This window comes from Bombyx mori, chromosome 23 (genome assembly GCF_030269925.1).
Source record: "Bombyx mori chromosome 23, ASM3026992v2".
Lineage (NCBI taxonomy): Eukaryota > Metazoa > Arthropoda > Insecta > Lepidoptera > Bombycidae > Bombyx > Bombyx mori.
Window position 1 is genome coordinate 17,586,517 of NC_085129.1, and position 285,119 is coordinate 17,871,635.

General features: G+C 39.2%; 10 protein-coding genes and 4 long non-coding RNA genes across 28 annotated transcripts in view; 7 read left to right on the top strand and 7 right to left on the bottom strand.

The window, feature by feature from the left end:
• Positions 1 to 5,158, bottom strand: part of LOC101739190 (putative fatty acyl-CoA reductase CG5065) — a 14,562-nt gene extending 9,404 nt beyond the window's left edge. Inside the window, exons 1-5 of the mRNA XM_004930703.4 lie at positions 4,796 to 5,158; positions 2,858 to 2,988; positions 2,182 to 2,269; positions 1,794 to 1,866; positions 850 to 940 (exon numbers count right to left, since the gene is read on the bottom strand). Of these exons, the coding sequence (XP_004930760.1) occupies positions 850 to 940; positions 1,794 to 1,866; positions 2,182 to 2,269; positions 2,858 to 2,988; positions 4,796 to 4,886 (474 nt within the window). The 5' untranslated portion in view covers positions 4,887 to 5,158. The remainder of the gene's footprint in view (positions 1 to 849; positions 941 to 1,793; positions 1,867 to 2,181; positions 2,270 to 2,857; positions 2,989 to 4,795) is intronic.
• A 1,767-nt stretch (positions 5,159 to 6,925) lies between these two features.
• LOC134201134 (uncharacterized) lies at positions 6,926 to 9,207 on the top strand. The gene is made up of 2 exons (XR_009976336.1): positions 6,926 to 7,105; positions 8,510 to 9,207. It is a non-coding gene; the product is annotated as an uncharacterized LOC134201134 (long non-coding RNA).
• A 1,173-nt stretch (positions 9,208 to 10,380) lies between these two features.
• On the bottom strand, positions 10,381 to 23,488 carry LOC101739328 (putative fatty acyl-CoA reductase CG5065). The gene is made up of 14 exons (XM_004930704.3): positions 23,249 to 23,488; positions 23,087 to 23,161; positions 21,248 to 21,378; positions 20,840 to 20,927; positions 19,611 to 19,683; positions 18,869 to 18,959; positions 18,066 to 18,211; positions 16,963 to 17,072; positions 16,095 to 16,178; positions 15,304 to 15,412; positions 12,810 to 12,987; positions 12,018 to 12,088; positions 11,090 to 11,347; positions 10,381 to 10,515 (listed from the first exon to the last, which is right to left on the bottom strand). Exons 2-14 carry the CDS (start codon positions 23,151 to 23,153, stop codon positions 10,395 to 10,397), a joined length of 1,527 nt encoding a protein of 508 aa, XP_004930761.1. The 5' UTR covers positions 23,154 to 23,161; positions 23,249 to 23,488; the 3' UTR covers positions 10,381 to 10,394.
• A 2,833-nt stretch (positions 23,489 to 26,321) lies between these two features.
• LOC101739470 (dynein axonemal intermediate chain 7) lies at positions 26,322 to 72,349 on the top strand. 6 transcript variants are annotated; one of them, XM_038019425.2, is made up of 26 exons: positions 26,344 to 26,444; positions 27,501 to 27,522; positions 28,008 to 28,213; positions 28,565 to 28,690; positions 30,374 to 30,420; positions 31,348 to 31,411; positions 32,196 to 32,299; positions 35,329 to 35,420; positions 35,923 to 36,056; positions 36,938 to 36,990; positions 37,888 to 38,025; positions 40,026 to 40,100; positions 40,593 to 40,792; positions 41,320 to 41,486; positions 42,812 to 42,947; positions 43,867 to 43,967; positions 45,030 to 45,105; positions 45,769 to 45,854; positions 66,452 to 66,608; positions 67,138 to 67,280; positions 68,092 to 68,167; positions 69,198 to 69,351; positions 70,458 to 70,606; positions 71,061 to 71,130; positions 71,814 to 71,915; positions 72,171 to 72,349. In XM_038019425.2, the coding sequence occupies exons 6-26, from the start codon at positions 31,381 to 31,383 to the stop codon at positions 72,306 to 72,308; spliced, it is 2,382 nt and encodes a 793-aa protein (XP_037875353.1). In that variant the 5' UTR covers positions 26,344 to 26,444; positions 27,501 to 27,522; positions 28,008 to 28,213; positions 28,565 to 28,690; positions 30,374 to 30,420; positions 31,348 to 31,380; the 3' UTR covers positions 72,309 to 72,349. The 6 variants fall into 6 exon arrangements, with proteins under 6 accessions (XP_037875351.1, XP_037875352.1, XP_037875355.1 ...); XM_038019423.1 differs by lacking the exon at positions 28,008 to 28,213 and having other exon boundaries at positions 26,322 to 26,444; XM_062675343.1 differs by lacking the exon at positions 31,348 to 31,411.
• On the bottom strand, positions 49,525 to 61,785 carry LOC105842301 (toll-like receptor 3). Its single transcript, XM_062675344.1, has 9 exons — positions 61,662 to 61,785; positions 61,436 to 61,471; positions 59,963 to 60,084; positions 58,777 to 58,919; positions 57,722 to 57,893; positions 54,349 to 55,677; positions 53,553 to 53,686; positions 52,615 to 52,742; positions 49,525 to 51,880 (listed from the first exon to the last, which is right to left on the bottom strand). Exons 2-9 carry the CDS (start codon positions 61,459 to 61,461, stop codon positions 51,667 to 51,669), a joined length of 2,268 nt encoding a protein of 755 aa, XP_062531328.1. The 5' UTR covers positions 61,462 to 61,471; positions 61,662 to 61,785; the 3' UTR covers positions 49,525 to 51,666.
• A 1,730-nt stretch (positions 72,350 to 74,079) lies between the features above and the next one.
• Positions 74,080 to 100,954, bottom strand: LOC101739698 (putative leucine-rich repeat-containing protein DDB_G0290503). Of its 2 annotated transcripts, none has more exons than XM_004930707.5 (17): positions 100,797 to 100,954; positions 98,021 to 98,102; positions 96,248 to 96,352; positions 95,553 to 95,659; positions 94,351 to 94,473; positions 93,080 to 93,961; positions 92,088 to 92,410; positions 91,228 to 91,369; positions 89,619 to 89,709; positions 88,551 to 88,681; positions 84,200 to 84,316; positions 83,468 to 83,590; positions 81,684 to 81,839; positions 80,694 to 80,834; positions 79,567 to 79,703; positions 78,878 to 78,980; positions 74,080 to 78,505 (listed from the first exon to the last, which is right to left on the bottom strand). In XM_004930707.5, exons 1-17 carry the CDS (start codon positions 100,833 to 100,835, stop codon positions 78,206 to 78,208), a joined length of 3,102 nt encoding a protein of 1,033 aa, XP_004930764.1. In that variant the 5' UTR covers positions 100,836 to 100,954; the 3' UTR covers positions 74,080 to 78,205. The 2 variants fall into 2 exon arrangements, with proteins under 2 accessions (XP_004930764.1, XP_012549798.1); XM_012694344.4 differs by having other exon boundaries at positions 88,551 to 88,678; positions 100,797 to 100,936.
• Positions 100,955 to 104,680: 3,726 nt separating this feature from the next.
• Positions 104,681 to 137,515, top strand: LOC101737611 (uncharacterized). Its single transcript, XM_062675489.1, has 11 exons — positions 104,681 to 104,802; positions 105,281 to 105,532; positions 108,167 to 108,305; positions 114,974 to 116,262; positions 116,724 to 116,872; positions 121,491 to 121,620; positions 123,895 to 124,133; positions 130,907 to 130,946; positions 131,378 to 131,516; positions 132,473 to 133,761; positions 134,237 to 137,515. The coding sequence occupies exons 3-11, from the start codon at positions 108,174 to 108,176 to the stop codon at positions 134,394 to 134,396; spliced, it is 3,567 nt and encodes a 1,188-aa protein (XP_062531473.1). The 5' UTR covers positions 104,681 to 104,802; positions 105,281 to 105,532; positions 108,167 to 108,173; the 3' UTR covers positions 134,397 to 137,515.
• On the top strand, positions 119,618 to 121,808 carry LOC119630311 (putative nuclease HARBI1). The gene is made up of 6 exons (XM_038019265.2): positions 119,618 to 119,858; positions 119,947 to 120,118; positions 120,286 to 120,476; positions 120,843 to 120,978; positions 121,059 to 121,200; positions 121,281 to 121,808. The coding sequence occupies exons 1-6, from the start codon at positions 119,764 to 119,766 to the stop codon at positions 121,682 to 121,684; spliced, it is 1,140 nt and encodes a 379-aa protein (XP_037875193.1). The 5' UTR covers positions 119,618 to 119,763; the 3' UTR covers positions 121,685 to 121,808.
• LOC119630312 (uncharacterized) lies at positions 121,680 to 123,126 on the bottom strand. Of its 2 annotated transcripts, XM_038019267.2 has the most exons (5): positions 122,992 to 123,126; positions 122,759 to 122,891; positions 122,451 to 122,633; positions 122,322 to 122,379; positions 121,680 to 122,162 (listed from the first exon to the last, which is right to left on the bottom strand). In XM_038019267.2, the coding sequence occupies exons 1-5, from the start codon at positions 123,039 to 123,041 to the stop codon at positions 121,810 to 121,812; spliced, it is 777 nt and encodes a 258-aa protein (XP_037875195.1). In that variant the 5' UTR covers positions 123,042 to 123,126; the 3' UTR covers positions 121,680 to 121,809. The 2 variants fall into 2 exon arrangements, with proteins under 2 accessions (XP_037875195.1, XP_037875196.1); XM_038019268.2 differs by lacking the exon at positions 122,451 to 122,633.
• Positions 137,516 to 137,785: 270 nt separating the features above from the next.
• On the bottom strand, positions 137,786 to 243,029 carry LOC101740110 (scavenger receptor class B member 1). Of its 7 annotated transcripts, none has more exons than XM_062675348.1 (11): positions 242,871 to 243,029; positions 240,035 to 240,265; positions 153,835 to 153,926; positions 152,224 to 152,387; positions 151,431 to 151,575; positions 146,502 to 146,699; positions 145,597 to 145,824; positions 144,748 to 144,862; positions 143,339 to 143,489; positions 142,231 to 142,372; positions 137,786 to 141,356 (listed from the first exon to the last, which is right to left on the bottom strand). In XM_062675348.1, exons 2-11 carry the CDS (start codon positions 240,051 to 240,053, stop codon positions 140,781 to 140,783), a joined length of 1,830 nt encoding a protein of 609 aa, XP_062531332.1. In that variant the 5' UTR covers positions 240,054 to 240,265; positions 242,871 to 243,029; the 3' UTR covers positions 137,786 to 140,780. The 7 variants fall into 7 exon arrangements, with proteins under 7 accessions (XP_062531332.1, XP_037875181.1, XP_062531331.1 ...); XM_038019253.2 differs by lacking the exon at positions 242,871 to 243,029 and adding an exon at positions 241,750 to 241,882 and having other exon boundaries at positions 240,035 to 240,077; XM_062675347.1 differs by lacking the exons at positions 240,035 to 240,265; positions 242,871 to 243,029 and adding exons at positions 211,557 to 212,014; positions 212,228 to 212,294.
• LOC134201135 (uncharacterized) lies at positions 149,141 to 165,983 on the top strand. Its single transcript, XR_009976337.1, has 3 exons — positions 149,141 to 149,649; positions 152,276 to 152,406; positions 165,327 to 165,983. It is a non-coding gene; the product is annotated as an uncharacterized LOC134201135 (long non-coding RNA).
• LOC105842296 (uncharacterized) lies at positions 198,672 to 200,355 on the top strand. The gene is made up of 2 exons (XR_001139993.4): positions 198,672 to 198,816; positions 199,411 to 200,355. It is a non-coding gene; the product is annotated as an uncharacterized LOC105842296 (long non-coding RNA).
• Positions 243,030 to 252,000: 8,971 nt separating the features above from the next.
• On the bottom strand, positions 252,001 to 261,039 carry LOC101740247 (trypsin). 2 transcript variants are annotated; one of them, XM_004930788.5, is made up of 6 exons: positions 260,473 to 261,039; positions 257,630 to 257,737; positions 256,549 to 256,669; positions 255,875 to 256,027; positions 255,146 to 255,274; positions 252,001 to 253,505 (listed from the first exon to the last, which is right to left on the bottom strand). In XM_004930788.5, the coding sequence occupies exons 1-6, from the start codon at positions 260,749 to 260,751 to the stop codon at positions 253,264 to 253,266; spliced, it is 1,032 nt and encodes a 343-aa protein (XP_004930845.2). In that variant the 5' UTR covers positions 260,752 to 261,039; the 3' UTR covers positions 252,001 to 253,263. The 2 variants fall into 2 exon arrangements, with proteins under 2 accessions (XP_004930845.2, XP_062531334.1); XM_062675350.1 differs by lacking the exon at positions 252,001 to 253,505 and having other exon boundaries at positions 254,029 to 255,274.
• Positions 261,040 to 265,530: 4,491 nt separating this feature from the next.
• On the top strand, positions 265,531 to 268,080 carry LOC134201136 (uncharacterized). The gene is made up of 2 exons (XR_009976338.1): positions 265,531 to 265,712; positions 267,594 to 268,080. It is a non-coding gene; the product is annotated as an uncharacterized LOC134201136 (long non-coding RNA).
• The last annotated feature ends 17,039 nt before the right edge of the window (positions 268,081 to 285,119 follow it).

Genomic DNA, 285,119 nt, shown 5'->3' on the forward strand with positions numbered 1-285,119 from the left:
ATTCTTGCAATCGAAATTTACCGATGGCGCTTAATCAAATGTCGGTTGCATTTAGTCTCTTAGAGAAGAATATTTAGTATAGGACAGTGGACGCTAACCTTGTCTACCCAAAACAGCCAAATATAGTTAAAACACAATTCAAAATTTATTCAAAGACCGATTTTTATTAGCTTTGGTTTAGTAAGTGGACATTGTTACGGAAATAATTACATGATAACTAAATACTGAAACATTTCGCGGAAGAATCGTAGTCTAAGAGTTTAAGGGCCTCTGCACGAGGCAGTGAGATCCGCCCGCACTGGTAGATACCACCACATTTTGACCACAAAGCAACCCACATCTTTTCACTGTGTCTCCCGAGCGCTATGACATGTTCTACTTCAAGGCTTGCGAAGAGCACTCAATGATAGACACGGGCTTGGCTGTACCACCCATTCACCACCACCATGGGGCCGTAGGCTCGTCTGCCTACCAGGACTTAATAGTTACTTAAGCCTTATGTTTCAAGTTGGCATTTGTGATCTCTATCGGTACGTAACCTAAAAAACCCTAAGTTTGCCAGTGTATCTTCCGAGCAGGATCAATTTTTTTCATTTTTATTTATTGCTTAGATGAGTGGACGAGTTCACAGCCCACCTGGTGTTAAGTGGTTACTGGAGCTCATAGACATCTAAAATACGCCACCCACCTTGAGACATAAGTTCTAAGGTCTCAAGTATAGTTACAACGGCTACCCCACCCTTCGAACCGAATCGCATTACTGCTTCACGGCAGATATAAGCAGGGCGGTGGTACCTACCCGCGCGGACTTACAAGATGTCCTACCACCAGTAAACAAGACAAACTCACAGATAGGTTGTGCATACTCTTAGCTAGTTCCACGACTTCCTTCGTCCCGTTCAAGTTTAATCTGACCGCGTACTTCAAGGGGTCATCGAATCTGTAACACGAAAGGCTTCGTCAAACAGAACGCGTAATTAGCGCGCGTCAAAGCGCTACGCTATGACGCCGAGATATGTTGTACTACTACGGTAACATACCGTCAAACAGAGTGCCAGCGCTATGAGCGCTATAGCCCGGCGTTAGTTTAGCGCTCTGACGCGCGCTAAGTACGCGTTCTGTTTGACGAAGGCTGAAAGGATTTTATGCATCTATACTAATATTATAAATTTGAAGAGTTTGTTTGTTTGAACGCGCTAATCTCAGAAACTATTGGTCCGATTTAAAAAAATATTTTAGTGTTAGATAGCCCATTTATCGAGGAAGGCTATAGGTTATATAACATCACGCTAAGGCCAATATAAGCGGAGCACCAATAAAGAATGTTTCAAAATCGGGGTTATTTTTACCTTTTGAGAGCTTCCGCTGCGTGCGCTGCAGAAACGGTTAAAGTTTCGCTAAAAGAATGTACGACAGAATTGTTCCCCTTTAAAAGATCTAACAAAAAGTCCGTGACAGCATAATATGTCTATATGTTAAGGTTGGCTCATTATAATGTTTTTTATGCTAACCAAATTTGTTCTAAAATAAAGCATTATTTGTGAACTATTCCACGCGGACGAAGTCGCGGGCAAAAGCTAGTACGAAGATAAAGAACTGGCGATCTTTCGTGAATTCTAGATGTAATTCAAGGTTTTACGAGTATCAGTACAGTTTGATCTCGCTTTTATTAATGCCTTCATATAATTTCTCGAGTGGCGACCGCGAATCGAAAATCATTAAGAGATTGTTTTCTTTAAGGAGGGTGTGATATTTAAACCCATCGATTTAAGTAAAGAACTAATAGTACTGACCTCACACTAGCAGCTATATGAAAGACAATATTCACTCGTTCGGCGAGAAGTTTCCTGTCTTCGTCTGATAAACCTGAAACAGGAAATCCAATATAGTTATAAATTAAAGGAAAATTTATGCTTTAATCACGTATTTTTTATTGTTATCTTATACCTTTAAATAATCAATTCTTCCCGACATCTATTGGCGAATAATAATAGTATTTTTCTTAATCGAGGGCAACTAATCGCTTTAAAGACACAACAAGATGGCGTTATCAAAAAAAAACCTATCATCTAGTCATAATGTAGTGTTAGTGTAGTGTAGTGTAGTTTCTCTACCTCGTAATAAAAATACTCTCAGTCCCCATTTAAAAAAAAAAAGCTCTTGTTTACTAAAGTTACTTGCCTAATCCATCTTCCATTACATCTCCAGGCACAACGAGGACTTTGGACTGAAACACGCCAGGTTTTTCTTTGCGAAGCCTATCGAAGCACTAAAACAGAAGATAAAAATGTGCCCAAAATATCCCATTAAATGCACTAAGCAGACCGATGTAGACACACGCCACATCGCCACACCACATTTCATCCTAATGACTTGGAACCGCTGCATTATTCCATAACGCGTTTCCAAAGGTCATTCTTGCCACGTGCCTTACCGACTTATAAAGGTATTTTCTGAATGCCGACCAATATCTTTCCAAATTTTTTTTTTATAATAGACTGGTGGACGACCTAACCGCCCACCTGGTGTTAAGTGGTTACCGGAGCCTATAGACATCTATAACGTAAATAATAAATAATAAATATACCGCCCCCCACCTTGAGATATAAGTTCTAAGGTATCAGTATAGTTACAACGGCTGCCCCACCCTTCATTACAACGGCTCAAACCTAAACCTAAGGGTGGGGACGTAATCGTCAGCGAGTAGGAGCGATTAGGTGCCTCTTGTATCGCCCTTGTTCTCCGAACGAAGATGACGACTCACTACTTAGTTAATATACTTATAGACAAAATAGAGATCTGTTTAGCTCAAAACACGTGTATCATCACACGACAATCCGTTATTTTTAAGACTCACAGGAGTAGAATACAATTGAGCCAGTCTTTTGTCCGGGCTCACGGATTTCTTAGGCCGCATCAGCAGGTATATCCTGTCCAAATCTGTACAGGAATACAGTAGTTTTTCGATGACTATCTTCCCAATGAATCCTGAAAAGTCATGTATATTAAAATTAAATATATTTTCACCTCAGCAACTCAAACATGCCGCTTTTGCCGCGAGGCAACAGTGAACAAAACGCGATTTTGATTCGAGCGTGGGTCAAAGTAGCTTTTAAATTTTTCAATCTTCAGTGCCACGAGGTGACATTGTTCAGCCATTTGAAACATTCGAGTTTTACTGTGCTCTGTCTCTTTCACATGCATATAAAAAAGCGAGGGAAAAAACACAAACCCCTTTAAAATTCGATTTTGGAATTCGACCTCAAAGAGAACACGCTCGGAAACGCGTAATACCCTAAAATTTAAAGATATCACTACATAGTATAAAACAAATCACTAGCTTTCGCTGTCCCTATATCTGTCTGTCCCTATGTATGCTTAAATCTTTAAAACTACGCAACGGATTTTGATGCGGTTTTTTTAATAGATAGAGTGATTGAAGAGGAAGGTTTATATGTATAATAACACCCATTAAATAGTGGAGAAATCAATAATAAATTACAGTTTCCGAAGCGAAGCGAGGGCGGGTCGCTAGTTTGTAATAAATAAAGTACGTTTTTTTTAAATAGTTATAGCTGACCAGGCAAACTTCGTAGTGCCTCAATCGATAAATAAAAGACCTAAACTTTTGTATAAAATAAACTTAAAACAAACAGAAGGAATCCGACCGACGGGGGACACATCAAAGGAAATACAAAATTGTTATTTTTATTTAATTCCGAGTATTTTCATATTTATTTACCCTTTAAACCTTCTCTGGACTTCCACAAATCATTCAAGACCAAAATTAACCAATTCGGTCCAGCCGTTCTCGAGTTTTAGCGAGACTAACGAACAGCAATTTATTTTTATATATATAGATTTCAATCTATTCCTGTTCATTTCTATGTCTTCTAAGTAATATATTGTGTTCTCACTGCTGAGGTGAAAAGTTATGTGTGCTACACGAGAGCAAAGTTTTTTGCATCTCGTGCTGTTGAGTCCCTCACTACGCCCTACGATTCTATGATTGATTCTCAAGCGTAGCTTCGCTTACGCGGGACTCAAAATCAGCACTTGAAACAAAAAACATCTTTGATCTCTTGTTGCATAAATAGCTATTGTTCGGTGTCAAATAGCACACGCACAAAACGCCGTATGTACGTCCGGTGTTTATAGTAAATGCTGCGAACACGTCTAACCGGCCATTATCTGATTGAGTCAGCCGAATTTGAGCTTTCTGAGCACAACTTTAGACATGAAATACCGCTTCGCTCTGTTGTGGACTCCCATTATATTAGACGCCAATTTGGCGTCACCCTCCAAACGACTCCGATTCTGAAAACCGTTCGAAGTATCAACCTCGAGAATTCCAATGCTCTCGGAAGGTTCCCGGGACACTCATTGGAAATTTGAACGTGCAAACCTTTTTTTTTACGACCTATGCTGATAGCCTTGAGAGGCTGTACCAGCTTCTCCTTGTGTAGGTGAACTCATGGGGCTCAAACCGGGTGTGTTGCTAACATTGGCCCTAGCAAGAGCAGTGCGTCACAGAATCTACCACCGGATCGGAAACGCGACCCACTGAGAAGATCCGGCGAGAAACTCAGTGGGCTGTGTCTATGGGTTAATTCGCTTGTCGAGCCCTTCGTCGCAAGCGAAGGATTCGACGAGGACGGTAACCGGTGCCTAAAATCACCGTTAATGGATTAGGAGGATCCGTAATGACGCAAACCTGCATCTGCAGCCAACCTTTGTCAATTTTAATTAGTACCACGAACCATTAAAATAAGTTTAACATAGCTATTGCACTTACCAGAGCCGCCGGTTATAAAAATCGATTTTCCTTTGTAGTACTCCGGTATAGTGGGGACATGGGTCATGTCGCGTTCTTCCGATAACCCCATTTTAGTTTTAAGTACCAATAAACTGCGGTCGAGAGGAATAACAGAAAACTAGTGGTATTTTGATGATATTTTTAAAACCGTTTCTCTTCTGGAAACCCTAGATGCTAAGACTTTAGATGCTAAATTATAAGATATAATAATAATAAGCAATTATCTGTGTTTAAAGTCGTAAAGCTAATCAACTAAAAAAAATCACTTTTCCTTAAAATACATCTTCATCGATGAACGAGTAACAATACACTGTAAGACATTAAAATCGATTCAATTGTATAATTTTATGCAAAATTAAACGTTTATTATTTAATTTACGGGCCCGTATATACATACGCCTCATTGAAATTGTAATGATTTTCACATTACTTACAACTTAAAATCTAAGCAATAATAATTAGGCACACACAATTTGTGGGATTATTTCGGGACGATATTATTGCTTCATCATCGAAATCATTATGGTATTAAATTTTTAATATAATTATAAGCATTATTACAAATTAATCTCGATTATTTGCTTTTTAGAAAAAATTTTTTTTTTTTTTATTGCTTAGATGGGGTACGAGCTCACAGCCCATCTGGTGTTAAGTTATTGTTTCTGACTATTTAAATGGTTTACGGTTTTCACGAAGAGTACGTTGTTGTTCAGTGTCGGATATTTTGCTAGCTACCCTCTAATTTTGAAATTAAGATAACTTTCGACATTTGCCTGATATTTAGACCCAAAGAGTCTGGTCGCTTTTTTGACTCGGGTTCTCAACTACACGATAAGATGAACTCACATGCTAGATAGATAGCGCTAAAATTATTTTTAAATACGTCAACACCTTACTAAATTCGAAATTGTGATATATTTCGGATGGAACTCATACTCGAATATAAAATATCGGATATAAATCTATACTGATTAGTGAATAAGTTTTTCGGGAATGTTCTTTCTGCATTTGAAGGTTAAGGGTTTGTGAGTGCCAAGTAAAATTCTTGGCAGAAGTTACTGAGTTCCACGCCGGATCTTCTCGGCGGGTCGCGATTCCGATCCGGTAGTAGATTCATTCGCGAAGCAATTGCTCTTGAGTTGTTAAGTTTTCCTTGGAGGCGTTGGGGTAGCTGTTAGCAAATCCCACCTCTCCTGACCGAGCCTTTCTCGCCCACCTGTCCTGGTGAAACTGGAAAGGCACTCGGGGCACCAGTAATCCTTCCTTCATAAAAAAAATACGAGTAAAACTGCCACCAGAATCAGTACGTTCGTTTCGTAGATACGAGAGGCTGACAGGCAGAAAAAGCCATGAACAGACGTTTGTCGCCATTTCTAACGGCTCCCACTATAGCGTTGGGTATTTCTCATGACAATTTTATGTTATAGAACAGAACTCGCAGCCGATGCAAGCCGGCTTGCGGCTGACATCGGCTTGGACGACTGTAAAACTTGTGGCAGTCTTTAAGTCAATTGGTAAGATAGCGTAGAGCAGGACTTCAAAGGAGTTGGTTTCAAAACTTGGAAGGAGAAAGTCTTGGATAGAGGAGTCTAGAGAGACATACTGGACCAGGCTAAGGCCCAACTAGGATTGTAAGATGATGATGATCTATGAGTTCCGCTGACCACAATACCATCAGGGACGCAGGTATAGACCTGCGTCTCCATAAAACAGAGGGTGTACCTCTTTACTCTCTCTATGACTCAAACTTTAATCATAGGCTGAGCCCTTGCTTGCCCAACTATCCTGGTGAAACTGGAAAGGCCTACGGGCCACCAGTGATCCCTCAATCATAAAAAAAAACCATTCTCTTTTAAAAATATCCGTGATCCGAATTTAGTTTATTTTTCGTTTGTGTATTTCCTATTCATTTGTCAATGTCATTTAACTATTTTTTTTACAATTTATAAAGCGCTTTATTCACGATCCACCACGGCTGTACGTCAGCTCAAGGCCGCGGTGCTGGATGTAGCATGCGCGCATCAAGCGTGGAGAGAATAAATGGAACTTAAATCGTTCAATAAATTTTGAAAGTGTTAAATCTGCTGTACAGCAAGTCTATACACGATCAAGCACGCACGACGCAGGACCACTCTGACGTACGTCCGCGTTATTCACTGTCTATCTGCACGACGTTCGCGGTGGTAGGGGCACTCGCTGGATGCAAATCGGTCGTGCAAATCCAGCAAACAATTAATAATAACTAGAGGTCCCGCAGTAGTCGAAATTCGACTATAATTAATTGGAATTGTAAGTTTGTACACTATTATGATCGTATTTTATACTTTTATAATTAATCACAAATTTCGCCAAGGGTACTCTATAAAAAAATATTAATAAAGACAAACAATATTTAATCTATTCTCAATTTGACCACAGACGTCAAGAACAAAAGTTTGACAATAAATAGTATGCATGCGTGTGTGCGTCAAATACATGTAGTGTGTGTAATGTTTTCTTTATTGATTTAATGTGTCTTTTATGCATTATTTAAAAAAAATATTAGCATTGTGCACTTCTTCTCCATATTCTCTATAAGTGTGGAAAATTTCATACTACTCCGTCCGCTCAATTTTCGTAAAAAGGGATACAAAGTTTTTGCTTCACGTATTAATATATAGATTATCAACGTAGGTACGTCAAGCTTATTCATGGTACTTTTACATCGTGCACGGCCTCGGCGCGGCGGGACGTACAGCAAGATGGAACGTGAATAAAGCGCTTAACTCGATTGATGCTATGAATTAATTGTGTGTGTATGTGTGTGTTATTGTATAAAAATGTACATTGACTGCACGAAAATACAACATGATTTTAAAATAAACACGCTCATTTTAGCTTCTATTGTTCAAAGTTCAACATTTGAATACAATGTGGTTGAAAATTGTAAATGTTGATTACAAATGTCATTACGGGTCATGCTTTTGATTTGTTTGATGATAATTAATCCAGGGGGGCGAAAAGAAAGTTCTAGAACTGGTTCTTGACGTTGATCGTACGCGGTTGTAATTTTTATTTTTGTTTATTTGATAGCACCGGATGTAGGGCGCCGCCTTCCCATCCCGAGACACGTCCCAAGTTTTTATAACATATCGTCTTTTCGCATTAAAAGTGTACAATTTCCAAAAATATTCGAAATCATTTGGTATCACCAGTATTTTTATCATGAGCGTAGTTTAGTTTTAGTTTTTTTTTTGTTTAGTTTACCTATCTTTTGACTACTATGAACAAAACTAATACATAATTTTATCTTACTTTAAAAGACAGATAATGTAACTTTTTCTACCTAAGCTTGAGAGGCTATTTCAGCGATAAAATTAGTAAGTTTTGATATTATACAGTTTTAATCCGAGAAGACGATAGGTATATCGAGGGGTGAAAGGTTATTTGGATTAAGCGATATTTCGCTTAATAAAATAAAATAAAATAATAAGCTTTTTATTTCATTGTGTATGAATAATAATAGCTATATTTTCACCCATAAAAAAACTAATACAATTTACATAATCTGTTCTTAATATTCTATTATTTTTATTTAATTACTTTGAATTGATTTGTTTTAAGTTAAAATTAGCGTCAATCCCTCTTTTTGAGGGTAAAGGTCTCCTTCAAAGATACCCAATATTCTCTAACTGTGGCCTTTTCCATCCACAGTTTACCAGCCGTCCCTTCGATGTCGTCAGCCGATCTGCTTCTAAGTCTTCCTCTTTTTTTATTTCCCCGAGGGCCAGGCCATGACGTCAGCAAAAGTCCATCTATCGTCACTCATTCTTGCCACGTGGCCTGCCCATCGCCATTTTAATCTCACAGCATAGCTTGGTGCATTACTCCTGTTTCTTACTAATGTTTTTTTATTATTTTTTATTTATTAAATACTTTATTTCAGTTTTTTTTTAAAACATAACATTTTGTTAGTAAGAATCACTTATAATGTATGTTAGTAACTTAAAAATCAACACACAACAAAACAAAACACATAACTATCAGACATATATTATATAACATTACAACTTTTTCCAAGTGGCTGCTGCAAAGGCTATTAATCAGCAGTCCCTCGATCTTACTCGATATGATGTTCAGAAGATCGTTGCCACTGTCTCTGACTCGACGCAGTAACGATGCACTTCTCTACCGCATTATTGCAAAGAAGTCTTTTTTTTTCCTACCTAATCTGATAGCCTTGAGAGGCTATTTCAGCTGACTTATGCTTCTAATACATATTTACCCCATGATGGTTTCCAGCGATTTTTAAGCTGTTAGCAAGAAGCTATTTAAGCTACCATCGGCTCCATTCAAATGTTTTGTTTTAGCTGTAAGTATGTAAGAAGATCGTACTAAATACATAAATGTCTGCAGGCTGCTTCCTTTATTTATTTATTGCGCAGAAGAATCAACGAAATCACTGGCAGATTTAAAGCGATTAACCGAGCCATTTTTTATTTTTTTTATAATTTTTGCTTAGGTGGGTGGACAGCCCACCTGATGTTAAGTAGTTACTGGAGCCCATAGACATCTACAACGCAAATGCGCTACCCACCTTGAAATACAAGTTCTAAGGTCTCAGTATAGTTAAAACGGCTGCTCCGCCCTTCAAACCGAAACGCATTACTGCTTCACGGCAGAAATAGGCGGGGTGGTGGTACCTACCCGTGCGGACCCACAAGAGGTCCTACCACCAGTAACAAAGATGAGACAGAAATTAGCTACAGTGCAGCTAACAACATCAAACTTACTAGTTGTGTTAAAAATGCGAAATTTCGTGAAGGCGGAAAAATGTTTGCGACTAGTTCGCGATGAAGCTGCTTGACGGAATTAGATGAAAGTTGACAATCTAATGACTATCTATATAACAATAAAACATACATTCCAATTTAGTATGATCAACTTAGGATAGATGGCGCGCGAGTGGTTTCAATAAAATCGATATCTTAAGATATATCTATTAAGTTTCACGTTGTTTGTCCGCGATGGACACCTAAACTACTGAACCGATTTTAACTTTTTTCTTTTTAAATATGTGTTTTGTTCCAACTTAGGCCATAGGATGGTTTTTATTTCGATTAATGGTCGCAATATTTACTAATTAACAATAAAATGATTTCTTATATTGATTATTGTAATTAATTATAAGTTTCAAAGTCTACAACAGATGGCGCCTTAAATCAGTTTTTACAGACAATTATAATGCTGTCAGACATTAATATCTCATAGATGGCGCTGTGTTAAAAATACCACCGTTTCAATAAGCTACAATTTAATGGCATAAACACCACGTGTTGCTGAGGCTAAAGTATAAGTAAAATTGATGTCGTAGTAAACGCAATACTGTGAAGTCAAATTGTTCTTATTTTGTTAATTTTTGGTATTAGCATAGCCGGCCACGTGTTATTTAGAAACAAAAACCTTAGACACAGCAACGTGTGGCCGGGTCTGCTAGTTTTTCATAAAATTTGGGTTCGTCACAGCGGAGCCTGATTAGAATACATACACTATTTAATATTTCTCCTTATAAGAAATCAAAGACATTCGAGATATAAGTTTAATAGAAAATACAATTAATGACACTGTTAATAGCGCTGTTAACAACTTCGATCTTCATCACCCAGTTGGCGCAGTAGCAATAGAACGCTGTCTTGACGACGAAATCCAGGATATCTAATCTGTAATTGTGAAAAGAAAAGAAGCTCTTTAAGGATTTTTTCCATAGAGACTAGCGCCCTTCCTTCTTGAGGGCAATTCAGAGCCTCTCCTCCTCTAAATAATCCTACTAATATTATAAATGTGAAAGTTTGTAAGAATGTATGGATGTATGTTTGTTACTCAAATCACTGAATGAATTTTGATGAAACTTTACAATAATATAGCTTACACATCAGAATAACACATAGGTTATAATTTACAAAGGTATCGTGCGATTACCCAAAATATTACGACAACTGTCAAGAAAGTAAGAAAAAATCTGCCAGCTATTCTGGCGTGCTCCGCAAGAGCCATTGGAGTTCGACGTCTACAATGGAAATGTTTATCTTAAATAGGTCTACAAAAAAACTCGCGACTAGTACATTCATATTTATTCACCGTGAATAGCGAGATGACTGCCGACATGACCTGGAGTGATCTCAAAGAGCAAGTGCAAGACAGGGGCAAGTGGAGTCAACTTATAAGGGCCATATGTACCAGCTGGATACCTTAAGACTACAACAACAACAACAACATCAAACGTATTTTTATTACCTCCGCGAATGCGCTCTGGCCTTCGGTAAGTCGTCCAAGTTCTCTTTGAGCAGATACTTCTTCGCTCCGATGAGCGAGTCGTAGAAGAACTTTCTGTGGTCAAACGCCTCTATGTCGAAGTAGAAGACAGCTCTGTCGGTCTCCTTCAAGGAGCTACGGAGGGCGACCAGGTTGCTATTGACGAACGTCCATTGCTTGATCAAATAGTATTGCAGAGCGAGATTGGCTATGTATATGCGGCGTTGGACTTTGACCAGCCTGAAAGAATCGTTTATAACGTCGTAAGAAAACTAACTGAAATGCGTTATCTTCTTCGCTTTTCCCGAGTCATGTATACGTAATGTAAATAATAAAAAATGCCGAATCATTAGGGGATAGGACGTCTTGTGAGCCAGCACGGGTAGGTACCACCACCCTGTCTGTATCTGCCGTGAAGCAGTAATGTGTTTCGGTTCGAAGGGCCGGGCAGCCATTGTAACTATACTGAGACCTTAGAACTTACATCTCAAGGTGGGTGGCGACATTTACGTTGTAGATACCTATGAGCTCCAGTAATCGGCTGAGGCGCGAGTTCGTCCACCCGTCTTATTCATAAAATTATCAAAACTTTTCTAACGGCTTCATCTCGTGTTTATTATTGTAAATTTATTATTTCCGACGTTTGTAATGCATTACAGGCATCGTTATTCGACGAAATACGTATAATATGTCGAACTACCCTCAGTTATTCCATAAAAAATATTAATCGAAACAAATATTTAGCACTACTTGTGGGCCCGCACGAGTTAGTACCGCCACCCTGCCTATTCCTGCCGTGAAGCAGTAACCCGATCCGGTTTCGCGAGGGTAGGGCTGTGATTATTGCACACCAGACGGCATCAGACGCGGTTCGACCACAGCTACCGAGATCTTAAATCGATTCACTCACATCGGCTTCCTGCCTAGTATACGCAGCAACGTGTCCACGAAGACAGCTGGTAGTAAATGCAGTATCAGCACCTGAAATAGAAACGGGTACACCTTCTTCAGCATTGTTGAAGGTTGGATGTTAATTCCCTATTCTTTTTTTTTTATTGCGTTTATGGGTGGACGAGTTATGAGAGGACAAAGCAGACCTGGTGCTAAGTGGTTTCTGGAGCCATTTACAACGTAAATGCGCCACCCACCTTGAGATGTAAGTTCTAAGGTCTTAGTATAGTTACAAGCCGCTCTTCAAGTCGAAACGCATTACTACTTCACGGCTGAAATAGGCGGGACGGTGGTACCTACCCGTGCGGACTCACAAGAGGTCCTACCACCAGTAAATGTTTAAATGCCTTCTTCTTCAACCCGTGTCCACCCAGTGCTGAATGTAGGTCTCTTCGAATGCACCCCATTCTCTTCGGCCTCTTGCCTTTCTCATCCAGTCTCTACCAACCACTTTGACCAAGTCATCAGTCGACCTCGTTGACTGTCTCCCACGTTACGACTTCTAGACGAGGTCTCCACTCCAGTACTTTTGTGCCCCACCGATTGTCAGTGCGACGGCATATTTGGCCAGTCCACTTCCGCTTTTTTTTTCCTGAGTCATTACTTTGCCCTTCCTGGCCAAATTAATGCCAGTTAACGCTTAAACCAGTTAATGCTTAGTAAATAAAAACAATAGCTTCATAGTAAAACTATGCTAAGAAAAGCCGCCTTAACGCCCCCTCAGAGATTGACACCTAAATTAAACCTTTACCTTCAAGTAGTGCCAAGTTTTGGACGTGGTGAGATTTCCTCCGACGCTCCACAGCATGCCGTCAAGGGGCATGTCCTTTGCCAGCGACCGCCCCATTTCCACCACCTCGTTCATGGTGATCTTGAAAAGACTCCCCGAGCAGCAGTTGTAGATCGGTATGTCGTCTGTTGGTTTCAACCTGTTTATTGTTAGATAGAGATAATTCGCTTCAATGTAGGAACTGATTTAGTGGTTTCTTTGGACATAATTAAAAGTAATTTTACAATGTAATCTATCTATCTATCTATCTATATCTATAAAAATGAATTGCTGTTCGTTAGTCTAGCTAAAACTTGAGAACGGCTGGACCGATTTGGCTAATTTTGGTCTTGAAATATTTGTGAAAGTCCAGAGAAGGTTTAAAAGGTGAAAAAATATGAAAATGCTCGGAATTAAATAAAAATTACAATTTTGTTTTTACTTTGATGTGTCCGTCGGACGGATTCCTTTTGTTTGTTTTATAATAAGTTTATTTTATACAAAAGTTTAGGACTTTTATTTATCGATTGAGGCACTACGAAGTCTGCCGAGTCAGCTAGTCTTATAATAATTATTTCAAAATTATCATTGTTAGCGTGGCATGTCCTCTGATGCTGCTGTTTAGGAAATTGCTATGAGTGTTACGACCAGCAGCCTGCCTGAAGTCAACTCTCCTCGTGTTATGTCTTCAACAGTATATCCATGGCAAAGTGACATTTCTTCTTTTTCTTCATCGTTCTCATCTCATTGTTGAGGGTCGCGACCACATGTGACTTTCCTCCATAAATTTCGGTCATGGGTGGAATGGAGCGTGGTATAAGCTTTCTTCTTTTGGCGTTCTTTTGCTTCTTCCATATTTTTTTTGTTCTACGAATTGCATCTTGTCATTACTAACAGTTACATTAAGCATTTTTGATTTACAAATACGTAAACGGCGAAAATATTACATTTTATTCATTCTGTCTATATTAATACGTGAAGCAAAAACTTTGTACCACTTGTTACGAACATTGCGCGGACGGAGGAATATGAAATTTCACACAAGAAAATATAGAAAAGGAGTGCAGAATGTTAATATTTTCCTTAAATTATGCATAAAAAAAAAAAATATCAATAAACAAACATTACACACAGTACCATGTATTTGACACAACACTTATTTATGTACAGAATCTTTGTTTATTATCTAAATTTTGTTATTGTTTAAAGTTGTGGTCAAACTGAAAAGCCGAACGATATAGTATGGTTTATTGAATCTCTGCGCCATAAGAATTTTCCGAAAGCTTCTAAGTTGTTGGATCAAAGACATTTTAAAGGAAGCAATTTAGTTCGCACGTCAAGGATACGGGGTTGCCTAAGGTAGCACCCCCCATCACATCCTGCGGGTATCGTCAAGGCCACAAATGGTTTCACCAGACAATAAATAGCCTTCAGACTCTCAGAGCCCAGACAAGTACTAGGAACTGGTATTTGAGCGGATTGTGAACACGGATGCTTAAGAATGACCACCCTGCCGATTTTCCAGTTTGAAGGGTGAGATAATCGATAGACTATACTATTGAGGATCAGATCTCATGTCTCAAGGTAGGCGATGGCGTTCAGGTAGTGCCTATATGGACCGTGAAGTCCAATCAAAAGAAAAATATATTAAGATCTTCATATTCATGTATCATCAAATATCCAATGTATCCATTAGGAAAGCCAGACTTTTACTTTGGTCCCGAGTTTGAGTGACCAACAGAAACATATTCAAGATAAAAACAGCTATATTCACATCACGAATACCAATAGCAACAAAAAAACCTTGGGCTTTGTGGTTAAATAACCAGACTCATTGTTCACTGTGAGATGGGGATCACGAAAGATCAGGACAGCCGTGCAAAAGCTGTGGAACACAGAACTGAGCTCCAAGGGTTTTTATTCCATCAGCCCACAGAGTCCACTGTTGGGCATAGGCCTCCCCAAAGCCTAGCAACAAAGATCGATCCTGCGCTGCTTGTATTTAGCGGATCTCCGCGAACCTCTATAAGTAGTCGCTGTCTTTTTTTTTATTGCTCAGGTGGATGGAAGAGCTCACAGACCACCTGGTGTTAAGTGGTTACTGGAGCCCATAGACATCTACAACGTAAATGCGCCACCACTTTGAGATATATAAGTTCTAAGGTCTCAAATATAGTTACAGCGGCTGCCCCACCCTTCAAACCGAAACGCTTTATTACTTCACGGCAGAAACAGAAAGGGTGGTGGCACCTACCCGCGCGGACTCGCAAGAGGTCCTACCACCAGTAATTACGCATATTATAATTAGGCAGAGGGAGGTGTACCCAGCTCCAAGAGTTAGTTACATGCGACGTAATTGACCATACCTATTCTCTATTTGCGTTATTAGTCTGACATCTGGGCCTTCAGAACGCTTTTTCACTAGACCGAACAGCGGAATACAAGTGTATTTTTAGTTACATATCGAATCACTTACTTCTTAGTTCCTCTGTGCCAAGCTGCGGTGATGATGGTCTGGATGGCCACGTCGACCGGGATGTAGTCGGCCATCAGATCCGGGTTGGTGTACAGACTTCGCATTATGCCTAATAATATATAGCCTTTGTAGTTTGAAGACTAAAACGCAATATGCTTAAACAGCAAACAGGGCAATCAATTTCGTTTTTTCATCAGACGCTTTATGGGCTAATTCCGCTTAATATCATCATCATCATCATCAACATCAGCCTTTATCTGCAAACTGCTGGACATAGGCCTTCCCCAATGCCTTCTACAGAATGCGGTCCTCTGCCTTCCGAATCCAACGACTTCCCGCCGTGCACACTAAGTCGTTGGTCCACCTGGTTGGAGTACGCCCCACGCTTCTGGTACCCATCCGTGGCTTCCATTCGAGGACTTTCTTCCCCCATTTCTCGTCGCTGGCTCGACAGATGTGACCGGCCCATTGCCACTTTAGCCTGCTAACTTTGAGAGCTATGGCGTCGACTTTGGTTCTCCGTCGAATTTTTTCGTTACGGATTTCGTCCCTTAAAGAATTTATTTTTTATTTTTTTATTGCTTAGATGGGTGGACGAGCTCACAGCCCACCTGATGTTCAGTGGTTACTGGAGCCCATAGCCATCTACAAGCTAAATACTGCCACCCACCTTGAAATATGAGTTCTAAGGTCTCAGTATAGGTACCGTAGCGTTTGCAAAAAAAAAACAAGAATTTTGGATTGAGCTAATTCAATTCTAAAGGTGCGTAATGTGTTTGTTCATCTCATACCTTTACCGCTGGCCACAAGTAAGCCCACTGGCCCGTTGTAGTTCTCAATCCAGCCAGGCACAGGCTCGGTAGCACTCGATATCACTGTAGAAGCGAAACCAGAACAGTGTGAGTTTTTTTACGTTCTCGATCGCGTAAGAGTTAACGCAAATTTGTATGCAGTTCGAACGATTGCCCACGTTTGCCGCTAGGGGCGCTGTTCCAACGGTATACAAATATGAGATAACTTTTACGCTATCGAGAACGGTAAAAACTCGCACTAAGCACATAGAATCTATACTACTACTACTACTACTACTACTACTACTACTACTATTACTACTACTGGGCTGTCGCTATGACCCCCGAAGTGGGTCTTGGCCTGCGAGAATACACGTCGCCATTCATACCGGCGCTGCGCAATAACTCCAAACCAAACCAAACAGTCTTTTGCCCCTCGATATAAGGTTTGATCTTTTTTTCCTACCTATGCTGATAGCCTTAAGAGGCTATTTCAGCTTCACCTTGACGTGTAGGTGAGCTCACGGGGCTCTAACCGGGTGTGTTGCTAACACTGGTCCTAGCAAGGGCAGTGCTTCGCAGAATCTACTACCGGATCGGAAACGCGACTCTCTGAGAAGATCCGGCGAGAACCTCAATGGGCTGTGTCTATGGGTTAATTCACTCGTCGAGCCCTTCGTCGCGAGTGACGGGCTCGGCGAGGACGGTGACCGGTGTTTGTGGTACCTAAAAGCACCGTTAATGGATCGGAAGGATCCGTAATGACGTGTTTAGGGCGACAATCAATAAATTCAATCGCAATCAAATCAATTTTGGTCATGAGAATCACAAGATGACACGGTCATTTCGGGATACTGAACTCACTCACCGATCGAAGGTCTGATAATGGTGGCCGGCAGCACGCCCTTCTGCTCGTAGACAACGTGCTCGGCTAGCTGCTTCGTGAATGTGTACGTGTTGGGCATCTCTCCAATGTACCTGGAGTTATGAGTTGAAGAATCAGTCATTATGTGATCAGATCTCTGAAGCAAAGAGATGAGACGTGGAATTATGCTGTACGCCGATGTGCATCTCAGGGTCCAGAGCAACACGGAAACTCTCTTCACCCACATTTGACCTCCATCAAAGGAGCTATGTTTGTTTTGTGTCGCTACTAAAATATTGAAACGGGGGTTAGTGCGAGCATGTCTCTTCTCCGTGGATCCGAATCCGTAATCATGGTTGTCCACTGAGTGATCAAGGTAACTCAGTATTCACTTGACTAGCTTTTCGTTCTTATTCAGTCATTGAGTTTTCATTATTTGAATAACCGTAATTTAGGATGGCTAGGATGGTATCTCAATCAATCTTGACCTGATATATCTTAATTTTTTATTTTTTATTGCTTAGATGGGTGGACGAGCTCACAGCCCACCTGGTGTTAAGTGGTTACTGGAGCCCATAGACATCCATAACGTAAATGTGCTACCCACCTTGAGATATAAGTTCTAATGTCTCAAGTATAGTTACAACGGCTGCCCCACCCTTCGAAACGAAACGCATTACTGCTTCACGGCAGAAATAGGCAGGGTGGTGATACCTACCTGCGCGGACTCACACGAGGTCCTACCACCAGTAATTACGCATATTATAATTTTGCGGGTTTCATTTATAATACACGATGTTATTCCTTAACCGTGGAAGTCAATCGTGAACCTTTCTTGAGTACGTATTTCATTCGAAAAATTGGTACCCGCCTGCGGGATTCGAACACCGGTGCATCGCTCAACACGAATGCACCGGACGTTTTATCCGTTAGGCCACGACGACTTCTAAGACCACGACAACTTCTGCCAACAATGGCATCGTAAGAAGACGATTGCCGAAGACGAAGGTGATGATACGCTTTAGTTTGTTAGTTAAGGAATCTCTTATTCTAATTGAGACCTCCACCGCCCCATTTTTAGTGTCTTCTTTAACAAGTTCACTAACTTAGGAGTCAGCACGCGCAACGTGTGCTCGTCTACCGTCTCGCAGATCTCCAGGGCCTCCCTCCAGTCAGCGTGGGGGGGATACATGACCTCTTCCACCAGTTCTCTATTGGTATTGGAGTATGAAGTCGACACGTGTACCATCACCTGGAATTAAGGTTTTTATCTTTAATGGTATGTTTTTTTTTATTGCTTATATGTGTGGACGAGCTCACAGCCCACCTGGTCTTAAGTGGTTACTGGAGCCCATAGACATCTACAACGTAAAATGCGCTACACACCTTGAGATATAGTTCTAAGGTCTCAGTATAGTCACAACGGCTGCCCCACCCTTCAAACCGAAACGCATTACTGCTTCACGGCAGAAATAGGCGGGGTAGTGGTATCTACCCGTGCGGACTCACAAGAGATCCTAGCACCAGTAATTACGCAAATTATAATTTTGCGGGTTTAATTTTTATTACACGAAGTTGTCGTGGCCTAAATGATAAAAGATAACTTGTTTGTCCGTAGGCTTAGTGTGTTCAATGGCTTTGTTACTGTCCGTGCGGGTAGGTACCACCGCCCTGCCTATTCCTGCCGTGAAGCAGTAATGCGTTTCGGTTAGAAGGGGGGGCATCCGTTGTAACTATACTGAGACCTTAGAACTTATATCGCAAGGTGGGTGGCGCATTTACGATGTAGCTCCAGTAACCAGTTAACGCCAGGTGGGCTGTGAGCTCGATCACCCATCTATGCAATAAAAAAAAGTTATCTTTTAGCCGTATACGATATAAAACACTGAAATGTTTAAATAACGCTTACTGATAAGTTTTTAATAGCCTTCGCTAGTTCAACGACCTCTCGCGTACCACGAAGATTCAGCTTGGCCGCATATTGCAAGGGGTCATCAAACCTTGAACAAGCAATGTATTAGTGATGTAATTTTATTAACTACCCTGCATTCTAAAACTAAATATTAGTATTGTCACGAAAACATTGTGTGGATGTTGTGTTTTTTTTAAGGATTTTATGACCTGGTAACTAAGACCTTTAAGAGAAGTCTTATTTTAATTTAAAAAAAAAATTATATGGAAAACGATATTATGAAATGAAATGAAGTTGATTAATATGAAACATGGCATGAAATGAAATGAAAATGAGAGAAATGAAATGATATAAAATTAAGTTGATTAATTTGAGTCATTAATCAAATGGGATGAAATGAGATGAGATGATATGGGATGAAATATAATCTCATTAAAATGGTGGTCATTTATTAAGACTTTTCAGTGGACTTTTTGGAGGATCCCGAGAAGTTACGTCCAGCGGCTTTGTTTCATTTTCCCACATTTGTGCACTTTTACAGAAACCACCCTTAATACACATTTAAACACTAAATAGACAAAATAAAACAAATCACACAACTTCACTCCTCGCGTTCCCGCCAAAAAGTCCGCAACGTATTTATAACGTAATTTTATCAACTACCCTGCATTCTAAAACTAAATATTAGCATTGTTACATAAACATTGTGTGGATGTTGTGTAGATGTTGTTATTGTTACCTTACACTTGCAGCCACGTGAAATATAATATTAACATTGTCAATAAGTACAGCACGGTGTTCTTCCGACAGACCTGAAAGAGGTTGACATAGTTTAGTTTGATTGAATCGGAACTAAGTGACTTAGACTTTGCTTTTAGCTACAAGCTACTTCTTTTTCCTACCTATTCTAGCAAGTAAGTGAGCTCACGGGGACCTAACATGAAGGCGTTGCTAACACTAGCCCTAGCAAGAGTAGTGCTTTGCAGAATCTACCAGCGGATTGGAAACGCGACCCACTGAGAAGACCCGGCGAGAAACCCAGGGGGCTGTGTCTGTGGGCTAACAAATTAAGTCGAGATCTCTTCGTTTTGAAAGGTTCATTTATCGATGATCACAAGTCCAGAGCCAACAGATTTTTTAAGTAAATTTTATTCCCGATCATCTAAGTTTCCTCTTATATTATCTGTCCATGACACAGAAGAGCGTACAGTGCACTCGACAGTGAGTGGTTACTGTCGCCCGTGGACATCGGCACGGAAGGGGCATAACCAAGGGACCTGTCGATGCCAGCTTTTAAAGACGGACTTTTCATGGCGCTCGGGTAGCATCTTGGACTGCGAATAAGCCCATTTGCTTCAAAAAGAAAGAGTTAAGTCTGTTGGAATCATCTCTAATAATATTTCAAGCATTTGAGCATGCATTTAAATAAGAACACTGTTCGTTGGAGGTCATTGACCGACTATAGCGATTATACACCGCTTACATTGATGGCTACCGAAATAGGAAGATATTTTCCGATCAATATCGTCTTTTCTTTGTTATTTATTGCTAAGATACACTTGCTCAGAACCCCTCCCCCCACCTGGTGTTAAGCGAAAACATATTACTGCTTCAAGATAGAAATAAGCAGGATGGTGGTACCTACCCGTGCGGAGTCACTAATGAATACGTAAATGAAAATTATTGCGGAGTTTGATTTTTATTACATTAAGGCTGCGGAATTCGAACACCGGCAGAGTTAAGCAGCGGCTTGGCTCTGCCCCTGGCATTGCTGATCCATGGGCGACGGTAACCACTCACCATCAGGTAGGCCGTATGATCGTCTGCCTACAAGGGCAGTAAAAAAAAAGTTGCACCAGGCGTCTTATCGTTTAGATCAAGACGACCTCAAAATATTTATTGTATCGTTGGTAATTCCAAGAACTACTTCCATTTGACTCCGATGAATAATGATGATGGAATACGGACCTAATCCAATTTCCATGACGTCTCCAGAAACACAAGCGACCTTCCTTTCGAAGATCTCAGGCTTTTCGTTGCGTAGTCTGTCGAAACACTGAAATTTGAGTGGACATTACATTTGTGGACGAGTTCACAGCCCACCAGGTGTTAAGTGGTTACTGGAGCCCATAGAAATCTACAACGTAAATGCGCCACCCATCTTGAGATATAAGTGCTAAGGTCTTAGTATAGTTACAACCGCTGCCCCACCCTTCAAACCGAAACGTATTACTGCTTCACGGCAGAAATATACGGAGTGGTGGTACCGATCCATGCGGACTCACAAGAGGTTCTACCACCAGTTAAGCCACATCGATTCTAAAAGTGGGATCACGGCACAGCCCATCTAAACGAGAGATAAGACTGTCTACTCACTGGAGAAGAATACATTTGCTGCAGACGTTCTTCAGACCTGACACCTTTCTTGTCGCGCAACAGAAGATAGATCTTGCTTAATTCCGAACACGAGTACAGAAGTTTCTCTATCAAAACTTTACCCATGAAACCTGAAATTTGTGCATTAATTAATTGATGCATTCAACATTATCGTTGCAATATTATTGCTAGTAGTATATAGCCTGCCTATTTCTGTCGTGAAGCAGTAATGCGTTTCGGTTTGAAGCGTGGGGCAGCCGTTGTAACTGTACTGAGACCTTAGACCTCATATCTCGAGGTGGGTGGCGGCATTTACGTTGTGGATGTCTATGGGCTCCGGTAACCACTTAAAACCAGGTGTGCTGTGAGCTCGTTCAATCATCTATGCAATAAAAAAACAAAAGTTGACTCCGAACAATCGTTATGTTCTCATTGTATTCAGTTGAAGTCAGCTTTCAATTTCAATTTAATTTTTTTGTAATAATACTCTTTTAACTTCCACAGTACTGACGTAGGTAATGGTTTACAATCCATTCACAGAGTACAATGAGAATTAATGTCTTAACTAATGTAATTAATTAGCTTACCATGCCCTCGGAAACTTAGAAACAATGGTGTTTAATTACTGATGTGGCGTCATAATAATTAATACGGTAACGAACAAAAATATGAAGAATTAGCCTTGCCCGCTTCGTTGCGCATTTAAAATTAACATTATTATTTATTGTCATTATTATTAGGGAATCCAACACTCATATAAATATTATAAGCCTATCCATTAAGTACATGTATTTTCTACATGGATACCAAGTTTCAAGTCAATCGGATGCATGGTTCAGTAGTTATAACGGAACATCCGTAAAAACCACTGTAGATTTATGTATTAGTACAGATAAAGTTTTTTTCCGATGCTTTAGAACGTTTTTGGGCTGAGACGATCACTAACAACCAGTTGTGGAGGATTAGCAAGCAGACATCAATAGAAAGGGAGATCCTTAACGCGCATTAACATGGGATTGGTCACACATTAAGAAAGCCATCAATCTATCCAAGAGAGCAGTGACCTGGAAAGTTATTTAATTCTTTTTATTCCATTGATGGGTGGACGAGCTCACGGCCCACATGATGTTAAGTGGTTCCTGGAGCCCATAGACAACTACAACGTAAATGCCGCCACCCACCTTGAGACATAAGCTCTAAGGTCTCAGTATATTTACAACGGCTGGCCCACCCTTCAAGCCGAAACGCATTACTGCTTCACGGCAGAAATAGGCGGGCTGGTGGTACCAACCCGTGCGGACTCACAAGACGTTCTAGCACCGGTAATTACCCAAATTATAATTTTGCGGGTTTGATTTTTATTACACGATGTTATTCCTTCACCGTGGAAGTCAATCGTGAACATTTGTTAAGTACGTATTTCATTAGGCAAACTTAGGCATCAGTGTCTGGCAAACGGAAGAGAGACCGTCCCAGAAGAACTTAGCGTCGTTCAGTAGGGCAGAAACGTCTTGGGCATGACGTCCGAGAAGGTAGAATAGACTGCCCAAGACCGATGTAAATGGAAGAATTTGATTGGAGCCCTACACCTCAGCTGAGAGTAAAATGAAAGAAAGTAGAAGAAGCTTTAGAACGACGGAGAACACATCCTGGTCTCCACCGATTCCGACGAGCAGGAAAACAGGACTGCTTCCTGAAACGACCATCATCAGTAAGCCCTCTTTATTTCGACTAAAACTGGATCAGTCATCGGTCAAGCTTACTGTGGAGAGAAATCGCGCGATAGTCTAATTCGTCGAGAGCATATTAGATCGTTTTTGTGTATGACAATTTACTCACCGGAGCCGCCGGTTATGAAGATATTCTTCCCCGTGAAGAATTCCGGGATCGTCTGCTCTTGCGTCATATCTGTGCCTAATGAAAAAACCAAGAATGTGGATATTGTTTAAAATCCAAACGAATAAAACCCGGGAATTAGTTCGGAGTTCAAAAAACAACCACCTTTAGTGTAAAAGTAAAAAAGAAAATCTTCAAGTCCTAAATTCCCAAAAATAATTCTAGAAAAATCTAGATTGAAAAAAACTAAACGATGATAAACAATGAGATTTTTTGAATTTACTAAAAAACCGCTTCGGTTCAATGTGTTGTTTTATACAAATTCAGTCTATTAATGATACAATAAAGGTTGCGCGGGTAATGTGTCGACTGAGACGCCAACATACGTATACCTACTGTAATTTGTAAATACATAATATATGCTGAATTAAAACGATGACACGACATTTCTGTTAAGGCGCAGTGCTACGCAAGACTATGAGCGCAATATGAACATGCAAATTGAGGCGTCCGCCGCAACTAAAAGAAGTTACCCTTTACTACTACTGACGTAATGATGCTTCTAAGGAAATTCCTTTTTTATGTCATCCGTAGGCATACCTTACCTTACCTTTACTGGTGGTAGGACCTCATGTGAGTCCGCACGGGTAGGTACCACCACCCCGCCTATTTCTGCTGTGAAACAGTAATGCGTTTCGGCTTGAAGGGTGGGGCAGCCGTTCTAACTATACTGAGACCTTAGAACTTATATCTCAAGGTGGGTGGCGCATTTGCGTTGTAAATGTCTATGGGCTCCAGTAACCACTTAGCACCAGGTGGGCTGTGAGCTCGTCCACTCATCTAAGCAATAATAAAAAATACCTTATTTACCAAACTCCAAGGATCACCGAGCCAACGATAGCAGCAGATTGAGGACAATCGTCATGATGCTGCGGGGGAGTTGTGAGGATAGCGATTCAAGGGGAGGAGGAAGCAGACCTTACGGCCCATCTCATGGTGAGTTGTTACCGTCGCTTATGGACATCAGCAATGCTAGGAGTACAGATAAGACGGTGCCAACCGAATTAAAAGAATATCATCGTGAAAGTATAATTATTTGATTAATTGAATACACAACCATTTTTTTTTCGTATTTTCTTGGCCATCCATAATAAAGTACCATTATTTAACGGATAGAACGTTAGGATCAGACAAGCCTGTCTATTTTCTTTCTAAGTTTTACCCACATTTTAATACGCGCAATGTATCGCAAATTCAACTACTTCATCTTACATTGCGGGTTCATTAATTAGACATTGAATTGTACCAATACGATAAATATGTCGACTACCATGTGTCCACCATCCTAAGAGGTAGCTGAAGGTTGAGAATTCATGATAAAGAGTAAACAATTTTGATCTTTATTTTAATATGGCAATCACCTCCTTAACCATCATCAAAGCAAGTGTGGGATTTAAAATAAAATTAAAAACAATTTAATTAAGCTTTCAAGGTTCTTTATATTAGGACAAATTAATTTTTGTGCGTAATTAATTATTATAATCTTTTGTAATCAACCTTCAGTAAATGACGGTAATCTTACTGAGATTCCAATGGCATTTCGAAACAAATAGAATCCATGCCGCGCTTACAGAAAAAAGCTATAATAATATAATAAAAAAAAAGTTATAATAAAGAAATCAATAACAAAACATATAAGAAAGATGTGTCAGGTTCAGCAGACGGTTTTTTGTTTATTTATTTTTATTGCTTAGATGTAGAAGTTGTTACTGGAGCCCATAAACATCTACAACGTAAATGCGCCACCCACCTTGAGATGTAAGCTCTAAGGTCTCAAGTATAGTTACAGCGGCAGCCCCGCCCTTCAAGCCGAAACGCATTACTGCTTCACGGCAGAAACAGGCAGGGCGGTGGTACCTACCCGTTCGGCCTCACAACATACCATCAGTAAAAGGCTCTTCAAACGCATCCCATTCATTTCGATCTTTTGCCTTTCGCATCCACTCCCTACTAGCGGCTTTGACGAGGTCGTATGTCAGCCTTGATAGCTGTCTGCCTACGTTACAGCGATTAGGTAGCGAAAGAAATTTAAAAAAAAACCCTACCTAACTTCCAGTTTGTTTCGCAATTTGCGCCAGTTTAACCAATCTCCTTTTTCTTCCTACCTAAGCTGATGATAGCCTTGAGAGGCTATTTCAGCGTAACCTTAACTATTAGGTGAGCTCACGGGGCTCAAATCTGACGACGTTGCTAATACGAACCCTAGCAAAAGCCGTGCTTCGCAGAATCTACCACCGGATCAGAAACGCGACCCACTGAGAAGATCCGGCGAGAAACTCAGTGGGCTGTGTCTGTGGGTTAATTTACTCGCCGAGCCCTTCGTCGCAAGCGACAGGTTCGACGAGAACCATGGCCGGTGCTTGAGGTACCTAAAACCACCGTTAGTGGATCGGGAGGATCCGAAATGACGTGTCCTATCTCTAAGTCCGCGCATTCTCGACAAAAAATCGATCGACCTGCGCTTAATCGTTTTGATTATACAGCAAAAACCGGGACACGTAAATGACACACTTACACGGGCGTTCATTTAAAATGGTAAACGGAAATCGAATTAATGTATTATAAAAGAACAAAAAAAAACTTGCGTTGCTCAGTTTTAAATGAACGTATAGCTTCTAAACCGAAGAACTAGATTGCCTCACGATTAATGACACGGAACAGTTGAACCTTTCTATTTTATTTTATTCTATTTGTTTTATATTTCTATGTTAGCCTTTATCATTTTCGTCCATGATATAATTTAAAGATCTTGGTAGCAGTCCTATCTTCAAATCGCAGAGCACAGGCAGTTGCGAAATAATACCTATACTAACACACTTTTATAAATTGGAATTAATTACGCGGATGTTTTAGATTTTTTTTATCGAAATCACAGTTTTGTTATTTTGTTTTACTTCATGAAACGACCATAGACCTTTATAGTATTCATACTTTAGTGGAAACGACGGACATTTTTTCACTTGTCAAGACTCCTATTGTCACTGCTGTCTGTTTAAGTTTTCTTTTATTTTGGAGTTTCTGTATCTATCAACTCCAAGAGTCTATGGACATCAACAAGCAGCGACCGCCGCAATTAAAACTAAGCAATTATTTCCAAATCATTACCTAATTGAATTAGATTCACTTGAATAGTAAAGGACGTGTTGGCTTCAACAATAAAAAAAAAACATAAACTGTCAACCAAACAGTCACTCAAACATATAATATTTGACATCATCAATATCATAATTTTTTTTAATTTTATTTTTATTATTTATTCTGAATCTCCGTTATGGTTAAAAAGGACAAGAAAAAAAAAACAGTAATGCGATTTTCAATTACATCTTTGTGTTCTGCATCAACGTCGAGTTAATTGTCAATTACACAACTATTTCCGTTCGAAGATGCCTTGTGCATTCACACGCACGTGTTCGGTTTCACGTTCATATTACGGTCAGCGGGTGCACTGGAAGGTGTATTTGTAAGTGAAACGAACTTAACACGTGCTCACGAAATCATAGCATCATTATAAAAACAGAGAACAATAAGAAATAGTTTTGACCGGCCTAAATACAGTAGAAAATGGGGCACAATTGGAAATAGAATAGGTATACCCGGCTAAAGAAGCAGCTAAATATATGGCTATGCTCCTCATTGCATCGATAATCCTCAATGCTGAGGGTCGTGGCCTCCTACAATAACTCTTCTCGTGACTGGCAACGTGCACTGAAGTGTTGAGAGTAGAGAGTTTGGTTATATTTATAACACAATACCCATGTTCTTGCTGTGGTGATACTCTCTCCTGCGGGCCCCGATATGGCCGGCTATAGGCACATCCACGAATTACCTTGTTGGTATCTTCGACAACTATATCTCTCCTTCAGCCCTGCTTCTCATGTCTGTGGATCCACCCCTATTCATGAGTTTCGTCCTCACGATGTTATGCCACCTTTTCTAGTCTCCAGATAGTCCGAGAGTACCGTAGATTATAGAAACAAGGTTGTTGCGAATCTGGTCAGATGAACGTCCATATCGGCAAGTCAGGGTTTACATTCTTCGGAACTTTGTAGTACCATGAATCTGTTTTGCATTATCTTAGGCAGATTCGGTGGTGCTGTAGTTAGCTGCCCTGACTATTGTGGCGAGGGTCGTGGGTTCAATTCCCGCTTTGGGCATTCGTGTTATGAACACTTTCGTTTGCTCTTTGTCTGGGTATATATTTGAACGTATATACATGTGTATGTCAGTATGGTACCCATAACATAGGGAGTCCTAAATTGGGTCCACATGACCAATTCGTGATTTGTTACCAGTTATTTATTATTATTATTTATTGCAAGCTAAAACATTGATGCGTAATCATTCTCTGTCATTTCAGGAAACCACCAAAGAGCCGCCAGGTAGAAATTGAGATTAACACCTCACTTGTTCCGGTAGCTGTGCGACCTCACGTCGCCAGTTATGAGTTCATTCGTCCCTAGTCTAGCCGGTTTCATTACCCGCACAAACAGCACAACTTGGTACGAGAGAGAGAGCGAGAGAGAGAGAGAGAGAGTCATGCTGAGACCAGAGGACGTTACATTATAAGAATCAGATAGCAACGGCATTAGAACTTGGCATGCTGCTTCTACTTTGAATACTTGTTTTTTCATTACATCATCTTAACTGATTTCACGTATTCCCCTTAAGCCCAGTGTGCTTATTGCGAACAACAGAACAACGCCCCTAGAGGTAAACCTAAGCAAAATTTGCAAACTCCATACAAATTTGAGTTAACTTTTACGCTATCGAGAACGTTAAAAAACTCGCACTAAGCACACTGGTCTTTATTTTGTTCCAAACGTATCAAACCAAGCCAAAAATAGCACCTTCCCTCTTCTCGTAGATTTTCCGGAGAATTGGCAACGTTCTCCGACTATTGGTATAAGACGATCGCTACCTGACATCCACTGGTGATAGTTTACCATATCCACCACCGTCCTATCTATTTCGGCAGCAAAACAATCATACGCTGGGTCGTGATGATCGGGCCAGTCGTCCTGCAATATAATTGAGATTTTGACTCCAAGTCGCAATATTGGTGGCGGCAATGTAAGGGAAAGTTTTTTTTTTATAACTTAGATGGGTGGCCGAGCTCACAGCTCACCTGATGTTAAGTGGTTACTGGAGCCCATATACATCTACAACGTAAATGCGCCACCCACCTTGAAATACAAGTTCTAAGGCCTCAGTATAGTTACAACGCCTGCCCGGCCCTTCAAACCGAAACACATTACTGCTTTACAGCAGAAATAGGCAGAGGGGTGGTACCTACCCGCGTGGACTCACAAGAGGTCCTACCACCAGTAAACTAAACCAGTAAGTAAACAGTAGCTCCGGAAACAACCAGTGATCAGCTAGGCCATGAAAAACTGAAAGTTAACGATTAGTATCTATCCCCAGAATCTGACATTCAAGATGAAGTACTTGTCGCGACGACGAACCTGGAATTGGAACCAGAGGAAGTCCAGTTCACTGACACCTCGTACACCAGCGCATCGTTTGAATCTCTACCACCAATTGTTGAAGGTAATTTTCACTAAATCCACATACAGTATTCAATATTAGGGATATCTCATGACGCCTTCCGCTCTAAAATTAGGAGTAGACAGTAGAGATCTTCTCAGCGGGTCGCTCGCGATTCCGATCCGGTAGTGGATTAATTCGCGAAGCAGTTGCTCTTGAGTTGTTAGGTCTCCCTTGGAGGCGCTCGGGTAGCTGTTAGCAAACCCCGCCCCTTCTGGCTGAGCCCTTGCTCGCCCACCTGTCCTTGTGAAATTGAAAAGGCCTCCGGGCCACCGGTAAATCCTCAATCATAAAAAAAGGATATCTCATTCAAGTAAATTCAGGTTTAAGCAAACGTCTTAGTGTAAATTATCTCGCGACACTACGCTACTGTCCTATGCGACTCACGACATATCTCATTCTCGCTTTCCATGGTGTCTCAAGTGTTTGATCAATACCGGTCTCCTTAGATACATACACGTGCGACGTAAAGGGAATATCCGGTTAGTGAAAGCGATAAATATGCAATCTTTATGCGTGTTTTTTCATTCGTAAACAAATATATTATGTTTATGCATTTGTTTAGGGTTTCATGTTGTGTCGTGTTTCTGTGTATTGGTTTAGGGTTAGGCAGTCCAAAAAAAAGCGACGGTAAAACTGTTGTTTTGGTTCCAAGAACGACTTGCTATCGTATTTTTAAGACTGTAAGGAAATGTGGTACGCGTGATTAGCTGCAGAATGTATGAGTAGTAGAAGTTATATTATGAACATTAGAATCCAAATTAATAAAAAATAAACTGGTCTCATTAATGATTTTATTTTAATACATGCGTAGTAATAACGAGTCGCGATAAATCTACTTTTGTTTTATCTTAACTTTTAATCTGGACCAGTCAGACACCCAAATTTTCGATTCGATTTTGATGCGATTCTATATCTTGTAGGTGGAGGCTACGTAAGTGATAGTTTGAATCACTTTTATCTCACAAAGATTTATGTCCGTAAACCAAGTTTAACGCACGAAAGAGTAAAATTTATTAATGTAAAAAGAAAGTGTAAATCCCAAGAACTTCAGATTCCTTTCGGAAAGCTCAACAAACTCAGCGAACGCGTTGGTTCGGCCAATATAATTGAATTTGAAGAACTCAAAACGGTCACGCGTCAGCCACTGATATGCACACACACATAAATACTCCGCTCGTGCCGCTATCCGCTCCAGCTGTGTCGACACGTCAGACAGCTTCTTTTGTCTTTGCAATATAGGTGAAATTTAGTAATATTCGCCAAAATAAGTTTGACATTTTTTTGAGTTTATGAACCCATATGCAAGGATGCTTTTTTGTCGTATTCGTTGTTCGAAAAACTCTAAACGAATTTGTTATTTTCTATCTCGTTCTGTCGCGTTTAATGGAATGAACATCCTAGAACTACTTTTGTTGAGTAATTCAGGCCTGTCATCAAAAAGTTGAAACAATTGATAAATTAATTTTTGTATGAAACTAACAATTACAGTTCAGATTTCCTTCAACATGATCTACTTTGTTGATAATATATCCACGTTTCGACTTGATATACCCATTGCGAGACACCCTGTATAATCCCAGGAACCTTTAATGTACTATCCGTGAAATTTCGCACCGCTGTGCAACGTTAAGCCTATTCGTTTCGTCGCCAAAGCGACTGACTGTTATGTTCTTATGTTTTCAGAACCCAAAGCGAAGAAAAAGAAGGGGAAAAAGACAAAAGAAACCGAGGTGAGCCAATGTTAACCAAAAGTGATGATTTTTATTTCCAAAATACATCCGTAGACGTAGACATAGACGGCAATGATGAAGATTTAAAACTGCTAGTTGAATTATTGAATGAGATCGATTCTAATTATTTATTTATTGCTTAGATGGGTGAACGAGCTCACAGCCCACTTGGTGCTAAGTAGTCACTGGAGCCCATAGACATGTACAACTTAAATGCGCCTGCTTCACGGTAGAAACGGGCAGGGTGGTGGCACCTACCCGTGCGGACTTACAAGAGGTCCTACCACCCGTAAAAAAGCTATAAAAAATAATCTAAGCAATAAAAAAAAAACTAATTAAAAATTAATAAAGCCCGATTAACTTTCTAGCCCCATATGTTTAACAGAGACATTTGTATCAGCAGATATCATTTTAGAATTTTCTCTAGACTACTTCGACGTCGATCCCTACTTGTGAAATTTTGTTCCGCAATATTTAATGTTTAAATGGATTTACGTATTATTTCTTCTTGGTTTGGTAATTATAAAGTACTAGCGGACCCGACATACTTTGTCCTGTATTCACAAAATGAATAAATGAATGGATACACAAAAATTCATTCAAGACGATCCAGCCGCTTAGTTGCAGTATAGATTAATAACCTAGATACCGACTGCAACGTCATCTGCCGGGTTGATTTGTGAATCTAAACCATCCAGGGCGCCACCTAAACGTTTAAAAAAAAATCATTCCAATCGGTCCAGCCGCTTAGGAGGAGTTCAGTGAAGAAGCGCACAGAAGAAATATATATATATATAGATTTGTTGAATAGTTTGGGATTTTGTAAGTCTCTGCACTGGTTATATTAGACGCTAAGTGCCCGATACCATTGGATCGAAAAATATGTACGACTACATGACACAAATCATGATTTAAATCACTTTCTAGGCATTGGAAGTATCGAAAAAGGCGAGCAGTGAAATGTTTCAGTGGTCCGAGGAATCATTGGCTGGTTATAATTGATTGTTTCTTTATAATTAAATTGCAATGCTATCAAATTACATTCACCGACATACGTTATGGTACAGAAATAAAAAATCAGCAATAGAGCTGATATCGCGCGCAATGTAATGTAAATGAGATTGATTAGCTTACCTCAATACAGAATACGCCAGCTACCGTCAATATACATCGCGGCTTCTTAAATAATCTACTTAAACATCAAGTATCATAACAAACACTTTAAAACTCTCAATTCGCTTCTTCCGCTTCGCTTCAGGTGATCCGTTCGCTGTTTCGCTTCGAGTAGTTCCGGTTACTGACTGACTGCGTGCCATCTCTGCAACGCTTTTATAGCCGATAACTCATCCCTATCACTATCGAGAATATTCCACACATTTCTAGTAGCAGTTCCTGCTATCTGACAATAGACGGCGCTGTACTTCTCGAGCGTTCTAAGTGCTACTAGATCCTTCGATATTCGTTCAACTATTCGGCGATAGATGGCGTTACTCTTACCGGCATAACAGTAAGTAGGCCTCTTACACGGTGGAATGACGACCTATTGAAGCTCGCATGGAATAACATCGTGTAATAAAAATCAATTAGGATCAATCAATCAATCAATCCTTAGGATGCAAGCAGTGCAGGACCGGTCGTTGTGGCGAGTCTTATGAGATGCCTATGTCCAGGAGCAGACGTGAACTAAAAGCAGCAGTAATGGACCGTGTTCCGAACGCTCAAGACTCATAGTTGCATGTATGTTGTTTGCTAATTATACATTCTTAAATATACAGAGGAACAGCTGAAGGTGGAAGAGGAGCCGGTAGAAAGTCCGAAGAAGAAAGGGAAGGGGAAGAAGGGAAAGAAAGATAAAGAGGATATACCTGCCTTCGAGAAGGTTTGAGTACAAGTTTTTTTAATTTCTAGGATTAGTGGACGAGCTGACGTCCTACCTGTTTAAATGGCTACTGGAGCGTATAGACATCAACTGTTTAAATGTCACCACTCACCTTGAGGCGTCAGTTCCAAATTCAGTTTTATAGTAAAACGTCTGCCCCACCCATCAAATCGGAAACCATTACTGCTTCAGGGCAGAAATAGAGAGGATAGTGGTACCTTCCCGTGTGGACTCATGAGACGCTCAATCTTGGAACCTGGAAGAGGGCTAAGGGAACTCTTGAAGAGTTTTTAAATTTTCCCAAATAACCTCACGGGTCGCATGAGTGTGTAACAGATATCCAGCCTTCAAACCTTCATATCCTATCGCGGCAGAAATAGACTGGATATTATACACATTTATCTAGAGCAGGGATTCCCCAAGTGGTCCCCGTGGGGGACCACATCGGTTTCCCGGGGCTCAACCTAAAAAAAACTTGCTTTTGGGGGTCGACGAAGTCTGATTAACACAAGTTCTGATTTGAAATGTTAAGTATTACTGTATACATTGCGTTTTGTGTGTGTGTGTGTTTTTTAATAATTACTACCCCAAGTTTATTTACGTAATTTGTATCACGAGTAATTATAACTATTAATGACACTTGATATTAACTGAATTTTATGTCTAATTATTTTGTTAAATGTTGACGAAAAAATGGTTTCAAAAACAACTAACTTAACCGACCCCAAACTTTTTAAAATGGTAAGTATTTGGTACCAGTAGGAAAAACAAAACTAAAGATGGCATTTTTAATGTAAGTAGCGTTCGTCTAGTGGTCGGAATTCGACCATAAATACTTTAAATTATAAGTTTGAACATTATTATGCCTATACTGTCAAAGACTATACTTCTATAATCACCAATTTCGCCAAAGCGACACTATAGACAAATATTATTAATCTATTCTCAATTTGACCACAGATAACAATAAACAAAAAATTATAATATATACATGTGTGTGTCAAATACATGGTAGTGTGTGTAATTTATTTATTATTACACTACTTCTCTATATTCTCTACAAGTGTGGAAAATTTCATACTCCTCCGTCCGCGCAATTTTCGTAAAAAGGGGTACAAAGTTTTTTGCCTTACGTATTGTTATATAGATTTGGTTACGCGGCTCTGAGCTATCTGACTTCGTTTTGAAGAAAGGATCTACTGCCCAAAACCTGATACAGAAAGGCCCAAAGCTGTGACGCTGGCCTTATAACAGAATACCTTCTTTAAAAACTTGTCGGTATATGAAGAACCCCACAAAACAGTTTGATGCGTGCACCGTATATATAATCGATCATGTATTTTTACGACACTATAAATAAAAACGATATATATACATGCAATGTAAAGTTGTGTCGTACGCCTGTATATTAAAAACTGTATTTGTTATATGTTTGTTTGTTTGTACTGTTGAATTTTAAAACAAAAAGGTACATTACTTGGTAATACATGTTATATTTGAATAGAGCGTAACCTTAGCCTTTTGTCGGTTAATTCATAATTATATAAAAGGCTTTGTGAATATGTGTACTTTATTAAAAAAAATGCCTTTATTATTTTATTTTTTATTGCTTAGATGGGTGGACGAGCTGACAGCCCAGTATTTTTGTCTTAAATTAACCAACACGGCTGATATTGATCGGTTCTGATATTATTTTCATATAATGAACATTTTAATCCCAATTTTTTTATCGCCCAGGCGTCTCAAGTTGAATTAATATCTCATTCATACCAATGAATATCTCATTTTTATATTTACAAATTAATTTTTTTTAAAACTAATTTGGTCTGTTTGCATCGTCTTAAATTTTAATAAAGTCGGTAGAACGGTCTACGTTTAAAAATAAGAAACGATTGCTTAATAAACTTACAATATTTCTACAGTCTCAATTCTACAATATTTCACCTTTTTTTATTGCATAATTGGTTGGATGAGCTCACAGCCCACCTGGTTACCGGAGCCCATAGACATCTACAACACAAATGCCGCCACCCACCTTGAGATATAAGTTCTAAGGTCTCAAGTATAGTTACAACGGCTGCCCCACCCTTCAAACTGAAACGCATTACTGCTTCACGGCAGAAATAGACAGGGTGGTAGTATTTGAAGTCGTCGTGGCCTAAGCGATAAGACGTCCGGTGCATTCGTGTTGAGCGATGCACCGGTGTTCGAATCTCAGGCGGGGACCAATTTTTCTAATGAAATACGTACTCAACAAATGTTCACGATTGACTTCCTCGGTGAAGGAATAACATCGTGTAATAAAAATAAAACCCGCAAAATTATAATTTGCGTAATTACTGGTGGTAGGACCTCTTGTGAGCCCGCGCGGGTAGGTACCACCACCCTGCCTATTTCTGCCGTGAAGCAGTAATGTGTGTCGGTTTGAAGGGTGGGGCAGCCGTTGTAACTATACTGAGACCCTTAAAACTTATATCTCAAGGTGTGTGGCGCATTTACGTTGTAGATGTCTATGGGCTCCAGGAACCACTTAACACCAGGTGGGCTGTGAGCTCGTACACACATCTAAGCAATAAAAAAAAAAAACCTACCCGTGCGGACTCACAAGTGGTCCTACCACCAGTAAAAACCACCTCCAATTCCAAGACTCGGATCCACCTGAACCCTAGCTCGGAATCACTGACTGCGTAAATTATTCTTGAAGACTCACAAACAGTTAAAAATACCTGTTATAAAATAACTCATCAGAAAATGACGCGTTACAATAAAAAAAAGTCCACGCGAGTGAAATCTCGGGATCAAGCTAGTGTTGTTTATTCACAACTTCAGGAACATCGTATATGCGATATTGGAAGCAACCGTATTATATTGTCTAGGCTTCGCCGCTCTATCAAACGACCGAATATTTTTTTGTATAGTTATTTATTAACCAAAAAAATAATAATCAAAATTCTGTTGCTGTCTTACATATACAAAAAACGGTAGACAGACAATGATTAACTTATAAAGAGAGTTAATTGTGACGACAGCCGAAAAATTGGAAAACCATGAATAAGAAGGAAAGGGAAGCGTGGATGCTGCAGAGGATCGAGGAATGGAGGGCGGAGAAGGAAGCGGAAAAGTTAGTTATCGCTCCAGACCTAATCTAGGATTTTTTCCCTGCCTATTCTCGTATTTAGAACAATCGAACCAGACGCGTGGGGTCTTCGATCGATCTTCCGAACTTTATTATTTACAACCACAGCTTCCAATATATACATCGTCATAAAAAAACGAATCGTATGCTCTTCCCAGATCTCGACTACTTCTCCAAATGATACACAAATTTAAGGAGGGGTTTACGATAATTAGATAGATAGCTTTCCTCATAAAAAAAAGAATCATATGCTCGCCCCATATCTCGGCTGCTTCTCCAAATTAAAAACAAACTGAAGGAGGGATTTAGTATAATTAGATAGACAGCTTTCCTAATAACATAGAGATCTAGTTCCTTAGATAAACTTAGGCAAAGTAGATAAAATCATGCCGGTTCCATGTTTCAAGTACCCAGCAAAATACAGAAAAAGTCATTTAATATGTTTTGAGATTGCTCAATGAAGACTTTTCTATTAACTTTTTGGCAGACAAGCAATCCTGGCGGGGGCAAAGGAGAAGAGGATAGCTCTGGCCAAAGAAAGGGCGGAGCTGATGGCCAAAGACAACGCCGAACAGGAAATAAGAAGGGATATACTGCAGAAGATCGTAAATCTGTTTCATCGTAAGACTTTTTGGGTTATTTTTATTCATTACAGAGGAGATATTGCGACGAGAAATTTTTTTCCTGCCTATGCTGATAGCCTTGAGAGGCTATTTCAGCTTCACCCTAACGTGTAGGTGAGCTCACGGGGCTCAAACCGGAGTGATGCTGACCCTAGCAAGAGCTATGTTTCGCAGAATGTACCTACCACCGGATCGGAAACGCGACCCACTGAGAAGATCTGGCGAGTAACTCAGTGGGCTGTGTCTGTGGGATAATTCGCTCGTCGAGCCCTTCGTCGCGGGCGACGAGTTCGACAAGGACGGTGACCGGTGCTTGTGGTGCCTAAAAGCACCGTTAATGGATCGGGAGGAACCGTAATGACGTATAATCGACGAGAATGGTGATCGATATTTGGAGTGCCTAAAAGCACTAAGAGTAGATCGGGAGGATCGGAAAGGTGGTGCTGGTGAAGGTAGCAGAACCTTATCCCCTCGCCTGGATCGCTCCACCATCATATGGCGTTCTCAATACCGTTGTAATAACAGTATTTTTATTGCTTAGTTGGGTGGACGAGCTTACGGCCCAACTGGTGTTAAGCGGTTACCGGAGCCCATAGATATCTACAAGGTGAATGCCGCCGCCCACCTTGAGACGTGGGTTGTAAGGGTCTCACTTTTAACAGCACATCGGCTGCCCCGCCCTTTAAACCGAAACGCATTACTGCTTCACGGCAGAAATAGGTGGGGATGGCAGTACCTACCCGTGCGGACTCACAAGAGGTCCTGCCACCATTAAGTCGTGATAATTATCGGGAATTTGAAACGAAAGAGCGGTACCACGAAATACTTTGTATTAATTGAGTTAAATGTTTTATTGAACGTTACTTTTATACATTTCAGTGTTCGAGAAGAGAAAAATGGACTTCGAAAACAAAAAGCAGCTCGAAGCCGAGGTATTCATGTCCTTTTAAATCATTCCCATTAATTGAGGTTTGTATCTTCGCTAATTTCTTCTTGTCAGTACATTTAATACTGGCACTTGGGCGTATTGTGAGACCGCACGGGTAGGTGGCCCCAGACCTCCATAAGCCTTCATAATAAATACTAGTAGGTGGAAGTTAAGACCTTTTTTTTATTGCTTAGACTGGTTAATGAGTTCAGAGCCCACCTGCTGTGGAGCGAGAGAAGTGGCGATTGCTTGTGAGGCGCATAACTTCTGCCCCCAGCAATGATACCGAATGACGATCACGAACGCTCTGACAAGAATGATAAGACAAAGAAAGTATAGTAAAACGGTTTACTGCTTCACGGCAGAAATAGCCAGGGCGGCGGTAACTACCCGTGCAGACTCACAAGAAGTCCTACCACCAGTGAAAGAAAGTTGCCTCTCTATTTTGTACCGTATGATCCATGGGGAGTGCTCTGAGGAATTATTTGACATGATACCATCATCTCGTTTTTACCATGGCACTGCCCTCCACCGGAGCAGAGTTCATCCATGCTACCTGAAGCCACTGCGTTCATCCGCAGTGCGTTTCCAGAGATCTTTTTGCCACGTATCATTCGGCTTTGGAATGTGCTCACCTCCACGGTGTTTCCCGATCGCTATGACATGTCCTTCTTCAAACGAGGCTTGTGGAGAGTACTCAACGGTAGGCAGCGGCTTGGCTCTGCCCCTATCATTGTCGACGTCCATGGGCGACGGTAACCACACACCATCAGGTTGGCCATATGCTCGTCTGCCTACAAAGGCAATAAAAAAAAAAAACTGAATTAAGAATAGCTCATAATAGTCTTGGGAGATGTCGTTCATTGATGGAGGATGTGATTGAATTGGTAACAATCAACAGTGGCAGCAGTACCTTCGCTGTGACGGCCTGCCGGATCCTCGGGTGGTGACACAGATGAACACGTACCTCCACGTGTGGAAGGGAAACTCTGCGTGCGACGACGAAGAACTTAACCGAAGATGCGTGGAAGTTTTACCGGTGGGTTTCTTGTTTTTATTTTTCAATTTTTTTAAACGACATTGTAGCGTGCTACATTAGCACATACAGTCGCACTAAGCACGTCATTACGGATCCTCTCGATGCATTAACGGTGCTTTTAGGTACCTCAAGCACCTATCACCGTCCTCGTCGAACCCGTAACTTGCGACGAAGGGCTCGACGAGCGAATTAACCCATAGACACAGCCCACTGAGTTTCCCGCCAGATCTTCTCAGTGGGTCGCGTTTCCGATCCGGTGGTAGATTCTGCGAAGCACGGCTCTTGCTAGCGTTCGTGTCATCGTCAGGTTTGAGCCCCGCGAGCTCACCTACTAGGTAAGGTTACGCTGAAAGGAAAAAAAAGATGAACTTCTTTTAAAACGGCTTGACCGATTTTGATGAAAATTTTGCATTCGTGTGAATTCGATTAAGATTTAAATTCACAATTCGGTCCACTACAAAAAAAAAATATTATTACAATAATATTTTATAATAAAAGCGTGAATTTTTTGGATTTAAGACATGTGTAGTACTATAAACTAATATATCCATAACTTATCTAGAGGTGTAACACTAGCTTAAGCGACATTTATCTTTGTAATTATAAATGCGTTTTATTTGATATCGGCAACAACGGTCCGATGTTTTTAATTGAACTTAATATTAATATTATAAAGCTGAAGAGTTTGTTTGTTTGTTTGTTTGTTTGAACGCGCTAATCTCAGGAACGACTGGTCCGAATTGAAAAATTCTTTCAGTGACAGATAGCTCATTTATTGAGGAAGGTATATTCATAACTTATTTAGAGGTGAAACGCTAATTAGTTTAAGCGACATTTCTTCTTCGTAGTCGTACACTCTTGACAGTGGTCGTGGTCATGCATTAGTCGGATCCTGCGATACCGATGCTCTCGCGATGCGACGCCATGTGACACGATGTTTCGCAGAGTGAGAGCAATCATTTATGTTGCAGCGAGTCACAGATTTTATGAGGTCGGTCCATGGTGTTGGAGATCGTCCGCGAGATCTTTTGCCCTCGACCTTCCCTTGCACCACCAACCGCTCAATGGAGTCCTCATTACGAGTGATGTGCCCGAACAACTTGAGGATTCGTGTTTGTACTGTTGACGATAGTCTTTCCTTGATGTTGAGCTCTTTCAGGATCGTAACGTTGGTACGGTGCGCGGTCCACGGAATTCTGAGGAGACGTTTATCTTCGTACATTGCGACATTTATCTTTGTAATTTTATAGATGCGTTTTATTTGATATCGGCATCAATATTAAAAATTCCGATGTTTTTAATTCAACTCCAATTAAGCTTACTCCATTCAAATAGCCGAAGATTTTTTTTTACTATTCGTATATTCGTATCCAAATTTTAAACTTTAAATGGCTCTATTGTAAAGTTGCAAAATTGGTGCTTAAACCAAATAGCTATATATATAAATAGATATCTATTTTTGGGGAAGTCGCTCTTTAAGTTTAAAAATGTTAATATTTATACTTAATATCTAGTAGTAAAAGATAAGCCAATATTTAAGAAGTACATAATTACGACTATTCATCATGGTGAAATTATAAAATCTCCCTTATAAGATACACAAAACCACACTATATCCCCATAGACGCAGGCCACTGCGGATGACTTTGTTTACGTTGTTGACCACTTAACACCAGGTGACTCGTGAACTCATTAAACGGTATAAGCCATAAAATAATCTATATATATATAGCGGCTGGATCGATTTGGCTAACTTTGGTCTTGAATTATTTGTGACAGTCCAGAGAAGGTTTAAAAGGTAGATAAATATGAAAATACTCGGAATTAAATAAAAATAAAAATTTTGTTTTTCCTTTGATGTGTCCCCCGTCGGACGCATTCCTTTTGTTTATTTTAAGTTTATTTTATATAAAAGTTTAGGTCTTTTATTTATCGATTGTGGCACTACGAAGTCTGCCGGGTCAGCTAGTTATTAATATAACAAATATATTATGTTGCAGATGCTGGAAATGTTAGAAGAGTTCGTAGCCAATTCTCGACAATATACTCCGTTGCAAGCCCAAAGTTATAACGAGGTAATTAATATTTATAAAAACTAGTGGTCCCTCAGGAGTCGAAATTCGATTATAATTAATTGAAATTATAACTTTGAACATTATTATGGTTCTATTATCAAAGACAAAATACAATACACAGGGTGGTGGTATTTACCCGTGCGGACTCACAAGAGGTCCTACCACCAGTAAAAATGTAAAAATGTTTGTTTTGTACCTTTGGCTTCCTTATTTAAATAAATGATGTTGTCTGAATCGATATAGGTTTTTATCGATTTTCTTCTATTCGATGTTAGAAATGGCTTTAAAATCTTACTCTCTTCATCAAGCACCGGTTCGATTACCTTTAATCCCAAATTAGGCTTCCCATATTAATAAATAAATGATGTTGTCTGAATCGATATAGGTTTTTATCGATTTTCTTCTATTCGATGTTAGAGATGGCTTTAAGTTCTGACTCTCCTCATCAAGCACTGTTTCGATTAACTTTAATCCCAAATTAATCGCTTTAAGGTCCGCTTAGAGTTACGTGAGCAGCTCTCGAGCGCAATACAGTACGCTTCGTATTCTCTGCTCAGAGATTTGGAGAAGAATCTTAAGTTTCATTCGATCAAGCTGGCGACTTACGAGAGGGAATTCAAGGGTCTCCGTCTGAACCTGTGGGTCGCGGTCAGGATGCCGACCAGGAAACCTAAGCCCTTGGAGCCGGATCCGTGAGTTTGGAGATACGTTACTTTAATTGCGTCAGACTGGGAAACCAGCTGGCCTTGTTTTATCGCAATGGAAATATCGATAACACAATGAAGTCGTCGTGGCCTAAAGGATAAGACGTCCATTGGGATGTAGCGATGCACCGGCGTTCGAATCCCGCAGGCGGGTGCCAATTTTTCTAATGAAATACGTACTTGACAAATGTTCACGATTGACTTCCGCGGTGAAGGAATAACATCGTGTAATAAAAATCAAACCCGCAAAATTATAATTTGTGTAATTACTGGTGGTAGGACGTCTTGTGAGTGCGCACGGGTAGGTACCAACACGCTGCCTGTTTCTGCCGTGAAGCAGTAGGTAATGCGTTTCGGTTTGAAGGGTGGGGCAGCCGTTGTAACTATACTGAGAACTTAGAACTTATATCTCAAGGTGGGTGGCGCATTTACGTTGTAGATGTCTATGGGTTCCAGTAACCACTTAAAACCAGGTGAGCTGTGAGCCTATAAAGAACTATATTTATATCTAACAGAGAGCCAGTCGAGCTATCCTTTCCGTCTATGAGCGTCGCTGTGAAGCTGCCCAAGGTCATAGACGGGTCGTGCGTGTGTGTGCGCGCCGCCAGATCCTTGATTGACTTGCTCAGCGAGAGCACTAGGTCCTACGGGCTTGCTGCGGAGATGCCCAATAGATACGAAGGTTTGAGGACTCTTAATACAGAAGAATGCAATTTTTAATTTATTGCTTAGATGGGTGGACGAGCTCACAGCCCACCTGATGTTAAGTGGTTACTGGAGCCCATAGACATCCACGACGTAAATGCGCCACCCACCTTGAGATATAAGTTCTAAGGTCTCAAGTATAGTTACAATGGCTGCCCTACCCTTTAAACCGAAATGCATTACTGCTTCACGGCAGAAATAGGCGGGGTGGTGGTATCTACCCGTGCGGACTCACTAGAAGTCCTACCACCAGTAATTTTTTTATGATACAACTAGCAGACTCGGCCACACGTGGCTGTGGCTAAGATTTTCGTTTCTAAATAACACGTGGCCGGCTATGCTAATACTAAAAATTAACAAAGTAAGAACAATTGGATTTCACTGTATTGCGTTTACTACGAAATAAATTTCACTTATACTTTAGCCTCAGCAACACGTGGTGATTATGCCATTAAATTGTAGCTTAAGTGAAACGTTGGTATTTTTAACACAGCGCCATCTATGAGATTATATGTCAGACAGTATTATAATTGTCTGTAAAAAGTGATTTAAGGCGCCACGTGTTTTAGACTTATGAAACCTACAATTAATAACAATAATCAATATAAGAAATCATTTTATTGTTAACTAGTGGACCCGGCGAACTTTGTTCTGCCACACGGCTTGTTCCAAACACATCAACCGGTCAACTTCAATATTTTACTATAATTAACCATAGAATATATTATTACATTTAGCTGTCAGTTGCGTTTTGCTATTCCATATCAGTTTCGTTTTGTTATACCACGTTTTATGTCACGTCCCATGGGAACGTGATAAAAAGTATCCTATGTCCTTTTCCTGGTTCTAAGCTACTTCCTCACCAATTTTCAGCCAAATCAGTTCAGCCGTTCCTGAGTTATAAATAGTGTAACTAACACGACTTTCTTTTATATATATAGATTTATAAATATTGCGACCATTAATCGAAATAAAAACCATCCTATGGCCTAAGCTGGAACAAAACACATATTTTAAGAAAAAAAAGTTAAAATCGGTTCAGTAGTTTAGGTGTCCATCGCGGACAAACAACGTGACACGTACTTGTGGAGAGTATTAAACGGTAGGCAGCGGCTTGGCTCTGCCCCTGGCATTGCTGAAGTCGATGGGCGACGATAACTACTCACCATCAGGTGGGCCGTATGCTCGTCTGCTTACAAGGGCAATAAAAAACAATTGAGTTCGACTATACTGATGACGTACTGAGTATTTTTTTTTGTTAATAGTACTTTGTGTTCCATTAACGAAATCCACTGTTTTTAGATTTATTCGTGTTCAATGTTAAAGAACACGTGGAGACGTACAAACTGAAGAAGGAGCAGGACGATATAAGGAACAAATTCTACAAAGAAATACAACAGAAGATACGCGAAGTGGAGAACTTCTTGAAGGCTAATCCGTAAGCGTTTTTGTATTACATCTGCAGGGTGCTTAGGGCGAGTTTTTTTTAACTTCTCGATCGCGTAAAAGTTAACTGAATTGTGTATGGAGTTGGAACAGCGCCCCTAACGCCAAACGAAGGGAAGCCGTTCCAACTCCATACAAATTTGAGTTAGCTTTGACTGTGAAACAGGCTATACAGGAATAAGTACGAGAGGGGGCGCGTTACAATCAATTTTCTACTGGTTATAGGATTTCTCGTGACCTGACACGGGTAGGTATCACCGCCCTGCCTATTTCTGCCGTGAAGCAGTAATGCGTTTCGTTTTGAAGGGCGGACCAGCCGTTGTGACTATACTGAGACCTTAGAACTATATCTCAAGGTGTGTGGCGCATTTATGTTGTAGATGTCTATGGGCTCCAGTAACCACTTAACACCAGGTGGGCTGTTAGCTCGTCCACACATCTAAGCAATAAAAAAAAAAAAACAAGCCTCTTTTAAAGAGGGACATGTCATAGCGCTCGGGAAACACCGTGGAGGGGAGCATGTATGTATGTATGATGTATATTATAATAAGAAGATAAGATTCATAAGAAGATAACGGAAGAAAAATTGTAAGATAAATTTGAAATTGTTATATAAATAGTTAGGAGTTACATACGTTCCCAGTACCGCTGCCGTGTGCGAGAGAGAAAGAGAAGCCAGACAGACTGACGCCGTAACGCGTTACGTAATGAAGCGGTTTACCCTTCCACAAGAAGTTATCACTCCAAAAAAGGTTGATTTATCATGAAACTATTGTACCGCCAGACGAATAACGTCATTATAGTAAGAGATAACAAACTTACTGTCTCTTTTCTTCATCGGAACTATTTCAATGTACCCTTTATTTGGTTAATTAAGAATAAGTCTGTTTATTCAATTCGTCTCTTTGCAGTTACACGAAAAATGAGAAAGAGAAAGAGGAATTGGACAATCTGAACATGGCCGAGCCCCCCTTCTTACCGGATCCGAGGACCTTCATGGCTGAGCAGAACGGTAAGTCGATTGGCATTCGTCCTCATAACAGAATTTCTATGTATACAAAGGTACGATGTCTGTTACAAGCTTTTCTTTTTGAACTGTAAAATCGCAACGTGAATGCCGCCACCTGTAGAGACATGTGGTCGAAGCCTAAAGCAGAAATAGGAAGGGGCGGCATACTTGCATGAGCTTACAATGCGACTTATTACCAGGCTGGTTGCCCATTGCAGTAACCTGGTATAATGCTCAGAGAACTCTGCTGCCTATTCTCTGGTGAATCCCATAATTGCTTTATGACATCCTCGTGAAGAGAAGGGGCTATTTTATTTATTTATTAGGCACACAATACACACTACAAGCTACAAATTAAAAGATAGGTACACAATAAATAACAACAAGAAAAAAAATTGGCTGTAACATAAGCCATGCGCACACAATTAATCAGGACAAATATGCTAAGTACACAATGTTCATTATAACTACAGGCCACCCGTCGCTTGCGACGAAGGGCTCGACGAGTAAATTAACCCACAGACACAGCCTACTGAGTTTCTCGCCGGATCTTCTTAGTAGGGTTGCGATTCCGATCCGGTGGAAAATACTGCGAAGCACTGCTCTTGTTAGGGCCAGTGTTAGCAACACTCCCGGTCTAAGCCTCATGAACTCACTTACACGTCAAGGAGAAGCTGAAATAGCCTCTCAAGGCTATCAGTATAGGTAGGAAAAAAAACTATAGGACAAAACAGCGCGATAACGAAAACCAATCTAACTTTTCATGTAAGGAAGTAACAATAAATCACAATCACAAAGGAAATAAAATTAAACATTAAACAATTAGACTAGATAATCTACTATTAACATGGATGCCCTTGATCATTTTTATAAACGTCGGTAATTTATATGTAAAAATATTCAATTCAGTTGACGATTTTGCCAATTCGTTATAGGTGCTATTATAATATAGTACTTTTTAACCGTAGTACACTTGTAAAACATACACATACACCGGTCCTCTTATCCGTCAAACCATAGGCAGCGAACGATTCAATTCTTGTTAATTTATTTTTTCGATTCCAGATTTGGCCTTCAAGAAATATCTGAAGACCTGTTCAGTGAAGACCAGGTCGGGCGAAGTTAATCTGAGAAAATATAGGTGAGCAGATATCAATGTGCTTAGTTCCAGTTTTTTAACATTCTCGATAGCGTAAAAGTTAACGCAATTTTGTATGCAGTTGGGACAGCGCCCCTAGCGGCAAACGTAGGCGAACGATCCCATTCCATACAAATATGAGCTAACTTTTACGCTATCGAGAACGTTAAAAAATTCGCACTAAGCACACTTTGGTGAAGCCTTTTAATTTGTTATTCTTCAAAGGAGGCCTACGGAGAGCATTCGCGTCACTTGCCTCTTTTAATACGTTTATATTAGCTTCAGACGTATGTATGTTAGTATGTAACGGAATCTTTGAACATGATTTTGACCCATTTAAAACGTCGAATTTACTCGAAATTTGGTATACTTATTAAGGACCGATGACAATTCAATATTAAAAAAAAATTAAAAAATGAAAATTCAACTAAAAAATGAAAAATAAACAATAGTTTAAAAAAAATGACAAAATACGCTTTCATAGAAAATCCAACTAAAAAATAGAAAATAAATTTTAATAAATTTGAATTAAAAATAGTGTAAGAAAAATTATTTTATTGTAAAAAAAACCGTGACTCTGTCGCGTGAGCCTTCTTCAGCCCGAAGGCACGTGTTTCATTTTGAAAACCGGTCTAATATATCCTAAATTATTTATGTTTTTTGCAGGATATGCGGTGGAGTGCTTAATCTGGATCTCCTCACGACGCCTCCGCAACCGAAGCGAATGAGGGATTCTGTTACCCTCACCACGTGTAAGTGTTGGAAGAGAAGCTTGTTCTAGTAACACGTCATCGTCGTGGCCTAAAGGATAAGACATCCGGTGCATTCGTATCTAGCGATGCACTGGTGTTCGAATTCTACTGGCAGGTAGTAATGAAATGCGTACTTAACAAATGTCCATGATTGACTTCCACGGTGAAGGAATAACATCGTGTAATAAAAATGAAACCCGCAAAATTTTAAGTTGCGTAATTACTGGTGGTAGGACGTCTTGAGAGTCCGCACGGATAGGTACCACCACCCTGCCTATATTTGCCGTGAAGCAGTAATGCGTTTCGGTTTGAAGGATGGGGCAGCCGTTGTAAGTATACTGAGACCTTAGAACTCATATCTCAAGGTGGGTGGCGGCATTTACGTTGTACATGTCTATGGGCTCCGGCAACCATTTAACATCAAGTGAGCTGTGAGCTCGTCCACCCGTTTCAGTAATAACTAAAAACTAAAATAAAAACACGGGTCTTCAAACACCGCCGAATCGAGGGAGATTCGTCTCTGATGCTAATTGACTTTGAAAGTACCAGGATCATAATCAAACCATTGCTTGTTGAGGACCCATAAGTCATGTTTGAAAAGGTTCATATTTGAAAACGAATGACTATTTTAGATAGATAGATTCGCACCTCCCGCCATCGGGGCAGAGTTCATCCATATTATCTGGAACGGCTGCGTTCATCGACAGTGCGTTTCCAAAGATCTTTTTTGCCACGTACCATCCACCATTTGGAATGAACTCCCCTCCACGGTGTTTTCCGAGCGCTATGACATGTCCTTCTTCAAACGAGGCTTGCGGAGAGTACTTTATGGTAGGCAGCGGCTTGGCTCTGCCCCTGGCATTGCTGACGTCCATGAGCGACGGTGACCACTTACTTACCATCAGGTGGGCCGTATGCTCGTCTGCCTACAATGGCAATAAAAAAATAAAAAAAGATAAAAAGATGGATGTTGTTAACAGATATAGGACTTATAGCGAGCGGAATCTACCGTATCTTTTGAACTTTAATTTTCTTGTAGCAATCGATATTTTTTTTATTTATGAGATTAGCAAGGTTCCTATTTCTCATTCAAATTAAGACGGTTTTTGAATTGATAGCTCCATAAGGAAGGGTAACCCGCTTCGTTACGTAACGCGTTACGCTTACGTTACGGTAGCGTTACGGCGCCAGTCTGTCTGGCTTCTCTTTCTCTCTCGCACACGGCAACAGTACTGACAACGTATGGAACTCCTAACTATTTATATATCTTTTTCAATTGATGTTACAATTTTCCTTACACTAGTGGTCCCGCAGTAGTCGAAATTCGACTATAATTAATTGAAATTGTAAGCTTGTAAACTATTATGATTCTATTTTCAAAGATTATTTCATAAATCACTTGTATACCTTACTCACAGGTGGGCTGAAGCCTTGGAGAGCAAGGGCGAGGCTCTTGCTGTGATCCTTGATATCGCGAAGGCCTTCGACAGGGTCTGGCATAGGGCACTTCTGTCGAAGCTACCATCTTACGGAATCCCCGAGGGTCTCTGCAAGTGGATCGCTAGCTTTTTGGATGGGCGAAGCATCACGGTCGTTGTAGACGGTGACTGTTCTGATACCATGACCATTAACGCTGGCGTTCCACAAGGTTCGGTGCTCTCCCCCACGCTTTTCATCCTGTATATCAATGACATGCTGTCTATTGATGGCATGCATTGCTATGCGGATGACAGCACGGGGGATGCGCGATATATCGGCCATCAGAGTGTCTCTCGAAGCGTGGTGCAAGAGAGACGATCAAAACTTGTGTCTGAAGTGGAGAACTCTCTGGGGCGAGTCTCCAAATGGGGTGAATTGAACTTGGTTCAATTCAACCCGATAAAGACACAAGTTTGCGCGTTCACTGCGAAGAAGGACCCCTTTGTCATGGCGCCGCAATTCCAAGGAGTATCCCTGAAACCTTCCGAGAGTATTGGGATACTTGGGGTCGACATTTCGAGCGATGTCCAGTTTCGGAGTCATTTGGAAGGCAAAGCCAAGTTGGCGTCCAAAATGCTGGGAGTCATCAACAGAGCGAAGCGCTACTTCACGCCTGGACAAAGGCTTCTGCTTTATAAAGCACAAGTCCGGCCTCGCGTGGAGTACTGCTCCCATCTCTGGGCCGGGGCTCCCAAATACCAGCTTCTTCCATTTGACTCCATACAGAGAAGGGCCGTTCGGATTGTCGATAATCCCAGTCTCACGATCGTTTGGAACCTCTGGGTCTGCGGAGGGACTTCGGTTCTCTCTGTATTTTATACCGTATGTTCCATGGGGAGTGCTCTGAGGAATTGTTCGAGATGATACCGGCATCTCGTTTTTACCATCGCACCGCCCGCCATCGGAGTAGAGTTCATCCGTACTACCTGGAGCCACTGCGGTCATCCACAGTGCGTTTCCAGAGATCTTTTTTGCCACGTACCATCCGGCTATGGAATGAGCTCCCCTCCACGGTGTTTCCCGAGCGCTATAACATGTCCTTCTTCAAACGAGGCTTGTGGAGTGTATTAAGCGGTAGGCAGCGGCTTGGCTCTGCCCCTGGCATTGCTGAAGTCCATGGCCCATGGGCAACGGTAACCACTCACCATCAGGTGGGCCGTATGCTCGTCAGCCTACAAGGGCAATAAAAACAAAAAAAAAAACACAAATTTCGCCAAGACTACACTGTAGAAAAATATTAATAAAGACAAACAATATTTAATCTATTCTCAATTTGACCACAGACTTTAAACACTAACAAAAGTTTGACAATTGACAATAAACAAAGAGTAGGTATATTTATATAAATGTGTTGTGTCAAATACATGGTAGTGTGTCTAATGTTTTCTTTATTAATTTAATGTAACTTTTATGCATTATTTAAAAAAAATATTAGTATTGTGCACTTCTTCTCTATATTCTCTATAAGAGTGAAAAATTTCATACTCCTCCGTCCGCGCAATTTTCGTAAAAAGGGATACAAAGTTTTTGCTTCACGTATTAATATATAATTATATAATGAATATACGTAAAATTTAAGTAATAACCTAAATTTTCTCAAGTTGAACAATTTCAATATTAAATAATTCAATAGCTTAAGTTATCACTTCTGTTGGGCGTCCCGGGATACATATTTTTTAAGGTATTTGTACAAACAACGTCACAACGTGTCTTGGAATCACAGCGTTCATGTAGAATAATTACAATTTACAATAAAGCATGCTTTACAAATTTCTCCGCGACGTATCCTCGCTCGGGTTTTAACGTTTAATTACATACCCGATCCTGTAGACCGAATGGTAAACAGCCTACGTCGCCCTAAACACGTCATTACGGATCCTCCCGATCCATTCACGGTGCTTTTAGGTACCACAAGCGCCGTTGACCGTCCTCGTCGAACCCGTCGCTTGCAACGAAGGGCTCGACGAGTTAATTAACCCGCACAGCCCACTGAGTTTCTCAGTGGGTCGCGTTTCCGATCCGGCGATAGATTCTGCAAAGCACTGCTCTTGCTAGGGCCAGTGTTAGCAACACTCCCGGTTTGAGCCCTGTGAGTTCACCTACACGTCAAGGAGAAGCTGAAATAGCCTCTCAAGGCTATCAGAATAGGTAGGAGAAAAAAAAAACGTGTATGCCAAAATTAAAAACTAAATTCCATTGAGAAATTTTATTCCAACACAAAAAAAATAACAGAACTTATCTAGTTTTATTTACAAATCTTCTCTTAATTAACTTTTCATGTAGTGAGAAACGACACAGGGAAGATCGAGAATCGATCGAGTTGAGATATCGTTGCGATTCGCAAATTTATGTTGAAAATGTTGTTGGTGCGATTCAGGCATTTGTCGAATATCTTCTGTTTTCGGATAGGCACCGGCTTGCTACAAAAGACATGTCGAACACTACGATAGAGGATATTGGAAAAATCTAATACAAAATATTTGATTGTAAGCTCGATTTCGCCGATCAGACGGAAAAAAAGCTGCGAGATAACTAGAGCGATGTGGTAACAGTAGCCCGTGGACATCATGAGACGGAAAATGAGATGGGTGATATAATGCCGGAGAGCGCCGTAAGCCCTAGAAATTTGATTTTCTTTACGCGAAATCATTTTTTCGTGGTGACCTTCGATCAATAATAGTACTAGATTAAAGATCAGGAACAAAAATAAGACGCTTCAGTGGCCACGTTTGCAGACACGAAAACATCTTCATTTCTTAGAAAAAAGTTTAATAATGTTAACGACTTCAGTTTATTATAAACCTTAAGACTTAAACATAAAGTTTAATTACCATTGCAAAATATATGTATTTAGGTCCTTTCGTCAGAAAAAGAATATTATGGAATAAATTTAAAATGTCACTTGAACATAAAAAGACATCAGTACAAAAATATTTATTCTAAAATGATACTTAAAGCCTAATTTATAAGGTTAAAAATATTTGTTTAAAATTGCGTGCTTATTGTATTGTGGAACTAGATGTAGTTCTTGGTATTACATTTCAATGCTCAGAACACAGTAAGTATTGAAAGACATAGAGTTGCAGAATATACATATTGGTTTTAGGTTTGTTTTGTATGGTCGCAACTATTTTTGACCGATTCAAAAAAGTAGTAGATAATATTTTACATTGCCGCTATTACAACAAATAGGTGATAAAAAATAAAATTGAATAAAGTAAAAAAAATATGAAAGGAAACACGAAACATGTTTTCCACGTATTCTTTATACAGAAGTAATTAAAACAATAATGTAGGTTTAATTACCTTTAAACAGATTCAGTTTGTTATAAAGCTGTCTTTTAGAAGTCATTTTTATATGAGCGGTTTCTTTTTTACAAATATAATGTACTCTTATATCAATGAATTTTTCTATAATCAGTTTAATTTAGGCTTATTTTATGGCTGTGTTCGTTTCCCCCAGAAAACAAATCCTTTTCAGCATATACGCTTAAAATATTTACACATACATATAAAGTTTTTTTAATACTTTTTTGCATTGATTTGCCACCACCATTGAACAATTCTAGAATTTTTATAAGGGTTCTATATTTCTTCTCCTCTTTCTTTCGCGACAATATATATCCATTGTGCACAGCGACAAGGGGCTACTAGGAAATTTACAAACAAAAATAACATTATAAAATAACAAAACTACTCTATGCATTCCCTGTTCAAGAATTGGTGATGTTTGTTACAATAGTTGGTGCCTTGTTGCAAACATTGGCCAAACAATTACAATATTCGTAAATTGTGTTTTATTTACAATATAATTGTGTTTATTATTTTATGAAAAACACTTAATAATATAAATTTACCAAAAAAAGATATTCCTTCCAAAACCTTGGTGTTACGGTGGTTTTTTACTCAGTTTTTGAACGCGCATTGCAGCGTTTTGACGTCTTAGTGTTGGCTATGATTGGACCATACTAATTTGAAATAAGACCACAAATTTATTTGTGGTCTTATTTTTCGGGCCGCTTTTGAAGCGCTAATCGCGAATCTAGTAGTATTATTGATCGAAGGTGGTGACATTCGATTGTTGAGGGTTTGGTACGCGGATACTAAAAATATATATCTGCCAGGCCAGATGATATTGGTCGCGATTTAGGTCTTGGCGTTTCAAATTATTGTGTCTTATAAATACAAATGGTCACCGTGTCGAAAACATGTTGATTTAAATTGCAGGAAACAAGAGTGTCATCTAATTCTGCTCAGGGATTATGATCAAAACTATACACGATTTTACACCACGAGTCGTATTCACCTTGTGGTCCTATTATTTAAACGAAATTCAAGCTAAAGATACGTTTTCCGTGTGCTTCAGTTTCTGCGTCACCAGGCCTTTTCGTAGCCTCCTCCAGAAAATGTTTCTTTCGTGCGCGACTTTCGGCCAGATTATGTAAGTCTTCGTCAGCATCAGATAGTGGAGGGTCGTTGGGCGGATGCGCCGCGGTATTTCTTCTAACAGAACAAGTATCAAATCGTTCCGACGCGTCTCTAACAGCCTGCGGAAGTTTAGTTTGATTTAGTGTATCGAAACATCAGAAGACTTTAGGGCTGGGTATTTAGAAAGTATTTGTCAACCATAACGCTCCCTATTTTTTGCTGATTTCTTGAATATAGATTGTTCAGCACCACTTGGTGCCGTTACTCATGGAAGCTAGCAATGCCATCGGCACAGCCAAGCCGTTGTCGACTGCTGAGGATTCTCCCAAGCCTCGTTTGAAGAGGTCGTAGCACTCGGGGAGCACCGTGGAGATCATGCTAAAGCTTTATGGTATATGGCCAAATAGATGTCTGGTACCGCACTGCGGGTAGGTGGTTGTGATTTCTGATGCATTCTGCTACAGTGGTGGACGGGGCGATAGTAAAAACGAGATGACCGGTCCATCGTGAACAAATCTCCAGAGTACTTGATTGGAGCAGCAGTTTGGACCTTTTCTTTTTGTTATACGAATTAAACGTGGACATCTCAAGGACTGGTGGTAGGACCTCTTGTGATTCCGCGCGGGTAGGTACCACCGCCCTGCCTATTTCTGCCGTAAAGCAGTGATTCGTTTCGGTTTGAAGGGCCGTAACTATACAGCCGCTGTAACTATACTTGAGACCTTAGAGCTTATATCTCAAGGTGGGTGGTGCATTTACGTTGTAGATGTCTATGGGCTCCAGTAACCACTTAACACCAGGTGGGCTGTGAGCTCGTCCACCTATCTAAGCAATAAATAAATAAAACCTTTACCTGTGCTGGGCTAAATGCATTTCGAACTGGCACCACTGACTCATGAGGAAACGTTTTGATATGATCAGCATGATCGCCCTGGAACGGTCCATGCAGGCGACGATATTCTCCAGGATGGAGAGTCCGATCTAAAACAAACGAAATTCATCGAGGGCTCAACGTGATGCCTTCAATTTGATGCATGAGGCTGAAGCTGAACTGTGCTGTAGTGAAGGCAGAAATAGATCAGACACCGGTATCTTTCCAAGCAGGCTTGCTACTATTTTTAGCCCACTGAGTTTCTCTCCGGATCTTCTCAGTGGGTCGTGATTCCGATTCGGTGGTAGATTCTGCGTAGCACTGCTCTTGCTAGGGTTGGTGTTAGCAAGGTCGTCAGGTTTGAACTCCGTGGGCTCACCTACTCGTTAGGTTACGCTGCCATAGCCTCTCAAGGCTACCAGCTTAGGTAGAAAAAGCAAAAGATAACTAATTTTGTCCGCACTAGTATATATATTCGCATTTGCAGATGCTAATTTAATATTTATAACATAATACTTCATTCGTTCATCGCGAAAGCTGTTTGCAAACGCAGATCAGGTTAGCTGATTCCTGAGATCAACACACGCTCTCTCGTATAAAGAGGGTAGAAATTTTTGGATTTATTGCCTTCGCAGATATGCTCTGATGATAATTTGACTCACCAATGATTACTGAGTGGTGCCAAGGAAATCGATTAAGCGTCTTATAGTACTGAGAACTAGCTTCAAATCTATCTCAAAGGAGATCTTAAAGGGCCAAAAAAGACGGTAGAGGTATTTTTCGTGATTTAGACCTGTACTTTGTTTCTCCATCAGCCTCCTCCAAATCACAGCCCACAACGTAACCATACCGTGAAGGTCATAGATTCGTTTGAAAACTCATAAACAGGCCGTTTTAAGATTATATTAAGAGGTTTTCACCTGAAAATCTCTCTCATGGAGGCAGACGCTGATGTTGCAATTGGACTCCAACTGCGGCAGGAGATGGTCGAGCACCCACACCCTGTCCTCGTTGCAGTACGACACGAATACATCGTAGTTGAATATTGTACCATCTGTCGATAAAAATAAGGTCGTTTTTCGCTAATTTAGAAGATCCAAGGTCATGGGTAAGGTCAGACAAAATACGTTAGTATGCTTATCATCACCGAACGAGCCGCTTAATATGTGACGTAAGATGTGACTACCCTCACTCAATCCAATTGAGGACTCTTTTCAATCCGTGTTTCAAGAAGGAAACACAGAAGGGCGCATAACTTAACAGTTTTACTGCCACCTTCAGCCATGGTATTAATATAGATAAGACAGCGATGTTCGAACCGAGACGATCTATCGTCTATTCTGAAGTTCGATAATAGTCTTGCATTGATGGTTATCATTATTCCAAATCAAATTATATTTCATATTTAGTGTCAGAGAGGATATATTATTATATACAGTTACTCCCCTACAGCTTCACCTATTCCTATTCCTATCCCTACTAGGCACTAAGCTACGACTAAGGTCCTGCCGATTTCCACACACTTTTGCCTAGTGAGAGTACTTAACGGTACTTAGCTGTAGGTAGCGGATTGGTTCTGCCTCTTGCTGAAGTTCATGGGCGATGGTAGCCACTCACCATCAACTGGTCTGTAATTTCGTCTACCCACAAGGGCAAAAAAATACCCAATTCGACTGATGTCTCGATTAATCGGGAGAGAAAAATAAAAGAACTTACCGACACCGGTCTTATCCTTATTGATCATGGTGAGGGCAGCAGAATTCCGCATCATTATTAGAAAATAAAAAATCGTCCTTCTGAATACGAACAGCATCAGCAGCGGTAATAAAACGCACGGTAACAGAATTAAAGCAATCAATTTGTACTGATTTTTAATCATCTTTTCGTCGTACTGCATATCTCGACGAGCGTAGCAGGTGGGCACGTCCCCCATGAAGATGGCCTCGCCTTCGTCCGAAGCAAACGACGCACAAATATAGTTTCGACCATAGAAATCGGTCAATAGGTATACACTCTCTTCCTCGTTGTCCCATTCGCTGATGGAGTTTTCGAAAACTACGGGCTTCCTTTGCGCTATAAGCGTATTGAAATCTTCGAACCCTCTATGGTACAGAAACAGGTTTTTCGATTCGTAAACAGACTTTATATATCCGTTTTGTCGGTTTCTCTCGTTCCTAGCCGCCGTCTCGAGGAAATCTCTGGAGTTGCAGTTGCACATGAAGAAGTTTCCGGCCAGGGCCAGATACGATATGTTCCTGAAATCCACGATCATGTCTTCGCGGATCACGTTTATGTTGTTGTGTTTGAGTGCCAAGAATTTGAGGTTAGGTATCAGCGAGAATATCGGTTCGAACCACGTTATAATCCTGTTCTTGTTCAAGTCCAAAATCTGGAGGCTCCTCCAAGTTGCCGCGACTTCTTGTGGTAGAGACGTTATTTCGTTGTTCAGTAATTGCAATATCTCCAGTCTGTGGAAATTCTTTAACATATCGACCCGACCTGTGCCTATAGTATTAGCGTACAATACCACTAAAGTATCTTCAAGCCCTCGCAATATGTTAGGCGTGTTCAAGATCCCGTTGTTCTTCGAAAGATCCAAGTACGTGAGATTTGTTTTAGAAAAAATGTCGCTCCTCAAATCCTGCAGCCCTGTATCGCATATCGACAGCCTTCTCAAATTCGGTCCTAAGCCTGTTAGCACTGCCACATTACGTTTGGACATCTTTGTGAACGAAAGATCTAGAGATACCAAACTTGTTAGGCCATCGAATAGCGGTGTTTGCGGGGTAATTAGATTTTTAGGAGACCCCGTACTGTCGAATGCTTCGTTCCTGCTAAAGTCTAGATGTAATAACTTATTTAGACCAGCAAAAGTGTTGGATTCGACTTGATAAATCTCATTCTCCCCTATATATAAAGCTTCTAGTGAAGGCATACCCCTGAACATATTGCTTCTGAGCACTTGGATTGAACACCTTCGCAGATCCAGCTCCTTTAGGCTCGGGAAGCTGACGTATTCAATTGAAGTGGACCAGACTGTCGTACCTGAAATTGTGAGACAAAATATATATTTAATAGTGAGGTTTATTGCACCGTTTCGTAGCGACTAAATCGATTTGTTGTTCCTTTAATCTTTGTAATAATAGATTTTAAGGGAAGGAGTTTTTTCCGAAGTCTACTTGGAAAAGCGAAATTTTCACGAATACCCGAACGATTATAAACATTTGTTTTTGTGCAGCTCTGTGGGCTAGTATGTTAAGTTTTATATAGATCACAGAAGGAAAATACGAATCTGTGATCGCTTTTTAAGTCAAAACTTTAAATCGATTTTTTATTCAATCCGCCACATAAGTAAGTATAGATTGATTTAGGCCAAATTTTACCAAAACATAAAGGTGCAACAACATTTACCGATTAATTGATTATTTACAGATGCGTAACGTCATTATGAAATTATCTTTTTAATCCCCGTGATATTAGATTATTACGATAAAACAATGAACTTATCAACGGTAGTCAGACGTTAATTGGTGTCCGTCAGAACGAAGAAATGCACACCTGGCTTGGAATGACCTGACTTTTGTGGTGACAATTGTAGCTAAAAATGTTTTACTAGGTCATTATTTTTTAATTATCTCACGCAATTGTCCTTCCAAAATTTTCCGCGGCTTAAATAGACAAGATAGATTATTCTAACTTGTCTATTTAAGCCACGGAATAGGTTTTATAACCTATTTTCCATTTTGCCTGTACCAATATTGTGTGGTGTTTCTATTAATTAAAGAAAATGAAAAGGTTTAGTAATAATATTATTAATGTGATGATTTGCACGTTGCTGTTTCTTTTTAAATGTGTGAATGTCGTTAAAAAAACTTGTGGATGGATTGTGTGAAAGAGGATATGCGAGAGAACGGTGTCAATGCAGAAAAGACAAATGACAGGCTTGAATGGAAAAAGAAGAGATACTACGCTAACCCCACAGAGAAACCCTTCTGTGGCAGCAGCGTTGAAACATAATTACTGACAAGTGATGAAGCAACAACCCAATTTAAAAAAAATGGCGCGCGTACAACTTGGTGCACGTGTAAGAAGTGAAGCTTCTTTTGCGGTGTGCGGTATTGTGATTTTCTTCATATTTTTTTTTTTTCGATCTCATGCCATAATATTTTCCATTTTATGAAATCAAGAGGTAAACGCAAGCACATTCATAGATACAGCAAGCGACGCTCGTATTAATTAATACGTTTACATTTTTTTATGATTGCTGGATTACTGGTGGCTTTCCAGTTTCACAAGGACAGGTGGGCGAGCAAGGGCTCAACCAGAAGGGGCGGGATTTACTAACAGCTTCCCGAGCGAGACCTAACAACTCAAAAATAGTTGCTTTGTGAATGAACCTACTACCGGATCGGAATCGCGACCCGCTTGCAAGATCCGTCAAGAAACTCAACGGACTGATGTTTAGGTTAGGTTAGGTGCGACGAGTACAGTTACCGGGGTAATGCGTATACAACGAGGCGTAGGGCGCTTCACCATGGCACGTTTTCGATATTCGTCGCAAAAGCGCAAGTGCTTAACTATTCCCCTCTTATTTTGTCGCTACGACACCTCGTATGTGCTCTCTCTCTCACGCCTATTCCGTCCGTTTTCTCTTTACCTCACTGCCTCATGCATACGCTATAGGATGCTTACCCTAAGAAACAGGTCCATATACATACATACATATGCCACCCTGCTAAGGCCTGTACTGACGAGTATGGACGCACTGAGAAAACGTTCGCGAGACGCTCTGTCTATTTTCTCACTCTCGCTCTTCCTAAATTGTATCTTTTCTCTCTAGCCGTAACGAATCTGTCGCAATGAAGTTTCACTTCAAAAATACTAGATGTTTAGGTTTAAGACTCTTTCTGGGTCGAGATCGCATACGATGGAATAAGAAGAGCACGCAAACCTTGAAGATCTTTCGCAAAAATACTGACTACGCCCAGATTCAAAGGCGCTAAGTCCGCGAGTGCAATTTAAAGATCAAGTTTTAAGGTACCCAGCGAGAAAGTCGGGTGATTTACTTGAAGGAGCGTCTCGTACGAACCTTGGTACTGTAAGCTGAACACCGGCTCAGTTTCGACAGCGCCGGTAGCGTTTATAATCATGTTGTACTGTTCACCGGCCACGCTTCTGTCGACGAATTTATTTCCGTAGAAAGTCATGTACTCAACGGTCTGCGATAACCAACGTCCCATTGAGTCTGACAAATGGAATACCTGAAACACGACGCATACAATGAATTCGAGGTCAGATTCGGGACTGGTGGTAGGACCTCTTGTGAGTCCGCGCGGGTAGGTACCACCACCCTGCGTATTTCTGCCGTGAAGCAGTAATGCGCTTCGGCTTGAAGGGTGGGGCAGCCGTTGTAACTATACTTGAGACCTTAGAACTTATATCTCAAGGTGGGTGGCGCATTTACATCGTAGATGTCTACGGGCTCCAGTAACCACTTCACACCAGGTGAGCTGTGAGCTCGTCCACCCATCTAAGCAATAAAAGAACCGTTTAATTTTTCCTACCTTTTCTAGTGACCTCGAGGGGTCATACCAGATTCGCCGAACGAAGTAGGTGAGCTCACGGGGCTCTAACCTGGTGACGTTGCTAACACTAGTCCTAGCAAGAGCATCTACCACCGGATCGGAAACGCGACCCACTGAGAAGATCCAATGAGCTCAGAAACTCAGTTTTTCACGGGTGCAGTTGCTGTTGTCGATTTATAAGAAGTTATCACATCAAAATCTCGATGAAAATGAAACCATAAACCTATAGAAATAAGATTTACAACAGCAGTTATTTTTTCCTATCTACGCTAATAGCCTTGAGAGGCTATTTCAGCTTCACCCTAACATGTAGGTGAGCTCACGGGATTCAAACCGGAGTGTTACTAACACTGGCCTTACCAAGGGCGGTGCTTCGCAGAATCTACCACCGGATCGGAAACGCGACTCACTGAGAAGATCCGGCGAGAAACTCAGTGGGCTGTGTCTGTGGGTTAAGGACGGGGACTGGATACCAACAGCAGTACCATTAACGACCTCACGCCCGTCAATAGTTTCAAAAAACCGTGTTTCGGATATATATTATGAAAAAGCTACTTACAGGTGGCACTCTGGTGAGTCGACATTTCGCCAGGCTTAAATATCGGACGCGTTGCCCATTGTCCGTTTTGAATTCACTCATGATCTGATGAAGGAATGGGACCGGATCGAAGTGCGAAGAAAGATCTATAGCGGTGCTTTGATCTGTAAAATATATATACACATACCGAAGGATGTAAGGCTGATTGGCTTAAGCGATCTTTTTGAAACTTTACACGAGAGCCATTTGAAGATTAAAATTTGGAAAAAAAATTCAAATACTTTTAAAAAAAAACTTCTTCAGCTATTCGTATTGGGTAAACTTAATTGCAGTTCAATTAAAAACATTTAATTGTTGATAGTAATACCAAATAAAACGGATCTTTAATTACAAAGATAAATGTCGCGTGTTAAGCGAAATGTCGCTTAAACAGCTTATGAGTGTGAAGGGGACAGTTAATGTTTTGCTTTTGTTTATCTATATATTAATACGTGAAGCTAAAACTTTGTATCCCTTTTTACGAAAATTGCGCGGACGGAGGAGTATGAAATTTTTCACACTTATAGAGAATATAGAGAAGAAGTGCACAATGCTAATATTTTTTTTAAATAATGCATAAAAGATACATTAAATCAATAAAGAAAACATTACACACACTACCATGTATTTGACACAAACACGCATGCATACTATTTGTTTATTGTAAAACTTTTCTTTGCAGTCTGTCAGTTATAGTCTGTCAAATTGAGAATAGATTAAATATTGTTTTCTCTTTATTAATATTTATCTAATTGACGAAATCTGTAATTAAAGAAGTATAATAGTCCTTGACAATAGAATCATAATAGTGTACAAACTTTTAATTTCCATTAGTTATAGTCGAATTTCGGCTACCAGGGGACCTCTAGTGCTTATAAATATAGCGTGGTCTTATTTTATTATTGTTTTAATATTAAATTATTATTGTCTAATTATAATTGCATATTAAGTTGATAAAAAATGCTATACTAATAGCTTTACCGCGGCAGTCTCCGAGTGCCACACGTGTTTTTTTATGCATAGTTTTGAAAAAATATTAGCATTCTGCACTCCTTCTCTATATAAGTGTGAGAAAATTCATACTCCTCCGTCCGCGTAATTTTCGTAAAAAGGGGTACAAAGTTTTTGCTTCACGTATTAATATATAGATAGATTACGATAACCTTACCGATTGTTTTCGTGAGAACGCCATCTTCGTTCACCCAGGTTTGAACGTCCGTCATGTAGCCGGTTAAGCATTTTTGTGTTTTCCTCGTTTCCGCTGATGCGATGAAGAGCAGAAAGAATTTTCTAGAATAAATAAATAAATAAGTGAGAACAAATTACGTACGGTCATCCGGATACAAATAAGGATTCCCTGTGTTAACTTATATACGTCTAAATAAGTACATATACCTATAGATAGTAAGCATCCAGACAAGGATTAAATAAACCTGTTTATCACATGAATGTTTTCCCGATGTGGGAATCGAACTTACGATCCTCGACTTCACGCTCGAAATGTCCTAAAATCAAATAGCCTTACTTACACCCCTCGAAATATTTAAATACTAATATATAAATAAATCTACAGTGGTTTTTACGGATGTTCCGTTATAACTACTGAACCATGCATCCGATTGACTTGAAACTTGGTATCCATGTAGAAAATACATGTACTTAATGGATAGGCTAATATTTATAAGAGTGTTGGACTCCCTAATAATAATGACCAAAAAGAATAATGTTAATTTTAAATGCCCAGCGAAGCGGGCGAATACGGGTAGTATTTAAATATGTATGTAAATATACCTTACACTCTTCTAAATATATATAGGTATGGGTGGATATATATATTGGATCTAGCTACCAGCATATCTGATGTGGAGGGGTTATTGAAGCCAATAAATCTGACCAAGAGAAGAGGCAACATGGTCTGTCTAAAAATTGGGTCCAAAGCTGTAGAAGTTTTAAATTCGTTTCACCTAAAGTAACTTTTAACTTAAGCTACTTTATTCAATTCGATAGAGGTTTGCGGAGAGTAGTCAGAGATAGGCGGCGACTTGACTGTGCTCCTGACATTGACGGTGGCAATGAGCGACAGTAACCAAAACATTAACGTCCGCTTACACGTAGGTAACTTTTTATTTTTATTGCTTAGTTGGGTGGACGAGCTCACAGTCCACCTGGTGTTAAGTGGTTACTGGAGCCCATGGACATCTACAACGTAAATGCGCCACCCACCTTGAGATGTAAGTTCTAAGATCTCAGTATAGTTACAACGGCTGACCCACCCTTCAAACCGAAACTCATTACTGATTCACGGCAGAAATAGGCAGGGCGGTGGTCCCTACCCGCGCGGACTCACAAGAGGTCCTGCCACCACTAATTTAAAAACATTATGTTGAAACTACAGGCGTCATCTGTCGAACGGTGTTGGTACTAATTAAGATATATTTAAAGAAAATTCTGTAATTATGAATACGTATAATAAAGGATTCATTAAAATTAATATATCCGATATTGATTTGAAACACACACGATAGATTCTAAAGAGAAAATCTATCTAACAAACACAGCTCAAAGTGTAATTAATTAATTAATTAATTAAAAAATTTATTTTATAATTTATTTTTGTTTTACTTACAAAACTTATACTTACAATAGCTTAATGATCTTCAATATCATTCTCCGGACACTAAACGGAGAGGCGATTTCAATAAATTATTACTTTAATTAAAAATCAAAGTCTAATTTAAAGAAAAAATAATGCCAAAAAACAATTTTCGATCGAAACACGATTTCACAAAATTTCATTGTTTATTATTTCATGGTGCATAATATATTTAATTCGTAAATGTCACTAGTTGTATAGTTTTAGGACTCACTTAGAAATACACTGTTTTCGTTTTCGATAAGAAATTTTGTCACAATATACACTTTTCGCAATTCTGTCTCTGTTTTTTCAGCGAATCATCTACACGTCAATTGAGTTAGATAGGTTTTTAGTGTGTGCGTGTATCTCTTTCATTATTATTTTTGTACGTTTTTCGATAGATTAGCCCTATCTTATCAATCGCAATCGTCGTGTCCAGCCTTCTGGTACTTAATTATCTGCTTTTAATGTTATTTACGCGTCTCTATTTAATGGTTTTTGTTGTGTAAATCGAACTAGTGTTTGGCGAACAGCAATTGCCTGGATAATTACATAATTGGGGGCCATTTGGAATGATAGGGAAATAAATTACTGGTAGGTGGTAGAGACCTCTTGTGAGTCCGCACGGGTCGGTACTACCTCCCTGCATATTTCTGCCGTGAAGCAGTAATGCGTTTCGGTTTGAAGGGTGGGCCAGCAGTTGTAACTGATACTGAGACTTTAGAACTTACATCTCAAGCTGGGTGGCGCATTTACATTGTAGATCTCTATGGGCTCCAGTAACCACTCAACACCAGGTGGGCTGCGAGCTCGTCCACCCATCTAAGCAATAAAAAAATATATTGCAATAACAATAAGATATAGCGCGTAATGCTTATCGTTTTGTGAAAAGGCGAATTGATTTTTCTTGATTAAAATTACGGGGAATCTTGTTGTGAACTGTTTCTATTGGAATTATAGCACGTGTTGGGGCTGCAAGCGGCACGTGTATGTGTCTGCCGATTATTCGCGGCAGAAATATCCAAGATTATGGTACCTACAGGTTGTTCTATAGAATTGAGATTTAAAAATCTCACGTCTTGAGATGAGCGTTCGTATTGTTACGCGCTGGGGTACGGGATAAATAAAAATTCTACTGAAGAAGAATTACACCTGTATTACCACTTAGAAAACTTAACGAGCACTTTAAAATACTCAATTCGCTTCTTCCGCTTCGCTTCAGGTGATCCGTTCGCTGTTTCGCTTCAAGTAGTTCCGATTACTGACTCTATGCGTGCCACCTCCGCAACGCTTTTATATAATAGTTTTATACGACATCCCTAGATTTATCGAGAATAATCTGGGCAAGTTGAGTACTTCGATGTGTATTTTCAACATTCTGACAATAGATGGCGTTGTACTTCTCGATTTTTCTCGACTTTACTAGAACATATGATATTCGTCTCGCTAATCGGCGATAGATGGCGTTACTCTCACCGGCGTAACAGTATTTATTGACCGACTCTGTAGTGCAGTAGTTAGCGGCCCGTCTTTCCGAAATCACTCCATCAGCCGCTAGAGCAGAGTTCATCTCCTTAGCCCTAAGCTTAACTATACTCGTGCTAGTGGAAAAAAACTAAATCTTTACAATTTTTCACAACGACGGTGCGCTAGTTCTATATTTTTGGAAGCTTCTTCGGGGGCGAATATCGCCCGAATAAGGAGAATTGAACAAAAAAGGGGGTCAGGCCGAGACTGGGTAATGAGAGGTAGACGTACCTGCCAACCCATCGCTGGCTTCTTACAGGCTGCAGAATCCAAGGAACGTGACTCGTAGACGACGCGTAATGGCGGCTGTCGGCCTGATGACTTGACGGGGCACTCCTCTAAATTGTTTGTTCACAAAACTGGTATACCACTCGCGCCTGAACACTGATCACGCCGGAGCAATTCGCCGTCGTCGCCCTAGACACGTCCTTACGAATCCATCAGATCCAATAACTCTTGCATTAGATGTCTTCAGCTCTAACACTAAGAGCAGGCTTAGGAACCTCGGTAACCATATTCGTCGAACTCGACAAAGAGTTCGACGTGCAGCCTAGCCCGTGAATCAGCTCGCTGAGTTTCTCGCCGGATCTTCTCAGCGAGTCGCGATTCCAATCCCGTAGTAGATTCATTTGCTAAGCAGCTGCTCTTGAGTTGTCCTTCGGAGGCGCTCGGACGGCTGTTCTCAAGTCCCACCCCTCCTGGCTGAGCCCTTGCTCGCCCACCTGTCGTGGTGAAACTGGAAAGGCCTCCGGGCCACCAGTAATGTCGCAGTATCCTAACGAAATATATGACGTCATAAATCGTCGCCAATTTCTAATTTGAGCACTGGTTTCGCAGTATAGTAAATGGACGTAACCTCTTACAGTGCCTATCGGAACATAGCATAGGACTACTTTTTTACAATAAAATCATTTTTCTTACACTATATGTACCTATTTTTAATTCAAATTTATTAAAATTTATTTTCTATTTTTTAGTTTGATTTTCATTAAAAAGCGTATTTTTTTAGTTTTTTTAAACTATTTTTTTTTCTTTTGTTTCTTTTTTGTTCTTTTTTTATATAGCTGGCCATGCGATAGGTTTTATGTCTACTGTCATTAAAAAAAGAACCTCGTGCTGTTGTCCATGAACGACGGTAATAGCCTATTTACAATCAGATGGGGCGTATTTTGTGCGTGTGCTGTGCAAAAAAAAAATGCTGCAAAGGAAATGTAATTAACTGTCTTTTTGATAGTCTTGAAACCTGCTTCAAATTAAAAAAAAAAGAACATAATATTTGGGATAACTTAATGCTGCACCATTCTGCACCAGCTAACCATGGCACATAGGCGCTTTTTCATGTGAGCGTATTTTTATTAATAGTATACTTCTAATATTGTGTCAATAACAGTAAAATTTATTTTCATTATCTCATATCTCATCATGACAATGTGTTTAATGATATCTGGGATTGCATTTTGACAGAATCGCAGTCATTTTTGATGTATCTCTTATGGATATGCTAGAATGCTATCTATGAATTATTATGCTACGTAATGCTGACAAATCACAAATACATCTTTATGTATGTGGAATAGAGATCGCAGCGCGTAAAATAAAACTTCCACTGTTCCAAAATCTTCTGTTATAATCTATCTATCTATCTTCTATCTATTCCATATACATAAAAATGAATTGCTGTTCGTTAGTCTCGCTAAAACTCGAGAACGGCTGGACCGATTTGGTTAATCTTCGTCTTGAATTATATGTGGAAGTCCAGAGAAGGTTTAAAAGGTGGATAAATATGAAAATGCTCGTAATTAAATAAAAATAACAATTTTGTTTTTCGTTTGATGTGTCCCCCGTCGGACGGATTCCTTATGTTTGTTTTACGTTTATTTTATGCAAAAGTTTAAGTTTTTTATTTATCGATTGAGGCACTACGAAGTCTGCCAGGTCAGCTAGTAATAATTAAAAATTAATTAACACTTTATTACCCCTTGCTCATTTTTTAACCGTCTTTGCCATCTTCCTTTTCCTTGTCATTCTCTTTTCCCTTTCTTACCGTTTTCTCTCACTCACATCTTAACGCCCCGTTCTACACTCTGTAATTCGTTCTGTGCTTATCAATCCTACATGTATATTAACGAAGGTTGAGGTATAGTTACTATCCCGAATACCTTTCCAGCTTCGTCACGATGTTCTGGCTTACTGGCTGATGCCCAAAACAAACTAAAGATATCATACAATCATAAGACGTACTCAATAGCTTAAATCTTTATCACTTCGCTTGTTTTTTTTGTTATATCTTAGGGTAGACGCCGCCACCCACCTCGATACTGGAGTTCTATGGTCTTAGTTTTTACAATACAACGGCTCAGCCCACTGAGTTTCTCGCCGGACCTTCTCAGTTGGTCGCGTTTCCGATCCGCTGGTAGATTCTGCGAAGCACTGCTCTTCTTCTAGGGCCTTCTGCTAGGGCCAGTATTAGCAACACTCTCGGCTTGAGTCCCGTGAGCTTACCTCTACTCGCCCGGTTACGCTGACATAGCCTCTCAAGGCTATCAGCTTAAGTAGGAAAAAAAAACAACGGCTGTCCCGCCCTTCAAACCGAAACGCATTACTGTCTCTCGGCAGAAATGGGCAGGGCAGTGGTACCTACCCGTGCTGGATCACAAGACGTCCTACCACCAGTATAATGAGTGTTCTATTTCAATGGCGCTTAGCTGTTTTGCCTTGGTTTATGCTTTGTTGACCTTGAAACTCCAACTTCATGTCTCGACGTGGGCGGAGGCAATCTCTTCATCAAATGGACGGGTTCCGGTAACGATTTACACCAAGTGGATTCGGTTATCCCCTTTTCATCAAAAGCGGTAACTCTTGGCAGAGCAGTCGCGGTCATGTGGAATCATGGTTATCATGGGCTGTGAGCTCGTCCACCCATCTAGGCAATAAAGAAAAATGCGTTGACAGCTGTTCTCCATAATTGGTGAATTAAGGCTTGGCGCAGGCACTCGTTATGTGGGGTTTTGGTAAGGTTTTATACTTGATCAGTCCAGCGCTAGGGGCTTCGTCCACAAGGTCTTTTACCCTTGAACCTACCCTGAACAACAACCTTCTCGATAGACACTGCAGGCCATCGCGATATGCATCCAAAATATCGGAGAATCTTGGATTGCACTGTTGACGACAACATTTGTGAGATCTTAAGTTCCTTTAGGGTCGAGATGTTGGTGCGACGCTCATTTTAAGATATATGGAGCATCCTTCTCCAGCACCACATTTATAGCGCATCGATCCTTCTTCTTGCTCTTTCTTTGACAGTCCACTTTTAATATCGTTAAAATATTAGCTCATTAACGTGCCCTGACGATCTACGCTGGCAAAAGCAGGATAAGAGAAGCCGAGGATCGTGGTCAATGGTGTGCAATTGAAGAGACCTATGTCCAGCAGTGGATTGCTATAGACTAATGATGATGATGATGATGTAACGATTTGACCTCTTATTGATTCCAGTACAGCTGCCGAAAACACTGCAGCCGATGAAGTATCAGATACAGTACCGCGCGCCCTCCCCTCCCCCGGCGGGGGTGACGCGCACCCCAGAGGAAATCGAGGCAGAGATAAAGAGAGTCGAAACGGAATATGAAAAATTGGCTCTTGTTTTTATCGAGTAAGGAAACTCTTTTTTTTTATTGCTTAGATGGGTGGACGAGCTCACAGCCCACCTGGTGCTAAGTGGTTACTGGAGCCCATAGATATCTATCTACAACGTAAACACCGCCACCCATCTTGAGATATGAGTTCTAAGGCATCAGTATAGTTACAACGGCTGCCCCACCCTTCAAACCGAAGCTCATTATTGCTGCACGACAGAAATAGGCAGGGCGGTGGTACCTAGCCGTGTGGACTCACAAGGGGTCCTGCCACCAGTAATTACGCAAATTATAATTTTGCAGGTTTGATTTTTATTACACCATGTTATTCCTTCACCGTGGAAGTCAATCGAGAACATTTGTTAAGTACGTATTACATTAGAAAAATTGGTACCCGCCTGCGGGATTCGAACACCGGTGCATCGCTACATACGAATGCACCGGACACCTTATCCTTTAAGCCACGACGACTTCAGAGTCCTATTGCCTTAGACAGAATCCTTAGCCTTATTGATTGTAATCCTATTATCCTGTTTGTGTCTACAGCTTACCTCAGAGCGTTATGTGGACCGAACCACCGGTTGTCTGTCAGTGGCAAGAAGCTCGGAAGCTGTGGACGAGCAACTACATAAACGATTATAAGTTCAACGAGGATAAGCTTACGGTTCAATTTCGTACTGGAGTCTTATGTAAGGGAGCACACACGTTATATAACTGGGAATAAATTACGCCCATTCATCCAGACCTCAATTTCCTGTGTTATGGGCACTAGAGACGGACATACATGCTTAGACACGATTAAATTTATACATATATAGATAAGAAACACCCAGAGAAAGAGCAAACAAATCTGTTCATAGCGCGAATTTTTACCCGACGTGGGAATCGAACCCACGAACCGTGACGCAACAGTCAGGGGCGCTAATTACCGCACCATCAAGTCATTCAGTTTTGTTTGGTTGATTATCGAAGTGCGTGGATCTAATCACAGGTCAATAGCACCGTGAAACATGTATAAGCTTCCCGCTCTTCAAATCGGACCGCATTACTGTTATCACACAGAAATAGGGTTTGATTTTCATTCCACACCGCCACTGGACCATGCATCCATATTACCTAGAATCACTGCGTTCATCCACAGTGCGTTTCCAGAGATATTTTTTACCACATACCATCCGGCTTTGGAATGAGCTCCACAGTGTTTCCCGAACGCTATGACATGTCCTTCTTCAAACGAGGCTTGTGGAGTGTACTTAACGGTAGTCAGCGGCTTGACTCTGACCCTGGCTTTGCTGACATTCATGAGCGACGATAACCACTCACCATCAGGTGGGCCGTATGCTCGTATGCCTAATAGGGCAATAAATAATAATAAAACATTTGAGGTGTTTTTACACACGGTACTCAAGGCGTCTTAACTTTAATGTTTAGGCCACGGTGACCACAAATATATCCATGTGGTCTGTCGATTCCCCTAAAAAAGTAAATTATTTCTCTTAGGGCCAATTGGGATAGCAGCTTTGAGATACAGCAATTTGCCTTACCAGGGTTGGGATATGCGACCGGACCCGGAAAGGTGAGTGGCTTCTGCTCATTTGATATCAACTCAGTACCGGAATTTACATTGTGATATCTAAGGAAAACTTAAGTTAATCTATGAGTGGCTTAACAATAGAGCGCGAGCTTATGAAACAATTCTTATGGACGAAATAAGTAATGACATAAAGTCGGGTATCTATCATTTTAAATTGTACATTTGAATTTGCAATATATTCCGATATAAAATATAGAATTATGTGCTTTATTTTTTAGCATGTAATGTTGAAAAATATTGTATGTTTGTCTGTAGTATGTTAAGGTAGCGTCAGAATGATACTTCGACAAAGCGGTGCGACACGATAATCCTCACCCACCCACCTTGAGATATAAGTTCTAAGATCTCAGTATAGTTACAACGGCTGCCCTACCCTTCGAACCGAAACGCACTACTGCTTCACGGCAGAAATAGGCAGGGCGGTGGTACCTACCCGCGCGGACTCACAAAAGGTCCTACCACTAGTAATTACGCAAATTATAATTTAGCGGGTTCGATTTTTATTACACTATGTTATTCCTTCACCGTGGAAGTCAATCGTGAACATTTGTTGAGTACGTATTTCATTAGAAAAATTGGTACGCGTGGGATTCGAACACCGGGGCATCGCTCAACACGAATACACCGGTCGTCTTATCCTTTTGGCCACGACGACTTTTGACATTTCCCGGCGGATCTTCTTCGTATGTCACGATTCTGATCCGGTGGTGGATTCTGCGAAACACTGCTCTTGCTAGGCATAGTGTTAGCAAATTCTCTCAAGTTGAACCCGTGAACTTACCTAACAGTTTGGGCGTATCTGGAATAGCCCTTAGAATACCAGCTATGATAGGTAGGGAAAAAAGATGTCATTGTAATTAAGCATGATGCAGTTTTGTTGGCGTTGCTAGGAGGGCTATGCATTAGTAATCTGATCACTAATGGCCATATTAGATTGATTATTCATTATGGTGTCGTTGCCTTTAACAACTTGTTAGTCCTGAGCGTTAATCGGCTTTGTCTTCGTCCTCAGCAAAGGCGTGTTGATTTCGGTAACGGGAGTCAGCGTTACAATGACCTGGCTTTGCCTGGGCAATTCGGTTAGGCTGAAATGGATCGCAAACGCAACTACATCAGCCTTGAAGGAGTACTTCGATAAGCCATTCAGCGTCAAGCGAATGGTTCAGGTATTTTCTTTGAAACCTTTATATTGATTTTGACTTTGATGTGCCTGTGTTTTCCTAGCTAATCGTTGGTAGCTTACGGAGCTATTTCAACTTCACGCAGACCGGTAGTTGAGCTCGTAGCGTCAACTTGAGAAAAATTGCTAGCATTGGTCCTAGCAAGAGCAGTGCTTCGCTGAATTTAATACAGGATCGGAATCGCGACCCAACTAAAAGATCCGACGAGAAACTCAGTGGGTTGTGCCTGTGTATTAAGGTATCGAATGTTCTATAGTGCTGTGTAGATGTGCCGAGAAGCAGTAATGTAATTCTGTTTGTAGGATAGTGTTACTGATGTTATGGTTTGAACGTTATATGTTAGACGACATGGTGGTCTAGGATAGTGCCATCTCTTCTTGTGGGTGTCATAAAGGGCGAATAAGTTCACCAGAGAATCACCGTTCTCTGAGTTCGATACCAGGGTAAGATGATCGTAACGGCATTTGCTGGTAGAGCGTATTGTAAGCTCGCGGATACGCACTATGCCTATTTCTGCCGGGCGGTAGTAATGCGTTCCGTTTCGGGGGTAAGACAGACCATTGGGATATCGACCTCGTGTCTCAACGTACGTTTCGATAGGTACCAAAGTAACTGCAATTTCGGTTGGCTATTTTATTCATTGTATCACTCACATCAGTTGTTTTTTTAAGGGATTTTATGACCTGGTAACTAAGACCTTTAAGGCATGTCTTATTTTATTATTTACTTAATCTATATTTACTTATTTACTTACTTATTTCATTTATATTCTAATTTTTATCAAAATAATGATAATATGGAGTGAAATGAGATGATATGGGATGAAATATAATCTCAGTAAAATGGTGGTCATTTGCTGAGATTTTTTCAGTGGACTTTTTGGAGGATCCCGAGAAGTTACGTCCAGCGGCTTTGATTCATTTTCCCACATTTGTGCACCTTCACAGATAGTTAACAATGAATAAACCACCGTTATTACACATTTAAACCCGAAGAAACACTAAATAGACAAAATAAAACAAATCACACAACTTTACTCCTCGCGTTCCCGCCAAAAAGTCACTCACATCAGTTTAGGTGCGTTTGCATAGATAATGCGCGAGGCAGCCTGCGACTTCTTTCCTGATTTCGACGCGTACAACCAAGTCGAAGGTAGCTGCCCTAAGGAGTGGTCCGCGGAGCGTCACAATTACCACGCGATGGCGTTTCTTTCGCGGGCCTATAACTTTCAATGGAGCCGGTACGCTTTGACAGAAATATTTGAAGTTAAATGTCATGAAATCCTCTCGCTCTAAAGGATAAACGCAAGGCTTATGAATTTTTGAACTTTTTTTGAACTTTTGAACACCTCGTGTGAGTCCGCACGGGTAGGTACCACTACCCCGCCTATTTCTGCCGTGAAACACTAATGCCTTTCGGTTTGAAGAGTTATCTCCGTTTATTTCCGTTATCTGGTACCTGTAACACAAGTTCTTTACGAACTTATCACGGGACCAGTTAACGTGGCGTGATTGTTAGTAAATATTTATTTATAATAAAAAATAAAAAATAAAGTTTCAAGAAATTTCTTGTCGAACCGCTAACATCTGAGATAGTTAGAAAAATAAACAAAATCTAAAGAAGTTTAGAACGGCCTCTTAAATTCTTCACTCGATATAGAGACCCTTTCGTGGTCAAACATTTGATATTTTCAGATGGAACGCGGCGGCTGGAAGACGAAATATAGTCATGCAAATACGCGAAGCTGTTGATAAAAAGAGAGAGGTAAAACTAAATTAAGTCAAGTCAAAACTACCCACAATGTGTATTGCGTGCTTCCATTCCATTGCGCAGCTAATATGTATCAATAATAACAGTATACCAAAAGAAATGTTCTTCAAATTTGAATCCAACATCACCATTGAGGTTATTTAGGAACAAACTCTGAAACAAACTCAAAACTGGTTGTAGCACCTCTTGTGAGTCGGCACAGGTAGGTACCACCACCCTTCCTATTTCTGCCGTGAAGCAGTAATGCATTTGCGTTTGAAGGGCGGGGCAGCCGTTGTAACTATACTGAGACCTTAGAGCTTATATATCAAGGTGGGTGGCGCATTTACATAGTAGATGTCTGTGAGCTCCAGTAACCACTTAACACCAGGTGAGCTGTGAGCTCGTCCACCCATCTAAGCAATAACAAAACCGTATGAAGAGTTTATTAATATACATCTTTTAGTTATTACCTGGGTTTAAAGCGATAACGTCTTATAAATCGATGAACACCGGTTGCACGCACGAAAAAGTGTCACGTTCTGCCATATTCTGAGCGTGCGAGCGAGAGCGCGGAACAAGCGAGGCACGATCGGTCAAGCGTTGGCTTGTGACACTTTTATCTCTCTTCTCGCGTGACGTCAGAGCTAGCAGTTCGAATAGCTCTGCTGACTTTACAGACAAGATAATTTTTTTAGGCTAAATTTCAACTTTTGCTCGTGACATCGCAACAGGCGAGCATCTTGCAAGCGAACGAATTGAGCCAAGAATTCAGCTGTGAACCAATTCTGGGATTTCAAGTGAGTTTTCACTTTTATTACAAGTATCCTTATAGCATTTTTTTTTTTGCTTATACGTCTACAACGTAAATGCTCTACCCACCTTGAGATATAAGTTCTAAGGTCTCAGTATAGTTACAACGGCTGCCCCGCCCTTCAAACCGAAACGCATTACTGCTTCATGGCCCAAATAGGGAGGGTGGTGGTACCTACCCGTGCGGACTCACAAGAGGTCCTACTACCAACTTACAAACTTACATAATTTTTCTATTCCAGTTTTATACGGATCTGTTCGCTTTGAACATGTCGTACGGGTCTGTTGACGCGAGACGTGGCGCCTTCAGTGTGAAATACAAGCTCGTCGAGACCGTGTTCGAAATGCTTCAAGAATTGAAATTGTCGAGTTTCTCGTGAATTCGTAAAAGCGACTCAAATAAAAGGAACGTTAGAGATCATTTTGTGTTTATTATTTCGATTGGTGAAATTTGATTGTTACCTACCTAAGTTTGTAATTGAACACGAGTTTGTTCTCGTCGAATCCATCGCAAGGGCTCGACGAGTAAATTAACCCTCAGACACATCCACTGAGTTTCTCGCCGGATCTGCTCAGTGGGTCGCGTTTCCGATCCGGTGGTAGATTCTGCGAAGCACGGCTCTTGCTAGGGTTCGTGTTAGCAACGTCGTCAGGTTTGAGCCCCGTGAGCTCATCTACTAGTTAAGGTTACGCTGATATAGCCTCTCAAGGCTATCAGCTTAGGTAGAAAAAAAAAAAAGAACTCGATTTTGCAATTGCAGTTAGCGCGACAAACACGTGTGTTTCATTGTAATGCTACCTCATAGTGAATACCGAAATGGAAATATGCCGCCCAGGTTAGTAGGTACCATCGTCTTTTGTCTCGAAGCAATCATGCCTAAAGTAGATTGGGGGTAATAGAGACTAGAGTTAGAATAGGGACAAATCTGGACAAAAATGTCACAATACTGTTGTTGAGTTGTTAGATTTAATTCTGTTGAACTGTGTGCTTAGTGCGAGTTTTTTAACGTTCTCGATAGCGTAAAAGTTAGCTCATATTTGTATGGAATGGGATCGTTTGCCTAGGTTTGCCGCTAGGGGCGCTGTTCCAACTGCATACAAAATTGGGTTAACTTTTACACTATCCAGAACGTTAAAAAACTCGCACTAAGCACACTGAAAATGACTTTTCTTTACCTAGTGTTTAAGAATATTAAATAGTTTAATTTAGTCATCAAAGTTTTGTAACTCATTAAAGATATTTAAAAGTTAATTACCTAAAGTTCGATACCTACCTAACAACGAAATAGTGCCAACCCTACCGAAAAACTATTGTCCCCATACGCAACCTGATTCACCCCAAAGTCAAGGTGAATCGGGTCAAGCTAGTTTCTTCAGTTTTTGTGTATATTTTGTAATGAATGAGATAGAGTAACTAAGTACCAACCTTAAAACTCATATCTTAAGCTGGGTGACGGCATTTACGTTGTAGATGTCTATGGGCTCCGGTAACCACCACCAGGTGGGCTGTGAGCTCGTCCAACCATCTAAGCAATAAAATAAATAAAAACCATAGACATCTACAACGTAAATGCGCCATCCACGCATTTACGTTGTAGATGTCTATGCGTTAGTGTCGACCTTGAGATATAAGTTCTAAGGTCTCAGTATAGTTACATTTGTTATTAGCATCAACAATTCGACGTTTTTAATTGAACATCAATTATGTTTACCCCATTATCAAATAGCTGAAGTTTTTTTTTTGTTATAATTTTTCCAAATTTTAACTTTAAATATATCTAATATAATGTTGCAAAATTTTCGCTTAAATCAAATAATACCCAAACATACGACCCCCGCATTCAGTTAAAACTATATATATATATATAAAAATGATTTGCCGTTCGTTAGTCTCGCTAAAACTCGAGAACGGCTGAACGGATTTGGCTAATTTTGGTCATGAATTATTATATCCAGAGGTTTAAAAGGTAGATAAATATGAAAATTCTCGGAATATATAAAAATAACAATTTTCCCTTTGATGTGTCCCCCGTCGGTTGGATTCCTTTTGTTTGTTTTAAGTTTATTTTATACAAAAGTTTAGGTCTTTTATTTATTGATTGAGGCACTACGAAGTCTGCCGGGTCAGCTAGTATAAAATAAAACTCGGTATTTTGGTGTTAATATTTTTTTTCTTTTTTAATTTTCTTCTGAAAATATGTCTTTCTATATGAAATCTTGTATATTAAATAATACAATATGGGTTTTTCCTTTCATCGAATATCTATATAATGTATTTCCGTAACCGAACCCGGAATCTCTCGGCTCTGCGCTCGAAAAAAAAAACAACTAAACATTATGAAATGTCAAAAATGTCAAATACATTCTGGGCGGGAACTGTGGAGGATAAAGGTAAGGAAAACCGTCTCATATGGGAGAAGCTTGAAAAAGTGTCCCACTACACAGTACTAAATAAAAGAGTTCAAAAATCCTCCAGAATGGCGCTTATGAATTGAGCAGTTATTCACTGATTGAAGTATGCCAAGTTAGGAAATAATATATTTAATGACTACAGTAGTCAGTGACGGTGTAAATACAAGACCTCACATGTTTACGTAGTCCAAACTAATTTCGTCAATATAACCTAAAATTATGGCTATGGTAAAACGCGGAGACATCGATTGCATTTTCTTATCAGCTTTAAATAAAATACTTTTTGTGATTTTTCAGTGCTTACAGTTCTTTCGTCCTTTTTTATTTCTCAATCTAATTCTAATAACTTTCAGCGCCTTTTTTAACATTTACCCGGTTGCTACTGTAGCGCCACCCTTATTTAGTAGATTTTAACGGACACTTTTTCACACACAAAGACGGTTCTCCTTACCTCTACCCTCCATAGCGGGAACTCTAAGTGTTTCAATTACAACGCTTCGTTATCGTTCCCATTACGCGATACATTGCGGGTTCGTTTACGAGATGTTAACATAAAAAAAAACATTATAATATTTTTTATATATATATATATATAGTACATATATAGTAATTTACAAACGACACACCGAAATTAAAACAAATTCATTATTTCGATGCGTCGCGTCGTGACCATAAAATTCAAGTGACATTTTCTTTTTTATTTATTTAAAAACTTGCAATTCTAATATCGATTTTTTTTTATTTTAGAAATATCCGTTCTTTATTTTTAAATTTATAGGTGATCTTGAAATGCATCAAGAAGTTGGGTCGTCTGGTTGTAGCCGCGTCCGTCACGAGGAGTCAGATCCGAGGGTAATTGAAAAAGAATAATCTAGAAACCTAACCTAAGACGTTATGGCTCAATCGATCAAGCGAGCGCTTATAAGCGTACCGAAAAAATTAAAAATAAATCAGACGAAAACATTTCAAGGACATTAAATACTCAATTTACTGTAATTCGCTTATAAAAAAGTTATTGCAAATTCTTTACATATCATCGTTACGTCCTTTCATTTTGTATTCATTTAAATTATCTAACAAAATAAAAAAAATAAAAATTTTAATTACATCAACATCTCACTCACTCAGCGGAGAATCTGTGGCAGTATTCGATTGCGGCGCCGCGTAGGGCACCGGTGACCTACACGATACGATTCCCTTCGAAATCCGGAGCTAAATAAAATCGGAAGCGAGAGCGCTCAATGAACACAAAACAAATAATAACAATAAAATTCATGCATTATCAATTCCAGCGCTCACATCCGACCTTACAGCTCTACTATTAGACAAGAGAATCGGACTGTTCCTCTAAAAGCTCGTCCTTACGTGTGACGTCACTAAAGTACATAGACTATACACTCGAGAAACGATTACCCACCGGTGACATCACGCGTTGGTGTTACCAATAACAAAAAAGAAATAGAATTATTAAATTTTTTTCTCATAGTGATTTGAGAAAGGTCATTATAAAACTGATGATCCGATGATAGTTTTCAAATTTAAAATACATCCCTTACGATAACTATATTACAGTTCGCGATTCATTGCCAAGTCCGATTTATTGCCTATTATTTATTGAAATTTAATTTATTTTTATCTTTTATAATTTATTTAAATACAAAATCAATCCCATTTACACCCAAGTCTCGTTTCCACCGTTCAAATGTACAAGTTTTTATTTTTAATTTTTTTCAATAACATTTTCAATTTTTTTACTTTTTATTTTATTTTTTTAAATAATTCTAAAAGAAAGGAAAAAAAAACATTTTTCCATTTTGCCAAACTCACATCACTTCGAGAACAGATTATGTGATGTGCATTCGCTTTTTCTATCCGAGGATTAAAATTATTCTCTTTCATCAATAATTAATTAATGATACACTTGACGACAATAAAATGGAAAACATTAAAGTAATAAAATCAAATAAAAAATAAAAAAAAACACGAGCAAAACGAACCAATACAGAGTCTTATTTAATCACAGACACAAACAGATGAATAAAAAAAACAAGTTTAATCCTCAGATATCATAATTATATCTAAATATATAATATTTTATCCATGAATTTTTATGGATTCCAAACATATTCCTTCCACAATTCGATGGATCGTTTAATAAAAGCATAATTTTATTATTACATATTTAATAAAATAAGAAAAGCTTATAATTATATATTTCTTTTTTTTTTTAAACCATTTTTATAATGATTACAAGCAATCTAACATCTACACTACGACTACTTTAGTGTATAAAAAAACCTTTTAATATTTACAATGATTAAATGAAAAAAAAAAAAAGAAAGAAACATATACGCTCTACATACATATAACGTTGCATATATTTATGTATGTAATGTAGTAATAAATACATTTAAGTTGATAATCTTATTGCAAAATACAACATTTCTCCCACCAGAAAAGGATCGATGGAAATCTTTTTTTGATATAAGCCAGATTAAGGATAATCATAGGATAATTACGTCATCGTCTTTAATATATCTATCCCTTAGGAATTGTGTACCCTTGACTCTCCCCTCAATTTTCTAATATAATCTACCCCCAAACGTTGCAAACAGAAACGTCAAGTCATTGTCAAATAAAGAATAAAGCCTTCATGGATATCCGCAGAAAATCTACACATCAAAAAATCGTATTGAACCGTCCTCTAAAGAGCGCGCAATGTAACAAAATCAAATAAATCGGGGTACATTGCTGGCTAAGGAAAGGACCTCAATATGGGTAGTTAGTACAATAATATGATCTAACGGCCTACGAAGTGGTCATTGACTCTATATAGAGGCGATACTTACTATCAACAAGGTAGTCCCGGTTAGATAAAGTATTCGGTGGCGAGTTCAATGCATTATACGTCCTATGCTAGCAGCGATACGAGCTATATTCCCTTAGATCTAACGTAAAGTATTTATTACCTATTAACGATTGTATGCGAAACATCATATTGAACCAACCAAGAAATATGTTTAAATAGAAAAAATATGTAACAATTTTAGTTTTAGTTTTTGCATTTGGAATGAACTCTGATCTAGAATAACCTTCGATATAAGGTTAATGTTATCCGATATATTAATTCGGTGAAATCAAAGAGTTTCCGAAAGAAGATTTCTCAACTGACAAGGTTAGGTTAGGTTAAGGTGAATGGCTATTTTGGTATAAGCGACATTTTTGCAACTTTACAGCAGAGCCATTTAAAGTTTAAAATTTGGAGAAAATATATCATAATAAAAAAAAACTTCAATTATTTGAATGGTGTAAACTTAATTGAAGTTCAATTAAAAACATCGAATTGTTGATGCTTGATACCAAATAAAACGCATCTTTAATTACAAAGATAAATGTCACGTAAACAAAAACAGCCTTTCACCCCTCGACATCATGACAATAAAATAAAATAAAAAATGTCAGCTCCCGATAACCAGATCATATACTATATAACTGTCCGTTTTAATCTTTACAATTTAAAAGCACAACAATAACCAATCGCTCGACCGTTGGCAACACAGAATAAGAAATATGTAGCCGCCTGTAGAAAAATAAACAATAATTTTGCATCGATTTTGCTGTCATTCTTTCTTTTATATATATATGAATATATATTTACAATTACGTACTCTACATATAAAAATTAAGAAAACAAATTAAAAGTTAATTAGTAAAAAAACGTGTCTTCTCGTTTAGTAAAACGTTTCGTCGCTCAGGAGCTTCATAAGCGCCGCACTAAAGCTCTGAGCTCCGCATGCCCGACCCGAGAAGTTACACTTCTGCAGCCCGAGAAGTTACACTTCTGTCGAGGCTCGGCCCGCGGACATCAGCACAGGTGCTTCACGAGCAGCTCGTGCATCTCTTGCTTCGTCATGTCGACGAGGTTGGGCGCCTGACCTCGCTGCAGGATCTCGACGGGGCCGCGCGCCTCGAGCTGGCGGAGGTGGCGGCGCAGGCGGGGCTCGGGCAGGGGGCGCAAGGGGCGGGGGCCAGGCGGTGCGGCGCGGAGGGCGCGGGCCGCCGTGCGCAGGAACTTGGCCCACTGGCGCTCACCGGCGGAGGGCTCACCCGTGCTCACCAGGGTAGACGCTTTCAGTACTAGAGCGCAGATGGCCGAGAGCGTGAACTGAAAATTACAGAGACATATTTTGTGATTTTTCACATCAAAACGTATAATACTATAAACTATTATATGTATGTATGTGTATATATATTTTGCGTATGTATTTGTAATTTAATATAAATTTCATTGCACCTACCACTATTTACTCTGCACTACGTTTGGTTGACTTAGGCAAATTTTACACGAGGTATAAATAAATAAATAAACAAAACGCACAATCATACAAAAAAAAACGGTCAGTGCATAGTTCATTCTGGGTCGGTTTACTGGTTTTTTACTGGTTACTTCACGGCGGAAATAGGCAGGGCGGTGGTACCCACCCGCGCGGACTGACAAGACGTCCTACGACCGGTCAAATGTATACATTATACTAACAGATGACGACAGAGCGTGGGGCGTGCGAGCGGGATCCAACGCTTCGGACAGAACGCTGCACGACTCCAGCACGGCCGACCAGCCCGTCGTGCTCTGGATGTATCTGGAACATAAAAAAACCTTGTTTTAAAAAGCTCAAGTCACGCGTCAAGGTGACGGCTCGCCTGGCGTTAAGTTGTAGTGTAGTTAGCATTGTGTGACGATCATCCAGTCCTTCAAATAGGAGTCTACACATAACGGTGCGATTGCCCATCCACTTTGAGGCATGAGGTTGATATTTTATATTATTATGTATATCGGTTATCCGGCTCCTCAGATGTGTGTCGGAATAGTTTAGTTTAATCTGTGCATTGACTAGGTCACTGTCAGTTGGTTGTCAAAAGAAAGTGTCAGAGGCAAGACACTTCATGGTTAAGACGAGAAATAAAATTAATTGTGAAACAGTTGAGGAAGTATTGCTTTATTCTACTACGCCATTCCTACATATATATATTTATTGCCCTTGTAGGCAGACGAGCATACGGTCCACCTGATGGTGAGTGGTTACCGTCGCCCATGGACTTCAGCCATGCCAGGGGCAGAGCCGATCCACTGCCTACCAAAATCCGGGACCGCGGTCCCCCCGGGCGGGCTCACAGCACACCACTCGATTCCGGTAACACCAAAACGAAATCCAGTCCTGCACTTACTCTGCGTACGGGGTCGCTAGATCGACGGTCGGGTCGTGACGTCGGGCGACGGTGAGCGCCCTCAGCAGGCGGCCCCACAGCGTGCGCAGGCGCGGGTGACTCGGACCCACTCGCCTCACGAAGCGAGATATTAGCATCTATATAAATAAATAAATATAATCCTATAACTTCGATGAACAAGTTATCCTTGGTAGCTCGAGGGTTACAGGGTTCGATTCTTAACCTTCGACATGTACATTAAAAACAAAACGAATTTTTTGGCGGGAACGCGAGGAGTGAAGTTGTGTGATTTGTTTTATTTTGTCTATTTAGTTTATTTCTTCAGGTTTAAATGTGTAATAACGGTGGTTTATTAAATTTTTAATATCTGTGAAAGTGCACAAATATGGGAAAATGAAACAAAGTCGCTGTTCCCGACTTCCCGGCTTTTCGAAAAAACTCGAACCTTCTCGGGTTATGTTACGGGTTGTTATCGGGTGGATGTACTTTCTAGCTAGTGACTCCCTAGGTAGCACAACTATTTTAAACTAGACGACACTGATGAACTTAATCGAAGTAAGCCGTATTATATAAATGTGTGTGAAATTAAGAAAATGTAAATTGTGAAGCGTGATGTCGGAGTCAAGTCCAATAATTAAACGCCCGCTTAAAATCCGTAAAGCGTAGTTTTAATGTTATGCCGGCCAGAGTAACGCCATCTATCGCCGAATAGTTGAACGAATATCGAAGGATCTAGTAGCATCTAGAACGCTCGAGAAGTACAACCCCATCAATTGTCAGATAGCGAAAGCGCAATACTTAAAATGTGTGGAATATTCTCGATAATTCAAGGGATGTGATATCGGCTATAAAAAGGTTGCAAAGATGGCACGCAGTCAGTCAGTAATCGGAACTACTCGAAGCGAAACAGCGAACGGATCACCTGAAGCGAACTAAGAATTTTAAAGTGTTTGTGAAGTGTTAAAATGTTCTAAGTACTAATACAGTTTCAATTTATACTTCGATGGAATTTTATTTATCCCGAACCCAAGCGCGTAACAATATCGATGTATAAGTACATCGATATTTTTAAATCGATTTCAACATCGATGTTTTTCTAATATCGATCATCCCTAGATGTAACTCACCCTTCCCTTCCTGACGTTCATCATTTGCGCCACACGGTCGGCGTGCAGCAGGCCCGCGAACATCTTGCTGATCAGGTCATCCTTGTTCTCGTCCAGAAGGTTCACCGGTGCCGGCTTCTGGGCTACCGCCAGGTTGACGACCTGCCGACACGGGAGACTGGTCAATTGTTCACTAAGCCATCACTGATCAGATTCACAGGTGACGATGCTCTACACTCGGCGGCAGATGCGGCAGATACGAGCAAATGGCGTAGAATGATCCAAAATAAGCTCTTGTTGCAAGGAGAAGAAGCCATCTGGGCTCAAGGACTCCGCTTGAAATACATTTTCAGCACAGTCTACGCTATGGTATAATAATATATTAGCAGAAAGTTCTGGCTCGCCTGCGGGGTACAAGGGCGCGGGGTGCACAGGGGACGAAACGTGCTCGGGACAGTTCTTAAGATATGTGACGTCACAGTGGTTGACTGGAAACTACTAGTACTATCGGGGATGTTCTAGAAAATTGTCGACATGTCGTGTGGCCTATAAGAACCTTACACTATAAGAGACATCATAAAGGAAGTTAGTAACCGGTTTACTCGATACGAAACAGCGAAAGGCTCATATGAGGCGAAGCGGATTGCGATTCTGAAGCGGGTCTTAAGTGACGTTAAACTTAAATGGTTTTAATTTACTTAAAGAGCAATTTATAATTCGATAAAACTTAGTCATCCAGAGCCCTAGCGCGGAGCAGTACTACCTTTCTTCTCTACTTATTCGCTGATCGCTTAAGGGGGTATTTCAGCTATACCCCGGTAGGTAAGCTCTCAGGATCAACCTGAGATAAATTGATAACACTAGACCTAACAAGAGCAGTGCTTCGCTAAGTTTACCATCGGATCTCCCAACCCACTGAAAAGACCCGGTGAAGAAGTTAACAGGTTACCAAATGCTATAAGGCTACCAAATGAGTGCCTGACACACCACATGGGCTGGAGCCGGACTGACCTGTCTCTTATCGATGCTCTCGTTCTTGGGGCTCTCCTGTTTGGGCCTCCTCTGCACCGACTCTATATTCTTCAAGAACAGATTAGAATCGTCGTCATCCTCTTTGTTCAGTTCTTTCTGAGCTACGTCTAATAGTTTTTGTTTCTCTTCTCTTTCCTGAAACATTACGAGTGGTGTTAGGATGTGTTGTGAGTCCGCACGGGTAGATACCACTGCCCTGCTTATTTCTGTCGTGAAGCAGTAATGCGTTTGGAGGGTGAGGCGCATCTGTTGTACTATAACTAACTGAGACTTAAGATAGAGCTCATGCCTCAAAACTGGTGACAGCATTTACATTGTTGATGTCTACATGCTCCGGTAAGCACTTAACACCAGTGTGCTTAATGCGAGTTTTTTAACGTTCTCGATAACGTAAAAGTTAGCTCTTGTATGGGATCATTTGCGTACGATTGCCGCTAGGGGCCCTGTTCCAACTGCATACAAAATTGGGTTAACTTTTATGCTAACGAGAACGTTAAGAAACTCGCACTAAGCACACTGGTTACTTTACAATTTTGCGGGTTTGATTTTTATTACAGGCTTTGATTTTTATTACATCGCTCAACACTAATGCACCGGACGTCTTATCCTTTCGGCCACGACGATTCTAATGTAATGATCCTTTTTCATATCGAAGGCTCGATACATTTACATTACGAATTCGATAGATTTTTGTGCTTGATGTTACAGGTTAAATAAATAATAATAATATATATCTATTTTTTAATGTCTTCTTAGAGAGGCAGGCAAATAAAGAGAAGGAAGGCGTGAAGGAAGCTCACAAGGCCAACCAACAGAATCATCCCTTCTACAGCGGCAGTAAGTTGCTCATACAGGATGCTCATAGGATATCATTCACTCTTTTAAACAATCAAAAATGATATGATGTCAACTGACTTCTGGTAAACATAATTTTGTAATTATCAAACACCATATAATTCGATAAGGCAATTGTTATTTGTCTTTGAATAGAAACATTAAAAAACTGCAGAGGAATGTCGAGTCTCTTTGTGTCTACTCTGGAGTGTTCCAAGGGCAGAGTTAGCCCCGAGTAATTCTTTGAGATAAATTTATCATCTTTTTAGCATCAAAGACTTCTTAGACCCGAGATTTTTTATATCCCAGGACGACGGAGATTACTCGCGACAGTGAGCCATATGTCATAGGAAGAAAAAAAAAAAGTCCCGTTGATTGAGACAGTGACTATTTGCTAGATGTATCAAACACATAAAACTACGCATGCGCCACCTATCGTGCGTTGATGGAACTAAACAAAAACCTTCCCGGATGTCGACAACTGTAGCGAGTTTCAAGCCACCTTGAGACAGTACCTATAAGGCACGCGATTGTTACTACTGATTTATATCTTCGAGAGCCAGTTGAAATTTAAAACAAAGTCTAGATAGTTCAGTTCCATAGACATCCTTACAGACAGAAAGCTCTCGAACTCTAGGGTTCAATATAGGACAGTGTTTCGCAAAGTGGGCGATAACGCCCCTTTTCGGCGCTGCAGGCCTAAAGGGGGGCGCTAAGAGACCCAAAAAAAAGGGGGCGTTGTGTAGAGGCTTGGAAGGCGATTTGTAATTTCATCTAGGAGCACTCTTCATCGACTGAGCTCTCGCTATTGTGGTTTTCAAGTAGGTGAAAAAATAGGGGCGCTAACAAATAATTTACTCTCAAAGTGGACAGTAGACAAAATTTGTTTGGGAGCCCCTGATCTAGGGAAATCTAATCCGGCAGCTTACCTTCAGTATTAACGCATTGGATATCGCCAGCGGGTCGTTTAGCTCTTCTAATCTCAACAGGATCAGATACAGCGCTTCTATATCTAGGAGCAATTGTTTCGTCCTTTTCATCTCTCTAGGCGCCTGGGGAATTTATAAAAAAGTTAAACCTAATTTTTTACTCATGTCTAAAGACAAATTACAGCATACAAAAACAAAACAGAAAAAAACTTTATAAAACACTACAGCTAAATGTTCAGATTTCAAGATTTGAACACTGATTGGTAGAAACAATTCTACGATACTGAACATTAACAAGCAGGATTTGTATTTTGTGATTGTTTTTGCGATTCACAATGAATTTTATATTCATATTATTTTTTTATTTGTTTGGATGGGTGGACGAGCTCACAGCCCACCTGGTGTTAAATGGTGGCTGGAGCCCATAGACATCTACAACGTAAATGCCGCCACCCACCTTGAGATATGAGTTTTAAGGTCTCAGTATGGTTACAAAGGCTGCCCCACACTTCAAGCCGAAACGCATGACTGCTTCACGGCAGAAATAGGCAGGGTGGTGGTACCTTCCTACCTGTGCGGACTCACAAGAGGTGCTACCTCCAGTTATTAATCATATTAATATAAATATTGTGGTATCTGTGACCATGGTTTAACTTTGAACCCTGCTTGGACTAACACCAGTATTTTTTTTACTAGCATCCTCAAAGGTGAAGTTCAATGGTATAAGCTTACTTCAGCAGGATTGGCTGTGCTCGCCACACTGGAAGCTCTGGACATCCTGGAGGGTGCCACCTCTCCACCGACCACTTCCACGTCTATCAACTTCCTTGGGGCAGTAACGCTGCCACACTGCAAATTAAAAAAGTATTCATATACAATCCTTGTTTTCTTTTATTCTATACAATGACGTCAAAGTTCAAGATTATGTACAAATTCTTAATAAGCACTCATGTTGTCAGAATGCGCATGTATGCAAATATACATTCAACCACACCACAGTGCCAAATTAACCGATTTCATTTACTTCGTATTCATATTCTTAAATTGGATTAAACTAACCTTTTTTTTAGTTTCCTAATATTATAAATGCGAAAGTGTGCTCATTTATGTATAAATATGTTGGGGAAAAGTTTCTTCACATTTATTATGAAAATTCGCAACATTTTTTAATATAGTTTATTTACATTTAACTAAAGTAATATTTTTTTTTTTTTTTTTTTTTTTTTATTGCCTTTGTAGGCAGACGGGCATACGGCCCACCTGATGGTGAGTGGTTACCGTCGCCCATGGACTTCAGCAATGCCAGGGGCAGAGCCAAGCCGCTGCCTACCGCTTAATACTCTCCACAAGCCTCGCTTGAAGAAGGACATGTCATAGCGCTCGGGAAACACCGTGGAGGGGAGCTCATTCCATAGCCGGATGGTACGTGGCAAAAAAGATCTCTGGAAACGCACTGTGGATGACCGCAGTGGCTCCAGGTAGTATGGATGAACTCTACTCCGGTGGCGGGCGGTGCGATGGTAAAAACGAGATGCTGGTATCATCTCGAACAATTCCTCAGAGCACTCCCCATGGAACATACGGTACAAAATACAGAGGGAACCGAAGTCCCTCCGCAGACCCAGAGGCTCCAAACGATCCGAGAGGATGGGATTATCGACAATCCGAACGGCCCTCCTCTGTATGGAGTCAAATGGAAGAAGCTGGTATTTGGGAGCCCCGGCCCAGAGATGGGAGCAGTACTCCATGCGAGGCCGGACTTGTGCTTTATAAAGCAAAAGTCTTTGTCCAGGCGTGAAGTACCGCTTCGCTCTGTTGAGGACTCCCAGCATTTTGGACGCCAACTTGGCTTTGCCTTCCAAATGACTCCGAAACTGGACATCGCTCGAAATGTCGACCCCAAGTATCCCGATACTCTCGGAAGGTTGCAGGGATACTCCTTGGAATTGCGGCGCCATGACAAAGGGGTCCTTCTTCGCAGTGAACGCGCAAACTTGTGTCTTTATCGGGTTGAATTGAACCAAGTTCAATTCACCCCATTCGGAGACTCGCCCCAGAGAGTTCTCCACTTCAGACACAAGTTTTGATCGTCTCTCTTGCACCATGCTCCGAGAGAGACTCTGATGGCCGATATATCGCGCATCCCCCGTGCTGTCATCCGCATAGCAATGTATGCCATCAATAGACAGCATGTCATTGATATACAGGATGAAAAGCGTGGGGGAGAGCACCGAACCTTGTGGAACGCCAGCGTTAATGGTCATGGTATCAGAGCAGTCACCGTCTACAACGACCGTGACGCTCCGCCCATCCAAAAAGCTAGCGATCCACTTGCAGAGACCCTCGGGGATTCCGTAAGATGGTAACTTCGATAGAAGTGCCCTATGCCAGACCCTGTCGAAGGCCTTCGCGATATCAAGGCTCACAGCAAGAGCCTCGCCCTTGCTCTCCAAGGCTTCAGCCCACCTGTGAGTAAGGTATACAAGAAGATCGCCAGCTGAGCGACCGTGACGGAAACCGTACTGTCGGTCACTGATCAGCTGGCGATCTTCAAGATACTTCAGGAGTTGTGTATTAATTATTCGCTCCATCACCTTGGAAAGCAAGGAAGTTATCGCGATAGGCCTGTAGCTCGATGGGTCCGACCGGTCACCCTTCTTGGGGATAGGGTGGACGTGGGCGGTCTTCCATGAAGACGGAACCCTGTTAGTGCAATAAGAGAGGCGATACAAACGCGTTAGCGCAGGTGTCAGCTCAGGGGCGCACGTTTTCAAAACCACTGCGGGGATGCCGTCTGGCCCACTCGACTTATGGACGTCCAGGAGTCGGAGCTCCCGCCTGACTGCACACTGTGTGAAGCAGATATCTGGCAGGGAGCTATCACACCGAGGGATGTTCGGTGGTGTGGCACCCCCGTCGTCCACAGTCGAGTTCGAGGCGAAGAGTTTGACCAGAAGGTCAGCCTTCTCTTTCGCGCTGTGGGCCAGATTGTCATCGGACTTGCGCAGTGGTGGGAGACTAGACCTGCAAAAGTTTCCTTCTGCAGCCTTGGCGAGCGACCAAAAAGCACGGCTCCCGGAGGGATAGCTCTTCAATCGCTCGCCAACTCTAGCGACGTGCTCCGACTTCGCCTTGGCAATAACCTTCTTGTAGGACCTAGAAGCGGCGTTATATTTCCGCCTTTCCTCTGAGATGTTAGGGTCCTGACGTCTCCTGGCACTATCCCATGCCACGTATGCGGACCGCTTGAGGTGTGCAGCATCCCTGCTGGCATTGTTATACCAGGGTCTGCTGCGACCCCCAACGGGCACTTCAGAGGACGGAATAAACAATTCCATCCCCTGGAGCACCACGTCTTTAAGACGGCCCGCACAGACGTCAGGATCAGCAGAGGAAAAGCAGAACCGCCCCCATGGGTAGGATGCGTAAAATTCACGCAATCCATCCCAATCTGCTGACATATACTTCCAAACTCTTCGATACCCGGTCGTCGTTCGACGACCAGGACGAGAGAGTGGTACGGCAGCACGGATAAGGCAGTGATCAGACGATCCAAGCGGAGCGTCGACCACCACACTGTATCCGGCTGGATCCGTGGTCAGCAGAAGGTCCAACAAAGAAGGTTCGTGCCCCTCGATATCTGGGACACGGGTGGGCTGTGTCACCAGCTGGGAGAAGCCGTAGGCCAAGGCGAAATCGTAGGCAGTCCGACCCGGGAGGTCAGTGGTTCTGGACCCCAACCACTCTTGGTGGTGAGCGTTAAAGTCTCCAAGAACCACCACCTCCGCAGATGGGTACTGCTCAAGCACGCGGTTAGTCCCCTCTTGCACATGCTCAAACAGAGCTGAACCTGCATCACTGCTGTGGGACCTGTACAGGCACGCGTAGATTCGGGTACAGCCCCCGTGATCTACGCGCAGCCACAAGAGGGACAGGTCCCGTTTTTCGAGGCCCCGAAGACGGCGACAACAGACATCAGCCCGGACGAATACGCACACCCCGGCTTTACGCAGGAAGTTGTGCTCCAATACGTAGCCGGGGTATTCAAGGTATGAGGTATCGTCCGGAGCAGATATCTGCGTCTCCGTTAAAAAAAGCAGGGCAGGCTGCGCCGTCTCAAGGTGGTGGTGTACGGCGTCAAGGTTGCTATGTAGGCCCCTGACATTGCTGAAATCCACATTAAATGTGGAATGGGGAACCGCCTGTAAAACCCTTTTCTTTTTTTTCGACTTCATTAATTATGTTGTTATATTTCTGGAGAGTAGGATTAGGAGAGGTAGGATGTTGGAGGTGAGATCGAGGCAACACCTGAGTGAAGCGCGGAACATAGTACGTGCTCGACCACGGGTTGCGTGAGAGACTGACGCAGGGCATGGAAGGGCCCCCAGTCCACTCTGCGTGCGATCGCCGGGATCCACTCCGGTCTCCGACTCCGGCACGACGACCGCACGACAGGATTTTGCACCGGTTGGCGGGACAGCTTCCCGGGGCGGAGTTTAGTAGAGACACCCGGGTTCAGGTCCCCTACTGACCGGCGGGCGGCAGCGGATACCGTTTCACTGGGTCTCCCTATACCCCCGTCAAACAATCACGCCCCGTGAGCTCGCACGCACGTCTGCTCCGCATGTTCCAGGCGTCACCAAGACTCACCCCCAGCAAGGAAGGGGAAAGGGAAGGAATAGAACTGGCTCTCCAACCCACACGCCGGAACACAGCTAGGCTATTTGGCGGCGGACTCTAGTTGGAGGGTGGTCGCCAGCCAGTCGGACTAGGTCCTACCACCGGTTAAAGGTGGTAGGACTAGGTAAAGGTGGTAATAGGTTGGGGGAAAAGTCTTTTCGCATTATAGTATGTATGAACTTGTAATAAAATCTCTTTAGCTATACTATTTGTATCTGGCTGGTTTTGGTATCATTAAAAGTTTAAATTTTAAAGAAGATAATTCCAAATTCAAATTAGGAAAATGTGTGATTTTTATTTATTTTTCGTACTGTCAAGATGAGTGAAATGCGAAGAAACTTTTCCCCCAACCTATTATTTTGAGCGCATCTCGAGCCCAGTGCTACCGGGCTAGGGGTGGTACCTGCAGCTTCCCGAGCGAGTTCTCGAACTGCGTCGGCACGTAGGCCCGCGGAGCCCCGGCCTCCTCGCCCGTCGAGTTGTGTCGGTTGGAGTTGTGCCGCTCTCTGTGCTGGTGACCGTCTTGCTTCACTGCTGCGCGAACAACGACACGTTTAAATGAGCAAAGGTAATGTTGTCGAAGGGTGAAATCCTATCATTACCAGGTAGGTACCACCACCCTGTCTGTTTCTGCTTCAGTTTTTGTCTACCTATTCTAGTAGTCTCGAGGGGTTATGCTAGATTCTCAGAATGAGTGGGAGAGCTCACGAACTCCTGACGATGTTGCTAACACGAACCCTAGCAAGAGCAGTGCTTCGCAGAATCTACCACCGGATCGGAAACGCGACCCACTAAGAAGTTCCGGCGAGAAATTCAGTGGGCTGTGTCTGTGGGTTAATAATCTGGTAATGGTTTTAGCCGAGCATAGATAACCGACAGGCAAGCCTTAGCGTGTGGAATAAACTGTACAGTTATCGGTGTATTTATATGCACCCGAGCAAATATCAAAATTGATATTTTATGCTGCAGATTATTATTATCAACCCACAGACGCAGCCCACTGAGTTTCTCGCCGGATTTTCTCAGTGTGTCGCGTTTCCTATCCGGTGGTAGATTCTGCGAAGCACTGCTCTTGATGAGACTAGTGTCAGCGTGTCCTTACAGATGGAGCCCGTGAGCTCACCTACCCATCCGTGCACAGTTGGAATAGCCATTTAGACTACCAGCAAATAGGCAGGGAAAAACGATAAATAAACTAGTAAGGGGATATTTTCACCGAATAAGTTCATATCCTATGTGATACCAAAATAGAGCAGAGTATAGGGGGAAGAGGTCGATCGAATAAGACATGGATAGAGTGTGTGAATGACAGTATGAGGGAGAGAGGAGCGAGTGTTGAGATGACGGCTTATAGAAGAGAATGGAATAGAAAAATTGGTTGTGCCGACCCCACCTAGTGGGATAAGATGGCGAAAAAGAAGATAGCAGAATATGCTGTTCCCCAGTCACTAATAATGTATGAGCAACTTACTGCCGCTGTAGAAGGGATGATTCTGTTGGTTGGCCTTGTGAGCTTCCTTCACGCCTTCCTTCTCTTTATTTGCCTGCCTTTCTAAGAAGACCTTAAAAAATAGATATATATATATTATTATTATTTATTTAACCTGTAACAACAAGCACGAAAATCTATCGAAATCGTAATGTAAATGTATCGAGTCCTCGATACGAAAAAGGATCATTACATTAGACCTGTGGACGATATTTCTGCGGCCCACGGCCAAGCAATCAAATTTTAGTAGAAATAAAAAATACTGATATTATCGATAATTTACCATCTTTTTCATTACAGATATGTTTTCACGCCTATTCCTAATTAATAAGCTACCCGCGTTGCATAAATAATAATTATAATTGATTTATCTATGGTACAATCGCCTTTTGACACTTGATATTAAATATGTCAATTGACTGGTGGTCAAGTAAACAGTCCAAAAATGTGTGGCCCGCAGTGATGATACCTCACATTGTTCTATGTGGCCCTTGACCAGAAAAGTGTGACGACCACTGCATTAGCCGGTAATACTCGATAGCCAGCCTTCGAGATTTACGTTACTACCGCATGTCAAAACAATTTTCCTTCTCTCGATTATGAGTATATGTTATGACTATAGGTTACTTATGACTATAAGTAAAGGAGCACTATCTATCGATTTAGTATTACTTATATGTATTTATATTATGTATTTATAATATGTACGTCTATGTATAAAATATGTTTATGTTATTTATGTGTGTAATTATGTATGTATTCAGTCTGATATATTATGTATCAATGCTTTATTATTATTATTGTGTATTGTATCAATAAGTAAATTGATTAGATCGTAATCTTCTACCCACCTATGTAAAGCTCTCCCTCTTTAAGAACGGTTAGCTGGTAGACAACTCAATTGTGGAGTTAAGCTCGCCATTTTATAACTTTTCGCAATTATTGTATTGTATTAACTGTGTACAATAAAGAATAAAGAAGTTTCGAGTTTCGATAACGTGACGACTCGATTGGGAAACGAAAGTAAGTAAATTCATTCGTGTTGGTGAGATTAATTCTTTTTACAGACGGTAGGGGCGCTGTTTAAGTCTTATACATTTTTTCTCGATAGCGATACGAATCTCGAATTTCGAAGTCGTCGTGGCCTAATGGATAAGGCGGTGCATTCGTATCTAGCGATGTACCGGTGTTCGAATCCCGCAGGCGGTTATCAATTTTTCTAATGTAATACGTACTCAACAAATGTTCACGATTGACTTCCACGGTGAAGGAATAACATCGTGTAATAAAAATCAAACCCGCAAAATTGTAATTTGCGTAATTACTGGTGGTAGGACCTCTTGTGAGTCGCTGAACCTAACTTCTGGGGTCCTCCAAAAAGTCCACCGAAAAATTCTCAGTAAATTACCACCACTTTACTGAGATTATATTTCATTCCATATCATCTCATCTCGTTTCATTTCATAATATCATTTTTCATATAAAAAAATTCATTAAAATTAAAATAAGACTTGACCTAAAGGTCATAGTTACCACGTCATAAAATCACAAAAAAAACTAGGTACACATTTTTAACATCGTATTTACGTACGGTATAATAATAATCGTGTATGTACGGAGTCCCCGTGTTCAGTTGCAGCATCTGTATGTTCAGTAGCCACTGCTTCTCTCTCTGCGACATGAGACCAGCGTACTCGTCTTCGTTGGCGACCTCCTCGTCTTGCGAGGACTCTCTGCAATCATAAGAGACATTTTGAGACATCATAAGCATTATAGGCATTGTGGTTTCCTACGAGAGCAACGTGCTTCTTCGGGATAAAAGGTAGCTAGCTCTAGGTGCCGGCTGTCCTCGAGCCGCGCTGGTCCTGGCCAAGCGTGGTATTCTGTAGGATAACCCATTCTAACCAGCGTCCCGAGGGGGAGGGTGATGGGTAAGATGTGCTCCGCACTAAAGGCCTCATTTTTCCCCCTTTTTTCTTTTCATGAGTTCTGTCTCATGCGAGGTTCGGACGTGGTTTGTTTCGAGCGACCGGAGGTTTTTAGTCGACTCCGACATGCTCCGCCCGCCATCCCCAGTGGAGGGCGAAGTCCGGCGATTTCCTTCTGACCAAAAAAATAAGCTAACTTCCTTAACCTTACTGGTGGTAGGACCTCTTGTGAGTCCGAACGAGTGGGTACCACCACCGCGCCTATTTTTGCCGTGAAGCAGTAATGTGTTTCGGTTTGAAGGGTGGAGCAGCCGTTGTAACTATACTGAGACCTTAGAACTTATCTCAAGGTGGGTGGCGCATTTACGTTGTAGATGTCTATGGGCTCCAGTAACTTAACTTAACTCCACTTAACACCAGGTGGGCTGTGAGCTCGTCTTCCTTTATAAGCAACAAAAAAAAATGTTCTCTCCTTCCACACTCCTCTAAATATTAATATTAGAAGATATATCGTGCAACTCACCTGTTACTGTAGGTTCCGTTCTGCCTCTGATTCAAGAGTGGATGGTTGAGCTGATTGTTCAGAGGACCACGACCCAGCATGGGATGGTGCGATGCATTATGGAACCCGCTGTTGTACTGCAGTATCGGATGAGTGTTCTGTATTATTTGAACTAAATTCTGCGAGGATAAATTTGTGTTGTTGTAGATTCTTGTCTTTTGTTTCGTTTCGGTTTTCTTTAGCCTCTGCGGGGATACTGATTTGGCTGGCTGGCTCATTTTGTTCGCGATCTGATTGTATTGTTGAGTGGGCACTTGCTGCGATTCATTCTTCAGTGTCGGCCCCTTGCAACAAATTAGTATTGTCAATACAACAGTAATAAAGGTATATTTCTTAAAGTAAACCTCAATATTGAGACGCCCACAAACCAAATCGCTAGCAACGAACAGCAACTTAATCTGTAATCTATTTTGTGTTACATTCACATTAGAAAATTTGGTAAATTGATAAATGTCAGTCGTCATTATTATGTTTCTATAACGCTTCCTTATTTACTATAATCTACTGTTGGTAGGGTATACTGCAACCCAAGGTCATGGAACCACGCCCCTGTCCATCACTGCAGCATCACGCATTCCAGTTTGAAGATCAAGGAAGCCCTAAACTTATCCTTTTCTCAGTCCCAAACACATTTTAATTCACAACGCAATTCATTAAATAAATATAAATATTAATCATGTTCCAATTAAATTTACACATATGGTTTGAAGTGTCTTCCCAATAAGTTATCTGATAGGTACTTGTGGTGGGTTTCGTTTGGAAACAACACAATGTACTATTTGGAAATAAACACAAGTAATTAATACGTTTATGATTAAAATTAGTCCACACAAAATGTATTATGCGGGTCTGTATATTTTTTAGTGTGGAGGGTATTTGAGAATATGAGTGTTGTATGTATCGATTGATGCACTTAATAAAGAATTACTTAATAATTAAAATATTGTACTCACTCGAATGTTGGAATTAAACTGTCCAACGTTCTGCTGGTTGTAGTTTTGCCTGGGCATATTGATACCGGGTGGAGGCCCCATCATGCGAGGTTGGCCCATCATATGCGGGAACTGATTCATTTGGCCAAACTGGTTACCGTTCATCATTTGATTCACGTTTTGACCCATCGGTTTTGTGTTAGAGCTTAATTGGTTTGAATTTTGAGCCAACTGAGAATTGGGAGGCATTTTGTTCAAATTGGGAATCATTTGATTTATATGATTTGAGTTTTGATTCATGTTGGGCGTCATTTGGTTAACGTTTGAACCTAGTTTGTTAATCGGTTGGGATATTTGGCCTATACCTGGTCCCATATGGTTTGTGTTTGGGCCAATCTGATTCATACTTGGACCCATTTGGCTAGAATTTTGGTTCATGTGATTGTAATTATGCGGCATCTGAGACAGGTTCATTTGATTTATGTTCGGATTCATTTGCGGGATGTTCTGGTTAATTTGAGGATGTGGTTGGGCGATATTCTGTCCCATTTGTGTCATATTTTTGGGCATTTGATTAACGTTTTGGCTCATCTGATTTAAGTTCTGTGGCATAGGTTTCTTTGGACCCATTTGATTCATTTTCATGTTTTGCCTCATCTGGTGTACATTAGGCCCTAAATTCGTTCCCATTTGACTGTTCTGAAACTGTCCAATCTGGTTGTTTTGCATAAACTGGTTTTGGCCCATTTGATTGCTCATCATTTGATTGTTTTGCGGAATTTGATTGTTCTGACTGAGCATTGTGTTCATTGGTTGGTTCATGTTGTGCTGCTGGGATACGAACGGTACTAATACGGGCGCTTGTAAGCCTGGAGGTCTTTGTAGTATCACCGGAAACCTTGGCTGGAAAGAAAACGAAACATATTTATTTTGTGGGTATCAAACAATGGACTGTTTATCAACTGTGTAAATTATTTACTCCAGTTTATTAGTCCTAGTTTTTTTTTATTTTATTGCCCTTCTAGGCAGACGAGCATACGGCCCACCTGATGGTGAGAGGATACCGTCGCCCATGGACTTTAGTAATGCCAGGGGCAGAGCCAAGCCGCTGCCTACCGTACAGTGAGACTATAACAATTTTTTTTAAATAATTGGTCCCAAGTTAAGGGCCTAAAAAAAAGAGGAGATAACCAAACCTTACGCCCTTGTTGGAGACTTCGAAAAACTGGGACATTTTTAGTGAATTCGCAAACATTTAGTGGCTCAAGTGTCGTTACCAGGCCAGGTTTTACCTGGTAGTAGTTCTGCGAGTTGTACGGCTGCTGCGAGGAGTGCTGTTGCATGGGTTGCGACTGCGCGTGACGCAGCTGCCGCTCCAACTCTTCGACCGTGCATACGTTCTTGAGCGGCGCCGGCTGTTCGGACGCAAAATCATCTAATTTTATTGTATTGCGTTAGAGTGGTGAACGAGCTCACAGCCCACCTGGGGTAAAGTGGCTACCAGGGCCCAAAGGTACAGCAACATGAACGCCATCTTGGGTCATTGAGTCGCAGTCTCAATATTATCTGTACCACTCTTCACACCACAATACATCTAATTTTATAACAATTGTCAACTAATTAGTAGTTATTTTTCTAGAAACAAGTACTCCCCGCGGCACAGATATTCATACATCTTCCTATTGGCTTTATGGCTTACTAGCCGTACTCGCCCGCTTCACTGGACATTTAAAATTAACATTATTATTTATGGTCATTATTATTAGGGAGTCCAACACTCATATAAATATTATCCTATCCATTAAGTACATGTATTTTCTACATGGATACCAAGTTTCAAGTCAATCGGATGCACGGTTCAGTAGTTATAGTGGAACATCCGTAAAAACCACTGTAGATTTATATATTAGTATAAATAATAGCATAGCTGTTTATAATTTAGGATAGTCTCACTCATTCCCTTTTTTTTTAAGGGAATTTATGACCTGGTAACTGAGACCTTTCTTTCATGTCATGTCTTATTTTAATTTATATTCATATTTTTATGAAAAATGATATTATGAAGTGAAATGAAATGAAGATGATTAATTTGAGACATTAATCAACTGGGATGAAATTAAATGAGATGAGATGATATGGGATGAAATATAATCTCAGTAAAATGGTGGCCATTTACTAAGATTTTTTTCAGTGGACTTTTTGGAGGATCCCAAGAAGTTACGTCCAGCGACTTTGTATCATTTTCCCACATTTGTGCACTTTCACAGATATTGAACAGTTAATAAACCACCAATATTACACATTTAAACCCGAAGAAACACTAAATAGACAAAATAAAACAAATCACACAACTTCACTCCTCGCGTTCCCCCCAAAAAGTCTCACTCATTCCTCAGCTTATATTTACAAACAGATTAATGAAGCCCGAATAAAAAAAGGTCATTTAAAAATTTGCGGGTAGTTCGAAAAAATATATATATAATTAAATGCTCACGGCCTGCGGTCCTGGGAAGGGCGCATCGTTTCTCCAAACGCTGGAGCCGAGCGACCCGGACTGCGGCGCGTCCGTATCGTCCAAAACTAACTGCGACAGTGACAGCTCTGAAAAAAATTATAAAAAGTTACCTTTTTTATTGCTTAGTTGGGTGGACGAGCTCACAGACCACCTGGCGTTGAGTGAATACTGGAGCCCATAGATATCTACAACGTAAATGCCGCCACCCACCTTGAGATATAAGTTCTAAGGTCTCAGTATAGTTACAACGGCTGCCCTACCCTCACGTCGTCTCGGATCCTCTCGATCCACTAACGGTGCTTCTAGGTACTTCAAGCTCCGGTCACCGTTCTCGTCGAACCCGTCGCTTGCGACGAAGGGCTCGACGAGTAAATTAACTCTCAGATACAGCCCACTGAGTTTCTCGCCGGATCTTCTCAGTGGGTCGCGTTTCCGATCTGGTGGTAGATTCTGCGAAGCACGGCTCTTGCTAGGGTTAGTGTTAGCATCGTCGTCAGGTTTGAGCCCCGTGAGCTCATCTACTAGTTACGGTTACGCTGGAATAGCCTCTCTAGGCTACCAGCTTAGGTAGGAAAAAAAAAGCCCTACCCTTCAAACCGAAATGCATTACTGCTTCACGGCAGAAATAGTCATTTATATCGGTCAGAGAATATTTTCTGAATAAGTTTACTAACCGAGCTGTGAGTTGGCAATCTCGTCGATGCCGCTGTTCTGGCGTCGACTGCTCTCGAGCTGTCCGGCGAGGTGCTCATGTTCCACCTCCCAGTCATATTCGTCGGCTGAAGTCAAAAAACGAATGGTCATATGTCAGTTGGGTTATTACCGGGTCGGTTTTTGGTAAGATACTTGGCACGTTTACAAAGTGAATATCGCCCACCACTATCAACATAGCGATCACTGTCATAAAACAGAGTCTATGATCCGACAAAATATTGAATCGAATTAACGACATTCTCTATTTAAGTACACTTATACTTAAATTAGAAGAAGGTGCTGGAGAGGGATGCTCCGTATATCTTGGACTGAGCATCGCACCAATGCCTCTATCCTAAAAGATCTTAATATTTCTCAAAGATTGTCGTCAACAGTACAATCCAGGATTCTTCGATATTTGGGACACGTATTGCGACGGCCAGCAGTCTATCGAGAAACTTGTTGTTCAAGGTAAGGTCAATGGTAAAAGATCTCATAGACGAAGCCTCATGCGCTGGACTGATCAGGAGAAAGACCTTACTAAAACCCCACTTAACGAGTGCGCGCCAAGCCTCAGTTCGCAAACTATGGAGAACATTTGTCAAGGCTTTAACTAAAAAGAATTCCACATGACCACGACTGCTCTATGATGATGATAATTAAATTCCGAATAATATTGTCGTTTCTGTGTAAGCTTAAATAGTCATAAATCACTTAAATAAATATTTAGTCTACACCAAGGCTGTAAGTCCATTGACATTCTCCAAATTCTCCTCTCAGCAATATGGTGGAGCCGGCACCCTCAAGTGAATGGGATTCAGATAATAGTTAGTTTAATCCTGGGATCAGGCCAGCTCCTAAAAGTTTTAGCACAGCCCGGCTAAGCAGAACTGAATTTGACCCAAAATAAACAAACTGATGATAAATTAAAGATTAACATGCAACAATTGAAAACATATTATGGTGTGTGAGAGTTGAAATTGGTTTTGAGAAAATATTAGAAGCAGAAGAATATTAAAATACTGAAGAATAATAAATATTTTGATGCGTTTAGTTTGACTTTTTTTTAAGCTATTGGATAGCTTTTATCGCGGCGACCGACTCAAGAAATTCCATAACGAAAATAAAACCTAACACCCTTCACTCCGCCTACCATGAAGCTCGCGTTCAACACATTCATACGTTGCGCTTGTGTAGTGTTTATGTATAAACGCGCGGCGTCACGTCGCACTGCATGCGCATCATGAAAAGTCTGCCCATCTCTCTCGCGCGGTCTAGCTTATGAGTGTAAGGGCACACTTAATGCTTTGCTTTTGTTAATGTTTATAAATATAGCATGGTCTTATTTTATTATTGTTTTAGTATTAAATTATTATTGTCTAATTATAATTGCATAAGTGGCTAAAAATGCTATGCAATAGCTTTCCCGCGGCAGTCCCCGAGTGCCACACGTGTTTCTTTTTTTAGTTTCATTAGACATTCAACTGTAGTTTTGAAACAAACAATGAAATAGCCGGTGCATGCACAATGTCCAGTGACATTTTCCATATCAATCAATATACAGTAGATCATCTTCTTCTAAGTCTTCTTGTAGTCATTTGATTGTCCATTAGACATTTAGCAAGGTTATTTGGTTGAGTTTCTAGTCTTTCAGAATAGGTTTTAGATCTATAGATTACTTTATCTTTCGCATTTATTATGGCAAGATATGGTTTGACATACAACAATAACAAAATATATGGTTCCACACTTACATCCATGGCCGAATGTCTCATCGTTCAATGCATCGTATTCGTCCTCTGAGGGTTCTGCGCAACCTTCGTCGTCATTTAAGTTCTGAAATAAATAAAACTGTGTATCAAATACACTGGTTGAACTAGTTTTAGGACATCTTATTGTCGCTAGTTAATATACTAGTACTGCATTTCTAATGTTTAAGCCTTTTAGCTGGTCATTTGAATGAAATTGTAGATGCTCAACAATTTGTATCCGGAGTAGTAAAGTAAAAAAAAAAGAGCTTGTAGAGTGACTAGCAACAATTCATAATTATTTTAGATTATATTACGACATTAAAAACTTTATAACATAAGCGTTGATGTATCTTTCTTTTAATTACATGTTTGACTAAAAGAAACAAATACCATATGGTCCATGAATAGGGAAGCGAGCCAATGTTTAGACTAACTTCGAGTACAATATAATTTTTACATAATACTACTTTGAATTAGGAGTCACATATGAGATCAATGTTACAAAATTCATGAACTAGAACAATGAGATTCGAAAATGCAATAAAATGAAACATGCAAAACATTGCAAGGCTTCAAATGTCAACAATGAAATCAATGAGGTAGTCCTCTGTTATCACACATTGTCAAGTGAAGTCAATTAAATAAATCAATTTAGTCAACATTTGTGATATGAATATAAGAACAAAGGATTTTAATCTTAAACTCTTTAACCATTAACATATTATTGTTTTGGTTTTATCATTATTTATAGTATCCCCTTAATGGTTATATGTAATTAGGTGCAATTGTTAATTTAAATTTGTTTCAAATTGGATTTACCAACAATTTGAAGTGATATCAGATCAGTCTAAGAACGACTGTGACTTAAGTTAGCTGGTGGTAGGACGTCTTGTGAGTCTGCACGGGTAGATACCACCACCCTGCCTATTCTAGCCGTGAAGCAGCAATGCATTTCGGTTTGTACTGTACTGAGACCTTAGAACTTATATCTCGTGGTGGGTCGCGGCTAATGCGTTATAGATGTCTATGGGCTCCGGTATCCACTTGACACCAGGCAAGCCCAAGTTCAGGACTCTGGAATATGTGTGATCATGGCAGTCTCAAATGACAACTAATACTTTTCGATTATCTCTTCATGAAAACTAATTTTAATTTAAATCTCCATCTACAACCATCATCATAATATGCATTTATTTGAACATAGCTATTTTGTATTTTATTATTATGTAATAATGTATATTGAATATACTAAAGGATGTGTCATATGGAGCCATACCACACCATACAATGCTTACACACATTACATGTGTGCCAGATTTAAATGCAATTTCAGAAATAACAAAGTTATATTTACACTATGTATGTAGGTCACTGTTGCACTTTGACAGCAGATTTATCAGGTGAAGTTCATTCTCAAACAAAATAATACATTTCAAAAACAACAATATTCTATGGTTAGCACAGCATTTCTAGAAGATGGAGATGAACCCTGCCAGATGGTGATTTGGCAAATTTAAATTACTGGATCATTTAAAAAAAACATATGTGGCTACTTTCACTGCTACCTAAGCATGCTGGCTTCGAATACACTCTACAGCCCGCTACACGCTGGCTAATAAACATAGTCTACTGATATAACTGGTATAATACACTGAGGGATCACGGCTGCCTGTTCTCTGGTGAATCCCTTGGGACATCCAATATGAAGTCATTATGGTCTAAAAGATGACACCCGCTGTATTCATATTGCAGGATAAGACTGCAACGGTGTTCAAATCCCGCACACAAGTACAAATTTTTCTAATAAAATACATAGTTAAGGAACACTTCCAAGTTGAAAGAATAAATAAAACGAAAATCGCAAAAATATGATCTGTGCATTTACTGGCGGTACGATGTCTTATCAGTCCTCACGTTTGGTACTACCACTCTGCACGTTGCTGCCCAGAAAAAGTAATGCGTTGGTATGAAGGATGGGGCAGCTGTTGTATTGCAAGCGCGCGATTGTGCGACTTTCTTTTGAAAGAAAATATAAGGAACATTTTTCTGATTTGCACAGGCACTAACTACGCTTGGGCATGGAAAATGCGCCGGGCAATCAACATGGTAAGGTATTGCAAACTTTCCATTCTAGCTCCAAAAAATATTATAAAGTTTATATTGTGAAAAATATTATAAAGAACATTTTTCTGTTTTGCAGGTACGAAACTGTAAATCTTGATAACCCGCTGTTTTATTTCGAGTCAATAATAAAATTGTCGTGGTAAAGTGAAAGGTATTATAACAGTGATGATGAAAACTTTTCATAAAATGTAACATTTTGAATTTCACAACTTGCATCAATTTTGTTTTGATAACTTAATTGTTTTAATAAGGGCAAGTTTATGCTTCTTATTCACAATGAGTTCGTTAGATAAACAGCACTTAGGTAGAAATACAGTGGCATGTTTTTCTCAAAACTCAAAATTTTATATAAACAAAGCTATTATAGCTATTGGATTGACAGTTCGGTCAATGTTAAAATGTTAAAATTGGCGAATTTTCCGACTATTTTGATTATAAAACTTATAAGTTAGACAAATTATAAGTTGTATTTGTTTTAACAATTGTCTAAAAACTATTTAATGTGACTTTAAAGGATAAAAAAGCAAACATTTAGCTTAGAAACATAAGCATACTGAAGTGTGGCGTGTTGGCACTGATGCTTGCGCGCCTTTATTTGTAGCACTTTCTGCTACAATTTAACTTTTTATTTATCTAAGTCAGTTATTAGACTCACCGATAATGAAGTATCGAACCCAAAGAATGAATCTGCCATTGGATTTTTTCATAAATCTTGTACATAAATGTCATGACTTGTCACACACATATGTCGCAATGGCGGCCGCCGCCATGACAGTTGAGCGCGGATCATAGGTTATCACTAATGCATAGACTAATTACACTACATGCTGATAATGGAATAGATTTTCCGGATAGAACTACCGGTGGTTTGTTAAATATCATTGTGTTTAATATAAATAAACGTACTTACTAAAATCTCTAGACACAGTATTTAATTTTATCGCATTTTGTTTCATCCCAATTGATATTGATCGATAGAATCAACTTCGTTTTATTGAGTTCCTCTTCTCTTTTCAAATACCTACATAAAGAGCCAAGTTTAGTAATGTACTTTGTAATTGAAACTGTAATTTGAAAATAAAATTAACTATTGCTGGCAACAATGACATCAAAAATTCTCAAAATCCGATAGCTATATTTAAATAAAGAAAAAATTATGTTCCAAGTAACCTACTTTGTTTGTGTCATACAGTAACGCAGTGTAATGACAGTAGATTTACTGCAATTACTGCTTTTAGCGTCTATTGTATTGCAAAAATATAGTGTATACGAAACACTTTGACGCAATTTTTAAATTTGAAATTCATTAAACAAAACGCTCTATGTGACTTCCTTATGGCATGTATGCAATAATATGGAAATCCACTACAATTCTTTTAATTGAATGAATGATATCTCCGGGACTTTACTAGGTAATAGACTAAAGATTAATATTAAAATAATAATAATATTAAAATTATATTCGACAAAACAAAAATGTATCTGTAGATTGATCGTGTAATATTAGGGTTAATAATTCTGTGTAATTCATCGTCTATTCGTAATTTAGTTCCTTGTACACATCGGTCATATTATTTCATATTCTTGAGTTAATCAAAATATGTCTGCTTGCTTGTAATGTACCTATGTGAAAGTGCACAAATTTGGGAAAATAAAACAAAGCCGCTGGACGTAACTTCTCGGGATCCTCCAAAAAGTCCACTGAAAAAAATCTTAGTAAATGACTACCATTCTACTGAGATTATATTTCATCCCATTTCATTTCATTTAATTTCATCGCAGTTGATTAATGTCTCAAATTAATCATCTTCATTTCATTTCACTTCATAATATAATTTTTCATAAAAATATGAAATAAATTAAAATAAGACATGACTTAAAGGTCTCAGTTACCAGGTCATAAAATCCCTTCAAAAAAACTTATTAAGGTACAATGTGGCTCTGTAAATTTGGCCCCCTTTTTTTAATTTCGGATTTTTTTATTTTTAATTATTTGTTCGTCGTTTGTTCGTTAATGTTCGAATGTGAAAATTGTTTGTTCGTCTTTTATTTATTTATAATTAATTAAACAAATGATCACCGTTAAGTGAGCCCCTCTTATAATCTCCGGCACGTAACTTGGCAAGAGTCGTTAGATGCGCAGAAGTCGTTTTTAGGTCTCTTTGGTTGTCAAGCGGGACGCGGGGAAAGACGTAGCACCGTTCCGAGCGCGCGATTGGTGAGTCAGTCGACCCTCCCCTCCCGCACCGCGTTCACGTTTCGTTCGCTCCTGATTACACATGCGCCTACTAAATTGTAGGAACCCTTTGTTATATTGAGTTTTTGTTACGAGTTGTAATAACAACTATAATAACAACAATAATAATTGTTTCAAATTTAGTTTTTGTTACGAGTGGTATTCTTTTAAATTTGTTTGCAATGCCAGGACCAAATACCAATGACCATATAGTCGATTCAGTCACTGAGTGTTTTATTATTTACGCCAGTGACGACAGCGACTCTTCGTTATGTCAACGATGAGGAGCCAACTCCTTCCACCAGCTCAGGTGCTACCATAAATTTAATCCAAGGGGTAGCACTATTAGAAAATGATAGTGACGACGGCGACACATAATTTTTAATATTGAGTATATTTTATTAAATAAACTTCTTAACTTTTAATTGTATTTATAGCAACCCTAACGCCTGCCGCGTCGGCAGCCGCGTCTGATCGCGCGCCGCGACCAATGAGGGATTCTCGTTGTCGGCTCCCGGCGCGATTCAAAGAGTAGCGACCGAGTGGCTTTCCTTTTGGCAAGCCGCGCGTGCGCCTTTACTGGCGCCGACAGTTCACCCGCAACCACCGAAGCATACACACGAGAATACGCCCGCACCTCGCTCGCTACCATTCCTTTTCGAACTTGTTTGTGGGACCCTCTGGAGTATTCATACCCAGTGCTCCAGCTGGACGACACAAAATATTTTATTTATAACACCTAATACTCTTCACGAATTCGTCTCTTTTCTTTAACTTTCTTCTAAACACACAGGCTTAAAGACAAATTATGGCAAATAAAAAATTAAATTAAATTATATGCGGGCAATAAAAGTGACAATTTTTTGTTGCAATGTGCACTATGCGCGACATTACCCCCACTACACCAAAACCTTGCCATTGTTTCGCTGCCATACATAAGAACAGGCCTTATTATGGTCTTATAGATCATACCCTTGAGCTTAACGGGCATCCTCCTATTGCAGGTGACACCACTTACTTCTCGCCATTTTAGCCACGCTGCGGCTATTCGGTGTTGAATGTTGCATTTTCAATTTCCAGATCTGTGCATCATACTACCCAGATACTTGTATTGATCGCACATGTTTACAAGTTGACCGTCAATGGAAATCGGACTGTTGTCATCAGGATCTGGGTCATTAAAAGACATGTAATGTGTCTTTGCAACACTCAATATTAGGCCACCGGCCTGTAACTGCTGTTTCCACAACAGGAGTGCCTCTCGTAGCTCTGTGCGGCTCTCGGTACAGATAGCAACGTCCTCTGCATAGATGAAAGTCCACGAGGCTGAGGACTGCGCCACCTCAGTGAGTGAGTCTATAACCATGCCGAACAGAAAGGGACTCAGTACTGAACCTTGATGCAGACCTTCTGCAACTGCTATTGGTTTTGTCTGACCCACTACTGTCCGTACCATTGACCTCGCATCCCTGTACATGTCAATTATGACGTTAACATAATGCTCGGGTACATTCTTCTTGCGAAGGCTCCACCAGATCATATCTCTTGGCACACGGTCAAATGCTTTTTCCATGTCTAAGAATGCGACATACAATGGCCGAAGTTTGGCACGATACTCCTTAGCGATCGTATTTAGAGCAAACATAGGGTCGGTGGTAGATAAGCCCTGTACAAAACCATAGTGATTTTTGGATAGTGAACACCACAGATAAGGTTATCTGTGGTGAACACTCTGATCTTACTTACCGGGCTCACCTAACGGTGATCATTTGTTTAGTTAATTATAAATAAATAAAAGACGAACAAACAATTTTTACATTTGAACATTAACGAACAAACGACGAACAATAAGTTTTTTTTTTTTTTTGTTTTTTTTTTTTTGGGATTTTATGACCTGGTAACTGAGACCTTTAAGTCATATCTTATTTTAATTTATATTCATATTTTTATGAAAAATTATATTATGGAGTGAAATGAAATGAAGATGATTAATTTGAGACATTAATCAACTGGGATGAAATTAAATGAAATGATATGAGATGAAATATAATCTCAGTGAAATGGTGGTCATTTACTAAGATTTTTCAGTGGACTTTTTGGAGGATCCCGAGAAGTTACGTCCAGCGGCTTTGTTTCATTTTCCCACATTTGTGCACTTTCACAGATATTAAACGGTTAATAAACCGCCATTATTACACATTTAAACCCGAAGAAACACTAAATAGACAAAATAAAACAAATCACACAACTTCACTCCTCGCGTTCCCGCCAAAAAGTCCTACCGTATTATGCTATCAGTTATCACCATAGAATATACACTTAATTTAGTGTGGAGTTATCACTGAATTACGATTAATGATAACGCAGGTATATGTATTATGTTAATTTGATTTAACAAAAAAACTGATTCACGAATATTAATCAGGTAAATTAAAATATTGAAGGGTACGGATACAAACTCTAAGGTCGACTTTATTGTAGAGATCGTTATAGTGACGTAGACATAAATATTGAAACTACATTCTCAAAACTAAATATTAATTAACGTAACCTTTGAAAGTTCACTTCAATCAGTTGTAAGTATTTCTATTTTTTGAACAAATTATCAACTGGAGATTAAAACGTGAAAGTAGTTTTAATCGTGTCTACGATACGCCAAAAACCGAAGGAAATTTTGTACGATCAATTGCTTTGATTACTTCGAATAGTTTCACCAGCAAGTTATTCCTGGTTAATGGTGTGGTAAACAGCGGTAGTCGCCGGTGCTCTTACAAGCGACGGACCACAATGGTTATCTTCAGGCGATACAACGACACAGCACATGTATACACGTTCTACACTAGCATTGCACTGCGTTCGGGCTAGTTGGAACCCCATAAAATATAGACACTGGTCAATTTCAGATCAATCTTGACTATCACCAAATAAAGCTAATGAAAGTAACTCTCAGAAAAAAATTGTGCTTGCGAAACACAAAATCAGAGCATATCATTAAAATATATTTGAAATTTGAAAATCCATGAGTACCTGGAAATCCCTCCCAAATTGCAAGAAGTTAAACAATACTCAGCCAACTATAAGAACTCTTGACCGGTATGCTCCTGCATCCAAATCTGGTTAGAAGACTCAAGAGAGCCGACAGCTACTCTAATAAGGTGAGATGGAGCATTGGCTTTGCCCCTCCAAATCATAACCTCTCACAACTCACCTGATTATAGTCTTGTCGACTAATTGCAGGTGTTAAAGTAGAACATACATAATAATATATATATTATTATATATAAAATAATATATATATTATTATTATTATATTATTATATATGAAATAATATATATATTATTATATATAAAATAACCACATTTCTAGACAGCAACATAGGCACACTTCAGAATTCTAGAATTGTACTTGTGATAGGGTTTCTTATGAGCACAGATGGTTAGTTATTGCCTATTTCTGTAAAGCAGTAGTGTGTTTGGATTTGACGGGTAAGGCTGTGTACTATAAAATTGAGTTTTATATTGCAAGATCGGGGGCTGTATTATTTTATTAATGTGTATTGGCATGGTAAACATGTAAGACTAATGGGTGTGAGCTCGTCCACCAGTGTGAGCGATAAAAAATATATCTTATAATAATTTTTTTACACCCAGAATACTGTTAGTTTTAGAAGTGTATGTCTATTCATTAAATTTAATAACTTAAACTCAGTGCTATTAATTTTCTGTCTACTAATGTTTGATTTTAGGGTAAGATAAAGGTCGAATCCACTTTTCTGGTCTCCCAATGATTACCAGCTCTCTGCTAGATATTGTAAACTTATGCTTCTTATGTGTTTCTCGACATCTGGCTGAATGTAACGTTCATTGGTTGTCATGAAAATTAAATAGAATTTACATAGCAAGACAAACTTCAATGCATACAAAATGCACTTTGGATCAATACACACATAATGATAATACTAAATTAAGTTTTGGTTTTAGTATCCGGGGGTGAAAGGATATTTAGTTTAAGCGATATTTCGCAACTTTACAGGGGAGCCATTTACAGATTAAAATTTAGAAAAAAATTCATAACAAAAAGTCTTCTTCAGCTATTCGCATGGAGTAAACTTAATTCAAGTTCAATTACAAATATCGAATTGTTGATAGTAATACTAAATAAAACGCACCTTTAATTACAAAGAAAAATGTCACTTATTCTGCGAAATGTCCCTTAAATTTAATAGCCTTTCACGGCTCCATATAAAAAGAAATATTTAGGTACATACCTACTATTAATGTAATTTTTCTAAACATTTGACCTCCGCAAATATTATTTTGCTTTCGGATAGAAAGTAGTCATGTTGTAGTCCGCTCTATATGTGTTTACATAAATCAGAAAATGTTAATTGAATGAGACTGTAATGGAAGAGTTTGATCAATTTACAGGATGTTCTCTTGGTTGATAAGTGGTTACCACAACATGAATTACAATCTGAATACTGTCAATGAGAAAGTGGGAAATGCTTAGCAAACAGTTTATTTTATAACTCCATTCCATCCATATTCTATTCTATCTATTTTATTTATTATAATACTCCACATTCTATTATGATTCATAAGGGTATGGAGAAACAAGTATACAGTTACGATTGGTTGATAATGCTATAGATAATTGTAAATAGACATGTTTTAAAAAAAACCGACGTCAAATAGAAAAAAAAAAGATATTCCAAAACAAATTAATATACACACTAAAAACAATAATCATCGAAATCGGTTGGCGTGATATTGAGTTAGTGAGTTATTCATCTATTTGTCGCGTACGTACTTAATGCAAATTTAAGACTTTTATGGTTTTGTCATGGATACCATAATCAGAACTGGACTAAATTGAAATGGGACTACACGGGAAGCGTCAGCTTTCTAATAAAAAAAACAATCATCAAAATCGATTCACCCAGTCAAAAGTTATGAGGTAACAACCATAAAAATAATAATGGCATACAGTCGTATTGAGAGCCTCCTCTTTTTTGAAGTCGGTTAAAAGCTGATTAATATGCTAATTTTTGTTGAATTATTAAGGTATGAAGTTGAAGTCTCCCTCAATTGTCTTATAAAGTCGTATTTCCACTTTCTGTACAACCTAAGAACTTTTGTCTATTATATCCTCATGCTCGTATTTTTTGACAACATATTTAGCAAGAAAATAGTTCATCACATACTTTATATATTCCTCCCGGTGAAGGTCATGTGGCGATCTGAGGAGGTCGAGGCCGCACGGCGTGCTATCAGCACTCTAGCGTGCCGCCAAGGAGAAATATCAACATCCTGATAAAAGAGCAACCGGTTGGCGGTAGATCGTATCCTGACCCGGCAGGCTGGTTCTGGTCCAGTGGGGTATTGCGGGACACCAGCGGCACCGTCTGATTGGCCCGACGGGCTGCCGTACCGAGACGGCTGACGTTTCAGAACCTTCGATTCGCCTCGAAGGCTCCGTCGGCTGGGCGTCCTTGGGGTGAGCTGCGCCGTCAGGTTGTAGTGTTGACCGCGGTAACCCCCTTACCTCATCCGGGTTAAGACCTCGGAGGGGATCAGACGCTTGGGCGACAGCGCAGGGGAGTTGTTTAGTGGGTAGGGTCCTGAAAACATCCGCAACCGCGGACCAGTCCCACATATCCCGCGCGCCCCCTAAGCGCAGGGACCTCGTAGGAGGTTCGGTCCCGCGCCGTAAAAAAATGTATATATTAGTAATCGTATAAAATGAATGTTTCATTTGAAAATGTAAAACTGTTCTTATTTATTTACAGATACAAAATGTCATGCATTGTGCAAGTTGAGCAGGGCTTATTGGAGGGAACGAAGCGTCAGAGCTGCCGTGGTCAGTATTACTACAGCTTTGAGGGAATACCGTATGCGAAGCCACCTATTGGAAAGCTGAGATTTAGTGTAAGTTGATGGTGTTTTTTTTATTTATGTCTAAAATTAAACGAAAATTCTGGATAACCAAGTTAAAACTTACTCTTTGGAAACCTCAAGCCTCGAGACGAGCACTAGTGAAAGCGAACTCTAATTCCGTCTTAGACAATTAGAACATAAGGTCAGTCGCACCAGCTACCTGCGGCTGATCGCCTCGCGGATTGTTCTGGACTGCCCAATAATGCAACACCGGACACATGTGCATTTTGAGCACTCTTGATGCAAATCAGCCTTTAGGTTAAGGTAGTTTTGACATTCATTTTTATTTTTAGTTTTATTATTATTATTTATTTATATTTAAGTATTTAAAATCTTATTAAATACATAATATTTTTTTAAAAAAGATATTAAAAATACAATTTTTAAAAAACACTATATAAAAATGGATTGCCGTTGATGGCGGTGTCTACGACACAAGCCACCAGTGGTTAGGACTCCAGAGTGAGAAACCTCCTCACAATGCGTGCAGTATCGAGGATAACTGCTTTCTGTATTAGGCCCTTCACCCAGCTGGATAACGAAAGTTTCTTAAGATGTTGATCGAAACTTTTCGCTATCAAGCCGTGTACCGACACAACTATTGGGACAATGATGGTTGAATCAACATGCCACATGGCGGTAGTCTCGTGGGCCAGGTCTAAATATTTTATTAATTTGTCCTTTTCTGCCTTCACGAGATTCTCGTCATGAGGAATGGTGACATTAACCAACACTGCTCGACGCGCAGATCGATCTATTATCACAATATCAGGTTTTTTGGCAACAATATACCTATCCGTGATAATAAATCGGTCCCAGTAGAGCGTAACATGACCATTATCAAGAACTGGTTGAGGTTGGTATTGGTAATAAGGTACAGCAGAATCAAGAAAACCATATTTCAGAGCAAGTTGTTGATGGATAATCCTAGCCACTTGGTTATGTCTATGCAAGTACTCGCCGTTAGCAAACCGAGAACAGACAGAATCAATATGTCTAATAGACTCTCCCGGATGGTGGCATGCCCGACAAATGTCGACCGTCCCATCCTTTAGTATATATTTCTGGTAGTTGTTCGTCATGATAACTTCGTCCATAATTGCAAAGATAAAACCTTCAGTTTCCCCAAAGAGGTTACTGAATCGTAACCAGGTCACGGAAGCTAATTGGTCTACATCAGGCCCTGTGAGAGCCCGGTAGAACCTGCCGTGTAACTCCTTGCTCCTCCAGACGGCTATACGATCCGAAATACTCTCTACCTTCGGCCTCTTCCAATTCCCGTTAGCTAAGGATAGTGGAGTTAGCCCCTTATCGACTGCAACGACATCCCGATACATATTCACGTTTATTATTATTATTATTTTAATTTTATTCCGAAATTGTAGTTATTGTTTTTATTGAATTCTGGTATACTATATGAAATTTTAATGAGTGTAATATGGATGCAAAATCTGAAGTAAGTGAAATAAATAAAAAATAACTTATGAGTTATTATAGTATTATTATTGAATACACCCAGACATGTAATAGTTGTAGTGAAACACACGCCAGTTGGTTTCATACTGATTTATTTTTAAAGACACCCTCACTACGTTATTATAAATATACTACATCTTCCTTTAACGAGAAAAAAAAAGAAAAAAAAAATTACAAGTTACAGTACAAAGAAAATATTTTTTAAGCTTATTTACTTTACTTATTTACATTATTATCTATTGTTTATACTAATAATATAATACAGCACATAATATAACTAATCACACTCGAAAAAGAATTCTTTTAGCATTCGTGCAGTTCTTTCCTTAGACCTTGTAATAGGAACCGCGGGTGGCGACGCTGGCGACCGCGCACACAACTGATCACTAAAGCTAGCTGGACTATCGTAATCGTCACTGACATCAAGTTGAGCAGACTGAATATCGGTGGTTGTGCTCTGTGTCGGACTGACCTGTCCACTTGCTTGTGGGTCACTCTCATTGTCAATACTGGTTCCCAGTTGCCTACTAGTTATTGACTTTTGTCGACGCCTACGAACAGTTGTCGTAATCACAGTTGGTGTCCTGCTATTTTCAATTTTTACAATCGGTTGTTTCAGTGACTTTCCTTCACGTTTTTTATGGTCTGTTGTACGCACAACCAACTGACTTCGAGTACGCCGAAAACGACTGCCGCAGTCATCTTCGATAATATAGGAGCGAGGTTGCGATGTACCTTCCACTACTGTCACCGGTTTCCTAACGCCGTTACCAATTAGAGTCGCCTTATCACCCGATAACAAGGGTTTTAACAATTTGGCCGATCTATCATAATGTTTTTTAATTTTCTCTCTGTTCATCATTATAGCTTTGTAATTCCTTTCATTATCTACTTTTTCCCTTAATAGCTCTGCAGTAGTTGGTAATTTTGTATTTAAACGTCTACCCATGAGAATTTGTGCAGGCGAATCCAATCCATTACGTGGTGTTGTTCTAAAATTCAACAAAGACAAATAAAAATCCTGACCTGAATCTATACATTTTTTAAGCAGATTTTTCACACTCTGTACTGTCCTTTCACTTTTACCATTAGACTGTGGGTAATGAGGCGATGACGTCTCATGATGTACTTCCCAATCATGCATGAACATTCTAAATTCTCGTGAGCTGTACGCTGGACCATTATCAGTCACTAATTGTGCTGGAATGCCGTGACGCGCGAACTGTTCCCTCAAAAAATTAATAACATGCTTAGAGCTAATATTCGCCAACTGTCCGACTTCTACGTAGTTAGAAAAGTAATCGACTAGGATAATATAGCTTTTCTTTCTATATTCAAAAATGTCGGAGGCTAGTTTATGCCAGGGTAGCGCGGGCACAGGGTGCTGTAGAAGCGGTTGCCGGCGCGGTCGAGGCGCGTGTAACGCACACGCTGCGCACCGCCGCACCTCTCGCTCCACATCCTCAGACAGTCCGGGCCAAAACATTACTTCACGCGCGCGTCGTTTGCATTTTTCGATACCTAAATATCCCTCGTGGACCCTCAACAACATGTCGTCTCGTAAAGCACGGGGTATAAAGACACGTTCCCCCTTGAAAATAATCCCTTCTATATAATGAAGTTCCTCGCGATACGGCCAGAACACTTATTTTTTCATTTACATCACGTCTATTTTTTGGCCAGCCATGCTTTATGTACTTAATTAAACACCGACAATCACTGTCCGTCTCCGTTTCTTTTTTAATTACCTCCAACTTTTTGTTACTATACGGTATATTTTCTATCATGAAACACGTCTGCACGTTAACTTCAGAAGAAACCCGATCATTCATCATTTCATTCAAAGGAGCCCGAGATAGCGTATCTGCAATATACATATTTTTACCCGGAGTATATACAACTTTGAAATCATACCCTTGCACTCTCATCATCATCCTCTGCAACCGAGCTGGAACCGAAACTAGTGGTTTGTTGAATAATGCTTCTAGGGGCTTGTGATCAGTATGTACGGTTACGTCGGACCTACCGTAAATATACTGCCTGAACCGCTCAATCCCAAACACAATAGCTAGCATTTCCTTTTCTATGTGTGCATACCTAGTCTGAGTGTCGGTGAGCGTAAGTGATGCGAACTCTACCGGACGACCGTCCTGTAGCAGCACGGCACCCAGCGCCACACTGGATGCGTCCACCGACACTACTATCGGTACACTCTCACTGTATAATGCCAGCACGGGCGCACAGCTAAGCTTCATTTTTAGCTTGTCCACAGCTTCGGAATGATGCGATTCCCAGAACCACTCGGATTCCTTTTTCAGTAAGGTCCGTAACACATTCACACTCTCAGAGTAATTAGAAATAAATTTAGCTAAATAATTAACCATGCCTAAAAATCTCTCTAACGCGTTCCTATCTTTCGGATAAGGCATTTCTAAAATAGCTTTGACTTTTGAGTCATCTGCCCGCATACCATTCGCGTCGAACTTATGACCTAGGTAAGTAATTTCGGGTACACCGAATTTACATTTATCGCGATTAAACTTTATGCCTACTTCCTTAGCACGCTGTAAAAGGCACTCCAACCTCCTATCATGCTCTTCCTTTGTGCGTCCCCATATTATGACGTCATCGATGAAAGACTCCACACCATCTAAGTCTTCCAAATGTTGCCTGAGTTTAGCATGAAACACTTCAGGCGCACAGTTTATCCCATACGGTAAACGTAAAAATTGATACCGGCCGAACGGAGTACCGAAGGTGCACAGATCAGCGCTGGCGTCGTCTATCTGTACCATCCAGAACCCACAGCGCGCATCGAGCACGCTGAACACAGTGGCACCGCGCAGACGCGCTGCCAGCTCAGACACTGTCGGCAACGTGTACTGGGCGCGCCGCACCGCGCGGTTCAGCGGACGGGGGTCTAAACATACACGAATGCCACCGTCCTTTTTTGCGATTAAAACAATTGCATTCACCCAATCGGTCGGGTGTGTGACCTTTCTAACCACACCTAACTCTTCCATTCTACGTAACTCGTCCAACAATTTACCTTTAATTCCTAAGGGAATTTTTCTCGTTGGACTAACAACAGGCTGTATGTTTTTATTTATTACAATACTATATTTACCAGGTAATTTTCCTAGACCTTGAAACAAGTCTGAGTACTTATCAATATTTATTACATTAACGTTGCTAATTAATCCCAAAGAAATACAGCTTTCTAAACCGAGTACATTCTGACAGTTTAAATTGGCAACAACAAATGGCAAAAAATAACGTTTGTTATTGAATGTAACACACAGATGTTCAGTAATACCTATAATAGGTAACCTGTTCCCTGTAAAGGAATGTACCCGCTTTGTAAAGGGCTTAAGGCTGTTAATTGATAAACCCAATTTGAAAAAATCAGTTTTAGACATTACATTAATCATAGACCCCGTATCTATTTTTAACATAATATTTTTTCCTTTATATTTTACAATTTCCACCCATTCATTAGACGACTTACATATGTTATTGTTCCCCACGATCGTATTCACATAGAACATTTCTTTGCATTTTTCTTCACTATCACTGCTCGCAGTATCCATACTCAAATTTAATACCTTACGAATCGCTTTCCTTTGCACACATACTCGCGAAAAATGCCCTTTCTGATCGCACACAAAACACATCGCATTAACTGCTGGACAACGTTCACCGCCTAGACACCGGCTGTTTCCACATCGCTGACAGGCTCTGCGAGCTGTTCTCTGTCCGCCGTTACTGCCAACTCTTACGCCGCGTACTCCTCTCGCGCGCTGTCCGCTTCGTTCACCGCTTCTGTTCTGAACTGCAGACACTTGCACACTGTCCGCAGCGCAGTTAATGTATTTACTGTCCTCTTTAGACATCTCGGCCGCCTGACAGAGTTGTAAGGCCTTCACTAGTGTAAGATCATCAGTGCGAAGAAGTCGATCTCTCACCGTGTTGTTATTGACACCGCATACGATACGATCACGTAACAAGCTTTCGTGTAATTCACTGAATTCGCATTGCTGACTCAGTACCCTCAATGCGGTTATGTATTGGTCAATATTTTCGCCATCTTCTTGATCACGGGTGAAGAACTTATACCGTCTTACTATGATATTCGGTTTTGCTCCAAAGTACTTGTCGAACTTATTCAGAACACAGTCGATATCATCCTCACTTTCACCTTCGTTAAAAGTGAAGGTCGTATAAACCTCGTAACTGGCCGATCCTATGAGATTCACCAACAAACTAGCCTGAACTTCTTTAGGCTCTTTGCTCACTCCAGACGCTTTAAGAAATACTTCGAACAGCTTCCGCCATTGCCGCCACGCCTCGGAGCGTGCAGCCGGACCACCATCGAGTGATAATTCTGCTGGAGGACGCGCGTGTTCCATATTTATGTTGGTTACTTCGATTTAACGTGTATTAAGGTTAAAAACGACGCACCGCTGTCACCATGTAGTGAAACACACGCCAGTTGGTTTCATACGGATTGGATTCAAATATCATCATATGATGATATTTGAATCCCTGATCTTGATTAATAATGCCCACTGAGTTTCTCGCCGGATCTTCTCAGTGGGTCGCGTTTCCGATCCGATGGCAGATTCTGCGAAGCACTGCTCTTGCTAGGGTCAGTGTTAACAACACTCCGATTTGAGCCCCGTGAGCTCACCAACACGTTAGGGCGAAGCTGAAATAGCCTCTCAAGGCTATCAGCATAGGTAGGGAAAACAAAAAAAAAATACAATTTTAAAACATTAGTAACAGAAAACATTAGTTTTCACTGACTAATAATAAGTTTCCCGAATTCGTAATGACAAGTTTTTCTCTTTTGGTTTGCTTGAAGTACTACGTTAGATCATCGACTCATGATGCAAGTTCGAGATGCTTCTGTGATGGTAACCCAGCCACATAGGTAATATTGATGCAATGGAAAAGCTAATGCTTCTTGTAATTTAAGACAAAAGCTTAATGGCTAATATTATATCTGTATGTGAGAAGCTATTTATACTTTGAGACGTAATGAAGATGAGCTCTGGTGTTCGCCAACGCCAGATCGTCGTTACATTCTGCATGACTGATGTTTGATTGATCAGCTGTAACCTAATCTGACATACGGCCTTTTGCGAAGCATTTAACTCAAAGGCATTGTTTCAAAATTTCAGAATCCACAAGAACCCGATCAATGGAAAGGAATACGTAGCGCAAAAAGTCCCTCAAACAAATGCGCCCAATTAAATCCTTATTCTAACTCAGCGTTAGTAGGTTCGGAAGACTGTTTGTACTTAAACATTTACACACCTAGTTTGCCAGCTGAAAAACTCGAGAAATTACCAGTAATCTTCTTCGTCCACGGCGGTCGTTTGATTGTAGGCTACGGAGATTATTATACACCGGATTATTTGATTAAAAACGATGTTATTTTAGTAACGTTAAATTACAGGTTAAATGTGTTAGGATTTTTGTGTTTGAATTTACCGGAAGCACCTGGTAACGTTGGAATTAAGGACACCGTCTACGCATTACGTTGGGTCGGTAGAAATATTTCTCGTTTTAATGGCAACCCTGGTAATATAACGGTTTCCGGTGAAAGCGCCGGTGGGGCAATTGTATCTTCGTACTTAACCTCAAAGATGACTGTTGGTCTTTTTAGTAAGGTCATTGCGCAGTCCGGGAATTCAATATCAGATTTGTATTTGATTAACGAGGATCCTATTGAGAAAGCGATAAAATTGGCGTCAGTTTTAGGCAAGGATTTGAAAGATCAACGGTCTTTATACGAGTTCTTAGTACAGGTTCCGTTAGTAGATTTGGTGAATGCGTTCACCCAGCTAGAACTGAGTCGGCCGCCTAGTATTATCAATGCGTATTTCTTACCGGTCGTCGAGAAAAAGTTCGATAACGTCGAAAGTTTTTTCGAGGAACATCCCATAGTGTCCATTAAGAATAATAGAGTACAGAAAGTGCCCGTAATAACAGGTTATACCACTTACGAATCAGCGCTGTTCGTCCAAAAAGACTACTCCGGTAGGATCGTATATGTAGATGACTTTCATAATTTTATCCCTCGATTCTTGGGTGTCGAAAAGAACACGGAAAGATCTAGAGTTTTCCAGAAGAAACTACGCGAATTCTATTTTGCGGGCCGGGAATTGAATGACGATTTGAAGATTGATTATTTGGTAATGATCACGGACGTGTATTTCGTTAGGGATATCATTTATTTCGCTGAATTACTATCAAAACACAATCCTGAGGTGTATCTATATGAATTCGGTTTTGACGGCAACCTGAATACGAGGGTTATGAAGAGTTTGGGAGTGAAGGGAGCGTCGCACGGAGACATCGTGCAGTATCAGTTTTACAGGAAGAGCAAAGCAGAAAAATGCGGGGAGGCTGACGAGAGAACGATTGACTTCTTGAGCGAATGCTGGAGTAATTTTGCTAAATACGGGTGAGTTGAAGATTTTGAGTAGTAGGAAACTCATGTAACCGGTGGTAGGGTTTAGCGTTCCTACTTAATGTCTACCGTGAATTGGGTATAAAAGGGAGACTTCCACCTGGTGTTTCAAGGTAGGTGACCGTATCGGCGTTGTGTTGCTTACGGGTTCTGGTGGCCGTTTAGCACGGACTGGACTCCAAGCTTCTTTACCCATTTCGAAAAACAACGTAGCACTTATTTTGCCATACATTAGTTTTGTAAAAGGTCATCGGCAATTTCCTATGTTGATTAGGGCTTGTTTAAAACATTTTTGCTCCTCGCGCAATTAGAATGGGCAGCCAAGAGTCAGGGGAGGCGATGCGTGACTTCTGCGAATCTTTCATCTCGCAGAAAGAGGGACTAGGCAGCAAAACTCTTATAATATCGCTGTTATGACTGCGAAGCGTGGGTACTTAGTAATGTAAACTTTTCAGCGTACCAACATGGAGGAATCAGAAAACAAAATGGCTGCCTTACTCAACGAACAATAGACGGACGCTAGTTATAAATGACGAGATAGAATTAAAGAGAGACGTTAATTTGAATCGCATTAAGTTCTGGTACGATATGATCAAGGATAAGAGTAAATTGTGAATTAATTAAAATTAAACGGTGGTGGTTATTTCATTGTGCCATTATTCAATGGTGGATAAAGAATGTAACACTATACTAGGGAAAAAGCGTATCACTCTCTATACAAAAATCATTTGATAGATATATTTAAGGCTGCCACTTCTCGAGCCGAAAGCTGAAATCGTCGACCGGGAAATCATTAATACCGCCCCAAGAAATAAAATACGCAGTAATGTACCTGATTTATGAAAAAAAAAACTTGAAAATCTGATGTGGAAAGCCTCGACTTTGGTAACAACTATAATGCCTTCGACTGACTCAGAATTAGGTTTGAAAAAAAAAGAACGCATGTATCCCAAAATTGATTAATATTTGCGTTTAAAAATAATTAGCGTGTAGAATTGTTTAATCCAAACAATGTTGATGTGAAACACCTATGCCGTACGTAAAACCGATTGATGGCGTGGCGACGCATCGCCATGCGCAAGCGACTGTTTCTTAATATTAAGATTTTATTTTTCATTATACCACATGAATTTCGTGTCGTAAGCCTTATCCGTATCCATTTATTTCCACCAACAAAGTGATCATCAATACAAAACAGTGACAAACTGTACAAAAGTACATAGCAGATGTCACCTCAATTATAAGTGCAATTGACAGCGCATTGACCTCTTGTGAGTTCACATGGGTAGGTACCACCACCTTGCCTATGAAGAGTGACCGTGTGAAGGGTGGGGCAGCCGTTGTAACTATACTGAGACCTTAGAACTTATATCTCAAGGCGGGTAGCGCATTTACAGTTGGAGATGTCTATGGGATCCAGTAACCACTTAACACCGGGTAGGCTATGGGGCTCATAGCTAGTCCACTCGTCTAAGCAATATATTTTTTTATATATTTATATATCTCGACTGCATTTGATTACATAAGCATGCATTGATTACTTTTGTGCATCTATACTTGTGTGCTTAGTGCGAGTTTTATGGAGTTTGAACAGCGCTCCTACGTTTGCAAATTTGAGTTAACTGTGTCCATAGTGCGAGTTTTTTAACGTTCTCGATAGCGTAAACGTGGAACGTTTGCCTACGTTTGCCGCTAGGGGCGCTGTTCGAAGTCAATTCGATTTAACTTTTACGCTATCGATAACTTCATAAAACTCACACTAAGCACAATGCGCTGTTGAAATGTACTAATAAGCACGCGACACCTTTTTCGTTCCTACAAAAACTGTTGTGCTGACCTAATCTGAATCAGCTCTAACAGTACATGTTATAAGGTTATCTGAAGCAGTCTTCCATGAAATTTTCAAACAGATTCTAAAAAACTCGCGCCATTTGTGGCCGACCTCTGTGCATTGGCACTGGAATTGCCAGACGTCTCGGGACTCTGTCCCGTATTCGAAGCGTACGATTTTAATTGTATTGATTTTTATAAATATGTTAAAACCGATAAAAATATGTTAAAATTGACTTGCTCCTCGAAAAAATATCAATAAAGAAATAAAGATTGTCACTATATAATTTTGTTTTTTATTTTTCCCGGGTAAAAAACAAATTTCCCGTATTTTTTGCCTATTTAAGCATTTGCCCCTTACAGGCTGAACAAAATCTGGCGACTCTAATTGGCACCCCTAAAACAAAATCGCACACAATAAAATTGCGCCCAGCTAAGCTATGTAGACATAGATTATACACTTAATATATTTGAGATAATTGTAGATTTTGCTAGGACACAAGAGCTGGTCGGTACTGAATTTGGATAGAAAATAAAAGAAAAACACAGAAATAAAATAAAAATAAAACATTTATTCACTATCATTATCTCTAATGCACCATACACTATATACAGAAATGTAATTTAATAAGTTTTCAAACATTACGTTTTTGTAAACTATTGAAAAGTTTACGAAGATTTCTAAAAACCATTTTTTAACTATAGCATTGAGCACGAATACAGTTGGAAATCGACTGTAAGATAGATTATAGCGAATGATGTCTGATCTACGAAATTTTCGTATGAACTTCTGACGTGAATTACAAATGCATACGTATTCAATGTTGGAGTTAGCCAATATGGCCGCCATTTTTAAGACTGTTCAAATGCACCTTTTACCTTAAACATCGATTCTTATCTACTACGCTTTATATTTTAAACTTAATTTAATCTTATAAACGAAATCACAAAAGTCTATTCAGAGATAGGTGTCCGTGCGACATTTACCATTTGATACATCGATTATGAATTTTATCAACGCAGTTATTAACTCGCGACATTATGACAAATAAATTGAGATTGAGAATTGATGCCCGCCTAAATTTTATTTTGACGCATACGCGACAGAGATGACGCTCTACAAAAACGAAGTTTGACGATCGTCTTTTTCTTGCAGCCGATGGATATGATTTTGCCGCGAATATTACAGTGATCGATGATATTACTTAAAAAAAAAAAGAGTTTAAATTTTGATAATAAATATGTACATTACCTTTTGTCGTAACATAACAATATAGTTTTACACTGCGTAAAAGCTCCTTTATATTAATAGTAAACTGGTAATACCTATCAAGGATTTTCTTTTCTGAGAGTGGCGTATTTTTTAATGTAGTTTTTTGATGTAGCAAAACGTAACGCGAGCACGGACACATTAAATTAAAGGTATAAGTAATCTACTGTTAATATCCACATTTGACGTACGGTAATGTAAATTTCGAAGGCTGGGTATCGAGTATTGTCGAAACTTTATTCACTTAAGATTTGTTGGTGAGAAAGGTTTCGTAACGTGTTTAAATATAATTTTATCCATGTTTTTATTTTTTAAGTAATTTTTTATAAATAATAGTGTTTTCTTATCACTTTAGTTAGTTCTTATATACAATTAATTTTAATAAATTGCTCAAAATGCAAAGACCACCGTTGTACGAGCGTAGTCCTTTATATTATTTTGTTGCTGCAAGTTTACTTGAAAATGAAGAATATTCATCAAGAGAAGTTAGGTAAGTACCTACTTCAGTCAATCGTGTTATATTCTAATATTTTTTAAACATAAATTAATTGAGAATCAATTGGTTTTATTACTTATAGAGAAATTACACGCAGAGTTGCTCTGAGAAAGAAAAATAATCCTGTGGACATAAATGACGCGGAATTCAAAAATAGATACCGGTTGAATAAAGAATCATTCAAGTTTCTTTGTAATCAACTTAAGCAAAAAACATCTTTAAAAGCAAGTTCCAGGATAAGTTTGGAACTTAAGGTAAGTTTGTTTTTATTATCTCAGTAGGTAGCCGAGCATACGGCCCACGTGATGGTAAGTGGTAACTCACTCGCTCGCTCGCTCATGTATGTTAGCAATGCTAAGGGCAGTGCCAAGTCTCTATTGTGAGAAAAGCTTAAATGTAACATAAAATTCAAACATTTCAGGTTCTTTGCGCGCTATCTTTTTATGCCACTGGATCTTACCAACGCTTAGTGGGAATGGCTAAATATTTGGGCCAAACGACTGTAAGCAAATGTGTGAAGGAAGTAACAGATGCTCTTGTAACTCCTGCAATTTTAAATACTTTCATAAAATTTCCTTATGCCAGAGCTGATAGAGATGTAATAAGAAACAAGTAAGTGTGAACTATATAATTTTATTACAAACATTCATTTTTATATTATCACGATTTGGCGTAAACTTATGACTAAAAAGTAGTATTGTTATTTTTATTTTTTTTATTGCTTAGATGGGTGGACGAGCTCACAGACCACCTGCTGTTAAGTGGTTACTGGAGCCCATAGACATCTACAACGTAAATGCGCCACCCACCTTGAGATATAAGTTCTAAGGTCTCAGTATAGTTACAACGGCTGCCCCACCCTTCAAACCGAAACGCATTACTGCTTCACGGCATATATAGGCGGGGCGGTGGTACCTACCCGTGCGGACTCACAAGAGTTCCTACCACCAGTACCAATTGTTTGTTTTTACCTTACAGATTTTTTGCAAAGTATGGTTTCCCAGGAGTTATAGGATGCATTGATGGATGTCATTTCCATATTTTCACACCCAAAAAAGAAGTCGAACATTTGTATTATAGTAGAAAGCATTTCCATTCATTAAATGTGCAAATGGTAAGCGCAGCTCCGCCGGCGTGTCCAAATGAAGTAAAATAGAAAATTAAACTGATGTAATGATTTTTCTTCAATTTTAGATTTGTGATAGTGATTGTCGTATTTTAAACGTAAATGCGAAATACGGAGGAGCCACCCACGACGCTTTTATTTGGGAAAATAGCGTGGTCAACAATTATATGCAGAGCTTACATCGAAATAACGAGCAAGTGTGGTTGTTAGGTAATATTTTATTAATAACCTTTACAAATATTCAGACTAAGTTTAATTTATTTTAACTAGGTTTTTTTTATTATTTCCAGGTGATTCTGGTTATCCACAGCGACCCTGCTTAATGACACCAATTTTAGATGCTGTTGAGGGAACTCCAGCTTATAAATATACAGCAGTTCATGGAAGGACCAGGGTAGCTATTGAAAATACTTTTGGGCGACTAAAAAACCGATGGCGTTGTTTGTGTAAGGATCGCACATTACACTATGCTCCAGTAAAATGTGCAAAAATCATAACAGCATGCTGTGTATTGCACAACTTAGCCATTGAGTTCAACATACCTGAACCAGAACCAGCAGAGATTGAAAACCCCAATTTGACTATGACAATATCTGAACATATTTTTCAAGAGAATACTACAGGAGATGGGTTAATTAGGGGTAGAGCTATAAGAAGTATTTTAGTGGATAAAATTAATAGACTTCATACATAATTTTACTTTTGTTTATTCATTTTGTAAAAATATAGTAATTGGTAATTATAATTAAGTAATTGGTAAAATAAAATAAAATAAAATAATTAAGTAATTGGTAAAAAAATATAGTAATTAAGCTTAACTTAAGACTTTCTCTCCATAAACCTCACAAAAGCTTCCATTGCCTCTTTCATAAATTCGAGCCATTGACCCTGCATCCGTAGCTCTTCATCTCTCTGTCTTACTCTTTCACGTACCTCAAATTCTCTAACTCTCAACCGATCTCTTTCTAATTCCTCATATACCCTATCACGCTCTGAAGCATACTCCCTTGCCTTTCGGTCTATATCTAAAAACATTTTTGTTAAATTGTTCTTTCTTTTTTTCTGTGGCGGAGGGTTCCACTCCTCTTCCTCGTTAATAACTGGAGGGGGAGCCTCAGTTGGTGGTGGTGGAGCCACTGTTGGTTGGCTGCTTGTGCTAGGAGTATTCCAATCTATAAATTATTCCAATATGTAATAAGCCAGTTTATACAATTAGTCTCATTTAGGTTCATAGATATCATAGCTGTGATATCCTTCTTATTTTATGTATAAAGATACAGTATTAAGAAACAATGAACTTCAATAAATCTAAAATTAAAAGGGCTACGCACCTATTTCCGGTTCCTTTAAAATAATTTGAGTATTTGGCCTCTCAGTTGAAATTTCTTCCTGAAATAAAAAAAAGATTACTTACTACATGCAATATTTATTGCACAATTGAAATGTAAAGTATAGCTAACTTGTGGAAACCCAGCTTCTTTTATCTCCATGCCAGTAGCTGCCTGCACTCCAATTATCTGCATGACCCTTTGTTCAAGGTCAGTCAATAATAAATGGAGCGCTGGTCCGCCACCAGTGCCACTAGCAGCTCTATTAATTTTAGCACACTTTTTCTTGCAATTATTCTTATAATCACTCCACACCTTCATTAACAAACAAACGTTAAATTAGAATTTCTAAACAAGAAAGATTAATAATAAAGTTAGTAGATTCAGTCAAGTGCTTCAGCAGAAAAAAATAGCGTCCCTTGAGTTAACACTTGACATACCTTACGCCATTTGTCCTCACTCTTAGGATCTCCTGAAGAATCGCTATTTAGTAATCCCGTTAACTCTTTCCACTTCATCTGTATAAAATTGCGACCTCGTGGACCGCCTGATGGTTTTGATAAATCTCCATTTCTGGAATATAAATTGTATGGCACATTACATAAATAATATTGACTGAAACACTTGAGTTAATAAAACTTTTCTAATAAATTAGAACTTTATAAGTACTTACGCTTCCATAAATTCCACCATTGTTAAATACTGTGAGTGGCTAGTTCTCATATTTAAATAGGTAAATCTTAAAAATAAGTACTAAATTAATAAAAACAATGAAACACTTTCGCTCTTCACAAGAACTAAAGCAAACATAAACAAACTTAGCCTTGGCCGATATCAAGTGGATTCGTTCGGAATCCGAATTTTTTTGTTTTGATATCCAAGACACTATTTTATTCCTTCGATTTTAATGTCATAGCATGTTCTTAAATATCTTTCGTCATATGTACTTCACTTTGTATGCACTAGTTAATTATTTTTTAATTAAATAAACCGTAAATTCAAAAGTTTAAAATAAAATGACAACTTGGTTAAGTTTCCGAACGAATCATTAATTCCATATGATAATCATTTCATTCCACAAGGACCGTCCCTACATACGTTAGGATGACGTCACTAACGTATTCGAATCGAGCTTACGATAGTTGGCAAAATGTTGTTCGTGCTGCGGAGTAACGTTAATGTATCGAGGGCTCGATACATTAACGTTACGAATTCGTAAAATTTTCGTGCTTGGGCTATGATATTGCACAGGCGAAACACGCATTAATTACACCACGTTCCGATCGTTTCGTGCATAAGTACACGCGCCGTATTTATCGTGAGAACAACGATGTAAAAAGCCAGATTCTTAACGACTTTCCGCATTCGCCGCGTCTCAATCCGATATGTGTAAGCTTAATTCGTTGTTCCTCTCATCCAAGTCTTTGAGGTTCCTCATTCGCTGCGAGCCGCCGAGGCTGACGTCACAGCCCTCCAGCTCTCCGTCTTCGATGACCTCAAGGTATTTGAAGTCCTCGTCACTGTCCGTCTGATTTATGATCTCGTAAGCTTTTGACGTTTGACTTGAATCTTTTAGGGACGGCTTCCTGTCGAACAGGTTTTTGACGTGCGCCATTTCTGTCAGTTTGTCCTTGACGCTGTTGACGGTTTCGTATAGCCTGTCATTTAATTTGATGTTTAATTTGATAATTTCATCGGAGTCGCTCTCCGAGAGTGGTATCTCGCAGGGCGCGTACACTCCATCATTCAGTTTGGCCTTCTCGAGCCAAGCGTCCTTGTTCTTTTCGAAGTTCTTGAACATCACCTTGAAGCTGAGTATGTAGATGGTGGTGATGACGAGGACAGCTCCGGTGATGAACATGATATACATCGCTGCTTGCTCGACTATTGGCAGTATGTTTAGGTATAGTTTGAATCTTTGTTCCAGTGAAGGTGGAAGCGAGTACATTCTCTGTAATGAAAATCGGTATAGCTAGTTTTAATCGATAAGTTTATTGTTGGCTAATTTTTGATGCGGTAATCGTTGGATTATTCTAAACTATTGTTGAGTGCGAATGAAGTATTTTGAGCGTAATTATATCGGTCATCGTTCTCGTCGAACCCTTCGCTTGCGACGAAGAGTCCGGCGAGTAAATTAACCCACAGACACAGCCCACTGAGTTTCTCGCCGGATCTTTTCAGTGGGTTGCGTTTCCGACCCGGTGGTAGATTCTGCGAAGCCCTGCTCTTACTAGGGTCAGTGTTAGCAACGTGGTCAGGTTTGAGCCCCGAGAGTTTTTTATTTGAGTGGCTATATTATTGCATGATTATTAAATTATTGAATGTGTATATTTTTTTACGAATATTTGTACGTTTAAGTTATATTTTCTTTATTCATAAGAAGTGATTCTAATTATACGACTACTAGCTGACCCGGCGAACTTTGTTCCGCCTTAGAGGCAATAAATGAGTAGACTTTTGATTTTATCAAGGTAAATTTTTGATTTGGATAATTAATGTAAATAAAAAAAGCAAGTATTTTAATGATTCTGTATTGGACATGTATTTTAGTTGTTATCATTATTATTATACTTTTATTTCTTGTTCTTCTTCAGTTCTTTCACTCGCAATATTTCGAATCCTTGAATTACGGCTTCGTCGGAAAAGATGTGATCGTGTTGGTCGCGACATGGCTTTCTTAATGATTACCTATCTCGGCACAATAAGCTAATAGAAACTCGAAACAAACACATCAACCAGTCAACTTCAAAATTCTACTTTAATTAACTATAGACTACTTTATCTGTCAACTGCGTTTTGTTATTCCATATTAGTTGCATTTTCTTATACTACGTTTTATGTCACGTCCCACGGGAACGTGATAAAAAGTCCTTCCCCATCTCATGTCCTTCTCCTGGTTCTAAGCTACGTACCCACCAATTTTCAGCCAAATCAGTTCAGCCGTTCTTGAGTTATAAATAGTGTAACTAACACGACTTTCTTTTATATATATAGATATATCTTGCCTACTTTCCTCGCGCGATACATCGATGATTGATGGGCATTAAGACGCCACAGTGAAGGGGAACAAACATATTTTTAAAACTTAAGCTTCTGAAACTAATTATAAAATTAAATTAAACTTAATTAAAATTAAAATTAGTTAGCAACTTTTGTGGCTGAGAATGGAATATCTTTTAGGGTCATGGATCATCTTGTTAAATGAATGCTGAAGACATTCCCAGATTCTGAGATTGCAAAGAAATTCAAAATGAAATGTTCATAAATCCGCTTCGTAGGTTCTTCAATAGGATGCTTCAGTCAATTTAAGATAATTAAAATTAACTTGTGAATGTTTTAGGGTATTGGGTCAGACGCTATGATGAGGTGTCACAATTTAATATCCAGTCTATTTATATTGAATGCCCCAAAATAATAGTTTTGAAATGTGCTCGCCACTCGCTACATATTTACGAAATATAGAAACAATTGTCGGTAGACATGCAATTATTAGAACGCAATAGGGTATTTTTATTTAGTGAAAAAATGCTGTATTTTAAAGATAAATTATTACGGTTTTTTGTTTGTTAAAAACAATAAATATACAAATCTGATTTATCAACACTGGTATCAAAGTCCCTATTCTCAAATATTAAGTGTGTAATCTATGGTCCCTATTTAATTAATCATTATCAGGACTTTTTGGCGGGAACGCGAGGAGTGAAGTTGTGTGATTTGTTTTATTTTGTCTAATTAGTGTTTCTTCAGGTTTAAATGTGTAATAACGGTGGTTTATTAACTGTTTAATATCTGTGAAAGTGCACAAATGTGGGTAAATGAAACAAAGCCGCTGGACGTCACTTCTCGGGATCCTCCAAAAAATCCAATGAAAAAGTCTCAGTAGATGACCACCATTTTACTGAGATTATATTTCATCCCATATGATCTCATCTCATTTCATTTGATTTCATCCCAGTTCAATAATGTCTCAAATTAATCATCTTCATTTCATTTCATCATTTTTCATAAAAATAAGAAAATAAATTAAAATAAGACATGACTTAAAGGTCTTAGTTACCAGGTCATAAAATCCCTTAAAAAAATAAATCATTATCAGGACTTTTTGGCGAGAGCGCGAGGAGTGAAGTTGTGTGATTTGTTTTATTTTGTCTATTTAGTGTTTCTTCGGGTTTAAATGTGTAATAATGGTGGTTTATTAACTGTTTAATATCTGTGAAAGTGCACAAATGTGAGAAAATGAAACAAAGCCGCTGGACGTAACTTCTCGGGATCCTCCAAAAAGTCCACTGAAAAATCTTAGTAAATGATCACCATTTTACTGAGATTATATTTCATCCCATATAATTTCATCTCATTTCATTTTATTTCATTCCAGTTGATTAATTTCTCAAATTAATCATCTTTTCATTTCACTCAATATTATAATTTTTCATTAAAATAAGAATATAAATAAATTAAAATAAAATATGACCTAAAAGTCTTAGTTACCAAGTCATAAAATGCCTTAAAAAATCATCACTATCAGTTCTCAAAAAAAAATTTAAGTGATTTTATGACCTGGTAAGTGAGACCTTTAAGTCGTCTTACTTTAATTTATATCCATGTTTTTATGAAAAATTATAATATGGAGTGAAATGAAATGAAGACGATTAATTTGAGACATTAATCAACTGGGATGAAATTAAATGAAATGAAATGAGATGATATGGGATGAAATATAATTTCAGTAAAATGGTGGTCATTTACTAAAAATTTTTCAGTGGACTTTCTGGAGGGTCCCGAGAAGTTACGTCCAGCGGCTTTGTTTCATTTTTCCACATTTGTGCACTTTCACAGATATTAAACAGTTAATAAACCACCGTTATTACACATTTAAACCTGAAGAAACACTAAATAGACAAAATAAAACAAATCATACAACTTCACTCCTCGCGTTCCCGCCAAAAAGTCTATCAAAATTCTTTTTTTTTTAAGAGATTTTATGACCTGGTAACTGAGACCTTTAAGTCATGTCTTATTTTACTTTATATTCTTAATTTTATGAAAAATGATAATATGGAGTGAAATGAAATGAAGATGATTAATTTGAAACATTAATCAACTGGGATGAAATTTAATGAAATGAGATGATATGGGATGAAATATAATCGCAGTAAAATGGTGGTCATTTACTGAGATTTTTTCAGTGGACTTTTTGGAGGAACCCGAGAAGTTACGTCCAGCAGCTTTGTTTCATTTTCCCACATTTTTGCACTTTCACAGATATTAAACAGTTAATAAACCACCGTTATTACACATTTAAACCTGAAGAAACACTAAATAGACAAAATAAAACAAATCCTACAACGTCACTCCTCGCGTTCCCGCCAAAAAGTCTATCAAAATTCTCAAATACATTGTACCATAGATTATACACCTAATTTATTTGAGAGTTATCACTGAATTACGATTAATAATAACGCAGGTATATGTAATAAGTTAATTTCATTTAACAAAAAACTGATTCACGAATATTAATCAGGTAAAATTCCTGGATAATGGTGTGGTAAACAGCGGTAGTCGCCGGTGCTCTTACAAGCGACGGACCACAATGGTTATCTTCAGGCGATACAACAACACAGCAATGCACACACGTTCTACACTAGCATTGCACTGCGTTCGGGTTAGTTGGAACCCCATAAAATATAGACACTGGTCAATTTCAGATCAATCTTGACTATGACCAAATAAAGCTAATGAAAGTAACTCTCAGAAAAAAATAGTGCTTGCGAAACACAAAATCAGAGCATATCATTAAAATATATTTGAAATTTGAAAATCCACGAGTATCTGGAAATCCCTACCACATTGCATGAAGTTAAACAATACTCCGCCAAGTATAAGAACTCTTGACAGCACACCCAAACCCGTTGTCCGGTATGCTCTTGCATCCAAATCTGGTTAGAAGACTCAAGAGAGTTACTCTAATAAGGTGAGATGGAGCATTGGCTTTGCCCCTCCAAATCATAACCTCTCATAACTCACCTGATTATAGTCGTGTCGACTATTGCAGGTGTTAAAGTAGAACATATACATAAACAATATCGTCTTTACCATAAGGGCACACGGGGCCCGTGCCCAGGGCCTCCATTCTTAGAGGGCCCCGAAAGACCGACAATTTCTCTCACACGTTTATTCTCAAAACATTTTTGTCGAGCGCATAACACTTTTTTCACAAATCAGTAGTTAGAAGGTATTTAGAAGGCATATAGTATGCCTATAATAGAAGATTTTGCTCAACAGAAATCCCGAAAGAAACCGTTATCGAAATCGTAACCAAAAAACCAGCAGCATTCTAATATCATTTATGACATTATATCATACTGTATCTGATTATGTATAATAAATGGTCATATTCAGTAAAAAAATGTTATTATAATTCTCTTTTTTCACTTTCCAAAAAGGCCTCAAATTCTTGTGTGCCCAAGGGCCCCATCCTAGCTTAAGACGTCCCTGTACATACACATATATATATATATATATATAAAATAACCACATTTCTAGGCAGCAACATAGGCACACTTCAGAATTCTAGAATTGTACTTGTGATAGGGTTTCTTATAAGCACAGATGGTTAGTTATTGCCTATTTCTGTTGTAAAGCAGTAGTGTGTTTGGATTTGACGGTTAAGCCTGTGTACTATAAAATTGAGACTTACATTGCAAGATCGGGCGCTGTATTATTTTATTAATGTGTATTGGCATGATAAACACTTAAGACTAATGGGTGTGAGCTCGTCCACCAGTGTGAGCAATAAAAAATATATCTTATAATATTTTTTTTACACCCAGAATACCGTTAGTTTTAGAAGTGTATGTCTTATTCATTAAATTTAATAACTTGAGCTCAGTGTTGTTAATTTTCTGTCTACTAATGTTTGATTTTAGGGTAAGATAAAGGTCGAATCCACTTTTCTGGTCTCCCAATTCTTACCTGCTTACCAGCTTTATGCTAGATATTGTCATCCTTCTTATGTATGCCTCAACATCTGGCTGATTGTTATGTTCATTGGTTGTCATGAAAATTAATTAGAATTTACATAGGAACACTACAAATGGGTATTACTTGAGTGCATACAAAATGCACTTTGGTTTAATACACAAATAATGATAATACAAAATTAAGTTTTGGTTTTAATATCCAATGGTGATTAAATATCCAATTTAATATCCAAGGCTATTTGGCTTTAGCAACATTTTGCAACTTTGCAGGAGAGCCATATATAGTTAAAAATTTTGGAAAAAATTTCATAACAAAAATACTTCTTCAGCTATTCGCATGGAGTAAACTTAATTGAAGTTCAATTACAAATATCGAATTGTTGATACTAATACTAAATAAAACGCACCTTTAATTACAAAGAAAAATGTCATGCATTCTGCGATATGTCCCTTAAACCAAATAGTCTTTCAATGCTCCATATAAAGATAAGAATAAAGAAGCCTTTATTAACAACCTTAATTCATATTTAGGTACATACTATTAATGTAATGTTTCTAAACATTAGACATCAGCAAAGATTATTTTGCTTTCGCATAGAAAGTAGTCATGTTGTAGTCTGCTCGATATGTGTTTGCATAAATCAGAAAATGTTAATTGAATGAGACTGTAATGGAAGAGTTTGATCAATTTACAGGATTTTCTCTTGGTTGATAAGTGGTTACCACAACATGAATTACAGTCTGAATGCTGTCAATGAGAAAGTGGGAAATGCTTAGCACACATTTTATTTTATAACTCCATTCCATCCATATTCTATTCTATCTATTTTATTTATTATAATACTCCACATTCTATTATGATTCATAAGAGTATGGAGAAACAAGTAAACAGTTACGATTGGTTGATAATGCTATAGATAATTGTAAATAGATATGTTTTAACAAAAACCGACGTCAAATAGAAAAAAAAAGATATTCCAAAACAAATTAATATACACTAAAAACAATAATCATCGTAATCGGTTGGCGTGATATTGAGTTATTGAGTTATTCATCTATTTGTCGCGTACGTACTTAAATCAAATTTAAGACTTTTATGGTTTCGTCATGGATTACCATTATCAGAACTGGACTAAATTGAAATGGGACTACACGAGAAGCGTCAGCTTTCTAATAAAAAAAAACAATCATCCAAATCGATTCACCCAGTCAAAAGTTATGAGGTAACAACCATAAAAATAATAATGGCATACAGTCGTATTGAGAGCCTCCTCTTTTTTGAAGTCGGTTAAAAGCTGATTAATATGCCAATTTTTGTTGAATTATTAAGATATGAAGTTGAAGTCTCCCTCAATTGTCTTACAAAGTCGTATTACCACTTTCTGTACAACCTAAGAACTTTTTTCTGTTATATTGAGCTCATGCTCGTATTTTTTGACAAAATATTTAGCCAGAAAACAGTTCATCACATACTTTATATATTCCCCCCGGTGAAGGTCATGCGGCGATCTGAGGAGGTCGAGGCCGCACGGCGTGCTATCAGCACTCTAGCGTGCCGCCAAGGAGAAATATCAACATCCTGATAAAAGAGCAACCGGTTGGCGGTAGATCGCGTCCTGACCCGGAAGGCTGGTTCTGGTCTAGTGGGGTATTTCGGGACACCAGCGGCACCGTCTGAGCGGCCCGACGGGCTGCCGTACCGAGACGGCTGACGTTTCAGAACCTTCGATTCGCCTCGAAGTCTCCGTCGGCCGGGCGTCCTTGGGGTGAGCTGCGCCGTCTGGCTGTATTGTTGACCGCGGTAACCCCCTTACCTCATCCGGGTTAAGACCTCGGAGGGGATCGGACGCTTGGGCGAAGAGTGCAGGGGAATCGTTTAGTGGGTAGGGGCCTGAAAATATCCTTGGGCCCGCGGTTTCGCGATCGCGGACCAGCCCCACATACCCCGGGCGCCCTCTAGGCGCGGGGACCTCGTAGGAGGTTCGGCCCCGCGCCTAAAAAAACTTGATATATTAGTAATCGTACAAAATTAATGCTTTATTTGAAAATGTAAAACTATTATTAGGTATATATTTACAGATACAAAATGTCATGCATAGTGCAAGTTGAGCAGGGCTTATTGGAGGGAACGAAGCGTCAGAGCTGCCGTGGTCAGTATTACTATAGTTTTGAGGGAATACCGTATGCGAAGCCACCTATTGGAAAGCTAAGATTTAGTGTAAGTCGATGGTGTTTTTTTTATTTATGTCTAAAGTTAAACGAAAGTTCTGGATAACCAAGTTAAAACTTACTCATTTGGAAACCTCAAGCCTCGAGACGAGGACTAGTGAAAGCGAACTCTAACTCTGTCTTAGACAATTAGAACATAAGGTCAGTCGCACCAGCTACTTGCGGCTGATCGCCTTGCGGATGGTTCTGGACTGTCCAATAATGCAACACTTGACACGTGTGTATTTTGAGCACTCTTGATCCAAATCAGCCTAGGTTAAGGTAGTTTTGACATTCATTTTTATCTTTAGTTTTATTATTATTATTTTATTCCGAAATTGTAGTTATTGTTTTTATTGAAGTCTGTTATACTATATAAAATGTTAATGATTGTAATATGGATGCAAAATCTGAGGTAAATGAAATAAATAAATAAAACTTATGAGTCATTAGTATTATGTAATAGTAGTATTGATCAGTAAGTACTAAACCGAGTAAAAATACATTTGAATCCCTGATCTAGATCAACAATTTATTTATAAAACTCATCGCACAATCCATACATGGGTTTTTACTGACTCACAATAAGTTTGCTGAATTCGTAATGACAAGTTTTCTCTTTGGGTTGCTTGAAGTACTTTTTTTTGTACTACGTTAACCCATCGACTCATGATGCAAGTTCGAGATGCTTCTGTGATGGTAACCTAGCCACATAGGTCATATTGATGCAATGGAAAAGCTAATGCTTCTTGTGATTTAAGACAAAAGCTTAATGGCTAATGTTATATCTGTATGTGAGAAGCTATTTATACTTTGAGACGTAATGAAAATGAGCTCTGGTGTTCGCCAACGCCAGATCGTCGTTACATTCTGCATGACTGATGTTTGATTGATCAGCTGTAACCTAATCTGACATACGGCCTTTTGCGAAGCATTTAACTCAAAGGCATTGTTTAAAAATTTCAGAATCCACAAGAACCCGACCAATGGAAAGGAATACGTAGCGCAAAAAGTCCCTCAAACAAATGCGCCCAATTAAATCCTTATTCTAACTCAGCGTTAGTAGGTTCGGAAGACTGTTTGTACTTAAACATTTACACGCCTAGTTTGCCAGCTGAAAAACTCGAGAAATTACCAGTAATCTTCTTCGTCCACGGCGGTCGTTTGATTGTAGGCTACGGAGATTATTATACACCGGATTATTTGATTAAAAACGATGTCATTTTAGTAACGTTAAATTACAGGTTAAATGTGTTAGGATTTTTGTGTTTGAATTTACCGGAAGCACCTGGTAACGTTGGAATTAAGGACACCGTCTACGCATTACGTTGGGTCGGTAGAAATATTTCTCGTTTTAATGGCAACCCTGGCAATATAACAGTTTTCGGTGAAAGCGCCGGTGGGGCCATTGTATCTTCGTACTTAACCTCAAAGATGACTGTTGGTCTTTTTAGTAAGGTTATTGCGCAGTCCGGAAATTCAATAGCTGATTTTTTTGTGATTAACGAGGATCCTATTGAGAAAGCGATAAAATTGGCGTCAGTTTTAGGCAAGGATTTGAAAGATCAACGGTCTTTATACGAGTTCTTAGTACAGGTTCCGTTAGTAGATTTGGTGAATGCGTTTACCCAGCTAGAACTGAGTCGGCCGCCTAGTATTATCAATGCGTATTTCTTACCGGTCGTCGAGAAAAAGTTCGATAACGTCGAATGTTTTTTCGAGGAACATCCCATAGTGTCCATTAAGAATAATAGGGTACAAAAAGTGCCCGTAATAACAGGTTATGTCACTTACGAATCGGCGCTGTTCGTCCAAAAAGACGACTCTGGTAAGATCGTATATGTAGACGACTTTCATAATTTTATCCCTCGATTCTTGGGTGTCGAAGAGAGCACGGAAAGATCTAGAGTTTTCCAGAAGAAACTACGCGAATTCTATTTTGCGGGCCGGGAATTGAATGACGATTTGAAGATTGATTATTTGGTAATGATCACGGACGTGTATTTCGTTAGGGATATCATTTATTTCGCTGAATTACTATCGAAACACAATCCTGAGGTGTATCTATATGAATTCGGTTTTGACGGCAACCTGAATACGAGGGTTATGAAGAGTTTGGGAGTGAAGGGAGCGTCGCACGGAGACATCGTGCAGTATCAGTTTTACAGGAAGAGCAAAGCAGATAAATGCGGGGAGGCTGACGAGAGAACGATTGACTTCTTGAGCGAATGCTGGAGTAATTTTGCTAAATACGGGTGAGTTGAAGATTTTGAGTAGTAAGAAACTCATGTAACCGGTGGTAGGGTTTTGCGTTCCTACTTAATGTCTACCGTGAATTGGGTAGAAAAGGCAGACTTCCACCTGATGTTTCAAGGTGGGTGACTGTATCCGCGTTGTGTTGCTTAAGGGTTCTGGTGAGCCGTTTAGTACGGACTGGACTTCAAGCTTCTTTACCCATTTCGAAAAACAACGTAGCACTTATTTTGCCATACATTACTTTTGTAAAAGGTCATCGGTAATTTCCTATGTTGATTAGGGCTTGTTTAAAACATTTTTAAGAGTCATCTTCGCTCCTCGCGCAATTAGAATGGGCAGCCAGGAGTCAGGGGAGGCGATGCGTGACTTCTGCGAATCTTTCATCTCGCAGAAAGAGGGACTAGGCAGCAAAACTCTTATAATATCGCTGTTATGACTGCGAAGCGTGGGTACTTAGTAATGTAAACTTTTCAGCGTACCAACATGGAGGAATCAGAAAACAAAATGGCTGCCTTACTCAACGAACAATAGACGGACGCTAGTTATAAATGACGAGATAGAATTAAAGAGAGACGTTAATTTGAATCGCATTAAGTTCTGGTACGATATGATCAAGGATAAGAGTAAATTGTGAATTAATTAAGATTAAACGGTGGTGGTTATTTCATTGGGCCATTATTCAATGGTGGATAAAGAATGTAACACTATACTAGGGAAAAAGCGTATTACTCTCTATACAAAAATCATTTGATAGATAGGCTGCCACTTCTCGAGCCGAAAGCTGAAATCGTCGACCGGGAAATCATTAATACCGCGCCAAGAAATAAAATACGCAGTAATGTACCTGATTTATGAAAAAAAATAATTGAAAATCTGATGTGGAAAGCCTCGACTTTGGTAACAACTATAATGCCTTCTACTGACTCAGAATTAGGTTTGAAAAAAAAAGAACGCATGTATCCCAAAATTGATTAATATTTGCGTTTAAAAATAATTAGCGTGTAGAATTGTTTGATCCAAACAATGTTGATGTGAAACATCTATGCCGTACGTAAAACCGATTGATGGCGTGGCGACGCATCGCCACGCGCAAGCGACTGTTTCTTAATATTAAAATTTTATTTTTCATTATACCACATGAATTTCGTGTCGTAAGCCTTATCCGTATCCATTTATTTCCACCAACAAAGTGATCATCAATACAAAACAGTGACAAACTGTACAAAAGTACATAGCAGATGTCACCTCAATTATAAGTGCAATTGACAGCGCATTGACCTCTTGTGAGTCCACATGGGTAGGTACCACCACCTTGCCTATGAAGAGTGACCGTGTGAAGCATCGATATATTACCACTAGATAACGCATCACATACAAAAACCAAACACAAATATGGCATCGACTAACTGATCTGACTACACCATCAAGTGGAGAAGAACGATGTATAATATAATAATTGTAACCTAAACTATGCCTTTTCCCCAAGCAATAAAGTGCAGTTTAGGTTATTTTAACATTCACTTACGACCTTACGCCATGAATGACAGAAAAAGATAGTTTCTTACAAAAACTTTTATTCCAAATTTAACCTTATTTTCTTAAAAATAAAGCAAAAATTTACACGCATAGCATTTTACTTACGCCCTTTTAAACTTACGATATTAAGACTTTACTGCTCCGAACAGAGTATTACGGAGTCGCACTTTATACTTTTTTTGTAAGAATATTTTGAGTAGTTTATTTTTATTATGTTTTTTTAATTCATATTCATTCAATTTTTTCAATTTAATTCCTTATGATTAACAACAAATATTGTATAACTATAGATAATTATACCTGAGTTAGCTATATTGTACCTTGCACATCGGTGGGGAAAATGGATAAGAGCTTTTTAAATCACAACAATATAATCCCAATCAAATTGTTTTATTTATTAAATACATGTCAGATTCGGTAAAATGGTCTGCACAAACCACACTGGAGCAATTAGGTTTGAAATAATTGTCGCTTCTTTTTTCTTTTATTACTCTGTTATTAAATCTGTAAAAATGTAAAAACAAATTCCAGTTTACAGATTTCACTTCGCCGTCCGTTGTACAGACGTCTGTTGCATTCGTATCTGATCTAGCGATACACGGGGTGTTCGAATCCCAGGCGGGTACCAATTTTTCTAATGAAATACGTACTTAACAAATGTTCACAATTGACTTCCACGGTGAACGAATAACATCGTGTAATAAAAATCAAACCCGCAAAATAATTTGCGTAATTACTGGTTGTAGGACCTCTTGTGAGTCCGCACGAGTAGGTACCACCACCCCACCTATTTCTGCCGTGAAGCAGTAATGCGTTTCGGTTTGAAGGGTGGGGCAGCCGTTGTAACTATACTTGAGACCTTAGAAGTTATATCTCAAGGTGGGTGGCGCAAATGCGCAAATGGCAGCGTAAATACGCTGTAGATGTCTATGGGCTCCAGTATAACCACTTAACTCCAGGTGGGCTGTGAGCTCGTCCACCCATCTAAGCAATAAAAAATTATAAAAAAATAAAAAAATATGTGACTCCACTACACTTGTTCTGAAATAGCCCTATTTCATCCTTGTCTTGCATGTAACCGTTATTATGTGTGCGAAAGAAATAACTGCGAAGCAAAATAATAGGATTTAATTTCTTGAAGTACTAATTTGGTAAGAATAACTGATTTATTTCAAATATTTATCACTATCTGTTAATAAAAATTATAAAACTTACCAAAAATACTAAATTTCATGTTGTTTTCTCTTTATAAGCGTGTTTTTTACATCTTTTTACAGCGCATTTTAGGATCGTTCCACTCGACGGTCGGCGTGACACTGACGGCAAAACAGTGCTTAATATGAATCTAAGCACTGTTTTGTTTGGTTACTTTTGACGTCTTTACGCGGGATCTAGTGGTAATATATCGATAGTGTGAAGGGTGGGGCAGCCGTTGTAACTATACTGAGACCTTAGAACTTATATCTCAAGGCGGGTAGCGCATTTACAGTTGGAGATGTCTATGGGATCCAGTAACCACTTAACACCGGGTGGGATATGGGGCTCATAGCTAGTCCACTCGTCTAAGCAATAATTTTTTTTATATATTTATATATCTCGACTGCATTTGATTACATAAGCATGCATTGATTACTTTTGTGCATCTATACTTGTGTGCTTAGTGCGAGTTTTATGGAGTTTGAACAGCGCTCCTACGTTTGCAAATTTGAGTTAACTGTGTCCATAGCGCGAGTTTTTTAACGTTCTCGATAGCGTAAACGTGGAACGTTTGCCTACGTTTGCCGCTAGGGGCGCTGTTCGAAGTCAATTCGATTTAACTTTTACGCTATCGATAACTTCATAAAACTCACACTAAGCACAATGCGCTGTTGAAATGTACTTAATAAGCACGCGACACCTTTTTCGTTCCTATAAAAATTTTTGGTCTGACCTGATCTGAATCAGCTCTAACAGTACATGTTATAAGGTTATCTGAAGCAGTCTTCCATGAAGTTTTCAAACAGATTCTAAAAAACTCGCGCCATTTGTGGCCGACCTCTGTGCATTGGCACTAGGGTTGCCAGACGTCTCGGGACTCTGGTCTCTGTCCCGTATTCGAAGCGTGCGATTTTAATTGTATTGATTTTTATAAATATGTTAAAACCGATAAAAATATGTTAAAATTGACTTGCTCCTCGAAAAAATATCAATAAAGAAATAAAGATTGTCACTATATAATTTTGTTTTTTATTTGTCCCGGGTAAAAAACTAATTTCCCGTATTTTTTGTCTATTTAAGCATTTGCCCCTTACAGGCTGAAAAAATCTGGCGACTCTAATTGGCACCCCTAAAACAAAATCGCACACAATAAAATTGCGCCCAGCTAAGCTATGTAGACATAGATTATACACTTAGTGACTTAATATATTTGAGATATGTAGATTTTGCTAGGACACAAGAGCTGGTCGGTACTGAATTTGGATAGAAAATAAAAGAAAAACACAGAAATAAAATAAAAATAAAACATTTATTCACTATCATTATCTCTAATGCACCATACACTATATACCGAAATGTAATTTAATAAGTTTTCAAACATTACGTTTTTGTAAACTATTGAAAAGTTTACGAAGATTTCTAAAAACCATTTTCTAACTATAGCATTGAGCACGAATACAGTTGGAAATCGACTGTAAGATAGATTATAGCGAATGATATCTGATCTACGAAAATTTCGTATGAACTTCTGACGTGAATTACAAATGCATACGTATTCAATGTTGGAGTTAGCCAATATGGCCGCCATTTTGAAGACTGTTCAAATTTTAATGCACCTTTTACCTTAAACATCGATTCTTATCTACTACGCTTTATATTTTAAACTTAATTTAATCTTATAAACGAAATCACAAAAGTCTATTCAGAGATAGGTGTCCGTGCGACATTTACCATTTGATACATCGATTATGAATTTTATCAACGCAGTTATTAACTCGCGACATTATAACAAATAAATTGAGATTGAGAATTGATGCCCGCCTAAATTTTATTTGGACGCATACGCGACAGAGATGACGCTCTACAAAAACGAAGTTTGACGATCGTCTTTTTCTTGCAGCCGATGGATATGATTTTGCCGCGAATATTACAGTGATCGATGATATTACTTAAAAAAAAAAAGAGTTTAAATTTTGATAATAAATATGTACATTACCTTTTGTCGTAACATAACAATATAGTTTTACACTGCGTAAAAGCTCCTTTATATTAATAGTAAACTGGTAATACCTATCAAGGATTTTCTTTTCTGAGAGTGGCGTATTTTTTAATGTAGTTTTTTGATGTAGCAAAACGTAACGCGAGCACGGACACTTTAAATTAAAGGTATAAGTAATCTACTGTTAATATCCACAATTTGTTAACGAGGAGATAATATAAGATATTGAGCAATTAATCAGTCGTGTTTAAAATTATTAGGTAATGTGCAATGTGTTAATGAGGCAAATAAAAATGAACACAGCGCCATCTAGTTCAAAAAAAGCGATTTCGGTAAATTTTATAATAAATTTCTAGCGTAAAGAGAATAGAATTTTGCTTAATGATCTTAAATTCGAACCGTAGTCTTGATGTTTTTAAAAACTAGATGGCGATGATAGCACATGTTTGAATTTCTTATTTTGGCGGATAGCCGTCATTTTATTTATAATAATTTGAATTTTAATGGAATGTATTTTTTGACAGTCAGATTTGTAATATATAAATTACTAAAAAGAATTAGCGCATTTTTATTTTTAATAACCAAATAAATTGTTCGCTTGACGCTTTGTATACATACCACCGATGGTTTCCTACTTCAGTGCCACCGTTCGACACAAAATGACGTTGCAATTGAAATGTCAAACGGTAAGTAATTCCCGTTATTATTACATAATTGAAAAAGTTTTTTTTAAAAGGTAGGTAGACGAAGAACTACACTCTATCAAATACGAAACTAAATTACTGGCCTATAAGACTTCTAAAATAATACCCTGGGCGTTAACCATAAAAAATAATTGTTAAAAGTTGTAAGTATGGCAAGACTGAACCTAAATAAAAATCATCAATTATTTGACACTATCTCTGTATGTGACACAGCATGTATTTTTCAAATACATTTGCAGGCAATAGGTTTTTCAGTTAGTGATGGGATTATTCTGTGTATATCTGAGATGTAACATCGATTTCTAAGAATCGAACAACTAGAGAGACAGATTGGGGTCATTTTGAAATACACAATTATTGTGAATGTTGCACGTCCAACAAACATGTAAGTAATCCGACTTATATTATTAAGCATAGAGTCTTTCCTAGAAAATATTTCCGCGCCCCAGAATCATTGCTAGTACATGATCATCGAAAAACTTCGTACTTACAATTATTTTAATTACCAAAATATATCACACAGGTAAGTCGATGTATGTGATTTAAACAAAACCAATTCGACAAATAGTCTTGTTAAATGTGTCTTTAAAGCAATGGCGGATCCAGGGGGGGGGTCATGGGGTCATGACCACCCCCTGAGCTGGTTCCAGGACTTAGGTGGACCACTAATTGAATATAATGATTTTATTTGTATATTTTGTAACCATACAGATTTTATGTAAATACATTCCTTCAATATTTATTTAATTTAATATAATAACTTTGTATAATGGCAAACGTCTGGGAACGAACGCATCTAAATTTGACTATGTGACCCCCTCCTGGCGCCAAAGCTGGATCCGCCCTTGCTTTAAAGGTTGATAAATCGCGCCGGACATTAGCGATACGATGGTTGTGGATGGTTATACATATAATACGTGTTAATTTAGTCACCGTGTTTTTTTAGTAAATTAACTAATTATCATGATTTTTCGGTAATTAAAACCCACATTTATACAGGTATTGTTCGTAAAAAAAGAGGTGTTTACTTAGCATCTATACATATTATTATAAATAAAATTGGAGTGTCTGTTTGTAATATTGAAATAACCGCTTTTTACTACATGAATATGAATATATATACGGTACATACACCAAAATAACATTTTTACAATTTTTGTCTGTCTGTTTGTTCCGGCTAATCTCTGGAACGGCTGGGCCGATTTTGACGGGACTTTCACTGATAGGTAGCTGATGATATAAGGAGTAACTTAAGGAGTAACTTAGGCTACTTTTTTTAGAGCAGCTTCGCCCCGCGGCGTCATCCGCGGTACGACAATAACCGCGGATAACATCGCGGGACTCAGCTATCAATAATAAAATTTAATGTTTCCGAAACGAAGCGAGGGCGGGTCGCTAGTATTAAATAAATTAATAAAGGTCTATTGTTTTTTTTGTGTAATAACTGATATTGCACAGGCGAAACACGCATTAATCACACCACGTTCCGATCGTTTCGTGCATAAGTACACGCGCCGTATTTATCGTGAGAACAACGATGTAAAAAGCCAGATTCTTAACGACTTTCCGCATTCGCCGCGTCTCAATCCGATATGTGTAAGCTTAATTCGTTGTTCCTCTCATCCAAGTCTTTGAGGTTCCTCATTCGCTGCGAGCCGCCCAGGCTGACGTCACAGCCCTCCAGCTCTCCGTCTTCGATGACCTCAAGGTATTTGAAGTCCTCGTCGCTGTCCGTCTGATTTATGATCTCGTAAGCTTTTGACGTTTGACTTGAATCTTTTAGGGACGGCTTCCTGTCGAACAAGCTTTTGACGTGCGCCATTTCTGTCAGTTTGTCCTTGACGCTGTTGACGGTTTCGTATAGCCTGTCATTTAATTTGATGTTTAATTTGATCATTTCATCGGAGTCGCTCTCCGAGAGTGGTATCTCGCAGGGCGCGTACACTCCATCATTCAGTTTGGCCTTCTCGAGCCAAGCGTCCTTGTTCTTTTCGAAGTTCTTGAACATCACCTTGAAGCTGAGTATGTAGATGGTGGTGATGACGAGGACAGCTCCGGTGATGAACATGATATACATCGCTGCTTGCTCGACTATTGGCAGTATGTTTAGGTATAGTTTGAATCTTTGCTCCAGTGAAGGTGGAAGCGAGTACATTCTCTGTAATGAAAATCGGTATAGTTAGTTTTAGTCGATAAGTTTATTGTTGGCTAATTTTTTATGCGGTAATCGTTTGACTATTCTGAACTATTGTTGGGTGCGAATGAAGTATTTTGAGCGTAATTACACCGGTCATCGTTCTCGTCGAACCCGTCGCTTGCGACGAAGGGCTCGGCGAGTAAACTAACCCACAGACACAGCCCACTGAGTTTCTCGCCGGATCTTCTCAATGGGTCACGTTTCCGATCCGCTGGTAAATTCTGCGAAGCCCTGCTCTTACTAGGGTCAGTGTTAGCAACGTCATCAGGTTAGAGCCCCATGAGCTCACCTACTCGCTCGGTTACGCTGGTATAGCCTCTCAAGGCTACCGGCTTAGGTAGGGAAGAAAAAAAAACGTAATTAATGGTATTCAAATCCATTAAAAACTCTTTGCCTCGAAAACACGTAAATAATGAACGATTTTTGGATCTTTTAATGTGGTATCTTTAATAATCAGCGCACAGACCTTACTGCTGGACATAGAAGTCTACCAAAATCCCAAAAGACCATAGTCTGCACCCAAAGAAACATGTTTTTCGCCATTAGCGCCCCGCTTGGCATGCTGGTTGGCGATCGCTCAGCGGGGGAAACTCTTAATTGCCTCATGACATCAATAGTAAAAGATGGAGTGGTGCTATTACTTTTCGAGGGCTTTTTTGGTGCATCGGTGTGTGTGTATGGTGTTTAAAACTTCGCAAATACCTAAGCAAATTTTGTGCAAGTCTTCAAATGTCCCGTACCACATGCGGAAGACTTATGTCCTGTCAGGAAATTAAAACTCAAACGTACGTAAGGATTGCGTTAGAGGAATAGCCAAGCTGTATTTATTACTCACGATATCGAACCAGAGCATCGGTAGGTACATATTGGAGAATCTTTCCGTGTTCGTGATGCTTGATATGCTACCGAGTGCCATGTTTATCTGGAACTTGGAGCTGACCTCCAGAGGCAGACCCGATTCCGGCTGAATCCAGAAACTGTGAACGAAAAATGGAGTTATGAAGACATTTACTGGTGGTAGGATGCCTAGTAAGTCTGCACGGGTAGGTACCACCGCCCTGCCTATTTCTGCCGTGAAGCAGTATGTAAAATTGAGACTTGGAACTCGCATCTCAAGGTGGGTGGCGGCATTTACGTTGCTGATGTCTATGGACTGTTTACTCGGCTTCTAAACTCAAGATAAAACTCATAGCTCTTCTCGTACACAAACACACATGTAGAGTAAGTACAGTGCTATCTATAGAAGATTGCACAAAATGGGAATGAGTTGCTCGCTCCGGGCATTTCAATATTGTAATAATTGTTATGTTATTACACTCATGTAAAAATGAATATTTAAAATAATCTAATATTAAAAAAATAATCTAATATTAAAAAAAAAAAAAGAAAACATGCCCGCTGAGTTTCTTGCCAATTCTTCTCAGGACGGAGGCTAGTTCTTTTGAATTGGCGGTAGTTCTTTTGACGTTCAATAAGTATGTACTTTCATTTATGTTGGATAAATTTTTTTTGATTTGATTTGATTTGATTTATATATTAATACGTGAAGCAAAAAAATTTTGTACCCCTTTTTACGAAAATTATACGGACGGAGGAGTATGAAATTTCCTATACTTACAGAGAGTATACAGAAGGTGTGCAGAAAGCTAATATTCTTTAAAAAATATGTATTGAAAATACATTACACACACTACCATGTATTTGACACGGATACGCATATATACTCTTTTGTTTATTGTGAAATGTTTAAAGCCTGTGGTCAAATTGAGAATAGATTAATATTGTTTGTCTTAGACGAAATCTGTGATTATAGAAGTAAAATAGAACCAATATAACCATAATAATGTTCAAAGTTATATTTTAAATTAATAATTAATATGGTCGAATTTCGACCGGTGGGCGACCACTAGTATGATTTAAAACAGTCAGGTATTCAGGCTCACCTGGTCTCATGCTCCTCCTTTTTGGGCGTCAGCCCTTCGACTTTGCTGAAGAGGACGTCGTCTCCTTTGTAGAAGTGGGGATAGGACAGAGCTATCGGGAAACCGTAGTAGCAGTCCGCCACGTCGATCAGTCCTTCTGGGAGGCATTTTCCTAAAATAATAATAATACAATACTAAGTTTTAATGTTTTCTTCGGTGTTCTTGTGACGTAGAAATAGAAGGTTTAATCTGGTGTCATTTTTTTTTTTTTTGCTTAGATGGATGGACGAGCTCACTGCCCAAGCGTTAAGTGGTTACCGGAGCCCATTAACAACGTAAATGCGTCACCCACCTTGAGGTATAAGTTCTAAAGTCTTAGTATAGTTAAAACGGCTGCCCCGCCCCTGAAACCGAAACACATTACTGTTTCACGGCAGAAATAGGCAGGGTGGTGGTACCTACCCATGCGGACTCACAAGAGGTCTTAACACTAACTGTCTGTAACTACCACCATTACATTATGGTCGTTGTCTGGTTGAGTGTAGATGAGGGATAGAGCTGACGGCTTGTAGAGTCAGAGTCGTCAGAGAGGTAATGATGCAAATTAAGCATCGATATGTTAAAACATCGTGCGTAGGCTACAAATATATACTTGGATTTTTCCTATCACCCTCAGTTTCTTTGCAAAATACATTCGTGTGAATTCGAAAAAAAACGTTTAAGTAATTTTTGTAAATGGTGATAAAAGCATCGAAAAAAAAATACCCGCGATAGTATATCGTTCATAAAGAACGATGTTATTCACTTTTGAAAAAATCGATATCATAATATCGATATTTTTTATGAGCGATGTTGCGTGCCTACGGAGAGTCAGGCCAATACAATGTGGACGACTTATTGACGGGAACGCGAAGGGTGAAATTGTGCGATTTGTTTTATTTTCTCTATTTAGTGTTTCTCCAGGCTAAAATGTGTAATGACGGTGTTTATTAACTGTTTAGTATCCGTGAAAGTGCACAAATGTGGGAAAATGAAAAAAAGCTGCTGGACGTAACTTCTCGGGGTCCTCCAAAAAGTACACTAAAAGAATCTCAGTAAATAACCACCATTTTACCAAGTATAATATAATTATATATTTCATCTCATCTCATCTCATTTCATTTCATTTCACTCCATTTTATCATTTTTCATAAAATGAAGAATATAAATTAAAATAAGACATGACCTAAAGGTCTTAGTTACCAGGTCATAAAATCCCTTAAAAAATGAATAGTCTCATTCTTGGCTTACAAATCAGATATGTGCTTTCTCCAAGGGGACCATCACAAGAATGCCCTCGCTGTGCTGATTACGCTTAAGTCCTGCCTTGGAAACGAGAATGGTCGTTGTGCTGATTCATTTTGAAGACCACGCTGATGTTTTCCACTCACCATTCCTGCAGAAGCATTTGTTCTCTTCGTTATGTTTGCCGTTGTCGAGCATGTGCTCCGGGAAGACGTACTTCACGCCCCTTATGCCGCTTCTGACGCCCTCCTCGCTAGGGATCTGGAACGATATGGATTGTAAAAGAAAACATTTCGTCTTTAATACAGGAATCTTGGGACGGTATTCCATTAGATTTTGTTTACCAACTGCCGATGTGATGAAGCAGTCGTGGCCTAAAGGATAAGACGTCCGGTACATTCGTGTTGAGCTATGCAACGGTGTTCGAATCCCGCAGGCGGGTACCAATTTTTCTAATTAAATACGTACTCAACAATTGGTCACGATTGACTTTCATGGTGAAGGAATAACATCGTGTAATAAAAATGAAACCCGCAAAATTATAATTTGCGTAATTACTGTTAGTAGGATCTCATGTGAGTCCGCGCGGGTACGTACCACCACCCTGCCTATTTCTGCCGTAAAGTAGTAATGCGTTTCGGTTTGAAGGGTGGGGCAGCCGTTGGGCTCACAAGAGGTCTTACCACCAGTAAAATATCTCTGAATACCTCTACCAATAACTCTGCCAATGCCGGTCCCGGTAACTATCCTGAGACCTTAGAAGTTATATCTCGGGTATATATAGGTAGTTGGCGGCATTTACGTTGTAGATGTCTATGGGCTCCAATAACCACTTAACCCTAGGTGGGCTTGTGAGCTCGTCCACCTATCTATGCAATCAATAAAATAAAATAAAAATAGGCACCACCATTTCGTCTATTTCAAAGAGCGCCGATAACCGCTGAAAAACAAGGGGACCGCCCGATTCCCCTCCTGCTACTACTAGAATTACTCACCAAAGGAGCAGCTCGGCACAGACTCTTCCTATAGAACAGCAAGGTTTCGTTTTTGGTGACGCCACCCCTGAACTTGGTGCCGTCAGACGCGTACTGCACGTTTGAGCAGTGCTTCCCCTCCCACTGCGGCAGGTCGGTGGAGCCGCGGTACGTGTCGATGAGGCCGGATAGTCTGATATCAGTTTCGCCTGTGTAGACCGTCTCGAAGTCTCCATCGAAGTCATACATCTGTACAGGAAAAAGCGCAAGGAGATTTGACAAACAAACAAAAGAATTGTGTGTCTGTAAATGCGGTTTACGGACGATAGTTTTACGTGATAACGTCACTAGCAGGACTATTCGAAGCTATTGCTTAGAAGGGTGGACGAGGTCACAGCCCACCAGATATTAAGTGGTTACTGAAACCCATAGACATCTACAACGTAAATGCCGCCACCTACCTTGAGATATAAGTTCTAAGGTATCAAGTATAGTTACAATGGCCGTCACTTCAAACCGAAACGCATTACTGCTTTACGGCAGAAATAGGCGGGGTGGTGGTACCTACCCGCGCGGACTCACAAGAGGTCCTACCACTAGTAAGCTAGCTCTGATGACACGCGAGAAGAGAGATAAATGTGTCACAAGGCAACGCTTAGGCCGATTGTGCCTCTCTATCGCTTGTTCCGCGCTCTCGCTTGCGCGCTGGCTTAGGTGGAACGTGACACTTTTCCGTGCGTGCAACCGGTGTTCATGGATTTATAAGACGTTAGATCACGTCAAAAAAAAACAAAATAAATTAGTACTTAAGCCGACTTCGGCAATATAAAAAGCGTATTATAAATGCAGTCGAAGTTAATTGAATATGTATTATTAAGGATGAATCGATGATAACGTAATCAATTCAATTATGTTAAGAAACTCACCCGATCGATCAGGCCGAGCTTGTCGAAATAAATCCATCTCGGGAGGAAGGTGTTGCCCAGGGTCATCAGCTCGGACTTATAGCCCATCATGAACTCTTTGGCCGTCATTTTCGTCAAGGGCTGGCTGTTTGTCAACGTAATCAGATTGTTTAAGCCGAATCTCGCGAATAAATTCTGGGAGACTACGTTTGCTATGCTCTATGAAGAAAAGAAAAAAATCAATTGGAATTAGGTCATTGAAAAATATAACACTGAACCAAATAATATATTTATTTTTTTGCTTAGATCACAGCCCACCTGGTGTTAGTAGTTATAATGGAACATCGGTAAAAACCACTGTAGATTTATATATTAGTATAGATAGTCATATAGTTGTATAATAACAACGGCTGCCCCACCCTTCAAACCGAAATGCATTACTGCTTCACGACTGACGGCTGAAATAGGCAAGGCAGTACCTACCCGTGAGGATTCATAAGAGGTCCTAGCACCAGATACACTAAAGGACCTAAGCTAGGATATTTCTGACCGAAAATTCAATTTTAGCACGGTGTCATTAAGCCCTTTGATCCTTCTCGTATCGCTCTCGTCAGAGCGGTCGTGGTGGTCATTAAGTATCATTGCTGTGGGCAGATTCTATGCGTTCAAAGCAAAGTAGAAGGCACCAGAGCGCGTGGAAGGTTGCCCATGCGATGGCCCAAGTTAAGTCGGCAGTTGGCGCTTGTTTTCATGAGTGTACCAGACTCACCACAAACCAGGAGAAGTGGTGATTGCTCGTGAGGCGCATAGCATCTGCCCACAGCAATTTATGCTGCTTCAGCGTCAGCGTGTACTTAGCCCATAATATATAGTACACTACAGTGTGAACGTGTCCGTAACAATGTATGGTGCGCGATATTGTTATGCTATATACTATATGCTATTATATTATAGCGTAGTCTGAAAGCAGCTTTAGACCATATTCATGGTTTAATATCGCTTTTTTTTCATTGAATCGAGGGGTGAAAGGCTTCAGCTTAAGCGACGTTTTTGAAACTTTACTTACAGTGAGAGAAAATTTGGAACAAATATCATGAAATAAAAAAAAAAAACTTCTTCAGCTATTTAAATTACTCAGTCAGCGTAAACATAATTGAAGTTCGCTTAAAGACATCGAACTGTTGATGCTGATATAAAATAAAACGCACCTTTAATTACAAAGATAAATGTCGCGTGTTAAGTGAAATGGCATTTAAATCAAATAGCCTTACATCGTTCGATATTATTTCCGATGTTTCGTATACTTAACAGGTTGCGTGATGGCGGGCAAATGATTTTAATTTTTATTTTGGCAGTTTTACAAGTACAAAACAAAACACAAAAAACAAACGAATCAATTTTCGCGAGTAAATAAACAATAAAGTAGTTAACTCTTGTTTTCATGTTATTTTTAAATTTCTTTTTTGGCGTACTGTTAACATTTAAATTTAGCCTATTTTTCCGCTGTTTGTAAAATTGCTGTAACATGTCATAGTGTGTTATAAGAGATTGCTGTACATGCCTGTAACTGGCTTACATACCAGTACTTAATTTTAAGCTTGAATGTTTTGTGTGTATTGCTGTTGCTGTGTCTAAATAAACTAGAGGTCCCGCAGTAGTCGAAATTCGACTATAATTAATTGGAATTGTAAGTTTGTACACTATTATGATTGTATTTTATACAAATTTCGCCAAGATTACACTATAAAAAATATTAACAAAGACAAACAATATTTAATCTATTCTCAATTTGACAACACACGTCAAGAACAAAAGTTTGACAATAAATAGTATGCATGCGTGTGTGCATCAAATACATGGTATGTAGTGTGTGTAATGTTTTCTTTACTGATTTAATATATCTTTTATGCATTATTTTAAAAAAATATTAGCATTGTGCACTTCTTCTCTATATTCTCTATAAGTGTGGAAAATTTCATACTCCTCCGTCCGCGCAATTTTCGTAAAAAGGGATACAAAGTTTTTGCTTCACGTATTAATATACAGATAAACGCAATTCCTCGCGTTATGCGTATAATCGAGTATTTCGTATTGAAAATTGACGAAGTTACGAAAATTTTACGGTACTACGAAATCGTAAACCAGCCTTTCCCAAAGTGGGCGATAACGCCCACTTGTGGGCGCTGCAAGCCTAAAGGGGGGCGGTGAGAGACCCTGAAAAAAAAGGGGGCGTTGTGTAGAGGCTTGGGAGGCGATTTGTAATTTCATCTAGGAGGACTCTTAAACACCAACTGAGTTCTGGTTATAATGGTTTTTAAGTAGGGGCGCTAAAAAATTATTTATTCTCAAAGTGGGCAGTAGACCAAATAAGTTTGGGAACCCCTGTCGTAAACAAACAAACATGATTTAAGATAATTCATTCAAAATTACACTGACGCTAAATGATTTCCCAATAACGCCGCACAGTAAATGTATTTCTACTATTGCGATAACCTTTTGATTCGATGAATTGTGTAATTGTTATTAGAAAACGTACTTACTTGCATTTTGAAATAGCAAAAGGGCTTTTAACATAGCATTGAATTTGTCAATAGTCAAATTGGTTTTTTCATTGGCGCGTAATGCGAACTACGTATAGTCTATGCTACAAACGTCTGAATGTGTTATCTGTGTAATGACAAAACACAAAAAAAATACCATACGACTTAAATAATAATAATATATTACTATAAAAAAAGTTGTATGTCAGTGCTTAGTAGTGTAAAGCTTAGTATTGTTTTCTTCATTATTTATTAACGAACCAAAAATTAACATTAAATACGAAATTCAGCGGAAGTTTAAAAAACAATTGATTTCAGACTTGGCAGCCGTTCGATTACGGTACACATCTTGAGACAGACGTGAAATACGAAAAAAACTTTATATAGTAGATAAGAATACAGGTTAAAAGATCTTCATCAAGCTTAATTAAATCTGAATTTTCGATTCAGCATTTGATTCAAACGAATAATGCGTATCTGATTGCAATTTCAAAATGATATTTCCAAAGGCGGTGTACGTATTTTGAATAGAATGATTGATAATAATTATTTGTGGCCAGCTTAACACATTAATATTTGTGATGTAATATGTCCTGTGAAGAAACGGTGGAATAAATTCATCGGGTTCGGTAAATATTTTAAAATTAATTACCTAGATGTGTGGACGAACTCACACCACCTAGTGTTAAGTGGTTACTGGAGCCCATAGACATCTACAACGTAAATGCACCACTCACCTTGAGATATGAGTTCTAAGGTCTCAGTATAGTTACAACGGCTGCCCCGCCCTTCAAACCGAAACGCATTACTGCTTAGCGACGGAAATATGCGGGGCGGTGGTACCTACCCGTGCGGACTCACAAGAGGTCCTACCACCAGTAATTACGCAAATTATAATTTTGCGGGTTTGATTTTTATTACACGATGTTATTCCTTCACCGTGGAAGTCGATCGTGAACATTTGGTGAGTACGTATTTCATTAGAAAAATTGGCACCCGCCTGCGGGATTCGAACACCGGTGCATCGCTACATACGAATGCACCGGACGTTTTATCCTCAAGGCCACGACGACTATCAAATTTAAAGGCTAAAGGTTAAGTTAAGATTTAAACTAGTTTTTGTTTTTAATTAATCGACGGGTGGTTTGTTCATCTGTATTCGTCAGTGACGACGCCGAGTTAACAAGATTAGTCTAGAACGTTCGAATCTCGACACAAAGGAACATTGTTTTACGTTAATTCGCGTCATCAACAACCGTGACCCTTTGACGGGTTCACACTACGAGACACTACTTCCGATTTCATTACAGCATAACGTCAAAATGTCATATTACAATCTGTGTACAATGTGAAAATTTTCTGAATTTGACCACAGACTTCATACGATAACAAAAGTTTGAAAGAATATATTATATACATATGTAGGTATATAGTTTTCTTCCGTTTGCATTTTTTTCCTTCTCTTGATTTAGTATCCTGCTCTTAATGGTTTATGGCTCTGTTTTTTAAATTTCCGTGAAATGAGTCGTTAAATGAGGATGCAAATTTGTTTAAGTTTCGGGTATACGAAAAAGGGAAGATCTTCCGCCGTGCGGGCAGTAGATAGGAAAGAAACCTCTCCGCACTGCGCAATATATAAACTATTGAAACTTAAAATTCAAATGCACACGATAATTATCTAAATTACATGCTTTTTTACGAGTGTCTTTTTTGCCAATTTTTCATTAACCTTGCACGTTTTGAGATCGTTGTAATTGAACATTATTTCTCGACGAGCCTCAGACTTTGTACTCACGATTAGCGTAGGTCAGACTAGGCTATATTTAGATAACGCGATTTGTTCCAAACACTAAGCGGACTTTCAGGATCGAATTGAACGGGGTGGCCATCACGGAACACAAATTATTTTGACATACGTCTAAATTACGCTTTTTTTTTCAACAAGAGAAAATCGCCGGATCCCGATCCGCGCAGCATTTGAAGCTCAATTAAAAACATCGAACTGTTGTTGATACTAATAGCAAATAAAACAGACCTTTAATAACAAAGATAAAAGACGCGTGTTAAGCGAAATGTCGCTTAAACCGAATAACCTTTCACCCCTCGTTATAATACGGTGTGATTATTGCGAGTTTTTTTACGTTCCCGATAGCGTAAAAGTTAACTCAGATTAGTATGAAGTTGGAACGTTTGCCTACGTTTGCCGCTAGGGGCGCTGTTCGAACTGCATACAAATTTGAGTTAACTTTAACGCTATCGAGAACGTTAAAGAGCTCGCATTAAGAACACAGATTTGTAGTAATTGATTGATTGTGTTTGCTTAAGGGTCTGAATTTTTTTTTTTATTAGGGCATGTCCAAACATCAGCAATAGAATTATTGTTTCAAATCAACACGTTACAATTGCTTACCAGTAGAGCTATGTGCGGCATATATACGATGTCGTCCTCTCTGTGGCCCTCGGACATCTCTTCCACCCAAGTCAGAGGATGCAGGGGAATCGCTGACAACGTACCGTTCGAGTTGAAGCTTTGAACTTTGTGTTCCAAAGCCTCTCTATTAAATTATACATATAATTAGTATTTAGGATCGAGATAGAATAATATTATAATGCTATATATTTTTTTAATTGCCGTTATAGGTAGACGAGCATACGGTCCACCTGATGGTAAGTGATTATCGTCGCTCATGGACGTCAGCAATGCCAGGGGCAGAGCCAAACCGTTGCCTACCATTGGTACGCTACGCAAGCCTCGTTTGAAGAAGGACATGTTATAGCGCTCGGGAAACGCCGTGGAGGGGAGCTCATTCCATAGCCGAATGGTACGTGGCAGAAAAGAACTTCAGAACTGAATTGTCGATGGACGCAATGATTCCAGATAATATGGATGAACTCTGCTGCGATAGCGGGAGGTGCGATGATAAAAAGGAGATGAGGGGATCATATGGATATTTGGGAAAAAATCCTTGTTCATAAATAGTACATAGTTTTAACTAGTGGCAGGGCATCTTATGAGCCCGCACGGGTAGATATCACCATCCTGCCTATTTCTGCCACGAAACAGTAATGCGTTTCGGTTTGAAGGGTGCACGTTGCACTGGGTGGTAGAATTTACTTTGATGATGTCTATGGACTCCTATGACCACTTAACATCAGTTAGGCCATAAGCTCGTCCACATATCTAAGCAATAAAAAAAGCTAACCTGTACACGTAAGGCCCGACTTCCTGGAGCTTAATTTTCTCATCCTTCCCAGCCAGGTACTCTTCAGAATTAGTCACGTTGAACAGAAAGACCCTCGTATAAAGCTGGACTTCAGGTTTCCTCCACATCTCGAAGATTTCGCCCCCATCCTGCAGAAGGACTTTCTGTGGACAGAAACATGGTGTAAGGATATGTTTTTCTCAATATTACATCATTAGCTTTACCTAACCTAAACGTCAGCCCGCTGAGTTTCCCGCCGGATTTTCTCGGCGGGTCGTGATTCCGATCCGGTAGTAGATTCATTCGCGAAGCAGCTGCCCTTGAATTGTGAGGTCTCCTTTGGAGGCGCTCGGGCAGCTGTTAGCAAATCCCACCCCTCTTGGCTGAGCCTTTGCTCGCCCACCTGTCCTGGTGAAACTGGAGAGATCTCCGGGCCGTATTGTTTAAGAATGTTCTAGATGGAAAGTTTAGTTTCAGTTCACCCAATAACGAGTGCTTAAATGAGGACACATTGATATCCTAACAAATGCAATCTTTCTTTGAGATGTGAGATCGAAATCTCAATTTTATTAAAGATCAATGGTGCATGCGACCAAAATAGGCAGAATGGTAGCCACAAATGACTACATAATACCATTAGTTACATTTTTTTTTGCTACCTATGCTGATAGCCTTGAGAGGCTACTTCAGCTTTACCCTAGCGAGTAGGTGAGCTCACGGGGCTCAAACCGGAAGTGTTGCTAACACTGGCCCTAGCAAGAACAATCTACCACCGGATCCTAAACGCGACCCACTAAGAAGATCCGGCGAGAAACTCAGTGGGCTATCAGCAATTATGCAAATTTATAAAATTTAGTTGTGGTCATACATTCCGTTTATTTATGCCGGGAAATCTTCGAAGCTTGGGTCATACGTATTCACGTCTATGAGCCATGGTAACTATGTACCAATTGAGAGCTTATCGAAGCTGAAGCTTTTCTCGTACAAAGCATACCCCTCTTTTTGCCCGGCAGCCGAAGCTTTTTACCGGTGGTAGGACGTGTTGTGAGTCCGCAGGGTAGGTACCACCGCCCTGCCTATTTCTGCCGTGAAGCAGTAACGCGTTTCGGTTTCAAGGGCGAGGTAGCCATTGTAACTATACTGAGACCTTAGAACTCATATCTCAAGGTGGGTGGCGGCATTTACGTTGTAGATGTCTCTGGGCTTCGGTAACCACTTAGCACCAGGTGGGTTGTGAGCTCGTCAACTCATCTTTGCAATAAATAAAAAGCTCCTACGAGATTTCCGCGTCAGAGGGTATATTGATGGCCGAAAATGTCCTAAATAAAAAATAGAATTATATCGACGATAAGGCTATTAGGTTTAAGAGACATTTTTTGCAATTTTACGGGAGAGTCATTTAAACTTTATCGTAAAAAAAATTCGTAACAAAAAAATCTTCTTCAGTTATTCAAACGTGGTAAACATAATTGAAGTTCAATTAAAAAACATCGAATTGTCGATGGCAATAGCAAATGAAAGGGACCTTTAATTACAAAGATAAATGTCGCGTGTTAATCAAAATGTCGCTTAAATACAGTCTTTCGCCCGTCGACTTAAGATCCAAATTACCTGATTAAACAGAAAGTTGTATGGCTTCACGAACAGTATAAAGCATCCTATTGAGAGGGCTATAAATCCCAGCATAAGAAGGATGAACAGACCTGAAAGAAACATAAATACACACATTAATGTCAAATGTAAATATATATCCTACTGGTGGTAGAACGTCTTGTGAGTCCGCACGGGTAGGTATAACTACCCTGCTTATTTTTGCCGTGAAGCAGTAATGCATTTCGGTTTGAAGGGTGGGGCAGCCGTTGTAACTGTACTTGAGATCTTAGAACTTATATCTCAAGTTTGGTGGCGCATTTAAGTTGTAAATGTCTATGGCTCTAGTAACTCCACTTAACACCAGGTGGGCTGTGAGCTCGTCCACCCATCTAACCAATAAATAAATAAAAACTTCACGAGATGTAAGCGTCGATTTTTTTAATTACTCACGACTGTGCTAATCTTAAGCTATCAATCATAACAATAATGAAAAACTTAATTAAATATAATGATCAATCATGTCTCGCGGATTTCTCGCGTACTAAGACTAATTCAAGTTATTAACACGTTGACTGTTACGTAGGTCACCAGTGCCCTACGCGGCGCACTGAAGGAATTATCTCGATTTCTGTTACTAAGCGTCTGGATTGCCTAAAGGACATGGGCCATTTTCGGTCCAGCTACTCGTGCTCTGAAGGACATTAATGAATTATCTATAGAAAAAAACATTTCATTTTTACATACTTATTATAAAATTTAAGGGTACTTTAATGGTGGGGTATTTAAAAACATCAATAATTACCATGATTAAGCTACATTGATAATATTGAAGGAGTTGACATAGGTAAAATATTTATAAGCAATTCACATTAAATCTTCTTAAAAAAACATTACGTATATTGCAAAAAACTAGCAAAATATATTAACATAATTAATTAATGGATTTTAAAATTAATGTAAAATACTATATCTTGATCTTAAGCAAAAAAAAAACTACGCTTGTTTAATGTTTATTGACGTTTTTACATTTGATCACTCGTGCGCATTGTGGATATTAGTGTTTCGTTGCGATATACCTGCTTATTATATTTTGTTGTAATATAAAGTATAGAGTAATATAAATAATATTTATGCTGATGATGATGTTAAAGTGTCAGTGTATTGACAGCAAAATCATGTGATATAACCTAAAATTCTTTTTTTTATTGCCTTTGTAGGCAGACGAGCATACGGCCCACCTGATGGTGAGTGGTTACCGTCACCCATGGACTTCAGCAATGCCAAGGGCAGAGCCAAGCCGCTGCCTACCGCTTAATACTCTCCACAAGCCTCGTTTGAAGAAGGACATGTCATAGCGCTCGGGAAACACCGTGGAGGGGAGCTCATTCCATAGCCGGATGGATGGATGGATGGATTCTTATCTTATTTTTTAAATATCTCTGTATCTCCATAAATCATATTAATTTTAATTTGTTTATAATAAAAAGGATATATAGTCTGTTATTTAAACTTAATTTCATTACTGTCTTTGAACTTCGTTTAGTGGGCCGTGCAATGTATGGAGAGTGGGCCCATGTCCTTTGCTTTTTTATGTTAACTAGTGCTCGCCCTGCGGTCAAAATTCGATCTTACTTATCAATTTAAATTATAAGATTGGACATTATTATGGTTCTATCGTCAAAGACTTTATTAATTCTATGATCACAGATTTCGCCAAGTCTACACTATAGAGAAAAAATATTAAAGATAAACAATATTAATCTATTTTCAATTTAACCACAGACTTACACAATAAACAAAAGAGTATTTAAGGGTATGTGTGTGAAATACATGGTAGTGTGCGTAATGTTTTTTTTAATTGATTTTATGTACTTTTTATGCATAATTTAAAAACAATAGTATTCTGCACTCCTTCACTAGAAATGTTATACTCCTCCGTCCGCGTCATTTTCGTAAAAAGGGCTACAAATTTTTTGCTTCACGTATTAATATATACAACTAGCTGTACCTGTAACTAGGGCATTTAAAATTAACATTATTATTTCTCACCCCCACAAAGATTCTCATAATGAACGCCCCTGCAACTGCTGTAGGGAGTCCAACACTCATATAAATATTAGCCTATCCATTAAGTACATGTATTTTCTACATGGATACCAAGTTTCAAGCCAATCGGATGCATGGTTCAGTAGTTATAACGGAACATCCGTAAAAACCACTGTAGATTTATATATTAGTAGTAGACGTACCTATGTTTTAATATTTTAGGTCTCATAAGAATAGATTCATTCTAAGTATCTTTGGATTCGTCTTTCCCCGAGTCTGCTAGATATTCTGGCGCTTTAGTAAGAAGATCGAAAAGAAAAATCGACATAATTACTTCAGTGCGCCGTGTAGGGCATCGGTGACCCACACGGCAGTCAACGTGTCAATATATTTGCAAATGATTAATCGACTTATCTACCCACCCTGCTACGACAAACATTGAAGGCTAACAACCAAACGATCTTGACTTTAGATCATCAATGATACAGCTATTAATTAATAAATATGTTTATTGCGAAAGTATCTGTGTCAGATATTCACGGCGAAACGATTGAATTGATAATGCTTATGGTAATTTGAAATGGAATTCCAGTCCTGATCGGACCACTTCAGTCCACGGTGCCATCCGCAAACGCGAGGAGTCAGGGCTGGTCCAGGATAGTCCAGGAGAAAGTTATTAAAGGAAGCCACGACCTTCAGGATTGAGGATCGACGCAAGGAGAAGGAGGTCTCACAGAAAGTCCTTTGTATATAGCCATAGAAATGTGGACATTGTCGCTTCTCACGCCGAGCAAAGAAGAGCGGCTTCAATTGCCGCATCAAGCCTCTTTCAGACTACGCTATACTATAATAGTATATAGTAGGGGCGCTGTTCCAACTTCATACAAATTTGAGTTAACTTTTACGCTATCGAGAACTTTAAAAAATCTCGCACTAAGCACACTGAAGTTGCTTTCAGACTACGCTATATAATAGTGGCATATTATTATAGTATAACAGCCTATACTTAGCGCCCCTAGCGGCAAACGTAGGCGAACGTTCCGACACCATACAAATTGTAGTTAACTTTTACGCTCTCGAGAACGTTAAAAAACTCGCACTAAGCAAGAGATAGTCGCATAACGCAGTCTACGTGTTAATCTAAAATATGTAATCAAATCTATATGTTAGTTCAGAGAAGGTTACTGTCTCGATAGAGATCACGGTCACGCGGTTACGTGATCATTACGCGAAGAATCGAGGCCCGTGTATTAAAATCGCGTATGCAATCATTTTAGATGAAGGTTGAATAAATAAATAAACAATAAGTCTTTCGATTTTTGACATGCTTTTTTTGTATTTAATTAGCTCGGTGTGTGGTTTTGTGGATTTAGTCAGGCTGACGCGGTGGTGGAGTAATTAGTGGTACTGTTGCACTGATGATCGCGGGTTTAATTTCCAGATCAGACAAACATTGTGTGACGAACAGACTTGTTGGCTTGTCTGGGCGTTAATTATCTATATATGTTTATATTTAAGCGTATATAAGTATGTTTGTTACACACTGGTACCCATAACACAAGGATTCCTAATTTGGGACCAGATGTCCGTGCGTGATTTGTCTGGCTTTCCCTGTTGTTATTGTGACGATTTTAATTTTTGGCTGTTTTTTTGTTTTGATCAAAGGGTTTTTTTAAACATGCCTTTAATGAACTTGGAAATGGCCGCGAATAAGTGCATCCATCCGAATGTGTAACAACCCTGTAACATCGACGATACTAGATTTTTTTGTTACTTAAGTGTTTGGTCGAGCTCACGGTCCACCTAGTGTTAAGTGGTTACTGGAACTAATAGACATCTACAACGTAAATGCGCCACCCACCTTGAGAAATGAGTTCTGTGGTCTCAGTATAGTTACAACGGCTGCCCCGCCCTTCAAATCGAAACGCATTACTGCTTCACGGCAGAAATAGGCAGGGTGGTGGTACCTACTCGCGCGGACTCACAAAAGGTCCTACCACTAGTAATTACGCAAATTATAATTTAGCGGGTTTGATTTTTATTACACGATGTTATTCCTGCACCGTGGTAGTCAATCGTGAACATTTGTTGAGTACGTATTTCATTAGAAAAATTGGTACCCGCCTGAGATTCGAACACCGGTGCATCGCTCAACACGAATGCACCGGACGTCTTATCCTTTAGGCCACGACGATTTCAAGTATTAAAATAAAAGTAAGTATTTAGGTAAATCTAAGTTATCAACTCCGTCCCTGGCACCCTCATCAAGTAACATGTAGAACATGTAATTTGATGAACCTATCCAGGACCGTTTCATCCAGTCTTTCTTCTTTAAAAAAAATTAACCCCAATACAATGCTTCTTAGACCTCGCTACAAGTCCGCAGACTTTGAGACTTTTTAGGAACGTATTTACTGTATTAAAGGAAGATTATTTATCTCCACTTATCAATTACCCCTACCATAGTTTCAGATTTAGAAAAAGAAAAAAATACATCTCACCTGTCGCATATTGAGATCCGAGTTGGGCATTTTTTAAACTATTGCAACGTAAATTCTCCACTTTTGTTTTCTAATACTAGCTTCTTCGTAAGATATACTTTCTGCCTGACCTTTTTAGTGACTTATTCATTCGTGTTATTTTATTAAACGATCACTTTGAAATTTAGAAAAATGAAACGATTAAAAACAATATATATATATTTTTTTCTAATATCTAATGTTCGCTGATTTTATTTTTAAAGAAATGACTAGCAACAGAACAGTCCACGAATCATTCGCAAATAAACTCACAAGCTTCGAAAAAATTCGAATACCAGCTATAAAGTATATTTATTTAACAATAGCAGTGAATACATGAGAATAAAAAAAAAACATTTATTATTTTTAATCGCAAATATGTAACACTATTGGATCTCGCATGTCGCGTGTAATCTATGGTGCGGATTGATTAAAAAAAAAAAGACAAGCTTCTCGCTCGATTCTCCAATAACGACTGTCATGACAAATTTAATAACCAAAAAAATTGAAAATATTGAACGTAAATTTTCAATGACGCGAAGTGTCTGTCAACAAAAAAAAAAAAAGAAAAATTCAGCCAACGCGAATGTATATATACAATAATACTAGCTGTACCCGTCCGCTTCGCTGGGCATTTAAAATTTATATTATTATTTCTCACCCCCCACAAAGATTCTCATGATTAACACCCACGCAACAGCTGATGTAGGGAGTCCAACAATCATATTATAAATATTAGCCTATTCATTAAGTACATGTATTTTCTACATGGATACCAAGTTTCAAGTCAATCGGATGCATGGTTCAGTAGTTATAACGGAACATCCGTAAAAACCACCGTAGATTTTTAAATTAGTATAGAGTATAGATTATAGTACTTAGTACAAATTTAAGTCACACGTTTATTTTTAACCTTTTTTTAAGGGGAAACTAAGGTTTTTTTAATTATTTTTATTGCTTAGATAGCTGGACGACTTCACGGCCCACCTGATGTTAAGTGGTTATTGGAGCCGATAGACATATACAACGTAAATGCGCCACCAAACTTTAGATATAAGTTCTAAGGTCTCAGTATAGTTACAACGGCTGCCTCACCCTTCAAGCCGAAACACATTAGTGCTTCACGGCTGAAATAGGCAGGGAGGTGGTACTTACCCGTGCGGACTCAGAAGAGGTTCTACGGTTCTACTACCAGTAAAGTTGTAAAGTGCTGCGATTAGTCATAACACAACAAGTCGTAAAATTTTAAGTTAGTTTGAATAATTATTTTATTGGTGGTGTGTGAAATCATTTGAGCGACCTTGACCCGGTGTAGTGACGCGACCGTGCCGCGGTTAAAATTCTGGTATATACCTAAATTTTTTTCTTCATAATAACATATACACATCGAAACGATTCGATGACGGAGGAAGAGTATTGAATTGTAAATATTGAAGCCGGCTTATATGGGTATTTTGTTTGTTTCTACCGCGAAGTCCGCTGGTGGTAGGACGTCTTGTGATCACGCTCTGATAGGTATCACCACCCTGCCTATTTCTGCCGTGGAGCAGTAACTCCCGATCTATTAACGGTGCTTTTAGGTACTTCAAACACCGGTCATCGTCCTCGTCGAACCCGTCGCTTGCGACGAAGGGCTCGACGGGTAAATTAACCCACAGACACCGCCCACTGATTTTCTCGCCGGATCTTCTCAGTGGGTCGCGTTTCCGATCCGATGGTAGATTCTGCGAAGCACGGCTCTTGCTAGGGTTCGTGTTAGCAACATCGTCAGATTTGAGCCCCGCAAGCTTACCGACTAGCCGGCGAATCTAGAATAACCCCTCGAGGTTACCAGAATAGGTAGCAAAAAAATAATCACATAACACGATTTCATACAACGCGGGACTTTGTAGGAACTTGTCTACCGTGTTAAAGGGGGGTTACCTTACAGTACTCGTCGTGGACGACTGTAGTCTTGTTCGCGATATGTATTATAAAGCTAACTACACTCTAATTCATATTAAAAACAAAACAGACGATACTTATATAACAATATTATAATATACGCCACATAATAACAGGAAAGGACTTTTTGGCGGAAACGCGATGAGTGAAGTTGTGTGATTTGTTTTATTTTGTCTATTTAGTGTTTCTTCAGGTTTAAATGTGTGGCTTATTAGCTGTTTAGTATCTGTGAAAGTACACAAGTGTGGGAAAATGAGACAAAGCCGCTGGACGTAGCTTCTCGGGATCCTCCAAAAAGTCCACTGAAAAATTCTCAGTAAATGACCACCATTTTACTGAGATTATATTTCATCCAATATCATCTCATCTTATCTCATCTCATTTCATTTCATGCCATGTTTCATTTCATTTCACTTCAGATTATCATTATTCATATAAAATATAATTATATATAAAAAATTAGGTATGACGCCTTTGCCTTTCGAGTTGGAAAAATAAAACTACTACTACTATAATAAACGCTATATAAAAATCGGAAAAGTCCTTTTAATTATGTTCATGATTCGCGAAAATTGAAGAGAATACCACAATAGTGTCCTGTCAGTTTTGGCGGGCTAAATGTCGCTGCCACAGATTATAACACGCTTGTTGTTTTAGTTAGACACCGCCAGTGGCTGTATGTGTCTAGTGCGCCACACCTAACGCGTATTAGATTATGATCGTTATTATTACGAACGTTTTAGCGAGAGCCAGTTTTACTAGAATTAAATCCGAAGGGATTGCTCGTTAACGCGATAGACTGGTTCTAAATCCTCTAAAGCTTATTTTAATTGAAAAATCACGCGATTTGTTCGTTGGTGCGGAAAATCCTTGGGTATGAAAATTGAATTTTATCCTTGATCCGGGTCACGTGGTGGTTAGACTCCAGTGATCATTTGAGTCGGCCCATCATCAACATTAAAAAAGAAATCATAACAAAATGATTATCGCAAAATGACGAAATGACTAATGACTAAATCGCTATAACATGTTTTTTTTTGCCCTTGTAGACAGACGACGAGCATACGGCCCACGCGATGGTGAGTGGTTACCGTCGCCCATGGAATTCAGCAATGCCAGGGGCAGAGCCAAGCCGCTACCAACCGTTTAATACTTTCCACAATCCTTAACTGAAAAAGGACATGTCCTCCTTCTTCAAACGAGGCTTGTGGAGAGTATTATCTAAGCGGTAGGCAGCGGCTTAGTTCTGCCCTGATTTTGCTAACGTCTATGGGCGACGGTAACCACTCACCATCAGGTGGGCCGTATGTTCGTCTGCTTACAAGGGCAATGAAGAAAATAATGGAGTACTTTCTTCTGTTTTTTCGAGAAAACAGGGGCATAATTAAAACTAATTTTTACAATTGAAATACGCGCATTTTTATTTTTCATTGCGTCAGCTTAGACGTTTCGAGAATACATTACGGTTTCATTGCAGAGTAATTGCGTTGTGTTCATCCGCATTTGACTATTACGGTAAACACTGGTTATTTTTCTAAATAAAAAAAGTATACATATTTCTATACGCTATGTGTATGAGAATTTGTATATAGATATATGTTGTGTACTTTTTATATTATTACTAGCCGTACTCGTCCGCTTCGCTGGGCATTTAAAATTAATATTATTACTTATTGTCATTATTATTAGGGAGTCCAACGCTGATATAAATATTAGCCTATCCATTAAATACATGTATTTTCTACATGGATACTAAGTTTCAAGTCAATCGGATGCATGGTTCAGTAGTTATAACGGAACATCCGTAAAAACCACTGTAGATTTGTATATTAGTATAGAGTATAGATTATTTATTTATTTAGTTGCAGCAACAAAGTGATCATCATTACAAAACATTGACAAATTGACAGTAAGTACATGACAGATGTCACCTCAATCATAGATGCAAGTCTCGAATATAATATTAAGTGTATAATCTATGGATGCAAGCGACAGTGCAATAGTTGACAAATAAGATATGACCTAAAGGTATCTGTCACCATGTCATAAAAAAAATATATGCAATAGTTGACAACATCATGAAATTAAAAAAGCAAAAATACAATGAGTAATTTCAAGAAACACAGAATACTACTTTGTCATTAAGCAACATAACATTTAATATTTACACTCATTAGAAACTAAAGCTTGAAATGAAACTTTGAAATCATTGATTAAGAAATGATAGTATGTACGTTTATGTATATCTACTGTGTGTGTTTTTTGTATTTACTGGCGGTAGGACCTCTAGAGTCCGTACGGGTAGGTATCACCGTCCTGCCTATTTCTGCCGTGAAGCAGTTATTCGTTTCGGTTTGAAGGGCGGGGCAGCCGTTGTAACTATACTGGGATCTTAGAACTTATATGTAAAGGTGGGTGACGCATTTACGTTGTAGATGTCTATGGGCTCGAGTAACCACTTAACACCAGGTGGGCTGTGAGAACATCCACCCATCTATTAAAAAAAATAGATTATTATTAATTTATTATTTCTCAAAAGGGAATGCATCTACCACAGGACTCTGCACCACCCTTGGTTGACTGATAAAGAATGACTCAGGCTTTAAGGTCTGCCACTGTACTTTTGTGCATAAAGTCAAATAAATAAGTAAATTTACCCAGACGTTTCGTTTCCCACGGAACGTGCTCACGAAAACTGTATTCACAATGTCGGAAACGATTTAATAGAAATAAAAACTGCGTAATTAAGCCGTAAAGTGCTTTTAACAAAAACCGCTTTAGAACCCAATGTTACAAAGGTTACAATATTTATGTACGACACCAAATTAAGTATCTAGCATTCATTACGGATCCTTCGATCCATTAACAGTGCTTTTAGTTACCACAAGCACCGGTCACCGTCCTCGTCGAACCCGCCGCTTGCGACGAAGGGCTCGACGAGTGAATTAACCCATAGACACAGCCCACTGAGTTTCTCGCCGGATCTTCTCAATGGGTCGCGTTTTCGATCCGCTGGTAGTTTCTGCGAAGCACTGCTCTTGTTAGGGCTAGTATTAGCAATACACCCGGTTTGAGACCCGTGAGCTCACCTATACGCCAAGAAGAAACTGATATAGCCTCTCAAGGCTATCAGCATAGGTAGGAAAAAGACAAAATCAAGCACAGATTAACATTTGCATGTCGGATATAATAATATCGTGTCGTACTAATCACGTTGTTTCAAAGACTTCCTATGTTATTTAAATGTCAGCCGTGAACTTGGCGCGCTAAACGTTCACAGCCAGTCCGGTCACGCGAGAATGTCATAATTAGTGCATTGCCGATGGTGTCTCACCGTGACTTCCACTACGAAGGACCTTGACGACGAAGGGGTGTGACATCGTGTATTGCATTGACATTGTGAGGTTTATATTGTTTGTGTTTTTCTACATAAGCTGATGGCTTTGAGATTGGCCAGCGTAACCCTAACAAGTAGGTGAGTTCACGGGACTCCAACCTGACGACGTTCCTTACACTAACTCTAGCAAGAGCAGTGCTTCGCAGCATCTACCATCGGATCGGAAACGCGACCCACTGAAACGATTCGGCGGGAAACTTAGTGGGCTGTGTCTGTGGGTTAATTTACTCGTCGAGCCCTTCGTCTCAAGTGACGGGTTCGACGTGAACGATGACCGGTACTTGAGGTGACTAAAAGCACCGTTAGTAGATCGGGAGGTTCCGAAATGACGTGTTTTGGGTGACGTCGACTTTTTAATATTCGGTCCGCAGGATCGTAGGGTTGTAGGTTTAGGTGACTGAACGGTTGAACAATAAGGGCGTTCAGACTACAGAAGAAAAAAAAGGATACCCGCAAATTATTTGGGAATTCTGACGATAGATCGCGTAGCCCGCAGTGTATTCTGCCGTTACGTAGCACATTGGCGCGAATTAAGACGTAGACAATAGTGATTGTGGAACTTTTAGATTCTATATGTAGTACCTATACTTTTTGTAACTATACTGAGACCTTAGAACTTATATCTCAAGGTGGGTGGCACGTTTACGTTATAGATGTCTATGGGCTCCAATAACCACTTAACACCAGGTGGGCTGTGAGTTCGTCCAACCATATAAGCAATAAAAAAAAGTAATCGTGGAGTCTTAAGAACTCAGTGCGTTTCTAGAGATCTCTTTTATCTCGCACCATCTGGCTTTGGAATGAACTTTCCTCCGCGGGGCTAACCAAGCACTTTAACATGTCCTTCACCTATTCTCTGGTAGTCTAAGGGGTTATTCTATTCGTGGACTTATAGGTGAGCTCACGGGCTCGACTTGAGAAAATTTGCTAACACTGGCTTTAGCAAGAGCAGTGCTTCGCAGAATCTATTGGATCGGAATCGCGACCCACCGAGAATATATGGCGAGGAACTCAGTGGGTTATATCTCTGTTCTCTCTCAACTCTTCGTCGAGAGTGGATCCGGGTATTCTGACAAGACGTGCTTTGTGTGACGGCAGTTTTGCGTGGACCCGTCGCCTGGGTCGCATATGGAGAGAATTCAGATGTAGGCAGTGGCTTGCTGTGCCCTTGGAATCGCTGATGTCATACTCTTGATCAAAGAGCCTCATGTTCGACCACATAATTACCCCTTAATTAAACTTTAATGTGAACGTATAAAACTTAATTATGATTCATAAATTCATTGTAACGTGCCTTCTAGTAAAACAAATACAAGATGCATGACGTAAACGACCACAAGTCCAGTATCGAATTAATTTTAACTTAATTTAATGTATGAAGTCTGTCAGAATTTTCCATCAATCAAGGTTTTTTTTTTACTTTTAGATAAAAATAGCTTTTAACATGTTTACGCGGCATTTAACGGAGTAAACAACATGTAAACATAATCTATTTTCGGTGTTTGTATGTTTTTGTTTGCTTGTTTAGATCGTAAACGGGTCGTTTTCAAATTTGGGGCCAAAAGTTGATTTAATTCTCATAAATTTTTTTCCCTTTCTATCAGCCCATGCACGTCCACTGCTGGACATAGGCCTCCCCCAAGCCTCGCCACAAAGACCGGTCCTGCGCTGCCTGCATCCAGCGGATCTCCGCGAACCTCAATAGGTCGTCGGCCCACCTTGTGGGAGGCCTACCCACGCTACGTCTCCCAGTACGCGGTCGCCACTCAAGAACCTTCTGGCCCCAACGGCCATCTGTTCCGCGAGCAATGTGTCCTGCCCACTGCCACTTCATTTAATTTAATTCTCATAATGTTACCGTAATTATGAGTACAGTAAATTTATTGTCACGACAACAGGCACGTGGTCCTATAACTATATATTCGTAAAAACTGTTAAATTAGGAGTTATACATTAAAAACTACCCCAAATCACTGGTATCGCTGGTTCGATATTCAAATTCTAACTTGTTTTCTATTTTTCCAGTAATGCCTGTTGAAATTCGGCATATTTATTTAATCAGTGCAATAATAAAAGAAAACTAACTCGATATTAGAACATTATTAAAAACAAACGAAGTACGATTCCTAAGCTTTTAAAAAAAGTTCCTATTTAAATTGTCAACCGTGTTGGCGTTATCAAATGCGTAAAATGAAAAATATAGTTAAATGAATATTATATAATATTATCAATAAACCAGTGATTGACTTGATTGTGATGAAGCATTTTTTTTATTCTGAACACGCCTAAATACAAAAAAAATATATATGAAAAATTAGAGAAAGTTTAAATTCATGAAATCGTTACATTTTTGGCACAAAATTTAAAAAGGCCCAAATATTGAAAGGCGTTTTGAACAAAATTCATATGATTGAACCGCTCAAATGCATTTAGAATATTTTATGGGTTAAGAGCCGATTGCTTATTTATTGAAACTAGTGGTCTCCCGTTAATCGAAATTCGACTATCTCTTTCTCTCTTTCTCTCTTCGATCGGTCCCTCACTGCTGAGGATCGTGACTCCGCCCGATTTCGTCAACCAACTGTCTCCATCGATCCCGCTCTGCAGCCCGGTGGAGTGCGTCGCTGACAGGTATCCCCAGTTCCTCCGCTATTTGGTCCGACCATCGTTTGGGACCTCTACCCCTAGGCCTTTTTCCCTCTATTTTACCGGTCACCACAAGGCGTTCCAAATTGCTGGTATCCCTACGTTCGACTATAATTAATTGAAATTATAAGCTTGTACACTATTATGCTTCTGTAATCACAGATTTCGGTATTATTTTCCTACCTACGCTGATAGCCTCGAGAGGCTATTTAAGTTTCGCCTTGACGTGTAGGGTTCAACCTGACAGAATTGCTAACACTAGCCCTAGCAAGAGCCGTGTTTGGCTGAATCTACTACCGGGTCGAAATCGCGACCCACTGAGAAGATCCGGCGAGAAACTCAGCGGGGGCAACTCGTCGCTATAAGTGGCTTATGGGTTGTAAAACGTTGTATTTCTATACGCTTTTTAAAAATTACCGATGCAAACACGTTTTGACGTTCATTTTTTTAATATTTATGCAAATTTGACATATTATTAAACAAGTTTCTAGAATAGTAAGGAGTTTATCCATAAATCTGAATTTATCGAATACTTTGATCTGTGTGACGAATTTAAAAAAAAAGTGGTTTGTGTCTATGGGCACGCACGCCGAGCTCTTCACTGGAGTCGAGGATTTCGCCGAGGACGGTGACCGGTGCTTGATGAGCTTAAAAGCATCGAGAGTCTGGGGGTAAAAGTCAAATGCTGCTGCCCACACTCCGGTGTATTTTTTTATCGCCTCAAGAAACCAGATGATTGGATACCGACCATTAGCAAAGCATTATAGAAATTACTTAAAGTGTATTGACCGACTTCCCGAATCGAAAATCATAAATAGATTATTATATTTTTTAAATATACTTCAAAATGACACCATAGTTTTTTCTTAATTGTTATCGTAACTTAACGTAAATTTCAATAAATTTGAATTAATAATACTGTAAGAAAAAGTGATTTTATTGTAAAAAAAACGTGGGGTGCACGGTATCAGTAGTTATAAATATTTTATGAACAGGTATGAGTAGAAGGGTTATTTCGATAATATCCTGAAAAGCACACCACGCTTTTTTACAATAAAATCACTTTTTCTTTAAAAATTCATAAATTTTCTATTAAAGCGTATTTTGTTAGTTTTTTAAACTATTATTTATTTTACATTTTGTAGTTGAATTTCAAATTTTGTTTTTTTCAATTTTTTGTTTAAATATTGAATTGTCCTCGATCCTTAATAAGTATACAAAATTTCGAGTTAATCCGACGTTTTGAAGGGGGTCAAAATCATGTTCAAAGATTCCGTTACATACGTACGTCTGAAGCTAATAAAAGCGTATTAAAAACACGTCAATCCGTCGCTCGGTTTCGATGTGAACGCAGGACAAACGAAAAGACAAGCACACTTTCATATTAGCTGTTAGTATGGATGGCCGTTCCAATTCTGACTTGAACATCAAGTATCGGTCGGTATTCACGCGGTAATTTTTACGGGCCGTGAGGTCGTTCACCTGATTGCACAATAAAAAGCTCATGTGCTTAATGATAACAAGGAAATTCGAAGGAAACAAGATCACATTTATTTTCACGCTTTTTTTGTATGATATTTCGTTTATAAATACAATAACAGGAAGTCAGTAATAAAACAATTAAAAAAAAAAAAACTCGATTGTATGTTTTTATTTATTTATTGCTTAGATGGATGGACGAACTCACAGCCCACCTGGTGTTAAGTGGTTACTGGAGCCCATAGAAATCTACAACATAAATACGCCGCCCACCTTGAGATATAAGGTTCTAAGGTCTCAGTATGGTTTTGTATGATATTGATATGATTCTCAGGTAACCGGAAGTCTGTAATAAAACAATTTTAAAAAGATTTATTCTCGATTGTATGTGAAGAGGAAGACATGGATGGAGTGTGTGAATGACGATAGTGATAGAATAGAAGAGAATGGATAAGAAATTTTCGCTGTGCCGACCATACTTAGTGGGATAAGGTGGAGACAAAGTAGTATGAACAAACATTCAATAAGTATATTGTGTCAGTTGGTATGGGGTCTTGTTAGCTAACACGGGTAGGTACCACCACCCTACCTATTTCTGCCGTGCAGGAGTAATGGGTTTTGGTTTGAACGGCACTGGCATGGTTGCCACGTAAAAACTGAGACTTAGATCTCATATCTCAAGCTGGGTTGTTGTTGTCTATTAGCTCCGGTAATAATCACTTAACGCCTGTGTGCTTAGTTCGAGATTTTTAACGTTCTCGATAGCGTAAAAGTTAACTCAAATTTGTATGGGGTTGGAATGTTTGCCTCATTTGCCGCTAGAGGCGCTGCCGCGCTGGGCCAGTGAGATCATAACATTTACAAGCTCGTAAGCGAAACATTAAATAAAAAACCTATGCAAATAAAAACAATACCTACACCAAAATCTGCCTCGAACCTCGAAACACGTGACCGAACAATATTCTCTAGCGATAAATCAACCAAATATTTCCATAATTATAATTAATGGACGTGCAAAAAAAAAAGGCTACAATTGCAAACGAGATTTTAAAATGGCAAGATTGACTTGTGACGTATCATTAATAATTTTACGTGTATGTATTTGATTGTAGTTATTTAATTGTAGGAGGTAAAGTAATCCAATGCACTAAGCATTTAAGAATATAAATAAAAAGTTTTTGATGCCAACATTCTCGCCTGTGTAACATATTGAAATCTGGTCCATTAGTAAAATCATTATCATAGTTAATACATTGCCAAAGAACTCTGGAGACGAGCATGACTCGTATCAGAGGTGAGAAAAAGAAACATCTAGAAAAACTTCAGTAACTGGATCAAATAAAGTGGACGGGCTATATATTGCCAAATATGCAGGAAAAGTGGAGGAAGATTATCACCGAATGGTACCTTAGAAACGGTAAGAGGAATAGAGGGAGGCAAGCAATGAGATGCGACGATGAGATAAAGGCTGCTTGATAGACAGCAATGGAAGATATTAGAGGAGGCCCACGCCAAGAGGCACATTGAACTAAGAGACATTCTGTAAACACATACATCAATTAAAAGTGCAGGATAAAGGACTGATTAATTGATTGATAGAGAAAGGATTCATAGAAATTGGTTCACATAGAAACAAGTTCTGAGACACACAAAAACGTACGAATTGAAAACCTCCCCCCTTTTTTAAGATTGGTTAAAAATGCGAAAGTCATGCACATTATGTTTTTAAAACTATATGCCGCAGTCTTATGTATTAATTGTTTGAAAGAACGAATCTACACTTCAATAATAATCTTATAGATAATGGTCAGTGGTTAACCCTGACTGATGAACCGCAGAATCCGGGTTCGGTTTCCGTTCGGTGTCAGTTTCTATGTTTGGATTGGATTTGTTTATTCTTGTCACAAATACTTGTTTTCGGAGCTCAACGATATAATAAAGAAACATAAATTACGAGTGTACGTCAGGTTAAATCCTTTAGGCTTTTTCGTTTCATCGTTTGAGTGAGTCTCATTTCAAAAGCAAGCAAGAATCACAGTTCTTGTGGTGTTAGCTTATCATACAACACAAGTATTTGACAGATGCTTGAGTCTCGCTAGCGACATGTTCAAGATGAGCTTGCATATACAAGTTCCGAACAACAAGTCAAGAGCTTGGACTACCACCGTTCCCGCGCTCTCGCAGTTAAAAATAAGTCATCCCAGCATCACAGCCTCAACAGGGGACCACCGTAGTCGGCTCACCGTGCTTCCTGGTTCTTCGGCACGCACCTCTACTACCTCATCACGCATAATCATTCATAGTTCACGATTGCGGAAGGCTAAGACATTGATTGACTTCAATCGAATACTGTATTTCATATTCACTTCACTGTACGCATTGCACGAATTTCAATTCCATCGAATCCAGTTCGTAAAAGGCAACATGTGTGCAAACAATCTTCGTTTCAATAAATTATCTGACGGTAAATTTTCAGTTTATTTGTTCCCGATTCGCAGCATTTGTTCAAACATTTGGCTTCACAGTTATAACTCGCGTGGATTCGGTAGGAGGTATTGGCAGACCGAGTGTTTGCGATCGTGATCAAGCGACATCGATGACACAGTTGCAATACGTGTAACAGAAAGTTCTGGAGTCTCTGGAGTTGAAAAACAGTTTTCTGCGATAAAGTAACAATAACGTAATAGGGAATTCGTTAATATAGCAACTGAAGACATTGCTGCTATCACAATCTGACATGAAAGAATTGGCTCAAAGAAAGTACGCACGGGTAGATACAGCCACTCTGCCTATTTCAATCGTTTCGCGGATCTTCTCAGTGGGTCGCGTTTCCGATCCGGTGGTAGATTCTGCGAAGCACTGCTCTTGCTGGGGCCAGTATTAGCAATGCCTCCCAGTTTGAGCCCGGAGAGCTCACCTACACGCTAGCCTCTCAAGGCTATCAGCATAGGTAGGAATGAAAAAAGAAAAAAAACAGAAATTGACAATTGTATTACGGCAAAAATACCAGGATAACCTCAGTTGTGCTTTATACAATCACATCAACGAACACATCTGTGAAGGCGTTACAGTAACTGTACGTACGTTGTGCGTCGCAAGTCAGTCGTGCGAACCGCGGAAAGTCCGGCAAGGTTGAAATAATTTAAAAATAACGGAATCTTATTAGTGTTACCGCAATTATTAATTCGCTCACGTTGTTCCGGGATTTGTTTTTCTGTTCTAGAAATTGAGCATTGATTGTAAATGTTTTTTTTTCATCCACCACAAATGTACACGATGGAACTATGAATCATAAGTCCACTTCTAAAGACTGCACACTGGTTTTTTTCCCTACCTATGCTGATAGCCTTGAGAGGCTATTTCAGCTTCACCCTAACGTATGTAGGTGAACTCACGGGACTCAAACCGGAGTGCTGCTAACACTGACCCTAGCAAGAGCAGTGCTTCGCAGAATCTACCACCGGATCGGAAACGCGACCCACTGAGAAGATCCGGCGAGAAACTCAGTGGGCTGTGTCTATGGGTTAACGCACTGATGCAGTTAAAGACTTCAATCGTTTGTTTGATATGGGAAGACGAATTTTTGTCTGTAAGCTTCAGTATCTAGGTCAACATCAGGTACCTCGTCAGTCTGTTTGTCTGTCATAGTGAAAACCCATAAAGAATAAAAGTCGTCGTGGCCTAAATGATAAGACGCCCAACGCATTCGTATCAAACGACCGTATTGGCGTTCGAATCCCGCAGGCGGGTACCGATTTTTCTAATGATAAACTAATCTCTTGCTCACGAATTATTTCCACGATTAAGGAATAATAAAATCGCGTATAATAAAAACGAAGACCGCAAAAAAGTTAATCTCTGCAAGATTTTAATGTTGTTATTACAAAAAGGCTTGATCATTATTTATGCAATGATTGTCTATTGAGTTTATGTATGTATATATGTTTTGTGAAGTTGTTTTCGAAATAAAAAGGTTTTAAGTTAAGTGGTCGTATTTCAAAATCGATCATGACGCCAACTCCATTGCAAGCCGACCCAAGAAGTTGCTCGTGAGTATCCGTTAAACAATGTATTTCCATAAGAAAATTTGATAGCTACTTCTAAAAAAAAAACTGACAAATGATGTCACAGTTCAATATCCCGCCATTACCACTGTTTATGTTTTTAAAAAAAAAAGCGTTATAACCATACGCATCTTAATTTCAACATAAATGAAACAAATATTTTAATATAACTTCCGGAGATATCGGGTTTTGTAGCACTTAAATAGTTCTAGTAAGTTCTGGAAGCCCTATTCTCGAATGAGCGCTTTAATTTAAGATAATTTAAATTCCGATACGTTTTTTTCATAAACACAGACATGAATACGTTTAATTTTGATGCCAAATTAACTCTTCCATAGCGGATATAAAGGTGATTCTTGCTTACAGAAAAAAATTATGATTTGTTCTTTTACGTGCTTCAGACTGAATCGGGGTATTTCCAGAGCGGATTATCGGTTCGTATTTTATGTCTGTACAATGCAACGGAAAACTACCAGACCGCTCCGACAGAAACCTTGATATAATGTCTTTTTTTGTTGTTATATTTTTACTTTTAACAACCAAAGTTATCGGTGGAAGATTCTGATGCTTTATGGCTTCATAAACGGAGGAGATTAAGGCACCAGTGATGTTGTTCACTGCTTAATTCACCCCTCGCTTGAGGCGATAGCGTTCACACCTTGGTATTAATCATTAAGAATGTTCTCTTCCATATTCGACCATTTTCCGTCTTAATTCAAGCTAATTTTACTAATTGTCGTCTATTAAATGAAATAGAGGGTAAATACCACAATATTCATATGTCATATATTCACGTCATTCAAGTCGTCGTGGCCTAAAGGATAAGACGTCCGGTGCATTCGTATGTAGCGATGCACCGGTGTTCGAATCCCGCAGGCGGGTACCAATTTTTCTGATGAAACACGTACTTAACAAATGTTCACGGTTGACTTCCACGGTGAAGGAATAACATCGTGTAATAAAAATCAAACCCGCAAAATTATAATTTGCGTAATCACTGGTGGTAGGACCTCTTGTGAGTCCGTACGGGTAGGTACCACCACCCCGCCTATTTCTGCCGTGAAGCAATAATGCGTTTCGGTTTGAAGGGTGGGGTAGCCGTTGTAACTATACTGAGACCTTAGAACTTATATCTCAAGGTGGGTGGCGCATTTACATTATAGATGTCTATGGGTTCCAGTAACCACTTAACACCAGGTGGGCTGCGAGCTCGTCCACCCATCTAAGCAACAAAAAAAAAACGTGTCCGCAAAGCCAAATATGACGTAATGACAATATTAATCTAATATGATTATGTCTAAAAATCGCGGAGACCAAAAAAAATCTATACTATAATCCGTCTTTATTGGCAACACCAAAAGTTGCTAGGTTTATTTTTCAATTTATTATTCATTGGTCTCACAGGTATTATTACGAAGACTATAAAATTGTTTTTATCATAGCGTCTACTCTATTAATTACAGGTAAACGTAGCATTCATAGAAATACAACTATGTTAATTCTAAGTACCATAAATTAGCAATGAAGCATAAGTATACTAGCATATCATCTATATTTGACGTCAATATTTCAATTTATTTGTTATGAAATTAGACGGTAATGTAATGAGGGTGCGTCCTAAAAGGAATTGGATAGACTGTGTGAAAGAGGAAATGCGAGAGAGGTTCCGTGTGAGTGCAGAGATGAGGTATGTTTTTTTCATTCCCTACTTATTCGCTGTTAGCTTAAGAAGGCTATTCCTAAGAGTCAGACGGGTAAGTTGTCAGTACCCAGGGAGGAAAAGTTACACTTTCTTCCCTGTACAGCGGGAGGAAAACCAAACTTTCGGCGTGGGTAGGAGAAAAAAAAATTTTGGTATATGTACTGTGTATATACCACTGAAGTAGGAAACCTATGGAAATGAAACGTCAACCAAAAATTCGTGCCACTGTGACGTCATCTGACCACAAAACATGGCGGTTTTAGTGCTGTACCAAAGATTTCAATGTTATCAGGTTTTATCGATAAACGTTCTTGGCTCATTTTACTTTAAATATTGTTGAGTATTATTTATTTGTAGAATTTATACTTTAATGGGAAGTAAGTAGGTATATTGTTATGTGCAAATATGATATGATTTAGATGGATGAAATCTAAGACAAGTTCGTCCTTCGAATTTCCCAAGTAAACGATATGATGATTTTTAAAAGTTGCTACACTGATTTTATAAAGTTGTCGTTTGTCGCAAAACAAAGATATGGCGTAGTACAGTGCCATCTGCCCATTTCTAGAATGCTAAATGTTATCGTATTTTGAGTACGTGTTTTTCTTAGACTACTACAATCTATTTTAATTGTTTTGCTGACTAAAGTCCGTAACACACTCTCGCTTGAGAGTGATTCAAATTTTAAACTTATCAAGGGACCGCGTGATAAAAAAAAATACCTACAGAACATTTATTAATTAATTACAAACGTAATTCCTTGTGACTTCCTTTCTAAAATCAGTTAATTATTAAATATTTAACGAATTTACAATAGTGTTTTACTCACTACGGAATAAAACTATTTTATTTAAATAGTTCCGAAGAGATTTTGTCGGTAGCCTTTTTCCCGAAATATCTAAGCAGAATGTCTAAATATGTTTTGATGACATATTTTAATAAGAGGTATTTATGATTGGTGTCAGGATCAATAGATTCCGACCGAAAAATGGTGTCCGATTTTTCGGATGAGGGCTTCATAATGAATTTAAATGTATATAGAAAATAGTTTTGGGGCATCGACTTTCTTGAGATCCTATAAAATATGTTTTAATTATTATTTTTGTATATTTTAAGCATGATAAAATAAGAAATTTTATTTAAGCAATCATATTAAATCGATATCAAAGTCAATAAATAATGTACAACCCAAAACAGACGGCCGAACTGACGTGACAATGACATTTGGCGCGCTAAACATGGCGGATTTTCGGCCTCATTAGACGGAGACGGAGATATTTACGTATAATCATGTTTCATTTTATGTACGCACTGAAATACTGTTATATTGTTTTCCTGCGAGTTAAAGTGCTGAGTAAGAACGAGATAGATATATGTTTATGTATGTGCCTTCAAAATGGGTGCTATTTATATAAGCAATTGTACGTATAGAACAATATGTCGTGTCCCTACTATATAGGTCTATGGTATATACGCATTTAGTAAAAAAGTGGTTATTTTATTATTACAAACAGACACTCAAAATTTATTTATTTGTATAGATTGGTATTTATGTAAATCGTGTAAATTGTTTATTCATTTATTATGTGCAAAGTAGCAACAATATTGTTGATATATATATGTATATTCATTTTAAATCGACAAGTACACCGCGCTTAATCTCTTTCCTGAAGTGATTCTTGTCTGATGGTTGCCAGGAAGAGATCGCTCTTAATTTAAATTTAAAATAAATCTGTCAAATCTATTAAGGACGACCTGATGTCATACTTAAATACTATCACAACTTAAATAATAACCTAGCTTGAACAATGCCAATTAAACTAGATCACTTCTTCGTCAAAATTCAACCATGAGCAACTGTTTGGTATGTTTATTAAATAAATGAAATCCTTTGAGACACCGATTCTGATTTTTTAAAATAATTTTTTTTTTATTTCATTTTTTTTTATTGCTTAGATGGGTGGACGAGCTCACAGCCTACTTAGTGTAAAATGGTTACTGGAGCTCACAGACATCTACGACGTAAATGCTGTCACCCACCTTGAGATATCAGTTCTGAGGTCTCAGTATAGTTATAATGGCTTTGCCACCCTTCAAACCGAAACGCATTACTGCTTTACGGCAGAAATAGGCAGGGTTGGTGGTACCCACCCGCGCGGACTCACAAGAGGACCTACCACCAGTAAAATATCTCTGAATACCTTTACCAATAACTCTGCCAATGCCGGTCCCAAGCCCGGATGAGAAAAGAGGAGGGTTGACTTGGATTTCGACCTTTCCACCGTAAAATAACCAACGCCAAATGTCTGGCGGCGGTTAATTAGCCGGTCCCAAATAAGGCTTCAGCGACCTGAAAGAACTAAATCTCTTCCAAAAGCACTGCCGTGGAAGGACGTGGTCCCTCGCCATGACTGTGTATTTTCCCAAGAAAAAATATATATAAAATAATTTTATATATATTTAGTTATACCTATATTTAAATTAAATAGGTTTAAGTTTAGAAGCTAAGGATCGCAGCAGATGGAGGGAAATCGTATGGGAGAAACTGATGCAGCGGGGGAGTCACGACCCTCAGTAATGAGGAAAACGACGCGAGGAGGAGGAGGTTAAAGTTTAAATAGGTTTAATATCCTGAAAAGCACTCCACGCTTTTTTACCATTAAAATCATTTTATCTTACACTATTTTTAATTCAAATATATTAAGATTAATTTTCTATTTTTTCGGTTGGATTTCTATAAAAGCGTATTTTGTTAGTTTTTTTAAACTATTATTTATCTTTCATTTTTTAGTTGAATTTCAATTTTTTTTATATTTTTTCAATTTTTTTAAATATTGAATTGTAATCGTTCCTTAATAAGTATACAAAATTTCGAGTTAATCCGACGTTTTGAAGGGGGTCAAAATCATGTTCAAAGATTCCGTTTCAAACGTACATACTAACATACATACGTCTGCAGCTAATAAAAGCGTATTAAAAAGAAGTATTTTATTATGTTTATTGTACTCGTTCGGATGTTTTTTTCTAAGAATGAAGTCGCGCTGCAAGATCTAATTTTATAATTCACGATTAAATATACATACGTCTGCAGCTAACAAAAGCGTATTAAAAAGAAGTATTTTATTATGTTTATTGTACTCGTTTGGATGTTTTTTTCTAAGAATGAAGTCGCGCTGCAAGATCTAATTTTATAATTCACGATTAAATATACATACGTCTGCAGCTAATAAAAGCGTATTAAAAAGAAGTATTTTATTATGTTTATTGTACTCGTTTGAATGTTTTTTTCTAAGAATGAAGTCGCGCTGCAAGATCTAATTTTATAATTCACGATTAAATATACATACGTCTGCAGCTAATAAAAGCGTATTAGAAAGAAGTATTTTATTATGTTTATTGTACTCGTTCGGATGTTTTTTTCTAAGAATGAAGTCGCGCTGCAAGATCTAATTTTATAATTCACAATTAAATTCATTATAACGATTCCAGTTTTTGTAGTCGATCTTTATTATTTAATCATCATTACAACGTGGCAGCTTTTTTTCCTACCTATGCTGATTGATGGCCTTGTGAGGCTATTTCAGCTTTTACTTAACGCGTAGGTGAGCTCACGGGGCTCAAACCGAGAATGTTCCTAACACTGGCCCTAGAAAGAGCAATGCTTCGCAGAATCTACCGCCGGATCGGAAACGCGACCCACTGAGAAGATCGGGTGAGTAACACAATGGGCTGTGTCTGTGGGTTAATTTACTCAATCGGTGCTTATGGGAACCGCTTGCTATTTAGCGGTTTTTTTTTCCGCTCTTGTAGGGAGACGAACTGTATGTTCGTCTACCTGATGGTAAACGGTTACAGTAGCTCATGGAAGTCAGCAATGCTAAGCCGCTGCCTAGGTTTATTATATATCGTTAAGATGCCACGAACTCAATATTATTTAGCAAGTTAATATATCTTTTGCAATCTGTCCGTTGAGAACATTTCGATAATAATCGAAACTCAAGCTGCATTTCGATTAAATGTCTACCAATATAGTGAAATTAAATTCATAAATATACATACAAATACACAATGTAATACAATAATAATTAATAATAATTAATTTAAATAACATAAAAACAGATTCCGGATACATCGCTCGCGCACTTAAATGTGTACACCGGAATGGTATTTAGAAAGGATTTCAATAATAGTACAGTAACAGGCAATAAATATTGCACATCGATATTAAGAAAGAGACAGTCGTCTGATTTTGTTTTTGTTGTAGAGCGTTATCTGTGTGCGACGAAAAACCAACATCCGGTCTTTATGGAGACTAAATGTCTAATAGGTAATGTGCGACAGATATAACGGTCTGCGAAGCAAATATTTTCCGTGTCTTTCCCAGGGTTGATGTGCAATATTTATCGCCGGATACTGTACTTAATATGGGGAGGGTTCATTCACCGAAAAATGGCGGCCATGTTCGACAAAATATTTACAAAGAAAAAGAAAGAAAAACAACTCGTAATTCTAAACAGTGTAAACACGTTTAAAAATAAAATAAAAGATAGATTTGGCCAATTAGTTATTGAATTCGTTTATATTCGTGACGGGCCTTTAGTATTTTTCCGCAAATTATAATTTAGTACGCAATCTCTTTGCACAGCGACGAGTGAGGCTTCGTTCCTCAGCTGGACAAATAACATTTAATTAAATGCCTAATTACTACAATTAATATCGTGATGATGCTCATATAGTTTTTTTTATTTTTATTACAACACATCTATACTAATACATAAATCTACAGTGGTTTTTACGGATGTTCCGTTATAACTACTGAACCGTGCATCCGATTGACTTGAAACTTGATATCCTTTGACACTTATTTTTACAATATAATAATTTTTCTTACACTATTTTTAATTCAAATTTATTAAGATTTATTTTCTACTTTTTAGTTGGATTTTCTATAAAAGCGTATTTTTTTAGTTTTTTTAAACTATTATTTATTTCTTAACAAGTTGAGCGCCATATAAAAAAATCGAGTATTTTCGATCAGGCCGCCGTGCTTACCGGAGAGTCTTATCTTTCTGAAATGTTCGGACCATGAGGGTCACCCGTGAGCATTTTAAAATATTTAAACTATATGATAAAAGTCGGTAATTTTTATCTTCCATGCAAATTATCGCATTTTATTTAAAATTGAATTTTTTTATTGCTTAGATATGTGGACGAACTCACAGCCCACCTAGTGTTGAGTGGTTACTGGAGCCCATAGAAATCTACAACGTAAATACGCCATCCACCTTGAGATATAAGTTCTAAGGTCTCAGTATTGTTACGACTGGCCCACCCTGCAAACCGAAACGCATTACTGCTTCACGACAGAAATAGGCAGGGTGGTGGTACCTACCCGCGCGGACTCACAAGAGGTCCTACCACCAGTAAAAACCAACTTTACATAGCCTTTCACCCTCGAATGGTACGCGAACTATCTTAAACTGCCGTGTTAAGTCGTAAGTAAGCTTAACATTCTAAACATTTCTTTAGCCATAGTTGCTAGATAAGGATGGTGGGTGATTGAGCGTAATGCCATATAAAGATGGGAGTCATGCCCAACAATGGGTGCCAAAGAGCTGACGATCATTATGATATATATTGGCAAAGACGTAAAGAAACTCACATCACTAAATAATCATATAAAAAAACTTAAAAAAAACCTTTAATTCAAAGTAAACACAAGTTTAATTAATATAATTATTGATCACAATTTTTTTTGTTTATTTAATTACGAAATAAACACATTTAATGTGTTTACGAATGAATAAAATTAAGGGCCGTTAACACTTTGTCCGTTTTTTTACCCACCAGTGGGCATAGCGTACTATGAGAATAACATTCGGGTCATGCCAAAATTAGAAAACCAGTAATTTTTATCAACCTGAGATTTATCGTCATCGTGGCCTAAAGGATAAGACGTCCGGTGCATTCGTATGTAGCGATGCAACGGTGTTCGAATCCCGCAGGCGGGTACCAATTTTTCTAATGAAATACGTACTTGAGAAATCTTCACGATTGACTTCCACGGTAATGTGTAATAACTTCCACATTGTGTAATAAAAATGAAACCCGCAAAATTATAATTTGCGTAATTCCTGGTGGTAGGACCACTTGTGAGTCTACACGGGTAGGTACCACCACCCCGCCTATTTCTGCCCTGAAGCAGTAATGCGTTTCGGTTTCAAGGGTGGGGCAGCCGTTGTAACTATACTGAGAGCTTAGAACTTATCTCATAGTGGGTAGCGCATTTACGCTGTAGATGTCTATGGCCTCCAGTAACCACTTAACACCAGGTGGGTTGTGAGCTCGTCCACCCACCTGAGCGATAAAAAATATTAAAAACATTGAATTTTTTATGCTAATACCAAACAAAACGGAATTTTAATTGCAAAAATAATTTCGCGTATTAAGCGAATTTTTTAAAAAAATTTTATTGGCTTTGTAGGCAGACGAGCATACGGCCCACCTGATGGTGAGTGGTTACCGTCGCCCATAGACTTCAGCAATGCCAAGGGCAGAGCCAAGCCGCTGCCTACCGCTTAATACTCTGTCGCTTAAACGTCTTTGATCTCTCAAAATATTAATTTCTTCCACGTTAGAAGTATAAGGTTCGGAATTAATGGTGGGAAAGTGGCGTGAGCACGCACGGCTAACAGAATCCTTTATCCTTTCACGAAACGGGCATGAGTTCCACGAGGATCCAACCTGTGTGCTTAGTGCGAGTTTTTAACGTTCTCGATAGCGTAAAAGTTAACTTATGTATGGAGTTGGAAAAGCGCCCCTAGCGGCAAACGTAGGCAAACGTTTCAACTCCATACAAATTGTTGTTAACTTTTACGCTATCGAGGACGTTAAAAACTCGCACTAAGCACACTGATCTTCCAAGACAGGCGATGGTTCACATAAGCTCCCGTACTCAACGCGAGACAGTCCGCGAACGCGCAATTCAAAGTAGTTTTACGCATTGATGTATTTTTTTTATATATCAATGTACCTAGTTACCCTTTTTTTTTTGAAAAACAGGATGTAAAAGATAACTTCTTTGTTGCGCGGTTTTTCATGTTCGAAATAATTAGTTGCGAGAACGTCTAACGCGTAAAATAATGATAATAATAAAATAAAAACGAACAAAAACGTGCGATTTGATGTAGCGAACGTAGAAAATTGGTGTCAATAAAAAATGTTGTTAGAACAATTGACGTAAAGTACCTACACACCGCGACTGTTATGGTTTCTGTGTTCGAATAGTGATACGCATCGGCTTCCCACGTAGGTAATTACATATATTGAGTGCTTGAAGACTCGACCAAAACAAATCTTTTATATAAAAAAGTAATACTCGAATGAATATTAAATAGATAATTGTATATTTTATGATACATTCCCATCCCCTTGCCTTCTAACCGCCATTATTGCAAATTCGAACGACGTATCAATGGAAAAAAAAAAAACGAAAAACAAAATGGCGGTTACCGCGCGTGTGGTTTAGCAAAGATGTAGTTTCAGCACGCTCACAATTCTTTGACGGCTTAAGACGTTTCAGCCATCTTATATCTAAATTTCTAATCTAAAACCTAATCTAAATCTAAAAATCTAAAAGTTTCTAAGCGAGGACGGATAGGTGAGCTCACGGGCTAGCACTAGCCCTAGCTTCGCTCAATCTACTATAGTATCGGAATTGCGGTCCACAGAAAATCAGGCGAGAGACTCAGTGGGGTGTGTCTATGGGTTAGTTCAGCTCTTCAGTCCACTGAGTTTCTCGCCAGATCTTCTCAGTGGGTCGCTTTTCCGATCCGGTGGTAGATTCTGCGAAGCACTGCTCTTGTTAGGGCCAGTGTTAGCAACACTCCCGGCTAGAGCCCCAAATCTCACCTACTCGCCCGGTTTCGCTGACATAGCATCTCAAGACTATCAGCTTAGGTAGGAAAAAAATAGTCGTATTGCACAAGATCTGCAGTCTTTAGCACATATGGTCCAGTCGTTTCGGACTCACGTAAATAAGGAACATATAAAATTATTATTTAAAATCGTAATATCTTTTTTATTGCCCACAGTAAAATTAATTGATTACCTAACAAGAAAGAAAGAAAAAATAAACGCATTAACAGAGATAATGCGTACATTTGTTCGAAGTTCATGTATTTTTTGCGATAGTAAAATTTGCTTTGTAACCTCATCGGAGATTAGTTATCTGAGTGGCAGCAATGATTGAGAGCTTATTAAAAAATGTTTTTTGTACGAAATGTAACTATAGACAACTAATAAATCGTTGTTATTTTCATTGTTAAATGAATTATTAGTTTGCTGAGTGCTTTTGAATTTGCTTTGTAACGTTGTTTTGTCTATAATTTGGATTAGCGTGATGATGTCGAATCTTTTTTTTTTGTTTCCCTTGTAGGTAGTCAAGCATACGGCCCTCCTGATTGTAGTGACCGTCACCCATGGACATCAGTACAAATACAATCTATACTAATATTATAAAGCTGAAGAGTTTGTTTGTTTGAACGCGCTAATCTCAGGAACTACTGGTCCGATTTGAAAAATTCTTTCAGTGTCAGATAACTCATTTATTGAGAAAGCCTAAAGGCCATAGGCTAACATCACGCTAGGACCAATAGGACCAAGCGGAGCACCAATAAAGAATGTTTCAAAATCGGGGTATTTTTCCCTTTTGAGAGCTTACGCTATATTATGTAGATATAGGCCAAAGTAACTATTCACGTCCACACGGACGAAGTCGCGGGTAAAAGCTAGTAAAAAATAAAACAATACTTTAATTACGTATATAAATGTGGCATATTAACTGAAATGTCGCTCAAACCAAATACCTAGCCATTTACCCGTCGATATGTGCGTTCATAAACAAAATATCCCCTTTAGCTAAAGGTAACAAAACAAAATAACACATAATAAATCTATATATATAAAAGAAAGTCGTGTTGGTTACACAATTTATAACTCAAGAGCGGCTGAACTGATTTGGCTGAAAATTGGTGGGGAGGTAGCTTAGAACCAGGAGAAGGACATAGGATCACTTTTTATCACGTTCCCATGGGATGTGACATAAATCGTGGTATAACAAAACGCAACTGACAGCTAAACGTAATAATATATTCTATGGTTAATTATAGTAGAATTTTGAAGTTGACCGGTTGATGTGACCGGAAAAAAAACCATGTGGCGGAACAAAGTTCGCCAGGTCCACTCTTACCGTCTTTACCATACCGTACCATACCGTCTTTACCATAAGGGCACACGGGGCCCGTGCCCAGGGCCCCCATTCTCGAGGGGCCCGGAAAGACCGACAATTTCTCTCACACGTTTATTCTCAAAACATTTTTGTCGGGCACATTGCAGTTTTTTCACAAATCAGTAATCAAAAGGTATTTACAAGGCATATACTATGCCTATAATAGAAGATTTTGCTCAACAGAAATCCCGAAAGAAACCACTATCGAAATCGTAACCAAAAAACCAGCAGCATTCTAATATCATTAATGACACATTATATCATACTGCATTTGATTACCTATAATAAATGGTCTCATACTCAGTTAAAAATGTTATTATAATTCGCTTTTTTTACTTTCCAAAAGGGCCTCAAATTCTTGTGTGCCCAAGGGCCCCATCCTAGTTTAAGACGTCCCTGTCCACTAGTATAAGATAAACAAAATAATATGTTCCCCATCTGGTTTCACGAGACATCGCACAAATAAACAACTAACTGACCTTTTCATTATGCGTAATAACGTACCTCCTCTTCCTTAAAATAGAAGAATTAAACCTCAATATCTTCACAATTAAATTTAACGAGCGATAAATCGTATGAATTCACAATCGATGTCGCGTCACGAAAAAGGTTTATATCTTGAAACAACATGGAATCGTAAACCGTCACAATTTTATAACTCCCGCGCAAAGACGGCTGCGAAACTAGGACCGAATCAAACGCACCTCGTGACGTCATTTGGGGCCAACTTTACTGGTGGTAGGACGTCTTGTGATTCAACACGTAAATACCACCACCCTGCCTATTTCTGCCGTGAAGCAGTAATGCGTTTCGGTTTGAAGGGCGGGGCAGCCGTTGTAACTATATTGAGACCTTAGAACTTATATCTCAGAGTGGGCGGCGCATTTGCGTTGTAGATGTCTATGGGCTCCAGTAACTACTTAACACCAGGTGGGCTGTGAGCTCGTCCACCCATCTAAGCAAAAAAAAAGAGAGGTGACAATTTAGAAAACAGGCAAGATATATGGAATAAGGCAGAAGTCAAATGCGCTTTTTGGACCAGAGACGCTCTACTCTCAATATCTCAGTCCACGATGCCGTCCGCGCAGCCGGGGATAGTTAGACCTAGCGCAGGCTAATTCAGGAGAAATATTCCGAGATACCACGACGATTCATCGCATGCGACGACGTCAGCATTGACGATTATCGACGCATCGATGCGATACATGATTTCCAATTACAAATCAATTGCGAAATTCAAATCGTACAAATAATCGTTTTTTCGTTAAAATATTATGTATTATTAAAATTTATGACGCTTATAAAATTTAATTACATTTAAGCATTTTTCGTTTGGCATATACAAAATAATAGCTCTATGAGCCTTGATATTTTACCTTACTATAATAGACGCGCGCCGCGGCTTCGATCGCGTCGAATTTGTCATTAAGGACGTTCAATAATCTCGATAATCGGTGTTTTAAGTCATTCTAAGCTCCCATAGTCAAAACCCACTGAGGTTCCCGTCGGATATTCTCAACGGGTCGCGATTCTGATTCGGTATCAGATTCAGGGAAGCACTGCTCTTGTTAGGGCATAAAAAACTGAATATATTACGGGAGATCGTGTCGTGCTCAATTCAAAGATTGACATTAGTCTGGCGGTACCCTGCTAATGTTACTGCCATTACCAATTCGAATCTGTTTTTAATGGCAATCCAACTCGAAACTCCTTAACGTCTCGTAGTCATAGTTAAAAGAAATTTTACGGCTAAGTAGACGTAATTAAAAGTAGTTTTACGGTATTAATCCGTAATCAATGTGAACTGTAAAGAATTCGAAACGTAAAAAAGAATATAATGACAGTAAAAAATTCGGGATTAAAGTGTAAAACTAGTTTTAATTATTCATGTAGGTTAGCGCTTTTTGTGAGTTCGCCTGGCTTGGTACCGTTTTCTTGTCTACTTCTGCCTTAAATTGAACTCAAGCTTGTTTCTCGAACGGTTTGATAACTGTACAACCGTATTGTGTGGGATAACTGTACAATATAATTGAATTTTTTTTTTATTGCTTAGATGCGTGGACCAGCTCACAGCTCACCCAGTGTTTACGTGGTTACCGGAGCCCATAGACATCTACACAGTAAATGCGCTACCCACCTTGAGATATAAGTTCTAAGGTCTCTATAGTTACATCGGCTGCCCCACCCTTCGAAACGCATTACTGCTTCAGACAGAAATAGGCGGGGTGGTGGTGTTTACCCGTGCGGACTCACAAGAGATCCTACCACTAGTAATTACGCAAATTATAATTGTAGGGTTCCTTCACCGTGGAATTTTGACCTTGTACCTCGCAGAATGAATGCATGTATGAACCGGATATAATCTGGGAACTTAATTCGCTTTTACTGCATTAAACATACCGAGGGTTGAAAGGTGACATTACGCTTAATACGCGATCTTTACAATTATTAAAGGTGCTGTTTTATTTGGTATCAGCATCAACAGTTCGATGTTTTTAATTGAACTTTAAGTTAAAAATAATTTTACTGAATTCAAATAGCTGAGGAGGTTTTATTTTTGTTTATAATTTTTTTTTTCTAAATTTATATATATAATTCATAAATTAATTTTGATTTTGATTTAAATATTATGTATAATAATCTAATTATATATATAAAAAAAAAAACTATTTGAGGCCTCGGGAGACCAGAAGGCCGGTACGTATTTTGCACAAAGAATTAGCATTGCTATCCAGCGTGGAAATGCTGCCAGCCTTCTGGGAACACTGCCAACTGGCGGTGAGCTAACGCAGATTTTCTATTTATAAGTAGATTTACCTAAATAATTATTATTTTTATTCATTTATTAGATATAATTAGATTATTATACATAATATCCAAATTTTAAACTTTAAATGGCTCTCTCTTGTAATTATGCAAAGCTGTCGCTCAAACCAAATATTAATGCAGTGATGAATCAGTAATGCGTTACGGTTCGAAGAATGTGGCAGCCGTTGTAACTATACTTGAGACCTTAGAACTTATATCTCTAGGTGGGTGGCGCATTTACGTTGTAGATGTCTATGTGCTCTAGTAACCACGTAAAAACCAGGTGAGCTGTGAGCTCTTCCACCCATCTAAGCAATAAAAAAAATGGAACTTGACGTTGTGTTTCTTTAAGAAAAATTGGTACCTACAATTTGAAGATTGAAGCCCTTAAGCAAGGGACGCTTCACGAAGGGCATTAACTCATAAAACAGTAAAGACACATCCCGATTTAACTTACGTCTGTCACCGATCGTAGGGTCAATAACACAATATGATTTGCAGCCGCGCAGAATATAATAGTTTAGATAAATTCAAAATAGACACGAACAAAGACATAAATTTCAATCGTTTATCAATACAGAAATGTATTCTGACACGGCATCGGAATGCATCGAATTGTGTGAATTAATAAATCCCTCATTCAGTGTAAAATCATAGAAAGAAAACTAGCGTTCTTCTTCTTTCTTTTTCTCCACCTTATCCCACTAGGTGGGGTCGGTATAGCAAATTTTTCTATTCCATTCTTCTCTATCAGCCGTCATCTCAACACTTACTCCTCTTTCTCTCATATCGTCATTCACACCATCCATGTCTTCTTCGGTCGACCTCTTCCCCCTCTACCTTGCACTGCCATTTCCATATATCTCCTAGTCACATGCATTTCTTCTCTACGCATCACATGTCCATATCACACTAATTGTCCGCTCTTTAATTTGTTAATTACCAGGAGCTACTTTCTTCCTCTGTTGCCTTCGATTCGTTTTTTTTATTTTTTAACCTATGCTGATAGCCTTGAGAGGCTATTTCAGCTTCTCCTTGACGTGTAGGTGAGCTGACGGGGCTCTAACTGGGAATGTTGCTAGCACTGGCCCTAGCAAGAGCAGTGCTTCGAAGAATCTACCACCGGATCGGAAACGCGACCCCCTGAGAATATCCGCCGAGAAACTCAGTGGACTTTAGTCTTCGGGCGAACTCATGGTTCATTTTTTTAGGATCAAAATTTCCATGGCGTTTAAAACATTAACGAGCCGTGCGTTCATTGACTCTTAGCGAATCCCTTACTAAACCCGAATTGTGGGTATGAAGTCGTCGTGGCCTAAAGGATAAGACGTCCGGTGCATTCGTATATAGCGATGCAACGGTGTTCGAACCCCGCAGGCGGGTACCAATTTTTCTAATGAAATACGTACTTGACAATTGTTCACGATTGACTTCCACGGTGAAGGAATAACATCGTGTAATAAAAATCAAACCCGCAAAATTATAATTTGCGTAATTACTGGTGGTAGGACCTCTTGCGAGTCCGCACGGTCTTATACCACCACCCTGCCTATTTCTGCCGTAAAGCAGTAATGCGTTTCGGTTTGAAGGGTGGGGCAGCCGTTGTAACTATACTGAGACCTTAGAACTTATATCTCAAGGTGTGTGACGCATTTACGTTGTAGATGTCTATGGGTTCCAGTAACCAGGTGGGCTGTGACCTCGTCCACACATCTAGGCAATAAAAAAAAATTTAAAATATTTATTACAGCAAAGCACCGTCCATATTTATCATGGACGAAAACTAACAGGTAATATTTTTTACTTAACTTACTTAATTTAATTTGAATAAATAATAAAGATACACGTATAAAAAAATATACAACGACACAAGTTTGTAATTAAATAATTTTAATACATTGAATAAAAACACTGGATTCATTTTGTTTGAATTAATTAGGCATGTGTAGTAATAATTGTAAGGTCAGAGTTATTGTTTGGCTAATATTGTTTTGCAAGCTCCTCTGTTCTCTAACGATTAGCGAACGAATCAATTAACGTATATGCTGAAATAAATTTGAAGTGTACGTCTGTGTGATTTCGAAATAAAGGAATCCTTGTTTGAAAAACGATTTAAAAAAATAAAAATTTAAAATCTGCGAGTCTGTTTCGGGCCGGTTTCCTTGAAAAGCTTTTTATACGGCCACGCAATCGATTAAGCACTAAAAGCACCGCATTCGAAAAGCTATGTTTGACGAACGTTTGCATAGCACGCAAATCTATACATATAAATAAAATTGGAGTGTCTGTTTGTAATATTGAAATAGCCTCTTTTTATTACATGCATATAAATATATGTATATACGGTACATACACCAATAAAACATTTTTTACAACTTTTGTCTGTCTGTTTGTTTGTTCCGGCTAATTTCTGGAACGGCTGGTCCGATTTTGACGGTACTTTCACTGATAGGTAGCTGATGATATAAGGAGTAACTTAGGCTACTTTTTTAGACATCGCGGGACTCAACTATCAATCAATAATAAAATTTAATGTTTCCGAAGCGAAGCGAGGGCGGGTCGCTAGTGTAATATAAAGTTTATTTATACGCGTGAGCTCGAAGTGTAGCGGTTTTATTGCGCGCCATGAAATACTAGCTCACGGAAATACATGATTTAATAATAACTAGAGGACCCGCAGTAGTCGAAATTCGACTATAATTAATTGGAATTGTAAATTTGTACACTATTATGATTGTATTTTATACTTCTATAATCACAAATTTCGCTAAGACTGTACACTATAAAAAATATTAACAAAGACAAACAATATTTAATCTCAATTTGACAACAGACGTCAAGAAGAAAAGTTTGACAATAAATAGTATGCATGCGTGTGTGCGTCAAATACATGGTATGTAGTGTGTGTAATGTTTTCTTTATTGATTTAATGTATCTTTTGTGCATTATTTAAAAAAAAATTAGCATTGTGCACTTCTTCTCTATATTCTCTATGAGTGTGGAAAATTTCATACTCCTCCGTCCGCGCAATTTTCGTAAAAAGGGATACAAAGTTTTTGCTTCACGTATTAATATATAGATAACTATGGTTTTTTTTAAGCATCGGACTTGTTCTGTTTCCGCAAATGGGTTAACTTCGTCACTCTTATGTAAGCGACGATATGTACGGCTAATTATTATCGCTTCAGCGAAGCTCTTAGTCATACCATGGCCAGCATACGGCAAGCTTACTGCTGGTAGGACCTCTTGGGAGTCTGCACGGGTAGGTACCACCACCCCGCCTATTTCTGCCGTGAAGCAGTAATGCGTTTCGGTTTGAAGGGTGGGGTAGCCGTTGTAACTATACTGGGACCTTAGAACTTATATCTCAAGGTGGGTGGCGCATTTACGTTGTAGATGTCTATGGGCTCCAGTAACCATTTAACACCAGGTGGGTTGTGAGCTCGTCCACGCATCTAAGCAATAAATAAATAAAAAAGTCACACAGTTTCGATAAACTTGCAAGGAAGGCGTATATATAGAAAACCAGCTCTAAATATAAATAAAACCCATTAAAAATGCCATGCGTAATTAAAAATCAATCGGACAACATTTGAATTCGCCTCGATATAATAATATGCACGTATCAATGCCATTGAATGGTATTTCAGATATTTCGTGGATTGCTGTTTGGCTTTTCTTTTTCAAATCTTTTCGCTAATTGTCATACACGACGCAAGCGTTTGATTTGGGGTCCTGGGGACGCTTGACCTGGGGGTACTGCTTTTTTTTTCTTTTTTTGTTACCTAAGCTGATAGCCTTGAGAGGCAATTTCAGCGGAACCTTAACTAGCAGGTGAGCTCACGGGGCTCAAACCTGACGACGTTGCTAACACGAACCCTAGCAAGAGCCGTGCTCCGCAGAATCTACCACCGGATCGGAAACGCGACCCACTGAGAAGATCCGGCGTGAAACTCAGTGGGCTGTGTCTGAGGGTAAAAGGGGCACTGCATTTTTCGCTTACGGTTATCGTAAAGAATCCACTTTTCATTACATGTCACAATTCGATCCAATATTCCTTCATTTCTATATCGATTCAACAAGGCAACACAAGTTTCAACACGCGTTTCTTTCTGCGGATCAGTCAAATCATGAGGCATCCATTTAGCTGTTGTTATTGTTAAGCTGTTTTAATCATTTTATCACGGCTCACCTGACCCATCTGGTGTTTGGTCATTCACAACATTAAATTCCCTGGCATCCACTTTGAGACGAGTTCTAACGGCTGCCCCACTCTTTTTAATCTTACTGCTTCGCTGCAGAAATTGGTAAGGTGGTGGAATCTTTGCGTGGGGGCTCGTAAGACGACTTAAAGCAAATAATTCCGCAAATTAAATTTATCGCGGGTTTGATTTTAATAACATGATATTATTCGCTTACAGAAGAAGAAGAAGTAGACCTCGTAGGGGTAGGTAGAGGTAGACCTAAGAAAAAATGGATGGATTGCGTAAAAGACGATATGTGTAAGAAGAGAGTGAGCGAAGAAACGGTATGAAGTCGGCTGAAGTCGTCGTGACCTAAAGGATAAGACGTCCAGTGCATTCGTATGTAGCGATGCACCGGTGTTCGAATCCCGCAGGCGGGTTTTTTTTTTTGGATGGGGGGTGGGGCATGTCGGAGTCGAACCGACTAAAACCTCCTGTCGCTCAACAACCAACGTCCAAACCTCGCATGAGACAGAACTCATGAAGAGGCAAAGGGAGGAAAGTGAAGCGTTTAGTGCGGAGCACATCTCTCTCATCACCCTCCCCCTCGGGACGCCAGGCCAGCGATCGTCGGCGCCACGACCACCAGCCCTCTCGGTCGGCAGGCTGTCCGAAGCCCGCCTAGATGGCGCCGGTTTGAATGGGTTATCCTACGAAATACCCCGCTGGGTCAGAACCAGCGTGGGTCGAGGATAGCCGGCCTTCCATCACCCGGATGCTCTTGCGTAAAACGCGTGCAGAGCAGCTTGCACGTCGTCTTCTTAGGCCCCCTTCGCCGGGCCCCAGACCGACATATGAGAGGGGCCCGAAACACTTAGAGGGCCAGGGCTTGGGCGAGATCCGCCTCCCTGGCCCCCGCTCGACGGCGGCGGGCTTGTGCGTCTCTCACGCGCCCCGCCGCCTCCTTCTGCGAGATGGTGCACTCGCAGAAGTCGAGCATCGCCTTCCACGACTCGTCGTCGCCGAGCATCGATGCCACAACACTCGGCAACGACAAGTCGTTTCCTATTTTTGCGACGAGGACACGGCGCCACCCCTCCCATGCGGGGCAGGCAACGAGCGTGTGCTCCGCCGTGTCCAAGTCGCAACCACAATGGTAGCACCCTGCCGTCGGCTCGGCTCCGATCCGGTGCAGGAACTCACCGAAGCAACCATGCCCAGTGAGCACCTGCGTGAGCCGGAAAGTGAGGCGTCCTCTGTCACGATTCACCCAATCCACAAGAATCGGGCGAATCGCCTCGACGGTCCTACGACCAACCGAAGGATCGGCCAGCCGCCTGGACCATGACTCCAGCACGGACCGCCGAGATTGGGCCCTCCGCGCTCTGACCACACTGGGGCTGGGACGCGCCACGCCCCGGGCACGAAGGTTAGCCCGCCACTGATAGTCAGCGGCGAGCGCCTCCGCCTCCAGGACCCAAGGCGGCGTCCCAGCCAGTACACACGCCGCCTCAAAAGAGATGGTGCGATAACCACGGATGACCCTGACCGCGATGGTGCGTTGCGGCCGTTGCAGCAACTTCGCTACCCCCACGGCCAGGGACTGGCCCCACACGGGTGCCCCGTATAAGGCCATTGACCGCACCACCCCCGTATAGAGACGGCGCGTCACCTGGTCAGGCCCCCCGATGTTGGGAAGAAGCCGGCTTAACGCGCCGGCCACCCCCAACAAACGAGGGACCAGGTGCTGAAAATGAGCACGGAAGGTCCAACGACTGTCCAGAATGAGGCCGAGGTACTTCAACTGCACCCCGACCCCGATCCGGACGCCTCCAACCACGATATGGGCATCGACAGGTGGCACTCTCCGGGGCCTGTGGAACCACATGGCCTCGGATTTACTGAGCGCCACGTCGAGGCCCAATCTCCTGATTTTGCCGACGACATGCGCTACCCCAGCGGTGGCAAGACGAGCAGACTCAGCAAAGCTCCCTCCCCGGGCCACGACCAGCGTGTCGTCTGCGTAACAGATTACGCTTAGGCCCGGGAGGAGGGCAACCCTCAGCACCCAGTCATACCCGATATTCCACAAAAGAGGGCCGAGTACCGACCCCTGTGGAACACCGCGCACGACCGGGAACCGATGCACGACCCCACCGTGTCCGGTACACGTGACCGATCTCCCGCAGGCGGGTACTAATTTTTCTAATGAAATACGTACTTAACAAATGTTCTCGGTTAACTTCCACGGTGAAGGAATAATATCGAGTAATAAAAATCAAAACCGCAAAATTATAATTTGCGTAATTACTGGTGTTAGGACCTCTTGTGAGCTTGCACGGGTAGGTACCACCACCCCGCATATTTCTGCCGTGAAGCAGTAATGCGTTTCGGTTTGAAGGGTGAGGCAGCCGTTATAACTATACTGAAAAACCTCAGAACTTATATCTCAAAGTGGGTGGCGCATTTACGTTGTAGATGTCTATGGGCTCCGGTAACCACTTACGATCAGGTATGCCGTGAGCTCGTCCACCCACCTAAGCAATCTATTCCCTCACCGTTCCGCCTTGCTAAGTGTCCAAATGAACTCATTATGTCAGTAACAGTAATCTTATTTTGGCAGCACAAATATATTTTCGCGGTCACCAATCGACTTCATTACGTTGCCTTATTATTATTATTACTATGAATAGATTTCGTAACATGTGAAAAATTTAAATAAAATAAAATAAAATTTTAATAAATTAAAAACCGCTCAAGGATGCATTCCGGTGGCTATTTTCGTGAAGCAAAATAAAAACTTGATGTAACTTTGAATTAGAATTTAAGAGTGATTTTTTTTCATTGCTTACATGTGTGGACGAGCTCACAGCCCACCTGGTGTTAAGTGGTTACTGGAGCCCACAGACATCTACAACGCTAATGCGCCGCTCACCCTGAAATGTAAGTTCTAAGGTCTCAGTATAGTTACAAGGGCTCAAACCGAAACGCATTAGTACTTCACGGCAGAAATAGGCAGGGTGGTGGTATAAACCGTGGTAAATCACAAGACGTCCTACAAGCAGTAAAGTTGACCCCAAATGACGTCACGAGGTGCGTTTGATTCGGACCTAGTTTCGCAGCCGTCTTTGCGCGGGAATTAAAAAATTGTGACAGTTTACGATTCCATGCTGTTTCAAAATATAAACCTTTTTCGTGTCGTGACGCGACGTCGAATGTAAATTCATACGATTTATCGCTCGTTAAATTTAATTGTGAAGATATTGAAGTTTAATTCTTCTATTTTAAGGAAGAGGAGGTACGTTATTGAGAGCACAATGAAAATGTCAGTTAGATGTTTATTTGTGCGATGTATCGTCGAAAGCCAATAAATACAAATCATAATGACTACAGTGATGCTTAAATAACTGCAGTGAAGTGGTCGTGGCCTAAAGTGCACCGGTGCAATGCACCGGTGTTCGAATCCCGCCGGCAGGTGCCAATTTTTCTAATGAAATACGTACTTAAGAAATGTTCACGATTAACTTCCGCGGTGAAGGAATAGAATCGTGTAATAAAAATAAAACCAGCAAAATTTTAATTTGCGTCATTACTGGTAGCAAGACCTTGAGTCCGCACGGGTGAGTACCAGTACCCTGCCTATTTCAGCCGTGAAGCACCTCAGCGACCTTACAAGTGACCTTAGAACGCATATCTCAAGGTGGGTGGCGCATTTACGTTGTAGATGTATATGGGCTCCAGTGCCCACTTAGCACCAGGTGGGCTGTGAGTTCATCCAACCATTTAAGCAATAAATAAATAAATCAGATCCTCTACATACCTAATGTCGGTCTAGAAACAAAGATACATTCATCATTTGTATTTATTTATTCGTAGTTATAACAGTTTTATTGCTTTTAAATAGTTGTTGATATTGTTTTACCGCTTAGTTCTTTTCAACTACGCAACTGATTTTCATAAGGCTTTCGCTACTAGAAGCGAGAGTGATAAAGAAACAAACATGCTTGTTCTTCATTTTCTAATATTATATTGGAAAAAAATAATTAAATTGTGACCGAATAGTTCATGAAAGAGAATAGAAAAAGTTTACGGTTCCGACGGTATATCCAACCGCGTTATTAAACTTCTACCCGTCCAACTCATCGTGATGTTGGCATCTATTTTCAATGCCGCTATGGCGAACTGTATCTTTCCCGCGGTGTGGAAAGAAGCGGACGTTATCGGCATACATAAACCCGGTAAACCAAAAAATCATCCGACGAGCTACCGCCCGATTAGCCTCCTCATGTCTCTAGGCAAACTGTATGAGCGTCTGCTCTACAAACGCCTCAGAGACTTCGTCTCATCCAAGGGCATTCTCATCGATGAACAATTCGGATTCCGTACAAATCACTCATGCGTTCAACAGGTGCACCGCCTCACGGAGCACATTCTTGTGGGGCTTAATCGACCAAAACCGTTATACACGGGAGCTCTCTTCTTCGACGTCGCAAAAGCGTTCGACAAAGTCTGGCACAACGGTTTGATTTTCAAACTATTCAACATGGGTGTGCCGGATAGTCTCGTGCTCATCATACGGGACTTCTTGTCGAACCGCTCTTTTCGATATCGAGTCGAGGGAACCCGCTCCTCCCCACGACCTCTCACAGCTGGAGTCCCGCAAGGCTCTGTCCTCTCACCCCTCCTATTTAGCTTATTCGTTAACGATATTCCCCGGTCGCCGCCGACCCATTTAGCTTTATTCGCCGACGACACGACTGTTTACTATTCCAGTAGAAACAAGTCCCTAATCGCGAAGAAGCTTCAGAGCGCAGCCCTAGCCCTAGGACAGTGGTTCCGAAAATGGCGCATAGACATCAACCCAGCGAAAAGTACTGCGGTGCTCTTTCAGAGGGGAAGCTCCGCACGGATTTCCTCCCGTATTAGGAGGAGGAATCTCACACCCCCGATTACTCTCTTTAGTCAATCCATACCCTGGGCCAGGAAGGTCAAGTACCTGGGCGTTACCCTGGATGCATCGATGACATTCCGCCCGCATATAAAATCAGTCCGTGACCGTGCCGCGTTTATTCTCGGTAGACTCTACCCCATGATTTGTAAGCGGAGTAAAATGTCCCTTCGGAACAAGGTGACACTTTACAAAACTTGCATAAGGCCCGTCATGACTTACGCGAGTGTGGTGTTCGCTCACGCGGCCCGCACGCACATAGACACCCTTCAATCTCTACAATCCCGCTTTTGCAGGTTAGCCGTCGGAGCTCCGTGGTTCGTGAGGAACGTTGACCTACACGACGACCTGGGCCTCGAATCTATACAGAAATACATGAAGTCAGCGTCGGAACGGTACTTCGATAAGGCTATGCGTCATGATAATCGCCTTATCGTAGCCGCCGCTGACTACTCCCCGAATCCTGATCATGCAGGAGCCAGTCACCGTCGACGCCCTAGACACGTCCTTACGGATCCATCAGATCCAATAACCTTCGCACTAGACGCCTTCAGCTCTAGGAGCAGGCTTAGGGACCTCGGTAACCGTACTCGTCGAACTCGACAAAGAGTTCGCCGTGCAACCTAACCGATGAATCAGCTCGCTGAGTTTCTCGCCGGATCTTCTCAGCGGGTCGCGATTCCGATCCGGTAGTAGATTCATTCGCGAAGCAGCTGCTCTTGAGCTGTTAGGTCTCCTTCGGAGGCGCTCGGGTAGCTGTTAGCAAATCCCACCCCTCCTGGCTGAGCCTTTGCTCGCCCACCTGTCCTGGTGAAACTGGAAAGGCCTCCGGGCCACCAGTAATCCTTCAATCATAAAAAAAAAAAAAAAAAAAAAGAAAAAGTTTAATACGCACGGGCGTGGCAGCGTGCCGAAATGTATCTGTAATAAAGCACTGCACGTGGAATTTTTTTGCCAAAATTTCCAAAAAAACAATAAAATAAATGTCAATGACAAAAACAAAAAAATGTGAACCGTCACGGGACGCCTGACAGATGTGAAACGTCGACATTATTTTGTAAAAGTAATATGCAGAAAAGAACAGATTGTGATAGGAACTAAATATATGTCATAATGATAATATAAAATATTACGAAAAAATAATTTGTTTTCACTGTAGTAAACAACACTGTATACACTACGAAGTATACACTATAGGTATCCGAGCTCAGTGCAGCGAGAGAGATGGCTTAACGCCGGATCGAGTGGGAGAGAATCGCATAATCGATTGCGCATGGCGACGCGTCGCCACGGCATGCGTCGCCACGCCAGAAATCGAATTTACGTGCGGCTATAGATGTTTCACATCAAAAACAGAGAAAACTGTAATACACAAAACGAATCGAGATCTCGAGGTCACGCTATTGTCGAATTCCGTTTATCGAGCAGCTGTAGAATGGATAAAACATCGATTAACATCAAGGATTTGACCCGACGAATTTGCAATCTCGTTTTGCCGAGGCTCGGTCGGTTTTTTATTTAGCTGTGAACGTGCTCAAGACACGTGCTTTGGCCGCCGTAAAACTTGCCCGTAATAGACACGATTGAGTCACGCTTCGATATAAAAAAAAATACCAATGAAATAATCAAAATAAACTATTCAGATATTGTGGAGTTGAAGCTTTAGGTACGGAATCTTTAAAATTATCATACGTTCCGCTCGCGGATCAAGAGACTAATCCGAGATAAGTGTAACAATGAGAGACTACACCAAAAAAAGAGAGATGTTTTTGAAGCGATTTAAGAGGTACTTCCCTATCACCGAGGAAATCGTAATTTTCTCCTATCGATTCGAACTTGTCGTCAAATTTTTAGGATATCGTCGCTGTCAAACCAAAATCCGCCATGTGCAAAAACTCTATTTTGAATTAACGAGTAAAAACATTTTCGAATAAAATTTTATATGAAGGTGATTTTTTAAGAACTATATCAAATGAAAACTATAGATAAATATTAAAGCTATAGACACATAACCGTTTTTTTTATACGGTAGATAAGGCTGTGAAATATACGAAAATGTCAAAAAGTAAAAATCTCAAAAAGTGCACATAGCAGAATTTGGTTTGACAACGACGATAATTATGACGATCGCTTTTTCTGTTCCCTCAAGACCTTCGACGTTTTGGCGGGAACGCTAGGAGTGAAGTTGTATGTATTTTTTTTATTTTGTGTAATTTACTGGAGCCCATAGACATCTACAACTAAATGCCGCCAGTCATCTCGAGACATGACTTCTAAGGTCTCAGTTTTTACAGTACAGGCCGCGCCACCCTTCAAACCGAAACGCATTACTGCTTCACGACAGAAATAGGCAGGGCGGTGATACCTACCCGTGCGGACTCAAAAGACCTTCTACCATCAGTAATTGTACTAGAATTAAAATAAATACTCAGAGAATCCCTTGTACTCTTCTCAAGACTTTTATTTTTATGACTGGAAGATTACTGGTGGCCTGAAGGCCTTTCCAGTTTCACCAAGAGAGGTGAGCGAGCAAAGGCTCAGCCAGGAGGGGTGGGATTTGCTAACAGCTGCCCGAGTGCCTCGGAAGGAGACCTAACAACTCAAGAGCAATTGCTTCGCTCATGAATCTACTACCGGATCGGAATCACGACCCGCTGAGAAGATCTGGCGAGAAACTCAGCGAGCTGATGCATGGGTTAGGTTGCACGTCGACCTCTTTGTCGAGCTCGAGGAGTACGGTTACCGGGGTTCCTAAGCCTGTTCCTAGTGTTAGAGCTGAAGGCGTCAAGACACCTACATGAAGCTATAAAGGAGTGGTGACATTCCGAGGACAGAGCACATCGCAATATCATTATAAATTAAGTTTATATATTAATAAAACGTTTTTATTGGCAATACCACAATGATAAATTGTCTTTATTTAACATAAACTTATGTTGACTCACGTGTGGTTCATTCCGATATGCTTTCCGTTCGTTTTAGGTAAAATTAACATTAGTTTTATTACGATATCGTATATTTCGTGGTTATCGATTCTGTTAAATGATACGTGAGATTCGTCTTAAAAAGGGTTTCTTATTCTAAAATAAATAACCGGGAACAAATCACGCACGATCATTCAGCTCCAAATTTAGGAATCCCAGTGCTATGGGTACCAGAGACTGACATACATACTTATATAAATGGTAGGAGCACATTCCCGATCCTGCGGAAAGAATGGAAAGCAGTCGACGTCGCCCCAAACACGTCATTTCGGATCCTCCCGATCCACTAACGGTGCTTTTAGTTACCTCAAGCACCGGTCATCGTTCTCGTCGAACCCGTCGCTTGCGACGAAGGGCTCGACGAGTAAATTAACCCTCAAACACAGCCCACTGAGTTTCTCGCCGGATCTTCTCTGTGGGTCGCGTTTCCGATCCGGTGGTAGATTCTGCGAAGCATGGCTCTTGCTAGGTTTCGTGTTAGCAACGTTATCAGGTTTGAGCCCCGTGAGCTCACCTACTAGTTAAGGTGACGCTGATATAGCCTCTCAAAGCTATCAGCTTAGGTAGGAAAAATAAAAAGGTAGGAGGACCTCTTGTGAGTCATTCGTCCCAACTCCATACAAGGTTGTGTTAACTTTTACGCAATCGAGAACGTTAAAAAACTCGAACTAAGCACAGTGAGCAATGTACTTAAATAAATAAATAAAACATTTATTTTTTAATTCTTCACACAGATCAAAGTATCAGATAAATTCAGATTTATGGATAAACTCCGTACTATTGTAGAAACTTGTTTAATAATATGTCAAATTTGCATAAATATTAAAAGAATGAACGTCAAAACGTGTTTGTCTCTCGTGTCATCGGTACTTTTTAAAAAGCGTAATAGAAATACAACGGTTTACAACCCATAAGCCACTTATAGCGACCAGTTGCCCCTACTAAGTTTCTCGCCGGATCTCCTCACTGGGTCGCGATTCCGATTCGATGGTAGGTTCTGCGAAGCACTGCTCTTGCTAGGGCTAGTGTTAGCTAATTCTCTCAGGGGGGCGTAGCTGGAATAAGCGAATAAGTAGGGTAAAAAAGGCTTGCTCTACGGAAAACCTTTTTCAAACGAGACTTGTGGAGAGTATTAAGCGGTAGGCGGCGGCTTGGCTCTGCCATGGCATTGCTGAAGTCCATGGGCGACGGTAACCACTCACCATCAGGTGGGCCATATGCTCGTCTGCCAACAAGGTCAATAAGAAGTAAAAAAAAAAAAAACATTAAGAACAAAAACTTTAAATTAGTCTGAAGAGCGGAGGGAAAGTATTAATTTTGCATATTTTTCGCAGCACAATATTCTGTTTAATCAGACTCGTTGACTTTGATTCGTAGAGTAAGTACTACAGGGTCTCTTGGTTAGACTCTCAAAAAAACTTCGATAAAAAGGTAAAATTGTTTTGTATTAATTAATGATGTAAAATTGTCGCGAGCGTAACGACTGAAAGGGCTAACAGATTGTTTATCTTTAACAAGAATGACCTATAACGACTGTAATTTGGTACAATTTCGCAAGAGAATATTGTCTTATCTATTTTTCAGTTCATAGACGTCTACTGCTGAGCATAGCCTCTCCAAGGTTCGTCACAACGATGGATCCCGAGCTATCTCCTCGACCTTCAACGGGTCGTCGTTGTATCTTCTGGGAGACCTACCCACGCTACGTCTTTCAGCACGCAATTGCTGCTCGAGAACTTTTTGGCCCCTGCAGCTAAATTTTGCGTTTTACTAGCAATATACCCTGCCCACTGCCACTCCAACGTCGGTATTTTATCGACTATGTCGGTTAACATTGTTCTCCAACGAATCTCACAGGAAAACTATAGTAACTTTAGTTAAACTGAAAATAATAATAAAACACAATATTGCGCATTAGACATGTTAGCGAATATAAATGTCATTTCAGTTAAATATTCAACAAGGAAACACTATAAGATAGACTGTCTGGTTTAAAATATGCAATTTACAATTCTAGTTGTCCGTATATATAATCAACGGTTGACATAATTTTCATTGTTATACGACAAGTCCTCATAAGTCAACGTGGAATATCGTAGTGGTCAAAAAACTGGAATTATTAAAAAATAAACTCGTTTTGTAGCTTATTTATATGTAGTTGGCATGAGACCCGGTGGTTATTGATTTGGAGTGATTCTATTAACATGTATTTACGATAACCAATGCCTCAGTGCGCAGTACCTAATCTATGCGAAAACGAAACGAAGCCACGTGTGACTTTACGCGAAAGAAATTAAACGACATATAGTTGAATAACACGATATGTATGCGTTAAAGAAAAACATATATTTATAAATATTTTTTGTTGTTGTTGTTAACAATGTTTTTAAAATAGAATGGTTTTTGCGTACCTACTGACTATTGTGATGTGCCTACACGCGTGAAGACTAGCTTATTTAACATTATTAATATCGTGTTTTGGCCAGCCGTAGACAGTATTAAAATTAAATATACCAGATGATGACCGAGCTTTACTCGTTTTTTTTTTTTTGTAAAACCTCTTTTTGTGTCTTTAAGGCGGTTAGTTGTCAATTAAGAAAAATAGTATTATTATTCGCCAATAGATATCGGGAAGAGTTGATTATTGAAAACACGATAAAAACAACATTTTCTGAAAATAAATCGTAGCTAGATCGATTTATCGCTCCCGAAATCCCCTGTATACTAAATTTTATGAAAATCGTTGGAGCCGTTTCCGAGATTCAGATTATATATGTACAAGAATTGTTCGTTTAAAGGTATAAGATTCAACGAGGAAACATATCAACTGCATTATGATTGATGCCGCTTGATATAATATGTACAATTTTCTACGAGTATTCTAGTTGACATTTTAAGGAACAGGAGATATAATTTGTTTGTCACAGCTATTTTAATTTGAGAACTACGATATCAGGACTCAAAGTGGAAATCGAAGTGTGCGGTTGAAATCAAGACTTAGGACGTCTTGTGAGTCCGCGCGGGTAGGTACCACCACCCTACCTATTTCTGCCGTGAAGCAGTTAATTGCGTTTTAGGACCAGTGTTAGCAAATTCTCTCAGGTTGAGCCCGTGAGCTCACCTATCTGTCCGGGCGTATCTGGAATAGCCTCTTAAGCTACCAGGTAGGATTATACTGAGCTACAGGAATCAAAATCGGTGACCACTCAATCGATGTGATGATGAAATTATTAAAACAAGTATGTTGATAAACGAATTTTTCTTTTTCGATTAGAACACACACCCTTTGTATAAAAACAATAAACACACGCTGTATATAAAATCATCCGCAGACAACATTGATCATGTAATGATTTATACTAAGATCTCGTTTTGTTTTGATTAGATTAAAGCAAGTTTGATACAAAGGACTAAACTAGAATGTTCTCGCGTCTAATGCAGGAAATGCCTTTATAAAAACCTTTATGGCATAATATGCGACTAGAAAAAACCTTTAGGAATACGATCGATTTACCGTGTCCAATGTCCTACGAACTTCACGTGATTGTGTGAAAATACAATTCTCACGGGAAACTTAACTCGGAAGACTGTTTTTTTTTGTAGGGCCCAATTTTTGATATGTTTATTTTAACACATTGACTGTCATATAGGTCACCGGTGCCCTACGCGGCGCACTGAAGTAATTCTGTCGATTTCTCTCTTCGATCTTATTATTAAGACGCCGGAATATCTAGTAGACTCTGGGATTAAAGAAGTATAATAGTATTTGACAATAGAACCATAATAATGTTTAAAGTTTTAATTTCAATTAATTATAGTCTAATTTCGACTACTGCGGGAACCACTAGTATTATCAAAATCGCATCTATGATAGTAAACTGCGTTTAATTCTATTTCTTAATTAATTGTTTAGAAAGCAGAGGAACAAGAAACGAAATAGCAATAGCAGACAATAGCGGGCAACAGAAATCTTGATTAAAGATTATGTGGATTCGTGAAAAAAGAATTCGTTCCGGTTTTGGGCGTCCGTGTTTCGGTAGCTTACAATCTTGGGAGTCCTCGTCCACTCGTACAGTGTGCTTAGTGAAAGTTTTTTGAACGTCCTCGATAGCGTAAAAGTTAACTCAAATTTGTATGGAGCGAAATATGTGATCATAGAAGTAATAAAGTCTTTGACGATAGAACCTATTCTATCTATTTCTAAGACTACAACCATACAATAGAAGGCAAAGTTAGGCAATCCAGACGCCTTAGTAACAGATATCGACAAAATTACTTCAGTGCGTCGCGTAGGTCACCGGTGACCAACGTGACAGTTAACGAGTTAAATGGACTACGGGTGTGTCTGTAGTTGTCTATGGCAATACCGTCTATGCTTTTCTAAGCGTATAGGCACACTGTGATCCGAGAGATATCCAAAAAGATTGAATTTACTTAATTTGCGCGTTCACCAATGAAACAATTTTGACAGTTGTACAAATTCGAATATAATATAAAAATTTCATAATGAAGCGAAGCCATATTTTGCTTTTTGAAACACCTGTGGTGACGTCCATAAATAATATTAAAGTTTAATCAATATTTAATTAGTTTTTTGGAAATTAACAAAACGAATGATCGCGGCAGATGGAGGATAATTGTGCATGAGAGATTAATGCAGCCGGGGAGTCCCGACCCTCAGTGATGAGGAGAGCGACACAAGAAGGAGGAGGAATTTAATAGTTAAAGAATAATTTATTAAACTAATTGAATACAGTCATGTTTACAAGTCGTTCAAAGTATAAACCTAAGTATATGACCTATATAAATATTTTTTATTTTTGGTGTTTAGTTGTGTGGACTAGGTCACAGCCCACCTGGCGTTAAGTGGTTACTGGAGCCCATAGACATCTACAACGTAAATGCGCCACCCACCTTGAGATATAGGTTCTAAGGTCCCAGTATAGTTACAACGGCTGCCGCACCCTTCAAACCGAAACGCATTACTGCTTCACGGCAGAAATAGGTAGGGCGGTGGTACCTACCCGCGCGGACTCACAAGTGGTGCTACCACTAATATAATATGTAAAGTAAAATATATAAAGTATGAGCCCAAAACACGTCATTAAGGATCCTCCTGATCCATTAACGATGCTTTTGGTACCACAGGCACCGGTCACCGTCCTCGCCGAACCCGTCGCTTGCGACGAAGGGCTCGACAAACGAATTAACCCATAAACACAGCCCACTGAGTTTCCGCCGGATCTTCTCAGTGGGTCGCGTTTCCGATCCGGTGATAGATTCTGCGAAGCACTGCTCTTGCTAAGGTTCGTGTTAGCAACGTCGTCAGGTTTGAGCCCCGTGAGCTCACCTACTAGTTAAGGTTACGCTGAAATAGCCTCTCAAGCCTGTCAGCTTAGGTATGGAAAAAAAAAAGAAAAAAAAAGTATGAACGTCAACATTAATTACGCTCTATCGGATATCGTTAACGTATTACCATTGGATTAATGTTTTAATGACATCTGTAATTAAATAGTGACGCACCTAAACATATCTAAATCGATTAGTGCTGTTTGTTGTTGTAAACAATGATTAAGGTTTCGACACGGGAGGCTGTTTTAATCTTTTCTTTATTTATTTTATTAGCTCGGTGCATTTATGCGGTAGGCAGCGGATTGGCTCGGCCCGTGGCATTGCTGAAGTCCATGGGCGACGGTAACCACTCACCATCAGGTGGGCAGTATGCTCGTCGCCCAAAAAAGGAGGAGGCTCTCAATTCGTCTGTATGTTTTTTTTTTAAGTTTGTTACCTCATTGCTTTTGACTGGGTGAATTGATTTTGATGATTCCTTTTTTATTAGAAAGCTGACGCTTCCCGTGTGGTCCCATTTCAATTTAGTCCAGTCCTGATAATGGCATCCATGAGAAAACCATATAAGTCTTAAATTTGAATTAAGTACGTACGCGACAAACAGATGAATAACTCAATATCACGGCAACCGATTTCGATGATTCTTTTTTTTTGTGTATATTAATTTGTTATGGAATATCTTTTCTCGTATAGTATTATACTTATTTGGATAGGTACTGAACTCTATTATTTTATTAAATTTCAAGAATTGTCATGTCAGTAAACAGTAGATCTTTGTTTTAAGTTGGCCACCTCTGCCATAAAGGATCCGCTGCTCTTTATTGATTCAATTAAAATCGCTTATATTATGTTGTTTTTTGTGCGCTTGTCCATTACACTGACTGACAATATATTGACTAGTTATGACGGTCACAGAATTCACGTCTCTTATTAGTGAAAACTTTTAGCGACCTGTCAGAAAGCGATGGAAAGAAGTATATTGAATATAAGAAAAATACAAAGGATAAGAAGCGAATACATTAGAGAAAAAACAAAGCTGATAGATGCTCTCAGGTACGCTCTGACACAAAAGTGGCGCTGGGCAGGACATCTTGCGAGATATACGGATAAAAGATGGACATTACAAGTTACAACATGGGAAGGACCAGCGGGCAAAAGAAGAAGAGGACGACCAAGAAGCAGATGGATCGACGAAATAACAGCAGCAACTGGAAAAAAATGGAGAAACAAAGCCAAGGATAGGGAAGAGTGGAGCAAGCTGGAGGAGGCCTATACCCGAATGGGGTTCCAAGCACAAGTTTATATTTAATTTTGTAATTTTTATTTGATAAGGTGTTTTCTTCTTTTTTTTCTTTTTTTCTATTTGTGTTTTGGAAATAAAATGGGCTTATTATTATTATTATTAGTGAAAACTTAGCCACGATACGAAATTAATATCCTGCGAGTTAATACGAATGGAAATTTTTTAATTTAATAATTGAACCGGGTCAGAAATGAAAGTCTTTTAGATTGGTTGTAACGGCTCTATTGATATTAAAATTTGTATATATAGTATAGCATAACGAACTTGCAGATAGATTAATGTAATATTATTTGAAGATATTAATTCATTATACAAAGTGACGATATAAATTTAAAAATGATTTTTTTTAAATATTATTGACATAAGTTACGGCCTTATTCTTTCTTTTATTTCCTACCTATTCTAGTGACCTCGAGGGGTCATACTAGATTCACGTCGTGAGGACCAATTGTCGTTAACCGAAGATCATAGAAAACACAACGTGATGGTCGCCATTAACATTGGGACGTGAGGTCGAAACCTCAACTCTATATGTCTATCCTACCCTTCAAATCAGAAGCAAGAATTTACCCGATTTAGTTCATAATATACCTTAACATCAATTGAGGTATGACAAACACAGTATTCTATTTAATAATATATTTCTATATTTTTTTATTGCATATATGGGTGGACGAGCTCATAGCCCACGTCGTGTTAAGTGGTAACCGGAGCCCATGCATCTACAACGTAAATGCCGCCAATTATACTATTTTTATTTTTTTATAGGCTTGTTTTTCAAAAATATCTACTATTCTCTTACAAGGAAAGATGATAAGTAATGTAATATTCCGTGTCAGAATTAAACATTTCGCGGATGATCCTTAGCCGAGGAGTCAAAGCCATAGTCAGGTTTCTTTTTTTCTCCTACCTATTCTAGAAACGATGGTTCATACTAGATTCACCGAATGAGTAGATGAACTCACGGGGCTCTAAACTGGGACGTTGCTAACACTAGCCCTAGCAAGAGCAGTGCTTCACAGAATCTACCGTAGGATCGGAAACGCGACCCACTGAGAAGATCCGGCGAGAAACTCAGTGGGCTTTGTCTGTGGGTTGCCAACCACCGGTATAGGGTAAAGTGCAATTATATTTTCACGGCGGCGAATTCGAGCGGTATGCCCTTTTAATTATAAATTTACGTCATACCGATTAAATCTGTGACCATTTGCGAGAACAAGCTCGGATTGATTAACGTGAGGCGCTCTTCGTGTTCACTACCGTCATACATAACGCTACGTTTAAAAGAGATTATATTAAATTCGCAGTCCTTTTTAGGGTATTTTCAACCGGAGTTGGATGACTGCAAAAGTCGTTTATACTGTACAAATTATTTTTTAAGACTTGTAATTTTTTTCTTCTTTTTTTTTTTAAGCCGGAACAACATTGAAGTTTATTTTTATTAATTTTAATTACGCGTTTGTAATTGTTTTTGGAAGAAAAAAACAAATATTTTTTTAAGCTATTGCATAGATTTTATCGCGGGCCTTGAGCGCGGCGACCGAATCATGAAATTCCGTAACGAAAAAAACCTTACACCCCTCACTCCGCCTACCATGTAGCTCGCGTTCAACACATTCACACGTTGCGCTTGTGTAGTGTTTGTGAATAAGCGCGTGGCGTGACGTCACACTGCATGTGCATCATGAAAAGTCTGCCCATCACTCTCTAGCGTGGTCTAGCTTATGAGTGTGAAGGGGGCAGTTAAGGTTTTGCTTTTATTAATGTTTAATATAGCGTGGTCTTGTTTTATTATTGTTTTAATATAAAACTATCATTGTCTAATTATAATTGCATAAGTTGATAAAGAATGCTGTGCAATAGCTTTACCGCGGCAGTTCCCGAGTGCCACACGTTTTTTTACGTTTTAATTTAGTTTTTAATAATTTCATTGACTATAGAGGTGTGCTGATGTGTTTTTTTTATTGCTTAAACGGGTGGATGAGCTCACGGCCCACCTGGTGCTAAGTTACCGGAGCATGTAGACATCTACAATGTAAAAGCGGCCACCCACCTACGTATATATTTCATTCGAAGTCAAAGCGAATAAAATGAAATCCTAAAAATTCAAAACACGTATTTTTCATTCATTTAGCAAACACTTCGATCGTACGTAGGTAATTACAAGCGTGACGAACGAAATTTTACACTATTAGCTAATGTAATTTGTATCCCTAATTGAGATTTTCTTAATTGCCGTCATGTTTCTGTTGTATAAATACAAAAATTGAACAAAAAAATAAAAGAAAAAAATCACATTCAGTCCGAAAAATGAAAATATCATCAATATAGTTTCGAATTTACTGGTGGTAGAACGTCTTGTGAGTCCGCACGGGAAGGTACCACCGCATCGTCTATTTCCGCCGTGAAGCAGTAAAGCGTTTCGGTTTGAAGAGTGCGGCAGCCGTTGTAACTATACTGAGACCTTAGAACTCATATCTCAAGGTGGGTGGCGGCATTCACGTTGTAGATGTCTGTGGGCTGTGAGCACGTCCACCCATCCAAGCAATAAAAAAAAATACCAAGTGGGCAGAATATTCAAATGACAACAAATAACACCTAAGTCTTCCGTGACCACGAAAACTGTCCGAAATATCGGAAATTACACTAATAACAATTCAAAAATCGATATCAAACCGTAAAAACTGTTTTAATTTTGTCTACGATCCGCGTAAATCGAAGAAATGACTACAAATAGGCAGCGTAGCATGACTTGCAAATGTAGTCTAAGCTTTAGATTTAAAGATGTCTTCAATATTAAAAAGTATGCTTTTAAAGTTCAATAACCTTCAGCCTACAACATGAAGGGGGTCAGTATATGTATGCCACTATTATCTTAATGATTTATTGATCACGTCGATTTTTAACAATTAACTCAGTTAAAATAATACTAATGACACGTCGGTCGTGTGCGGGACAGACTGGTGCACTGTCACGTGGAGGGCGACTAGTCGCAGGGACACGTGAACTCACAGAGCCTCCTCTACACACACACATGATGTGTGCACCGGCCGAGTGCGGGACAGACTAGTGCACTGTCACGTGGAGCGCGACTAGTCGCAGGGACACGCCGACTCACAGAGCCTCCGCTACACACACACATGATGTGTGCACCGGCCGAATACGGGACAGACTAGTGCACTGTCACGTGGAGCGCGACTAGTCGCAGGGACACGCGGACTCACAGAGCCTCCGCTACACACACATGATGTGTGCACCGGCCGAATACGGGACAGACTAGTGCACTGTCACGTGGAGCGCGACTAGTCGCAGGGACACGCGGACTCACAGAGCCTCCGCTACACACACATGATGTGTGCACCGGCCGAATACGGGACAGACTAATGCACTGTCACGTGGAGCGCGACTAGTCGCAGGGACACGCGGACTCACAGAGCCTCCGCTACACACACACATGATGTGTGTGCACCGGTCGAATACGGGAGAGACTAGTACACTGTCACGTGGAGCGCGACTAGTCGCAGGGACACGCCGACTCACAGAGCCTCCGCTACACACACACATGATGTGTGTGCACCGGTCGAATACGGGAGAGACTAGTACACTGTCACGTGGAGCGCGACTAGTCGCAGGGACACGCGGACTCACAGAGCCTCCGCTACACACACATGATGTGTGCACAGGCCGAATACGGGACAGACTAGTGCACTGTCAGGTGAAGCGCGACTAGTCTCATGGACACGCGGACTCACAGAGCCTCCGCTATACGCACACATGATGTGTGCATCGGCCGAGTGCGGGACATACTAGTACACTGTCACGTGGAGCGCGACTAGTCGCAGGGACACGCGGACTCACAGAGCCTCCGCTACACACACACATGATGTGTGTGCACCGGTCGAATACGGGAGAGACTAGTGCACGGTCACGTGGAGCGCGACTAGTCGCAGGGACACGGAGTCTTACAGAGCCTCAGTAACAATATAAATGCAATGTGTGCGTGAGGGTAACGATCTCTGAAAGGTTACTGTACTCAGTGCAAATTCTGGGCTAATTGAAACATATCGGTGCTGATAATACAGGTTTTTTTCTGCCTTTTTTTCCTGGTAATTTCGTAAATGTTGCACTCCTTCAACATACATTGAAATATTATTTATAATAATATATATTATTTAAACAGACATTAAAATATTATTATAATGAAATCGAGGCCGCTGTGATAATAGAAGTCATTAGTAGATTTACATAGTTGTCTGGTAGAGATCGCTTTTAGCGATAAGACAGTATATTGTACAAATGTGTCTACTTGTTGACTGTTTTTTTTAAATGTTGTGTTTTAGTGTACAATAAAGTATATTCTCTCTCTTTCTCTCTCTCCCTCTCTCTCTCTCTCTCTCTTAATATGGTTTACATCAAAAACGTTTGTTTCGCAGTGTATTTGATAAATTCAACTAGTGATGTCATTGGCATGACTGCAACTAATCTATTTACTATTTATTACGACGTCGTTAAAGAAAAAATGTATTTTATAGAAACATAAACTATATTTTATCGCTTTGAATACAGCAAGCAATATTGTAATGAATACAAGTTCTGAACAATAAGCGTTGGTCTACTGAGCAAAGATGTTTCTTTTGTCGTATTCTTCCAAATGCTTCTTTCCTTTATTAGACCTATTTAGACCATCTTTCCTATTTCGGAATCGTGCCGGTTTCAAGGGGGCACTTCTATTAAACAATACAAAGACGACTTGGATCTGAACTCCCCAGGTGAGTGTATTTAATAACGTTGCGGTAATGAGCTCATTTTCCGGTCACCAGTTCATAAGGTTAGGCGAGAGCTAATTCACCCATTAAACAAACAAAAAAAAAACAACTAAAATACATAAAATAAATACAAAGTCGATGTATATAAGGTTCCCTGTAGACTTCGAAAAGGTTGTATAATCTTTCAGGAAGTCTTCAAATTAGCCAAACTGGTGAAGTTTAGTAGCGTTCGCATCGAAGTCAAAACAAAGCTACAAAACCCAAGAAAATAATTTCTTATACGTCAATTTGTCATAATATAATTATTTTGTTAAAATAACCTTCGTAATGACGTAGCAGTAAGGAAATAATTTAAAGACAAAACTGTATAGTTTTAATTTTATCATTTCAATATGTATTTATAATGTAATAGTAAATTTTTTAATGGCGGTAGGACCTCTTGAGAGTCCGCGCGGGTAGGTACCACCATCCTGCCTATTTTATGCCGTGAAGCACTAATGCGTTTCGGTTTAAAGGGTGGGGGAGCCGTTGTAACTATACTGGGACCTTAGAACTTATATCTCAAGGTGGGTGGCGCATTTACGTTGTATATGTCTATGGGATTCGGTAACCACTTAACACCAGGTGGGTCGTGAGCTCGTCCTCCCATCTAAGCAATAAAAAAAATATTCAAATAAATGACATAATTATTTTTTTAGCGTATTCTACAAGAATGACAGCCCCGCAAATTCAGCGGACCGTTCTTCAAATGATTCCGTGTTAATTTTTTTTCAAAGGGTCATTAAGAATTGTAAATACAACTAATAGTGAGTTATAGATAGAATTATTTTACCGCAAGATACTGCGAAATCAGTTTTTAAATTATATATTTATTGAAAATAGATACTTCTTAATCTATACTACTTAATATATCAATCTACAGTGGTTTTTACGGATGTTCCGTTATAACTACTGAACCATGCATCCGACTGACTTGAAACTTGGTATCCATGTAGAAAATACATGTACTTAATGGATAGGCTAATATTTATATGATTGTTGGACTCCCTACACCAGTTGCGGGGGCTTTAATGATGAGAATCTTTATGAGAGTGAGAAATAATAATGTTAATTTTAAATGCCCAGCGAAGCGGACGGGTAGAGCTAGTATATTATATTCCTAGATATATTATTTAAAGGGTTCTTGCAACGATTTTCATGTTTGATGAGTTTCCGATATTACGTCGTGTTGTAAGCGCCATTTTTTCTCTATCTATTCGCTGGTAGCCTAAAGGGTTCCAGCTGCCCCTGGACAGCTATGTGGGCTCACGGGCTCAACCTGAGAGAATTTGCTAACACTAGCCCTAGCTAGAGCAGTGCATCGCTGAATCTATCACCGGATCGGAAACGCGACTCACTGAGAAGATCCGGCGAGAAACTCGGTGGACTAAAGCACCATGATCTTGGGAACGGGATATGGGAAATTAAATGCGATAGACGTGATAAGGAACAGTAAAAAATAGTCTGTGTAATGTAGTCACGAAAGCTTAAAATATTTCGTAGATATTCCTACTCTATTATTACTACTCTATTATTATTATGTAAAGTATAGGAAGAATTAACACATTCTTTGTTTGTTTAAATAGAATACTTTCCAATAATAAAATCTTGTATTAATTTTGTCAATCGTTAATTTTTTTTTGTTTAACGGCGTCATTTCCTAAGAAATTTTTTAACAACTAAATTATAGATAAAAATATTCACAAGTATGACGTCAATAATGAATTTAAATTTTTCCCTAGAAGAAACTGTTTTAGTTTAAGTAAGTCAATAAACTGGATTAATGTATTTTTTTTAGCAATGCATTTAGCATTAAATTCATAAGCAAATGCCTACATTAGGTGTCCGCATTATAATAAATTGTGTATTTACTATTGAGACAGTTGAAAACCATCAATTATACTTTGTGAGTAAATTATTTTAAGAATTTAATTTAAGAAATCAATTTAAGACTAAAATTAAATTAAATGCATATTAAACGCAATATATTGTAATAAAACAAAAATCGTTTATACATTACATAAGAATATGCAATTTACGCATTTAAATATATGTATATATATTTTTTTTCATGCTAACGATGCAAATGGTTTTATTAAATGATTAAGGTAAGTGGTAAATATAAAGTCGTACTTAGGTACTGTATTAACCTAATAACAAACAAAAATAAAAATTGTCTGTCTGGCTGACTGTTTCATAATCTGAAAAACCATTAATTACCAACAATTTTACACAAGAATGTTTAATAATTATGAAAATGCTTAAAGACTCACATTTCGGTTGCCTGGCGACTTGACCCTGTTTCCGCCTTTCGAAAAGTCTGTTAATAATCGCATCCTTTTTCTCATTAAAATCGATATCCTCGAAATTATTAAGTCCCTCGCACTCCGAAAAATCGCATTCGATATTCGATTTCTCAATCTCTATTCTTTTCAATCGATTATTCGTCAGGTCCTTCATTTCCTTGTCCGCCGAATACCTTCGATTCGTCACTTTGTTCCAAATTTGAACTAAGTCTTTCATGTTGTTGTTTTTTTTGTTTTTTTAATTCACTTTTATTTTACAAAACACGTCCACTCTCAATCAGAATGTACAAATATATCACGGACGTTTCGAGCAATAAAGTGTATAATGACAACAATTCTTTAATACGATTTTAATGGCCTTCTTTCAAAATATCGTTCCGTGATTTCGGGACCGGCCAAAAAGCAGTTTCAATGTCAGTTGGTCGCTTAAAGAGAACAAAAAAAAAATGTTCGTAATTTTTATTTTTTAAAAAACACGCACACATATAAGTACAAACACACTAAACAGAAAATGCACAGATAAAATAATGCAGTCACATTTTTCGCGCGAAAAAATGCTACTTTCTTTAGAACGGAATTCGAAAAGCTGTCAAATTTGACAGGTAAGAATTTCGCTCGTATTTTTTTTTTTTTTTTACTTTACTCTCGTGTTTCTGTTTACGTTGTTTACAATAAATGTGTTGTAGCATTAAATGCCGAGAACATAATGAGATCGGACGGTCAATTTCCGTCTTATATGTATAAATTTGCACAGTCGCGCGCTAAGAATTTGACGTCACAAACGCGTTTAAAAAATGTGACGCGCAGACAACGGAGAAATTCCATTTTAATCGTATAGACAAAGATTTATGTTTCAATACATGAATCGTTGTTAATCCACTAAATAGATGAATGTTTTTACTGGTAGTAGGACGTCTTGTGAGTCCGCACGGGTAGATAACGCCACCCTGCCTATTTCTGCCTTGAAGCAGTAATGCGTTTCAGTTTGAAGGGTGGGGCAGCTGCTGTACTGTTAAAACTGAGACCTTACAACTTATGTCTCGAAGTGGGTGTCGGCATTTACGTTGTAGATGTCTATGGGCTGCGGTTACCACTTAACATCAGGTGGGCCGTGAGCTTGCCCAACGATATAAGCAATAAAAAAAATTAAATCATCAAAAATATCGTATCGCTAAATAGATCCATCTAAGAAATTTTTGACGTTTGGGATTAGTTCATGCCAAAATGGCGGCAAGAGTTTGAATGACATTTTGACAAAACTTATGTGACCTACATAAGTACGTTTATTGTGAAATATTTATCTAATTATTGTTAAATTTATTATAACTATTAGACTAATTATAATCATTATACTAACCATTATGTGCCTTAAATGCATTTTGTGCACTTAACTAGGCTTGCGGAAAAGGGGTTTTTTGGGAAGGAAGTTTTGCTGGTGGTCCGGAAGCCTTCTTAGCTTCACCAGGACACGTGGCGAGCACGGACTCAGCCAGAAAGAGTGGGATTTGCTTCTGCCCGGGCACCTCTGAAGGAGACCTATCAGCTCAAGGGCAGCTGCTTCACGAGTACATCCACTACCGGACCGGAATCGCGTTCCGCCGAGAAGATCCGGCGAGAAATTCGGCGGGCTGATGCTTGGTTTGGGTTGCACGTCAAACTCTTTAGCGAGTTCGAAGAGTATGGTTACTAGAGTCCCTAAACCTGCTCCTAGTGTTAGAGCTAAAGGTATATAATAACAGATTTTGTGAGTCAGATGGAGAGCAAAGGGTGTATTTCGGTTTCATAATTATAATCGTGGATACAGAAAGAGCGGCTTTCGACGGAGCACGTGCGATAGTGACCGGGCATATCCAGTGTGCTTGCTTAGTGCGAGTTTTTTAACGTTCTCGATAGCGTAAAAGTTAACTCAAATTTGTATGGAGTTGGAACAGCGCCCCTAGCGGCAAACGCAGGTAACCGTTCGAACTCCATACAAATTTGAGTTAACTTTTACGCTATCGAGAACGTTAAAGAACTCGCTCTAAGCACACAGTTGCAATTTACAACGTAAAGTTCAAGCGTTGGCACAGTCTTTGTAATATATTTCATTTCAATAAAGCATTAAGCTTACAGTATATCATTTCTTTATTATTATCAATCGAATAGTACAGTAACAAGGTATGCGATCTTAAAGCCAACAAGGCGCTCTGTGTAATTGAGATTTGAAATTAGTTTCGCACTCTTATTCAATTATGCTAACGTTTATTTAGTAAATGTAAATTTGTAGATTAATTATGTAAAAAAAAATTACTAAAATAATGTATGCAGTTGTTCTACTGGTGGTAGAACCTCTTGTGAGTTCGCACGGGTAGGTACCACCGCCCCGCCTATTTCTGTCGTGAAGCAGTAATGCGTTTCGGTTTGAAGGATGGGGTAGCCGTTGTAACTATACTGAGACCTTAGAACTATATCTCAAGGTGTGTGGCGCATTTACGTTGTAGATGTCTATGGGCTCCAGTAACCACTTAACACCAGGTGGGCTGTGAGCTCGTCCACACATCTAAGCAATAAAAATAAAAAAAATTAAGTGCTTAAACAAAAAACCGAGGTAACAATTGCTTTCATATTTATCTCCTGTTGATATCGGTCAGGATATTTTTTTATTATTACATTTCATGTAAAATTTACATTGGCGGACTTAATGCCTAAGGCATTCTCTACCAGTCAACCAAAGGTAGTGCAGAGTAAATAGTGGTAGGTGCAATGCAATTGATATTAAATTACATAATATAAATATGTCGGAGAAACCCTAATTATCAACACCATCATCAGACGTCGTAGGGGCGAATAGGGTGATCGAGCTAAGAGAAATATTGAGTTCACCAACCACGTTTGCTGTCTTAGAACAATTTAGAAATCTTCTCTTGACCTTAGTAAACGAAAACGAATGACAGTTGTTAGGACGGAGGCACCGCTCTTGAAGAAGTCTGGTTGGTAATAATATATGAGTGTGAGGTCGTCTACGCGCCTCCATCGGCTAGGCTCTGTCGTAGCACGAAGCTAGCCGATTTCCGACGATACCGCAATCGCTTTTTTTTGGAACGAAGTTCCTTGTGGGACGATGCGGAGGGGTACCCTAACCGGGAAAAAACGTCCGTAACGTAAGATTTTATATTTGTTACCTCATAACTTTTGACTAGGTGAATCGATTTTAATGATTCTTTTTTTATTAAAAAGCTGGTGACGCTTTCCATGGTAATAATGGTCCATATGGTCCATAATGGTATCCATGAGAAAACCATATAAACCTTAAATTTACATTAAGTACGTGCGCGACAAATAGATAAATAACTCAATAACTCAATATCACGCCAACCGATTTCGATGAATATTGTTTTTAGTGTATATTAATTTGTTTTGAGTTTTTTTTTTTTATCAATAAAAAAATCATAATAAAAATGTATACCCGAATAATTATTTTCTTTGCACCTCGAATAGTGTTGGACGGTTAACTTTGAGGGGATCGGCTTCTGTAGGTTGATGAGGGGCTATTTAAAAACACACTGCTTCATTATAATTATATTGCAGATAGTTTGAACACTGTTACACCATTATAAAATTATTATCTTTATATTTTTATAAAACTCTTATATGTTTTTTTGACCGTGTCTAGATGAGAAGTTCTGACTTTTTCTTACGAGAAGACAATCATCTGATTTTTTAAACATTTAAAATAATTCTAATATTCGATATCTGTAGTCATGTGTCAAGTGTTGCCTGCCATTACATTTATATTCAAACTCCAACAAATAGAACTTAAAATTAATATTTTTATTGTAAGGAACTTCGTTCCTATCCGGTGTCTCACGACACCACACATCTTTTTTTTTTATTGCCCTTGTAGGCAGACGAGCACACGGCCCACCTGATGGTGAGTGGTTACTGTCGCCCATGGACTTCAGCAATGCCAGGGGCAGGGCCAAGCCGCTGCCTGTCATCTCTCGGGAATCGTGCTGCGTATCGTTTAGCTACCAATCTAATGACCGTCTCCAACATTTTTTTTTTTTTATTGCTTAGATGTGTGGACGAGCTCACAGCCCACCTGGTGTTAAGTGGTTACTGGAACCCATAGACATCTACAACGTAAATGCGCCACACACCTTGAGATATAAGTTCTAAGGTATCAGTATAGTTACAACGGCTACCCCACCCTTAAAACCGAAACGCATTACTACTTCACGGCAGAAACAGGCGGGGTGGTGGTACCTACCCGTGCGGACTCACAAGAGGTCCTACCACCAGTAAAAAATATATATGCATATATACACAAATACATACACATACATATAATAGTTTATTTATACAATATTCAAAGGAATATATTAATAAATTAACTTAACAAATAACTTGGTTCCGCTAACTTTTCCAACGTAATAAGATATTAGAGTGAAGTTATAAAATTATTGTATAGTCGTCGTTTCTTGATGCGTGTACGACGTCATAAAGTCTGCGAGAACGACTCACAATGATTCCGTTACAAAGATATCGAGCGAACAAAAGGATTTAAATAAATTTAAAAATCTAAAATAGTACTGTTACGCGCTGGGATTCGGGATAAATAAAAATTCTACCGGAGTACAACTTAAAACTGTATTCAACACTTAGAACTCTTTATAAACACTTTGAAATTCTCAATTCGCTTCTTCCGCTTCGCTTCGGGTGATCCGTTTGCTGTTTCGCTTCGAGTAGTTCCGATTACTGACTGACTGCGTGCGATCTCTGCAACGCTTTTATAGCCGATACCACATCCCTAGAATTATCGAGAATATTCCGCACATTTCTGGTATCGTGTTTCCGCTATCTGACAATAGATGGCGTTGTACTTCTCGAGCGTTCTAGGTGCTACTAGATCCTTCGATATTCGTTCGACTATTCGGCGATAGATGGCGTTACTCTTGCCGGCGTAACAGAACATATATGTGAAACTAAGCATTGGGAGTAATGTAGAGTAGGATTGGCAAGAATGGAACGTATGAAAATAGTGTGAAATGGAGCGTAAGATGTGAGTGACAGAGATAAGTAAGAAAGAGAAAAGAGAATGACAGACAGAATGACAGAGAAATGGAAGATGGCGAAGACCGTTAAAAAATGAGCAAAGGCGTAATAAAAGTGGTTATTAATTAATAATTATTATTTTATCAGAAGATTAGATGACCCGGCAGACTTCGTAGAGCCTCAATCGATAAATAAAAGACCTAAACTTTTGTATAAAATAAACTTAAAACAAACAAAAGGAATCCGGCCAACGGGGAACACGTCAAAGGAAAAACAAAATTGTTATTTTTATTTAATTCCGAGCATTTTGATATTTATTCACCTTTTAAACCTTCTCTGGACTTCCACGAATAATTCAAGACCAAAATTAGCCAAATCGGTCCAGCCGTTCTCGAGTTTTAGCGAGACTAACGAACAGTAATTCATTTTTAGTAAGCTATCTGCTTTTATTTATTCATACAGCGATACAACGAATGAAGGCGATTAAAACAATTAAGACACTCAAATGTTGAGTAAGCCATGGGCGTAAAACATAATAATTAAAAAAACACGTTGTGACGAAAAAACAATGACTGTAAATTAAATAATAACGTTAATTTTTATAAAAAAAAAAGAGTTATTTCTGTAATATATTATAATATATGTACACGGATGTTATGAGCGGTATGTTTGTCCGTATGGTAAGGCGCGGACCAAACTGTTCTCTCGGACACAGCCCGCTGAGTTTCTCGCCGGATCTTTTCAGTGGGTCGTGTTTCCGATCCGGTGGTAGATTCTGCGAAGCACTGCTCTTTCTAGGGCTAGTGTTAGCAAATCCATCAAATCTGATTAGGTAAATCTAACACAACTCTTCGAGGTTACTAGATTAAGTAGAAAAACAAACTAAACTGTAAAAATAGTTATAACTATATCTATAAGCGGCGAGAACCGAATAAGATATAGTAAGCCGTTAGAAGCGGCACACAGCCCAAGAATGTCCACATTATAACATAGATCGCCTCGAAGAATCACAAAACCCTTCTTACTCTTCTGAGCGCACTATGCAAATTATTGACGTGACAACGTCTTATAATTCGATGGAGCCAGCTGCACGCACGAAAAAACATGACTCATGCCGCGTTACCTTGCTCTGATGCGTTCTATTTAAGGCTTGAAGTGCAAGCGAGAGCGCGCTACGAGCGACAAAGAGGCACAATTGACCTCCGCGTTCGGCAGCATTCGACATCTGGCTCTCTCCTACTTGAGTGAGCGATTCATCCGCGTGGACAACTGCTATACAATAATACATTTACATGTTTTCGTCAAGTATGAAGTTCAGTGAAAAGTGAATGTGGTGTCAATTGTCCATACAAAATATCTATCAAACAAATAAAATTAAAATTTTCTTTTGAAAAATGAAACCATTCCATCAGTATTTTCTTAAGACGTTGTCACGTTCAACTATCGTCAGTAACCGACTTTACAGACAACCGATTTTTTAAGTTAAAAGAGAGGTAGTCTGAAATTTATGAAATCGACGCCCGATTGATCCTAGACTAATGTTTCGGAATAAAGTAAAAAATATTTTAAAGTTTTGCAGGTATTTAACGAATTTTTACCACCTTTTTTTACGAGTTATCCAAATTATCGGGGAGACTCAAAACTGCGCGTATTTAGAAGCAGACGAATCTGTCTACCTACTTCTAATACTTTTTTTTGTACCATTAGAACTCGAAATCTCAGATTCGTCACGACAATTATGATTGTTGGTATTAGGAGCCCCTAAATAATAGTTTCTTGAAGGTAACGAACTGTAAATAGGACATCACAACAATGAAATTTCAAGACGTCGACCGCCATATTGAAATTTATTATCAATTTCAGAATTTAAGCGTTTCGTCAATTAAAAAGAAAAAATAGACGATCTTTAATATTAACATTTTCCTTATGTAGGACAAAAATACATATTACGATAACATATTAATTGTTATTTAATTGTGTTATGCTTTTTTTTTAATACCTAAGCTGATAGTCTTGAGAGGCTATGTCAGCGTAACCCTAACGTGTAGGTGAGCTCACGGGGCTCAAACCGGAAGTGTTGCTAACAATAGCCCTAACAAGAGAATCCCAGAATCTACCACCGGATCGGAAACGCGACCCACTGAGAAGATCCAGCGAGAAACTCGGCGGGCTTTGTCTTTGGCTTTGGCTTTGTCTATAGGATGTTATGCTTGGGAGTGTCCAATATCTGTGTGCTACGTTTGCCGCTAGGAGCTCTGTTCCAACTTCATACATAAGTTAACTTTTACGCTATCGAGAACGCTAAAAAACTCTCACTAAGCATACGAAATCGGTCCGTGTTCGAAGCGCTACGTTATTAATGAATCTATTTTATTTTTAAATATATATATTTACAATGTTTAGATTATTTTAGGTATTTCGATTCCATTCGAACCATTTAAAGTTTAAAATTTGGAAGAAAAAAAACTTCTTCAGTTATTTGAATGGTGTAAACATAATTGAAGTTCAATTAAAAGCATCGAATCGTTGATGCTAATACCAAATAAAATGGACCATTAATTACAAAGATAAATGTCGCGCATTTTTTTTTTTATTGGTTAGATGGGTGGTCGAGTTCACAGCCCACCTGGTGTTAAGTGATGACTGGAGCCCATAGGCATCTACAACGTAAATGCGCCACTCACCTTGAGATATAAGTTCTAAGGTCTCAGTATAGTTACAACGGCTACCCCACCCTTCGAACCGAAACGCATTACTTACTGCTTCACGGCGGAAATAGGCAGGGTGGTGGTACCTACCCGTGCGGACTCCCAAGAGGTCTTACCACCAGTGATAAAATGGGAAATATCGCTTAAGCCAAATAATCACACCTCAATATTATGTACTTTTTATTTTATTTTATGAAACTTAGTTTGCTTCAGTCGTATTGGGGTTGGGATAATAATTCCCAACTTTAAGGTATCGCGATTTGCTTGCGTACCAAAATTATACGGTCAAAATTACTATGATACTATTTTACACACTGCGGCTGAACGTAAGCAAACAACTTTTAAACTTATCTGATTGCTTGTGTGCCGTCGAATTTTGAAATCGTTTAAAATGCTCTGCAGGAAAAAAACAGTTTGAGAATCACTGGCTTAGGATTCCAGAGTAAGAAATCTGTTTACGATACGCGCTGTATCATGAATAATGGATTTCTACATCAGGCTTGTAACCCGGCTGGATGGAATGAAAGGTTCCTAAGGTACACCGATATAATATAATAATATATAATATCGGAATAATGATAGTTTTTTTTATTGCCCTTGTAGGCAGACGAGCATACGGCCCACCTGATGGTGATTGGTAACCTTTGCCCATGGACATCAACAATGCCAGGGGCAGAGCCAAGCCGCTGCCTACCGTATTGTTGGCTCAACATACCTCATGGCTATGGTCAAAGTCTAAAAATCCTTCACCCATCTAAGCAATAAACAAAAAAAAATGCACGTAAACGCTGTTTCTCAAATATCTATTTAAATGTCTACAAGCCGCAAACTAAATTCACCATTTTAGTAGCGAATATACGTAAGATGTGTCATCAAACAACCTTGTATAATTAGCGCACAGCACGGTGATTGAAAAACTAACGCTATTAGATAGATTTGTTTTGTTTTAAATCACGTACGGATAAATTTGTAGAAAACAAACATTGTCATTGGCAGTTGTACGATAGGAACTTCAAAACAATTTATCGTAAGTCAGTCATCTATAGAATTCTGAGCCGTTTTAAATGCGATTAGATAACTATTTTGGTGGGTAGATTTGAGGAGGGAAACATTTAGCCCATAACGTATCATATTGTATTGTTACGCCGGTAAGAGTAACGCCATCTATCGCCGAATAGCCGAAACGAATATCGAAGGATCTAGTAACATTTCGAACGCTCGAGAAGAACAACGCCATCTATTGTCAGATAGCGGAAACACACATTGAAAATACTCGACTAGTGAGGAATGTTCTCTAGGGATATCGTATCGACTATAAAAGCGTTGTGGAGATGGCGTTGATGGCAGTCATTAATCGGAACTACTCGAAGCGAAACGGCGAACGGATCACCTGAAGCGGAGCAGAAGAAGTGAATTAAGAATTTTAAAGTCTTCTGTTAATGCTTTAAGTAATGTATACAGTTTTAATTTATACTTTGGTGGAACATTTATTTATCCCGCCAGAGTGTAACAGTATCATAGAACAAATAACGGTTGAAATAAAAGAAACATACATCAAAAGATGAAACAGAAAAGCCCCTTCCAATTGCACTAATGACATACTAATGGAGATCTAATCCATAGTGGGCTCACTTCAGACCGGCGGCCGGTCGTACAGCTCATGACAAATCCCTATCTAGCATGATACGTGCTGCGCCGACTCCACACAATGTGGAACAAGGGGAAGATAAAGGTTTGAGGGGGGAACGACGCATTATGGACAGAAAAAAAATCTTCACAGATCTGCATAGGCAGTCAAGAAGTCTGAGGACAGGGAGTCGTGGTAAGCCTTGATCCACGAATCAATCTGAGAAAAATCAGTATGAACACTTTCAGGGCAATTAATACAAAGAAGTTTGATTATAAAGAGCGTATTATGAGCGTCTAGGTCTGCTGAACTTCTGTTCCTCCTATGTTCTGTACCGTATCCTCTATGGGAAGTTGAGGAATTGTGTGGGATGATCCCGTCATATCGTTTAACCAAACGTACCGCCCGCCATCGAAGCAAATGATATGTTTCTTCATAGGAAGTTTGAGAAGAATCCTCAACAATAGACTGCTACTTGGCAATGCTCGTGACATTGTTGACGTCAGTGAGTACCTCCATACTCAAAACAATATGTTCGTCGTCTATTTAAACTGGCAAAAATAACAAACAATATTTTTCGATACTATATTAATGTCACGTAACGCCCTGTATCGAAGCGTTTATATATCATTAATACTAGATGGCGCTGTTTATCAATACCAGAGGTCCTCAAACTTTTGTGTTTCATGGATAATTTGTCATACATTCGGGAAGACAGCTTATTTCTTCATCAGGTTGAAAAAGCTTAATTTAATCAGTTATCAATTAATTATCAATAAAAGTGCAATCATTACAGACGCAGGTAGATTGTTTGCTTGCAAATTTTGATGAATATTACCAAAATGAAGGTTATAAATCTCAATAAATAAAATTCACAGACTGACAGTTACAGCTGACCATTAGGTGGCGGTTAGCCGGACTGCCTTCGAATACAAAAAAAAACCCGAGTCGTAATAATCCCACGCGATCTAATAAAAAATACATTGTTATGTACAAGTTGCATTAGTCACGCGAATTTACATTAAAAAACAATAAATTGTAGTGTTCAATGATCAATGCAAATTAACCTTTTACATTGCAGGAAAACCGCAGAACCTTCTCATGTTCCCAGTTTATCTATTGTCTTTTTCTTTTAAGGCTATTTTATATGAAATCTACAGAGATGAACGAAGTTGTGTCATAGTTATTTATTGTGTTTGTAGAATAGAGTATGTATTGACGACCTATAAGCAAGATTTTTGTTCAACTACATATTAGATACAGAAGAGTATATGATCATTAAGGTACAGAAAGGTCACCGTCGTTCTTGTGTATAAGCAATGTCAAGAGCATGATCAAGGCGGTGTCTAACGCTAACCGTCTTTAGCCCGTCCTTACAGATCCATTAGATCCAATAACTCTTGCATTAGACGCCATCAGCTCTAACACTAGGAGCAGGCTTAGAGACAACGGTAGCCGACGTGCAACCTAACCTAAGCATCAGCCCGCTGAGTTTCTCATCGGATCTTCTCAGTGGGTCGCGATTCCGATCCGGTAATAGATTCATTCGCGAAGCAGCTGCTCTTGAGTTGTTAGATCTCCTTTAGAGGCGCTCGGACAGCTGTTAGCCAATCCCACCCCTCCTGGCTGAGCCTTTGCTCGCCCACCTGTCCTGGTGAACACTGGAAAGATCTCCTTGATAACGATAATCTTTCAATCATAAAAAAAAAACTGTCTTTAAGCCTTCTTTGAAGAAGGATATATTTTAGCGCTCAGGCGACACCGTGGATTCGCTCCAAAGCCTGTACCACCTGTCTTGGCCATAAGATAAGATAAGATAAGACAAATGTAATTTAAGTTACATTTATTATCTAGTTTTATTATTCGACACGGGTTTCTTGATCGTCTTGCTGTATAGCATAGGCCTCCCCAAGGGTTCTCCATAATATTCTATCCTGCGTTTTTCTGCGTCTTGACCATACTATGTCTTAACTTTGTGGGTCTAGATAGCATAGATGAACTCCACTCGAGTGCTAGGCGTTGCGGCAAAAACGAAATGACGCATCATCTCAATTCTTCACAGCTCTCCTCGTGGAATAACCGAAGTCCCGCAGGGGAAATTAAAGTTCTCAATCTCCCTAGTATACAGATTCAATTTGGCTTACTCCTTTGGCGATTCAGGCCAAGAGCGGATCATACGTAAGCCCAAAGTAGAATAGATCCTTCATCGCCTATTGCATGTATTATTAACATAAACGTTATTCTGGGAAAATGCAACGTGTGTACATACTTTCTGAATTATAATTTAATGTTTATAAAACCAAGATACACGGTCTAGTTACTCATTAAAGACGTTCAACGTACGTCTACGGATTGACCTAGAATTAAAGATTATAATCCTTCTCTTTTAGACTAGAAAATAATTAAGGATTTGGCTTCGGAAGTTGTAAATAAAGATAGAATCAATAAAATTCAAGATCATAAGCACGACCTCAGAAAACCCACATATGTGCACCGGCCGAATGCGGGACAGACTAGTGCACTGTCACGCGGAGCGCGACTAGTCGCAGGGACACGCGGACTCACAGAGCCTACGCTACACACACATGATGTGTGCACCGGCAGAGTGCGGGACATACTAGTGCACTGTCACGTGGAGCGCGACTAGTCGCAGGGACACGCGGACTCACAGAGCCTACGCCACACACACATGACACGGAGTCTTGCATTAACAAACAAAGGCAAATCATCAAACCAAAATGCTTTAATCAAAAAACGAGTCTTATCTATTTATAAACTTTATTAATGTTGTGCACTTTTTAATTTATAACCGTCGTGCTTTGAATTAATTTCCTCGTACAAAGATACAAAACAGTTTTGTATAATAATAAATGCTAAAAAACCTTCAAAGGCTTCTTACGTAGACGTTGATTATTTCTATTGCAGACATGTTTGATACTTATAACATGAAGTTTCCGTCCCAGTAGAAGCTATGGAAGGAAGATGATTTAATAAATTACTTTTATAGAAAGTTAAGTTTTGTCTCTCTTTCTCTAACGTAAGCTTTAGAATGAGAGGAAGAACAATTAGTTTAGTTTCCAGCGCATGTAATTTGTATTTCCGTATTGTGTTTCCTTCTACTCGCTACGTCGCTTGCGTAGGCGATACGACAGCTTACTTTATTTATTTATTTTGTTATTGCTTAGATGGGTGGACGAGCTCACAGCCCACCTGGTGTTAAGTGGTTACTGGAGCCCATAGACATTTACAACGTAAACGCGCCACCCACCTAGAGATATAAGTTCTAAGGTCTCAAGTATAGCTACAACAGTTGCCCTACCCTTCAAATAGAAACGCATTACTTCTTCACGGCAGAAATAGGCGGGGTGGTGGTACCTACCCGTGGGCTCACAAGAGATCCGACCACTAGTTACTTAAAGGTAGCCAGCCTGTTGTCTTTCGCAGCGTTCGAACTATTTCCATGTCCAATTTCGTTGAAATCGGTTCATTGATTTGGGACGTAAAGACTCAATAAACAGACAGGCTCGCGTTCGTAACAATAATATTATTTGGTATATATATTCTGACATGCAGTTTAAAAGCATATTCCGAAAATAATAATGTTGACCTATGAAGTTGTCATTTTACACACACTGGCCATTTGGAAACGTTATTTAAAATCCGACTGCCAATAAATTCAAAATTGAATGGAATTTTATTTTGAAAACATGGATGGGTATTTCCCAATTAGCGATTTGTTTATAGATTAGTGGTTTTGTTTTAGCTACATTTATTTATATTTTTAATTAATATGGACACGATCAAAATACGAGTTTTATGATATTTTAGTTTCTTCCCGGTAGCAATGACGCACATAACGACTCACAACTTTAATGACGTGTAAGCAGTGAACACTAGAAACAAATGCAAGACGTGTTTTTTTGTTTTAATCGCAACCGAAACGGAATATTTTTATCCATTTAACGAACCCCGTGGTTTCCCAAAAACTGAAGACTACAACGAAAAACTAAAGGCGATAGTGGAAGCCAAACGATGCCATAGAGCCAACAGAGAAGCTGAGAAGTGCGCGTTTGGGATGGTATGGACATGTGATGAGACGAAATGAATATGAGGTTGGTAAGAGAATGTTAACTATGAATGTGGAAGGATATAGAGGAAGAGGTAGACCTAAGAACAAATTAATGGATTGCGTGAAAGACGATATGGGTAAGAGGGGAGTGAGCGAAGAAATGGTATATGATAGAAGAATATTAAAGGAGAAAAAATGTTGCGCCGACCCCAGGCGACTGGGAGAAAGGCAGAATAATGATGATATGAGCGGAAGCCAAACGATATTGGATCATTTGGCTCAAATTGACAAGGTACTAATTTTTTTTTAGCGGATGCAGTACGAACTGAAAGATACCCAGAATGTCGAACGCGTTAAGGAGTGCCTTGCGTTGCTTAAAAGACATAGAAAACTAAGATATTTTTGACCGCATTGTCACTTGCGACGATAAATGCATTATTTTTGAAAATCGTAAACGGTCATCGTTTAGGCTAGACCCACTGTGGGCGCTGCAGGCCTAAAGGAGGGCGGTAAGAGACCCAGAAAAAAACGGGGGCGTTGTGTAGAGGCTTGGGAGGCGATTTATAATTTCATCTAGGAGGACTCTTAGACACCGACTGAGCCTTCGCTATAGTGGTTTTTAAGTAGTTGAAAAAATAGGGGCGCTAAAAAATAATTTATTCTCAAAGTGACCAGTAGATATAATAAGTTTGGGAACCCCTGGGCTAGACCCTGCTTCAGCACGCAGGTAATGTTCCAAACGAAAACTTACCGTCTTACTTACTCTTACTCGTGGTCTAGGGCCGGTATAATTTAACACAACTTCATGCCAAATGGCACCAGCATTGCTGCGGATGTAATATAAGGAACTGGACATAATGATGGAGAAGCTCGCGAATCTCCGACCAGCCTTGGTCAATCGCTCGTTCCCGCTGCTCCTACACGACAATGCTCGACTTCATACGCCACAACAGAGGGTCTCTAAGCTATAAGACTTAGGGTTGGAGCTTTTGCGTCATCCATCATACCTACGCCGTACGCGGACATACTGTTACCTTTACAAAGCTTGGAAAGCTTCTTGACAGGAAAAAACATACCCTATTGACGTCCCGAAGGTACTCGGTATTTATATATTAATACGTGAACCAAAAACTTTTATACCCCTTTTTAAAAAAATTGCGCCGGCGGAGGAGTATGAAATTGACCACACTTATAGAGAATATAGGGAAGGAGTGCAGAATGTTAATGTTTTTTTTAAATCATGCCTAAAAAATACATTAAATCAATAAAAAAACATTACACACATCGCATGCATAGGTACTATTTGTTTATTGTCAAACTTTTCTTATTGCTTACAGTGTGCAGTCAAATTGAGAATAGTTTAAATATTGTTTGTCTTTACTAATATTTTTCTAAAGTATAGTCTTGGCGAAATCTGGGATTATGATTATAGAATATTAATAGTCTTTGACAATAGAATCATAATATTGTACAAACTTATAATTTCAATTAATTATAGTCGAATTTCGACTACTGGGGGGGGGTCCACTAGTTTGAATAAAAGTCTTAATCGCAAGTCCTAAGCACAAGGCCCGGCCATGTTTTTTTTTTTTTTTTTTTTTTTATTGTCTTTGTAGGCAGACGGGCATACGGCCCACCTGATGGTGAGTGGTTACCGTCGCCCATGGACTTCAGCAATGCCAGGGGCAGAGCCAAGCCGCTGCCTACCGCTTAATACTCTCCATAAGCCTCGTTTGAAGAAGGACATGTCATAGCGCTCGGGAAACACCGTGGAGGGGAGCTCATTCCATAGCCGGATGGTACGTGGCAAAAAAGATCTCTGTCTCAAAAAAGATGTCGCATTGCTGATGTCTATGAGCGACTATGATCGCTTATCTATTACAATAAAAAAAACGCATAATAACACAAAACGAATAAAGATTTATGAATTCTTAGGATTTAGGAAAGATATCAATCTTTTTGGCATTTAAAATCTAAATGACTAAAATATTGTATCTTTTTGACATTTGAAATCTAAATCTTAACGTAAATGTTGATATTATGTAAATGATAGAATCGAAATAATGGATGTAATAAAAGAAGGAGTTTAAATCTATATATTAATACGTGAAGCAAAAACTTTGTATCCCTTTTTACGAATATTGCGCGGACGGAGGAGTATGAAATTTTCCACACTTATAGAGAATATAGAGAAGAAGTGCACAATGCTAATATTTTTTTTAAATAATGCGTAAAAGATACATTAAATCAATAAAGAAAACATTACACACACTACATACCATGTATTTGACGCACACACGCATGCATAATATTTATTGTCAAACTTTTGTTCTTGACGTCTGTTGTCAAATTGAGAATAGATTAAATATTGTTTGTCTTTGTTAATATTTTTTATAGTGTAGTCTTGGCGAAATTTGTGATGATAGAAGTATAAAATACAATCATAATAATGTACAAAATTACAATTACAATTAATTATAGTCGAATTTCGACTACTGCGATGTCCATCTAGTAAAAATAGAAATTCGTCAAAGAAAAATTAAAAACTATAAAGCGCTTAAATCTCGAACCAAAAGGGTGATTGACTACAAGAATGCGAACGGAGTTTAAAAGAAAAACAACGCTGCCGTCAACTTGTACGGGCGACCTTAATAATGACGTCAGAATTCTAATAGGTCTAAGGAAAAAACCCGGATCGCTTCGAGCACGGTGCTTATTAAAAAATACACCGAATATAATATTTAGATTTATTCGTTCCACGGTTTGTTTGTGGTTCGATGCAATTCTCGAAATAAGAGTGGCATTTCAGTTGGTATTAACATTTGGGAAATATTTTAGAGATGCAATGACCCCAAAGATTTCTGTCTTAGTTGAATGAATTGGGCCTCACAAGTTCGTAAGACGTCCTATCATAAGACGTCATATCCTTTCCGTATACGCAAAGTTTATTCTGGTTGTCTTTGTCAATTTAACTTAAAATTCTGAACTAAGATCACCAGAATTTTTATTCTCAGTTTTAATTTGGCTCGCCGTAATACCAAACCTAGCGTGAGATATGCTGGAGAATTTACTGGTGGTAGAACCTCTTCTGAGTCCGCACGTGTTGGTACCACCACCCTGCCTATTTCCGCCGTGAAGCAGTAATGCGTTTTGGTTTGAAGGGTGGGGCAGCCGTTGTAACAATACTGAGACCTTAGAACTTATATCTCAAGATCGGTGGCGCATTTACGTTGTAGATGTCTATGGACTCCAGTAACCACTTAACACCAGGTGGGGTGTGAGCTCGTCCACCCATCTAAGCAATAAAAAAAATTCAAAAGTATTTGTGCAATTGTATTCGGCTCTCGCTAGATTTCAATAGATATAGTAATAATTATCGGACATGCCAAAGCCGTACGTACGGTCTGTTTGTAACTCCACACCAACCCAGCTGGGTACGTCTATTCGTATGTAATATAATAACCGGGTACAAGTTACATCCGGCTATGCGGTTCCAAACTAGGAGCCAGATAACCGGTACCACGGGAACAAAAATAACGGAGATAAAAATAAACATGTATATTAAACACCCAGATAAAGACCAAACAAACCGGTTCATCACAGGAATGTTTGCCCTGTGTGAAAATCGAACCCACGCCATCGCCCGAAGCATGTTTTAACGGATCTCCCGGATTCACTGTCGGTGCTTTTAGGACCCTCAAGCATCGGCCACCGTCCTCGTCGAACTCGTCGACTACGACGAAGAGTTCGGCGAGCGAACTAATCCATAGACACAGCCCACTGAGTTTCTCGCCGGATCTTCTCAGTGGGCTGTGATTCCGATCCGGTGGTAGATTCTGCGCAGCACTGCTCTTGCTAGGGTTAGTGTTAGCAATTTCTCTCAGGTTGAGCCTGGGGCGGATAGCTATCATACAACGCAAGATAATTGACAGATGCCTGAATCTCGCTTACGACATTTTCAAGACATGATTGCATATGTACAAGTTCCGAATAACAACATTCGGACCGTCGGTCTACCGAGCAATGTCACCCGCTCGGTGGAAGATCTTCCCTTTGTCGTATATCTCTACAAGCCCGTGAGCTCACCTACCCGCCCGAGCGTAGCTGGATTAGCGTTTTAGGGGAATGGGTAGGGAGAAAAAAGCTACCTACTGACACCACCGTGTCAGGGCAGTCAGAACATAACTAGGTCTTAAATCTTTTGGCGCAGAATGCGTACACGAATTCTCAGGTGTCTAATCTTCTTCTTTTTCTTCACCTTAAAATAATAATAATAATGGGGTCGGCACAGCTAATTTTTCTCTTCCATTCTCTTCTATCAGCCGTCATCTCAACACTCACTCCTCTCTCTCTCTCATATCGTCATTCACACACTCCATCCATGTCTTCTTCGGTCGACCTCTTCCCCCTCTACCTTGCACTACCATTTCCATACATCTCCTAGTCACATGCATCTTCTCTATACGCATCGCATATCAAAATCACGCTATCCGTCGTCTAATAAATTAAATATTTTAATGGACGATGAATTTGCGTACAGTGACTCATTCCTTATCGCTATACAATAAAAGATCCTTCCTTATTCGCTCTTCCTTCATTCGCGTTTTCACTATTCGCGGATTGCAAAAAATAAGACTCAATTCATAGATTCGCCGCTAAAGATTTCTTTATTCGTGGCTCCAACCGGTACACATATGTTAATAAAAAGGATTTCTATATGTAAGTATCCAGCCGAATATCCTTTGTAAATGCGCTTTTCTATATTAACGGCTTCTGTATTTGCGGCATATTCACGGAAAATATACCCCGGGAATAAAGACTGGGATCTAAGACTTGGATCCAGTCTCACATCTCACTTTTTTATGTCTTGTCCCGGACCATTTTTCCATCTGCACTAGAATTAGTGTATTGCGTTAGGCTATAAAATTAGTACACAAGATCTATGCGATATTATAGAGATTGTAGATGCAGTTGTTGTAGTTCTGCTTCTAACTGTATTAGGTAGGCGCTGACACGAAGGATGTTATACACAGTGAGTACAAATATGTACTGCTTTAAATGGTTTATTGAAGATAAGTATGTACGCAAACAAACTATAACAGGAGTGGTACGATAAAGAAATAACATATAGGAGTAGTAAAGCACCGACACGAACGATAGGTAGCACAGCGATTTTGTTGAATTGTAAGGCGGTTGCCCAAGTAGTGGCGAGTAAGTGAGTCGCCACAAGATGAATAATGTACCAGTCAGGTTTTAATAACTGAACTATTATTATAGTACGTACGGAGCGTTGTTTGTATGTTTCCAACAAGTCGCAGGCCAACATTACGTGTAATTACACGGAACGTTATAGTATGATTCGGAAAACTGCGCGGAAAATACCGCGATAAGCGTCGTCGTAATGTGATTGTTTGAGAAGTTTAACGTTGGAGAGGACTGAACGATACAAACGTAATTAATGGTTTTTTTTTTATTGCTTAGGTGGACGAGCTCACAGCCCACCTGGTGTTAAGTGGTTACTGGAGCCCATAGACATTTACAACGAAAATGCGCCACCCACCTTGAGATTTAAGTTGTAAGGTCTCAGTATAGTCTGCTGCCCCACCCTTCAAGCCGAAACACATTACTGCTTCACGGCAGAAATAGGCGGGGTGGTGGTACCTACCCGTGCGAACTCACATGAGGTCCTACCGCCAGAAAAAAATGTGTAAAGATTTCAGTGGAACAAAGAGAAACTTACGATACATTCGCGATTCTTTTTTAAAACGGGATATTACAACTGGTGGTAGGAACTCTTGTGAGTTCGCGCGGGTAGGTACCACCGCCTTACGTATTTCTGCCGTGAAGCGGTAATGTGTTTCGGATTGAATGGTAGGGCAGCCGTTGTAACTACACTGAGACCTTAGAACTTATATCTCAAGGTGTGTGCCGCATTTACGTTGTAGATGTCGATGGGCTCCAGTAACCACTTAACACTAGATGGGCTGTGAGCTCGTCCACCCATCTAAGCAAAAAAAAAAACGAAAAAAAAAAAAAAACGCATATTCAGCATACCTACGCTATCTCACTCACTTACACGTTACAACGTATCTCACAATCCCTAAATGCCTAATCCTAATCATTCAAATAATGATCTAACGATCACATTCATCAAATCCTAATAACGAACTCAGAACTTGAGATTAGGAATAGGCAGATTGAGATTGCTTGCTAAGTAAAGTATTGGTATTCGATGCGCAAAAAAAATATATTTCTAGTTCTATTAAAATCATTTCAATCCTACAGCTAGATTCGTTAAAATAGATTTTTTTCAAGTATTTCAACTTTAAATTATTAGTCTACTGTAAAGTTCACGCTTTGTCGCTTAGTCACGTTTGCCTTTCAAGCGTCGATTTTAAATCGAGGGGTGAAGGCTATATAGTTTAGAAGCGACATTTCTTTTAACACGCGACATTAATATCCTCGTAATTAGAGGTGCGTTTTGAATTCATTTAAGTTTACTCCATTGAAATAGCTGAAGATTTTCTTATTTTAAGACAATTATTCCAAATTTTAAAATTTTAAAATTTTTCGTGATAGATATAACTAAGATAGATAGATAGAACATAGAACTAAGTGGGCGCACACAGACTAAGCGTAAGTAACCGCTGGCGGTTTTTTTTTTTATTTGTGACACATATTTTGCGAAAGAACAATGGCAGCTTTCTATACAACATTTTACCTGATATCTATTTGAGGCGTCTTGAAATAAAAAAAAATGCTAAAACGATAGGAATAACATAGCTTAAGCTTAATCAGAAATATTTTGGTTATGAGAAAGTCACAAAAAAAGATATTAACGTTTTTACTTTATAATTTGAGGCTATCTATCAATAATAGATGTCTCTAATTTTTGTAGGTACGGACTATAAAACAAATTGAAAAAATAAGTAAACGATATGTTTAAATAATATTTTTAGTTTCATTATCATAGATGGACCAAGGATACACCTCTAATAGTACTCGAGTAAATAGGTACCCTTAGCAATTGCAGAGCTACCTAGGTACATATACATATTATGTAGTTTGTTCTTTCTTCTTTGTAAATGTGTAAAAGTGCGTGTCAGAGATAAGTACTTTTAGCCTTTGAACGCCAGAGTTACATATTTGCGATGAACGAAGGCTTGCAACGCTAATTTATTAGAGTAGACTATAGAATCAGTTGTCATACTGTTAAGATTATTGTCATCTGCAGTGCTACCATTACTATTATTTAGTTATTTTATAGATAATTAATATTACTAGAGGTCCCACAGTAGTCGAAATTCGACTATAATTAATTGGAATTATAAGTTTGTACACATACTATAATCACAAATTTCGCCAAGGCTACACTATAATTTTTTTTAATAAAGACAAACAATATTTAATCTATTCTCAATTTGACCACAGACGTCAAGAACAAAAGTTTGACAATAAATAGTATGCATCCGTGTGTGCGTCAAATACTATGTTATGTAGTGTGTGTAATGTTTTCTTTATTGATTTAATGTATCGTTTATGCATTATTTTAAAAAAATATTAGCATTGTGCACTTCTTCTCTATATTCTCTATAAGTGTGCAAACTTTCATACTCTTCCGTCCGCGCAATTTTCGTAAAAAGGGATACAAAGTTTTTGCTTCACATATTAATATATAGATTATTTATCATTTTAAATAATTTATGAAAATATTTATCAAAAATACGGCCTTTTTTGTGGCAATAGTATTAATGCCATCCTTTACAAATATATTAAACCGGAAGTACACAAAAATCGAATTAAAAGCTTATTACATTTTTTCGTGGCTTTGCCACGTAAATCTAACATCGTATAAAAAACAAGCAAATAAAATAATTAAATTTCGTTTATATCAGCTTAATCTAAGACGCCTTTTAAAACGTTCAGGTAAAAAATTGCCATTCGTCTTTGCATCCACGAAGATGATGTATGGACGCACATTGAGCAAAATGTTGTCGGAGCTGGTTATTGACATCTGATAGCAATTGGAAAAGTTCGCCGGATGTTTTCTTAAAATTCGAATTTTCTTATGAAACAAGATCAAATCAACGGTTGGTAAGTGGATAGACCCAATACAGTATTCGAAATTTTTTTTGACGTCTTTTTTTTTTTCTATTTCTTATTACCAGAGCTACAATACATACTGCTTTTTCACTGATGATAGGACCTCTTGTGAGACACACGGGTAGGTACCACACCTTTCCTATTTCTGCCGTTTAGCAGTAAAGCGTTTCGGTTTGAAGGGTCGGGCAGCCGTCGTAACTATACTGAGACCTTAGACCTCATATCTCAAGGTTGGTGGCAGCACTTCCGTTGTAGATGTCTATGGGCTCCGGGAACCACTTAGCACCAGGTGGGCTGTAAGCTCGTCCACCCATCTATGCAATAAAAAAAACTAAAAAAAATCCATCTTCAAACTTCAAGTATGCATCTTGAACGGTTTGCGGTTATAGCGGTTAACCGCTCCCGTGAAAAAACTGTAGTACAGCCTAGTAGAGGCGGGTCATACTAGGTAAATCAGATACTAGGTCCACCTGTTCCTAATCTTTAGATATACATAATCCAAATACCTAATCCACATAATCTTCCTAATCTGATTCACAACCAATACTTTACTTAGCAAGCAATCTCAATCTGCCTATTCCTAATCTCAAGTTCTGAGTTCGTTATTAGGATTTGATGAATGTGATCGTTGGATCATTATTTGAATGATTAGGATTAGGCATTTAGGGATTGTGACATACGTTGCAACGCGTGAGTGAGTGAGATAGCGCAGGAACAGGTGGGAGCCTATGCTGAACATTCGATTTTATGTTTTAAGAATACGAAGATTAGGTGGAACAGGTGGGTTACACACATTAGGGTGCAAACTTAACAAATATGGAAAGTAAAAACGAAAATTTTTTGTTGCTTTATGCTTTTAAGCCATTTTTTTATAAAAAAAGTATAAAAAATTTTGAAATTCATCATGTATAATTTTTGTATAACTTTAACTGCGAATAACTTTTAACCGAGTTGACTTAGCAAAAAATTAATTCAGTTTTTATTTTGTGCGCCGTTTAATTACCTGCAAAAAGATGTATTTTTTTTACTACACGATAATTCGTTGATATATAATAAAATTCCAAAGCAAAACAAAATCCCATGTTATTTAAATAGGAAATCAACAACCACGAAGGGGCGGCATCTCTAAATATTAATAATAAGATTTCAAACTTTACCAGAATTGTTTTTTTCGTCATCTTGGACGATATTTTCGTAGTACATAAAGAAAGAAAAAAAGGTTTTTTTTGGTTTACCCTAATACAAATTCACAAAATGGGATTAGGTGCAGACTAATCTCGTACAATACCTAATACACGGATCTGTTCTGATAAAACCGACTCATCTCTACAGCCTACATCTCTACAGCCTTCACGATGATTTTTTAAGTTTAAATCTATTGTTTTTTCGTCAAGATTTGAGCGGTAGTTTTTGAATTATCCTTAACAATGCATATTAAACTTCGAGTATATACATTGATGATATTCTCATCTATTAAATTCGACTTTTTGTTTGTTTAAAAGTCTTGTATTATTCATAAAATCGACAACACACATTGGCCTCAATAGATAAACGTAAATATTATTGGCGCCGGATTTCACAAAAATCAATTAGTAATTCTTTTTCATAAACGATGTTAATTAATAACACAACGATCAATTGGTAATTAAAAACATTGACAAAATTTAAAAATAAACTTTTATCAAGACACAGTTCCTTCCTTATTGTTTGGAGATAATGTAGCTTTAATGAGGTCTATTAGCGTATCTCGGTGATTTTTCCTATGCGTACTTATAGCCTCCCTTCCTGTAGCCTCTGACTTCACTGATAGGCGAACTCACGGAGCTCGGCCTAAGAGAATTTGCGAACCTCTGCCCTAGCAAGGGCAATGCTTCGCAGAATCTACCGCCGGATCGGAATCGCGACCCACCGTAAAAATTCGACGATCACTAACGAATTACTACGTATATACTACTATACTCTATTCCAATTACGAAGTCTCTTTTGACACTTCTTAGAACGTACATAATTCCTCACGTTTCGCATAATCTATCTATCTATCTATATATATATATATATATATATATATGTACATAAAAATGAATTGCTGTTCGTTAGTCTCGCTAAAACTCGAGAACGGCTGAACCGATTTGGCTAATTTTGGTCTTGAATTATTTGCGGAAGTCCAGAGAAGGTTTAAAAGGTAGATACATATGAAAATGCTCGTAAAAATGAATTGCTGTTCGTTAGTCTCGCTAAAACTCGAGAAGGGCTGAACCGATTTGGCTAATTTTGGTCTTGAATTATTTGCGGAAGTCCAGAGAAGGTTTTAAAAGGTAGATAAATATGAAAATGCTCGGATTATCAATAAAAATAACAATTTTGTTTTCCCTTTGATGTGTCCCCCGTCGGACGGATTCCTTTTGTTTGTTTGAAGTTTATTTTATACAAAAGTTTAAGTCTTTTATTTATCGATTGAGGCACTACGAAGTCTACCGGATCAGCTAGTTTGAAATAATAATCATTTTTTGATCATGATTGTAAACATCATTTAAAAAATACACAATCAATCGTAAATCATTAAACAATTAATTCACACACACAATAACATATTAATAACATATGTCTCATGGGACTTCATAATTGAAATAGAGTTTAAGTAGCTCAGTGATTTAACCCAGCGAACTATCTCAATGATTTTTGTATGAATGTGTTTCAAATGTGAACGCTTTTATCAAAACCAGTGGTCCCTCAATAGTCGAAATTCGACAATAATTTGTGGTTTGTTATTTGTTCTCCGTATTCGCGGGATAGTTATCTTTTCTTTTTTTTTGCTTAGATGGGTCGACGAGCTCACAGCCCACCTGGTGTTAAGTGGTTACTGGAGCCCATAGACATCTACAACGTAAATGCGCCACCCACCTTGAATTCATTCCATTATTATTATTATATCGACGCTTGAAAGGCAAACATGACTAAGCGACAATATTGTACATAAATGATAGGCAATTACCATATTCGATGCGCAAAAAAAATATATTTCTAGGTCTAGTAAAATAATTTCAATACTACAGCTAGATTCGTTAAAACATAATTTTTTTCAGGTATTACAACTTTAAATTAGTCTACTGTAAAGTTCACGCATTGTCGCTTAGTCACGTTTGCCTTTCAAGCGTCGATATTATTATGAATATATTATTTATTAATTTTATGAAAAATGATAATATGGAGTGAAATGAAATGAAGATGATTAATTAGAGACATTAATCAACTGGCATGAAACTAAATGAAAAGATATGGGATGAAATATATTTTTTTATGGACTTTTTGGAGGATCACGAGAAGTTACGTCCAGCAGTTTTTTTTCAAAAGCGCCAAAACTGCCTTGTTTTTTTCAAATGCGCCAAAACTGTTTTGTGGTCAATTCCCAGTTCTTCAGCACGTCGTAACTACTGATATGCCGATCTTGCTCTACTTTTTCAAAAGTGGCTTCCATTTTATCCGTAATAGGGCAACCAGAGCGACGTGCATCTTTGACATCAAAATTTCCGGATTAAAAACGCTTAAACCAAATTTTTGCTACTCTCACAGACACTGCACTAGGTCTATAAGCATTGCATATTTTTTTCGTGGCTTGCGTTGCATTTTTACCTTTTTTGTAGTAAAATTTTAAAATGTATCGAATTTCTTCATTAAATTTACTCCTCTTGACAGTACCAAAAATAAATAAAAATCACACATTTTCCTAATTTGAATTTGGAATTATCTTCTTTAAAATTTAAACTTTTAATGATACCAAAACCAGCCAGATACAAATAGTATAGCCAAAGAGATTTTATTACAAGTTCATACATACTATAATGCGGAAAGACTTTTTCCCCAACCTTTTACATAATCGTGGAAGTTATTAAAAATTACCAGTCTGCGGGTTTTGAGCACCGACATGGTCGAATCGCTTGGTATAAGGCATCCTTCTTCAAACGAGGCTTGCGGAGAGCCATATGCAGGGACTTGGCTCTGCCTCTGGCATCGCTGACTTCCATGGGCGAAGGAAACCACTAACCATCAGGTAGCCCGTATACTTGTCTGCGCTTAAAGGCAACATAATAGGCAACGTAAGCTTTCTAATTCTTTTAATTCTACTAATCGTCCAATATATAAAATAAATCCATACGTTATCTGTTTATTTATTTATTAAAGTGCAATACACATAACCACTTACGTTTATCGATGCGTACACAACATGTATTTGTTATATTAATTGTACAACAACTGTAATATAAGTACATAGATTTTATCCGCAGTATTTAAAACTCCTTTAAGTGTACAGATAACTGTGGGCTTAGTGCAAGTTTTTTAACGTTCTCGATCGCGTAAAAGTTAACTCAAATTTGTATGGAGTTGGAACAGCGCCCCTAGCGGCAAACGAAGGGAAGCTGTTCCAACCAGTTAAGTTTTACGCGATCGAGACGTTAAAAAATTCGCACTAAGACCACAGTTAATAATAAAAATGTTCAAGGGCATCCTCCATGTTAATAATAGGTCAAGTACCGTAATTGTTTAATGTATATTGTGAATAAAATTATTTCCTTACATTGTAAGTTAGATTAGTTTTCGTTATCGTGTTGTTTTGTCGTATAGTTGTAAGGAACATTGTGTACAAACTCAGCACATTTGTCTTGCTTAGTCGTGCGCACATGGCTTATGTATGTTGCAAGCCAGATTTAGTTTCTTTTTACTTGTGTTTTTTATGTAACTTTTTAATATGGGATGTGTAGGTATTGTGTGCCTAATAAATCTTATACCTTTAAACGAGCAATTCTTGTATATTAATATACGGCCGGATCCCGATCCAAAAACGGTGCTTTTAGGTATGTTAAGCACCGGTCACCGTCCTCGCCGAACCCGTCGCTTGCGACGAAGGGCTCAACGAGGGAATTAACCCACAGACACAGCCCACTGAGTTTCTCGCCGGATCTTCTCACTGGGTCGCGTTTCCGATCCGGTGGTAGATTCTGCGAAGCACTGCTCTTGCTAGTGCCAGTGTTAGCAACACTCCGGCTTAAACCCCGTGAGCTCACCTACACGTTAGGTCGAAGCTCATATAGCCTCTCAAGGCTATCAGCATAGATAGGACTAAAAAAATCGCTAGCTACAAATATAAATGTCGCGTGCTAAGCGAAATGTCGCTTAACCCGAATATAGATATTGTGAGCTCGTCCATCCATCTAAGCAATAAAATAAAATAAAAATGTAATTTTCTAAACGCGTATATTTTTTTATTTTTTATTTCTTAGATGGGCGGACGAGCTCATAGCCCACCTGGTGTTAAGTGGTTACTGGAGCCCATGGACATCCACAACGTAAATGCGCCACCCACCTTATGATATAAGTTCTAAGGTCTCAAGTATAGTTAGTATATTATGTGCTTAGAGAAAATTAATTAATTACATTTAATAGGAAATTTGAAGCGCCTGCGCTTTTTTAAAAGCAGTCTACCTTTACGTGGAATGTCAATAAAACAGCGACGACAGAGATGAAAATAGATAAAGTTACATATTTAATTTTGTATTTGGAGTCGTGAAACAAATTACTATAAAAATAGACATTAAAAGGGTCGTTTTTAATTTTGCGGTAACCTTTTTGGTAACGATTTCATTAATTTAAACTTTCTATAATTTTCCATTTTTTTTGTCTTTCAGAATAATAAATGCTTCATCACAATCAAGTTAATCACTCATTTATTGATAATATTAAGTATATAATATTCATTAAAAATTTTCCTTTTAAGCATTTGATAACGCCAACACGGATGATAATTTAAATAGGAACTTATTTAAAAAGCTTAGAAATCGTAGGTACTTCTTTTGTTTTTAATAATGTTCTAATATCCAGTTAGTTTTCCTTTATTATTGTATTGTTACACCGGTAACAGCAACGCCATCTATCGCCGAATAGTCGAACGTATATCGAAGGATCTAGTAGCGCCCAGGACGCTCGAGAAGTACAACGCCATCTATTGACCGATAGCGGAAACTACTACTAGAGATGTGTGGACTATTCTCGATAATTCTAGGGATGAGGTATCGGCTATAAAAACGTTGCAGAGATGGCACGCAGTTAGTTAGTAATCGGAACTACTTGAAGCGAAACAGCGAACGGATCACCTGAAGCGAAGCGGAAGAAGCGAACTGAGAATTTTAAAGTATTTGTTGAGTGTTTTAAGTGTTCTAAGTGTTGAATACAGTTTTGTAGTTGTACTTTGGTGGAATTTTATTTATCCCGAACCCCAGCGCGTAACAATATTATATTATATATACCGATTAAATAAAAATGCCGAATTTTAACAGGCATTACTAGAAAAATAGCAAAAAAGTTAGAATTTAAATTTCGAACCAGTGATGCGAATGAGATTTGGGGTAGGTTTTATGTATAACTGCTAATTTAACAGTGCTTACGAACATATAGTTATAGAACTTTTTTTTTATTGCTTAGATGAGTGGACGAGCTCACAGCCCACCTGGTGTTATGTGGTAACTGGAGCCCATAGACATCTACAACGTAAATGCGCCATGCACCTTGAGATATAAGTTCTAAGGTCTTAGTACAGTTACAACGGCTGCCCCACCCTTCAAACCGAAACGCATTACTGCTTCACGGCTGAAATAGGCAGGGAGGTGGTACCCGTGCGGACTCACAAGAGGTCCTACCACCAGTAATTACGCAAATTATAATTTTGCGGGTTTGATTTTTATTACGGTATTTTACGGTATTTAGGACGGTATTATTGTAGGACCACGCGCCTGTTGTCATGACAACCTTACTGTACTTATAATTACGGTAACGTTAATGAGAATTAAAACAAATAACTCGCCTCAAATTTGAAAACGACCCATTTATTTTTAAATAAAAATGTACTACTTACGGTTGAATGTAAATAACATGTCCTCTGTTATTCTTCTCCGATTCTTGGAACAATACAAAATCGATTATGTGTATATATCACACTATGATATAAGATGCGAAATTAACTTTTAAAAGAATTCTATAATATTACAGATTGAAAAAGTTTACGTTCTTATTAATATTATTGATATTATTATGTATTATAAAATAATCTTGTTCGTTATTATTGTCAACAAAACTTTTGAAGTACCTGAAACAAAAAGAAAAGAAAAATGATTATTAATTTGTTTCCTGTCTAAAGAACTGGTGGTAGGACCTCTTGTGAGTCCGCACGGGTAGGTAATGCGTTTCGGTTTGAAGGGTGAGACAGCCGTTGTAATTATACTGAGACCTTAGAACTTATATCTCAAGGTGGGTGGCGCATTTACGTTGTAGATATCTATGGGCTCCAGTTACCACTGAACACCAGGTGGGCTGTGAGCTCGTTCACACATCTAAGCAATAGAAAAAAATAATCTCTTTTAATTAAGTTCACGGACATTCCCAACGGGCATTGAACAAGCAAAGTGAAATATTTGCAGGAGCTTCCTGATAATTGTTGTCTTAACAAATCTATTGTTTATTAAAACATGCACATATCTTTTTTTTTATTTTTTCATTTACAATTATTTTATTATTAACATAAAGTCAAATCAAAATAATTTAACATAACTCAACCCACACAGTAGAACAGATCTTCCAATGCGCTTGAAGGAGGCACAGTTCCCAAGATACTGGCTACGTTGCCTCGTTGGACAGCCAGACTCACTCTCTGTGCAAAGTACCAGCCAGCCTTAGCATCATGTGTAACCTCCTTCAAGCGTTTGGAGATTTCTGTTAAAAATCTATATATTAATACGTGAAGCACAAACTTTGTACCGCTTTTTACGAAAATTGCGCGGACGGAGGAGTATGAATTTTCCCACACTTATAGAGAATATAGAGAAGGAGTGCAGAATGCAATTTATTTTTTTAATCAAGTATCATTAATACATTAAATCAATAAAAAAACATTACACACCCTACCATATTGTATTGTAGTATTTGACACACACACATACGCATTTATACTCTTTGTTTATTGTTTATCAATCTGTGGTCAAATTGAGAATAGATTAATATTGTTTGTCTTTAATATTATTTTGTCTATAGTGTAGCCTTGGCGAAATCTGTGATTATAGGACAATGATTATTACAGAAATGTCACGATAGACTTATGCCAATGTTCAAACTTATAATTTAAATTAATTATTGTCGAATTTCGGCCACTGGATGACCAATAGTAATATAAAAAAATCGCCTGACTAAACTAATAGCTTTTCTATGTACTCCAAAACGTACAAGCACTGGAATTTTTATTTTCTTTATTTATGCACAGAACAATTTACAACCATAGAAATTATAAGTCATAAATATATTAAGTTATAAATATTTCTATATATCAATCTGGATTGTAATACAAAACAAATTATCTGTACCTTAAGACATAACAAAAAAGAATCATCAAAATCGATTCACCCAGTCAAAAGTTATGAGGTAACAAACATAAAAAAAAACATACAGTCGAATTGAGAACCTCCTCCTTTTTTGAAGTCGGTTAAAAAAGACACTTATTGAAGTTCACATGAAACAATTTACGTGAAGTTTTCACTAATGTATTTTACTAATTCACGCGCGATTAAACTTATTAATTACCTTTGCTTTTAAAATCACATTTCACTTATTACGTTTAAGGTAGTCGTTAATAAGACCACTAAAATTCACTTGAAGCTCTTATTTTAATTGAACTTTATTGTATTACGAGCAGTTTTGATTAGCCAATGTTTCCACAATATAATCATGCGTATTTTTATTAAAATATATACCTTCAAATTTATTATTTTGAGTTATGTTGTTTCCACATTAATAGTAATCACAGGTTTTTTTTTAAGAATACCTACAAAATTTCTTATTTTGATTAATGTGGGTAATATATAAAAAATATATATTTTTAAAGAGATTTTATGACCTGGTAACTTATACCTTTAGGTCAATCTTATTTTAATTTATATTCTTGTTTTTATGAAAAATTATAATTGGAGTAAAATGAAATGAAGATGATTAATTTGAGACATTCATCTCAGCTGAGATGAAAGTATAATAATATGAAATGAGATGGGATGTAAGATAATCTCAGTAAAATGGTGGTTATTTACTGAGACTTTTTCAGTGGACTTTTTGGAGGACACCGAGAAGCTACGTCCAGCGGCTTTGTTTCATTTTCAAGGGTAGGTACCACCGCCCTGCGTATTTCTGCCGTGAAGCAGTAATGCGTTTCGGTTTGAAGGGTGGGGCAGCCGTTGTAACTATACTTGAGACCTTAGAACTTATATCTCAAGGTGGGTGGCGCATTTACGTTCTAGATATCTATGGGCTCCGGTAACCACTTAACACCAGGTGGACTGTGCGCTCGTCCACAAACCTAAGCAATAGAATAGAGATCGCAGCGCATAGAACAAAACTTCCACCGTTCCAAAATCTTCTGTTATAAAAATAATTAAAAATTAATTAGCACTTTTATTACGCCCTCGCTCATTTTTAACCGTCTTCGCCATCTTCCTTTTCTCTGTCATACTGTCTATCATTCTCTTTTCTCTATCTTACCGTTTTCTCTCACTCACATATTAAAACTCCGTTCCTCATTCTTTTCATCAGTTCCCTTCTTACCAATCCTACATAATATTTAAACTATCAAACGACTTTTTTATTACTTAGACTAGTGGAAGAGGTCAAGCTAGTTTAAAAAAAGGACAAAAACGAATCAAAGTAAAACTTACAAAACGTTAAAAAGGGCAACGAAAACTGCACTGCTCATTTTCAAACACACAAACACGCGCGCGCTTGAATCTCTCAATAATTATCAATTAAATTCTAATATCAAAAATACGTCACGTGCCCGCGATAAAGCGCCGTGTGAAGACAACTGAATTAATGCAGCAAATAATTCATCTGACACGAATTAAATAACTATCGTACATAGAGTAAATAGGTCGCAAAGATGATATAGGCAGAACGTGAACTCTAGATATCGCATTAACAGATCGCTTGGATGCTTCAAGCGTTTAATATGTTCCGCGATGGTAGGTACCACCACCCCGCCTATTTCTGCGATGTGGTAACAGCAAAAACCATCACCGCGTCTAAAGTAGAATCACTTCACCCGCTTTGGTAAAAAGAGAAATAAAAGACGAAAAATTAACAATATACTAGAGGTCCAGCAGTAGTCGAAATTCGACTATAATTAATTGGAATTGTAAGTTTGTACACTATTATGATTGTATTTTATACTTCTATAATCACAAATTTCGCCAAGACTACATTATAAAAAATATTAACAAAGACAAACAATATTTAATCTATTCTCAATTTGACAACACACGTCAAGAACAAAAGTTTGACAATAAATAGTATGCATGCGTGTGTGCGTTAAATACATAATATGTAGTGTGTGTAAGGTTTTCTTTATTCATTTAAGGTATCTTTTACGCATTATTTAAAAAAAATATTAGCATTGTGCACTTCTCTATATTCTCTATAAGTGTGGAAAATTTCATACTCCTCTGTCCGCGCAATTTTCGTAAAAAGGGATACAAAGTTTTTGCTTCACGTGTTAATATATAGATAATGGAATGGTGACATTGACAGAAACAAAAAGTTGTTACATATAAAAAAAAATAGCGACACAAAAAACTGTATTTGGAAACGAAATACCACCATATTGATCGGCAAAAGGCTATATGTCTTTAAGCGACATTTATCTTTGTAATTAATGGCGCGTTTTATTTGGTATTAACTACAAAAGTTCGATATTTCTAATTGAGCTTCAATTAACTTTATTCCATTCAAATAGCTGAAGAAGTTTTTTTCTTTATGGTCATCATCATTATCCTGCCTTTCTCCCAGTCACCTGGGGTCGGCGCAATATGTTTTCTCCTTCCATACTGTTCTATCATATACCATTTCGTCGCTCACTCCCCTCTTACCAACGCAACGGCGGATCCAGGGGGGGTCATGGGGATCATAACCCCCCCCTGAGCTAGTTCCAGGACTTGAACTAACTTGGACTAATTGAAGAACATCATGATTTATTTATTATCTATTGTTATCAAAATTAAATTATAAGTTCTTAAATTGCCCACGACTATGTGACCCCCTCCTGGCGCCAAAGCTAGATCCGCCCTTGCAAGGTGGGTGGTGGCATTTACGTTATAGTTGTATAAGGGCTCCGCTAATCACTTAACACCAGGTGGGCTGTGAGCTCGTCCACCAAAATCTGCAATAAATAAAAATAACAGCTTTGTAAACGTTATTTTTGCGCATAATGTTTTTGACTACGAAGCGGTGTAAAAGTAAATTCAAACCTCATCATCATCATCATGATCAGACCACAGTCTTCCACTGCTGGACATAAGCCTCTCCCAATCCACATCACTGAGCTCGGTCTACCACTCTCCTCATAAAATTCATTATCTCCAAACTAAGCTATGGTAAGGTTAGGCCACTTTTGCGCTGACTGACGGCCTAATTTCAAGGTCAAAATCGGATCAAATTTCCTTGAATTACAGACACGTGTACATTCTGCGGGTCTGTCTTCATCTCGGAGGTTATACTGGCATGTTTTAGAAAAGTATTTCCTTAGGAGAATTGGTATTTTCCTACTGGATTGAAACACCGACACGACCGCATACTAATACATCAGGCGCCTTATCCTTTAGGCCACGACGCCTTCTCTCTAATCTATTCTCTCTCTCGTCTATTTCTCGTGAGATAAATCATGCGTTGCACTAATGAACTTGGGGTATTGAATTGAATTTAGTCCTTGAACTGGAAATCGAGTATCTATGCTCTTAAAGTTGAAAACGATAGGAAATTTAAAAGAAAAACTACTACATATAAGGACACTTCGAAATGTGCGCTTGCTCCGAATTAATTTGTGCTAATACAAAATAATTCTGACTTTAGCGTTATACAGAATTGTGCTGGTCTCGTCCCAATCTATCGCTGCAATAACAAATAGTGTACAAATTCATCCCGTATTCATTGCAATTTTTGGATTTTTGCATTCAAAAATTTTTACTGGTGGTAGGACCTCTTGAAAATCCGCGCGGGTAGGTACCACCACCCTGCTTATTTCTGCCGTGAAGCAGTAATGCGTTTCGGTTTGAAGGGTGGGGCAGCCGTTGTAACTATACTTGAGACTTTCGAACTTATATCTCAAGGTGGGTGGCGCATTTACGTTGTAGATGTCTATGGGCTCCAGTAACCACTCAACACCAGGTGGGCTGTGCGCTCGTCCACCCATCTAAGAAATAAAAAAAATAAAAAAAATTACAAAACATTCAAAGTATCAATTACTTTAGTTTTACCATGTCTTAATTCATTCTACTTACAATAAGACCAAGGAAAGTGTGTAATTTTTTGACTAACTCTCAAAAACAGTTCTGACATGAATAATCTTTGACTAATTATATTAATATTATGGGTCACTTATCGTTGTTGTCGTGTGAGATAAAGAATAACGAATTATAATCATTCAACAAATCCTAATTATTCTTAATGAACCTCAACACTTTGATTTGTATGCATTATGATTATATCCATTAATGAAATAAATTAATTGCAAATAAGATTATCGGTTACGTTGAAACCGAAGGACTGGGCTGATAACGGCTTTAAGGAATAAATTTAGGTCAGATATGTACGAGAAGAGCTCGGGATCAGTACAGAGCTGCAGAGAACTGTGTCTATAGTAGTGTTGTATAGGACTAGAGGCTAGATGTAGGTCGGATCTGTGTCTGTTTGTGTACGAGAAGAGCTCGGGATCAATACAGAGCTGCAGAGGACTGTGTCTATAGTAGTGTAGTATAGGACTAGAGGCTAGATGTAGGTCGAATCTGGGTCTATTTGTGTACGAGAAGAGCTCGGGATCAGTACAGAGCTGCAGAGGACTGTGTCTATAGTAGTGTAGTATAGGACTAGAGGCTAGATGTAGGTCGGATCTGTGTCTATTTGTGTACGAGAAGAGCTCGAGATCAGTACAGAGCTGCAGAGGGCTGTGTCTATAGTAGTGTAGTATAGGACTAGAGGCTAGATGTAGGTCGGATCTGTGTCTGTTTGTGTACGAGAATAGCTCGGGATCAGTACAGAGCTGCAGAGGACTGTGTCTATAGTAGTGTAGTATAGGACTAGAGGCTAGATGTAGGTCGGATCTGTGTCTGTTTGTGTACGAGAAGAGCTCGGGATCAATACAGAGCTGCAGAGGACTGTATCTATAGTAGTGTAGTATAGGACTAGAGGCTAGATGTAGGTCGGATCTGTGTCTGTTTGTGTACGAGAAGAGCTCGGGATCAGTACAGAGCTGCAGAGGACTGTGTCTATAGTAGTGTAGTATAGGATTAGAGGCTAGATGTGGGTCGAATCTATTTATGTACAAGAAGAACGAGTGAAGCAATTCTTTTGAATTATCTATATTTCCTCACACAACAAGTACTTATCACATGTGTATTCCATTGACCTTTAATTCGTTTTGGAGACATCACGATTTATCAGTTTGATCCCATTAATCACACGTGACCAAAATATTACTTGTAATCGTAAATAAAGTTATATTTAGTATCTGAGTGTTAGCGACGGAATTTTTGAAATACGCACAAATTAATCTTATCGTCGAGAGAACATTTATTGAATATAATAACAAAATATTTTGAATATAGCACTTAAAAAGGATAATTAATTAAACTACATGGATGTTCTATGATATTTAAGCCACAAATGACGTCATCCACAATGTAACTGCACTCGGACGCGCTTTGTAAAATTTGCGCAGCAATTAAGAAAAACGTGAACTGTTTCGGTCAAAATTAAGCGTTGTATGTGAGATTTGGCTTGATCACGCGAGTACAGAGATGAATCTTAATTAGGCTTTCACAGTTTACGTCATTAGTATCATTCATAGTTTACGTCATTAGTCTTCTTTTGCTCCACATTATCCCACTAGGTGGGGTCGGCACAGCTAATTTTTCTCTTCAATTCTCATCTATCAGCCGTCGTCTCAACACTCACTCCTCTCTCTCTCATATCGTCATTCACACACTCCATCCATGTCTTCTTCGGTCGACCTCTTCCCCCTCTACCTTGCACTACCATTTCCATACATCTCTTAGTCACATGCATCTTCTCTCTACGCATCACATGTCCATACCACGCTAACCGTCCGCTCCTTAATTTGTTGTTTACCGGGGCCACTTTCACACTTCCTCTGATATACTCATTCTTACTCATTCTTTATCTTATCCTTATTTAGTTTACGTCATTAGTATCATTCTAATTTTTAACCTACGTAGATCTTAGAGTAACATGCGATTAGACCATACGAGCGTGTTCCCTTTTCTTTCCTACCTAAGGTGATGGTCTTGAGAGGCCACTTCAACGTAACCCTAACAAGTAGGTGAGCTCACGGGGCTCAAACCTCACGTCGTCGTAACAATAACCCTAGCAAGAGTCGTGCTTCGCAGAATCTCCCGCCGGATCGGAATCGGGACCCACTGAGAAGATCCGCCGAAAAACTCAGTGGGCTGTGTCTGTGGGCTAATTTACTCGCCGAGCCCTTCGTCGCAAGCAACGGGTTCGACAAGAACGATGACCGGATTTCCCCCTTGTTCCCTTGCTTACTGCCCTTACAATAGAGCTAAACTTTGTGTGTAAGTTTTTTTATTTTAGTTTTTATTGCTTATATGGGTGGACGAGCTCACAGCCCGCCTGGTGTTAAGTGGTTACTGGAGCCCATAGACATCTATAAGGTAAATGCCGCCACCCACCTGGAGATATGAGTTCTAAGGTTCAGTATAGTTATAACGGCTTCCCCAACCTTCAAACCGAAACGCATTACTGCTTCGCGGCAGAATACGCGGGGTGGTGGTACCTACCCGTGCGGATTCACGAGAGGTCTTACCACCAGTAAAAATCTATCTATCTAGTATCTATAATTGATCTTGGTCTTCATCAGCGTCAAATCATGTCGCAGTTTGTGGACCGGAGATTGACATAAGTGACTCTTTATACCGGCCAAAATGTAAGATAATCAATGGTTTTTAATACGCTTTTATTAGCTTCAGACGTATGTATGATTGTAAGGGAATCTTTGAACATGATTTTGACCCCCTTCAAAACGTCGGATTAACTCGAAATTTGGTATACTTATTTAGGACCGACGACAATTCAATATTATAAAAAAATATTGAAAAAATTGAAATTCAACTATAAAATAAAAAATTAATAATGGTTTACAAAAACTAACAAAATATGTACGTACGGTTCTATAGAAAATCCAAAAAAAGAAAAAATGCATGGTATCAGTAGTTATAAGTATTTTATGAATAGAAGGTTTGTCTTGTTAATATCCTGAAAAGCACCCCACGCTTTTTTTACAATAAAATATTTTATTCTTACACTATTATTAATTAAAATTTATTAAAATTTATTTTCTATTTTTTAGTTGGATTTTCTATAGAAGCGTATATTGTTAGTTTTTTAAACTATTATTAATTTTTTTATAGTCATAGCCAAAATGAATTTTTAATAATGACTATTTAAAAATTAGCGTGTAATCAAAGTACGCGTGTACTTATAATAATTTGTATTTTTATATTATTTTGTATTTATTATTTTATTAATGGTAGGCAGCGAGATGGCTGTGCCCCTGGCATTGCTGACATCCATGAGCGACAGTAACCACTTACCGTCAGGTAGGCCGTATGCTCGCCTGTAGGCCTAAAGGCAATAGAAAAATATTTGAATTTTCAATTATTTTTCGTTCGTAAACTGTATCTACATTGCGTTTGATCTATAAAATATTTTTTAACATTAAATGTAAACTTAAAATTTAACCTAGTAACATACGACTGACCTTCCTATTACAAAACTCCCCAAACTGTGTCAGAATGGTAGATAAAACCGTCGGATATTTTTATCTGACATATTAGTTAATTGTGTCAAAATCTAATTTGTCTCTCTGCGTCTGGGTGGTTAATTTAAGTAGGTGTATCTATAAATTAATACGTGAAGCAAAAACTTTGTACCCGTCTTCACGGAAATACCGCGGACGGAGGAGTATGAAATTTCCCATCCTTATTGTTTTGAATTTAGATATCTTTGGGACCGGGAAAAGGATGAGTTTTAGGACTCACTCTGTAGCTCGTTGATGTACTATTCTATTTTCTCACTGGCGAGAGTAATATGTGCTGATTGATCAACAAATCACAAGAGAACTAGCGTCCCGCCTTCGGATCGCTTCGTGAACTGCAATTTATTATTGATCTTATTGAATTTTCTTTTATACAAATCTGGTTCTGACAGTAACAGTCCCTCTGTATTTTGTACCGTATGTTCCATGGGGAGTGCTCTGAGGAATTGTTCGAGATGATACCAGCATCTCGTTTTTACCATCGCACCGCCCGCCACCGGAGTAGAGTTTATCCATACTACCTGGAGCCACTGCGGTCATCCACAGTGCGTTTCCAGAGATCTTTTTTGCCACGTACCATCCGGCTATGGAATGAGCTCCCCTCCACGGTGTTTCCCGAGCGCTATGACATGTCCTTCTTCAAACGAGGCTTATGGAGAGTATTAAGCGGTAGGCAGCGGCTTGGCTCTGCCCCTGGCATTGCTGAAGTCCATGGGCGACGGTAACCACTCACCATCAGGTGGGCCGTATGCCCGTCTGCCTAAAAAGGCAATAAAAAAAAAACAACAACAACACAAAAAAAAATAACGTAACAAATTAAAAATCTAATTATTCCTCCTCTTATAATAATCATGGTTCTTTATTTTGGAGATAATGGCTTACAATTAAAAGATAGATATATGCTGTCACGGGCTTTTTTGTAGGACAATTTAAGATAAATATTTCCATTTTACATTAAATACGTGTGACTCCAACGGTTTTTGCTGCGCACACAAAAATAGCCGGCAGATGACAGATTTTTTTCATCTTATTTGCCACTTAAGGTTATATTTTGGATAATTCACACTATATTGCCCGCACGGGTAGGTACCACGACCCCAAATATTTCTGCCGTGCTGCAGTAATGCGTTTCGGTTTGAAGGATGGGGCAGTCGTTGTAACTACACTGAGACATTACAACTCATATCTCAAGGTGGGTACTTACGTTGTTGATTTCTATGTGCTCCGATAAGCGCTTAACACCAGATGCTCCATTAACTCGTCCAGCAATCTGGGCAACTAAAAAAACATAAAACTAGATTTGGTAATTAAATTTGAAAACTCAACATCATTATGCGCTAATCACTCAGCCTACTATCAATAATTCGTAGGTAATTAATTGTGTACCTACCAGCAAATTGTATCCTGTAGTACGGAGTTAAACAGAATCACATTTTTTATAGGTAAGTACGTAAGCTCACGGGCTCGACCTGACAGAATTTGCTAACACTAGCCCTAGCAAGAGCAGTGCTTAGCAGAATCTACCACTGGTTCGGAAACGCGACCCACTGAGAAGATCCGGCGAGAAACTCAGTGGGCTGTGTCTATGGATCAATTCGCTCATCGAACTCTTCGTCGTAATCGACGAGTTCGATGAAGATGTAGACGAAGACGATTAGAAGGACGGTCAAGAAGTAACTCCACTGTTTAAGCAAAATATCCCCACAGCAAAAGACCGCGCAAATCAATTGCAGATTCAAATTTAACAGGCGCTTTCTTTCGAAAGACACTTTTTGAACAGTCTTCTTCTTTTCTTTTTTTCTCCATCTTATCTCACTAGGTGGGGTCGGCACAGCTAATTTTTCTCTTCCATTCTCTTCTATCAGCCGTCATCTCAACACTCACTCCTCTCTCTCTCATATCGACATTAACACACTCCATCCATGTCTTCTTCGGTCGATCTCTTCCCCCTCTACCTTGCACTACCATTTCCATGCATCTCCTAGTCACATGCATCTCCTCTCTACGCATCACATGTCCATACCACACTAACCGTCCGCTCTTTAATTTGTCTTTAACTTTTTGAACAGTATGTCTTTTTAAAATATCCATCCACCCGGTGTTAAGTGGTTACCGGGCCCCAAAAACATCTACAACGTAAATGCCGCCACCTACCTTGAGATATGAGTTCTAAGGTCTCAGTATAGTTACATGTCGGTCAGATCGTTTGTCAAGTTCTCAATAAGAAGCCGCATTTTATTTATTTATTATTGGGTAGATAGATGAATAAACTAACAATTCTTCTAGTGTAAAGTGTTGACTGAGGTCCATCTTTGAGGCATGTAGACGAAATCTCAATGTACCATGACCCATAGACAAAACCCACTAAGATTCTCACCAGATCATTACAGTGGGTCGCGATTCCAATCCAGTGGTAGATTCTGCGAAGGATTGCTTATGAATCAATACATCATAGATGCTATTATTATTATCGAGAATGACAGAAATGCGAGATTGGTTTTTCGATCAGTAAGGATCGTTGTTGAGACTGCTCTGGGGTAGACCGGTGTTTCAAAATAAAAGAGTGGACTGTATTAATACTTAGTAAATTTATAAAATAGTAAAACAAGTAAGTATCGCGGGTGGCGTTGTTGCCCGAAGTGACGAAGGCGGTGTAAATCCGCTACCCCGTGCCGCTGTTCTCCTCCCGGCGCCCGCGCCGCGCGATCATCGATGTCCGTGCATCGAAAGTCGTAATAGTTTAGGTTAAGATGATTATTTCGCTTTGCTGAAAGGTTTGTTTTTGAATCAGGCTCGAAGGACCACACAATCAGTCTTTAATTCACCCTTAAAAAATAAATTTGTGGCTTTGTGTTCTTTTGGGACGCCTGCCAAATGAACCTAGGGATGCCAGGTTCATCCTTTAATATTTTCATTTCGAAATTTTCGATGTTAAAACAAAACACTTTTCTATTTATTTAATAACGTTTATTATAATTTTTACAAGTAGTTTCGAATAAAATATGCAATAAAATAAAATTTAATTACAATGCTAATTTAACATTAACCATGACATATCTTTGGCGTTAAAAAAACAATACTTATTACAATTAGTACAGTGCTGTGTTGATAATGGAAATAATACGGGGATTTTATTTCACCTTTTTTGACTCGGTATCATGTGATAAGTACGTATATTAGTCTCCAGTTCCCATAGTACTCCTATCATAGGAATCCTAGTTTGGGCCCGGATAGCCGGTTGTAGCTCATACCCGGCTATTATTATTATTTCATTGCTTAGATAGGTTACCGAGCTCACGGCCCACCTGGTGTTAAGTGGTTACCGGAGCCCATAGACATGAACAACGTAAATGTTGCCACCCACCTTGAGATATGAGTTCTAAGGTCTCATTTTTTTCAGTACAACGGCTGCCGCGCCCTTCGAAACTAAATGCATTACTGCTTTACGGCAGATATAGGCAGATTGGTGGTACCTACCCGTGCACGCTCACAAAACGTCCTACCATCAGTAAAATGCTATTATTATTACGATTATCTAAACTTAGGCCAACCAGACGAGATAATAAACGTAAACAAGCGGACCGTTACTGAGTTACATTGCGATAGCGAGGGATTATTATCTCTGTCCTTATCACTCGTACGCGCAGTTATGGCGTCAGTTGGTCGACAACAGCTGTCGTTGTGTGTTTCGTGGTACAGGAAAGCACTGAGTACCGCAGCTGTCAACATTTGGTCCGCCATTTTGTGAACAAGTTTATTCCTGATTGGATTGCGTTCGAAGTGATACATATTGACAACATGATTGATAATACAATAGATAGTTTTATCATAAACACAACTGACTCGGACTCTTCCGACGAATCATCTTTGTCTAGTACAGATGACAGCGATTAAAATTCGAACTTTGTAATAATTTATTTAAATAAAAATGTTTTTTACTCCTGAAACTTTGTTTACATTTTTTATCTCGTCTGGTTGGCCTTACTTTAAATTATATCACTCATAAATACTAACTCGATTCGCTACAGAGAATTAATAACAAAATATTTTTATTAAATCTCTCACGTAAACTAGAAACACATCCTCAGCTACAAAAATTGGTTTCAAAGGGTGAATAAACCCCTGTAACAACCCCCTCACTTAGGTGCGTAAAAACACACTGAATCAATTTGTAGTAAAACTGTTAAGACACTTTTTTTAAAATTCCATTACGAAGGTATAGTAAGTCCCAATTTGGTTGCAGTTTTCCTAATCCAAGGTATGTAGCTGGCGACCCTCGTGTAGACTCCGGGACGGGCTCTTCGTGCGCATCCAGCCCCCCAAGACACAACCCCCTGAAGCGCCCAGCCAGCCTGACTCCCCACCTGTCCGTCAGCTCGGCCCCCCGAGCGACACGCCAGCGGACCCCCCGAGTCCCCACGACAAGCATCCACGCCCCCCGACAGAATACCTGTGTAATTTATAGTATCATTGAAAATTATGTTCTAATATCACAGCTAAATCCCGTGGACATCTCTCATTGGGACGGATTGTGACGTAAGCGACAGATTGAGCTTGAGTTTAGTGGGTTCTTGGAGGCTAGCACTCAGGCTGGTTGTATCAAAAGGATCCTATAGCCTTGGGCTATCTAAATTTTATAGATCGGTTTTTTCGAGTGGGGAGCACCTTTTGATATAACTGAGACAAATTAATGCAGTTATGCAAGAGAAGGCGCGAGAAAACCATCTTTCATTTGCCAATAGTGGAGTAGAGTATGCCTTATTGTATACCAATATAAAATAAACACAGAACATACAATGGTGAGTCAAATCCCTAATAGCGATCTCTTCCAGACAATCATCAGGTTGACAAGAACCATCTAAGAAAAAGATAAACGCGGCTTACTTGTAAATTGAATAGCAAAGCTAAACAGTAGTGACGGTTGTATCAGAAATTCATTTATCAAATGCCCCCCATCCAGCTGGGTACAGTAACAGCCTGGCCACGGGACATTCGCCGATACGAATATTCGCGCGGTGCGAACGGCGAAGCGTCTAGCGACTAAAATAAGCGCATAGAAATGTACCTAACAAGCCACGCGCACCGGCGACCGGCGAAGCGACCGGCGAAATGTACCGAGCGAATCGCGCGATGCGGCGGGCGAGCAAAACAAATGCATGAATACGGACGGCGCGAGCCACGGAGTCGAGCGGTAGTCGCGGCGAATAGTACAGTGATTAAATGAGTTTAGTCTTTTTCGCCGCGAAAAATTAACGCCGAAATTTTTATATTTTTTATTTATTTTTTATTTTATATTTTTAAAGTCATCGTGGCCTAACGGACGTCCGGTGCAATCGTGTTGAGCGATGCACCGGTGTTCAAATATCAGGCGGGTACCAATTTTTGTAATGAAATACGTACTCAACAAATGTTCACGATTGATTTCCACGGTGAAGGAATAACATCGTGTAATAAAAATGAAATCCTCAAAATTATAATTTGCGTAATTACTGGTGGTAGGACCTCTTGTGAGTCCACACGGGTGGGTACTACCACCCTGCCTATTTCTGCCGTGAAGTAGTAATGCGTTTCGGTTTGAAGGGTGAGGCAGCCATTATAACTATACTTGAGACCTTAGAACTTATATCTCAAGGTGGGTGGCGCATTTACGTTGTGGATGTCTATGGGCTCCAGTAACCACTTAACACAAGGTGGGCTGTGAGCTCGTCCACCCGTCTAAACAATAAAAAAAAATTAGCTGAAATACTAGCTAGACCAGCTATTTGGAAGTCTAGTCACCCAAAGTATTTCTCGTACTTCTTGTGGAATTCTCCATCTATAGGTATACTCCGATTCTTATTCAAATCATGTACTTCACAATCTTTTCCAAATAATAGGTCCTGAACCAAAAAACTATTAATTTGTAAGCAATATTAAGCAATATCGAGATAATTTCGATATAGACATTTCGCTGTCGGACTTCCTTACTAGTCGCGGCGGCGAACGTGAGTACCCGTGGCCTGCAAACGGTGCTGCGCGAATGGTCGCCTCGTCCACCGCTTCGCTGTTCGCACCGCCGATCCCCGTAGCCAAGCCGTAAAGTAGTCTTACCGGCACAGATCATGGAGTCCAAAATCGGTTGCTGCCTTCCACCCAACACGTGGCTTTGCCTACACGTGGCCAAGTCTAGAACCGGCACCGAAGCAGCCCTGAGTACCGGGGCGAAGGTCTCTGTACCTTCTGTAATTAAGTGTTATCATCCGTAAATAGCTAGATGTAAAAGACCAGATCAGGTAGAAGCTCGGACATGTGGTCTAGCAAAACGAATTGCAGAAAAGAGGTGATAGAAGCCACATGACTTTGATTGTGTAGTCAAACCTAAAGAGACTTGGCTTACTTGAAAAATGTGAGCTAACGGTCCACATGGATTTGGGTGGTTATCAAAAACATGGCATGGTATTTGTAATGATTAGAGGCAGAAATACACAGGGTAGTGGCATCTAGCCATGTAGACAGCCAATTTAAGTACTTACTCTACCATTAATAAACATAAAGCACTTAGAATTTGGGTATTTATTTGGGAGAATACAGTAGAAGTGGACGGGAACTTCAAATAGAGGAGCCATCATAAAACATTTGGCTTTGGAGTCACTGATTCTTGTCTCGTCTAAGGTTTCTGGTAACAACACAGAAAACAATTCTAACATTAAGCGATGTGGATTACAAGCATCTTGTTCAACCATCATCGTAAAATGTCTTCGGATGAGAACTGAAAAAAGTATATTGAAACTACAAGATATTTTTGACGGTACACAGTTGTGGGTTTGAATTTTAACTTACCTGCCTGATAGCCCCACCCACTGACAGCGCACCACTGGCCAGCAGTCTCCTCGCTGGAGGGTAGACAGATCGGCCTCACATGAGAATTGAACTGCACTCCGCTACCCGACTTAGACACCAAGATGATCGCTATGTCGTTGCTGTGTGGACCGTCTGGAAGATGGAGGAATACGGGAATACCACCACACCGAAATAAGTATTTCTATCTCTTCTATCAGCTTTTCTATTGGTATTTTCCTGACTCGGTGGTGCGGTAATTAGCGGCCCTGACTGTTGGCGCCGAGGGTCGTGGCTTCGATTCCCACATCGAGCAGACATTCGTGTGATGAACGTATTTGTTTGGTCTTTGTCTGTGTGTTTATCATCCATATATTTAAACTTAGCCAAGTATTTATGTCAGTCTTTGATGCCCATAATACAAAGAATCCTAATTTGCGACCTGATGACCGTGCGTGATTTGTTCCCAGTTATTTATATTAGTTATTATATGATGATAAGATCAAACCAAACAAACCAAAACCAAAAAACAAATGTACTGTTAAGATGTTACGGTGATCTTGCTGCTCATGGACATCAGCAAGAAAGTACAGCCAAGCCGCTGTATATATAGAGAACAGCTTTGCAACATAATTAGAAGATGACATAGTACACCGTTGGGGCCAACCAACACTCACTTTTCCTAAAGTCGGGATGCGGAACCACCTTCTCAGCGAAGAACTGGTGCTCGTGTTTGTCCTGGATCTTCAGCCGGTGCTCGCCTACCACTAGTCGTATGTGGTCTAATTGTAGTGGTTGCTGTGAGGAGTTAATCAGAGTTTTTACTGGTGGAAACCGAAAAACCTTTACAGGAGTAATTTTGTTGCACCATCTAATAGATTATAGGAGCCCATAGACCTCACTCATCTGACCCTTGAGATATCCGGTTTCAATTGGGGGAGAGGTCGGTGATGCCTACCCGTGTGGGCTCTTATTTTATTTTTTTTATTGCTTAGATGGGTGTACGAGCTTACAGCCCACCTGGTGTTCAGTGGTTACTGGAGCCCAAAAACATTTACAACGTAAATGTGCCACCCACCTTGAGTATATAAGTTCTAAGGTGTAGGTTCAGTGTAGTTACAACGGTTGCCCCACCCTTCAAACCAAAACGCATTACTGCTTCACGGCAGAAATAAGCAGAGTGGTGGTACCTATCCGTGCGGACTCACAAGAGGTTCTACCACCAGTAATTACGCAAATTATGATTTTGCGGGCTTGATTTTTATTAGGTACACGATGTTATTCCTTCACCGTGGAAGTCAATCGTGAATACTGGTTAAGTACGTATTTCATTACAAAAATTGGTACCCGCCTGCGGGATTCGAACACCGTTACATCGAATGCACCAGAAGTCTTATCCTTTAGACCAAGACGACTACATACGCTGCACAAACTTAATTAGAGTTCAAAATTGCGATTACGATTTATTACACGATATGTTGACCTCAAATTTTTAAAGTCGTTCGAAAAAATTCATATCAGGTGGATTGGAAACCGCATTCTCGTGTATATGAGTAAACCTTAATGCCTCATAGGTCCGTCGGCTTTTTTAAAAGCCTGTGCTTACCTTGAGAGACGAGATCTAAGGCTATGATCTTTAACCGGATCTGACTGATTTGCGGCAGAAATAAGAGGTAATTTTCTACCATCTTAGATGCTGAGCATGTGCCCATTGAAACAATCTTTCGTCGAACACCATTATTGAGTAATTCTACTAACTTTATCGAAGCAGTGGGCAGCGGACAGCACCAGACGTTCCGCTATGACGGCTCCTCCGCAGTGGTGCTCGAAGATCAACTTGTCCACATCAAGCATCTGGATCTCGACCTGAAGACGTACATGGTCATACATTTAATGTCTGTTGAATTTAACCATTCACAGAAGACGTTAACAAAAAGAATGCTTTAAAAACGAACAAGGATAATACATTATTATGTATCCTCTAAAAACGTGTATTGCGTAAACGAAAAACCAACAGTGAAAGCGTCCTTAAGTTAATTCGTCACCGTTGAAATGTGTCACAGTTGACAGCTGTCAAACGCAAGCCAACATTTCGCGCTTTTGTTCACCGCGAATACCTGGAACTGGGTTGCGGTGTTACATCACCTTTTATATCGACGTTATAAGAAACATGCTTATTTTTTTTAGTGCTTAGATATGTGGTCGAGCTCACAGCCCACCTGGTGTTAAGGGGTTACTGGAGCCCATAGACATCTGCAATGTAAATGCCCCACCCAGCTTGAGATATAAGTTCTAAGATCTCAAGTATAGTCACAACGGCTGCTCCACCCCTCAAACCGAAACGCATTACTGCTTCACGGCAGAAATGGGCAGGATGGTCGTACCTACCCGTGCGGACTCATAAGAGGTCCTGGGTCTCTTACCGCCCCCTTCAGGCCCATTATCGCCCATTTTGGTAAAGGCTGCTCTAAGCCAAAGTAAATTATTGGAAGTATCAAATAAGAGAACATGACAGCGAGCTTGCAACAATCGGGTGAATTTGCCTGTCTTTAAAATTTCGTTAGAGCGATTCAGGCATCTGTCAAATAAATATCTTTTGCACTATGATAACTTCCGCCTATACGTTACCTAAATAAATTTGTAACAAGTATTCACGAATAGACTTGCAGGACGAAGGAGTTGTTTCGACCTCAAACCGGAATTTAGACATGTGATTTAAAAAAAAACCGAATCATTAATGTAGTCCTAAAATATATTATTTTGACTATAACGTCCATGCAACTCGGCATAGTTTCATTCGATTGACACGAATTATTTCGTAGCCGGAATTTGGGAAATGACCATGAACGTGAAAATCATAAAATGAAGTCAAGTATTATGAAAATTACGAAGAATAAAATATACTAGTTTAATTTTCCGCAAGTAAAAATTTTTAATTTTAAATTTAATTTTTATTGCATAGATGGGTCGATGAGCTCACGGCCCACTTGGTGTTAAGTGGTTACCGGAACCCGTAGACATCTACAACGTAAATGCCGCCGCCCACCTTGAGATATGAGCTCTAACATCTCAGTATTTAGAGTATTTACAACAAACAACAAAATGTTATGGTTTTTTTTAAACTGAAATAATGTATTAATAATAATATACATACAGCCTGATGGGTACTGGAGACCATAGACATATAACCACGTGAGCCCCGTCACTAGGTCAAACGCTCAATTGTACCACTCTATCGTTCAAACCACAAAAATAGACAATAAGGTCATCATATATTGGTTATAACCAATTTTACAAATACATCGCGGTTCACAATTTCGCACAAACTAAGATAGGCACCACCTATCTTGCATATATCTCCAATCTGAGGCTGGCGAGGCGTTATTTTTGTAACAAATAATATATTGGCCTTTGAGTTAAAGTGGGGTGGCGTAACTTTTTTTTTCTACCTATGCTGATAGCCTTGAGAGGGTATTTTAACTTCGCCCTAATATGTAGATAAGCTCACGGGGCTCAAACTGGAGTGACGCTAACACTGGCCCTAGCAAGAGCAGCGCTGCGCAGAATCTACCACGGGATCGGAAACGCGACCCTCTGAGAAGACCCGGCGAGAAACTCAGTGGGATGTTTCTCGGATTCCACGAGGGCGGTGACCGGTGCTTGTGGTACCTAAAAGCACCGGCACATCGATTGTGTCCCTCACAAAGGAACTGCTGATCCCAGGCTCCCTGACTATTAGTGGTTCGCTTTGGTGGTCCCACATCCAACTAGCGTCCCCTCATGTTGGTATCTGGAGGAAGACACATTGCCCAGCCCAAGAAAAATATATTGTTTTGTGCTATAGTTGTAAGGAACTTTGAGTAAAAACTCAGCACATTTGTCTTGTTTAGTCGTGCACACATCGCCAGCCAGATTTTTTACTTGTTGCTATTTATTGTGTATCTTTTTAGCTTGTATTGTGTAATAAATAAATAACTAAATCACGCACGATTATCGGGCCCCGATTTAGGATTCCGTGTTATGGGTACTAGAGACTGACCTACATACTTAGATGCGTTTATATACATTTTTTTACTGATGGTAGGACGTGTTGTGAGTCCGCACGGGTAGGTACCACCATTCTGCCTATTTCTGCCGTGAAGCAGTAATGCGTTTCGGTTTGAAGGGTGGTGCAGCCGTTCTAACTATACTGAGACCTTAGAACTTATTATATCTTAAGGTAGGTGGCGGCATTTACGTTGTAGATGTCTATGGGCTCCGGTAACCGCTTAACACCAGGTGGGCCGTGAGCTCGTCCACAAACCTAAGCAATAAAAAAAATAAAAAAAAATATATCGATAATAAACACCTAGACAAAGAGAAAATAAACATGTTTATCACGCGAATGTTTGTCTGATGTGGGAATCGAACCTTCGGCGCGACAGTCAGGGATGCTAAATATAAAATTGTATAATACTTATGTTAATATAGGATTTGAATAAACATAGGTTTAATTTAATGTTTTGAAGCCGTATTTTACAGATGTCAAATCAGTTTGGCGCGTTTTTTTTTTTTAAATCCACTATCGAGGTTTTATAGTTAAATTCAGCCAGAATACTCACTTGCCATGGAAACGCTCCATAAGGTGTCTCGGTGCCTCCTACAATCTTCCCCGTCCTTCCAGGGTTGAAGTCAATGGTTCTAGTTCCGCATAAAACCTTCCCCGGCTTAGCGTGAGCACCCAAAAAGTTCTGATTAAAATAATTTGTACTGAAACTGTTAAAAGCCTTCGAAGGGCGCGTTTTGTTCCTATAATACTCCATATGATTAATTTTATTGACGAAAAAATCGGCGTTAACTAATTTTAAAATGCATAACAACAAACACAATTTACGTAGCATTTTTTTTTCTTTAAAACACAGACAGAAAAAAATTGGCGCCAAAATCACTCTTGAACGTCAAGATGACAGATTGTTTTTTTTTTTTTTTTGATCCCCGTTTCGAAGGATGCGTCCAAGCACCTCGCTCGCCGAGTACGATATGAGTTTGAATGTGGTTCGGATCGATTTGTTTTTTTTTAAATGTATTCAAGCAATGCCGTTTACAATGACACGTGCGGTGGTTACGTGAATACGGGCCAGAGACAGATCTCGAGATGTACGCAGACCGGTGCCGCATTTAAAACATTCATTGATTTAAACATACTAATTAATATTCATTGAATAATTAAATTTCGATCATAATTGCCGGTACCTCAAGACTTAAATTCATTTTGAGTGCTTTACTTAAAAAAATGCTTTTTAAAAAATGGGAAAGCATTTTAATCAAAGTAAATTGATACCTCAGTCGACTTGGCTCTAAGTACGTCATTACAGATCCTCCCAATCGATTAACGATGCTTTTAGGTACCACAAGCACCGGTCACCGTTCTCGTCGAACCCATTGTTTGGGACGAAGGGCTCGACGAGTAAATTAACCCATAGACACAGCCCACTGAGTTACTCGCCGGATCTTCTCAGTGGATCGCGTTTCCGATCCGGTAATAGATTCTGCGAAGCACTGCTCTTGCTAGTGTTAGCAACACTCTCGGTTACAGCCCCGTGAGCTCACCTACACGTCAAGGAGAAGCTGAAATAGCCTCTCAAGGCTCAAAGCATTGGTAGGGAAAAAAAGATACCTCACAAAAAATTTTTAATAGATATACAAGATTTAAATTGACTAGCGCGTCCGATGCACACGTCTTAAATCCGAAAATTTCATTATATGATTTATTAAATTTCATTAAAAAAAACATTTCGCGGTGGAGCGAATTGTGAATTCACTTGAACATAATTTAATTATATAAAAAACACATCAAAATCGCTCCGGCCGGCGCGTCCGACACACGCAGGAAATTTCACCTCAAAACAAGAAATTAAGTGACCTTTATCAATCCATCACGTTTTCATTGAATTATTACGCAAATGAAATACTCGTAGTAGCAAAACACAAAGAGATTTCAATTCACCATCTTTATTATAATTTAGCTCAGTTTCTGACTTCTATCTCTTTTCACGTTTCAGTTCGTAAAGACAATAAAAAATCATACCACACATCAAACAGTTAAAGTTGATTTTTTATTGTACTTACTGAAACTTATAGGTTATGCGTGGTATTAATGTGAAAAAAAAAAACAAGATTTTTTTATTTATATCTGTCTGTATCTCTATCTTACGCTAAAATTATACTCTATTCTAATATACGTCTCATATTAGAGTTATAATAACAAACATTCACAGTTAAAAATATTTCATGTTGATTTAGAAAAAACGCGCGCTTAAAACTTCGATTTAATTTTTGGCGGGAACGCGAGAAACAAGTTGTGTGTGTGTGTTGTGTATGTGTGTTTTTTCGACGCAAGATCCTCGTTTAGTTGTCCTCCTGGTAGTTGTAAAAGTTTAATCAAAAAAGTAATAAACAAAAAAAAATACATTTTAATTAAAATATGACAGGACATCGAGGCTTATCATCGCAAATATCTCATTTATCCATTGTTTAATCCGATAACTCTGCGATTGCCGGTCCCAAGCTCGGATGAGGAAAGAGGAGGGTTGAGTTGGACTTAGACCTTTCCACCGTAAAATAACCAACGCCGAATGTCTGACGGCGGTTAATTAGCCGGTCTTAATAAGGCTTCAGCTACCTGAAAGAACTAAATTTTTTTTTATTTTTTTAATGCTTAGCTGGCTGGACGAGCTCACAGCCCACCTAGTGTTAAGTGGTTACTGGAGCCCATAGATATCTACAACGTAAACCCACCTTCAGATATAAGTTCTAAGGTCTCAGTATAGTTACAACGGCTGCCCCACCCTTCAAGCCGAAACGCATTACTGCTTCACGGCAGAAATAGGCGGGATGGTGGTACCTACGGGTGCGGACTCATAAGAGGTCCTACCATGAGTGAAAAATCTCTTCCAAAAGCACTGCCGTGGAAGGACGCGGGACAATGTGCATTTTCCTAAGAAAGCCTCATGGGGCCACGACCCTCAGCATTGAGGATTAGCGACGCAAGCTGAAGGAACGGTAAATGGGGCGGCATCTATCTTAAGACGCATGCCACCCTCCAAATCACACGACTTATTCGCGACAGAATTAAGCGAGTGAAACCCATGCTCAACCTTTTTTTATTTTTTCCTACCTATGCTGATAGCCTTGAGAGGCTATTTCAGCGTAACCTTAACTAGTAGGTGAGCTCACGGGGCTCAAACGTGACGACGTTGCTAACACGAACCTTAGCAAGAGCCGTGCTTCGCAGAATCTACCACCGGATCGGAAACGCGACCCACTGAGAAGATCCGGCGAGAAACTCAGCGGGCTGTGTCTGTGGGTTGATTTACTCGTCGAGCCCTTCGTCGCAAGCGACGGGTTTGACGAGAACAATGAGCGGTGCTCAAACTACCAAACAAACACTGCAACAAATTTTGCCGGTTTGATTTTTATAGAAATGTTGTAATTCCTTCACCGTTGAAGTCAGTCTTGAACGTTTCTTAAACCTTCATCAACGTATTTTTACCATCACTGGTGTCCTATGTGATGCACTGAAGTAATTAACATAGATAATACACATAAATTAGTTATAGATAAGCAACTCAAGCACTCAACAAAAATGTTTACGGGCGTCGGCCACAAGATGGCTTCGCTTCGATTAGTTTCTCATAGCTTCAAATCAAATCAAATCAAATCAAATCAAAAAATTTTATTCAACATAAATGAAAGTACATACTTGTTGAACGTCAAAAAAACTACCGCCAATTCACAAGAACTAGCCTCCGTCCTGAGAAGAATTGGCAAGAAACTCAGCGGGCATGTCTTTTTTTTTTTACATATGAAATTATTATTTATTTATTTTTTAATATTAGATTTTTTTTTTAAATATGAATTTTTTACAATGAGTAATATAACGTAACAATTACTACAATATTGAAATGCCTGGAGCGTGCAACTCATTCCCACTTTGTGCAATCTTCTAGATAATCATTGACTTTATAATAAGCTTTATTGCACAGATGTTCTTTAATAGTTTTCTTAAACCTATGTATATGTAGGTTCTGAACATCTTGTGGGATTTTGTTGTACAGGCGCACAGACAAACACCCGAATGAATTTCGTATCTTATGTAACCTACTCATCGGCACAACAAGCTTGTGTTTGTTCCTAGTATTTCTATTATGTATGTCCGACTGTTTAGGAAACTCCTCAATATGTTTACGAACATACATCAAATTTTCAAAAATGTACTGGGATGGCATAGTGAGAACTTTAATTTCTTTAAATTTTTCCCTCAGGGATTCCCTTGAGTGCATGTTATAAATAGCACGTATAGCTCTTTTCTGCAGAATAAATATCATTTCTACATCGGCCGCATTGCCCCATAGCAAAATGCCATAGGACATGATTCTTCTGTAGATCGCAGTAACATATTACCTATCCCATATTTTATTTTTAAAGAAGGATTTTGTAAATTTTCAGAAACCACAATCAATTGATAAAATTTAATCAATTTGTCTATAACAAATAAAAATTCTATGATTTTTATTTTTTTTATTTTCTGTTTAGTTATACAATAATTAAATGCCTTAACTTTGACAACATTAAAGTTTAGGGGCATCCGCTACAAGATGTCGATAGTTTCCATACAAAAAAAATATTCGTCTTAAAGTATCGCAGTTTCAGGGCCCTCGTAATTATGTCGATCTGTTAGTAGACTTTAGGAACTATCTAGTATAAATAATAAATATCTAGTAGACTTTTACTGGTGGTAGGACCTCTTGTGAGTCCACACGGGTAGGTACCACCACCCCGCCTATTTCTGCCGTGAAGCAATAATGCGTTTCGGTTTGAAGGGTGGAGCAGCCGTTGTAACTACACTTGAGACCTTAGAACTTATATCTCAAGGTGGGTGGCGCATTTGCATTGTAGATGTCTATGGGCTCCAGTAACCACTTAACACCAGGTGAGCTGTGAGCTAGTCCACCATACTGAGAACGAATCGATTGCTAAAAGACTTGAAAGACTAAAACGCGAATTAACAAACAAAAGAAGGCAACATTCGGTAATCCAATTAGCTTTAGTAACAAAAATTAACACAATTACTTCAGTGCGCCGCGTAGGGCACCGGTGACCTACGTGACAGTCGCAGGACTAAGTAGGTACGTGTTTCATTAGAAAAATCGGTACTCGCCTGCGGGCTTCTTATCTTCTAGTCGCATTATTCTAATGAACTAGAGGTCCCACAGTAGTCGAAATTCGATTATAATTAATTGGAATTGGAAGTTTGTACATATTCTACGATCATAAATTTCGCCAAGGCTACTATAAAAAAATATTAATAAAGACAAACAATATTTAATCTATTCTCTATTTGACAACAGACGTCAAGAAGAAAAGTTTGACAATAAATAGTATGCATGCGTGTTGCGTCAAATACATGGTATGTAGTGTGTGTAATGTTTTCTTTATTGATTTAATGTATCTTTTATGCATTATTTTAAACAAATAATAGCATTGTGCACTTCTTCTCTATATTATCTATAAGTGTGGAAAATTTCATACTCCTCCGTCCGCGCAATTTTCGTAAAAAGGGATACAAAGTTTTTGCTTCACGTATTAATATATAGATTAACAAACAAAAACAAACAAGATCAGTGAGTGAGTATAATCGCGACAACGCTCTTTTATTTATTTTTTTGAGTCAAAGTATTCATGTCATCGACCTAACTGCCGACACACCGACCCACTTTCCAAACTAGTTCATTGTTTATTGTAACAACGGACTGACGAACAATTTGGGCTGTGCGACAATGAAAATGAACGTGAATATATGGTTAGCTTAAATAAATAGATACTGTCGATTATTTTTTAGAAGTCGTCGTGGCCTAAGTGATAAAGTGTCCGGTGCATTCGTATCTAGCGATGCACCGGTGTTCGAATCCCGCAGGCGGGTACCAATTTTTCTGATGAAATACGTATTTAACAAAATGTTCACGATTGACTTCCACGGTGAAGGAATAACATCGTGTAATAAAAACTCAAACCCGCAAATTTATATTGCGTAATTACTGGTGGTAGGACTTCTTGTGACGCACGGGTAGATACCACCACCCTCCCTGTTTCTGCCGTGAAAGTAATGCGTTTCGGTTTGAAGGGTGGGGTAGCCGTTGTAACTATGCCAAGACCTTAGAACTTATATCTCAAGGTGGGTGACGCAATTACGTCGTAGATGTCTATGGGCTCTAGTAACCACTTAACACCAGGTGGTCTGTGAGTTCATCCAAGCATTTAAGCAATAAAAAAAATAAATAAAAAAAAGCAATATAAAAAATAAACAAAAAAAAAGTTGGATTACCGATTTCGCTTAACACGCAACATTTATCTTTGTAATTAAAGGTGCGTTTTATTTGGTATCAGCATCAACAGTACAACGTTTTTTATTGAACCTCTATTAAGTTTACTCCATTCGAATAGCCCAAGAAGTTTTTTTGTTATGATATTTTTTCCAAAATTTACCTGACTGAAAATGGCTCTCCTGTTAAGTTGGAAAAATAACGCTAAAACCAAAGAGTATTTTACCCATCGGTTTGATTAACAAAACGTATATACTCGACGTTTTAGTGTTCAAATTCAAATTCAAAGTGTATCTAGACATTTCGATTGTGTAAATAAATAAACACAGGCGACGCGGGCAACCATCTTGAAACATTTTATGTAACTGTCAAGTGTGTAAATGTAGCAGCCTCACTTTGAAAAGGCGGCACGACATGGAAACCGCCGCCGGGAATTACATACTCGATCCTGTGGACCGAATGGTAAATAGTCGACGTCGCCCTAAACACGTCATTACAAATCCTCCCGATCCATTAACAGTGCTTTTAGGTACCACAAACACCGGCCACCGCTCTCGCCGAACTCGTCGCTTGCGACGAAGGGCTCGACGAGTGAATTAACCCATAGAAACAGCCCACTGAGTTTGTCGTCGGATCTTCTCAGTGAGTCGCATCTCCGATCCGGTGGTAGATTCTGCGAAGCACTGCTCTTGCTAGGGCCAGTGTTAGCAACACTTCCGGTTTGCGCCCCGTGAGCTCACCTACATTCCAAGGAGAAGCTGAAATAGCCTCTCAAGGCTATCAGCTTAAGTAGGAAAAAAAAGTAACAGCTATTTTTCCCTTCAAAACTAAACGTCTAAGGCATAAGGTCGATTCCGCTTAACAGTTAATCTTTTGCATTGGCAAAGTTGCAGTCCAGATTGATCTGAAGGCACGACAATTTAGAACCTAGAAGACTTTTAATGCTTTAAAGTTATTGGCAGGAAGGCGAGGTGCGAAGTTGAGTTTTAAATTTTAATCACAGTTTTCTTTTCAACTGTTTTTTAAGTATGGCAATAGGATTCTTCGGATTCAATTTTTGCCAGTGTCGACTTTAAAACATCAATTATTTAAAAAACGGAAGTTTATCCTACAGATTGAGTACTTGATCTGTACGTCTTAAATCCGAAAACTAGTTACTGTTTTTTTTTTGTACAAAATTAAGTAGGTATAATAAAATCTTTAGTAGTCAAACGCAAGGTGAATCTAAGCCAATATCGAATCCACTTGAATACAACCAATAAACATCTAAATAGGTCCAGTCCAGATTAGGTGGACTTCAGGTAATAAACACATAAGCACAGAAGGTTTTTATACTTAAAGATAATTATATCTTATTATAGGTAAAATGGCACGGGATGAGATGAATTTTGGACATTTAACCTGGAATATCTTCTAACCGTTTGCAACACCCGCGCGAAAATGAATTCCCTAGAAATCTTCAGATTTAACCGTTAAATAAATCTCATGTGTATATGAAGCCGCAATGGCCGTAATTACCATCGCTATCTCGTATTTAAATTAATGAATTTTCACGGCTCTTCTTTATTGAGGTTAAGGAAAATTATATAGGTTAGAAAAGAAAAAAAAAAATACAAAATGGCGATTTATTTCTAAATTCAAGCTATGGAGAGCTAAATTAGGGAGGACCGTCTTAGTGTATAAAAAAGTTTCCGCAGAAAGAGGACCAATTAAGATGGCGTCACGGTAGTAAGTGGAAGGGTTTGAAAAACAGCGTCATTAGCTATTAGAGTAGGATACTAAATTAAGAATGAAAGAAACGCTTCCTACGTAAATAGTAATAAAAATAAATAGTTGATATTTTAAATACTGGATGTTTTTTAACTACACAGCTCACGAAAAATATTAAATTATTCAATACAGCACATTTCACTCTGTTTAAAACTGCTATATTCATAAGATTTCCTAAACTAGAGCAATTTCGATGAGTCTCCGAATATAGCTTGCTGTTTACAGGTTTTTTTTTATTGCCCCTCTAGGCAGTCGAGCATACGGCCCGCCTGATGGTGAGTGGTTACCAATGCTCATGGACGTCAGCAACGCCAGGGACAGAGCCAAGCCGCTGCCTACCGCTTAATACTCTCCACAAGCCTCGTTTGAAGAAGGACATGTCATAGCGCTCGGGAAACACCGTGGAGGGGAGCTCATTCCAAAGTCGGATGGTACGTGGCAAAAAATATTTCTGTAAACGCATCGTGGATGACCGCAGTGGCTCCAGGTGGTATGGATGTACTCTACTCAGGTGGCGGGCGGTGCGATGGTAAAAACGAGATGATGGAATCTTCACAAACAATTCCTCAGAGGACTCAGGTGGATACTTTTTAAATTTGTCCTCTATAAAAGATAGTGCTACTTCTACCCTCCATAGTTAAAGCTAAAAAAGCGGGAATAAAAATGTATGTCGGGGCTATAGAGACGGCAAACTGCCTATAGATACTCATTGAGATAGCTTGAAGGCTACCCCAGCCAGAGCTCATTGCTTAACCGTAGTTAGAATTCAGAATAATGGTACCTACCCGGTCGGGCTTCTCGGGAATGAAGTAGAATTCTCTGAGATAGGAGAATTAATACCACAGACAGTTATTATAACTAGATAAGTAGACCGAATATTAAGAATCTATCTTCGATCTATCTAATGATGAGCGGTTATCGCAGATTCTGAGATTTGCATTTTACTATTATAATAAAACTAGCTTCGCTGGGCATTTAAAATTAGCATTATCATTTCTCATTCCCACAAAGATTCTCATCATTAACGCCCCCGCAACTGGTGTAGGGGAGTCCAACACTCATGTAAATATTAGCCTATTCATTAAGTACATGTATTTTCTACATGGATACTAAGTTTCAAGTCAATCGGATGCATGGTTCAGTAATTATAACGGAACATCCGTAAAAACCACTGTAGATTTATATATTAGTATATAGATTTCGATTTTTAAGCATGAAAAAAAAAACAGATTTTATTCATTTCTTTACATTTTCATGTGAATATGGGTGCAAAGGACCAGGTATTTATATTCCATAAATTTGACATCCGCGAATGTAATATTTAACTATGAGTTTGATGATCTTAAATCTTCCTATGTTACCAAATATATTTTTGTTAAATTTATTATTATTATTTAGTGATCACACATTTGTTGCACTATTTCTTTTAGATGGTGCAATATTTTGTTCGGAAAATCATAATTACGATGCGTTTTTTCCGTTCTCAACATTAAAATCTGTGGTATCGCGTTTTCCACATTTTTCCCTCGCATAAGTCACTATTTTGACAGATTTATTGTAGATTTATTCGTAGCTAATCTACGTTATGAAGAGCTGCAGAATTTTGATTTTTTTTTTTTTTTTTTTTTTTTTAATTTTATGACCTGGTGACAGAGACCTTTAGGTCATATCTTATTTGGAAAATGTTCATTACTTTGGCAGAATTTTGAAGCGCTATTCTCAGCATAGATTCGAATAGCTGTAATTTCATATCTACTTTTTTATGTTTGAGAGATTAATGGTGGCCTTTCCAGTTTTATTAGTGCAGGTGGGCGAGCAAGGGCTCAGCCAGGAGGAATGGGGCTTGCTAACAGCTACCCGAGCGCCTCCAATGGAGTCCTAACAATTAAAGAGTAGCTGCTTCGCAAAAGAATCTACTACCGGATCGGAATCGCGGCTCGCTGAGAAGATCCGGCGAGAAACTCTATTACTATAACTATTGCTTAAAGGGGTGAATGAGCTCACAGACCACCTGGTGTTAAGTGGTTACCAGAGCCCATAGACATCCACAGTGTAAATGCGACCACCCACCTTGAGATATGAGTTTTAAGGTCACAGGAAAGTTACAACGGCTGTCCCACCCTTCGAACCGAAACGCATTGCTGCTTCACGGCAGAAATAGACAGGGTGGTGGTACCTACCCGTGCGGACTCACAAGAGGTCCTACCGAAACCAAAAAAGCACGGAATGGTTTAACGAGAAAAACACCATACATACATACCCATCAAGACTTACAATAACCTGCTACTAGTAAATGTTTTTAAATAACAAATTCCTTGTACTGACACAAACCGAATCAGAATCCAGATAAATCTAGATTTCATAAAAAAAAACTGCGCATTAAGTTATGTCCTACAGCAGTTGCGTATGAGAAAATTTGCATATTATCTACAACGAGTAACTTTGACCTATAACAATTTCGTTATATGGGCCATTTGTCGCATAATAATAACTAAGTACAGACGACAAATAAAGCCTTTTTGTTATTGTACAGTAAGATTAATAGAGCAAGTTTGCTGGGCGATTCTTAAATCGCAGCAGATTGAGAGCAATTGTACAAGAGAGATTGATACAGCGGTGGAGTCATAAACCTCAGGAGAACGACGGATGGAGGAGGAAGATTAGACATTGACAGATATTGGAAACCCGATAAAGAGGAAATAAACGACTTCTCATCACAAGAAATGGGTGACCTTTGGCTCAACAGTCTGGAGCGCAAACTATCCCGTCACCGAGTCAGTTGTGACCGTTAGCATTTTAGTTTATCAAAATATTACATTACTGGTGGTAGAACCTCTTGTGAGTCCACAAGGGGAGGTCCCACCGCCTATGTCTGCCGTGAAGCAGTAATGCGTTTCAGTTTGAAGGGTGGGGCTGCCGTTGTAACTATACTGAGACCTTAGAATTTATATCTCAAGGTGGGTGGTGCATATACGTTGTAGATGTTTATAGGCTCCAGTAACCACTTAACACCAGGTGCCTGTGAGCTCGTCAACCCATCTAAGCAATAAAAAAAGGGTTACAAGCGTGAAGGATCAACTAAGTTTAGGACTAACGAAATAGAAACCACGCAATGGTCAGTTTTTTTGGGCTTACCCTCTCTAGGAACCCCGAGGTGTGCTGCTAGCTTCAATGAACGTGTAGGCGAGCTCACTCGGCCTGAAGAATTTGCTAACACTAGCTCTAGCAAGAGCAGTACTTCGCTGAATCTACCAACGGTCGGAATTGCAACATACTAAGAAAATCCGGCGATTAGCCCATAGACACAGCCCACTGAGTTTCTCGCCGGATCTTCTCAGTGGGTCGCGTTTCCGATCCGGTGGTAGATTCTGCGAAGCACTGCTCTTGCTAGGGCCATCGTTAGCAACACCTCCGGTTTGAGCCCCGAGAGCTCACCTACACGCTAGGGTTAAGCTAAAATTGCCTCTCAAGGCTATCAGCATAGGTAGAAAAAAAAAGAGAGAAACTCAGTGGGCTCATTTCGCACAACATTTTGGATTAAGTATTTTATACAGACGTACGTATCATCGCAATTCTCATTTAATTTCTAATATTTATTTTTCACATAATAACTAAAAAAATATATATGTAAATTCTATCGTTTTTCGCTATCTTTACACAATTTCCGATATCGGTGACCACGAAAACCGTAAAGTTTTTTTTTAAGTTTTTTTTTAATGCCCTTGTAGGCAGACGAGCATACGGCCCACCTGATGGTGTGTGGTTACCGTCGCCCATGGACTTCAGCAATGCCAGGGGCAGAGCCAAGCCGCTGCCTACGTATTCGAAACATCATATTATACGAATTAATGGAAATAAAATTCACGATATTAAACCGTAAAAGTACTTACATTTGATTATGTCAACCACTCGCAAGAAAAAAGAAATCAAAATAACAAAAAAAAGAAACGTATTAAACAATTATTATTAATGTTTTTGTTTTCCAAACCCTATATAAACAATTGCGTGTAAGTACAGTGTAATGCTATGCTGTAAGTTGCATCAGTCAGTTTTTCTGTGAAAATCATAACCATATAGTTACCGCCAACGATAACTATTACTCCTTAGGAGGCGCTCGGGCAGCCGTTAGCAAATCCCACCCCTCCTGGCTGAGCCTTGTCCTGGAGAAACTGGAAAGGCTTCCGGGCCACAAGTAATCCTTCAATCATAAAAAAAAAAACAAAAAATGTACTTTCTCATTTGGATAAGGATTACTTTCTTTTACACTATATTAAAAAAAAAACCATTACTAAAAATCTACGTCGCTTAATCTCTCCTGCTAGCCATAAGCACATTTTTTTTCCTACCTAAGCTGATAGCCTTGAGAGGCTATTTCAGCATAACCTTAACTAGTAGGTGAGCTCACGGGGCTCAAACCGGAGTGATGCTAACACTGATCCTAGCAAGAACAGTGCTTCGCAGGATCTACCACCGGACCGGTATCTAAAAGCACCGTTAGCGGATCGGGAAGATCCGAAATGGCGTGTATAAAAAAGGCAAGCAAACCACTCCTCCTCCGTGCGTCGTATTCCTCAGTTCTGAGGGTCGTGACCTTTACTGAGCACTTTTGTCAGGACTATGTTCTTCCATTCACTTCTGTACTTCACACCAGTCGGCCCGGGTACCAACTGGCGCCGGTTGTTAATCGGATCGTCCAACAAACAAACCACTAGTATAAGATTATACGTATCTTAAGATACATCTTTAGATTATACGTGAGCTATCTTAAGAGACGGCTGGTAGCTGGCGTAGGATTTCTCGGAGTGATGACTGAGTCCTAATTAAAGCAACGCCTTTGTTATCATTCCTGGTACGGAATTTCTAAAGTCCTCCGTAGTCCGTACTCAATATATGAAAGGCAGACGTGATAATGAAATGAATCGAGTATTGTATTCAATTAACAGAAATATGCAACGTTTGGTTGTTATTTAAAAGTGTAAAGAAAATTAATGTACGCATTAAAATGATGGAAGTGACAAACGCATATAATTTGTCGCACGCAATGTATTACGTACTTAGAACGCGCGGGGTCAATGTCCTGCTGGAAGCGCGGGCAGTTGGTGTATACCGTCACATTGCATCGCGCATTCACGAAATGTAATCGTTATAAAAAAATAATACAATAAAACTATTCTATAAACTATAACTAACTATTAGTAATCTATAAAATAGTCTATAGTTTAATATAATAAGTGAAACATGAAGAAACCATAGATATTTAGTACGGAAAAACGATTTCCAAATCAAAATGATACCACTATAGCTCGTCATTAGGTACTTAACTGCGAACCTTTTCGTGGCATACTGGTGGTAGGATGTCTTCTGAGTCCACACGGGTAGTTACCACCACCATGCCTATTTCTGCCGTGAAGCAGTAATGCGTTTCGGTTTGAAGGATGGCGTAGCCGTTGTAACTACACTGAGACCTTAGAACTCATATCTCAAGGTAGGTGGCGGCATTTACGTTGGAGATGTTTATGGGCTCCGGTAACCACTTAACATCAGCTGGGCCACGTGCTCGTCCGCTCATCTATACAACAAGAAATTTAAATATTTTTTTTTAAATAAACTGTTATTATTATCCAATACCGGCTCAAATGTTCATAGCCCCTGTTTCGTGCCAAAGGCGATTCCATCTCAAATCGGTACAGTTAAGTTCTCTGTACTTAAATGTCAACTTTGATTCATCGCGAAAGTAGTACAAATGCGACAACGAACTTGTTTACGTCCACCATTGATTTTGTCCGATTCGGTTATATAGTGCGACGCGCGGTTCGGTCTTAAGAATCAGTGAGTGTGCTTAGTGCGAGTTTTTTAACGTTCTCGATAGCGTAAAAGTGAACTCTAAACTGTGGTAGTTTTCCAATTACAGTACAAGAGCGCATTATGCGGCATAATGCTCAACTAAGCTTCAGCATAATTCGGCATTGTGCGTAGTTTTCCAATTACAGAGCATAATGCGACTCAGTGACGCACAATGCCGAATTATGTTGAGCATTATGCCGCATAATGCGTTCTTGTGCTGTAATTGGAAAACTACCTGTATGGAGCAGGAACGTTTGCCTACGTTTGCCGCTAGGGGCGCTGTTCTAACTGCATACAAATTTGAGTTAACTTTTACGCTATCGAGAACGTTAAAAAACACGCACTAAACACACAATTTGTATTAGAATAGCAATGGTATTTCAAGGCAGAAATCTTTTTGTTTTTATTGCCCTTGTAGGCAGACGAGCATACGGCACACCTGATTGTGAGTGGTTACTGTCGCCCATGAACTTCAGCAATGCCAGGGACAGAGCCAAGCCACTGCCTACCGCTTAATACTCTCCACAAGCCTCGTTTGAAGAAGGACATGTCATAGCGCTCGGGAAACACCGTCGAGGGGACTTCATTCCATAGTCGGATGGTACGTGGCAAAAGACCTCTGGAAACGCACTGTTGATGAACGCAGCGGTTCCAGATAATATGGATGAACTCTGCTCCGATGGCGGGAGGTGCGATGATAAAAAGGAGATGAGGGGATCATCTCAAACAATTCATCAGAGCACTCCCCATGGAACATCGAGGCATACTTAGCTACATACGCTCGTAAATATAATTCGCGAGTAAATGAATTGGTTTTTTATGGCACGAGAACACAATAAGGTCCCGTAATGGGTCGGAAAGGTCAGACGATATTAGCCACGCTCAAGAAACCAAGTGAAATATTGCGTTCGATTCCGTGAAACGGTCGCGCGCTGTCGCAGCCCAAAATCTGCACTGTAATGATGTTAACAATCAGACAACTGTAATATTGGTAATTGTTCTGCTCCATTTTGCTTTTATTGCTTAGATGGATGGACGAGCTCACTGCCCACTTGGTGTTTAGTAGTTACTGGAGCTCATAGACAGCTACAATATAAATGCGCCACCCACCTTGAGATATAAGTTGTAAGGTCTCAAGTATAGTTACAACGGCTGCACCACTCTTCAAACTGAAACGCATTGCTGCTTCACGGCCGAGATAGGCAGGGCGGTGGTACCTACCCGTGCGGACTCACAAGAGGTCCTACCGCCAGTAATAACTTTTAGCACACCTTCATTACCTCGCTATGCATTAACGTTTTTGGACGTAACTGAATCTTTGAAAGTCTTTGTATATAACGTCGATATATAACAAGGGTTTGGCGGGTGAACTAGCCCACTGAGTTTCTCGCCGGATCTTCTCAGTGGGTCGCGTTTCCGATCCGGTGGGAGATTCATCGATGCGCTGCTCTTGCTACGCCTAGGTCTGTCTGGTAGGTGGACATCCCACACTGCGTTTACTAGTACGTGGTCTCCACTTGAGGATCCATCTTGAGGAGAAATCAGAGAGAATTATTAACACCGTCATTATCATCCTCAGACACCTCCTCCTCCTCGCGTCGTTTTCCTCATTACTGAGGGTCGTGACTCCCCCGCTGCATCAATTTCTCCCGTACGATTTCTCTCCATCTGCTGCGATCCTTAGCTTCATGAAGGGCATTGTGGAAGTTGATGTTCAGAGAAGATCGTATTTGGTTCGACCATCTCGTGGGACTGCGTCCTCTGGGACCTTTGCCCCTTTCCTGTCACCATCACCTGTTCTAAATCGTGACCCTCTTTACGAGGGCTATGTCCGAAAAATTCCAGCACCCTACGAAAACATATTATAGTGACAACATAGGGGCCAATAGGAAGATCGAGCTAAGAGAAATATTGAGTAAGCCAATCATGTTTGTTGTCATAAAACAATTTAGAAATCTTCTCTTGACGTTAGCAAACGAAAACGAATGACAATTCTTAGGACGGAGGCACCGCTCTTCTAGAAGGCTGGTTGGTTAGTGTGATGGCGTCTGCGCGCCTCCATCGGCTAGGCTCTGTCGTGGCACGAAGTTAGCCGAGTTCCGACGATACCGCAATCGTGCTGCCATCTCTCGGGAATCGTGCTGCGTTTCGTTTAGCTAAAAAACTATGGAAGGTAGAGGTAAGGAGAACCGTCTCTGTATGTGAAAAAGTGTCTGTTAAAATTTGCTAAATAAGGGTGGCGCTACAGTAGCAACCGGGTAAATTTTAAAAAAGACGCTGAAAGATACCAGAATAAGATAGAGAAAAAAAAAGGACGAAAGAACTGTAAGCACTACAAAATCACAAAAAGTATTTTATTTAAAGCTGATAATAAAATGCAATCGATGTCTCCACTTTTTACTGCAGCAATAATTTTAGGTTATATTGACGAAATTAGTTTGGACTACGTAAACATCTGAGGTTTTGCATATTAAACTATCACTAACTACTCTCTCTAGTCATTGAATATATTAAATTTCCTAACTCGGCCTACTACAATCAGTTAACAACTGCTCAATTCATATCATACCCTGTGCCTATGCTAGCGCCATTCTGGAGGATTTTTGAACTGTTATTTAGTGCTGAAAGTGGGACACTTTTTCAAGCATCGAGAGCATATGAGACGGTTCTCCTCACCTCTATCCTCCGTATACCAAACTAATGGCCGTCTCCGACATATTTATCTTGTAGTGTCACGAATTTGAAGCCATGTCGCCTTATCCTTATAAAACCAATCTAACTTTCGTATTTATTGTGACGTATGATTTAAAAAACAAAAAAAAACACAAGTAATTTACGTAACATCATGATTAATCACATTACGTAAAGGAAAAAGGTAGTAAGTATATGCACAATCGAAGGACCTTTAGTGCCATCGCAAAAGGAACGATATTGTTTTTGTGTTTAACGGTCAAAATTGAGCTTGGCCAGTTATTAAGACGCGAGACACCGTACAGTTAAACGAAGAAGCTTGGTCGGTCGGTGAATCATTCAAAATGTAGGACGTGTACACAGTTCAAATGTATTGAAGTGAGTACACTGAAAGAAAAGAACGATCAAACTTTGCTATGTATTTTCTTATATTATTAATAGTACACCGGAACATACCTGCTGTATCTTTATCTTTTCCAGAATTTTTGTTAGTTAAACGGTTGTCTGTTAGACCGCCTCTTGTACAAATGAGTCTGCTTGTTGACTGTTTTGTAATGTTAATTGTGTTTTGGTGTGTAATAACGTATGTTATCTCTCTTTCTCTCAACTTCTGATCACAGTCCGGTCCCGTAGTAAGTAGATGTCAGAGTTGATAGACATTGCGGATACCTTGAGACATGAGGTCGCGACAACAATCAGCCAGATGTTATTGAGGTCGATCGGGTAGGTACTTCCCGGAACTATCTAGAACCACTGCATTCAACAGTGTGTTTCCACAGCTCTTTACTGGCCACGTACCATCCAGATTTGCTATGAAGCTTTCGTGTTAGTGGAGAACTAAGATGTAGACGCTACAGATGAATCATATGGTCAAACATGTTGATTTACCCTTTGAGCGCAAGCCGTCGATATATCGACTCTATTCGTATAACATTTAAAATTATTTTGATGTTAATTTAGCATTGATTTTTGCATAATATTTTCATTACGTTAAAGTATTTTATATAAGGTAATTTTGTTGAAAAATCCTTTAGCCAGTTCTGTAAAAAAAAAGTGAAAATAAACACTTCACCCAAAAGGTTAATTTATCTGTGTTTCTATATTTCACACCGTCGCGGCGTCGTCGAAATATCCGTAAAATCCCTCATCAATTTAAACTAGTGGTCCCGCAGTAGTCGAAATTCGACTATAATTAATTGAAATTATATGTTTGAACATTATTATGGTTCTATTGTCAAATACTATTATTTTACTTCCTATAGTCACAGATTTCGCTAAAACTAAATTACAGACAAATATTAATAAAGACAAATATATATTAATCTATTCTCAATTTGACCAGACTTTAAACAATAAATAAGTTTGAAGCTGAGTTTGTGTGTATGTCAAATACATGGTAGTGTATGTCATGTTTCTTTTATTTATTTAATGTATTTTTATGCATAATTTAAAAAAACAATATTAACATTCTGCACTCCTCTATATTCTCTATAAGTGTTGGGAAATTTCATACTCCTCCGCTCGCGCAATTTTCGTAAAAAGGGATACAAAGTTTTTGCTTCACGTATTAATATATAGATACACAATAATTTTCCCGAATTTGGGCGATTCACATTACCGAAAAAATAGTGTACTTACTATACAATTAACGCACTATGTAAGGCAGCGCATGTAACAAAGCTTAACAAAGCCATGAATCACATTTATCGATAAACGTTATGCATAATCTTTCATGTTATGTTCGTAAACTGATTCTCGTCCACCCATCAAGAGATCGCTAGTAAAAAAAAACGTGTAGATTGCATCGTATCTTCTTCAAATGCGGGCGAAAATGTTATCAATGGTCTTCTGTGTATTTTAGCATACGGCCCACCTGATGGTGAGTGGTTATCGTCGCTCATGACGTCAGCAAAGCCAGGGGCAGAGCCAAGCCGTTTGAAGAAGGACATGTGTGCTTATGGGAGCTTTTTAACTTCTTGATCGCTACTACGACCGCTAGGGGCGCTGTTCCCACTCCATACAAATTTGAGTTAACTTTTACGTGATCGAGAAGTTCTAAGCATTGAGCTCACTGGCTTAAAAACCAGCTGATTATATATATCCGATAGCTCATTAGATGGTGCGGTCGAAGTGGAGTGCAGTTTCTTTTTTTTTCCTACCTATTCTAGTTTTTTTTTTTGATCAGGAGGAAATCGCCGGACTTCCGCCCTCCACTGGGGATGGCGGGGCATGTCAGAGTCGAACTGACTAAAACCTCCTGTCACTCAACAACTAACGTCCAAACCTCGCATGAAACAGACTCATGATTTTTTTTTATCGCTTACGTGTGTGGACGAGTTGACAGCCCACCTGATGTTAAGTGGTTACTGGAGCTCATAGACATCTACAGCCTAAATGCGCCACACACCTTGAGATATAAGTTCTAAGGTCTCAGTATAGTCACAACGGCTGCCCCACCCTTCAAACCGAAACGCATTACTGCTTCACGGCAGAAATAGGCGGGGCGGTGGTACCTACCCGTGCGGACTCACAAGAGGTCCTACTACCACTAGTAATTACGCAAATTATAATTTTGCGGGTTTGATTTTTATTACACGATGTTATTCCTTCACCGTAGAAGTCAACCGTGAACATTTGTTAAGTACGTATTTCATTAGAAAAAATTGTACCTGCCTGCGGGGTTCGAACACTTCTTATCCTTTAGGCCACGACGACTTCGAAAAGGCAAAGGGGGGAAAGTGAAGCGTTTAGTGCGGAGCACATCTCTCCCATCACCTATTCTAGTAACCTCGAGGGGTTATTCTAAATTTGCCGAGGTAGTAGGTGAGCTCACGGGGCTCAAACCTGACGACGTTGCTAACACGAACCCTAGCAAGAGCCGTGCTTCGCAGAATCTACCACCGGATCGGAAACGCAACCCACTGAGAAGATCCGGCGAGAAACTCAGTGGGCTGTGTCTGAGAGTTAATTTACTCGTCGAGCCCTTCGTCGCAAGCGACGGGTTCGACGAGAACGGTGACTGGTGATTGAAGTACCTAGAAGTACCGTTAGTGTATCGGGAGGATCCGAGGTGACGTGTTTTGGGCGACGTCGACTGCTTTCCATTCTGTCCGCAGGATAGGGAATGTAGTTACCGGCGGCCACGATGAGAGGGTTCTCGTGTCGTGCCGCTTTATCGAAGTGGCGCATCGACGCCGACTGTAAATATTTACTGATGGACTCTAAGTCCAGGTCGTCATGGAGGTCGATGTTCCTGACGAACCACGGGGCTCCGACGGCTATCCTGCAAAAACGGGATTGAATGATTTGGAAGGATTTTAAGTGAGTGCGGGCCGCGTGAGCGAACACTACACTTGCATAGGTCATGACGGGGCGTATGCAAGTTTTGTAGAGTGTCACCTTATTTCTAAGAGACATTTTACTTCGCCTGCATATCATCGGGTAGAGACGTCCTAGAATGAAGGCGGCACGGTCGCGTACCGTCTTAATATGAGGGCGGAATGTCATCCTTCTGTCGAGGGTGACGCCTAAATATTTCGACCTTCGGGGCCCATGGTATGGGCTGGTCGAAAATCGATAACTTTACAACTACCTTACCTGGAGTGTGTTTTTAAAAGACCTTTTCCGCTATGAAATTTAAAAGAATACGCCATGCTCTTCCAACGCGATCCACCCACATTTCTACCTTCAGCTCTGTGACCACAAAACGAAACGCCAAAGACACTTTAGATTCAAAGGACCTAAACCATACCCACTTTCGATCGGCTTAGATTGTCTCTGTTCCGATCTAGTTAAAGAGACATTTCTTGTTCGTTGAAGGTTGAATATAACAATGAACTATGTGTGTTTAAATGTCAGTGTGTCGTGGACTTAGTTCGCTTCTGAGTGTCTATTGAAAAGGTCCGCGTGGGCGATAATAGGTTGCTGTTGTGAACTGGAACAAACATTGGATGTTTTGTTTCTTGGTAACAGCAGGATATTTTGCCTCTTTGTATAGATGCAGCGACAGTTTCGTAGTCCAAGTTATGGCTTGAGATGAGCGTCTCGATTGCATTTATTTATTTAGTTCCACCATCAAAGTGATCATCAATATAGAATACTAGCGACCCGACTTCGCTTCGCTTTAGGAACTGTAATTTATTTTTGATAACATTCACAATTGTCGCTACTTCGATACGTTATATATCGACTAGATCTGAGAAAGTTTACTGGTGGTAGGACGTCTTGTGAGTCCGCGCGGGTAGGTACCACCGCCCTGGGCTATTTCGGACGTGAAGCAGTAATGCGTTTCGGTCTGAAGGGTAGGGCAGCCGTTGTAACTATACTGAGATCTTAGAACTTATATCTCAAGGTGGGTGGCGCATTAACGTTGTAGATGTCTATGGGCTCCAGTAACCACCTAACACCAGGTGGGCTGTAAGCTCGTGCACCCATCTAAGCAAAAAAAAAAAGTTGTGACGTCACCGATGTGATGGTGCGAGTGAGATAGCGACTTCCCGCACTGCTCTACCCTCCCGTGCTTTTGAAGTATTTATTAATCATTTTTTAACCGACTTCATTTAAGAATCATAGCTTAAAAAAAGTGTATAGACTATATTGCGCTGGGCTGAATAAGTGAAAATCCTTACCAAAGCCCCACTTAGCGAGTGCGTGTGCCAAGCCTCAGATCGCGAATTATGGAGAACAGCTGTCTAGGCTATAATAAATAAAGATTCCACGTGACCACAACTGCTCTGCCAAGAGTATCCGACTATAATAGATAGACTATAGTCATGTATCAGAGGAGATATAGAATCATCAACCACAAAGCTAAATGGAACTATAAAATCAATGATGCTGTCCCAAAAAGCTTGTAGATATTCTTCGAATTCATTATTCAGGTATTTATAACAATAGGCTTTGTTATACTCGCATACTTGTTACATCGTAACTGTCAATGATAGAAATCAATTCATCATATTTGTAATGATATTATTAAGTTGTATCTGAATCATCATTGGTTCATTAAATTAAAGACTGTAAATTCTTAGTCTGGCCATAAATACTGTTACGCACTGTCTGGCCATAAGCAAGCACTCTTTCCTTGGGAAAATTTTTCACTGCCAATCGTACGGATTGTTTTAGGGACTCCAAATTATCATGGCGTTTAGAGCAAGCCATACTCTCTAAAACTAACTATAAATCATAATCCAGCGGATTAAGATCGGGACTAGACGACGGCTAGTCGTCAGCTCTGATGAAGTCCGAAACGTTCGTTTCCAACCAAGACTGCGTAGACCGAGCTTTATGACCTGGCGCCGAGTCTTGCTGGAAGGACCATTCTTGATTATTGAACATGGAGTTGTTAAGGGGCTTCACTACCTTCTCAAGAATAGTATCTTGATACACTTGTGCCGATGTTTTGATACCTTTTTCACAAAAGTATGGCTCAGTCACTCCTTCATTGCTAATACCCCACCAAACCATCGCCGAAGTCGGATAGTGCCCACGTTGCACTCTGTCGACTAATTGGGAAGCTTCCTTAGAGCTTTGACCATAAATACGGTCATTTTGTTTGTTAAAATGTTGCTCAATTGTAAAAATTTTCTCATCCGTAAACAAAAATTTTCTATGACCTCCCTTTGCGTACCGCTTCAGTAGTTGTTTCGATTTTACCACCCTATTCTCTTTTAAATTATTAGTTAAGAAATGACCAGTACGTCCCTTATAGGCTGCAAGTCCTAAATCATCTTTTAAAATACGCGACATGGTTCTAGGTGCTATCTTCATCTCCCGAGATAAAATCTTTTGCTTTCGGACAGGATTTCTTCGAATTCTTTCCCTTACCGCTTTGACCACCTTTTTCGTACGAACACTACGTGGACAGTCAGATCTTTTTCTGTCACAAACAGAGGAGGTCTCATTGTACCTATTAATAGCCCGGTACACAAACATTTTACTAATACCAAGCGTATGGAGAGTTTTAAAAATTGCATTTGGCTCCATACCTACTTTGTGTAATGCAATCACAGCGATTCTGTTCTCTTAATCACCCCACTCCATTTTAATATCGCAAAATATTGTACAATGTATTGGCGACAAAATGAGAAAACTCAATGAGCAATCATATAAAAATGACAGATTCCAAATTCAAATGTAATATTTTGTTTATTTTTAATTGTAACAGTATTTATGGCCAGACTAAGTATATCCCCTATTCATGACAACTAAAAAATGGCTTCTTTAAAAAAAAAATCAAACTACTGATGAGCCTGATAGAAATATACGAGTTAAATGTCGATGAATAGCATAGATCTTTTTTGCCATCAGTATATTCTTCGTAACATTCAACAAATTGTTCCTGACGGAAAACTGAAGCGATAACATATATGGATGACGCAATTATTGACCTGCCTGTGAGTCCTGCGCATAGAGTTACTATTCTAACTGGAGTGCTTACTTCGTTTGACATAAAAACTAAAAATATACTTTATCTCTATGGCTTAAAGTTTATTTTTAAATAGCAAAAGATGTAAGGAAAAACGGTCTGAAAAGAGAATGATTATTAAGTGGTGGTGTCCCTCTCGCACATTTTACAAACAAAAAGCAGTGTTGCTAGCTTAGAGGATTTTCCATAAAATCTCGGAATTTGGACCCCGTCTTCGTTATCAAAAATGGCTTTTAGTGGTTAGTGGATTTTTTAGTAGCTTGGGTGTTGTTGAAAATTATCGAAAAGTTTAAAATCAATCCACTTTACAGGATTTTAAACATTTTATGACAATAATATATCTAAATACATATTATTTAAACGAAGTGACTTAAACTTAACTAGAAAATGTTGCGAGAATTTAGAATTTCCATCAACGTCAAAAATTAAATTGGTTCAAAATAAACGTACAAAGTTATGGTGAAATTAGTTTCTGATGATGACAATTTATTAAAATAAATTATATAAGAAGTATTGATTATATGATATATATTGATTTTTAATAGAACATCATATATTAATAAAGCTTATTAACAAAAAAATTATTGTTCTATGTTAATAAGAACTCTGTTTAATGGAAAATTTAATGGTAGGTACGTAGATTTCTGATGGTTTTCATGTTGAATTTGGTGGGAAGCCAGATTAATTGTTGGCATCACCGAAAAAGAGCTATGAATGGATTAAAAGAAAAATGGCGTCTATTTACGTTTGTAGTGCGAAGTTAAAATGGCACTGATACAGCTTGTGGCTTGTTTTTTTTTCGAAAATCGTGAAAGTTTCCGTGTAATCATGGTGAACACTTTTAATGTAAGTGGTTTTAAGCGAGAATCGTCTCCAGTTTGTGGAATATCCTTCCATATGTCAGATTCATTGATAAATTTTTACTAGTGTGAGCATATATTTTTAAAATGTGAGATATTTTTTCTCATTATAATATTTAATACCATTTGTCTTGTAAATTGTACTTAATCTATGTCATATACTAAATTTGAAAAAACAATCGTGAAAACTATAATTTTGCAATGTATTTTTCATTTTATAAGAGCCATCACGTGGTATTTTTTGAACTTTTTTTATTGTATTGAATAGCGTCGCACGGAAGCATGTATATCATTTGCCTGACGTTAAGCGAACGAGTAGGATCTTCTAGTAAATATGACGTTGGAATTTCTGGAAAATGTCCTATATAAAGGTCAAACAAGAAGAATCAAGTACTCAAACGCAAGAAATAAAAAATACCCCGAGAAAAGCAAAATTACGACAAGATGTTAAGGTATTGAAACAAAAACTTAAAAGTCGCGAAATAGTGATTGTAAATATAAAGTCGATTTTAGATTTATTAAAGAAAAATGGCGATTTTTAATTGAATTGAAATTTAAATTGCGAAATTTTAATGATACTCATGGTCCACTTAGATATTGATTAAAATAAATTATGTATTTCGTTGAAAAAAAAGAATTTACTTAAAATAGAGGAAATGTTATATTATAAGACTACAGAAAATTAACTGAACTTAATAATAATAATATGTATAACCAATATTTTGTAAATAGAGATCAAGTACTATGTGTATCGTGTTATGTGTATTGACTTGTCATTTAAGAGTTATTTAATTGTCTACATATAACAAATAAATGAATTTCAGTTCATTTCATTTTATTACCCATTGTGTTTTATTTCCTAAAATGTAACTAGTAGACTTAATATACACGTGTCATTAAAATAGCACAGAAGTAAAAATACAAACAATTTTAAATCAATTGAAGATGTGAATGTAGGAAAAGAGCACCCGATACGCGCAGACCATGTGTGTTGCAGTGTCTCACTCAGTGTGTCAAATATTAATTTGCACGGCCCACTTAGCCAGTACATTAAAGTAGGAATTGCGTAATTAAGTTCAACATAATATATTATTTAAGTCGCGGTTGAGTATTCGGACGTTAAACACGAGTTTGAGGAAGTTTAAGTAATAGAACTGAGGTAATGATGTTTGTAATAAAACTCAGTGCTAGATTTTCGACAACGCAGCAATTTCCAAAAAAAACCGTCGAAAAAAAGTCACCATGACGACGAAGCAATGTTTAGAATTGAATTTACATAAATAAAAGGTTGCAAG

What these genes read in the sequence shown, in the direction of transcription:
- LOC101739470 (XM_038019423.1), top strand. Translation starts at nt 26,415, where the DNA reads ATGGTTAAAAAGGACAAGAAAAAAAAAACA. An exon ending in TCTACCACCAATTGTTGAAG is followed by an intron (nt 28,691 to 30,373) that starts GTAATTTTCACT and finishes TTATGTTTTCAG; the next exon opens with AACCCAAAGCGAAGAAAAAG. An exon ending in TTCTGTTACCCTCACCACGT is followed by an intron (nt 45,855 to 66,451) that starts GTAAGTGTTGGA and finishes TATTGATTCCAG; the next exon opens with TACAGCTGCCGAAAACACTG.
- LOC101740247 (XM_062675350.1), bottom strand. Translation starts at nt 260,751, where the DNA reads ATGCTACGTAAATTGTGTTTGTTGTTATGCATTTTAAAATTAGTTAAC. An exon ending in ATGGAGCGTTTCCATGGCAA is followed by an intron (nt 257,738 to 260,472) that starts GTGAGTATTCTG and finishes GTACGTCTTCAG; the next exon opens with GTCGAGATCCAGATGCTTGA. An exon ending in CTGCCCACTGCTTCGATAAA is followed by an intron (nt 256,670 to 257,629) that starts GTTAGTAGAATT and finishes AACTCCTCACAG; the next exon opens with CAACCACTACAATTAGACCA.
- LOC101737611 (XM_062675489.1), top strand. Translation starts at nt 108,174, where the DNA reads ATGTCATGCATTGTGCAAGTTGAGCAGGGCTTATTGGAGGGAACGAAG. An exon ending in GAACATCACCTTGAAGCTGA is followed by an intron (nt 124,134 to 130,906) that starts GTATGTAGATGG and finishes GGTTGGCGGTAG; the next exon opens with ATCGCGTCCTGACCCGGAAG. An exon ending in TTGGAAAGCTAAGATTTAGT is followed by an intron (nt 131,517 to 132,472) that starts GTAAGTCGATGG and finishes TAAAAATTTCAG; the next exon opens with AATCCACAAGAACCCGACCA.
- LOC105842301 (XM_062675344.1), bottom strand. Translation starts at nt 61,461, where the DNA reads ATGATATTGAAGATCATTAAGCTATT. An exon ending in TTGAAGATCATTAAGCTATT is followed by an intron (nt 60,085 to 61,435) that starts GTAAGTATAAGT and finishes TATTTATTCTAG; the next exon opens with AAAATTCTTTCTGCTCTTCA. An exon ending in ATGCATTTAGCCCAGCACAG is followed by an intron (nt 51,881 to 52,614) that starts GTAAAGGTTTTA and finishes AAACTTCCGCAG; the next exon opens with GCTGTTAGAGACGCGTCGGA.
- LOC119630311 (XM_038019265.2), top strand. Translation starts at nt 119,764, where the DNA reads ATGCAAAGACCACCGTTGTACGAGCGTAGTCCTTTATATTATTTTGTT. An exon ending in TATTCATCAAGAGAAGTTAG is followed by an intron (nt 119,859 to 119,946) that starts GTAAGTACCTAC and finishes TATTACTTATAG; the next exon opens with AGAAATTACACGCAGAGTTG. An exon ending in GGATAAGTTTGGAACTTAAG is followed by an intron (nt 120,119 to 120,285) that starts GTAAGTTTGTTT and finishes CAAACATTTCAG; the next exon opens with GTTCTTTGCGCGCTATCTTT.
- LOC119630312 (XM_038019267.2), bottom strand. Translation starts at nt 123,041, where the DNA reads ATGAGAACTAGCCACTCACAGTATTTAACAATGGTGGAATTTATGGAA. An exon ending in GTGAGGACAAATGGCGTAAG is followed by an intron (nt 122,634 to 122,758) that starts GTATGTCAAGTG and finishes TTGTTAATGAAG; the next exon opens with GTGTGGAGTGATTATAAGAA. An exon ending in AAGAAGCTGGGTTTCCACAA is followed by an intron (nt 122,380 to 122,450) that starts GTTAGCTATACT and finishes TTTTTATTTCAG; the next exon opens with GAAGAAATTTCAACTGAGAG.
- LOC101740110 (XM_062675346.1), bottom strand. Translation starts at nt 211,806, where the DNA reads ATGAAAGACTTAGTTCAAATTTGGAACAAAGTGACGAATCGAAGGTAT. An exon ending in TGTGCCGAGCTGCTCCTTTG is followed by an intron (nt 144,863 to 145,596) that starts GTGAGTAATTCT and finishes ATATCGTTCCAG; the next exon opens with ATCCCTAGCGAGGAGGGCGT. An exon ending in CGATGCTCTGGTTCGATATC is followed by an intron (nt 141,357 to 142,230) that starts GTGAGTAATAAA and finishes TTTTCATTACAG; the next exon opens with AGAATGTACTCGCTTCCACC.
- LOC101739328 (XM_004930704.3), bottom strand. Translation starts at nt 23,153, where the DNA reads ATGACGCAAGAGCAGACGATCCCGGAATTCTTCACGGGGAAGAATATC. An exon ending in CATTATCAGACCTTCGATCG is followed by an intron (nt 16,179 to 16,962) that starts GTGAGTGAGTTC and finishes TCGCTTCTACAG; the next exon opens with TGATATCGAGTGCTACCGAG. An exon ending in AAACTTGGCACTACTTGAAG is followed by an intron (nt 12,089 to 12,809) that starts GTAAAGGTTTAA and finishes TTTCTATTTCAG; the next exon opens with GTGCTGATACTGCATTTACT.
- LOC101739698 (XM_004930707.5), bottom strand. Translation starts at nt 100,835, where the DNA reads ATGGCAGATTCATTCTTTGGGTTCGATACTTCATTATCG. An exon ending in CCTTCCCAGGACCGCAGGCC is followed by an intron (nt 94,474 to 95,552) that starts GTGAGCATTTAA and finishes GCGTCCGAACAG; the next exon opens with CCGGCGCCGCTCAAGAACGT. An exon ending in ACTCGCTCGGGAAGCTGCAG is followed by an intron (nt 84,317 to 88,550) that starts GTACCACCCCTA and finishes TTTAATTTGCAG; the next exon opens with TGTGGCAGCGTTACTGCCCC.